The sequence below is a fragment of the Syngnathus leptorhynchus genome, chromosome 2 (genome assembly GCF_054491065.1).
Source record: "Syngnathus leptorhynchus isolate UIUO chromosome 2, UIUO_Slep, whole genome shotgun sequence".
In the NCBI taxonomy this organism is placed as follows: Eukaryota; Metazoa; Chordata; class Actinopteri; order Syngnathiformes; family Syngnathidae; genus Syngnathus; species Syngnathus leptorhynchus.
In genome coordinates, this window is record NC_141196.1 from 12,204,434 (window position 1) to 12,492,791 (window position 288,358).

General features: G+C 40.4%; 13 protein-coding genes and 3 non-coding genes across 26 annotated transcripts; 13 read left to right on the forward strand and 3 right to left on the reverse strand.

The window, feature by feature from the left end:
* The first annotated feature begins 7,350 nt into the window (after positions 1 to 7,350).
* On the forward strand, positions 7,351 to 7,422 carry trnae-uuc (transfer RNA glutamic acid (anticodon UUC)). The gene has a single exon. It is a non-coding gene; the product is annotated as a tRNA-Glu (tRNA).
* A 271-nt stretch (positions 7,423 to 7,693) lies between these two features.
* Positions 7,694 to 7,765, forward strand: trnae-uuc (transfer RNA glutamic acid (anticodon UUC)). Its single transcript has one exon. It is a non-coding gene; the product is annotated as a tRNA-Glu (tRNA).
* A 982-nt stretch (positions 7,766 to 8,747) lies between these two features.
* Positions 8,748 to 8,819, forward strand: trnae-uuc (transfer RNA glutamic acid (anticodon UUC)). Its single transcript has one exon. It is a non-coding gene; the product is annotated as a tRNA-Glu (tRNA).
* An 8,059-nt stretch (positions 8,820 to 16,878) lies between these two features.
* On the reverse strand, positions 16,879 to 21,749 carry znf518b (zinc finger protein 518B). 2 transcript variants are annotated; one of them, XM_085906464.1, is made up of 3 exons: positions 21,612 to 21,749; positions 21,064 to 21,223; positions 16,879 to 20,931 (listed from the first exon to the last, which is right to left on the reverse strand). In XM_085906464.1, exons 2-3 carry the CDS (start codon positions 21,124 to 21,126, stop codon positions 18,820 to 18,822), a joined length of 2,175 nt encoding a protein of 724 aa, XP_085762590.1. In that variant the 5' UTR covers positions 21,127 to 21,223; positions 21,612 to 21,749; the 3' UTR covers positions 16,879 to 18,819. The 2 variants fall into 2 exon arrangements, with proteins under 2 accessions (XP_085762590.1, XP_085762589.1); XM_085906463.1 differs by having other exon boundaries at positions 16,879 to 21,223.
* A 3,261-nt stretch (positions 21,750 to 25,010) lies between these two features.
* Positions 25,011 to 31,106, forward strand: gsr (glutathione reductase). 2 transcript variants are annotated; one of them, XM_085905810.1, is made up of 13 exons: positions 25,011 to 25,236; positions 25,563 to 25,740; positions 26,855 to 26,881; positions 26,985 to 27,073; positions 27,711 to 27,780; positions 27,886 to 28,033; positions 28,182 to 28,236; positions 28,325 to 28,424; positions 28,850 to 29,086; positions 29,739 to 29,850; positions 29,952 to 30,083; positions 30,160 to 30,293; positions 30,568 to 31,106. In XM_085905810.1, exons 1-13 carry the CDS (start codon positions 25,181 to 25,183, stop codon positions 30,715 to 30,717), a joined length of 1,488 nt encoding a protein of 495 aa, XP_085761936.1. In that variant the 5' UTR covers positions 25,011 to 25,180; the 3' UTR covers positions 30,718 to 31,106. The 2 variants fall into 2 exon arrangements, with proteins under 2 accessions (XP_085761936.1, XP_085761935.1); XM_085905809.1 differs by lacking the exon at positions 25,011 to 25,236 and having other exon boundaries at positions 25,479 to 25,740.
* Positions 31,107 to 31,440: 334 nt separating this feature from the next.
* On the forward strand, positions 31,441 to 40,165 carry slc30a9 (solute carrier family 30 member 9). Its single transcript, XM_085906237.1, has 18 exons — positions 31,441 to 31,572; positions 31,951 to 32,060; positions 32,154 to 32,333; positions 33,044 to 33,091; positions 33,268 to 33,367; positions 33,505 to 33,597; positions 33,700 to 33,782; positions 34,515 to 34,573; positions 34,701 to 34,768; positions 35,794 to 35,952; positions 36,036 to 36,171; positions 36,254 to 36,293; positions 37,185 to 37,256; positions 37,520 to 37,627; positions 37,863 to 38,028; positions 38,335 to 38,464; positions 38,566 to 38,679; positions 39,361 to 40,165. Exons 2-18 carry the CDS (start codon positions 31,973 to 31,975, stop codon positions 39,403 to 39,405), a joined length of 1,689 nt encoding a protein of 562 aa, XP_085762363.1. The 5' UTR covers positions 31,441 to 31,572; positions 31,951 to 31,972; the 3' UTR covers positions 39,406 to 40,165.
* A 2,539-nt stretch (positions 40,166 to 42,704) lies between these two features.
* Positions 42,705 to 46,706, reverse strand: grxcr1a (glutaredoxin and cysteine rich domain containing 1 a). Of its 2 annotated transcripts, XM_085905729.1 has the most exons (5): positions 46,259 to 46,706; positions 44,562 to 44,821; positions 44,499 to 44,505; positions 43,947 to 44,012; positions 42,705 to 42,907 (listed from the first exon to the last, which is right to left on the reverse strand). In XM_085905729.1, exons 1-5 carry the CDS (start codon positions 46,631 to 46,633, stop codon positions 42,728 to 42,730), a joined length of 888 nt encoding a protein of 295 aa, XP_085761855.1. In that variant the 5' UTR covers positions 46,634 to 46,706; the 3' UTR covers positions 42,705 to 42,727. The 2 variants fall into 2 exon arrangements, with proteins under 2 accessions (XP_085761855.1, XP_085761856.1); XM_085905730.1 differs by lacking the exon at positions 44,499 to 44,505 and having other exon boundaries at positions 44,582 to 44,821.
* A 4,867-nt stretch (positions 46,707 to 51,573) lies between these two features.
* On the forward strand, positions 51,574 to 131,796 carry atp8a1 (ATPase phospholipid transporting 8A1). Of its 3 annotated transcripts, XM_085938934.1 has the most exons (38): positions 51,574 to 51,898; positions 52,493 to 52,573; positions 59,804 to 59,918; positions 64,467 to 64,566; positions 65,863 to 65,961; positions 69,347 to 69,392; positions 69,516 to 69,556; positions 70,723 to 70,796; positions 72,907 to 72,976; positions 73,099 to 73,226; positions 73,885 to 73,996; positions 74,502 to 74,667; positions 78,405 to 78,532; positions 78,911 to 78,988; positions 79,065 to 79,153; positions 81,210 to 81,254; positions 83,870 to 83,942; positions 86,158 to 86,263; positions 87,435 to 87,517; positions 88,331 to 88,380; positions 88,791 to 88,860; positions 89,117 to 89,201; positions 89,757 to 89,896; positions 91,609 to 91,747; positions 95,208 to 95,272; positions 100,403 to 100,575; positions 103,778 to 103,961; positions 106,043 to 106,153; positions 111,893 to 111,967; positions 113,177 to 113,299; positions 116,805 to 116,883; positions 117,932 to 117,993; positions 118,103 to 118,159; positions 118,975 to 119,082; positions 124,452 to 124,540; positions 124,739 to 124,831; positions 126,584 to 126,675; positions 128,664 to 131,796. In XM_085938934.1, the coding sequence occupies exons 1-38, from the start codon at positions 51,850 to 51,852 to the stop codon at positions 128,759 to 128,761; spliced, it is 3,576 nt and encodes a 1,191-aa protein (XP_085795060.1). In that variant the 5' UTR covers positions 51,574 to 51,849; the 3' UTR covers positions 128,762 to 131,796. The 3 variants fall into 3 exon arrangements, with proteins under 3 accessions (XP_085795060.1, XP_085795043.1, XP_085795051.1); XM_085938917.1 differs by lacking the exon at positions 52,493 to 52,573; XM_085938925.1 differs by lacking the exons at positions 52,493 to 52,573; positions 81,210 to 81,254 and having other exon boundaries at positions 128,664 to 131,795.
* Positions 131,797 to 133,702: 1,906 nt separating this feature from the next.
* Positions 133,703 to 139,028, reverse strand: shisa3 (shisa family member 3). Its single transcript, XM_085905772.1, has 2 exons — positions 138,520 to 139,028; positions 133,703 to 134,792 (listed from the first exon to the last, which is right to left on the reverse strand). Exons 1-2 carry the CDS (start codon positions 138,791 to 138,793, stop codon positions 134,242 to 134,244), a joined length of 825 nt encoding a protein of 274 aa, XP_085761898.1. The 5' UTR covers positions 138,794 to 139,028; the 3' UTR covers positions 133,703 to 134,241.
* A 1,956-nt stretch (positions 139,029 to 140,984) lies between these two features.
* On the forward strand, positions 140,985 to 146,743 carry bend4 (BEN domain containing 4). 2 transcript variants are annotated; one of them, XM_085905997.1, is made up of 6 exons: positions 140,985 to 141,375; positions 143,652 to 144,197; positions 144,735 to 144,826; positions 144,927 to 144,953; positions 146,109 to 146,370; positions 146,511 to 146,743. In XM_085905997.1, the coding sequence occupies exons 1-6, from the start codon at positions 140,985 to 140,987 to the stop codon at positions 146,741 to 146,743; spliced, it is 1,551 nt and encodes a 516-aa protein (XP_085762123.1). The 2 variants fall into 2 exon arrangements, with proteins under 2 accessions (XP_085762123.1, XP_085762124.1); XM_085905998.1 differs by having other exon boundaries at positions 146,130 to 146,370.
* A 2,400-nt stretch (positions 146,744 to 149,143) lies between these two features.
* rab11fip5b (RAB11 family interacting protein 5b (class I)) lies at positions 149,144 to 160,795 on the forward strand. 4 transcript variants are annotated; one of them, XM_085906479.1, is made up of 8 exons: positions 149,144 to 149,416; positions 149,507 to 149,998; positions 153,801 to 154,051; positions 154,136 to 154,330; positions 154,475 to 155,057; positions 155,485 to 157,602; positions 159,084 to 159,213; positions 159,964 to 160,795. In XM_085906479.1, exons 2-8 carry the CDS (start codon positions 149,604 to 149,606, stop codon positions 160,222 to 160,224), a joined length of 3,933 nt encoding a protein of 1,310 aa, XP_085762605.1. In that variant the 5' UTR covers positions 149,144 to 149,416; positions 149,507 to 149,603; the 3' UTR covers positions 160,225 to 160,795. The 4 variants fall into 4 exon arrangements, with proteins under 4 accessions (XP_085762605.1, XP_085762603.1, XP_085762604.1 ...); XM_085906477.1 differs by having other exon boundaries at positions 153,801 to 154,330; XM_085906478.1 differs by lacking the exon at positions 149,144 to 149,416 and having other exon boundaries at positions 149,487 to 149,998; positions 153,801 to 154,330.
* Positions 160,796 to 162,422: 1,627 nt separating this feature from the next.
* On the forward strand, positions 162,423 to 170,075 carry sfxn5b (sideroflexin 5b). The gene is made up of 14 exons (XM_085904602.1): positions 162,423 to 162,633; positions 165,156 to 165,224; positions 165,862 to 165,939; positions 166,059 to 166,085; positions 166,170 to 166,224; positions 166,323 to 166,348; positions 166,504 to 166,557; positions 166,837 to 166,893; positions 166,987 to 167,052; positions 167,614 to 167,704; positions 167,858 to 167,973; positions 168,112 to 168,197; positions 169,479 to 169,596; positions 169,752 to 170,075. Exons 1-14 carry the CDS (start codon positions 162,577 to 162,579, stop codon positions 169,827 to 169,829), a joined length of 978 nt encoding a protein of 325 aa, XP_085760728.1. The 5' UTR covers positions 162,423 to 162,576; the 3' UTR covers positions 169,830 to 170,075.
* Positions 170,076 to 171,135: 1,060 nt separating this feature from the next.
* smyd5 (SMYD family member 5) lies at positions 171,136 to 179,495 on the forward strand. The gene is made up of 13 exons (XM_085906422.1): positions 171,136 to 171,284; positions 171,830 to 171,938; positions 172,012 to 172,151; positions 172,482 to 172,603; positions 172,680 to 172,749; positions 173,519 to 173,623; positions 173,698 to 173,760; positions 174,142 to 174,212; positions 174,294 to 174,400; positions 175,008 to 175,064; positions 175,160 to 175,254; positions 176,067 to 176,137; positions 178,352 to 179,495. Exons 1-13 carry the CDS (start codon positions 171,192 to 171,194, stop codon positions 178,509 to 178,511), a joined length of 1,263 nt encoding a protein of 420 aa, XP_085762548.1. The 5' UTR covers positions 171,136 to 171,191; the 3' UTR covers positions 178,512 to 179,495.
* Positions 179,496 to 219,221: 39,726 nt separating this feature from the next.
* Positions 219,222 to 226,828, forward strand: gfra4b (GDNF family receptor alpha 4b). The gene is made up of 8 exons (XM_085906636.1): positions 219,222 to 219,246; positions 219,350 to 219,625; positions 219,953 to 220,033; positions 220,478 to 220,823; positions 222,622 to 222,731; positions 223,303 to 223,437; positions 225,305 to 225,471; positions 225,965 to 226,828. The coding sequence occupies exons 1-8, from the start codon at positions 219,222 to 219,224 to the stop codon at positions 226,100 to 226,102; spliced, it is 1,278 nt and encodes a 425-aa protein (XP_085762762.1). The 3' UTR covers positions 226,103 to 226,828.
* A 13,054-nt stretch (positions 226,829 to 239,882) lies between these two features.
* LOC147060802 (solute carrier family 4 member 11-like) lies at positions 239,883 to 254,681 on the forward strand. 2 transcript variants are annotated; one of them, XM_085905517.1, is made up of 20 exons: positions 239,883 to 240,128; positions 242,817 to 242,867; positions 243,936 to 244,031; positions 244,270 to 244,313; positions 244,835 to 245,054; positions 245,133 to 245,214; positions 245,445 to 245,568; positions 245,882 to 246,091; positions 246,207 to 246,291; positions 246,408 to 246,533; positions 246,914 to 247,027; positions 247,287 to 247,419; positions 247,694 to 247,767; positions 248,648 to 248,921; positions 250,291 to 250,397; positions 250,482 to 250,647; positions 251,197 to 251,370; positions 251,691 to 251,886; positions 252,837 to 253,006; positions 253,656 to 254,681. In XM_085905517.1, the coding sequence occupies exons 1-20, from the start codon at positions 240,092 to 240,094 to the stop codon at positions 253,720 to 253,722; spliced, it is 2,550 nt and encodes an 849-aa protein (XP_085761643.1). In that variant the 5' UTR covers positions 239,883 to 240,091; the 3' UTR covers positions 253,723 to 254,681. The 2 variants fall into 2 exon arrangements, with proteins under 2 accessions (XP_085761643.1, XP_085761642.1); XM_085905516.1 differs by having other exon boundaries at positions 244,835 to 245,214.
* Positions 254,682 to 265,024: 10,343 nt separating this feature from the next.
* On the forward strand, positions 265,025 to 266,387 carry LOC147060803 (DNA dC->dU-editing enzyme APOBEC-3H-like). Its single transcript, XM_085904850.1, has 5 exons — positions 265,025 to 265,189; positions 265,310 to 265,451; positions 265,543 to 265,786; positions 265,875 to 265,993; positions 266,196 to 266,387. The coding sequence occupies exons 1-5, from the start codon at positions 265,176 to 265,178 to the stop codon at positions 266,214 to 266,216; spliced, it is 540 nt and encodes a 179-aa protein (XP_085760976.1). The 5' UTR covers positions 265,025 to 265,175; the 3' UTR covers positions 266,217 to 266,387.
* Positions 266,388 to 288,358: the final 21,971 nt, after the last annotated feature.

A 288,358-nucleotide genomic window follows, 5' to 3' on the forward strand; every position in this document is an offset into this window, starting at 1 on the left:
CTTTGGCAACAACAGTTTCAGTGTGCATATGTTTGCCATTTTTAAATACACATCTGCTTCCAGTTATTCAACAATAATTATTTGCCTGTATAATGTGTTTTGTTTTCAGTGCGTCATATTTCTGTAAATAAGGTGAAATCGTAATAGATTTTTGCTGCTAATAGATAAGAAGACTAATTTTTGTAAATATATTCCATCTGATTTACTGACAACGACAGTCACGACTCTTAAGAGATCATAAAAGTCTCACTAGGCTTCTCACTTGCGAAGCCGTCTAAAGTTTTACAACATATTTGCACATAAGATCAGATAATTACTCGAAGCCTCACGCATATGCCTCACACATAATGTGAGTCCTCACCCACACATGCAGCATTAAACTGGGGCTACAGGCAATTAACAGGAAAAATAAGTGTTCCTCTAAGTCTTAGAGCAACAATGTATTCAAGAACGTTCTGGACAAACGGTGAACCGGTACGTGTAATCACACCCACACACAGTAAAGTCAAAAAATGTTCAAGATTAAAGAAAATATATCGTGTAACTTGTCACACATGAGCCAATGGTGCTTATCAACTCAATTAGACCAGGCCCATGCATTAATCTATCTCTTAATTCTTGTATGGGAGCAAACAAAAAGCATACAGTATAATTGGTCAAACAGTTGGCACATGTGTTTATTCATTGAACTACCAAAGGCCCTATGCCTATAGTTCAAGTAAGTCATTTATTTATAAACAGGATTGGTAAATCTTAGAGGTCACATTAACTTTAAGTTTAGAATAACAACATAAATAATCCTTCTATTCTAGTCACTTTTTATTGCCATTCTATTGCTGAGACTCTTGTATGAATGATTCCAAACACAGCAGAATATTGTATTGGGCTTTAAATGTGCACTTGATGACTATAGAGGGATCATGTGATTATTAGTACTGAAGCTGCAGTCTTGCCAGGTACGCAGTGGATAAAATAGGTCAAAATAAACACAATTGCTCTTACGGTGCAACAACAATTGCCCTTATGTTGTATTGTCTTTGCAGGCTCAGTACACTTGCAACATTTTGGAAAGCTGTCAGGAATAAGTTGAGCCGGGCGGGATAGAGACTCACAGCCAGCAGTTCGGCAAACAGAAGTCCAGCTCGAACATGGAATCTGACCGTGAGCCTCCAGACAAGACCGGGGGGGGACTGGAGGAGCAGGACAGGAGCACTAGGCACGGCCACAGACAGGAGAAACCAGTAGATACCAACAGGGAGAAACACACGGGCAGGGCTTAAATACATAAGGTAACAAGAAGAAGCAGGTGACGGACATTACGGTGATGAAGGAATGTGGCTGAGGAAAGTTGCTGGCCGAGCGTGCTCTGGCACAGGCGTGACAAAAGCTGAAGGAAAAAAATATAAACGATGATGCCGTGACTGACGTATTAATTTGAACAGTATGTTTATGACCGTGGTTGTCATTTGTAGTGCATTGAATCCCACTGAAAGCTGTTTCTAATGAGTCTATTCACGGCATCAATTCATCCCGAATAAACGTCTCTAAAGTGAATTTGCCTCTCAGTCCTTCAGCTGTCAGGAATGATGATGGATTTTTATGACCCTCGTTCTATTTCTCCTTGAAGACATTACACTGAGTAAATTGAATGTAAATTAAATTCGGCTGAAAGTTATCATCTTCTCGTGGGAGATCACGCAAGTCATCCATTTCCTCTTCCACACTAATTACATCAATAAGCTTTCCCACATTAGAGTTTGCACACTACCACTGTGGTTTTACTTCTGAGGAGACGCCCTGGAATGCGGATAAATGTAAAGACCACCCAATGCGATCAGTTTAAAAAAAAACAGACAAAATATAACAGACTGGCTTGTGTGACGTAGACTCAAAAAGTCCGATCATCCCTTTGTAAAAGCCAGCAGGTCGGGATGTGCTGTCGTTTTGCGCCGTTGTGTTTTGTTATCACTCATTTCCTGGCACGGCCTCCTCTGGCTCAGAAATACACCATCATTGCCAGTGATTTCTCCCACACTGAGAACACACACCTGTGTGTGTGTGTGTGTGTGTGTGTGTGTGTGTGTGTGTGTGTGTGTGTGTGTGTGTGTGTGTGTGTGTGTGTGTGTGTGTGTGTGTGTGTGTGTGTGTGTGTGTGTGTGTGTGTGTGTGTGTGTGTGTGTGTTGCGAAACACAAGCTTTATGGGGACAGACTCACAAAAAGAATTGTTGGAAAAAAACTTGAAAACTGTTCCTATGCAAGCTTGTTGTGCAATTGTTGCGTCATTATTACGTCCGCAGAACACATCTGGTTTGAATCTAACCTGAAGTATTACTCTTGTTTCCCTGATTGATTTTTGAGAGGCCTTCAATTGGACAAATGCTTGTATTGGTATTGGTTGGTAATAGACAGAGATGTCCATTGGAGACAAAAAGATACAAATCCAAGGAATTTCATAACAGAAACTCGTGTGTTTATTTGAAGTAAAGCATCTATGTCCTTCATTTGTCATAAATGCCTATATGAGAGGGGAAAATGACACTATTTATTTCAAAAGAACAGAAATGTATGCTATTTTCCTCTGAATAATAGCTTGGGAGTTTCTTGACTAAACTGCCACGACTACCCAGCATTTCTTTTAAATAAGGCATCAATTTGAGAGATGGCCTTCATTTTCATAAAAGCTTGTATAAGTGTGTGCTGTCGATATATTAAAAAGTGGTTGTAGCTTTTTACTGAAGTAAAGCATCCATCCAGAGAGGTCAGAAAGGAAAGAGGGAATCTAGAAACAACAAAGAGAGGAAGGCAGAAATGTAGATTATGTGAAAAAAGGAGGACAGAAAGAAAAAGATGTGAGAAAAAAAAATAGATCATGAATATTGCCCACCTTGTACGTAGTTTAAGTGTTTGTGTGTGTGTTAGGCATCAAATGTGTGTATTGATTCATTTGTCTCAAACAACAAGAATCTTGGAGTCATTCAGTATTCGAGGCGCAACATGCCCTCTATGGTAATCCCGACACATTCAAACACTCTAAACCCTGGTGGGTTCTTGAGAATTGATTAATGATGCCCGGCTCATTGAAAACGCTCTCGGCTCCACACGTTCCACACTCTGACATCCGTGTGCTGTACACCTGTGTCTTTCTGCAATCCGTCTGAAGGGATGCCATCGCTTTTCATCTTTTCCACTGGCGACCTTGGTCATGGAACATAAAGGCAGCGCATTAATGCACAATCTCTCCCCAAAGCACCCGCACTGGAACGTCAACATCTCACAAGTGTTCTGTTTCTTGTGCTGGGTTGCATGTAGCTGAAACCTTGACACAAGAAGGCTTATGTAGCAACAGTTGTTCTTTTTTTGCATTTGGGTGTCATTCCAGTCCCCCAGCACCCAGACAAAAGAAAGAAAAGGTTTTGGGATTAAAAGAGAAAACAAGGCCATTGATCCGGTGCAGTAACCCACTGCAGTTTTTGCACACAGGTCAATGAAATTCCCTTCGCTTTTCTCACCACTTTGATCAATACGTATCCGTCTCCCCCAAGTCCTTGGCCACTTGTGTTCATTTTGACTGCAACAGGAAGTTTAACATACTTTGATTTGCCTCTAGAGAGACAGGAAGCCACAGAATGTTTTTGCTTTTCATGCATTTTTTGCTTTGAAATATCAGCAGTTTTATCTGACAAAGTGATTCATTTGGGTATTCAGCGCTTATTTGTTCTGGTATATCGTGACAGCGCTCCATGCCAGCAGGGAATTAAAACTTCAACTTTATGGCTTCTTTGCTCGTTGTTGCACCCTCTAGTGGTTTCAAGGCTCTAAGATGAACACAGAATACATCAAGGACAACATCACTTGGGCCTTCCTGTCCGCTGTTAAGGGGTTGTGAAAAGATCCATTTTTGTCTCTTCTCATCATCACATCCATCCAATTTAAACAATACAAAATGTGTCATTGAGCGATTATTATTATTGTAAATTAAAGCATGTTCAAGAAAGAATCTAGTGTAAAAAATATTAATTCAAGCCAGTGTTTTAAAAAATATATTTTTAAAACTATACGATGACATACACTTCTTTTAAGCTATGCAAAAGTATTGTACTTAATATTTATTTATTTATTTATATATTAATCATTGACTTATTTATATATTTGCGGGGGAAAATTGTTACAATTTGTTTTTTAATGCAGAATATCTATTCAATCTAGTTGTAGTTTTTCTTTATTTTGGGTGATGGGTCACTTGAAAATGTACTGATGGATGGACGGATGATGGTTGAATGGATGGATGGAGAAAGAAAGGAAGAGCGAGAGAGACGGAGAGGGAGAGAGAGAATTGTGACAAGTAAAAATTTCAATTGAAAAATGACCAATCTTTGCATGAAGAAATATGTAAAAATATCAAGGCGACTAAGCAATGACTCCCTGCTTGCAGCAACAAACGTTATAATCGTAAATGTAACCGTTCCAGGAGAAAACATGAATGACAATAATGTGCTGGAAACGCTTTAGATTTAAATGATCTGATGTCACATTCAAATTATTCTTTAGATGATTTTAGGTTATCCTTATAGCTTAATGACATGCATCTACAGATTGCAGGTAATTTATTGATGTACTTCTGTCTAAGTTGTCACTTGTGCAAGTGACTCATAGCCTATTTGTAGTGTGAAGGCAATAACTAACTTCACTGGAGTGTGACCTGAGGCTGATCTAACAGAGCTGCTGCCTGCGAAGCCGAAAGATATCACCTTCTACAAGATGCCATGAAATTGTCCCTCAAAGTGTCACATGGAAGAAAAGTACATTTTTTCCAGTTATTTTTGTAGCAAAGCGAGTTCGTATTAACTGATCAGAACTTCAGTAAACCTCCATGGTTGAAGGTTCTCAAGTTTAATTGAGAATAAAGAGACTGTTTTGCATATTACCTTGGCAACTGTCTTGTTCTTTCTTCCTCACTACCATCATTAGTCCAGTGCTCATTCTGACACAAGCATTTCGTATGCAAATAAGACTCCTCCCTGCTTTGGCAAAATGAGGTTCTCAGCAGAAAAGATTTTGTTTCCGAATGTTAAGGAAAAAGAAAAAACCCGAGGTGCACATTAACATATCAAGGATGGTAGAAAAAAGGATTCCAAACATCCTCCCAGTGGAAATCTTGACAAAGACGTCTTAGTGGAGAAGTATTTTAGTCGCTTTAATTTCAATTGCAATATTACCTTGCTTTGATTGTTCTCTACTTTTTGTTCTTTCTGTTAGCAGTTTAAAAATATGCTTCTCTATTCCCTTTCGGGATGATCAACCTTCTAGAGTATTTGAACTACAGATATGAGTAATACTCGTGTGACACGGGCACAATTAAATTGTATACCTCATGTCTTTTCATGTAGTTTACTGAAATCCACTGGATGGTGAGCTCTATATGTTGCAGACTGTGATTGACCACAAAGATTTTGCAACTAGTATTTCAAGGGTGAAAATGTAATTTTTGATTGTTGATTGGTAACATTAAATGTGGTCCCTTGAAAAGTGGGAGACACATCATGAAAGCTGAATCTGCATTAACACAATGTTAGGCTGTTGCTTAATTGTTTCATTTCATATCTATTGTGGTGGTATTCAAATCCCAAAAGATGAGAATGGTGTCCCTGTCCCTATATTTATGGACCTGAGTGTATAAAGCCTCACAACATGCAGTATAACTTCATAAATCTTAACACACTCTTCATCCAGTTTGCACATGCTGGTGCAGTGATGGGAAACGGGCTCAGGGTTGAAGCAATCTCGGCTAAACTGAATTGGGCTTAGAACTGTGGTGCTGTTGATGTGTGGTGGTGGCGATGGGAGGGGGTGTATCAGGGGGTGTCACATTAGTGACTGTCTGGCGTCTTGAAGGGTGAAGAAGGATTGAGAGATAGGCTTAATGTCTGCTGTCGACTTCTATTTCCCTCTTAATTTCACACGCTGTTGACTCAGCCTATTAAGCGCTGCATGCTGGCTATCCAGCAGCACAGGCATAAGTCTAGCTCGCTCTAACATGGCCTACCTATCTAATGAGCTGCACGTGTGTGCACGTGTGTGAGATGCTTTTCGCAGGTTGTTCTCCCCACCCTGCGAGATCGCACCACAAATGTGCATTTGCACCTTCAGTGCATCTTGTGTTTTTCAAATCAATGAGTGTCCTCTCAGGGGAGGCTTAGCAGAAAATAGTACAAAAAGTTAAGTACTGGAATGTGTTTGAGATCAACGCATGCATTGTTGTGTTCGACACAAGAGCTACGTGCATTTGCAAAACTACCTCAAGACATCCAAAACACCCAAATGCTGAATCGACAATATATGTTCCTCCAGAAATGTCATATTTTGCCATGATTGCTAAAGATACTGTGGTTAGTTTGTCAAGTAAAATTTGAAAATATTATGCAGTATTAACATCCATCTAGTTTTCTTTATCCACATTAAGGTTGTCCACTGTGTACTTTGGAGGTGTTGTATTGCTGACTTAGTTCTAGGGGTGAACACAGTTATTGCAACTTAAAAATGATTCACCACTAAACACTTTTATTTGTATGAATTAATCAAGGACCGTTCAGTTACCCAGGCCGCGTACCGGCAGATACCCGTGTCTCATTGAGAAATAAACCTAGGCAAGGATAGGGTAAACATACAAACTCCATGTCAGGTGGTCTAGTTTCACCCAGGTTCAACTCTCGGCATTGGAATTGGTAATTTTGCTAGTAGAAACAGTCCCAACCCTTCTGCTGACTATTAAATTACTAACACAGTCAGGAACATGAGCCATTTGACTCCTATCTGGTCTAGCAGTTAGGATCCTTGGTTTTCACTCAGGTTGTACTGGTTCAACTCCCAGCATGGGAATTGGCACGTTTGCTGATAGTAACTGTTCTTACTTTAGCGACTCTGCTATGTATTATAGGACTGACACTGTCAAATCACTTGAGAGTGTGGTCCCATGTGGTCTAGCGATTCCCGGCATAGGAATCAACACTATTGCAAGTAGAACCCATTTGGTTGTCTCAACTCTTTTGCTGATGATTAAACTAATGACACAGTCAGGAACAGAAGGTGTCACAGTCCCATGTGGGTTAGAGACAAGATTAGAGGTTAGGGTTAAGGGTTTAGGGTAAAGATTAGATTTGGGAAAATGGGTTAGGGGTTTGTTTTAGGGTTTGTGTCTAGGGTTTGGGTTTGGGGTAAAGGTTAGGGTTAGGGGTGGCCCGGGTTCAGCTCCCGGCATAAGAATCAGCAGTCATGCTCGTAGAAAACTATTGCTCAACCCCTCTGCTGACTATTATACTACTGACACAGTCAGGGAAGAGTGTTGTCACACATCCCATGTGGTCTAGTGGTTAGGATTTCTGGTTTTCACCCAGGTGGCCCGGGTTCAACTCCCGGCATGGGAATCAACATTACTGATAGTAGAAACCATTTTGTTGTCTCAAACATTTTGCTGATTATTAAACTAATGACACAGTCAGGAACAAGGTGTCACAGTCCCATGTGGGTTAGAGACAGGATTAGGGGTTAGGATTTGGGGTAAAGTTTAGGGTTAGGGGTGGCCCAGGTTCAGCTCCCGGCATAAGAATCAGCAGTCATGCTCGTAGAAAACTATTGCTCAACCACTCTGCTGACTATTATACTACTGACACAGTCAGGGAAGAGTGTTGTCACACATCCCATGTGGTCTAGCGGTTAGGATTTCTGGTTTTCACCCAGGTGGCCCGGGTTCGACTCCCGGCATGGGAATCAACACTACTGACAGTAAAAACCATTTGGTTGTCTCAAACATTTTGCTGATTATTAAACTAATGACACAGTCAGGAACAAGGTGTCACAGTCCCATGTGGGTTAGAGACAGGATTAGGGGTTAGGATTTGGGGTAAAGTTTAGGGTTAGGGGTGGCCCAGGTTCAGCTCCCGGCATAAGAATCAGCAGTCATGCTTGTAGAAAACTATCGCTCTCTGCTGACTATTATACTACTGACACAGTCAGGGAAGAGTGTTGTCACACATCCCATGTGGTCTAGCGGTCAGGATTTCTGGTTTTCACCCAGGTGGCCCGGTCCGACTCCCGGCATGGGAATCAACACTACTGATAGTAGAAACCATTTGGTTGTCTGAACCATTTTGCTGATGATTAAACTAATGACACAGTCAGGAACAAGGTGTCACAGTCCCATGTGGGTTAGAGACAGGATTAGGGGTTAAGGTTTGGGGTAAAGGTTAGGGTTAGGAAAATGGGTTAGGGTTAGGATTTAGGGCTGGGGTTTTGGTTTTAGGTTTCTCACCCAGGTGGCCCGGGTTCATCTCGCATTCGAATCAGCATTATTGCTTGTAGAAACAATTTAGCAAACTTTCTGCTGACTATTAAACTACTGCCATAGTCTGCTGACTATTAAACTACTGCCATGGCAGTCAGTCACTGCCATCCTAGCGGTTAGGATCCGTGGTTTTTACCCCGGTGGCCTGGGTTCAATTCTTAACATGGGAATTTATACTTTTGCTAGTAGAAAGAATTCGTTCCAAGCATTTTGCTGACTAATAAACTACTGACAGAGTCAGGAACCGGAGTTTCCTCACTCCATGTGATCTAGCGGTTAGGATCCCTGGTTTTCACGCCTGGGTTCAACTCCCAGCATGGGTGTTGCCACTTTTGCTAGTAGAAACAATGTCCCAACCCTTCTGCTGACTATTAAACTACCGGCACAGTCAGGACATGCATTTATCACTCCCATGTGGTCTAGCGGTTAGGATCTCTGGTTTTCACCCAGGTGGCCCGGGTTCAACTCCCGGCATGGGAATCAGCACTTTTGCTAGTAGTAATTTTTTTCTTTTAAGCATCTCTTCTATGTATTACAGGACTGACAGTCAAATCACATGAGACTGTACTCCCATGTGGTCTAGCGGTTAGGATCTCTGGTTCTCACCCAGGTGGCCCAGGTTCAATTCCTGGCATGAGAATTAACACTACTGCTAGAACAAATAATTTGGTTGTCTCAACCTTTTTGCTAAGAAACTAGTGAAACAGTCGGGAACAAAAGGTGCCACAGTTCCATGTAGGTTCGGAACAGGATTAGGGGTTCGGGTTAGAAGGAGAATTTGGGGTTTAGGGTTAGTAGTTAGGGATTAGGAATTAGGGTTTGGGTTTAGGGTTCTCATCCAGGTGGCCTGGGAATCAGCATGCTAGTAGAAACAGTTTCTCAACCCTTCTGCTGACTATTAAACTACTGACACAGTCAGTTCTATTAAATACCTTTATTTTTATGAATTAATCAATGACCGTTCTGAGTGTAACCCAGGCCGGATGCCGCCAGATGCTTGTGCGTGATTTAGAAGAAAACCTGGGCAAGCATAGGGTAAACATACAAACTCCACGTCCGCCACACCCGGGATTCAAATACAGAACCTCACAGCATAACTATGATTTCCCTGTGTTGATTCTGTTTTGAAAACAAACATTTACTGAAATTGCCCAATTAATAAAGTAAATGATCCACCTGTCCTTTGTGTGTCCTTGTTCACAACAAGCTTATCTTCATCAGTGGCATTAATTGCAAAGTAAATAATGCCACACTGATTTATCATGAGGGATATGACATGATCCCTACTTGAAATTCATCAAGGTGGATGAGATAAGTCTCACACATTTCCTGGTGCAATTCCCCACGCATTACTCGTACAGCCTAGTGTTCATTGTGTTTGTCCACTTTGCCAGAAAATAATGTGTGACACCGGCTCTCTTTAGCTGGAGCGAGTCCCATGTCTGCCCCCGTGATTTGCCACTCGGTCAAGCACACCTCTAGAGAAATAGATGTAGTGGCGTGCCCTCCGCAAAGATGAAGGTCACTCGGTTCCTTGGAGGCAGAGCCCATTTGTGGCGCAATTGTTTCTGCGCAGCTCAGAGGGTAAGGGAAGAAAGAGGCGGTCGAAGCTCTTTGGAATCGTGGCTGTGGATTGAGAGGGGAAATTGTCACACATTCCTCAGGGTTTATGCAGGTGAAGTATGTGTGAGGCCTTGGAGTGGTGACAGCATGGCAGGTGTGAAGGCTCAGCCTGCAGCAGTGTTGTATGCCACGTTATAGGAAAACATCACAGGGCTTAAAATAATCGTTGTATACTGAAACTGCACCTGCTTTTCTCAGTCTTCTACGCGCTGGACCAAATTTGATTCATCACCCAGGCAGTCACACGACTTCACACTGTCTCTAAGCAGCCCTACACAGGCAAACTTTTCAAAGTAAACTATTAACGTGAAACATGGCTGTCTTATTTACAGACAGACTTCAGATCACCAGTGATTAGAAAATGTGCAGATAAATTATCTAAAACAAAGAATAGCTACACAACATATCATGCAAGGCTCAAAATTCTTTGAAAAGTTTTGCTAATTAAATGACTTCATATGAGGAGTGACATAATTTTAGGGAGCTTTTTTTTTTGCAATCGCTGGTTTTACAAGAATTGAAGCACTGGTTTAATTGAATATTAAAAATATGACAAAATACCAAACAATTGTTTACCTTATTATTATTATGAACATTCTTTTATTTCTTGAATTCTTTTTTGCAGATTTTGCTATGTATGAATGTAAGGGAAATTTGCCAGAGGGCATTCATAAAAAATTGAATTGTCACATCTGTTCTTAACCTAAATTACTTATTTATTATCTGGTAGTCTGACAACCCTACTGTCATGAATGACAAAAGATTGTGAGGTTTGAGATGGCCATGACCAACACAAAAAAAGACACATTTGAAAGTTGGAACAGTAATGTCTCATTGAGACTAGCCAAACTACATGCGTAATTACTGTATCCTGCAAAAGTGTGACTAAAATTAGTGTAAGATAATATTGTGTGTGCGTGCGTGATCACGCTTGTCTATTTGTATTAGTTTACCAATATTATAGACCCCAATTGGACTGCAAAATCAATAATTAATATAACTAGAGCGGTTGTGCTGACTCTGAATTCTAATGACATTACGAGAAGGATCACTGTTATCATCTCTTTAATTGCACCATTTGGAGATGAAAATGATTTTGACAATGGCCATGATGGAATACTTACCGTCATCACGCAGTCATTTAACCTTCAATCTTTGTCCCTTTGTGTCCCCTCAAACACTTCAGCCACTAATAACATGAAAACGTGTGTGTGTGTGCATGTGTGTGAGATCCATGGATGATTTGAATGGAGTGCCTGCCCTGTAGGCAACGAGGGTGATGGCAGCTTTCTCTCTTCTTCGAGTTAATGTAGATGGATTGCATGCAAGGCCTCAGCTGGGGCAAAGACCTGAACCGTGGGCACTGCACCGCACAGGAAGACAGATGTTCACTCCTGTACCCCGACCAATTCCTCCACCTTTCCTGCTCCCAAAGTGGCTGTGACACATTTAAGGGAGTAGAGGTGGTTGGAAAAGTCAGGACTAGGATTCAGTGGTCAAGATCTTGCAGTAATTAGACCTGGCCGTGATAGCATGCTGCTCTGATTAAATGGATGGATGGACAGACAGAAAGATGTTGTCAGGGAACATATATTTTTTTATGTTGTAACTAGCAAGCTAACTATTTAAATCAGCCGAGTAATAATTCTGAAGTGATTTGACCAGATAACGACTAATCCCAACAAAGTTCCCATATAGTAGGGGAGGGGATGGACTACTTGTATGCTGGACACCCAAGTGCATAACACAAATCTGTTTCATTAGACAAAAATCTGAAAAACCGAAATGAGGAATTACTTAGTGATATTTAAAGTTAAAGTCCCAATGATCATCGTCACACACACATCTGGGTGTGGTGAAATTTCTCCTCTGCATTTAACCCATCCCCATGTGATTTTGATCCATCCCCTGGGGGAGAGGGGAGCAGTGAGCAGCAGCGGTGCCGCGCTCGGGAATCATTTGGTGATCTAACCCCCCAATTCCAACCCTTAATGCTGAGTACCAAGCAGGGAGGCAATGGGTTCCATTTTTATAGTCTTTGGTATGCCCCTTTTTGTCCACAAAAAGGGAATAACATAATTTCCGGTCTTTGTAGACTTTTGCCAACCTACAAAATTGTATAATAAATTGAAAAGTCGAATTCCATATTCACATCAAATAGTCTTTAAAAGCATTCTTGATTTTATGGTGGCAAGAGTTGGACCTTGGAATGAATACTTTCTATTTCCGCGATTTGGCTAATTCTCTCTCTGAACAAATGGAAAGGCATTTTCTTCTCCGCTTCAACCTGATTTATTCCAATAACTTGGAGGTTTTGATTAAAAAAAAGTTCACAAAGCCATGACACATGGCGGTGTATCAGAACGGGCATCTTTCTTCGTGAGCCTCATATTTCATGTCAGGGACATTGGTTTTCTGGTCAACCTCTGCTGTAAGCCACCGCCGTTGCCCCTCCATCCATCATCTTCTGACCTTCAGTACTGTGCCCTGAGCAGGGGAGGGAGTGACTGATGTCGCCTCGGTCGCCACCTCCCAGCACCAGGGACCCAACTGCCCTCCCTTCCCCGATATCCGTCCGCTATTATCCGACCCCGGTGTCCACAGATTCGCATCAGCGCTGGCGGCTTTAATTATTCACGGCGCTGAATCACGGTCTCATCGGAGCGATAGCGCGGCCTTCTCTCAGATTTGATCTGTGTGGGGGTGTGACACTATCTCATCCTTCTTTTTTATACACTGTGGATTAGAGCAGGCAAGTGCTGCTCTCTGAATGTCTAAACGCCCAAAGCGCGGGGCCTGCAGTCTATTAATAATACGGAGGGGAGGCTTCACTTAAAAAGAAGCTAGAGCTTCTTATTGCTTATTGTATTTCAATTGAATTACAAGTCGAAGAAGCTCACCAGACCCGTACACCATCAAAAATTCAGATATCCTTTGCCATAGCCTTCTCCCAGACATAATGTTAGGGCAACAGCACGATGTAACAGTTTGGTTTTGGGATTCCTATCGGTCAGTGTCTCTCGTTTGATAATTGGATATTACCTATGGAAACAGAGGTCACCATGGATCCCGAGAAGTCGTCACCAACGCCATTTTCCATACTGACCAGTAGATGGCACGTTGGAAAGTACTGTAAGTGTGAATGGTCGTTTGGGATTGTTTAATGAGCAGTCTAGGGTGTACCACGCCGTTCACCCAAAATCAGCTGGGATAGGCTTGAGCACACAACGGACGGACGGACAGATGGATGGATGGACAACAATAACATTTCAAACTCCAGTGAGATCATCAATGCATGGTTTGGTTAATTTTGTGAGTGTACTCACCCGAGCTCGGCACACACTTTGAAACCTTCAAGCTCCGACTCGGGATGTTATTTCTCATTGACAGGTCTCGGTCGGACTCTTGAGGGGAAGTGTGGCTTGCCTTTTGGTTGCCTGGTGGAGGACAAGAGGGGGAGACGCGGGGGTGAGATGGGGGTTCAGACACAGGGGGAGATGCCTGATTGACAGGCCGATGAGTCGTGGCTGTGGGCGAAGGTGTGGATGTGTTTGGAGAGCTGTCTCCAAAGATAAGCATCGGTGAAAATGAGAAGCGAGATGGTAATCGTTCACGGGAAGTCGAGGCGATTGTGTTGCAGGTCCAAACCACAGGAGGGATGCTGACCTTGTGGGCCTGCGTCAGGCCTCCAAATCAGCTGCAGATTTTTCTGTAGTAGCTCAGAGTTACTCTGTAGAAAGTACACAAGCAAGCCCGGCATATCATCAAACAACAAATGTCACATAAAGTATCAATACCAAAAATAATTTATAGAAATCATAGAATCTCAAATAAAATGCTTGATGGTCTTAACTAGGACTATACAGATCTTTATAACCTCGGTTTAGCACCATGCCTTATATAAACCCCAAGATGATGTATTGATTCAGCGGGCGCAAATGTTGGAGTATATAGCATCGCTCAAAATGTAGTATCACTTTCTGAAGGGTTACGTGTCTGTAGTTGTGAATTTTGCTCTTTTCTCCGATGGAAATATTTCTTCCAAAGTGGAACTGTCACCCTGCTGCTGATGTTGTTGTTTTTTGTATATACAAAAGTAAAAATGAAATCTCTACCTGTACCTGCCCGTGTATATTGCTGATTCATTCAAGATGCATTCACTTGAGCGTTCTTTTATGTAAACTACAAGAATATTTTATTTATCTCCTGTTGGAAGGAGAACATTTAGTTTTGTATGACTTTGCTGCATGTAACGTACAAAGTAAATACAGTAAGCAATGGAAAATAAGTTCTTTACATTTGAATATCAAGCTCCAGACTAAACCTATCTGCTCTTCTTTGAATATGTGTGTAAGTGAGGCGCTATCACAAGGAAGCTTACGCAAGCTCCATTTCCTTGATGTCCACAGCAAAGCCAGGTCACAAATCCCAAAGTAGCCCAGCTCAGTGTCCACAAATCCCCCCGGCTGCTCCCCTTTCCCTATTGGCCGCAAGTTTATTTTCCATCTTCATCTTTCTAATCACTTTTTCTTTCATGTGACTCATCCAACACCACTTCCCATGACCCTCTAATCTTAGCAAAGTAGACAAGACAAGACCCTGCTGCAAGTTGCATCGCGCTGGAAAAAAAAAAGCAATTCTAAGTCGCTGCATCAAAAATGACGCCATATGAATATTGCAGCTGGAGATGAAAAGATGTTGAGGCAGGACATGAGCGGCGTTAGCCACGGGGATAAATTAGCAAGCGGTATCGTAGTATTCCTCTATAAAATTGCAGTTCGTCGTGAGCTTGCCCGGCTGCAATTCTTTCAGGTAATAATTTTTGCGGTTAGCTGGTGGGAGAGCAACACTATAACCGCAAAGAGCACACATATGCAAGAGCTGCTGTGGGTCACAGTTCTCACCCAGAAAATCACACACAGATTCGCCGGCCTCACACGTCACTCACTCTAGCCCCTCCCACCTCTTTAAGGGACATGACAATATACAGGTAAGTAGGGCTGCTGTTCTATTCATATCACTTGTTTGCTCCATAAGGTTTTGCCACAGAAAAAAGCTGTTGAATATAATTAGATTGAAAGAGAATAAAAACAAGAGCTTGTCTGCACCCTATGCTGCGAGAAAGAAAGCAGTGTGGATGTGAGAGAAGCGTCATGCTGAGTGAACATGATGCTCCGGCGGGTCTCCGGGGCCATCTGTTGGCCGTGTCACGCCGCGGGAGATTACAATTATCCAGGAGAAAAAGCATGGATTGTGAACAGAATACCCCTCAGATCTCCTTTTTATTCTCTTGCACTAGATATGGCTAGAGAGAAAGTCTGGCCTTGGGGGAGGTCGTCTACCACTTCATTTCAAATGTTGTTTTTAAATGTGCTCACTCTCTTGGCTGCTAATCATTACAATCTGTTTGCAGAGTGCTGCTGGGATTGACTGGGAGCAATTCAGAACATTGACCCAAAGTTACGATTGTTTAAAGAGCAAACGGATATATTGTTTCATTACTGTTGTGGCTAGAGTTGATCTAAGGCAGGGGTGTCGAACTCGTTTTTGTTGCGAGCCGCTTTGTAGCCATTCTGACTGTCAACGTCTTCTCTATACATACACTTTAGGCTACACAACAAACCGATCACTAACTAGTTTTGAAATCACAGACTAGCAAAAACTGTTCAAATAGTTTAAAAAGATGAAAGGTAATAAAAATTGCTAGCAATATCTCTATTTTTAAAAAGACAATTTGTAATTTTAGTAATGACACAAAGTCGACGCAAAACTTGCATTTGCAGGCCACATGAAATGATGTATCTGGTCAGGAGTTTGACACCTATGATCTAAGGCAAGGATTTGTTTTTCAAGCGATGATTAGCTACCACTGTGCTTTGGGAAATTAGCAGATTTTACTTAATTGGGCAAAAATTATTTGTTACAAATCATAAATTTGTTCGTCTATTTATAATATGCCAATGGTTTACCCATCCATAAATCCTACTAATTCCATTGTTGGTCAGATTTGGGTAATTAAGAAATGTAACTTTTGTGGGAATTAAATAAGATAGTTGTTGGACAGTTGATATTATAAAAACTTGAGTGCCTACATTTGTATAATTGGTTATCCAGTATATTTACTATAAACGTGATAGTTTTCCCCATTCTACCTTTTATGCAAGAACCACATGTGAGACAGTTTGCCCATTTTATGCTTGCAAGCGGAGAAAGGCATCATCACCCTATATGATACAGACGTGCTTCAAAGCAGTCTAACCTTCGCCTCTTGCAATGGACTATTTATTGAGAGAAATCAGGGTGGGAGTGAGCGTGAAAAGGTTTTGCGGGTCACCTCTGCAAACTGGTTAATGATTGCAGAGGGTCATAGCTCTTTGTTTTACAAAGTTGTGGAAACAGATACTAGAGGAGCATTTTAGATGGCTAACTAAGCAAGAATGTTTCCACATCATTTGGCACGTTTCAACAACTGCAAGGAATGTGGAAAGTTTCACAAGGTGAAGGTTTTAACATGGTTAATGACTCTAGTCAACATTACAACATAATCATACGATCAAAATAATTTGTCAACCCTAACAAAACATAATTAGGCTTTGAGGCCCATTTCTACAACAGTGTGGGTATTTTACTATAGCTTCGGCGCCATCTGCTGTTGAAAAGTCATCACAGCGTCCCTTAGAAATTGCAAGTAGTACAACAGTGTTCTAGCTATATTTTAAATGATACATACAACAGTGTTCGAGCCATATCTTAAATGATAACTTCTCAGACGTTGGACTATATCGCAGATTATACCGTACTCCATATTGCTAATGAATTGCATCATCTATCAAAATATCATTCTCAGTGTCAAGTCCAATATTTTCACTAGATGTTGGAAAAACTCCACAACTCAAACTCTGCTTGTATTCATCATATCACTATTTTAATAGAAAAGAGACAGTAATAATATAAAAACATATATGGAACACTGAGCAACAAAAAAGGCAAAGTTCTGCAAACACTTAAAAAGGCTGTTGAAATATTTTGTTTTAAGTCATGGCAGGTATGTCATTGCACAAACACTTGCTGCTCGGATAGCACAATTTGAAGTTGAGTTTTTTTGTGACACTCACTGGACATTTTATTAGGCACACCTGAGAAATACAACCACAGTAACCATAATTTAGTTACACCTCTCCGACATTGTCATTCAAAGTGCAGATTGTTCTGTTCTGTCTTGTATTGGAAGGTGTACCTAGCACTTTGGCTAGAAAGTGCTCTCTAAAAGAGAGCAGGGGAAAAGAGTGAAAATGCATACATGCAATAAACACATAAGTAATTCGACCAAAAGATGAAATGATTTTTAAGCACGGATGCTTAGTCAGTATAATCAAAGTATTGGTACATTAAATATACAATCAACAATACACGAACAGCATTTGTAATATTTTTCTCCCGCCTGTACATCAGCATCATTCTGGGTCAAGAAATGTCACTTGAAATGTTACTTTTGTCATAAAAACAATGAGACTAGGTTTTAAAAAAAGGATCACCGGAATGGTATTTATGTTTTGTATTTACAATAAAATGTCATTTGTGAAGATAATTAAAACAGATGATCAGAGGCTACAACTGGCTGGCAACCAGTTGAGGGTGTCCCCCGCTTAGTGCCTGCTGGGTCCAGCACGCCCGCGGCCCCCATGGGGGGGGGGGAGTGGTACAGAAAATGAATGGATGAGCACACGGTAAGAATGAAGGCCAACTTTCAATTTGCAGAGAGGAAAATTGTCTCCCAAACATACTAGGATGGTACAACAAAAAAGTATGTTCCCTCACAAATGCTATGGAAAACAACTTTTCAATATTTCCATCCAAGTAAGCCATTAAAAACTATTGAGTTGACAATAAAGCGGACTTTGACTTTTTTTGACTTTGAGTTGTATGTGCTTGCAGCATACTGTTGTTCACGAAGGTTCAAAACACACTAGATGTGCTGTATGTCAGTTTTTCTTGATGTAAATGGAGGGTAATGTTTACCTCAATTGTGCAAACATGATGAGAAGGGCCAGATGTGTTTGAAAAGTATCAACTCTGGCAGGATCTTTGTTTAGAATCGTTTGCACATGACATGCTGCAGCACAGCCTCTCAAATAGCGCCTGCTTTATAAACATAACGTCTGACATTCATTTTCAAAGAGCGGGAATAGAATTTTGCAGATATGCATTTGAGCATGGTTCCGAATCGCCCTAAACTCAACTCAGTAGTAAAAAATATTACTTTGTGATAAATGTAGCACATGGATAGCTGTCATTGCCAAATCTGTTCACTCGAAACAAACGGTTTACGTCATTTATAACTGCTGCTACAGAAGATTTGGAATAATCTCTATTTGTACTGCTCATTGCTACTTCCCCCATGAGTTACGTGCTCCGTTGTTGCCGAAGCAATTTGGCAGAAATTGGCAGTCATGAAGCAAACAAAAATAATTTGTTTTTCGGATCATAGATTGTCATGTAAAATATCTTCTTCAAACGGTCACACTTTACACGTATGTACAGTTTACAAGGGAGCTAAGATAAAAGCTTTCTTATTTTTTGTAATACAACAATGAGACCAAGTTCAAGGACTGTTTCAGACATGTGACCTACAACCTGCAGAACCCCACTGGAAACATATGTGGAAGCTTTTTGGGGGATAAGTAATAACATTTGGTTGCAAAAGTGTGCACACCCAGTTCTCATAAACCTTTCCTGACATTTTGGTCATCACAGTACAAGTCACAGCAGGCGGAGAACCTCCCACAGGATCTCGAGTGGAGAAAACATGAGATGATAGTGACAAGAGTACGTTCCTTTGAAATGGATGAGAAGCACCTCACTGGGAGAACCTGACAGTGCAGCCAGTGACCTCATATTTCTGCCCCATCACTTTGCCCAGCCTCATCTTTAATATCTGGCACTTTGGGGCCTTTTCTGGGATTCCAGTGTTTGCCACAGCGCTGACCGTTTCTTGTATCGGGACCCGAGGCTTCGGGTGATTGAGCACGACCACGGGCTGATTCGGGCCCGGCAACGTCACCGGCTGTTCCGCCTTGAGTGGCATCAAGTGGCCGGTGTCGCACGCGAGGATCGGAGCGTCCTCTTGAAGTGCCGAAGGTTCCGATTCGTCGCCGCTGTTCATCCCCACGACACGTTCGTCCACTCTCGTCAACGAGACGGTCAAGAATTTGGAGAGGTCATACTGGCGATTTACAGAAGCAAAAGCGGCCGCATTCGATGAGTTGTCAGGAACAAGCTCTTCATTTTCGGATTTCAAGTTGGGATTGGAGCCAGGATTGTCGGTCTGTGTCGAGTTAGTTTTCTCCACCTTGACATCGACGTTGCTATCATTCAGCACCGGGACGGACGGCTGTTGTTGGGCGACTTTGACAGAGCCACACGTCTGGTTCGTCTCTAACCGAGCTTCACAATTCACATCTGGGCGCAACTTCTCGGCGGTGTTGCTTTTGTCCATCACGATGCCCCGCAGTGCCATGACCAGTGGCTGCATGGCGCTCTCGTCGTCTCCTTCGCTCAGGGAAAACACGGAGGAGATGACTGGGAAGCTCTCGGGCTTAGGCGTATCTCTTTCAGACGCACACTCGCTCGGGCAGACACCTTGAGGCCAAGCTGCATTGGCTGACTCGGAGTGGCATGGCACGACGGGTTCTTTGACCGATGGGGTCACACGGGCCGTCCTCTGCACTGTGACGGAACCGGGAAAAGGCGAATGAGGAATAGCGCTCTCCTGGCTAAGACTGACCTCTGCACGCAACACTTGGATATCTGCATCTGAAGGAACATTGGAGGAGGTGGACTTGTGACTTGGCTGGTTGACACCCGCTGGAGTGTTCATGACCTTCAGAGTTTCCTTGACTTTGGGGCCAGCGTTATCATTGGGGCAAACAACGCTGGTCGATGTGTCTCGGAACAAAACAGCACTTGTCGGGAAAATATTCTTGCACTTATCGGGAATACTTTTGAGCCTTTCATCAGTTCTTTGTTGCGATGCACATGATCCCGTTAATACTGGCCGTAAGACATCCGTCGGAATTCTGGTCTCACAGTTCAAGAGAGCATTGGTCGCTTTGGGTTGATTATGGACGGGTTGATGTTGCTTGGATACAATTTCATTGGATTCTCTCACAGTATAGATAATTTTGGAAACCTTGGTCGGACTGTCCAAGTTAATAACTTCCTGCGGCGTCCTTTTCAGTGTGACTTTTCCTTGGCTTGCTTGACCTGAGACAAGGTTTTTAGACATGTTGAATGGTTTACCGGCAGTGCATTGCTGACCCGCCGTCTTTGTTTCCAACCGCTTCCTATTCTCGTTGCATATTCCCATATTTGTCGACTTTACTGCGCTTGGGTGATTGAATTTGGACGCTAAAGTCTTGCCCACCATGAAATTCTGTTGAACTGTTGTTCTCGTATCTTTCGCTTCTGAATCGTTTTCTTGTTTTGACACCAGTCTCAGCTTTAGCTCCTTTGACCCATTGACTGTTTTGACTTCTACAAGTTCAACCATGCACCCAACAGGGATACTTACTTCCTCTGGCAGTGACACTGTTAATGCCCTGTTGGGATGAAAGAAACTATCCGGAGCACCATTTGAACAAATGGGAAGCATTGTGTTCATTGTTCTTGATTTTTGCCCGTCTTTAACGAGACTGCCAGCGGACGTGCTATGGGATGGCACATTCACTTGAACTGGTGGCTGTGTTGAGTTCTCAGCACTCTGCACAAATAGTGAAGTATTGGAGACCTGGGGATCCTTACTATCGCCAATCTTTTTGGGTGCCTGACCGATGTTTTTATTATGCACACACGTAATGTGTTGTAAAAGGCCAACCTTCCGCAGGTATTGTTGTCCACAGTGCGGACATATGAAGGTTGATTTGTTGTGTTCCTCCAAGTGTGCGTAGAGTTCGGCCTTGCTTGATAGCGCCTTGTGACAGTAAAAACAGAACATTTTGGACCCCATGTGGTCAAGCATGTGCCTCTTGAAGAGGTCCATGTCCGACGTAGCAAATCCGCACTTGCTGCAATGCATCGTGTCGAGAAATCTGGGCGTACGAACCAAGTAGCCATGTGGTTCTCCAGTCTTTGTGGAGGGAAAGCTCTGGCATGTGACAGGCTTCATGATGAATGATCACCTGGCAGCAGCAGCTCCACCAGCTTCCACAGCTTCACACCAGCATCCACATGTGTCTCCACCTTCTTTCTGGTGCCACTGTTAACTATGTAGAGAAGAGTATTTCCCCCAAAAGATCACAATTGTGTTAATGGTTGTATGTTAATGAAGGTTTTCAACGACAGACCACTTCTCCGAGAGCCCCCCCACCCCCACCCCCTGTATTGGCCATTTGAGATTTATAGCTTCCACAGAGACGATAAACATCTGAAAACACGCGCAAACACGAGTAAACAGTTAAGCGTATGTATCTGCATTGAGCTTTTGAATTTTGTCCGGAGCGAGTGGGAGTCGTTTATTTTGAAAATGATTACAAAGTAAAGGCCCAAATAGCAAGCAGGGTTGCGATGGCAAAGGGTGCTGGAGAAAATACAACCTCGTAGTCTAAGGGTTTATTGACGAGTTACGTTGTATGCTACATGCTGATGACATACCTTTGTGCAGAGTATTGGAGGGCGTCAGCAAGAATTATTGAGACACATTTATTTGCTGGATGCTTTCTGGAAAAAAAAAATCTTATCTGAGCCACTCGATCCGTATATTTGATTCACGTGAACTAGCGTGCCAAGACATTTCCGGAAACCTTCAATTACTTTCAAAACAATACTCTATCTTTATTCATTTGTAAATAACATGTGCTTGAACGCGTTGTTGTATGTGTTTGCCTTGCGAGAGTATGTGTTTTGCCATTAACAACAATTTAGATCAATAGGTGACAAAATATTTGGTGTTATGTGATAAGAAGGTGTTTTTAGGGGCGTATAACTTTGAAAGGTAATACCGGATACGTACGTAAATCTTCCGTACAATGGTAACGGGTGGAATCGGACTTACGCTGGCTATTACCGATGTTCCATGTTTCAATTTGTGGAGAGGGCGCATATCCTCCGAGAAAGTGAATCAGAACACCCTCAAATGGTTGGCTGTTTGATGTGACAAGCTACGATGATGATGACCGAGTACATGTCAAGTCGCTCCCATGTTATCTTGCTCCCCGTCTCGAGTTACGACTGTTATTGTAAGGCGAGTTGCGCAGTTTTGTGTTTCGCGACTGCAGATTCGTCACAAGCGACTTGGAACTTCCATGATTCCAAAACTGTTCAAATTCTCAATAAAAACGCTGAACGAAACGTCTCGTTTGCAATTCCGACTGGCTCCAAAAAATAGCAAACACTAAAAAATAAATAAAAAATATATCCAAGGGTTTTGAACCAGCGAGGTACAGGTTGAAGATTACTCTACTTGGTAGAGCTTTAACTGCTGTGCTATCGTGACACCCAGCACTTGTCCCAGATAATGTTCAATATAGTTAATAACACTCAATTACCCGGCGAGGGTACGCCTAAGGTTAAGGTTAGTGCCATGGGCTAAGGTTAAGGTTAGTGCCATGGTTGGATTTAGAGCTAAAGTTAGGGTGAGTGTTAGAGCTGGATTGAGGTTGGGGCTAGGGTTAAAATAACAGTTAGGGTTGTGGATAACTTTAGAACTAGGATTAAGGCTTGGGGTAAAGGTTAAAGCTAGGGTTGGAGCTGGAGTTAAAATTGAGCTAGAACTAAGATAAAATATAGTACTAGGGATAAAGCTAAAACAAACAGCTGAGGTTGGAGCTACGGTTAGGCTTGGAAGTTAGAATTGAGGTTAAGTACAGAGTTAGCCTAGGGACTAGGGTTAAGGTTGGGGTTAGGGTTAGACCTGGGGTTTGACTTGGAGTTAGAGCGCAGTCAATAGTTAGAACTAGAGTTAGGGTTGGGCTGGGGTTAGAGTTGGGCTAGAGCTAGGGTTAAGGCAAGGGGTTAGGGTTAGAACTACAGTTAGGGTTGAGCTAGGGTTGGGGCTGGGTTAGGGATAGGGTTGGGCTTGGGGGTTAGAGCTGGGGTTAGAGCTGGGGTTAGGGTTAAGTACAGGGGCTAGGGTTAGGCTTGGGGGTTAAGGTTGGGGCAGGTTAGACCTGGGGTTTAGCTTGGAGCACGGTCGATGGTTAGGGTTGGGCTACGGTTAGGCTTAGGGTTAAGGCTGGGGTTAGGGTTGGGCTAGAGCTAGGGTTAAGGCTGGGGTTAGGGTTGGGCTAGAGCTAGGGTTAAGGCAAGGGGTTAGGGTTAGAACTAGGGTTAGGTCTAGGGTTAGGCTTGGTGTTAAGGTTAGTGTTGGAATAATCTCGGGGGAAGCCTTGGCCTGCCAGACCAGGAGACCTTATCTTTTACGAGTTTACGACTCTCCTTTAAACTAAATGCTTTGTATTTAGTTTAAGGAATGTCTTTTGATCTCCGTCAGCCTTATGGTTCCTTCCTGTCCTTATGTTACTTTTGTGTTTGTTTTGTAAGAGGCCTTCATTAACAATGAGCAGAGCTTCTTTGCATAGGCGAAATGTTCTTTGTTCAGTTTAAAGGGACTTCATTCCTTTTATTTAACTGTAGCTTTGATTCATAGATTGTAGATGATCGAAACTGGTTATATACAGTTTGAAGTAGTCACATTAAAGTTATCCCATATTTACTCAATGTTCGTTTAAGGAACTGTATACCAGTTACCTTACATTTACTTAATATGTGTTGAAATGTTTAGGTAGGACTAGATATTATTATTATTATTATTATGTGTTGTGTTAGTTTACTAAGAAGATAAACTTAGCAAGGGTTTAGTTGCATTGTTCCACAGGTAAGCGGCATTCAACGTGTTTCAAGTTATCTGATCACAGTCGAGGAGGAGTCGGCCACCCATGGAGAGGACAACTGGTTGAGGGAAGAGAGCAGACTCTGCAGTCCCAATGCGGGGGTCGAGGGCCGACAAGTGCTAGGTCACACTACACTACATTCCTTAGCTAATTAGCGTTGCTACAACCACTATCTCCCCTCCCTTTAGTGTGGCAACGCCTCTGTAACCAGGGCAACCAAGACATTAAAAAGAGGAGCACGTGGAGGAGGAACTCAGAACTGGTGGAGATTGTAACTGAGCTTCCTTTCTCTATCGTTCTGCTCGCGAGGCTAGCCCTAGCCCAACCCTAACCCTAGGCTTGGGGTTAGGGTTAGAACTAGGGTTAGGGTTAGAGCTGGGATTAGGGCTAGGGTTAAGGTTAGAGTTAGGGTTGGGGCTAGGGTTGGGCTTGGGGTTAAGGTTAGGGCTAGGGTTGGGCTTGCGGTTAAGGTTAGGGCTAGAGCTAGGGTTAAGGCTAGGAGTTAGGGTTAGAGCTAGGGTTGGGGTTAGAGCTGGGGTTAGGCTTGGGGTTAAGGTTAGGGCTAGGGTTAGGGCTGGGGTTAGGGTTGGGCTAGCTCTAGCCGCTAGAGCTAGGGCTATGGAACTCTCGCTTTTGATGTTTGGAAGGTCAGCACTACATGCGCACTCTTCTCCGTGAGAACTTGCGTACCTTAAAGCATCCAAACATCGCATGACAGCTGATGCTGAGCTCCCATCAGGCAATGGTAGCATTGGCCGAGTAATTGTGTTGTTAGCTACAGTAAACACTATCTGTTAAAGCTGCTGTGTCACAGTAGCACAGCGGTTAGGCTTTGCCAAGTAAACTGTTCCTAATACTTTGAGTCACGAGTTCAAATCACGTTGATGACTTTTATGTTGTTTTTGTGTGTGTGTGTGTGTGTGTGTGTGTGTGTGTGTGTGTGTGTGTGTGTGTTTGCTCTTTATTGCAGTCAGTCGCAAATGCAAACGAGACTTTTTATTCAGTATTTTTTATTGAGAATTTGAACAGTTTTGCAATCAGGGAAGTTCCAATTCGCTTGTGACGAATCTGCAGTCACGAAACACAAAACTGCGCAACTCGCCTTACCATAACCGTCGTAACTCGAGACGGAGTAAGATAACATGGGAGCAACTTGAAATGTAACACCCACATTTCAAAAGGTGGCGTCGACGACTGATTGGTTGCAACCTTGTCCGATCGGAAAATACAACTTTACTTAAACTCAGCCGCTAACGTGCAACATTCAAAAAACAGGAGAACACATTATTTAGAGTTAGAAGTTATTAAATGACGCTGAAATGAAATGGAAATATGTTGTTTCTAAAGACAAGCAGTTTTCTTCAAAGCGTGTCCATTCCACTCCACAGGTATGTTATTCTAGTCTTCGAATTGATGTGAGCTTGCATTAATCCATAAAACTCCATTTGCGAGTTCAAATCTCGTCGCTCTTGTTTTCAGTTGTTGTTGCAAAGTGAGCCTCACCGTGACCATTGTGGGGACTTTTTTCTAGGATGTACACACTATTGTTGCGATTCATAATGACACAGCAGCAGTCAGCCAGCCAGCCGCTGGCTTTCGCTTGACCCTCCCACTCCCTCGTTTGTCCCACGCCCAGCTTCCTGATTATGGCGATAATAACCCGCCTAACTGGCACTCAAACGCCTTTCCTTTTCTTCTTCTCGTCCGTCACCAGGCATTTCTCGACTCACCTTGTTCCCCGTCGCAGAATGGCAGCATCAACAAGCGAGGTTACCCGCTTTGACTTCCTGGTGGTCGGCGGAGGTTCCGGAGGACTGGCAGGGGCCCGGAGGGCGGTGGAGCTGGGGGCCAAGGCAGCCGTGATCGAGAGTCATAAACTCGGAGGTACCTGCGTGAGTAACAACTGCTATGGTAACACCTGACACCCCATGCGTGACAGTCAAAGCGTGGACGCGAAGCCTCCCGAAACTTCCCTGGAAGACCGTTAAATATGTATGATAAAACATTATAACGGACACACACGGTTGAAGTCTGGTTAGTTTATCAAATTTTCTAAATTTAGGGTCAGAGGTCAAAAAAATCAAACACAATTTCATCACTCTATTAATCCTATAAAGAAAGTTAGATGTTACTTTCTCCGCGTGCCCCCTTTTATAAAATGCAGTTACATATATTCTGGAGAAAAGTGTCTTCAATTTCAAAATGATATCCGCTTAGAAATGTTAGGTTCTCTATGTGTACGTAATATTGTGGCAATATTGCGACAAGGGAAGTTGTGTTGAGGAAATGTCGCCCTTGTGTGACTACCACGTTTTCCAAAAAGCCTACATGTTTGGTTCATTGAAAATTTCCCATAGGTGTGAATATGTCTATGTTTGGTTGGTGACCTTAAACGTGAAATAAACACAAGTGACTGTTAATTTAGGAAACCTGTGGTGTAGAAATAATGTTGGGTGGTCTGATAAATTAGTTTTAGGCATTGTATATTACAGAGCTACCTCTACTTACAAACTTAATTCGTTCCACGATCGAGTTTGTAAGTAGTGAAGTTTGTAAGTAGAAGCAACGTGTCCCATAGTAATCAATGTAAAAGCAAGTAATGCGTCCCGTACTATGCCAAAAGTTGCTCTGTGTAAGACACACAGAAAACGACAGTTTTGTTTTTGCAAACCTTGATAACAAAAAATAAATGTCACTATTCTTGACCTCTTAACTTTGCTTGGGGAGGAACCTGTGACTCATTTTCTACACTTGCTAAAATTCGCCAAGACGAACAGGGAATGGCCAAGCAAAGGAAGAGGGGGGGGCGCCGGTTCGGAAGTTGATGCAAAAAAAAAAAAAAAAAGCGAGGCTCCGGTTCGCATGTCAAAATGTTCGCTAGTAGAGGCGTTCGTAAGTAGAGGTACCAGTGTATTATCATGATTATTTTTAATTATGTTATGCATTAATTGCACTATTGCCATTTGTCAAAATTGACCAAAGAATATGTGCCCTATATTATTACAGGTCAATGTTGGCTGTGTCCCAAAGAAAGTAAGCCTTTTTGCTCTCCATGCAGCATCACTATTATCTCTGCTCAAAACCGTAAAGTCAAACTTGACCTAAAATGTATGGGCTCCTCCCTCCATCTTCCCAGGTCATGTGGAATGCGGCAGTCCATGCAGAGTTTCTTCACGACCACGCCGATTACGGTTTCGACGTAGAAAAAGTTCATTTCAGTTGGGAGTAAGTGATTTCTCTGTCACCATTTGATTGGGAAATACGTTACGGCGATGAATGGAACAAAAGCAAAATCATAGCATCTTGCATGTCGGCTCTTGTTGGCTCGCTTATCAGTCAAGGTTGTACTAATGAAAGGCAGAGTTCAGGGAAGTGTGTTCAAAACAAAAAAAGTGAACAGGAAACCCAGAAAGCAAGTTAGCAAACTTAAATGATATGATCGTTTGAACGCTATTTTAGCAAGTTCAGGTTTATCAACCCGTATCATACATAGCAGGTTTTTCCGGAATTTTGTCACATGATATTTGTGCCTATAGTTTTTAAAATCATTTTGCCAACAGAGGCTAATATTGCCCAGCATGGCGTCTCCCTTGAAATGATTGAAGATTGATGATTTATTTTGTTTTATTTGTATCCCACAAACGCAGTTTTAAAGCAAATAACTTTCTTGCTTGACATTTTGTGACTTTCAAAGCATGTTTTCCAAAAATGCTGGTCAAATTCTGACTTACAAACTTGGGAGCATTTGTGGTTCCACTGTATTGAAGTAATAATCCAAGTATTGTTTTCAAATTTGAGACAAAAAAAACCCTGTAAATAGGATTTGAAACAATTGCTATATTGTCATCTTGTGTGTTTCCAGAACGCTCAAAACAAAAAGGGATGCGTATATCAGTCGCCTGAATCAAATTTATCGCAACAATCTTGATAAGGTAAGGACTAATTGTTTTACTTGGTGTGTAAAGTGTTTCCCATCATCCAGAGATGAATCTAACAAGTGACGGTCATAATTTCTGTGGACATTTCCTCCTGGGTAGGCTAAAATCCAAACCATTGAAGGTCATGCCAGGTTCACGAGTGATCCAGAGCCAACGTTGGAGGTCAATGGCAGGAAGTACACGGCGCCTCACATCCTCATCGCCACTGGGGGGCAGCCTTCGGTGGTGTCTGATGCAGAAATTCCAGGTAGGACCTTCTCAAATACTTACAGGACATTAAATGGCAATCAGCTTGGTGTTAAGTGCACGAGTGACCGGTGTTACTCTGCTCATTATATCACGACTAGCGCAATTAAGCTCAATTGTTGAGATGATTTGTTATTTGATAAATCCAGGTGCAAGTCTGGGAATCACCAGCGATGGCTTCTTTGAACTTGAGACCCTTCCAAAGTAAGCATTCTAATTCTGTGCTTATAGTGACGTCGCACTCAAAGAAATGAACCGTGCATGGAAATGAGCAATTTTATTCTCTCAACAGGCGTAGTGTTGTTGTGGGGGCCGGTTACATTGCTGTGGAAATGGCAGGCATCCTGACCAACCTAGGCTCTAAAACCTCCCTTATCATACGGCAGGGTGAGGTAAGAACATGACTAAAGAAATATAAGTAGATACTCGCATCACACCTATTGAGCGTTCCAGTCAAATGACAACACATGCAAGAATATTACAAGCTCTGTTCTGAAGCGAGTGCAAAATTATGATTCGTTGTTTGCTTTTCCATGCCCAGTCAAATCCCCATTCAAACCACCATTAACTTTCCAAGAATAAAGTCCAACTATTAAATGGAAAAACTTCAAATTATGCATAGTCATAGTATTATGAGGGGGAAAATAACTATTTGACAAAGTTGTAATTTTCTTTGGGGCTGAAATGAATTTCGTAATTTCCATTTCATTGGGGAAAGATGAGTTGACATTAAAGTGTTTTGATTTACAAGTCACGGGACACAATAAACTCATAAGTCAAGACGCCACAGATGCTCTAATATTTACTTGTTTTGTAGGTTTTGAGGACCTTTGACAGCTTCATAAGTACAAACTGCACCAAAGAGCTGCAGAACGCTGGCGTGGATTTGCGGAAAAACTCTCAGGTGACATCGGTGCACAAAACCGACACGGGGCTGGAGGTGACGCTTGTCACCAAAGACACAGAGAAAAGCAGTACAATTTCAGAAGTGGACTGTGTTTTGTGGGCCGTCGGCAGGAAGCCCAACATCTCTGGACTAAATATTGGCGAGATGGTATGTGCTCTTAAAACAACTGTTTTCTTAATTGTTCATTTTTTTGGGTCCCCTTCATACCAAAGCTGTCATTGCGTGGCTGAAATATCACAGCACTCAGTAACCAATCAGATAGCTCTGATATTGTTCCCTATAATGCTTAGTACCTCTTGGAGGAACAGTTTTCTTGTGTCACATCTCGAGAGTGATAATATGGCTTTCTGTGATCTAGCAAATCCTTGTAGTGCTCAATTTTATGACTTTGCTGTTTGAGTTTCTCTTCTTTCACATTTATTTTTGTAGTCTGTTTTCATTTGGTGCATGTTGTTTACACAGTGCGATTGGGAAAGACTTGCAGTAGCTTAGCAGGAAAATCTGGTGTATTGACGCATTATAAGGGTTAGGGTTTCTATTTGTGGTTCATTAACAAAGGTTGTGAGCTGCTGGATTGTCCATTAACCCAGAACAATGTGTAGTTAAAATAGGTGACCAAAACAGCATCAAACTGCAACCGCAATAAGAACCATAATTTTAAATAACTACCTTCTGGATATTTTGCCAGGACTGATTGACTATTCATTTAGATGTCATTATATTTGCACAGGTGTATCTTGGGAATGTCAGCTGACTGCAGAGGTCTTTATAACCATTCGGTATGCATTTTTGTCATCAGGGTGTAGACACAGACGAACAGGGCCACATCGTGGTGGACGAGTACCAAAACACCAGTCGACCGGGAATCTACGCCGTCGGAGATGTCTGCGGCAGAGCTCTTCTCACACCTGGTAAGATGTGACGTGTGTGTATGTAAAAACATTATTGAAAAACTTGATTTTTATTATTTTTTTTATTGTGTGGTCAACTGTACTATTTTGTTTCTTTCCAGTTGCCATTGCCGCTGGAAGGAAGCTGGCACACAGACTGTTTGAGGGCAAGAAGGATTCTAAGTTGGACTACTCCAACATTCCCACGGTGGTTTTCAGCCACCCACCCATCGGCACTGTGGGCCTCACAGAAGGTCAGGAGGGATGACCTTCCAGAGTTCCACATCCACGGGTGACTCGACTGTTTTCTTTTTCCCCTCCCTCCCACAGAAGAGGCCATAATAAGCAGTGGCAAGGAGAACGTGAAGATCTACAAGACCTCCTTCACGCCACTCTATCATGCCATCACCAGCCGCAAGAGTCCATGTATCATGAAGATGGTGTGTGTGGGCGAGGAAGAGAAGGTAGGAGTCACCTGCTACAGAAATGTGAACTGGAGAAGGCGGCAAAGCACTATTTTTCTATTCGGCAGAATTCTTGCATAAAATCAACACCCTCCCTCACGTCAACATAGATTGACCACAACATGGCACCAAATTAATTCTTTTATATTGGACAATGCTTTGTTTGTCCTGACCACAAAAATAAAGCAAATTATGCGCACATAGTTGATTGCATGATTTTTTTTTTTTTTTTATACAATTGTCAGGTTAAGCATGCTAATGTTTTCTCCCCTAGGTGGTAGGTCTGCACATGCAGGGTATGGGCTGTGATGAGATGCTGCAGGGCTTCGCTGTGGCCATCAAGCTTGGGGCCACCAAAGCAGACTTTGATAAGACTGTGGCCATTCACCCCACTTCCGCCGAGGAGCTTGTCACCATGCGTTAACAGGACACAGCTGGGGCAGGGGGCTCAAGTACATTTTCATCCCACAATAAAATACAGTTGATGAAACAACACTCATTTCTACTCTTTTAAGTGATCCTTGTGGTGCACAGCCTTTCAATTTTTCTGCCATTTATCAATCTGCATCATTCCTGACTTATAGTTTTATCAATTTGTACTGTGGGTCTTCTTGACTGAGTGGCAATTAGAATTGGACTCTACATTCACTGCGTGATTGCATGGAAAGTCTAAAGACTTATTATTATTGTCTTATGTTTGATCTCAAGTGAATTTTTTGTCAGAACACTGTTCCTCGCTGAGGAGCCTAACTAATATCAGTTATAAGTGACGTCTACTGTATTGTTATAAAGAATAAATACACATGCATTCTCTTTTTGTGTTTTGGGGACTCTCTTGCTTTTATTGTATGTTTGTGTGTGTGTAATTGTTGTAGCAACCATATTCAAGTCCACTCCTTGGTCCATTGTGTTTGTTTACATAAGGTGAATAAACCAGAAGTACTGGTCATACCAAAACTAGGGGTGGGGAATCTACAGCCTCCAGTTGAACCATAATCTATTAATGGTTAGTGGAGTTTTTTTAAGTCTCAAAACATGTTAATTGTAGATTTATCACTTCTATGAGAAAAAGCTAATACGTTAATAAACGTCAAGTGACACTGCAAATATCGCGATAAATAGTCACGTTACTTGAATCGAGTGCCGTGCTCTCACGAGAGGATTAACGTGACGTTCTCTAGCGTCACGGATCACGTGTACATTGTTTGTAGCGCTTACAGTGTCCATAGGCTCGCGAAAATGGACATAGACTATGCCGAACAAATCTCACCGTAGAGCGGTACGACTTTTGTCAAACATCTCATCCGATTGTACGCGCCAGTTTGGTCTCGTGGATGTTATGCGTCGATTAAATTACCAAACGTCTCTCATCTTGCCGCTAGTCAAAGATGCTAGCTTATTAGCCACCGATTTAAGCAGCGGTAGCACGACCGGTAAATACAGTGACCTTATCAAAAACGTCACTAGAGTAATCGAGTGAAGTATCGAAAAATCAATATGAAGGTCATTTGTATGCGGTCGATTTAGATCCGTTTCTCGAGCGTGTCATGTGTGTAGTGGTAAGAGGACTCGGGAGTTAATCTGTTTGAATGAGTTTAAGTCTGGAAGCGGGATCTTCTGCTGACAAGCATATTTGATTTGGTCTGATAATCGCCAGTTGGTCCGCGTCGTCTGCCAGGATGCTCCCCAGCCTGGCCCATAGACCGTGGCAGTTCTTCTGCAGGGTCTCCTGGAGGCACAGATCGAGGTTCCACCAGCCGTGCCTTGGTGAGGTTACCCTCAGACCCACATGTTGAAGAACCTGTCGTGATTACTTGGAACTTTTATCGATTTGCTTTTTATGTTTTATCGTTCTGGCAGGTTGGCAAACCGGAGCCGCATTTCCCTCGTGCTTCAGATCACTGGACTGTCGAGTTGCCTCGCTGGGAGCAGCCAAGGTCCACTTCTACTCCACCTTTGGAAACAGCAAAGATGGACCTCCAAAATCTCCGTCGGATGCCACTGAAAATGTGGCTGCCAAACCAAACATAAACACTCCAGGTGACACTCTTTTCATCTTTGAAAGATCAACGGTTAACTTTTCAAATGTTTTACACCAAGTTCCACCATCAGCATAAATTAGAGTAGCTTAGTAGACCCAAGCGTTCATTTCAATGAAGGCTTGTTTTCTGAACAGGATACTTTAAATATCGAAAAATATAAATCTGTACTTGAATTGTGGCTCAATTGAAATGTTGAATATAGTTCAAAGATACCCACATTTGGAAAACAAACAGTTTAAGATGGTTCAATGTAACTGATATACTGATGTACCATGCCATCGTAGGATATAAAGATATATTGATAGAAACTTGATAAATATCATGAGGGACATTCAATTGTCACAGCAGCAACATTCACACAATGACTACATAAAAAACGTGAGGCGTCAAATTTCAAAACTGGTGTTTTATCCATTAAAATAATTGCTGGTTCTGTGGTTCAATAAGAATTTGTATTGTCTTCTACTTCTATACCTGTAGTATTGCTGAGTCTCTGTATTTAATATAGTTTTAATAAACCACGACACACATTCTACCAGAAAAGTACAAATGCAAAGTGATTAAAACAACTGATGTACGGAACTAATCTGATTAACGTCAATTGGTTTTGGATTCCTTTTCTTTTATTTTCAATGTCTTTTGTAATGTGTTTTTAAGTTGGGATAAGACCATATGGGCATTTACTCTATGTATTTGTTGCTCTAATAGGTACTGCCGTTAAGGGGCTCACTAAAGCAGAGACCATTCAAGTGAAAGGTAAAGTGAAATCTATCATCACTCTCATTTCTCCATTCAAAGCCGTTCAACATTCCAATTCTACCCATGTACAGTTGAAAACAGTTTAAGAGCATTGATACCTCCGGCTAACGTTAACAAACTTTTGAAAATGTAAGCCTGTCCTGCCTGCATCATGCTTCTCTTTTTGCATTCAGTTCGGGCCGTCTTGAAGAAGCGGGAATATGGCGCAAAGTATACTCAGAACAACTTCATCACTGCTGTCCGAGCCATGAATGAGTTCTGTCTTAAACCAAGGTAAAATTTCATGCTCCGCAGCTCACATTCCTTTTTAGTTAACTAGTGACCGTGCCGCCGCCATTAGCTGATAACGAGAAGCACCGTCATCTCACACGAGCGTATCCGCGTTTTCGCCATGTCTCGTGGACTCGCAGTGACCTGGAGCACCTTCGCAAGATCCGAAGGCGCAGCCCCCACGATGACACAGAGGCCTTCACTGTGTTCCTGCGCTCGGACGTGGAGGCAAAGTCAGTGTTGATTCCCTTACGTTATTCATTCAAGTTATTCATTAATAAAAATAAAAAAAAGTTCTGGCTTTGAATCATATATTTTTCTCACGCTCTGTTTAGAGCATTGGATGTGTGGGGAAGCCAAGAAGCTCTGGCCAGGGAGAGAAACCTACGGAAAGAAGTGGAGCGAGAGTACCAAGAAAGTAAGATTAAGTGCTAGAAATATACGCATAATGCACACTATACTTTCTCAGATTTCACCAGTTTAGAGGAATTTTTATTGTGTGTGTTGTCTGTTTATTGTATGCATATATATGTATATTAATTCTACTCATGGGATCGGTAACATACACCCGAAGCTCGATTTTTACATGCTTCAATTCTATGCGACTTTCTGTCTAACACGATTTGGTTATGGACCTCAATTTTTTTTTGTCATAAATACATTTTCAAGTAGTATTTTAAATGGACGCTATAAGGACCATACGAAGCCAAATGACTAGCGCGTAAACCTTAGTGCTCATGATTTGATGAGTAGTCGGGCTGTTTGATCTTTATGCCTGCTTTATTACAGTGTTAAGAATAGCTAGGATTGTTTTTGATTCGAAAAGGGCAAATTTCGCGGAAGCACCTCATCTACAGTCACTCAAAAGTCAAAGACTGTGGTCGAAACCACTAGTAGAATAACTCTTCCATCCAATTCACAGAGCATCCAAAATGACTTACTCAATCCGCCTGATTGCTTCTCTTTTAGTAGGCTTTGGTGTGTGGAGCAAACGGACCTTAACGGCTGTCCAACAACATGCCTGACGTCTAAAACATGCCTTTCTAAAAAAATGACTTTCTATACTATACAACGCGCTTTTGAATGAATGAATGAATAGGACCTTCCTTAAATCATTTAGTCATTGCCTCTGTCTTTTTCTTACCTCCAGATATCTTTCGTAGTCAGCAGCTGTTGAAGGAATACAAAGACTTCTGGGGAAACACAAGGGTACCTATGTTTATTTTCACTGGACATTTTATTGGACACAGTTAGAATCCTTTTTTTTTTTTGTCTAAATTAATGTGAAATTATAACATCACGAAGTTAATTTATTTCTGTTCTGTTTTTTCTGAAGCCTCGACCAGGCAAGAGGACAACATTTCTACAAGGTCCAGGCAAAGTGGTCATGGTTGCCATTTGCATGTAAGTGAAGTACAATAGTTTTTTTTTTCCCCCTCCTAGCAATTTCAGATTTCTTGTGTGCTGTTACCGAGCATGTATTAAAATGTACTTCTTGTTTTAAGAACATTCATAGCTCATAGGGTGGCATGTAAGAGAAAAAAAAAAATAGAGAAAGAGCATGAGTATTACGTTTCATATGAGGTTATGTTGTGTGCTCAATTAAGATGATTGCGTTAGAAGACACGTGCAGTCACATGGACACAAGAAATTTCCTTCAATAGAGTGGCTGGAGAAAAAAAAAGCTCACTGGACATGCTCACTGTTGGAGATTATTATTAGTCCTTTGCTTAATTGAAGTCTCATGCAATTTCACATAAAATTTTTAACTTCTAGATTGGGATTTTTTATTTTTTTTTAACATTTGAGGTTCCTCTGTCAATGCAAATGACAGGTTAGCAAAGGTCTCGGCGATTTGATTCATTAATATTTTGGGTTTATTGGACTGGGGAAAGGGCGGCTCAGTGGAGTACTGGTTAACATGTCCACCTCACGGTGCAGAGGCTGCAGATTTGAGTGCAGGTCTGGCCTTCCTGTGTGGAGTTTGCATATTCTCCTGCGTTGTTTTCCTCCCACATCCCAAAAACATGCATGGTAGGCCGATTGAGCACTCCATATTTCCCCTAGTGTCAGTGCGAATGGTTGTTCGTCTACGTGTGCTCTAGCAACCAGTTCAGGGTGTCCCCTATTGCCAGTAGTTAGCTATGATAGGTTCCATGACACCGGCGACGCTTGTGAGGAGAAGCGGTTCAGAAAATGGATGGATGGGTAGTCTGAAGTATTTTTTTTCTTTTGCGGCGAAAGCCAGAGGTTCAGCATTAAAAACAATAAAACAGTTGATCTGAGTAATGGAATTTGCGTTTTTTTATAAGAAAAAGGAAAACTTTAAATTGTAAATGTGCTTTTTGTGAATAAAACTTAAAATTAATTGGGATTACCTCCTTCTGTTTGTGATTGATATTTCAACCACTGCTTTTCTTTCTTTGCAGAAATGGGCTGAACTTCTTTTTCAAGCTGTTGGCGTGGGTCTACACAGGCTCAGCGAGCATGTTCTCCGAAGCCATTCACTCTCTAGCCGACACCTGCAATCAGGCCCTGCTGGCTTTGGGCATCAGCCAGTCAGTGCGGAACCCCGACGCCGGGCATCCGTAAGATTTTTATACAAACCTGTCATGATGAGAGGAAGTAGAGGTTGTCACAGGCCATCAAAGTAAAAAGATTGCTCTTTCAGGTACGGCTTCTCCAACATGCGCTACATCGCCTCCCTCATAAGTGGCGTGGGCATTTTCATGATGGGCGCTGGCCTTTCCTGGTACCATGGCATCATGGGACTGCTGCACCCGGAGCCTATAGAGTCTTTATTATGGGTTAGTGTCCAATCATACTTCCTACCTCTCATACAAGTTACCCAAAAAGGAGATCTAATGCTTTGTGCTTCCTTTGTGGCAGGCATACTGCATTTTGGCGGGTTCTCTGGTGTCAGAAGGAGGTATGTCACAGATGTCCAGATGACTGTACCGACCCTCCCACAAATAGTCAAAACTCACAAATAATTGACGTCACTCGTCAAAGATGTCTGAAATTGACTCTAGGTGCTACAAATTGTCTGAAAAGCACTCAAAACAGACAGGTATCAAAGAACACAAACTGATATTGCTTTTCGACTGATGTATTTACTTTGCGTGTAGCAACACAGACAATCAGCAAAGCATCAACACCTTGCATCTAACATAAATAATCTTCAGATTATAGGCTCATCTGGAGTAGTAGCATATTAGCCTAAATAGCACTAGCACAAACTGACATGACATCACACTTGAGCAAAAAAAAAGTGCTCACACTTTAACACAAACGGTATACTTAGCTGATGAAAACCATTTAAACATAATCATAAATATGAGTCAACACAGGCAAATTGTAAGTGGAAAGCAGACTACGTGGCCTATATTATTAAATGTGTCTGTAAAGGAGCAAAGACAAACTGAGCACAAGGTGCTTTCAATGTCCACTAACAAAATAAATCATCTCCACCGCAGACAAAAAAACAAAACACCATCAATAAATACAACCGAACCACAACACCAGGAGATGACGCCAAATTAATACGTTTATTGCCTTAGCCTCGGGCTAAACTTGTGAATGAGCAAGGTTTTTGGTAAATAAGAGGATGTTGATCAGTCACATTTTATTTATATAGCACTTTCATACATAAAAATGCAACTCAAAATGAAAACATCCAAAATACAACACCTAAACATCTGCTAAGAGGCAAATTCGTGAATGTGAAACGAATATACGGTGGTTCACTGTACTGCAGTCTTCTACTCTGTTTTGATTTGTTTTATTTAATCTTATTTGGATTTTTTTTCCCCCTCAACAGCCACACTGCTGGTAGCCATCAATGAGATAAAGCGAAGCGCCCTAAAACACAGACTCTCCTTTTATGAATATGGTACGTTGCAATTCAAGTACTCTATTTCTGCAAAATGATTTGACTTCAGATCGTCAAATCGGGAGGGGCGGGCTTTGTTCAAACAGTATTTAGAAGAGTAAAGATTATCAATGTTTTGTAGACATTTTGACTGACGTATGACCTAATGTGACTATGATAGTAATAATCCTAATTTGAATTTGAATTGTATTGGTGACAGTAAAGAATTACAGTGATGGGGAAATAGACAAAAAAAAAAAACTAAAGGCATATTTTGTGCATAGTAATGCAGAGTCGAGATCCGAGCACCAACGTAGTGCTACTTGAGGATACCGCTGCAGTGCTCGGTGTCATCATGGCTGCGGGCTGCATGGGACTCACGTCACTCACTGGTAAATGCAAACTCATTCTCACAATAACAAAGTTCATTTAAACTGTACTTATTTGAACCCTAGAATGCATGTCATGTTTAATCATAATATAACAATTACATTTGATTTATTCTGATATTTCAGCCTCATGACACTCAGCAGCTGATACACAGTACTTTATCCTCTTGTGTCTGAACTTTGACCTCTAATTCCCGCTGCAACTCATTCATGTGGGCGTGTCTTGGGTTTTTCCTAGGTAATCCTTACTATGACAGTTTGGGCTCGCTGGGAGTGGGAACGCTGCTCGGCACAGTCTCTGCCTTCCTCATCTACACCAACACAGAGGCACTGCTTGGACGCTCCATACAGGCCGAGCAAGTCCAGAAACTCACAGAGTTCTTGGAGAATGACCCCGCTGTGAGGTCAGTCTGAAAGTTTCATTTGGTATCAAAATCTAGCGCAGCAGTCTCCAAACACTGGGGGATTAAAAAAAAAAAACGCAAGCTAACCATAATAAAATAATAATAATATAATTTTATGGAAATGATATTCAAGATTCAAGAGGTTTTTTTTTAAGTCATAGTTTATTGTGCTGGTCACTCCATCGCTTGCCAATTTAGGAGGTTTTTGACATTTTCTATTCCCGACACATGACTGACTGTTTGTTTGTTTGTTTGTTTGTTTGTTTGTTTGTTTGTTTGTTTGTTTGTTTGTTTGTTTGTTTACAGGGCTATCCATGACGTAAAGGCCACCGATATGGGACTGAGCAAAGTGCGCTTCAAGGCGGAAGTTGACTTTGATGGCCGAGTGGTAACACGCTCTTATCTGGAAAAGCAAGACATCGACCAAATCCTCAATGTAAGTCAAAGACTTGTCACATATGATGTTTCTCTATGGGTGGACTCACACAATTGATAAGCTGAGATTCAACGATCATCAATGTGTGGGTGTCATTGCAGGACATTCAACAGGTGAAGACGCCAGAGGATCTTGAGAGCTTCATGCTGAAACACGGGGAGAATATTATCGACACCCTGGGTGCTGAGGTGGACCGCTTAGAGAAAGAACTCAAGGTAAGTGAAGGTTCATGCCTTCTGAACAGCGTGTGCGGTTTCATTAGAAAGTAAGATCATAGCTGAGTTTTTTTTGGGCGGTGCTGGAATGACTTAAACCGCTGGAACCGCTTTGATGTATGAGTAAATTAAGCTTAGCCATGTGACAAATAAGAGTATGTAGACTTTAGTGCAATCCACGGTGAACTAAGAGAATGAAAATTTGAAGCACTTGCATTTTGAAGCATGCGCACTCCAGTGCAATAGAGAGAAACAAGGCTACCACCAATTTCTTCAGCAAAGGTGCAAGCAAAATGCCCTAAAAAATTACTTGCAGTATTCCCCCAAAAGACGAATTACGTGCATTGATTTATTATACACATACTTTAGTTAATTATCCAGTAAATTGGTCTTTGGGTGATTGTCTCCTTCGGGTATCTGTAGCAGAAAGATGGCGTGAGACATGTCAGTGTCCTGGTGAAGTGTGATTCATGTAATTTACTTACTGAGCGATAACTAGACCCTCCTTTGTTTAAGTAAAATTAAAAAATATACGTTGACATGTTTTTTTTTTTTATTACTAAAATTGTTTTTAAAATGAATGAACATTGAAAAATGAAAACATCATACACACTGGCCTTTTGAACAGTAAAGTTTTTGAAAATGGGTTATACAGAGTTATAAATTCAGCTTTCTCCACAGCAACGTAACCCAGATGTCCGTCATGTAGACCTGGAGATCTTATAACAACACTAACATGATGCTTAAGGACCTGCAAGATGAAGAAGAGGAAAAAGGACGAGCACTCCTGCCTCTGCCGTCCACCTCCCATTCCTTTTAGAAAAGCTCTGCCTCCTCACAAGCTTCCGTGCAAAGACACTTGAACAGTTAAGAGTACCAAACAGTTCAACACAATCATATTTTATGAAAGAAGCTCTCCTCTCATTTCAGCACAGCACAGGTATGACTGTTTTCATTGATATTTCTTCCTTAATCACGTCACAACATGATATCATGTTACCTAACTATTAACTCTGGACAGACTTGATGAAGATTTAATACGATTTATTGCAAATCGTGCATATAAAAAGTGTCCAGGCATAAATAGTAACCTTTGAATAGAGTGACCTGCAAAACGAATCAAAACACATGACTTTATAATCTGTAACATAAAGACAGAACTACAGCATATATATATATATACCAGTTTGGGTATTTCCAATCCAACAGGGTAATAACATTTTTTTTTTTTTAACTCTGCTCGCAAAACACAGAATTTCCTCTTTTGGCAAAATGTGTATAAAAATCGATTTGCCCCATTTGCAGAGTGTTCTGCCCAGCAGTTGCGGCCACAGTCATTTGATGTAAGTTAGTGAGGAGGATGCATCATGTAATATTTGACTTGTGAGAGTGTGTGTGGGGAGGTGGTAAGCATCTGCTGCACTGATGCAGGAGATGGAACGAATTTGCAAAAAATAATTTATTAAACTATTTTGATTTCTCTTGGTGCCTGCCGTGCATACCCTTTATTTCCACTTCCTAATCAAATATCACTCACTGTAACACAACTAATGTATAACTGGTGCTTGAGAGAGAATTGTTGCAACAGAATGTTTATTATTGCAGTATTATCATTGTTAGCAGTGGTGTAAAAGCTACTGTATCATATATCAAATATTTTGTCCCTCAGTCTGCAGTTCACTGCATTTTCTACATCGCTCTTCGTCATTTAAGTTAGCCGGTGACCTGAAGCCTAGCCAAGTATATTAATTTTTATATTAATTATTATTAATGATTAATTTTTATATTAATTCTACAGGCATAGCAGATAGTATTCACACAATTTTCTCAAGTGACCTTCGTTGACATTGAAATGTTAACGCCATTTTGCAACATACTCGAGGTGGGGACTTTTTAATTACTGGTCACAGTCTAGTCTTCGTTATTGTTTTACTTAAAATGTATGTAAACAAATACTCGGCTAGACGTGGCTTGCCATTATAAACCACCAGATGGCACCCATGTACTTCGAAGAGCAAGATTGCGTAGCTCTAGGGGGAAGGGGGCGTTGACGTCATTTTAAAAAAAAAACACACTTCCAAGCCGTCTGCGCATTAGAGCCACCATCCCTAAACATGACGGTTACCACAGTCGCTGGACCTCGCCACCATTATCGTGTGCTCGCGTCTCTGTAAATTGTAGCTATATGTACACGCTCTCCATCGTGGGACCCACTGGATTTTTTTTTTTAAGACCATATTTTAGACCAGAACGCGTGCGTAAATGCGCCATGACGGCTCCATTTTGACATCACTGACAATCATTGAATGCGTTTCTCTCCATTTGATGGGGGCGCAGTCTCGGTGCTCCTCCATCCACCCATCCCACCTTCGATCATCCATCACCTTACGCGCCAAACCCTCCTCCTCTGTCTTCACCGTGCAGGGAACATTTTTTTTTCTTCTTCGTCGAGGCTAGTCTCTTCAGAGGACAACAACAACGTGTCAATGGCGGACCTCTTTCTCCTCATCCTCGCATGCTCTACGCTTTTAGCCTCTTTACGGTGCTGCCTTGTGTGCTCATGTTCAAGCAGCATTGTACAGGGCTATGACAGCATAGAGAGATGGACATCCATCAATGACATCATCTCTGTTTTCTCCCCCAAGAAGAGCAAACAAAGACATTTTTTTTCCTCCTGTATGCTCTACAGCCAAAGATAAACGACTGGAGTATGACCCACTTATGGAAACCTTGCGAAATCTTATGTTAGTATGCTGAGAGCGAGAATATATTGAGCATCTTTGTTTTTAGTGTACATGTTTTTTTCCCTCAGTGGCTGGAAGTGCACAATGGGCTAACAACATTCGTCTCTCAGCATTCACATGGTGTGCAGATTTTTTTTCATCTGTGCATGTTGAGGCTCAAATATCGTCTTCAGTGTCATTTGGGGTTCAAGAAAAATATACTGTAAGAGTGTGGTTCAAAATATTTGTTTTTTCATTTGAGAGAAAAACAACATTTTTCCACATGGTGTGAATGTTGAGACATCCAGTCCTCCAAAATATTTAAAGCCTTTATTTTTGTGTTTATTTTTTTAAGTTTGGAAAGGAAAAAAATAAGCCGTTAACCTCGAAAGACAATCATCCATATGTGATTTAAAAACGTTGTTTTTTTTTCATTTCACCCTCTTTAGGTTTAGAGAGAAAAAAGTAAAATATTTTTCCTATGCTGTGAATTCCAAGTAACATCCATTCCAAAAGTGTAATTGTCCGAATCCTGAAAGACGAGCATTTATTCGCACTGTATATTGTGATTCACAATCTCGTTTTAATTATTATTATTTTTTTTATATAGAGTTCCGAGAGGAAAAAAATAATGGGGGTTATTTTTCTTATGTTGTGCATGCTGAGAAACAGCCATTCCCAAAAGTAATTGTTGCGTGAATGCTTTGAGACAAGCATCCACTAATGTGTCTGCTTTTCTTTATGTCCAGAGAGAGAAAAATATTTCCCTTGCACTGATGGTGTTCGATTAGTACTTGGTTGAATCTGTGCATGCTTTGAGAAAGGCCTTCACAGTACAGTTAATCATAAAACTCTTTTTTTTTTTGTGATGAGGTATGTAATGAGTGACAAAATTGTATTTTGTTTGCTGAGAGACAATCCACACATTCTATTGTGTCGAAAATACTGACATTTCAAAAGCCATTGACAAATATTTTCGCCTGTAAAAAAAACCAACAACCAAAACATTGGTTAGACGCTGAGAAACAGTTTTGCTTTTTTGTGTAAATCCTTAAAAGCAAGCCTCAAAACATGTTACTCTGCTATGCTGTGATTCGATTTACTCACTTTGTTCATATGCTGTGAATTCTACAATAAATTAATAATGGCGTTTTCTTGTTTCTTTAATGTAAATTGCATATTGACCAAATGCACAAAACATACAGTACATGTTACATTACAAAAATATTTTCACAATGGCAATAGAGTAGGAGAGTCATTTTTTGGGGTGGGGGGGGTCCTCAGAAGAGAAGATATGTGTTCAGGCACTTCACATGATGATTCTTTCACTGGCTACAGCTCCCGCAAGGCCGCAGTCCATTCTCGTTACAGGAAGTGCACTTGAGGGCTTTGAAGGAGTCTGTGAAGCAGTTACGGAACACAGACATCTTGCTGCCATGGCACGTTGGGCACGGGACAAAAGCAAAGCCCCCGCAACTCTGGCACGTCTCGGGGTGCTGCACCCTCTGGGAGCAGAGATGTAAGTACAAGTGCAGTTTATTAGGGATGGCAGCACTCTCGACAAACAAAATCTCAAGCTCTTGTCTCCGCTCTCGAATGCTGTGGGCGTGGACGTTAAATGTGCCGGAACCTTGCCGCTCTCAAATGTCAGCGGCTGCGTTCACATAAACCCGTAAAAATACGTAGCCGCGCATGTCTGTGACGTTAGTATACGTGTTTCTGTTATTCCCGAGAGCTGGTAGAAGCAGAGCGATTGAAAGAAGCTTCGTTAAAGTGTTAACTTGACGTAACAGCAAAAATAAGAAAATGACACAAAATAATGTAGCTTCGTTAGGAAATGTTTACTCCACGTAACAGCACAAATTATGCAAAAATAATGCTCATGTTTAAAGTAGAAGTGGACGGAGAGACGTTTTGTTGACTTGGAAATTGTTACAGCTTCGACTATTTCAGGTATATTTTGTCACTGCGCATGTCAAAATGATTTGTTCTGTGTGACGCATAAACACACAAGTCCTAATCAATCAATTATTTTCAGTGTCCATGAAAACAGTGTATCGTATCATAGTTTTAATCCAAATTCTGATCGGATTGAAGAATGTTTTTTTCCATGTAAACATCTAATCAAATACTACTTTGACATGGAAAATAAATGCTAATAAATGTTTCTTACGCCTACACATAACTACGTGTTGAGCCGTGAAAATATATCTGAGTGAACCCTCTGCTAACTGGAATATAAAATTCATATTTCATGCTGAATAAAATAATTATCTACTGGTTCGTCCAAAGTCTTTTCCACACCGCAACAAGGCACTCTAAAGTACTACCACAATGTACTTACTGTACATGTTCTGCATTGCAGTGGAGGAGTTAATGTGTTGGAACCCAAATCAATAACGGGCCATCCATTATGATGGTCACTTATTGACTACAAATCTTTTACACTGCTCGAGTTTAATGATGGCGTGTGTGTGTGTGTGGGGGGGGGTGGGGTGGGGGGGGGGGGGTCTATGTATCCTACAATCAGATTTGATAACTAACCTCAATTTTTGTCAGAAGATCTTGCAGTTCTCCTGATTCATTCATGCTTAGTATCTTCTCAGCACCCTGAAACATTATTTATATAAATACTTAGATAAAAAATAAGTAGTGGTGGGATGTCAGCAAAACATTTTTCGACTGGGGCTGTGTGATAAAGTTTTAATTTGAACAACATGATGGAATCATGTGGAATGTCAGTGTTTTAAAATGGCAAACATTGCCACAGTTTTGGGGTCTTTTGCCGAAGACCGTGTTCAGTGTTTAAAAAAGACAAAAGGATTTGATGAGAGGTTTAGCTCTCTGTGGGTTACTTAAATAAATGTGCTATGTAAGCCATTTTGTTAGAAAAAAATTAATGTGAAAATACAAAAAAATATTATTGCACTCACCACTACAGTTGAATAATTGCAAGAAATGTTTAGGAAGCAAGTTATTCTTGGATTATAGAATTTCAATTCCGATACACTTAACAATACAATCATAACAATATGTATATATTTTTTTAAAAGAGATAATATATCTAATATATATATTAAATCTAAAACTATAAACCACAGCACTCATCACTAGGATTGATTGAAGTATTTCTCAAGACACTAATCATGGCACTTCAACCATGAAGGTAAAAAACTGACCCCGAGGTAGCGTCCGTCCACAAAGACGACGGGTAGCGACGGAAGCTCTCCCACCCGCTTGCAGCGCTCTTCAAGCTTCTTGCCGTAGTCGCTGTCCAGAGCAATGTTCCTCTCCACAAACTTGAGTCTGTGGTTCTGGAAGATCTTGCGCACCAGCTCGCAGCGCTCAAAAGTGGTTCTCACCACACGAAAGCTGGTGGTGTAGATCACAATCCGACCAAATTCCAGCAATGACTCCACCTGAGAACAAGATTAAAGGGACAATTGAGTGAGTTGAGTGACACCTATATATAAACATCATGTCAGCTCTAAATTTAATGATTTTCTTTTAATAAACAGTTCTCAAAGATTAAATGCAAATACAGTACTTTGCATTTAAAAGTTAAATACAGCTGAACAACATAAAAAAGAAAATGTTTGATCATTTTATTCAGTGATTTTTTTTTTTTTTTTTTTTGCATACCACTAGAGGTACTCTGATCACACTTCATATTTTGTCATTGTTAGAAAGTTTGTTGTGTAGTGGAGCTGCTTGTCTGGAAAGCATGAAAGGCCACAACAGTAGGATAAGGTCAGTGTGGAATTAAAGATTAATGCATTCCGGTAAGTGTGTCCAAAAAAACTAATCAGGTTAATGAATTCTCAGCACTTTGTTTTCTGTTGTAGCCGGGCAGCGCACAAAGAGCACCTTACACTGAGATTATCTTTGTTTTAGTAAAGAGCTGTAATACTTTTCATGGATCCAATATGAATATGTATCACATAGTTGGCCTAGTGGTTAACATGTCTACAGGGGGATATAGAGCCAACCCCTGTTCAAATTTCAGGTTTCGGAGATATTAAAAAAAAAAAAGACTGAGATCAATTATTTCAAAACTTTTCCCTCCATCAATTTGACCTCAATTGAACAAAATATTTTTAAAGAGGGGGGAGTAAAAATTACCCTTTGATAAAAATCCACACACCCTCTTAACTGGGTGTGTTGCTACGTTCAGAATTAGCCAATTACCTTCAAATTGATGTTCAATGCGAGTAACCACAAACTTGGCGCCAGTGCTTCGACCATTGCCAAATAAAGTTCACATGTTCTAGTAGGCTTTCTTGACTAGGAATGTCATTGACATGGTTTTACCAGTTTTGAGTAAGTTTAGCTTAAAATAAGAAATACACACACACATTGGAGTGAACCTTATATTTTCTTCAGAATATATTGGATTATAAAGTTAGAAAACAGCAAATAATATTCAGGAAATGACAAAAGATTTTGATTCTAAAGTCTATACTGGTAATTAGAAAAACAAATCTAATGTGGTACAATTTCTTGCCATTGATAACCTCTCACATCAACGTTTATTCGTTAGCTTCTAGAAGGGATAAAGTCGATAAAATGGGATGCCACTTCCCAATCAATGGCAATGATTTACAAGTTAAGAAGCCACAAATTGAAAAGCAATTCACGTAGCATTTTATTCTTGGGTGTGTTGCTTTCATTTTTATATGATGTGCTTGTTATTGAAGTTTTATATCAAAAAAGGTCTATGAAAAGTCTTCAAATCTGCAATACCTTGGACTAAACTTGTCGATTTGAACTTGCAATTTTATATTTAATTTTTTCCGAAAAATGATCAAAGTAGTTTTTGTTGAGCCGATACTCCGGTGATAATAAGCAGCACTTACACTGTTGCAATGGGGAAGGTTTTCAAAGAGCGTCTGACCCGCGCTCACTTTGTGCTTGACCCCCCTCACAGTGCCGTTCTTGCTGAGGATGTTGACCCTTTTGGGGGTGAACCTCTGGTCCTTGGCGGCCCCGGCGGCGTACACCAGCAGCTCGTCAGGTTCGCTCTCGCTGTCATCCAGCTCAGACCCCAGGTACCCGTAAGGCGGTCCATCCCCACTGGCCACCGAGCTGCTGGTGCAGTCCGAGTCGAGCGAGTCGCTGGGCCCCTCGTCTTTGTATATCTCTTTCAGCACCCGACCGCTGCTCCCCGAAGCCACCCGGAACCTCACCCGCTTCTGTGGCTTGGCCTGACCCTCCGCCGCCATCCCGTCCATTTTTGAGCAACCCTATGCTCCACTTTACATCACGGTGCACAATTTGGCAAGGCGGCTCCTTCCTTCTCGCTTCCAGTTGAGTTTGCCATGGATTTACCAGCGCCTATTAATCCGATCTAAAAAAGGGCCGCCGGCCTAAGCCGCCTTCTAGTCGCACTCAGCTGCCATTCAATTATGCATGTGTTGTTGCCACGGCAACCCGGCCGGTGAGGTAAGGTGATCGCGGCGTGTGCATTATGCATCTGGCTTTACAAAGTTTATACCCAAGCTTTGGCACACGACTTTTAATGGGTGCGCTTTAATCAAACCACTTCACATCCTTGACTCTGACCCAACTTGCCACCAGGGACAAATCATTAGGAAACAAAAAACAAACAAACCACTGTGAGGCGTTCTGGTGGCTCTTTTGTGACTGTGTGATGTCACCACAAGCGGGTGAAAATATATGATGACGAGCATAGAACAGGATGTTGTACTTATTGCGATCGTAATGGAAATATAGCACATGAGATCGGATAATAAAGTCTTTGTGTTGGTTAAGCTCCAATAGGCTCGGTGCCCAAGGTTATCTTTGTAGGGCTGCCTTTTCCCAGTCGGTCAGACAACCTTGTATTCTGAAGTCTGTATGTTTTCTTGAAAGAATAAAACAAAAACACAACTCTCCTGTCATACAGTCATATGCAAAGGTTTGGGCACCCCTGATCATTTTCATGATTTTCCTTTATAAATCATTGGTTGTTCAATTTCAGTTAAATATATCGTATAGCAGACAAACACAGTGATATTTGAGAAGTGAAATGAAGTTTATAGGATTTACAGAAATTGTACAATCACAACAACCTCTAAACCTTCCTATAGCTTCCAATGAGAGTCTGGATTCTGGTTGAAGGTATTTTGACCATTCTTCTATCCAAAACATGTCCAGTTACGGGTATTTAAGGTGGCCGGTTGCAAGTTGTTCTCCTCTATGCATCTTCTCTGAAGAGTGGCAACATGGGAGCCTCAAAACAACTGACAAATGACCTGAAAACAAAAATTGTTCAACGTCATAGTTTTAGGGGAAGGATACAAAAAGCTAGCTCAGAGATTTCAGCTGTCAGTTTGCACTGTGAGGAACACAGTGAGGAAATGGAAGACCACAGGCACAGTTCTAGTTAAGGCCCGGAGTGGCAGGCCAAGAAAAATCTCAGCTAAGCAGAGGCGAAGGATGGTGAAAACAGTCAAAGTCATATAAACTTCATTTCACTTCTCAAATATCACTGCTTTTGTCTGCTATATGATATATTTAACTGAAATTGCTGATCCGAACAACCAATGATTTATGAAGGGAAATCTTGAAAATGATCAGGGGTGTCCAAACTTTTGCACATGACTGTACATTCAGTTATCTTTAAAGTGAGGTGAAATTTAGCACATTATTCTGAATGAAGCTGCTTACGGTATAGTAATACACAAAAAATGTCTTTCCACGTAAAAAGTACTTTTGATATCACGATGAAGTGCTTTCGTCCATTATCTTCTCTCTACTGTCGGGAGAACCTCTTCATTGTCACATCAACCACAGTAACATGTCAAGCAGACATTGTGCCTCAGTTTTTCTCGAAGAGAATTCTGTATACTTAATTTTCTACTTCCAAGATCTAATGCGATCCCCCCAAAAGAGCTGTATCAAACAGTACGTGTATAAAAAGATTATAATGTTGAATTTAGGCTGACAATCCAAAAAGTATTTGATTTATTTTAAATCCATCATTAAAATGATTGTTCTTTATTGATTGGCTGGGAAGTTGCACATAGATCCACTGGCCAATTTGAGACTCTTTGAGAAATTCTTTACCACGTATTCTTATTTGTGTCACGTGTTTTTATTAGACTCAACTTTGATGCCAGGCTTTTTGAGGTCAGTCGGTCAGTCTAAAGAGCTGATATGTAAGCCACAAGAGGGCAGAGTTCAACTCAAAACAGCTTTGTGTCTCAAGGACTGATCATTTCCAGCAGCGTTTTGGGCCCTTGGCCAGAATGATGCTTACGTTTGCATGATTTTTAACCGATACAATGTTGAATTTCCACAAAAGTATTCAAAGAGGCATAATGTACTTTTTTGTAAAGTAACCACTACTTGGAAATTAGTTTTATTGCTTAATCCTTAGTTCAAATTAAGCAGAGCTTGTGGCAACATTGAGTGATGTCATGCACAATTTGTGAGTATGTTATTCAAGATTCAAGAATTTTTATTCGACTTTATTCAACTCGAATTTGACTTCGGTACATCACAGCCTCTCTTCAACATTTAGGTGACTGACAACACTCAGGACATGTGTGAAAAATGACAAATATTCTCAAACATCCCCTTAAACTCCCAGGAGTGCAAGGAAAAACTCAAAACTTCAACTAGGGGAAAAGAGAAACCTTGAGACGAGACCACAGACAATGTAGACAATTCAAAAAAGGTGTGGAGAGCAGGATGTGATTGCACAGCAATAATTATTATAACAATAATTATAATATAATAATTATATATATTATGATAATAATAATATAGTTTTGCTTACAGATTTTGTTTTACAATTGTGCCTGTTGGAAGGGTGGCGCGGTGGAACACTGGTAAGCAGGTGTGCCTCACAGTTCAGAGGTCATGTGTTCAATTTCACCTCCAGCCCACCCTGTCTGGAGTTTGCATGTTGTCCCCGTGCCTGCGTGGGTTTTCTCCGGGCACTTTGGTTTCCTCTCGCGTCCCAAAAACATGCTTAGTAGGCCGATTGAGATTTCCAAGTTGCCCCTAAGTGTGAGTATGGATGGTTGTTTGTCTCTGTGTGCCCTGCTGGCAATCAGTTGAGGGTGTCCCCCGCCTACTGCCCAATAACTGCTGGGATAGGCTCCAGCACGCCCCCACACACACACACACACACACACACACACACACACACACACACACACACACACACACACACACACACACACACACACACACATACACAGGCGTTGCACAACATCGAGGAGGCAGGCTTCTTGTCACTGTTGCCTAGCAACCACGGGAACCACAGATCCAAATCCCTGTGGTGGCGAGCTGATGTTGAATTAGGCGGCGTGGGGGGAAAACACAGGCAATCTTTGGAAATGAGGAGGAGGAGATATTGTAGAGATCTTCTTCTTGTCTTTGGATGTGGAGACTCTTCGTCCTATTTTCACACACACTCACAGCTTTCTGTGTTTAAAAATAATGCTTCTTCATCGACACGTTCACTCAATATGCTGCCCATGCATTATTTAGCAAGTCATTCTGAGTATAAATAGTCCCACTTAAGTCCATCATGATGCAAATTCATGTATACCCTGTACGTAAGTAAACAATATACAATGACTATACCTATACACAGTAGGCATGACTAAAAGACCCGCGTGTAGAGTGTGTTCTTGAGACAACTGCATGTGTATCAATGTTGCAGTCCTCACAAACGACTGCAGTGGTGCTGCTGCTGCACCGAGGCTCAGCTCCGCGTGATTTGCATGTAAACTGTAGTCTCCACTGTACATACAGCATAAATACTTTTCACAATGGAACTCTATGCTGAGCTTGCTTGATTTTCTTGCACTGTACTCTACTGTTTGTATGTCCATGATGAGAGATTAATGTGCGAGAGGGATGAGCTCTGTTGAAAATGGATGGATGGGTGTCGTAAAACATGTGAGAGATGAATGAGGTCAGGAGGAAAAATAGAGACATTGGTTTGATAAAGACATGGTAGAACTTGCTCTGATAGGCATTATGTTCATGAGGAAAATGGCAATGAGCAAATGAGGACAAAAAAATGATATGGAGAGAAACATGTTTTTGTAAATTGTTGAAGACAAATGAGAAAAAGTTACTTGATGTGATAAAGAGATAAGAGAAATGTTATGAAAATGAGAAACATGATGCGCTAATAATTTAGGAATGGCTTGATGAGGTCGAGCAAAAAGGCTTGACGCAATAAATCCATGAGAAAAATGTGATGATAAAAATAGTGATAATACCCATTGTTGTATTTTTATATCCTTTTAATTGAGGCGTGTTTGAACAAAAACAGACAATATAACAATACTCACAGGGGTACATTTTCTTTATTCTCTGTAAAACTGACTAAAATTATCGCTGCTTTTTGAGTCACTTACAAAAGTTTGTAAAAGTCTTCTGTTTGTGTCTTCATACTACCCCTGGGGGCCAAATTGGAAACCTAAGGGGTCAATGAATTCATCAGAAAGAAAACTGTGACATTAGTTCTCTATGTTTTAAAAAGGTAAATATTAAAGTTTGCTTGCCATTGTAATCCTTTGTTCAGACAAAGGAATACAATGGCTATCATCAATGGAGACATAATGAACACAATTCAACTATTAAAGATTGCTATTATTAATATTTAATATTAATTAATTAATATTAATATGAAAACATTTTGGGGTGAGGCTGGAGGCTTATTTGCTTTTTCAATTACTTCAACGTGGAAAGATGATTTGTTATGTGTAACTGCTGTGCAGTCATAAATTAATTTGAACATGTCAATAACCCCGTTATCAAAGGAATATTTTACATGATAATATTTTACTTAAATCACCGTCACCTCCAACCTCGTGTATTTTTTTTATTTATTTATTTACCTCCAACCCCTGTACCAGTTCATTTTAACCTGTGCACAAAAGAAACCGCCGGAGGGGGTCGCTCCAGACCAAGCACCACTTTAAACATACAAATCCTTGGTATTTGCAACTAATAATTTGGACTAAATTGCTTGAAATCTTCTCAACAGTTTGTAACGCAAACTTTGTTGCCGACTGAAAAGACAACCTTTAGATAGTCTTTGCAGCCTGTTATCCTATTTCACCCCCATTGCGGCTGAGAGTGGTAGTGTCCGACGAGCGAGACGCCGTCGCCTCCCTCCGCCTCACTTTACGGCAGTGTCAGGCACACTCGGGTTATACCGCGGAGGTTCGTTGAGGTCCGGCCGGGCGCAGTGACTACCGGGATGCAGCGGGGAACCACGAACACAGGAAAAGCAGCCTCCCGATCTCCACGCCCACGCTAGCAACCACAGCGCTGCGTGGGAGGGGATTTGAGGCCGTACTTTATCCCCTTTTCTTTGAAAAACTATACTGACGTTCTTGGAGAAGCTGCCAGTGGCAGCCCGACTGAGCAGCCGCGGCCGCTTGACAGGTGCCGTCGGTCGGCTCTGCGTGAGGAGATGCCGCCCGTCCAGAGAACCATGTCGGATCTTCGAACACGGGCGGACGGTATGTAGAATTCATAGTGACACAACTAACCAGTGTATTTTTGATAAATCATCATTGGACAATTGCAAGTCTGCATTTTTTCTAGTTATTTCCTGGCGAGGGTAAAAGTAATGACACGAGATGAGAATAATCTTTTCTCACGCCTTTACATGTCGCGTTAAAAACGGGATTTCCGTCTATTGTCAGCCTTTTCCATTGCACTTAGTACACGAATATGCACAGTGGAGTATGAGTTACCGTCAGGGACATAATTGAGAATTTCCTTGCACATGAAAACACAACTGGAAATGCTCTTACACACGAGCATTTTTTATTCCTGCTGTCAAACACTTTCACACACTACTGAGATGTTATTGCACATGTTACCGTTTTCTCAAACACACTACTTTAACACATTCAGTTACTACTTCGACTCTCTACTAAGATGACTGAAACGCTTTCAAACACTCCTGAAATTTTGAAGAAACTCATGGTCCTTACTGCCCCCTCTCCGTAAATGTGTGCGTGCGTGTGCGTGCGTGCGCGCGCGTGTGGTGATGCCTCTTGAAGTGAAACAAATGTAGCATCAAGCTGACCTGGTTCTTGCCCATTCAGACGGGGGATGCCCAGCACTGGCTCTCCTGCCCACACAGCCCGAGCATGATCACTACACCAAGCCTGACAGCACACTAACAAGTGTCTGCTCACACACACACTAACACACACTACACACAGACATATACAAGACAGCCATTGCTTCTCCGTGGGACCCTTCACTGCACCAGTAACTTTCCACTGCAGGCTGAAAAGGATGCAGATGCTCAAAAAGAGGATCCATGAAATGGTTGCAAACATGTGTGTGATCAAGATGGTTGCCGTTGTCTGTGCACATATTTAACCCCCATGCATATATGGGAATGTTTTATCAAATGTTTTATGTTTGTTGTGTGGCTTACCTTGATATCTGACCTCATCGGACATGAGCAATAACTTGCGCTATCTCCAGGGATCAATAATACCATGTTATGTGGTCTATACTAATTAGAGTGTGGATGTTTCTCTCTCTGTTTACGGCATTTACGGTAACAGCAGTCTCAGGCAAGTATTGATACATGTAGTCAGTTTTTGTCATATAGAATAGAATAGAATGCTTTTATTGTCATTCTACAACAGGTAAACAAAAAAATTGGGACATTTTGCATGCATTGTTTTGAGTGGGGGTGGGGGACCTGTATCCTCATCTATTTTATACGTATATTGCATTCCTCTGTGGACCACTCTTAATTTATTTCGTGTTAAAAGTGCAAAGCCAGCAGAATCAAATGCCCTATACTGTCCACTGGCCATAGGTTTGCTGGAGTGACAGATTTGTACAGTGGGACACCCCCGATGTTGTACAGAATTCTACTATACTTAATTTAAATGTCACATCCACATTTTATTTAATAATGCGAAACCCATTTTCATCCCATTATTCAGTTAATTTATGTGATCATTTATAAAATAACATATTAGAAAACATTCTATTGTTGTAGCCGGACATATTAGCGAAGTTAAGGTAGATGTATTTATTTCCATTTTAAAAGTGGTCAAATTCTTTTTACATTTACAATACAACTTTATTTATATAGCGTTTCACAACAGCTTCAGGTGCAACAAAGCACTTTATATACAACAAATCATTCAACCACAAAGACGGTGAAAACAGTAAACATGTTATTTCTCAATAAATAATAATTTTATGATAATTTCCTATGGCACATTAATGTCCCACAGCATCAATGCTTTATAGCTTCATCTGTAATGTATGTACTGTTGTCATAGTTAACTGTGGTCTAGAAGTGCACAGCATCGTTCGGAGAGTCTAACTGTAAGAATTCCCCTCTTATGTAGCTCAATAAGCTGACGAAACATTCTAACGGCTTCTTGTTTGATTGTATTGTAGCAATAGATTTGTTCCAAATGTTGTGGTTGTGTGGTGCTTGTAAGTATTTGCATCTCTCTTCTGAAACGCACCAAAACCTCACACACGCTCGACAGCTAATTTGTATACCACCTTTGAGCTGATAATTACAAGGCAATTTGTCATCCTTCTCAGCAGCACAACTGAGATGTTTGTGCTATTGTTACCGGAGACCTGTGCATTCTACTGGAACAAAGCTAAATAATTCAACACTAATATGGAGTCCATAGAAAATTGATGCCGCGACTGCAGCCGCATGAGTGAAAAGCCTCGAATAAACCAGCAACTAGACACCAATTGAAAAACGTGTCCTTTTGGGGTGTTTTTTTTTTTTTCAGCACACTCGCCATTCTACAGTTTTATTTTTAATCAAACAGCACCATCGAGAGAGAGGGCAGTCCTCTCTGCCAAGCTTACCGCCTAATCCGCCAGCCGCCCGTACATCATTGCACACAGCCGAGCCTTGCCCACCACGTGCCGCCTCACCCTTCACTACCCCTCGTCTGTCTGCATCCTCAGCTGTTGCCAAAACAAATATACCTAGGTGACATTTACAAAATGTACACATTATGGTCAAAACAAATCTACGCTTGTCGACTTTAGGACTTTTGTGAGAGGTTCCTAAATTAGCCACAAGCTTCTAAATAATACAGATTTGAACTATCAATCCAATGCCTCGATGACTTCATGAGCTTGTCGTTTTACTTTACTCCCCACCGTTGCAAGCTGGACTCTGGTTTAAGTGTTGTACATTGACATTGAAAGCCATCTTTAAAACAAAACGTGTAAAGTATGTGACGGGTGGAACAAATAAATCTAAAGCTTTCAGCGATGACTGGGGACAGTTGTATTTTCTTGATGTAGAGGTTTGTCGATTCTTGCATCCGCTCTCTAAACTGACAATCCAAGACCATGCGTGTTAAAGCAAGACAGATGGTGACGAACGTCCGTTTTGCGGCCTTAGCTCGCACGCTGATCTGCCAAATCCTCTCTCATCATTGACATCCCCACAGGTAATCTGTGGGGATGAAGCCATGCATTGATCAAATGATTGTCGTGTTTTTCTAGGTAATGACTACTTTTCAGCATTAACTTAGCCCCGCTGCAATTATTGAAGGTGGCAAAGTCAACTTCTTGAAGCTATCTCTAACATTCAGTCATTGAAGAACCCCCCCCCCCCCCCAATTTAAGACAAGTCTGCCATCATCATCTTGGAAGGTAGACGAGCGATAGACTGTTTATTTTTGTCTGATGGGATTAAGAACTGGTGGATCACTGACTGAAGAGAATGGTCACATTTTAGTTTGCTTGTTGGTAAGTCAGTCATACTTGAAGCAATTCAGTAGCTCGGCGACGGAATATAAAACCTTCACGGTTTCCTCACTCACAACAATAGATACTAATTGACTTCAGTGTTGTTGCCTATATGTCGCACAGAAGCAAAGCCCCTCGAGCCTGCATGTGCCATATAGGAGAGTGGTTAGGCCTTTGACATCAAGTCGTGGTATGGGAGTACCTTATGAACATACAAATAATTGTATCCTATGACGCAAGCAAGATCACACTTATTGGATTTTTTTTCCACTAAAAATATTCCAAGGCCCTTTCTTTCTGTTATTGCTATAATGACAAATTTGATGTCAACAGAACACACTTTGGAGGTCAAGAAATCCAACAAAACGGGTTAACGTTTTACAAACCGAAATTTTTCCCCATATCATGACCATCGAGGCATAACTATGTACTTAAAGAATTGTGTCATTGAGTAATCGATGGAATAATTCACAATATACTCTGATGATTTCAAAGGGACGACTTTGTGACAACCCTACTCGTTTCCTTCAAGCAGTCCTTTCCAGTTCAGCAGTACTGATAGGAATCCTAAATCCTGATCTGGACTGTATAGGCAAGATGGTGATCCGTGCATCACCTATGGAAAGAGTGTGACATAATAGCAGTAGCATATAGCATCATTTGTCCACAGATTTAACCTCCAGTTATCAAATCATCAACTGGCTCTATTGTTTCTAGAACAAATGCCAGACTCCTTTACATTCAGGTTACAGCCAGCCAAGAGCATCAATAACCATCCACTCTGTCTGTTTCTGCCTCAGTGGACTGCACAGCACATGGCCCTCCCTCACTTTGACCATTCATAAAGTGGGGGAAAGCTTCCTGTCCATGCAGATCTCTTGCAAATCCTAGCCAGGCCAGCCCCGTGATGTCACAGATAGCCCCAGCTGCCCGTGTCATCTCGTGTCCCTGGGCCGTTCCACCGAAGTCTGTCGAGCCTATAGAGAAGGGGAGATTAATCCGGCAGCTGTCCTGTTGTCGCTGCAAGGGCCGGTTACAGCATTGTGATCTGATAAGCGACTTATCGATGTTGCTGTAGCTTAAATTGAGGCGGTATTTATAGCCCCCCTGCAGCTTTGTCCCTCATTCACAAATGGTGAAGACGACAGTGCGGGTGGTGACGGTGTCGGGACGGAGATTCCTATGAATAGACTGTGGCTGCTCTTTCTACTGAAATATTTATCTGCCGTGAATGAATAATAGATCTTTCTTCAAATGATATTTGAGGCTTGTTGGATTTGGAGAAACAAAAACTGCCAATTGTTTGTGCCTTCAAATGATTTTCTTGCTCATACAACACACCAATGGGTCTTATTCTCCAATTCTTGGAAAGTATATCGTCGTGTACATGGTAATAAAAAACATATACTGCCAATTAGATCACTATATCGCCATATTCTCGGCATATTTTGTGGATGTTGTACTTTGTACATAAGCACTGACCAGTAATTGTTGACTATAAGGCTATCATTGTCCCTGTCATGGATGCCATTGGGTACATTTCATCTTACCCGTGTTGACGGCCACGACGGCAATAATTTTCCACCCCCATCATTTCGACTTGACCTGAGCTAAAGCATTGCCACCTCCGATGTCATAAATTTCATTGGGGATGCTTTGCTCTTTAACCTATTTGAGCTTCCGCTGCGGTGTCACAAAATTACTAAGAGCTCAAGGTTTGTCCCTGAAATAATTTAGTAATACAAATCCAACCTTGTGCAATGTATGTTACCATTTCATACACAGTTCAGATGTTTGAGAGTGTTTAGATCCTTTGGATATTCCACAAAACCGACAAGTGAGAAGACTAGCATATGTTCTTTGGTAGACCCACGGGGCACCATCTCTGAAATATGCGACCCCTTGAGACTCTAGTTCCTCCCTGTTGTCTGTTGGCTGACACAAGCGATACTCCTCACATATAGCCTGCCTGCAAATCTATTACGACAATAGCTGGCATTGACCCTTCCTCCAGCGGCTTCCCCTTCAGAGCTGTTTCCTCTCGCTTTCTAAGTAACACAGAGACTTGTCGGGGTTGTTCTCACTTCTTTTGTCTCAATAGCCATCGAGCTCGCGTGCTTTTCGTTATCTGGCTAGGCCTGTGTCCTTATTGATGAGATGTCGCAGAACCTCAGCTAATTTAATTTGTGTAGAAAAAAGGTACACCTTGCAGTTAGGTGACATTAGAGGTAGCTCGCAGTCCGACCTCTGTGGCTTGGAACATTATCCTCACTGATTGGGATCCAAGGAAACACCGTGGTTATTTACAGACGGAGATTCTTTGCCTGCATAAATCCCTTCTCCTGGTTGACACTGGCGAGAGGCTATTTTAAGCACGGGCCTAAATTCAGCTATAGCTTTTGAATGTTGTTAAGATGAGATGGAGAAAAACAATGTATATATGTGTGTGTAATATGACACGTTTTGCTGGAACTTCCTTCACAACCCGTGTGTGAAAGCAGCAATACTGAGGCCGGGTGTAGAAGGAGTTAAGCAGCAGCAATGGCAACCCCAACTGGTGCAATGCAGTACCTGGCAGGGGAACACGCTCCGGAGCATCCAGGGCTCATTCACAACACACAGACACAACATCAATCACAGCCTTGGCGAGCTTTCCCGCTAAAGCCTCTCGCTGCTCTCAGACGCCATGCCAGCTTTCTCATTTCATACGTCTGCGTGGACACTAATACCTTGATCACCCAAACTTCACTCCAGTCTCTTTGACCTGAAATCTGTGAATATTGACTCTGTGTGAGTAGTACTCCGAACTCACTGTCGATCAGAACTTCTCTCATCGGTGCTCTGCTCTGACATGACTAACAAGAAGATATCCTGATTGAAATCATATTTTAGAGATTACTTTTGGAATTCTTTGGATTTTTTTTTTTTTTTAAGTCTTTATATGTCCAGTTTTTCTCATCACCTTTGTGTGATCTGAACCCCCCAAAAATCTTCCATCTAGGAGTGTGCACAGCAATGATTAGAGAATACATTCTCAACTGATGCTTCTCGCCCAAGAGCTAGCTTGTTGTGCCATGGTTGAATGAATCGGTGCGCTGGCAACGCCATTATCTCACTGCTCCAATTACTGGTGGATTATAGAAGAGTGCTGTGCATGGATTTCTTCTGTGGCATCAAATTTAATTGAAAACCTGTTTCAGATTTTAAAGCCAGACAAGGGCTGGGCATTCTCATCGATTCATTTTTTATTAATAATGCCCTACCCTGGTAGATTAACAATGGATGACGTTTAGCAACAAGTGGTGCGTCACACATGTGAGGATTTAACCGTAGCATTTTTTTTTTCTTTCTAAAGCATAAAATGGCACTCTTTCATGCTCTCTTTATTACCGGGTGAGGATTCTTTCGTCACCACCGCGCTAATCCAATAAATCACCTGCACCAATCTGACGTCTGGGCGGGCTGTTGCGTAATGGCGCTGGATAACCGACCCGTGTTTCCCCTGGTGACCGAAATGGCTACAGGGGTGCGAGTTATATTTAGCCCTGAAGCGCATTGTGAAGCGAGCGGGGAGGGCGGTGGGAAGGAGCGCCCTCTCGTCACTCCTCGGTAATCCTCTCAGTGTAGCCAAGAGGATCATTAAAATAACAAGAGGTGTAAAGTAAGGCTTGTGTGACACCAGGGAGAAAGTGCAATTGGTAAGGTGATAGTTAGTTGGGAGCAGAGCAGGAAGAGTGACAACTGTCGCAAGGTTCTCGGATTCCATTTCAAACTTGGGGGCACCTGTCTTTGAGTACTACCGTCTGTCTGTCCTTGTGCTTACCACACCGACCACCACCAGACAGCATTTATAGTACATGAGGGAGGGAGACAACTAAAATTCATGACAAAACTTGCGTGTAAAATAATCCATTCTATGGTGGCTTCCCTTAGATTCAGAAATACAGATGTCCAAAATTCTCAAATCGAAAAAGCATAGTATTTTATAGATTTCTTTTTTCTATCTATTTCTGGTGACACATTCTGGAAACTGCTATCTTTCGATTAAGGGTTACACAATTTTTTTTAAATTATTTATTCTCCAGCAGATTATTTATTCTGTTATAACTGCCTTTCAGTTGGCTGGAATAATGTTGACCTGTACAACTATTCAGCCAACAGTCAACATTTTACCAATCACTGTTTTCCTGAAATCTTACAGACCAAAATGATAATATTCTACCAATTTACAGTGAAAGTGCAAATTGCATTGTGACTCATTGTAGATTTGGTTATTCCCTAAAGTTGTAAACCTGGATCAGGTGGCCCTATTTGAGCTTTATCCACCATAAATTAGAGCAAGTGAAAGGAATGTGTTGGCTCACAGATTTCTACCAAGCTCACATAGACATTGTCTCCCTTGTTGGTTTTTCCCAATGAAGCTGCATCCCGTTCCATTAAACCTGTTGGGAGTTTGTCGTTATCATGCATGGGGCACATAGTGTGAGCAACACCAACATCATGAACACAGTGTTAACATCTTGCTTTTATTTTTTACCTGCAGGTTATTTATTTGACTGTATATTCCTTGTCCGACTCCTTTCAACAATTGTTTTTCCTGTTTCTTTGAGCACATTCCTTATAGAGGCCATTTTTTTTTCATCTTTCAGGATATGAGAAGACAGAGGATGCCTCCGAAAAGACATCCTTAGCGGACCAAGAAGATGCCCGATTGATTTACCTTAACCAGCCACAGTTTACAAAGTTTTGCAGCAACCGGGTCAGGTAAGAATTACTTTGTGTGAAACAGTATCTGTATACTACTTACAGCATATACTGTAGTTTTTAGCTGACATACAAGGTAATGTCTTGAATAAATAGCTCAGCTTTCCCTTTTTTTGTCTTTGTCTGATGATACAGTAGGCTCATTAGTCTCTGTGATTTGCAATTGATTTCCAGTCAGCGTAGTACAATTGCTATTTTATAGCTGCATGCTATCAACTGTAATACCACCCATTATTGCTTTTAACCCTCAACATCGAATATCATGTGCCTATTTAGGCTTCTTCAATGGCTTCCTTGGAAAATGTACAGGATACTTAACAATGAACATTTGCCATTGACGTGTTTTTCAGGGTTAAGAAATCAAGATAATACTCCATACATAAAGTCAGCACTTTTCTCCGTGTGACTGTCTCTTCCTTTCCTAGGATCACGCTGCTTGTAGCATTAAAGGTCAAGCGTGTCAGGTCAGGCCATCCTCTGTCAAGGAATATTACTGTTGGCATTCTGGCTGCACGAGTCATGCGTGTATGCACGTACGCGATCATACACAAAGATTTGAACCCAACAGCAACCGTGAATGAAACAATTAGAAGGGTACAATGACCATTGTATTAACTTACTTGAGTGGTTGTGTGCAACTCTTTTGTAGTTTTGTTGATGTTGTCTTGGGTCCATGAAGAGTAAAACATGGACATTGACACATGACCCACATCATCTGCACTATATTAAATAGGCATAATATCCCATGTCACGGGTTAAGACCAATGACTTTTTGTCATCATATTTTAAATTCAGTGTAACCGTTGATTCTGCATGTATTAACTAATTTCTTCATGAGTAAATGCATGCGGATATGCATACATTCTAAACTGATTGCGATTGGCCAAAAATAGACTGGTCTGACCAGCTTGTCGGTGTCAGGAAGCCTGTGTGAGCAGCTGTGTATACCTTGGATCAGGTGGACAATGATACACTCACGTGGGAATAGAATTTCCACACCTAATAGCCGTTGAGAGACATCATGCGATAATGTGTTGTCCTCTTTTGTGGTGCAGTATTCCAAATGGCTCTTCTAAGGTACTTTGTTTACAGTAACAGAAGAAAATACCCAAACCAAACAGCATATTTCTTTAAAGAACTGTGGTTTGGATGGTGAGTTCAATTTGAGTAACATAATGAACCGCTAATTCATCAACCTGTAATAGATTAGTATCAAGAAATATATATGTATAACCATATATATATGGTATATATATATATACACACACACACAGTTTGAGGCTGGCTCCAATTAATTTACATAATAATCATTGACATCAAAAATCTAGATGTACTCTCCATGTGTACATTTTTGTATTAACTAGATGTTGGTACGATACTTCATTGAGCGGTCACGTTCAACACAATTGCTGGAGTAGGAAATGTTGATTAGAGATTAAACATGAAACGGCTCAGGCTTTGGTTGTAATCCAAGTTTATCAGACTAGGAAAGGAAGTGCCTTTCTCACATGGCCTCGGTCCTTTTGGACATTACCAGGAAATAATGCTCCACATTAGGCAATGTTCCAGCTTCTTTGTCAATGTCAAAGGAGGAAGTTCGCTGGACAGTAATGAGAGCTTCGACCGCAGCGCTGCCTCTTCAGATCAAACAAAGATTAGTGGAAAAGTAGTTACTGTACGCATGCTCTTTTAGGCAAGATGAGGCTTGTATTGCAAGATAAGATTGATAGAGCCGAGGCTTAAAGGCTAAAACTTCAATCAGATTTGCCACCCACCATTTCTACAGTATGCTAGCTCTAGGGAGGACGAGAACATTGGTTATGCATTAGCACTGTCAAGCTTACATGTCCTTTTTGAAGGGATTCATTCACTTAGTATCGCACAATATGGTGAAGCTATGGGTCAGTTTCAGGTTTTCAAACAAAGCAAAATGAAAGACTTCAGGCAATAATCTAGAAGCATATTTTCCCTAAATATTTTTCAGGCGAAAAATCGAGAAGCATATTTTCCCTAAATATTTTTCAGGCAAAAAATCGAGAAGCATATTTTCCCTAAATATTTTTCAAGTGTATAACCTCCGTGAGCTTGTTTTTTTTTGTTTTGTTATCTGTGTTGAGATGGTGAAGTAGTCACATCGCCTTTAGTCAATTCTCTATTGTATTTTTTGTCTCTTGGGAACACTGTTACTCGCTAATTAAAAGAAACGGATCGATACATGTCCGTTGTAAACACTTGGCAGACCACTTAGCAATGCAAATAACGCACTACTAATGCTGAATTTCGATAATAAAAAAAATGCAATTCATCTTGAGCAAAAAATGAAGCTCGCGTAAACAGAAGTCAAAGCAGAAGTGCTTGGAGGGTCTTTGTGAATTATTGATTGGTTGAATGGACACCACGTACGTGAACGCTCCTAGGATAAATAAAACATGCTCATACAAATAGTGATGCAAACATTCTGTCATCTAATACCACTTCCTTTTTTTAGCTTGCTACTAAAAAAAGAATGAAAATGATTCCAATACCTGATGAAGAAAGAATGTTGTGTACCATTTGAGTATTTTTATTTTTTTTTTACTCCTCTACCCATATTGCACTGTGGGAACATGCCCGTGTCCCTTTGTATCAAGAAAAAACAGCAACAGTTCCCTTGGTGTAGTTTTTTATTTGATAGATATGGTAAATTAGTCTATAATGTACCTTGAGGGACAGAAATCAACTCTTACGAACCCTTTAGTTCTATTAGAGATGACAATCTCGGGGCCACCAATCAAATGTCCACTTAAAAACGATTAGACTTTGCTCAGTAAGACAAAGCTTGGTTACTGAACTTTACTTGACCCCTCCTTACTTTTGACAAGACTCTTCATCAGACTATTGTGTACTGCTAGAATTGGATTGCGCTGCTGTTTGAGAAACGCTTGGCTCCTTCATTTTGTTGTCCTCTCACCCACTCTAGCCATTGTTTTTAAGGATGCCCTGCATATAAAGAATGGAGAAAAATACATACAAAGAAATGCTGTATGATTCAAACAAACCACACACAGTATGTTCCCATCCTTGTCAAACAATAACAAGTTACCATCTGTTGAGAGTCTCTCGTGTGAATGACGCCCGGCGTACACCAAGCAAGGCAACAGAACGTGACTGAGCTGTTGCGCACTTTGTCGTGCTCTTCAACTGTTTTTGTTGAGTGGCTGACCGTCGGCCATTAGTTTTGCTGACATTCAAAACGTGAATCGGAGGAGTAGAAGAGCTTTGCAATGTTACAGCCAATCAAGAATATTATGTATGTCCTAACCCGAGTTTTCACAACCAGAATTTACGTTTCCAGGTCATAATGGCAATCTCGTCAGCTGGCACTAAGCTGTTTTTTGTCAGTATAGGCACTACATCTTGTCCTTTACAATAGCACTGTACTATGTTTACATTTCATTTGTACCCATGGATGAAAAAGCAAAGAATGGTGAGTCACTGTTGAGTCGACGAATGATGTGATCTTTGCCAACAACTTCTGAAATATCCACACTCATTCTCCTTTTATACAGTTCCCACCCATTTTCAATCTTACCAGCGTCTTTTTCTCAAATGTACACAGAAAATTTCATTATTAGCTGATAATGCAATAACTCAAAGGACACTAGGCAGCAGAGTTGCGCCACTCGACCAGGAAGATGTTTTTACTGAAAGTGTCGAAAAGGCTTTTTTCATAAAGAACCAATCAGAGTAATTGATCCAAAACATTTATTGCCTCGGAGCTGATGAAAATGCATTTTATGAAGAGTCAGCCAGCGTGTGCTAAAATGAAATGTGGGGATCTAAATAGCTGCTCGCGCCTCATTTTGTCAAAGAAATATATATGTTTGTATTAGTTTTAGTTGCACTTTGCAATGAAAGTGTGTTTTTGGCTCAGAAAATAGTTTTATTTCTCAGAGTAATGTATTCATATCCTCCCACTTATGTCTATTATACTAGACAAAACCCAACATAAACAATTAATGACTGTTGTTGCTATTGTGAAAGCTAATAGATGCTGACACATCTTGAGTTGGCAAAATATATGGAATGGAGACAATCACTTTCATCATTATGCTTATCTTAGGACATCAGGATCATAAGAATATATAAAGAGATTAGCACTGCAAAAAATATATTGCGCATCAGAGAAGGTATTTAACCACAAAGGCAGTTGTTAGAATACAAAATATAATATATGTAATATAAAACAAGTACCTGCTAGATAGAAATGGCAATAATGCTTTGATGCGTTACTGTTTATGTAAATGGATTAAGTTGATTTATTTTTCATTGTTTTTGTTGTGGTGTTGCTCATTGAAAGTTGATGAGCTCAAGCTTTAGATGTGCCAGCATTAGATCTGCAGCAAATGAGTTCTGAGCTCAGCGATGAAATAATTCAAACCTGAAAATTGAGGTGCCGCTGTACTTACTGGCTTGGGTGGAATATTTGTAAATTGTTATCGACATTTAAGCACTGGAAATTAACTTTGTAAATGACTGATTAATATTTGACATTGTTTCTCCTTACAGTACGGCCAAATACAATTTCCTCACCTTCCTCCCGAGGTTCCTCTACTCGCAGTTCAGGAGGGCGGCCAACGCTTTTTTTCTCTTCATTGCACTCTTACAGGTAACATTTCCAATCCACGGGAACACTGTGTTGCACTTGGTTATAATCGAAATATGCAAACTACAATTTTTGTAAAAAAAAATCTTGCCATTTTTCAGCTTCAATTTGTTGCCATTAATATGCAAGTGGAGGACTGTTTGTCTTGACCTGCATTTGCAAAGGTCCTGTCTGTAAAAATACACCCGTAAAGAAGCACACGCACATTAACATTAGGCTGCCTTAGTTATGAATAATGCATGTAATACGATGTTCTGCTAAAAGGAAACTCGTTTTTTTTCTTCCAGGCTCAACAATATTTATGTCATATTACATTGAAAATGCATTGGGCTGCAATGTCCTTCATCGTCTCAATTGGCTTTATTACAGTACTATCTATTACAGTTGGGAAGGTGTTTGTTTTTCTTTGCTAGCCACACTGCTCAGTATTGATATTTTTCTCCAGCATCAATCATTGCAATGAGATTCAAAGTACTGCAAATCCATCTGTCTCAGAGATAAAAGCAAGAGCGGAGCGGATTCTTCACCTTGATTCCCACAGACGACGTTTCCCGTTAAGAGCCTCCATCCCGTGACCTTGAAGTTGGTGCTTTGAAATGCAGCCGGTGCATCTTCATTAGCTGACCGCTCGATGTTGCAACCTTGAAACAAAAAACATCTCTGAGGAGGAGATGCGTCATGTTCATAGCAACAAGTCTATTTATCCTCGCATGGCTGAGATTTGATTTATTGAATGTGGTAACCCCCAAAATAGCGTCATTATGTTTGGTTCTAAGCAATGTTATATGCATACGATGTACAGAGGTTACCAGCCAGTCACTCTTCGTCATATAAGATTGGAAAAAAAAAAAAAAAAAAGATACAATTATTCTATTGCTGTCCCTCAGCCCAATGAGCATAATATCCATCCATTTTCTGTACTGCTTTGTCCCCACGGGGGTCGCGGGTTTGTTGGAGCCTATCCCAGCGGTCATCGGGTAGTAGGCGGGGGACACCCTGAACCGGTTGCCAGCCAATCGCAGGGCACACAGAGACAAACAACCATCCACACTCACACTTAGGGGCAACTTGAAAATCTCAATCGGCCTACCAAGCATGTTTTGGGGATGTGGGAGGAAACCGGAGTGCCCGGAGGAAACCCACGCAGGCTCGGGGAGAACATGCAAACTCCACACAGGGAGGGTCGGAGGTGGAATCGAACCCGCACCCTCCTAACTGTGAGGCGGAGGTGCTAACCAGTGCTCCACTGATGTGTTTATTTGTTGTTTTTACTAATCTATCTATCTGTCCTCTTCCCAGCAAATCCCAGATGTTTCTCCGACCGGTCGCTGGACAACGTTGGTGCCACTGCTTTTTATTCTGGTTGTGGCTGCTGTCAAGGAGGTCATTGAGGATCTGGTAAGAACGACTTCAAACGCTGTGTTTCCAGAATACTCTGTGTTCATCCTGTAACTTTTGAGCTGAGACATTTAACAGCTCTGCCTGCCTGGGCACCCATATAATTAATTAACCGCTATAGTGCATGCACCACGGCAGTTCGAACACAGAGTAAAACACTTTGCCCTTTAGTATCTATGAAATATTTCAGTTTAAAAAAATGCATTGATTTATTGTACGCTAGATTACGGATGGGTATTTGACGACAGTTCCTTGATTCACTTTGGGGGAATGTCCTGACACCTTTAATTGGTTGGTCTGGTAAATGTCTAAATGTTCCCATGCTAGTGTAGACTAAGCAGAATAATGACGTCAACAGGAGTTGCCATGGTGGAGACGTGCCGCGTGCGTCAATGTAGGGCATACATAGATGACGTGTATTCCTCTTTAGACAGAAAGCTTGTTGTTCTGGTTGGTTGCAACCAAGTAGCGCTCTCCATTTTGCCTCAAGACACGATTAATCACCAGTCATTCCACACCATCAACAGTATTCTTAATGCTGAATGAATGGCCTGGTAAATTATTATTCCCAACCCAATTTACGGTAAAATGTTGCATTTTATAAACAAGATTTAGTTTTGGTCAAGAGAATTCCATGTGTCAGATTGTATTGCAATAGTAACCCTGTCTGCAGGTCCCAGCGGACAGCTACTCTATACTGTCCGATTCTATCTTGTGCTGAATGCACAAGCACAGCACTTTTTCCCCTCCACCCTTCTCATTGTCTGTTCTCTAAGGAAAAAGCATGGCAATGGAGTGGTCTTGATTTCCGTCTTTGGAGATAAAGGTCATGCGCACTCACATCTCTTTCCTTGTATGTTCACCCCTCACAAGTTAACCTGATGGCGCTGCAACACTGAGCCACAACATTAACCTGTTTGTTGCCTGCTGTAAGGTAACACTGACAAGTAGGCCCTCACCAATTAACTGGCGGGCCAATATTTATATTTATATTATTATTATTGTTTATATTTGTATATATATATATATATATATATATATTTATATTTATATTTATTAGGCAATATTAAGACAAAGTACAGTCAAATGTTCCCCACGTAAAAGTAGAGACGTCCCGATCAGATCGCGTGGTTTTCAACTGATCGGGATCAAGGCAAAATTATCGTAATTTTCTGAAATTTTATCGGTCTCAAATAGGGACTTTTTTTATTTTAGATTGATACAAGTTCAAGAATTCAATCCATGATTCGTCACCCATATTGAACTTACGTGCTGATACCACTAGTGTTTTTTCTAATACAGTTCTGCACTGAAGTCATTGGTTCCTGAATAGGATATTCAATCCAAGGATTAATTCCCTAAAATCACAACTGCCAAAATGTTGACAGTAACGACAGTGATGATGTTTTAAATTATTATTGGGCATTCTTTCAGGGGCGATCCCATAAATAATCCACCGATTTAGGACCAAAAAGTATTGTTTTAAAAATCTAAGAAATGTGGACAACCCAAATTAATTTGGAGAACTTTTAAATCTAAAAAGATGAGGTTCTGATTTACTGCATTGTTTTGCCTTAAATCTGGACGCTGCAGGATTATATCACCGCAGTCTCCACTTTGCGGCAGCGCTGTTACTTTTGCCTGCTTGTCTCATCTCGGATAGAATCAGTTTCCTCACCTTAGCCAACATCAACAACCGAATAAATGGAAATGCTGGTTCCCCTGCATTATCGTTCGCCTTGAATGCGGCGTGGTATTTGAGAGTGCTGACAAGTAACAAGGCAAGGGATATAAATGCAGCTCTGATCTGACATGTCTGGTGTGAGTCAAGAGCAGAAAGAAAAATGGTCGAATGAAATTTGCCGGCAGCTCTTGCACGCGGGATGATGGATGAGCCTTCGCGTAGCACCCAAAACTTTTCCCGGTCTCTGTGCAGCTGGCGAAAGGTTGAAGCCGTTTGACACTGCCCGCCTTTTCATTACACACAAGACTGCGTTGCCGAGATGCCCGACGTGATTCGACCGGAGCCTTAAAAGCGAGTGCGCAGGAATGCACCAATTAACTTTTAATGGAATTAGCAGTGGAGTAAATCGGAGCAAGCGAAAAGAAAGTAAACAGTTGATTTTGTTGAGGTTTTGAGAGGATATGTCCACGCCTCTCTTATCAGGCCCAACACACATTGCAGTTGCTGGATGCCACTTGACAAGACCTCAGACATCAACACTGTTCACGATGTTACTGTTTGTCACAAGGGCAAATAATAGTGCCTACACACAACCACCTAGTCTTCCAACTAGAAGACCTCTGCCAAGACCAAATAATCCCAAGCATGCTTGTCTGATTTGTTTTAGAGGTCAAAGAAATGGTGACTTGATTCACATATCACAACTCCCCCTGCAGTTGTGGATTGTAACACAATACATGTTCAAATTAATTCCTTGATTGACAGCTTCCTTGATGCTGTTTTTTTTTTTGTCTGTATATTATATTACGAGCAACAGACTACATTCCATCAAACTCCTCGCACGTGCTCGGTGAAGGTAACATGCATAATTTTGAGCGAGATCCAGGCAGAAATCTCGTTTGTCCAAATTTGGTCAATTTCATATATTTTTTTTTAACCAATTGATATGAGTCAGTCCTCATGTGGCCAGCTATTTTTTCTTTTAATTGTAATGTGTGAAAAATATCTTGGGCAAATATTTTTACTCTATTAGACCCTTGAACTGTTTCAACAGCGTCGTCGGCTCATTTTGTTTGGAATTGCATCGCTTATGGCTACGAGATCTTTGAAAAAGACTTTGGTAAAATGATGTAAGCACATTCTTTATATTTGGTGAACTATTAAAGCCTTAGTTCACAGGCTTGGCATAGCACACATGGCAGACAGTGACACTCTCATCAATGATTGTATCATTACATTCTTATTATTTTTCAGAAATTAGTCCACCATATTTATATCAGCGAGAATCCCACTGGAACGCAACAGTTTCATACTCAGTGTGATGCAATGCCGTTCCACCCATGACATCATTCTAATATTTATTTGTTGTTCATTTTGATTCATCATTTGCTTAGCTTTTGTATTTCATGGAATTGGATTAACTATTGAAGTGGTCACTGCGTGTGAGCATCATGTAAGGTCGTCATTGTGTCAAATGACAATGTAAGAAAATAATGCTCCCTTTGTAGATTCCTCCATTGTATCATAATTTCACAAGTCAGTTATCACCAACGTTTGAGTAATTTTGAGTAAGTTATGCCATTGCTTTGCCTCACCTGTTTGCTTTCGAATCTCACACTAATGCTCTTGTCATCCAAATATGATTAATCCCGTCATACTCGATTTGCATAACCAATATTCCATTTTCTTCATTCATTCTAGAAACGCCACAATGCTGACAGTGTTGTCAACAAAAAGGAATGTCAAGGTATGAAAAACAATGCACTGATTCTCTTTTTGCCGACTAACAGTTGAACTATGTATATCAACTCATTTTGACTTTCTCTTTTTTATCTCTCTCTGTTCTCCCTTCCTGTCATGTCACACACAGTGTTAAGAAACGGCGCCTGGGAGATTGTGCATTGGGAGAAGGTATGCAATTATAATAATAACAAGTAGACGGATTGTTAGCCATTGATTGGGGGATCGTAAGCACATGCTCACATAATACACAGCAGAGCAGACCTACATTGACCGTTGGATGGTTCAAGCAGCTAATTAATCCCGTCTTTCCATTGGAACTGCCGTCAAAGGCGAAGGAGCTGAGTATGTACTTTCATAATGCAGTTGATTTATTTGTTCCTGAAACAAAAAGCCATAACAATTAATTAGTTGCTTTTAAGGACTTGTAACAAAGTTCTAATAATAACGCATTAGCATTTACACATTGTGATGCCTTGTTTACTTTATATATATATATATATATATATATATATATATATATATATATATATATATATATATATATATATATATATATATATATATATATAAAAATTCCTGGCCACTGCTGATATAAATCATTGTATTGTTACGTGACTTCAATATTTTATGCTAATTATATCATCTTCATGCATATTTTAAAAGCAGCTAATTTCCTGGTTGGTTACTAAATGATTTCGATGCCTTTTTCTTACAAGATTGTTTTGATAATGTCCTTGTCAGATTGACCTCCTTGCCTGTAGCTATATTTAAGTTTTATTTTTGCGTCATACAAAATGCGGTGCCTTTCAAACGTTGAATTGTGCCATTCACTGTATTTCCTTTCATCAGCGTATAACACGGTCACAGCCCGTCTCTCCATTGTGTGCAGCACGATGACCAGTCTATTTTCACAGGTTGAAACGGGCGATGTTATTAAAGTAAATGAAGGCGATTTCGTGCCTGCAGACGCTGTGGTTTTATCATGCAGGTATCGAGAGTCCGCTCTGAATGACTGCCTACTTGAATCGCCTCCACTCTCTAACTGGGCTGCCTTTTAGCTCTTCAGCCTAAAGAAATGATGGCTTACCAACATAAAAAGTGGTTTTCAGTTGGAATTGCGACAACAACACACAAAAAAACCCAAAGATTTATAGTTTGATCGCTGTCATTCCTCTAGGTGGGACAAGAGAAAGCAGATAAAGAACCCTCAGGACTGACTAACAGTTACCTTTCTCCTCATGTGTTTGCTCTTTGTTTTTCCACCCCATTCCTTTTCCACCACCCTTTCTCTTCCGCCCTGTCTCCTGCTGATGTCGCGCCGTCACTAACATCAGGTGACTGTTGGGGAAGTCGTCCGAGCTGCCAACGGCGATCACCTCCCGGCTGACCTCGTCATACTGTCGTCCAGGTCAGGAAAACCAGAGGCGTTACCAAGGCAACGGCTGTTGCAAAGATGGGGCCAGACTTTCAGAAGCTTGTGTCAGAAGCTCTTTTGCATATTTGAGGGGAAAAAGGAGCTTGTGATTACCTCCCAGATGTTGCACGTTTGCCTTTTTTTAATCTATTGCATGGCTCATGTGCATGGCTCACGTGCAGTCATCGCCAAATTTGCATGATCCTGCGTTCCAAGAATGAAATATGAAGGACATCTGGGATGATGTATTTTGGTGTTTTCTATTTTGACAATACTGGCTTACATTGCAACTGTTTCAGTAAAAAAAGTTATTTAATACTAGGATCAGGGTTTCAAACTAGGGTTAGGGATTCAAACTAGGGTTAGGGATTCAAACTAGGGTTAGGGTTTCAAACTAGGGTTTGAACTAGGGTTAGGGTTTCAAACTAGGGTTCTAAACTAGGGTTAGGGTTTCAAACTAGGGGTTCAAACTAGGGTCAAGGTTTCAAAGTAGACTTTAAAACTAGGGTCAGGGTTTCAAACTTGGGTTTCAAACTAGGATTAGGGTTTCAAACTATGGTTTCAAACTAGGGTCAGGGTTTCAAACTAGGGTACCAAACTAGGCATAGGGTTTCAAACTAGGGTTAGGGTTTCAAACGAGGGTTTCAAACTAGGGGGGTTTGTAACTAGGGATTAAAACAAGGGTTAGGATTTCAGACTAGGGTTAGGGCTTCAAACTCGAGTTTCAAACTAGGGTTAGGGTTTCAAACTAAAGCTTCAAACTAGGGTTAGGGTTTTAAACTAGGGTTTCAAACTAGGGTTAGGGGTTCAATTAATGACATCATTGTCAGGTCTGAAAATGCTGAGCTGTGAAAAGTTGTTGGTTCTTTTCACTTTTAACAAAGTGGAAAAAGAATCTGTAGGTGGTTTTCCCTTTTGTTCTTTTGCACCCTTCACTATTTCTGGCAATGGAGACATGCACTATTGTATACTGTACTCTGGAATATTGCGTGGGCTGCTTATGCCTGACTTCAGCCCCCTTTACTTTGGACCTTTTGGTTTTGTCTCTCTCCAATCCAGTATTGAGCCTTTTCAACCTTTTAGGGCCACTATACTTCTTTCTGGCAAAGGGAAAGTTAAAAGGAAAAAAAAAAAAGGAAAGCCTCTTTGGCTAAGTCTAAGAAGGAAAAGAAAAAAATCTTAAGAGCTCATAGTTGACAATGAGTCTTAAACTGGTGGAGGGGTGCAGCGTAATTTGAACAATGCCCTCAAGGCACTCACTAGGATTCTCAACTCGATTAAATTATATATTGTCATTATTATGTCACAATTTCCCTTTGTGTCAGTGTAATTCAGAGAGAGTCCTTGTATGTTCCCTGCAATTTGCTGGCAACCAGTTGTGGATGTGCCTTGCCTCTCAGACAGTCATCTATAAAGGCTTCCTTTTTGCCAGTGACCCTAATGAGGACAAGCACTCCAGACAATGAAAGCATTTTTCAATCCTTTTAAGTCCCATGCCTGGGATGGTAAACCACCTAATACCGACATTGGCTGGAGCAAATTGAACCTGACTCCAAACAAATTTGTTTTTAGCAAGTCATGTAAATACAGCATCATTTATTGGATTATAGAGAAAAAGAGCAGCAAAGCCTTAGACTTGCTCATTCATGATGCCCCCCCCCCCTCCCCTTCCCGAGGCTCGACCAACCCTTTCCAAAACAAAGAATTGCTCACAAAGAGTAGCTAAGAGTGTGGCATGCTCTACCACTGTCCCTGTGCCTGAAATCTGTCAGAAGCTCATTTGTCCGTTCTGCTTCTTGTGCTCTGCACGCCCTCTCTCTCGCATCACGCCACTCTGGAGTTTTCTCTCTCCTCCCGTCTCGGCCCCTTTGCAGTTTCATGTTGTTCGAGCAGTCTGCAAATAAAGAATGCTTCTTTATATGTATAACTAGAATTAGGCTGCTGCACAGGAACCTTGTCTAAATGAAGTGGGCTACATTTGTCTGTTATTAAAATCAGCCATACTTTTACTTCCTTCGCCACAATATTAAATAATGTTCATTCATTTTATAGATGACTCACCAGCACTTCACCGGTTTTATGTCATTATCTCTTTCCTCAACAGCGAACCACAGGGAATGTGCTACATCGAAACATCTAATCTAGACGGCGAAACAAACTTAAAAATCAGACAGGTAAATTTCGTTCTCTCTCGCTCTCTCTCTCTAGTTTTTCTTCTTCTTTGTTGTTGTGGAGTACATTGTTGCGTCAATGTTTCCGTTGTTATCGGTGACACATGAAGTAACAAAATCAACAGGGTCTCCAAATGACATCCGACTTGAAGGACATAGACAGCCTGATGCGTCTCTCAGGAAGGATGGAGTGTGAGAGCCCAAACCGTCATCTGTATGAGTTTGTTGGGAACATCCGACTAGATGGCCACAGGTGGGTAAACTGGTTAAATTACAATTTTGACTGTATGTTTTTTTTTCTTTCCAGGAAGCTTTTGAAAACAATCGGGGTTACCATTGTTTATATATTTTTCTGTGATGTTCTTTCTACCCTGGGGATTTCTTGTTTGAAGGATATCTGAACAATTTCAGGAACTTTAAGGACAGCGTATAATCTCTTTTAACCTGTTGAGATGTGAAACTTTGGCTGATCCATTAGCCCGTAGCTGAGTGCATTGTCTGCTGAAGGCACCTGGTTCACTCAAATTCAATTACCGCTATGCGTTGCTTCAAAAGGCTGTCACTGGAAGGAAAATGCATTTTTATGAGGGACTGGATACAATGTTATGACGTTATGATTTAATCATCTGGGGACTAAAAAGCTTCCCTGAGTAAGCAATTTTCAGAAGTAACGTTTGGCTTTTAGAGGGTTTAATAGCGTCATGTTCCTTTTGTGTCATTCTAAATCTTTTCAGAAGTAGTGACTTCTCTTCAGAACAGGCAGCACCTGACTTTACACAATAACAGCCAATAAATTCCAGTATGAAATCAGGAGAAATAGTGTGTGAGCCTTCGATAGAAATCGTATGCAGTCTTCATATCCGTGAACGTATTTTTTTATTTATTTTTTTCTCACCCCCCCCCCACTACAGCACAGTGCCGCTTGGTCCAGACCAGATCTTATTGAGAGGAGCCCAGCTGAGGAACACACAATGGGTCCATGGTGTGGTGGTCTACACGGGTCATGACACAAAACTTATGCAGGTACTACATATGGACTATTTGCTAAACTCCTGTCCTCCAGCCTTCTTTAGTTTGCAATGCGCATCACCGCCGTGAAATGGAATTAATCTCACCTGAGGCAGGTTCATGGTGAAGTGCAGCTCTTTTATTTTTAGGACGCCATAGTACTCATAAAAAAATAAATAAAAAAAAAGCCTTATTAATCCAAGACTATAACAGTCCGTAAGGAAAAAGATCTAATTAAATGCACTTAATTGCTATGAATGAATCGTTAGCACATCTTCCTCCCAGTTCTGAGGTTGGGCGGGTTCCAATCCGGTCTCTGAACTTCCCATGTGGAGTGCATGCTCTCACCTTGCTTGCAGGTTTTTTATTTCTTACTAATGTCATGCCCCACATAACACCTTTTTACACATTCTCTTTGCTACTATTAGCATACTTCAATTCAGGGCCAACCACACTTGTCAGATATTTCAACACTGACTACACTTCCTCTTTTTACATTGTTTTTTTTTTGCCTTGTCAGAACTCCACTCGGCCGCCGCTGAAGTTATCCAACGTGGAGCGCATCACCAACTTTCAGATTCTGGTCTTGTTTGGCTGCCTGCTAGCCATCTCATTGGTCTGTTCCGTGGGCCAAACCATCTGGAAGTACCGGTGTGGCAATGACGCCTGGTACATGGACCTCAACTGTAAGAGTCCCCCCTGAGGCCACTCGCCACCTCTCATTGCACATATTTGAGCTCACTTGTGTCCATATCAGCTTATTTCTTTGTCGTTTTAAGTTACTTCCTTAAATGCTGGTATGTACGTGTCTTTTTCGTTTGTTCAGTTGCCTCAGTTAAACAATGTTTCTCTCATAACAAGTGAAATATGTGCCAATGCGGGAATGCTCCAATTCCCTGTTAACTGATGCCTAGTTGTGTTGAGTGCCAAATGGTTGAATATCACTGCGCTGCTGTACTTTTTTTTGTTCCCTTTCTAATGTTGTGTTTGATTTTGTTGTTTTTCTTTGTTGTCGTTTTTTTAACAGCTCCAGGTAACAACCATTTTAAAGCCTTGGCCATCCGTGAATGACCTCCCCTTACTAACCCCTTACTGAAGCTCTGCCTTTGCTAAGCAAATGAGGCCCCCTACCCTCGCCCCCTATACGGTTGCCCAACTTTGTATGGGACCGTTCCCGTGGACAAGCACATACCAGGGATCCAACGATAGGTGTTCCCCTCCAGCTCTCTCTTACACCTTCGTCTAGTTATTTTCAGTGCCTGTTGCAAACGGTGTCTCACGTTTTCTCCATTTTTATTTTGATGTCCTCTTTTGTTTTGTGCCACGTGGAACACTTTGCCACTGCCAAGCTTTAGACAACCACCCTTCATTCTTCTCCAGAATGACTAGTTCTGTCCCTGCCCCTGAGCGAAGGTAATAGCTGTTTGCTGCAGGAGGCTGCGTACATGTTTATGACTGAGAGCAGCGGCTGACATTTTCCAAATGCCCCTGTTGCCATCTTTTCAAACCACTTTACAAATGGTAAGAGGAGTCATGCAAACCTGCTCCCAGTCTGGTTCAGCGGTAGACGTTTCCGGCCAAAACTTTGTAATGTGATTTAGAATCATTTGCCTCGTCCGCCGCCTATGTTTTCGTTTTGCCCAGATTGATCCATTATTTGATCATCATTTTGAATGTTTAGAACAGTTGAGACCTCATTTTCATTTGTGATTCAAATTAATAATGATAAAAAAAGATAATCGTTTTATTTAAGATGACCTTATTATTGGAACCTGATTGTTTTGTTGATTGGCATCCACACATCCAACATTCTGGACAATGACAAGATGGCTGCAGGGATAAATTGTGTTCGCCTACATCCTTATGCTGTTGTAGTGATTGACACAAGATCCCCACGATCTGCCACGAAACAATTTTTGACCGATTTTCAAAATTTCGTCTTTAACGTGATACCAAAGACAATTGACTAATTTTCCACGCTCCACCAGTTTTTTTCACTGGTTTTCATAAAATAGTCCTCCATAAAGTAACTTGGAACTAGTTTTTAAAATCAGATTTTTTATCTGTACAAGGATTACTAGTTTGTCATGGTTCAATAACCGTTACTGACATTTTTACAACTATTTTTGTTTTGAGATTGCCGAGGTACCTCAATGAAATGTATCACATTCACAGGAATTTCATGGAGTCATCTGCCACAGTTTTATAGGATTGCATGAATCCTCCAGCCTTTTATTATCTGTTTGGTCAGATTTGTTATTGTTATTATTGCTTAGTTTGAAAAAGAAAAAAAAACAACAACAACAAAGAACAGCTGGTGTGCAGTGACAAAGCTCTGGTACGCAAAGTGATCATCGTGGTACTTCAGCCATTACTCTGTGCCCTGATAGGCCTGTAGGAGAGGTTGTGTCCTGGTCGATTTAAACTTGCATCATGACTTAAACTCCCCCCCCCCCCTACACGGTGCTCTATTGGTGCTCTATTGCTTTTGGCGAGGGGTTAAAAACACTTTCAAAACGCTTTTGGGGGGGGGGGCAGTGTAAGTCATAAAGCAGGGCTCCATCTTGAGACTGATTGTACCGCTATAAGGAGCTTGTTGAGACTCTTTCCAGTGCGCATTGTCCAGCCTGTGACAAAAGAGAGCGGTGGAAAGCCTGTCAAATTATTTAGCATCACACGAGTCCGTAAAAGAAAATGATTGTAGACTCGCCATTCGCCAACATTGAGAAGATGAAGGGGAGAATGTGCGTTAGCTGCCCACGCACACCATCCCGCCGGCTCGTATGTCACTGAACACCCGTGAATAATTAATGTGACTTTGAGCGGTCACGGAGTGCTGAGGATGGCAATCGACGACATGTATACTGTGAAAACAATGCAGATTGAGGCCAAAGAGTGCAAATTGCGAAATATTTATGCACTCAGCCAACCTGTTCGATTGTATTTTTTTTTAGTAAAATAGAAAGGGATTCAGTCAAATGCTGAGCTGGTGTTGTTCCACCAAAAGCCATTCAATAGTGCTTTTGTTCTTATTTTAGGGAAGTCCTCATACTTAAATACACTAAGCCAAGAAATGGATGAATTAAATGCATCTTCAACTAAAACCTGTTGCTGTGACTAGTTGATGTTTAGTAATGGTTCAAATGACATACAAAGTACAGTGGAATCTCTAAAGTTGATCGCTAAGCACTTTATGTAAGTATAAATGTCATTTTTAAGATGGCAATATAACATTAATTGTCATACAAGTGAACTGGTTTTAAGACTAATAGCGATCTGTTTCCAAATTCACTATACACGTTTGGATAATTGCTGTGAAGACTGAAAAGCATAGAGACTGAAAACTATAGAATGATCGCTAGAATAATCGAATATTAAGCGCTTTAGCGTGCTTTCTTGTCTGCCATGATCGCGTCACATGTACCAGATTGCGAGTATGGAAACAAAAAAATTACACAGAGCTTTGGAATGGCGTGGCCGCTATAGAGCAGCCGTGAGTACACGTACGTCGCCGTTTGTAAGCTTTAAGGTTTTTTGTTTGTTTTGTTTTGGGGGCTTTTTAACAACACTTGGAATTTACAAGACTTTCAGGTAGGGCATTCAACTTTAGAGGTTGCACTGTACTCCCCTTGTGTGCTTTTGCCCTGCGATGTTCTTTGCAACCAAACAGCTGAGTTTTTGAGTGAAGGGACGGAACAATGCAGTGCAGTGGTCATCATTAACACGTCGGCGTCATCCGCCCGCTCTTTTCCACTCCTTGTTGGTTGGCAATGTGTTATGGACTGAATCTCCCTCCTTTGTCTTGACAGCATCCAGTGCGTTTGTCTGCCCCTCCCTCCTCCACACTTCTGAGACTCCCTGTATTTGTTGTACCAGTAGCAGTATAGCTTCCATCCCGCCATGTGTTTGTTGGTTTTCTTTTCTTTTGCTATGTCATAGCAAGGGGGCCCTCCTCTCAATGCTAAGATGAAGTTGGCTTGAGGAAGGTAACTCTTGCAAGCTCCCGCAAGCTGTGGCAAGGTAAATGACATCCCTCCTGTTTTCATGTTTGGTGTCCGTGGGGTTCTCTGTTGATCATTGCCACTTTTGGGGATGGTGGGGGGGGGGCATCATTTTGCATAGTGCTTCATTGCCTGGATCAAGCTGGATGCCAAGGCTGTTGCTGTGACACAACGGAGACACCTCAGTCCCTCACTGTCAATCTATGGGATGTTAAATTTGACTCCTGGGTGAGAGGATGGGTTCATTTCCAGCCAGTGCTCCGTGTTAGCCCAACACACTCTCCCCGCTTTGGGATAATAGGGACCATTGGCTGGAAGTAGCTGCGGGCTCTTAACATTTCACCGACGGATGCTCATGAACCCGGCGCTGACGAGCCTCCTGTGTATCACTTCCTGTGTCCAAACCCGTCTCCCCTCCGTAGATGGCGGAGCGGCGAACTTCGGCCTCAACTTTCTCACCTTCATCATCCTGTTCAACAATCTGATCCCCATCAGTCTGCTGGTCACTCTGGAGGTCATCAAGTTCATCCAGGCCTTCTTCATCAATTGGGTGAGCCTATTTTCAACTGAAAGATGCTTTCTAGTTTTTACAGGTGATCAGGATTTGACCTTGTCTACACTGGTGACTGTTTTTGTACTTTGTTCAACTAGTTCTTCTAACTAGGAACTGGTTGACAAAATCAAACGGGTGTCTGTGGAAAAAAAACATTTCCATGTACAGTTTCCACTTCTTTGCCAGGGAAAGAACCAGTTTGATTTTAACTGCTACCACGATGAAAAATAACAGGACAGTCCCCCAAACTTCAGTCTCGCTTTTCAACATCACAAACCTGATTGTTTCATTGAAGTGGAGAATGGGAACTGGAGGATTCCGCTTTAAAATGTTCCAATTGTATCACGTGTTGATTGCTCTTTGTGACTTGGCCAGGACACCGATATGGTCTACGAGCCGACCAACACACCTGCTATGGCCCGCACGTCCAACCTGAATGAAGAGTTGGGTCAGGTAATAAAAATCATTGCGTCTTATCTTTGTCGTTTTAATTGTGCTCCATCTTGAATGTCTTCTCCCTGCTGGGCAGGTGAAATACATTTTCTCTGACAAGACGGGCACGCTGACCTGCAATGTCATGCAGTTTAAGAAGTGCACCATCGCTGGCGTGGCCTACGGGTATGTAGCCCCCCCCACACACACACACACACACTTTTCTCCTTCCTTGCTTACTCTTTTCTCACCTTCTCTTTTGTTAGTCGTATTCTCTCCTTCCTCAACTAATCAGTAGCAGCTTTCAGGTCCTTAACCATAAATAAAAAGGCTGCATTCTGTCGACATTTGACAGCTCCTCTGTTGTCTTTGTCCGACATTTTGGAGGGCAGAAGAGCATCTGCACTTGTTTTTTCCATGCACATACCGCTCAGTTCAGTAAACCACCCACAAATGTTTTACCTCACTGAAAAGAAACATTTACAAGAGTGAAGTGTGAGCATGGCAGAGCATGATTAATCATTTTGGAATTTAATTAAAAGCTTGATTGATCATGTACAGACAAAAGGATAGATAAAAGGATATTTTGATTAGGATTGTGGATGTCAGTAATTCGAAGAAATGAGATTCCAGTTAATTTCCTTGAGGGATAATTCAGGACTAAAATAAATGTTGCACTGTCATTTCACAAAATACCATTTTCCATCAATTTCTACGTTCGCCCTAAAGAAGAGCAGGATAACTAGGGCGCAACAGTGTCATAAATAAATAATGAAAGGGCAGAAAAAGCTAAGATTCCAACCGAACCCTCCTTCAATTTAAATACACAAGCCAGGGACAACAGAATAAAACGTGATTTTGTGAAAAGATGGTTAGGAGGACTCCAAAACTTCATGAATGACCTCTTTGCACCGCCCATTAAGGCAGCCCCACTCTTCTCAATTCTAAAAGTTATTTTCGGTTGATTGACATAAATGTTCTCCCGCCATCCATACAATGTTTTTATTTATTCACCGGGAGTTGGATGAAATGTCACAGTTTCAAACTTGTTTTTGTTATTAGAATTTTTAACTTGCAGCATTCTAAATGAACAAAATGAGGTCTGTCGGCCGGGGACAAAAGCTCTTGCCGCCGTACTTTACTCGGCCTGCAGTCTCTGCCCAATCCTCACCAAAGTCTTTGCTTTTAATTCCCATTTATGGATTCATACCAGAATAAGACGCCTTTTAATTAGGCAAAGCTCCGACGGCATTCACGACTTGACATATTTCTGTACATTCATTCTTGCACTCAACACACAGGCTGGCTTTGCCGTATGACACTTTGCTGTCTATTCCCATCGCAGATGTCCCATTTTGCTTCTCGCCTAAGGTGACGTTGAGTATCTTTAGTAGTGTTGTTTCTAAACAGCTTTGCGTGCGTCTTCATCTGGAATATACTAACTCGGCTTTTTGAGTTTTACGCATTAGGGTTGTGTGAAAATCTGTTTTTTTTTACAAAAGATACATGAGAACATTTTTAGCACAAGTGCGTGCAAAGTCGTGACTTGTAATTGGGTGACACACACGCACGCACACACACACACACACACGCAGGCAGGCACGCACACACACACCCCCACACACAAAAGTACTGACACAACTGCCTGCCCGCATGCGTTCCTCTCCTCAAATGAAGAAGGGCTGCTGTAATTAATAAAGTCATCCCCGAGGGTGTAGACATTAAATCCACTGGAAAGGAGTCCAAATCTCAAGGAGAGATGTTGTTAAGCTAAGTGAAGTGCACACCATCTCCTAAGCTTGACATCCAAGTGGGAAATGCAAATTGATGCGGATGAGTTAAAAATAATATAGAAATATATTTGACAGTTAATGTAATTAATTTATTATTATTATTAAATCATTTTTTTTATTTAATCTTAATCACTCAGTCCCGTCGAGTTCAGTAATTGTTTTATTTGCTGCAAAAATGCTTTGTTTAATTGTGAATTTATAATACTATATTTTTGTATTCAAATTTATGTAGTTGTTAAGATGAAGAATGAAAGTAGTACATTAAAAAAAATCTGTTGACACATTTCTACAGAACACATTCCTACCAAACCCTTCCAACTTGTCTCCAATCTTTCCTAGAATCCTAACCTATCCCCGAATAGTAACAACACATGCTTAGTATTCAGAACACATTAACAATCAGCCTTTATTTCCTTTTTTTTTTTTCCTTCCAACAATGGCTTCAACAGTCACGTGCCTGAAACTGAGGATGGTAGTTTTGCGGAGGACGACGGGTAAGATGATTGGGCTGCTTGTTTGACGTTGTAGTGCTGCCCTGCCTTTGGTGGATGTGTGACTAAGTTGGAACACAACCCTTTTGTTCAGTGACATGTTAGACTAATATGAGGGAGTCCTTTCTGTCTGTGTAACTGTTGTGATATGAAGACAAAGATTTTAATCGCATATCATACCGTACTCTTTTACCGTCTGATTTCTGACTACCTCTCCGGCATACACGCACACACGTGTACGCAGGTCTGCATGCCGCAACTGTTTTTGCATGGGTGATCAGGGTGTGTGTGGTGATGGCATTGAAGTTACTGTGAACAGTTGTCCCTTAACTGCTTTTTCTGACCATGGAAACCAGTTTTGAGGCTTCTATCATGCATGTGGCACTGCTATTGTATAGAATGGGTCACTAATAAAAACAAACTCAAATCAGCTCTTGGGTTTGTTAGATCAACCAAGAGGTCTTTTAACAAATATTTGCTGATATTATCCAATGAGTATCTAGCAAGGATTATTTTACTCATAAAATAAGACTTCACTCAATTACTTTTTTTTTTTCTAAAAGTTTGAAGTTGTCCTTCAGCTACTGTAATCATCAGAAAATTGCAATATGCAACAATAAAATTCCACTTTTTAGTCCAATGAAAATCAATTTGATCCTCATATTTTCAAGAGCAAGAAAAAAATATTCACTGCCAGGTATTTTATAAAAAGACTAGAAAAAAGGCAACATATATAGTTTTGATTGACATTAACAGACTTCTTTTTAACTGGTGAATGATATTGTTCAAAACATGCTCTTTTTTTTGTGAGGTTTATTACAGTACAGTAATAATGATCAGCACTTGTCTTAATAGTGTTTTGCCAAGGTGAAAGACAATTGTTAAAAGTAGAATGTAATAAAACCTGGACGCTGGACAACATCCAACGCTGGTGTACCCAGTAACACTTGACCATAGATGTTATCCATGTTTTGGAGGATATTCATGAAATATTCATGTAAGCCAATTGCTTTGCGTTTATTGGACTACAGTCAGAACTTAGCTTGGGTTGATACAATCCTTCCACTGGTTATTTCCGAAAGCCATCCAAGCCTCCAGCTATTAAGCTTTAATCTGGATACAGCCCCCGGTAATTGATTGAGAGCCGTCAGCAGCCATGTTCCTGTCGTGACGGCACCCCACTGCGCTGGCAGCCAATCGATAAGTTACCGCGCCGGAGCCTGAAAGGTTTCATCACGACCGTCGACATGTTGAGCGATGCCCGAATGGATCTCCTTTCCTTTCCCTGTGCAGCCAGGCTACTCAGTCTTTGTTGCTGCATTAGCATAAGATAATGTCAAATGTTAATGAGTAAGCCCCCTGCAATGTGGTGTCACTGTGTGGTCATTCATACATGCATCATATTATCACTATCAATAAAATCTGCAATCTAGCTTTGGTGGTTTATTGCGTCAACGCGGCTGGATAAACATTTGCGTTGCTTCGAAACATTTGTGTTGCTCCACAAATGTAATCTTTAAAAGAACTAAATGTTAGCCTCGTTTGCATTTGGCATCTCTTGAGAGTTTGCCCTCTTGCGTAAATGGGAGTGGCCATCCGAGCAGTTCTGCAGGCTTGAGAAGACTTATGGCCGCCTCTGTATGAAAAGCACTGGTGGTAACATTTCTATCAAGCCTGCAGTGCCACGGACAAAAGCTGCTGTCGCCCTGATCTATAGGACACCATTTATCACGGAATGCTGGATCGATCGCTACCGGACAGCCGGCGAGCTGCCTTTCGATAGGCCCACATTATAGCTGTAGGGATAATGAAAGACATCATTTCTTTTATTAACCAACAACACCCCCTTAGCTTTTAACTCTCTGCTCATTAAAGATTTCATCACTGTGTTTTCTCATGAATTATTCCAGTAAACATTATATGGTACTCGTAGGAAACTAATATGCACTTTCTAATTCTTTATGAAGCTTGGCTCTGATTATGTGATGTTTCCTTTTAAGCATTGTCTTGCTATATATTAACAGCATGTGGAATGATATTTTTTGTGTTTCCCCTTAACCCATAGTAGTGACTACTGTACTAGTGGATACCTTTCAGTACTCAAACAGACGGGTATTGTCATTTAAATATAATGCATGAATGGATTCTTGATTGCTTCTACAACAATTTTATGGGTTCAGTGTTTTGAACATCTTCGCTAGTCTAAATGGCTACAGTAAAAACAAACTCTAGCTTCGTGTTTTAAGAGTAAAACAACAATTTTACCTAACGCTAATTATGAATTAACAAATTGGAAAATTAGCCCTCGTTTTTGTTTTAATATACTCTATAAGAAAACTATATCATGAGAATTTGTAATGACACAAGCCACGTGCCATTTTATACATAATCGGGGCTTTAATAAAGAGACCATCACAGGACCTCCTCTTCAACACTGCAGTAAAGGCTCTATGTATCAATATCTATGGATTGATCTATATATACGTGTGTGTGTGTGTGTGTGTGTGTGTGTGTGTGTGTGTGTGTGTGTGTGTGTGTGTGTGTGTGTGTGTGTGTGTCATTTCCACTGTTATTTTGGTGCATTCTTTTGTTTAACGCGTGTGGTGTTCTCTTTCTAGGCACAGCACGCATTCGTCAGAAGAGTCGGGATTTATTGACCAGAGCTTGTTGGAAAACCTCCAAAGTAATCATGTGAGTAAAGGTGCCTGTCAAGTTATGTTTGTTGCTCAGAACATGAAATGTGTACGGTATCCTATCCTCTTGATATCAGCCTGAGGAAATGTTTTGGATCAAACTGTACGTAACATAGTACTTTAATATTAATATTAGACGATATCGTTAAATACTGCTGTAACCAAAATAGGTCTATACTATATTCAATACTTAACCATATGCAATACCATAATCTTCTGATCCCATCTCTTTCTTCATATCTATTATTGTCTTTTTGTAGTTAGCTATTTATCTAGTATTTATTTTTCTAGCTCGCTTGTGTTATAGCTTCTTGCTAAATAATACGAACCACACTTCAACTGTGGCCCTTTGACGTTTTTGTGATTCAGGGCTATATTTAAATAAATTTAACTTGACTTTTACTGTTCACACTAACTGTTGAGGTTTGACATCACCCAAGAGAATTAAACCACAGCAGCGACAAAAATAAACGTCTCTCTCCCCCAGTGCTTTTCACTTTCTCTTGAGTCAATGCACCATTTTTTCCCCTGGACCCGTCATCTTTTGCCACATAGTTTATGTCCAAAATAGGCATCCGTCACCGTTGTCGTGACAGAAGGCGATGACCCACCAGTCAGTGAGGGTCAAGGGTCTGGGTGGATTGCTGACAGTGCAGTATTCCTTCACCAACAAGACCGTCTCATCAGCTCTTTGCGCTTGAACTTGTCAAGGCCCTCTTTTGCATAATAACTGCTTAAGCCTCACAGTTCCAGGCCTAAACTAAACCCTGCATTAAGCTGTGGCCTTCATACATCCATGCAACAAACAGTGTCTTGTCCTTCAGAGGATACCTGTCAACCCAAACTAGATTAGCATAAGAACAGAAAAGGGCTTTCATGGCCACCTGGACTATTATAGAAACTGTGTACTTTCATTTTCAAGAGATTCGCACACACCCTCCTCTACACCTCAGCTCCAATACCTTATTTCTTTTTTCTTTTGGAGCAGAGCAGGGTTGCCATGGACACAGAAAAAAGCAGATTTAATCATCCCGATCACATGCGCACACAATTTAGTTTGGCTAGGGAAACACAGACACTCAATAAATGTACAGTATGTTTGAAATTAAATGTATCTTTTGAGATGATATGAGATGAAATGGAAGAAAAAAAAATGATGAAAATGATCTTTTCAGTTTTTGTGATGGACTCCATCTGCTGAATATGAACCTTCAAAAAGAATTGTTTCCCCATCTCACTTGAACTATTACCAAACACATTTAAAGTGTGATTGCCTACTACTGGCCTGGCATGTCTTGGCAAATGTTCAGTCGTTATTGCAAGTCTGTGTAAATGGGCATTGTTTTGACAATGTTAGTTTTTGTGTAGAGACAATTTAAAAAAATAAAATGCACCCAAAAACAGACACAAGAATCACTTAATGTTCTCTTTATGAGAAACGCTACAAATATATTTTGTTCATGTCAATAATAACACTTAGAATACGCCATTTGCGTGGTCAGACATTTTCTTTTTCATATGTACTGTAGCGGCAAACCAAATTAATGCTTAAAAATATCTCATGTGTAAACATCCAGTGGACTAGGCTTTCTGGTTCTTAACGAGAATGAAAGTAAAATGTCCCAGAGATAAGGTTAGTCATAAAACACCCCCGTCCCACCCCAAGGTTAAGCCAGCCCCATGTTTATATCTACTGCATATAGATGAGTACATTTTTTTCCTTTGTGCTTACTAATAGCTTGAAATCCTGATAATTTGAGGTTTTACTCATGATGTAATCATCCTGAGCGCATTAGTTTTTGTCCGGGGTGTTGCAGAGATGATTAAAGTCACAAATCTATATTAGACAAGTGTCCTCTTAAAACACTCATGAGACCTTTGGGTAAATCATTTTTTCTCCTCTCTTGAAAAATTGATTTGCGGTGAACAATTTGTTGGTTCCTGGCTGAAAGGTTATAAGTGGAGATGCAAGACCGCACATTAGTTTTCAAGGTTCACAGGGGCAGTGATGACACATATTTTGATTTTTATTACAATGTCCTAAAATGGCCACACTGAAAAACATAAAATGTAAATGGACAATCAAATTAAAAATATATATATATGTCAATTTATAGATTGTTTGACAAATGTTTCTACCTATTCTTCCAATCTTCTTTGCTTCATTATGTGTATAATCCAAGGTCATAGTCTCTTTTCCCTCCTTCCCGTAGCCTACAGCTGCTGTCATCCTGGAGTTCATGACCATGATGGCCATCTGTCACACCGCAGTCCCCGAGCGTAACGATGGAAAAATCACCTACCAGGCGGCATCTCCAGGTACATCACACCTTCCCCGTGATATCATATGGAAAAATGGTGTCACGTGCACATGCAGACAGGACACGGAAGTGGAAAAACTGTCAAAATTATTAAGTAGCACAGGACTAGATTAAAAGGGGACGAAATTTAGTAGCTCAAGCTGAAACACAAAGTCAAATCAGGCCATGCCCAATCCGATATGACAAAATAAAGATGGCAACATAAAAGATGGCAAGGCCCCAACCCAAAACGCAGTCACAACAAGTCAGAACAAATAGACAATTCAGTGGGCGTTGTCAAGTGATGAAGTTCTTAAAACAGTACAGATATACATCAATTTACTCGATTCCAATGATAATTTTAAATGTCATTAGTAACTTGTTTACTCTGCCTTACACATCTGTTTGGCATTTTCAAAGTCTGAGTATTTTTGTTTCATCGAACAGTGGTTAACTCTCCTTTACACTTGTATGTCCCGGTCATGAGAAATATATGGAATAGAAAAGATAGACAAACAGTTTTTATTCATAAAGCAGCAAAAACCAAAGAAATTGAGATAAGGAAAACAAATTATCCTAGTTGAAGATTTGCAACCTCTGCTTGTTGAAACATGCCTGCCCTGGTGCCCTTCGCGTTGGTATGTAAATCTACAAAAAATAAAAAAATAAAAGGATACTCTTAATGGAATCGCAAAATGTCACCATCCCTGGAGGCATTGTTTGCTGCTCCAAATGTAAACACTGAGTCGACTCTCATTCCCAAAATAAGACGGGGGAGTAAGATTTGCTGAAAATTCCATTAATTACCGAGTCTGTTATTTATGATCTGAATATTACTGTTGCTACACATATAAAGACAAAATGCTTGTAAGAGTTGATAAATCGCAAGGACGATTAACCAGACGAACACTATGCTGTTACTTCACGTGACATTGCGTGCTTATTTTGTGCCTGATTGTGTACGGCAATGGTGTTCGTGTGGAGGAGCTTTGGGGTTTGAAGCAAAGTGGGGGATGAGCTTGTTAAGTGAACTGTAAAAAAACAAACAGATAGCTTTTTCTCACCCTGCGGCATCCTCGTGCAAGCCCAGCCATAAGATACCTGGCTGCAAACACTGCCCTCGTTATGAAAACCTATCCAGCGTCGGCCTCCCGTGTGTAACATTTCTTGACTTTTTCTTTATTCCCAAGATGAAAGCGCTTTGGTGAGAGCTGCACGCAACCTGGGTTTTGTGTTCTCTGGTAGAACACCAGACAGCGTCATTGTGGAAATGGTACGTTTGATTCGTTGCAATGCAAATATACACACAAAAGGGAATGGGACCACTTTTTTTTTTTTTTTTTTTGCACCATGTGGGATTGAATGTAATGTTTCTGTCAAAGAGAATTCAAGCTTCTTATTGCCACTCACTCCCTCGCTTGAACTTTACTGCCAAACCAAGCACAAAACGTAGCTTTGCCTTAGAAAGGTCAGTTTAGCTTAATGCAAACACAAAATGCAAAATGCCATTGACTGGCTAGCAAATTGCCAAGCAGGAGCAGCTCAAAGCGCGGCTGCGGCAACTCCGGACACCTGCACGCTCGTGAAAGATGGAAGGAAATAAGACTTTTTGGGATGCTTTTGCTTCAGCCTCGAGTGCACAGTTCAGCTTTTTATTTTCATTGGATAAATAGTTGATTGCGTTTCCTGATCAGTTTCGGGAAATATTCATCCCTAACGGAAAAAAAAAAAATCCTATTTATTTTGTCACTTATTTTTGAAGCACCTACTGCTTGCCCAAAGGCAGGAATAGTGCATGCAAGAGCACATGTCCACGGTGATGGTAGTTTGAGCCAGTGCAGAGTGTGCAGGTCCTGTTTTTCTTTTAATTGGTTAACCTGATGATTGCACTCGAGGCGGAGAAAGGCCAAAACCATTTCCCTCTTTTCTCTGCTCCTGAGAACATTGTGTCTCTGAAACATGGCTATAATTCCTCCAGCTTCATCAGAGCCATCTTAGCGCTTAATCGTTTGGTCTCTTGCCTTGCGGATGCTTCAATTAGAGATGATAATTGAATCCCACCTTGTTGTCTTTGTTATGCTTTTAGATGGGAAGCGAGGAGAAGTATGAGCTGCTTCATGTGCTTGAGTTCACAAGGTATAGTATGAATAACAGAAATATTATTCAGTTTGGAGAGCTGTAAAATAAATGTTCTCAAAAAGTACATCAGATCTTTTTGTTGTTGCTTGTTATACGTGTTTATGTAAATGATTGACTGGTGAGAGATGTTCACTCACTTATTAGGGGCCGGCATCACGAGTTCAGTTTCCACTTTGTGATTTGTTGTCAATGTTCTCACGCATTTTGCTCTGAGCCTTAGTTGTACGCTCCAATGTTATTATTTTTCCAGAAATCTGTAGCGGTTTCTTACAATGAGTTACTTTAATCTTAGCCACCTCCATGTTGTCTAATTTTATCCTCCTCATGCTGTGCTCAAACTATGTGTGATAATTTGTTGGCTGTAACACCTCGAGATGACACCTTCTCTCTCTCGCTCTCTTGCACAGTGTAAGGAAGAGAATGTCAGTCATCATGCGCACGCCATCCGGAAAGATCCGCCTCTACTGCAAAGGAGCTGTGAGTGTCTGGTCTGTCGCCATGGTGATACGCCATCCTTACCCGTCGCTATCATTATCCTCATCATCAGTGACACAGACAGGCGTGCAAAATCGTCTCTGTAGTGCAGGCAATCTTCGAAAATACTCTAAAACCACGCATCATACAGATGCCTACATTCACTTCTACCGCAGCGTGTGGCTTATTAAAGCACGAGTACACACATTGATGCGTATTTATGTGTGAGTTTTCAGTGAGCATCTGTGTTTGTCTTCAGGACACGGTGATCTATGACAGACTGGCAGACAGCTCTCGCTACAAAGAGATCACGTTGAAACATCTGGAGCAGTTTGCCACTGAGGGTGAGAGTCACCCCCCTGAATTAGAAAAAAAAAAAACGGTCTCATTACTGCTGTCCGGCCAGTCCAATTTCACGTTTAGATTTTGTTTTTGTTCTGTGGTTACACTGCCCCCTAGTGACAAACAAGTGGTACAACAAGAGGAGACTAAATATAACAAAAAGCACACCTTTTTATGGTCTTTCGTTGAGAGCCAATTCAAGAACTGAATCAAACATTATGCCCAGCTTTGTTTGACACACATTTATTGAATGATATGCTTATTTATATATTGTTTGTATTGGCTGCAGTGTCTCAAGTCATGGTAATTAATTGATAAAAAGGGAAATCATGTAAATAAATAAAAAATGAGTGATTAATCTTAATTTGGGAAAAAATTTAATCAAATCAACAATAAAGTATTCATGATAAATAATTATAAAAATACTTACTGCTTAAAAATTAATACTACATTGCTACTAAGAAACATTTTTAAAAAATAAAATTCCGACAATTACACACTATACAAACACATAGAATGAATAGAGTCATCATCACATTGGTGTTGTCGCCATCCAGGGCTGCGCACTCTGTGCTTTGCCGTGGCGGACATCAGCGAGTCGACTTATCAACAGTGGCTGGAGGTGCACCACCGAGCCTGCACCTCCCTGCAGAATCGAGCCCTCAAGATGGAAGAGAGCTACGAACTCATCGAGAAGGTACGGTGAAAATGAAACAAACACACTTCTATTTCTACTTCTAATTTACATTTGAATGGCTGCAGACAAAGATTTGGTTGATATTAGCAGCAACCTCAATTGATCTTGAGTGAATTGAATTGACTTTGATTTTTCAAAAATGGGACTTTAATCCAAAAACAGACCACATGAGTGAAATTATTTTCACCTTGTTTTGCAAATAACAAGGACGAAACCTATAATTGGTACTCCCTGAGTCAAGTTGGAAACCTTTGACCTTAGTTGTAGGTTTTCTAAACCAGAAATATTTTACCTCGCCTAAGCAGTACAACTCGTGAAAAATGAACTTACTCTTTCACAGCAGTTGTGTCATGCAGTTTGATGACTCATTCGCTGGTTTTAAATTGCTTAACATTTACAACTTTCTAATGAGAATGAACAAGGACTGTGTTTGCATAAATGTTTTGACTAAAGGGACATTTTCGGTTGTGGAGAAATAAAGCAGACCAAAACAAAACAACAAAAGCAAGACTTGATTTTGATCAAATAATTTATATTTTCTATAGGAAGTAAGGGAATAATAACAATTAAAGACAAATTGATAAATATTTTCCTTTAAAACCAAATCGAACATAAATTATGTGGTGACAAAGTCCTTGTTGGACAGTGACAATTACTTTCAACACGACAGGAGGGGCAAGTGTCAGGTTTTAAACTTCACATGGCTCGACATACAGTAGTTGTCATCCCACTTCTATTATGGCTCTTCTGATACTACACCAGAAAGCTTTAAATTGCTTCGTTGATATTTCCCTTATGGTGTGCTTGAGAAAAAAACTCCAATAAAATTTAGTACACACTGCAACACTGCAGAAAGAAACACTTAATAAAATAGCTCTCAAGTTTCTATTTGAAAGCTCTCCATTTCCACACCAGACTCAACTAAACTTTAAAAGACCGACTAGACTGGCCAATGTAATCAAACACGGATAACGGCGCAAATTCCAAGTGTATGTTTGTGTGAGATCAGAAGCGGGTAATTGGTCTGTGAGAGGTGGGTTCAGTCGGAAGCACCAGTCAAACACGGCCGGCCGCAGTCGTTAATCACCCACTTGGCACTTTTTAACACAACACGCGCACACATGCGCACACATGCGCGCACGCAAATGGGAGCAATCTATCATGAAATAAATGGGGATCTTTTCCAATTGGGAAAATGGAATGCAAACTGCTTAGTGAGCAAGTCCAAGACTAGATGTACTGTCCAGTAAAAATCTTTTGGGTTATAGCATAAAATATCACTGATAGCCACAAAGGGGCGCACTGGAGTCACAATCCAACACTATTGGAGCACATATCAACTATCTGATAGTCTCACGAAAACTTCAGAAAAGTTTAAAGTATTAATTTTAAACTGCTTTAATAAGGCAAATTTAAAATAAGGATAGATTTAAGTAAGCTAAATTATATTATGCTTGACAGTTTTTTTTTACTTTTTTTTAATTGTTTTCTGTTCTTGAAGTTGACTTTTTTCCCCCTGAATATTCCAACTCGTATTCCCCCCCCACTCATTTGATTTTAATTCATTTATTAAATATTTCAACTTAAATTTTTCACTTGCGATTGTACAACTCTCTCTTACAACATGACTGCAAAAACACCACCAATTCTTCCATGCCTTCTTCAAGTCTGCATATGCTTACTTCCTGACACGTATGTTTACGGACGTTTAGAACTTACAGTTGTTGGGGGCCACCGCCATCGAGGACAAGCTGCAGGATAAAGTGCCCGAGACCATAGAGACACTGATGAAGGCTGACATCAAGATCTGGATACTTACAGGGGATAAACAGGAAACAGCCATCAACATTGGTAAGGAGGATCTCAAAACCATTTATTTACAGAGTCATAAAAAATCAACGTGCAACTCACTTGAAAAAGAGAAGACGTCACTTGGGATGTTTTCCTTTTTGAAGACTAAGCCTTAAGTATAAAGCTTAGTTAAGATGAATTTCAAATTTTCAGATTTATGCACCATATTTCCTTAGTGGTCATCTCTCTGATAGTTTCCCTATCTCAACTCAAATAAATTTAAGGAAGGTTAATTTGATTTCAGGATGATACCTCCATTTTTCCATCGATATCTCACTTGAAAGACACTATTGTTGACCCACGGACATTAGAGTTAACTGCTAAGCCCATTTGAACTGTGTTGCTGGCCAAAACAGCAGCACCCAACCATTAAACTCGCTCTTAGATGCAGTGGCATGCAATAAACAATCCATCTGAACCATTCTTATTTGTTTGTATGCCAGTCTGTGTGAAACTGTTCTATGGCGCCAAAAGGTTGTGGTTGTATTGTATGTACTGGAAAAATGTCAATGATGTCATGATTGTCACAAGCTAGGCAACACCCCCAAATATCGAATTGCTTCAGCGCTAGTAGACATTTAATCATTATACTGGTAGGAGTGTTGAACTTTTTTATCCACTTGAAACAAATTTAAGAATGTTGGAATGGTGAACACACATTTGTATTGTTCGACTGTTGCCAGTGTTTAATTCATAGACACAATCATAACACCGTTATAAATGCAAAATTGAAATGCATGAAATCTCATTGCATGTTTTCCATGCATACTCTGACCAGCCTTATCCCGCAAAAATGGGAATAGTGTCCTGAAAGTCATTTGCATTGCATTCACATAAAGACTTGAAGCTTGCCTACATTACGACACAGATGTTAAACTTGATACGTTTTCCGCGGCCTCTTCAAGGTGCTCCGGTCAGTCGGAGAAACTACAAGGCGCGTTCTCTGTGGCACACATCTAGAACAAGCATCTGTTGCAGAACATAAAATGATGTATGAGCCCCTCTCACAGACATGATGTAAATAACATGCATATGTACACAAGCGGGCACTTTGTACATGTCAGCTCCCCCTCGGGGCACTCGGGTCTCACAGAATGCATCAGAAGTGCAAATGAGTGACTCCTGCGAAACATTTTGTACTGCACTCCTGCTCGCCATGCTGCGTTGCAATTCTTCTGCTCCCACGTGGCAGCCGACATGCGAACAAAGATGACAGGAAAATCGATAATCCATTTTGAATCTACCCACCACTGTGGGCCCTCTCAATCAGCTCTTTGTGCCCATGCTACCCAGGTGTGAGCACATGATCACTGCGGGCTCACTATTACAGGTCGGCCTTTTCAGACTGGAGTTGCACTGTAAATCCAGTTTCAGTATTGACTTAAATTTTACAATTTTTCCAAAGTGAAAGAGGATCTCTCGTGTTTGAGTTCTAGCCTACGAGGTGGAGCGAACCACCCAGATGCCACTCTTGGCACAGGCCACCATAAATCAGCCAGGAGCCAGCTGTGTTGACTCAATTTAAAGGCAAAAGAACGTGGCAGGTCAGTTTGATCTGACTTGTGTCGAAGCAGCAATCGTCAAAACTGCCGTTGTTAGCAGGTGTCCTTCATTTGGCACCTATACAGTGAGATGCACAATAGTTACTCTGACAGCAGAGTTGCTGGCTTGCAAGTGCTGTTTGCTCTAGGATATTCTGACTAGTGCTATTTGCTCCGCTGTTGGGTGAAAGTATGTCACGCTTTGGACAGGTCAGAGCCAGGATGTAGCGGATGCAAAGTGCCTGCTCCCCAGCTTCAGGGAAAAAAAACAAAAACAAAGTGGTACTGAGGGAAATCAATTTGCAAAGATTACTCTTTGCAAAAAATATATATTTGTATCATACATGTAATTCCACATTTTTCATCAACATATTTAAATCAATTTTCGATTTGCTTTTCTACATGTGCTGCTCTACCATCTGTCTTCAAATATTTCTTACTTACAGTGGAACTCAAGACAAGAGATATCCTTATAATAATACGCTAATGTAATAATACGCTAATGTGCCCCCGCTCATCCATATTGGATTAGTGGAATAAAAATTAATCAGATAAAGCGGTAGCCATTTTGACATTCTCCTCCTCAGGTTTGCCTTGCAAATGACATGTGACCCAACCTCCCAAATAGGTGAGCCGTTGTATTCGCATTTTCACTCGACAGCTGCGGACAGCAGTATCATTCTATAACTGTATTTGTATTTTTGTTTTTTCAATTAAGATGGTCCCACACCAGACTTGATTCTTTTCTTGTTTAATTCTGGTTCCACTTCATCTCATTAGGTCCCAAACTAGTTGGTCTGACAAGTTGTGAAATCCATTATTCAAATCTTTTATTACAAACAATGCACCTCCAGCCAAAGATTCAAACATTAGCCCAACAATATGCAATAACAGAAGAACATGGTCGTCATCTCTTACTGACTCATCATTCTCTGCTTGACCAGACCTGTCGAAACTGCTTATTGATCTGACTATTCAGACTCCCCCCAGTTCATAGTGTGTGGGTCAAATGCAAACCCCAAATTGTTGTAACAGCGGAGGCGGCTGTGACACGACATGTCGTTATTGCACATTCCTCAAGTCCCACGGGAACGCAATTTAGTTCTGCCTGAGAAAATTACAGGCTAAGGAATGCCACATTCTCTGTTTGGCTGCTGTCAAATCAGCTGAAGGTAAACACGTTGATCGGAAGCGGTGGACAAGAGCAGAGAGGGAGCAGAGACCAATTTCCAAGTGGAGGAGACATTTGAAGACCTTTTCCAAAGTTGAACATTTTCCCGTCTCGCACTAACAAAAACAATCCGCCCGTGCCAGCCCTTCAATGATGTTTGCTTTTGAGGGCAAACATTCTCATAGCCTCACACAGGACTTTCATGGTGTGTTTCATGCAGTGGCTTTCATGCATTTGAACTGTGTCCTTAAAATGTGGTCAAGTTGCATTCCGCAAGTGTGATGTTTGACGTTCTAACATTCAAGTTTTCCAAACTGTCCGATCACATAAATCAAATTAAAAATTTCATATCTATCTATCTATCTATCTATCTATCTATCTATCTATCTATCTATCTATCTATCTATCTATCTATCTATCTATCTATCTATCTATCTATCTATCTATCTATCTATCTATCTATCTATCTATCTATCTATCTATCTATCTATCTATCTATCTATCTATCTATCTATCTATCTATCTCTCTCTCTCTCTCTCTCTCTCTCTCTCTCTCTCTCTCTCTCTCTCTCTCTCTCTCTCTCTCTCTCTCTCTCTCTCTCTCTCTATCTATCTATCTATCTATCTATCTATCTATCTATCTCTATCTAATCAGTCATGTCTTAAATGGTTGTAGATATGGCGGTTCATTATGTGCAATCCTGACAAGAGGTTAGTTTTATAATTTTCTGTTCTTTTTCTTCCTTAGGACATTCCTGCAAACTTCTGACAAAGAACATGGGCATGCTGGTGATAAACGAGGATACGCTTGATGTAAGTACTGCTCATTTGTGTATCCCTAAAAGGATTAAAATGAACAATGGAACTGAATTATGTCACCGACAAACCAAGCTTCCAAACCTTTGATCCGTAAAATATATCATCATCATGTGGTCCAATAAAAATCCATTTGACTAGAATGGCGCTGAATTGCGTGTATGGACAAGCCACAAACCTTCTGAGAGAATGTCCTTTGGACATTTAAGAAGAAAATGAATCTCTGTGGCAAGTAACGCAAGCTTTTGTACAGACCCAAAAGTGTCAAGTTAAATCATTTTTGGGGGGGATTGACTTTAATTACAGAAAGGTCTCAAATGTGAACGTTATAGCAGTGATTTCCAACCAAAGTGCTGTTGCATCCTCGTGTGCTGTGAGACATGCTGCAGGAAAACATTCAGTCCAATTTATTTTTTAACCTATCTATGCCAGCCAGCTAGTATGTTGCATAGTGACAGACACCTATGTGCTTTTTGACCAGATCAGGATTATTCCACTATACATCGTACACTTTTTGTGACATACATTTCTGTTGGTGTCCTGTGAGCTCTTTTCACATTTAAACCATTTCCTTTGTCTCAATGTTGAGAAACACTGCCTTAGAATATGTTTCATGAATTTGTTTTGAAAACACTATCTTCTTTGTTGCCGGCTAGTATCCTGTCTTCACCAATCCTCTGTTTTAAAATAAAGCCTGAAGGTTTGAAAATGTGCCCACAGGGAGCACACCACCCCATCGACGGCAGGCAGACATTCTAAATCTCTTTTTACGTGTGTAAGGCACCCCGCAGAGAAGTCTGTTAACCCCCGGCAGGAGAGCCTTGTCTGTCGGTTGTGAGACGGCACAGCGCAAATCTCCGCACTGGAAAAGGGCCACAGACGAAGATTAAACGTAGCTCGGTTCGGTTTGTTAAGGGGGAGAAATGGCAAGAAGAGGGGTGTCAGGGAAGGCGGGCGGGTGATGACAGACTGCCTTCATCCTGTCAGCCGTTCGTTAAGCGTGATGAATTGAGTCGAAGTCAAAAAATTCCGAGTCGGCGGATTCGTAAAGCGTGCGCACCGGCGCTTTGAAATGTCAACTCCCATTCTGTTGTGGTTGAGCAGATGCTTACATAAGGCACTTTGTGAACAACGCAAAAAGGCGGAAAGCGACCGCGCCGCACCGGGCACATAGGCCAGATGGGACGGCTGCTCCTGCTCATTCACGACGGCCATGTGCTACACAAGAGAGCAATTGGAGCATGTCTTCCCTCCTCACTGGTTTACACGTGCTTGTCAACATTTTCGACATCCCCTGTGCTGCATCGGCTCGCATGGTCTGAAATTCCTCAAGTCAAATCTGCTCTCCAATGTAGGATTAGGTCACTTTCAATGCAGATGCTCAATCACTTAAAGTGTCTGGCTCCCACTGCAATATCGTACAGAACTGGACAACAAGTTACACAATCCCCTTTCCACGTTCGTAACTTTTATTATTATTTGTATTATTATTGCATATTATCATTGTTTTAAATGTGAATGGGATCCTTCACCCATGCACATTTTGCAATACAACACGACAAACATCAATTACACTTGTCAACAATTTGTTTTTCTCTAGCGGGTTTTACTACGACCACTTCTTTTGCTACTTATATATGACATGTAATATAATAATAGATTTCATAATATTAACTTTTGAAAGTTTTAATTGAGATAATGAAATAATTTATACAGATTCAACTCGACTCACTCAAGGGCGTCATTTTTGCACCCCAATCCTACAAAATGTCCTCTTTGAAGAAGAGGCATTGGCGCAAAGTTGAAAATCAACATTCACCGTAGCTGACAGACCACATGTCTATTTTAACAGGATTAACCCCATTGTGGAGTGGCTCCCCCGTTTTAGGCAGCTGATGACTTTACATCTCTGCAAACATCCAGATTCCACATCATGGGTGTCTTGTATCAACAATGAAGCTCAGTCTTTACGGGAGGCTCTGAATGGCCGTTCCCAAATCCAAACACTAGCGATTCACATAGGCTAAATGGCTCATTATGGCTATAACAAAAGGTCTTTCGAAGGAAACATGTAGAATTAGCGCTGGAACTCCACAGTGTAATTTAATGAGGGGGATGGGATGCTTGCTCTGTGTTTGTGTCCATCACTGAGTGTGATGACTGGAGTCTGCTCAAAATGGAGGCAGAACCTGAGTGGAATAACAATGGAGACAAAGTTTTGTCCCCCCCCCCCCCTTTCAGCAGATACAGTATGACAAATGACATGTCTGATTTTGGGCTGTTTTACACAGAAGGTTCACATGTGCGCAGCTGTTCTCTGTTTGTGTCCTCCTTCGTTCTTTTCTCCTATGTTAATCCATCATCTCTCTCTCTCTCTTGCTGTGTATCTGCTGAAACGCAAAGCCCTGTTGTCCAAATATTTCCTTTCAGCTGAGGTTTCAGAGTTGTGTTATGCCAAGCCATTGCTGTGCTCCCCCCCCCCCCCCCCCCCCGGTCCTGCATGGCCGCTTTGACATATTGGTCCTTGTCATGGGCTGGACCCCCCTTATACCCACCCGGGGGTTCCTGGTAATGTCCGTCATCTGGATGACATACAGTATAGTGATCCCGTACAATGTTTTATGCTTACGTTTTGTGTGTGTGCTCAAATACATCTACAGAGCATTTTAAAAAATGTGTTATAAGTTCAAATTTATGTCGCGCATGTGCAAGGGGTAAAACTCTGTTTGAACCGCCATTTGCACAAAAACTTTAGCAAAGCTCACAAGTTCAGTGAGCATCAAAGGATAGCACACCAGAAGGAAGGTTGTACAGTTTGCAATGTTACACGTGCACTAAAACAGTGTTTCCCAACCTTTTTTCATCCGCGCCACACCTTTACATCGGAAAAAAATCCTGATACAGCAGGTTCTATATTAAAATTAGTTGGTTATGAAAAAGACGTTGTGAAAGTGCTATACAAAATAAAGTCCTATTCGTATATATATCGAGAGAGAGTTGAATAATTCAATAATAAATAAATACATAAGCATTTTTGAAATTGTATTTCTTTTTTCCCTAATAAAAGTGACACTTTTAGACAGTGTAAGGAATAAACGATTGAAAGTGATTGCGATAAAAATCCAAAAGAATCAACATGAATGTTTACTGTTTTAGATTAGCTCTATAAATATTTCAACAATAAGAACAGTCACGTTTAAAGGAACCTGCAGTGAAGGTATCATGGCCTGACTGTTTACTTTATGTTGGTGAAAAATGCACAATCCAGATTCCCTGGTTGAACTACATCCTGGGATTTCTGTCAGTCTGTAAACACATCACGGCCGTCAGAGCGTCACTGTTATCAAAAGCACACAGCAGCACACACATCAATTGAACATGTGCCGATGCAGCACAATCGAACCGACACAACTTGAAATCAAGATTCTCCGATTAGCAATGCACATGCGATTAGCAAGTGGCTGACCGGGCCTTGTGCTTAATTTCCCACGGCACAGCGGTTGGGAAACACTGCACTAAAAGATATACCACTCTGTCACCAAGAGTTGAACCATCGTCAAGCATAATATCATGTCCAGTTGAACGATACTCTTGCAAATCCCGCAAGACCTGAGTTGAGAAAAAAAAAAAAAGACTGTTAAAGGGTCGTAAAAATCCACATGGCAAGCTCAAACCTTGTGAAACGAGCAGTTCAGTGAGAATCTAAAGATGAACAAGTCTCTGAAGGATAAATGCTGCACATACATCTTAACTCTGAACTTTTCTGAGATTACGCCAAAAGTTTCAGTTGCCACTGAACAATAAGTGACTTGTTGAACAGTTTTTAGTTTTACTCTTTTGGAGTCACTATAAAGTGCCTTTGGGGTCTTCATCAGAACCAATGGCAAACAGCTCAATATTTACTTAATGCAATACAATTTTAAAATATGAACATTATTGGGATGACATGAGATCAGTGCCCATGATACAAAATAATGTCTTGAAATAAATGTTTTTCCCATAGATTTAAGTGAAAAATTGCCAAATAACCATTCACTGTTTTATCACGTTATATCCATAGTATTTATGTTCCCGTTTCTTAAAGCATTCCTCTTTACGGTTAATCGTGGTTTAATGATGGGGACAGCTTGGAACAGATTGTTTCTCTTTCTATTATTTCCTCTGGGTAAAGTTGCGTCAAAATCCTGAATGGATTGTGTTCAACTTTGTAGGTTCAACTCTCGTGAAATTTCCTAAGTGGTTCACCATCTGGGAGGAAGATGGTGGAAGACAGAAATGATACTTTGCTGTCCAGTCCATATGCTTCCAGTCGGAACAGTAAATCCTCTATTTTGCCTGGCGTTGGCCATCGCTCATCATCATCGCTCTCTGCAGTTAGTGTGGCAATTATGCCTTAAAAAAAAGTCATCACTTTAATGAACAAGTCTTCAAACTTCGCCTGCTGGCATAGTAAAGAATGATACTTGAATAAAACATCGCATAGTGGAGGTCTTTTGTGTTGTTTGACTAAATATTTGCGGTATTATAAATTACAGCATGGGTTTACGCAGTTGGAGTTCTACCGTGTTCGCTCATCCATCATCTAATTTTCTCTGCTTTTCATCCCTTTGAATTGCAAGTTAAAGAAAACATTCGAATCGACGGAAACAATGTTTTTTACCCTCTTATCCCAAAATTGTGTCTTTTGGGTAAACTTTGAAATGTGGCTAAGACTATAAAAAGATTGTAATCACTCATGTTCCTCTGTTTGATCTGAGCATTTTATTAATCACATTGTATTTATACATGTGTTTCTTTTCTCCATCTACACGGGGCAATTGGCCAGATAAACCAGAAAACTCCTTTTATCTGGAGGAGTTATAATGTAGCCAAGATTAGGAATGACACGCTTGTAATAATATTACAGTTCGTTGGCATCTGTTAACAATTGCTGTTACTGGTTTGTGTTGTTATGAACATTTGTCTGAAAATGAAACGGGCACATTTCATACCAATGTGATTTACCGGGCAAAAAGCCATTAAACAAACAATTGAAAGATGATCATGAAGAATCCATCCAGATAGAAATAATACGGATTGTGGACTGCTGTAATCATGAAGTCCATCCAATGTTTTCTTCTCTGGCAGAGAACAAGGGAGACCCTCAGCCACCACTGCGGAATTCTGGGAGATGCCCTCTACAAGGAAAATGACTTTGCTCTTATCATTGATGGGAAGACACTCAAATACGCGCTCACCTTCGGAGTGCGACAGTACTTCCTGGACCTCGCCCTGTCCTGCAAGGCCGTCATCTGTTGCAGGTAGAATGAGTTCACACTGTTTTTTCTTTGGCTTTTCATGATGCTGCCACAGATGACAATCAGGGAAAGTGTGATGGCAAAGACTGGAATACAAATGGACACCATTGATCATATTGCAATATGACTGGAATACAAATGGCTCTTATTCGTCGGAACATTGGAAATATGATAATACGTTGAATTAAATAATTTAATAATAAATAAATACATAAATAAATAAGAAATTAATAATCATTATAACATTAATAAAATAAATAATAATTATATACCAAAATATATTTTTTAAGGAGACATGAATATAAATAGCATGTAGCTAAAAGCAATAATGGCGAGCATGGAAATGATGATTGATGCTCACCAACAAGCCAAACATTTACATAGTTTTTTTACATTTCACACTTTACATTATTTCCTATAAGAAAAGTTGTTTTGGAATTAGAACAACTTGAAAGGCAACTATCAAAAAACGGAATGTCCGCTGAATTTCCATGAAAATTACGAAAATCCACAAAAGAAAAACGGTGAAAAATTTCAAATGGAAAAGAAAAGGTAAATAGATTAAACTGACTTTTAATTAAGGTGCCTACACATAGTGCATGAACATCACGCTTTTGTAAAACAAGGTTTTTGACATACTATAACAACGTTTGACCCTAACCATGAAGAGGCCTATAAATAATCCAGAATCAAAAATAAAAATTGTGATACTCTGAAAAGTGCAGAACTGCAACATGCCCCTTCCAACTTTTGCTGTAGCTCGCATTGCAACCAAATTTAATATAATTACCAGTAAGTTAATTCAAAAAGTATATAGGCCTCGATAACCAGCTCAGTGGCCTAGTAGTAGAGTGTCCGCCCTGAGACTGGAAGGTTGTGGGTTCAAACCCCGGCCGGGTCATACCAAAGACTATAAAAATGGAACCCATTGCCTCCCTGCTTGGCACTCAGCATTTAAGGGTTGGAATTGGGGGGTTAGATCACCAAAAATTATTCCGGAGCGCGGCGCTGCTGCTGCTCACTGCTCCCCTCTCCCCCAGGGGATGGATCAAAATCACATGAGGATGGGTTAAATGCAGAGGACAGAGCCCTTTGAGACTGCTTGTGATTTAGGGCTATATAAAAACTTGACTTGACTTGACTTGATTGAAGATCAATTTCTACGTACGTGTTTTCACCTGATTTTACGGCACGGGCATAAAGGTTTCATACAGTGGTAAACTCAGGATGTCAACTTGCAATATTATGGAGGTGCACAGTTGACCTGGCCCACTCACATAAATAACAGGAAGTACTTTAGCTGTCAAGCCCCATGAACCTACGTTCTGTGGCCTGAAGTCGAAAGCATGTTTTCAGAGCTTAATCAAACTTCTACATTGACATTGCATGTAATATCTGCGTTTTATACATCTCTTTGCCTTCACGAGGCCTCTTCAGCACAAGTGTCGTGGATTTCACCACATTGTACAAGGACATTTTTTATGACGGCAACTTCAAATGGCCCAATGGTGAATTTGCACTGAGATCATAAAAACATTTTATGTGTCGTTAACATGATGGGCTGTCCCAAATTGAGCCACTTATAACAATCATTTCACTGAGTCTCACTGATAGTGAAATAGTCCAGTTGCAGGATGTTGGTTGACCTTCTTTTTGTTCACATTTTGGAACAATTCCTCCCATGGGAAATAATCAATTGAAACAATCTGTTCCAGGTCCAACTGTGGACATCATACACACAGGTGTCTTCGTGTACTTTGACCAAAGCATGTCACATTTGATCAAGAAGATAAATGACAGAACACTGATCGTTAAAGCGTCGTGTTTTTATTTCATTTTAAGATGCCAAATACGACTTTGATGCTGATCCATGCGTATGGTGCATGCAGCAGACATATCTCCAAACAAATGTACAGTAAATCCCTTTTTCTCCCCCAACAGTCTGTGTTAAGGCTGTTCCTTGTTGGGAATAATTGTCGTAAAAAAGCCACAAACTTAAGAAAAAGCAAAACTCTGGTATTTTGATGTTCACTAAACAGAGCCCTCACGAGGTACCCCGAGGTTGAATCCAATGCAGACGCTCTGTGTGACCACGAGGGTCCTTAATTGGAAAAGGAAAATGGAAAAACCAAGCACACACCAAGAGCTAATCTTTTGATTATCTAAAGTCTCGCATCCATCCTGCATAACGACAGATTGAACATATTTTTCAACCTCAGGTCCATTTGACAACACCCCAGAAACTAAATTTAATATGGACTATTTGATATTGATGGTCGGAAAACTTTTCGGAAAGTGAGTACTATATAAATATAAACATCTGTATCTCCAAGAGCCGACATTTTGGCGCCGTTACTCAAAAGAATCCACAAAGTAACACGAATATGGTCACAGAAAAAAATGCTTGAAGAAGAGATGAATGCATAAAAACATGTACAGTGTTTAAAGCTCCTTGGAGCACAGTAAAAAAAACATCCATGAGGAAATAGATGGAGGTTGTACAGCTGCATGTTTAACAATCAGGCTCGGGGAGAGCAACAGAGGAGGTCACCCCGGCCCCGTTACGAGCCCACCACAGTTTTAGACACCATGCTGGAATATGAAACATAAAAACTTCTAAAGGGCCACATCATATTTACAAGCATTTGGGGACTAATGGCGACTTTTGGTGGAAAATCACAAAGGTCTTTCACTCATGGCAGAATCCTGGAATTCTACCACAACGTACTTGCCGCAATAAGATGTAAATATTCTAGCAGGACAATAAACACTTAAAGGTAAACAAGCAATCCTTCAAAGAACAACATTGCGATAGTTAAATGCCAAGTGCAGAAAAACAAGAACAAACTGCTTAATCAGTCTGACAAAGTCATGCAAGGACAAAAAAAAAAGTCAGTTTGGTGTCTTAGTCTATTTAGCGAAAATAGTTTAACTTTTGACCTCATGCTGTATTACAGACTTAAAATCAATAAGTTCTCCTTTTGCTCCAAATCGATAGCTATGTCAGTGTAGCATATGATCGATGTGTCAAAAAAATGGAACCCTTTGTGATGTAGATAATGTTATATAGGCACACCAAAAATATGCTAATCTTCTCACTGGGACTGTAAAACACTAAACTGCTATGCTAATCATTTTGTGTGTTCTGGGTGGTGCTATATGCAATTCATAAGAAATCAATAGCATGTGTGTCCTTGATTTTCAGAGTGTCTCCTCTGCAGAAGTCAGAGGTTGTGGAGATGGTGAAAAAGCAGGTAAAGGTGATCACCCTGGCCATCGGCGACGGCGCCAACGACGTCGGGATGATTCAGACGGCGCACGTCGGCGTGGGAATTTCGGGCAATGAGGGCCTGCAGGCCGCCAATTCTTCTGACTACTCCATTGCTCAGGTGAGCTCGCCAGTTGCCGACACTGACGGTATCATTCCAAATATCGTTGACGTACATACATTTGGGTCGAACTCTTTGACTGTAACCCTATTACAGTGCTGGTGGCCATTTTACGGGTGTCTACATGAATCCATTTCATGATTTCAAGGGGGTTTGGTTTGGGTTTTTTTTTTTTACCACATTGAAATTTCCCCTAAAATGTTTTTCTCAGTACTGTTTTTAATAACGTTTGAGCAATTTTCAAATCAATAAAACCTCAAAGCCATTTCACCTCCAAATTCTCACAAATGATAAACCTTGTGAATTTTTGCAACTGTCAAGTGTGTTGTCTGTGTTAGTGAGAGTTTGGCACATTTTTGTGTGCAACAAAAGCTCTCTTGTCTGCTGGCGCATTAGCTTATGCAGTGAAGTGGTAACACCTGTATAACAAGCATCCAAACGTCACAAAGAGACTCGGGCAAAATTCACAATGTAAACACAATGCTGTACTTTCCATGTAAGGTTGTCTGTCAACATGCGATACCTGAGAGCAACAAAAACACTCCCCGTGTTTACACGCAGAACGTCATTCAATTCAACATTTTTCTCTCGCCGCGCATGGGAAAAGCGATAGTTGCGTACAACACAGTGCGCGCTCTGTCCTTGAGTAGGCAATTACTATTCAAGAGGCTTGAGTTTGTTCCCCACTTCAGTCCGCATTACATGTCCAAGGTTTATGTGTGTCAAAGACAGGTGGCCTCTTATAATCCACATTGCAAATTAAATTACACTTCCAGAGTCTTTTTTTGCGCTGATGTTTTCTCAATATTGGCACTGCCCTATGTTAGCTGTAATTGGCTGACTGGAAAAGTGAAATCCAACCTGGGAAGCTGTTCAAAAATCGAAATAAAGCACGCTTTGGTCAAACTGTCACAAATGATTATTTTCATGTTATATCAATGGAAGTCATAAGTCAACTGTCTGTTACTTAAACAAAAACAAAAAAAAGAAAATGAACATGTTAGGCAGCAAGTGGTTAGCATGTGTGCCTCACAATTTGAAGGTTTGGGGTTTGAATCTCGGATCTGGGCTTCCTGTCTGAGGTTTACAGACTGTTTTCCCAGGTACTTGGACTTCCTCGCCCCGCATATAAAACCGTGCTTCTTCTTTAAATGTAAGACTCCAAATTGTGCTGCTGTGCGGTTGAGCAGGTTTGATCATACAGAACTGAGAGAAAAAAAAAATCTGCTCTCAGGCTTCCCTGACAGTTTAATTTAACTGTGTCATTTATGTAAGCCATATAGTATTACAGTACATTATGTATGACTGTAGTACTTCACAAATGTTGTCCTGGCCACTCAGCAAATATTTTGCACTGCAAAATTATGTGAGCCTTAATAGTCGGCAGCAATATAATAATATTCTTCAAGGTGAGCAACACTTTTCTCAAGACCAACAAGCAAGTGGACAAGCAATCTTGCATTTCTACTGTGTAAACAATCATGAGTTCATTGGCTGCATGAAGAATTGTGGCATATGGACATGTCTCCTTCAAAGCCAAGGTAGCAAGCGTGAGAACTCGAACCCTCACTACAACTTGTTTCAACTCACTATTGGCAATGTGGCAAATGTGCAGCGTGCGTGCAAACTTAAGTGATATCCTGGCTCATCAAACGAGTCAGGACCTTTTTAGGTTGAACTGTTTGGTAATTTAATTCTTCTTTCGTTTCAGACAGCAAAAGGACGCAATGTAAACGTTATAATTTGTTTCAGGCTAGCCGCTGAGCGGTGTTCCAGTGTAATCACACTTATCAGCCAGAAATTACACTGTAATTTTACACTCACCACAGGCGTGCTGAGAACAGGATCATTCCAAAGTCATCTACCGGCTACGCTGAACTTGCAAATACCCGCACAGTGTTTTTTTTTTTTTTTTTGACAGCTATTATTCTCCCATCTTCCCACTAAGGGAAATCCTGATGTTTCTTTCCCACATCCAAATATTCATTCATTCTTGTTGAGGCCATCCATTATGTTAAGACTTAACCAACGCTGTATGCACTGTACACAAACACCTTTTTTTTCTCTCCCCCCCCACGCAGTTCAAATACTTGAAAAATCTTCTGCTGGTCCATGGAGCTTGGAACTACAATCGTGTAGCCAAATGTATCCTCTACTGCTTCTACAAAAACATTGTCCTTTACATCATCGAGGTAAGTAGCCTATGATAACGATGCTGCACGCTTGAATATTGCCATCAAAGAAATTAGAAACTACAATGTCACTAAGCAAGAATGCAGTGGAGATTGACTGAGATTTTATTTTAAGGCTGTTTCTCCCAGCCTTACTGTAAACCCTATCAGAAGAAGTTGTTAACCACACAACCTGATGACATGTAAACTAAAGAGCCTCACAAGCGGACAGTTTCTACACAGCCGGACAGAAAACAATCAACGAATAAAAAATGGCTACTGTCCTCAAAGAATCTTGTGCAGTACAGCGCTTATGAATAATGACATTTAAATCTTTCTGCGTGAACATTCATTTGAATTCCACTGAGCATGAGAGGAAAAATACATGGAGAATTTACAGTAGGTTGCAGAGACATTATAAAAGCCTGTTTATTTATTTATTTTTTTCTTGCCTGGGCCACCGTGAAGGTTTGCCAAGTTAGCATTGTTCAGCTTTCTTGTTTTCTTCATATCACCAAAGATGAATGGGAATATCGCGGATGGCTTGTGACACACAGCAGACCTCACACTGATTATGAGTTCAAAGCCACAAGCCAGAATGGAGATAGCTTAAGGGCATACTATCAGCCATGGCGCTGTGATGTTTTGATCTGCCCCACTTGCCAAGTGGTAAAGGTCGTCCGAGGGCCATGCTAATTTTATATTTTTTTTAAATATCACGCAACGGTAGCGCAATAAATTCAATCAAAATTTTCAATGAAATATCTTTTTCATAAATCATGAAAACTTGAAGTAATGAAGCCCCACATTTGTTTGCAGTATTGTTCATTTATGACTTACTGATTTGTGTTTGCGCCAAATTTTGTTAAATTGTCATCGTCAACGCTCAAGAGAATGCAAACCAAAATTTAGTAAGTTCAAAACTCTCATTGAAGCTATTAAATAAACCATCACATCAATTCATGGTTCATTTGCCTTTCTTTTAACTTAAGCACAACCTACAAACATTTACATGTATTTATAATAAATCTCATGTTGTTTATTGTATTAATGTTGCTCGTGTTTGTCACAAGAACACATTGTAAGAGGATTTTGGAAAAAAAAAAATCCTTGCTTATTGAATCGCAATCACATAAATCAGGGGCAAAAATAGCAGACAGATTATTTTTGTATTATTGTTTAGCCCTAATAAAAAAAATTGGAAACTTTTTATTTTAGCATTGCACGGTGGTCTTCGAAGCCACTTGTTAACAATTATCATAAGTAACAGTTTTTTAACATTTGTTTTGCACCACAAGTTTGCATTCCGTCTTTTAATCATATGTAATCCGGGTAGATGTTTTCGCATATGCTCTGAATGTATTCTCAAGCCACTACTTGCGAAGCCTTTCAAACATCTACTGGTCCCCCTTGTATGGCTTTCTCCTTTTACAGTTGGCCTGCCGTTGTAAATGAACCAAAACACTCCGAGAGACCTCAGACCACAATCGAATCGTGGTCAGAAATTCCTCTCAACGTTGTTTATGTGTTCTCTCTGGGGTGGGACTCTTCTCCTTTCAAAACCACGTTGTGGGCCGTTGGTGTCTGTGGGGCCGTCGTCGCTCTGCTTTTTTTGCTCGCTGTGGAAATGAACTTCACGCTCCACTCGCCGTGCGTTACTTCTTTGGGGGTTTCAAGCAAATAATAGGAGACTTTGTCAGACCATAAAATCGAACACACGAGCGCTAGTTTGTCACACTAATAGGTTTAGCTTTGTCCTGGCATGTGCTTCTCTCGCTCCTAGCCACATCACGACTTGGAAAACTCAAAAATGTGATGGGATTTTTTTTAAACCTTATATTGGAAGCATTGCGGCAAACTACTTAAGCCACTTTTTTTCTTTTATCTCGTCACATCTTTGGTTCTTTTCAAGATTTATACTCAGTCTCAGTGCTCGGTTCCTATTTTTTTAAACCTTATATTGGAAGCATTGCGGCAGACTACATAAGCCACTTTTTTTCTTTTATCTTGTCACATCTTTGGTTCTTTTCAAGATTTATACTCTAAGTCTCAGTGCTCGGTTCCTATTTAGCATCTACTCCCGTATCTGATACGATGGTAGTTTAAGATAATCTTTTATGATCCCCAGAGGCACCAAATAGCAGGTTGTTAAAAAAATAGCAAAGGAAGAATAAAAAGAAATATGAAACGCTTATCTAAACACAACTTAATCGAACAATGAAATAGGTGGAGGCTGTTCTGTTCGAACGGATTCATGCATTATTGTTAAATGCTATTACAATTTACACCAAGTGTTAAAATCGACTCCACACACTAAAAGACAGTTTACCCGCCCCAGTAGGTCCTGCTGATTTGCTTTGCAATAGAGCTCAATTGCATCTACGAATTGGAATAAGTAGTATCCATTTTTGTGTCTAGGAAACAATTTTGTTGATTATAAGTGGCTGACGCACACAATTGGGGCATTATGTCGATTAGAGCCAATGTTGATTATAATGTAGATTTGTTCCATTTTTTTACATATTGCTGAAGACAATTGGAACAGGGCTGACTTTTAATCACATTCAAGAGGCTTTTTCCAAATAATGCAAGATGAACTTTGAGGTGCCTCTTTTATTAGGCGCTAATTTGTTTGAAATGGATGACACAGCTGGTGACTTATTGGACACGACAATATGAAATTCAATCTATTTGTTACTCTTGTAGCCTTTCCAATCTGTTTCCACTCAGTACCGTTTCCATCAATTCATGGCACTTTTCCTGGTTGTAATCATGCACATATTTTTAGTTAATGTGATTCCTCGACGAGAATTCCCACTTTCATCCCAAACGACACAGTTAACTAAAGAAATGCGCTGAAAAGGGGCCTGTATTCAGTCACATTCAAGCTTAGAGCCTCCTCCAAAAGGAAACCATAGCAACGTCATCTAATAGCCAATCCTGTAGACCACTCAAGTTTGATTGACACTTGGCCACGGTGCCACAGAACTCGCTGATGGACAAGTGGCATTTATGAGGCCATTACATGACAGCATATTCACAAGGCCGTGCTCTGCATAGCAAAACGCCGCCGGTCGCTTGCGACGCCACATATTTGCGGCATATTTATCAGCTACTTCTTCATGTCCTCAATGGCGCCTTTGTGCATGAATTCTATTAGCAATTCTGCAGTAGTCAGTAGTCAGCTTAAGAGTATCAGGGCCCACATTGTAAAGGACAAATGTCAAACCCCTTCCAGACACTTCTCAACGTGGCCTCCGGAGCTGCGCAATCAATGATTTTTCATCCTGCTGCTGAATATGCAAAGAGTCTTCTAATCGCCTGCATGGCTGTTTTTCAAGATGTGCACTGGAGGAGAGAGGCCAGCCACACCCCTCCGCTGAGTGGCCCTCAATGACGAGAAGAAAAGGGAATGAGAAATCCTGCCGGGTTCTTCCCCTTAATGAGCAAATCAATGCATCTGTCCCTCAAGAGAGACAGGCAGAGGGGACGTAGTGGGGACCCCGAGGACCAGGCCAAAACACTCACATAAGAAGCAGTTACTGCTTGCTGTGAATGGAAGCCTTTTTTTACCTTGGACAACAATAAATAGGCTCTCGCCTCACATTGAACAGAGCGGTAATTAATTCAGCAGTTTGACCTGCTTGCTAGTTTCCTCGTTACCGTTGCTTCGGGCAGCCTGCCTGCCTCCCGGCTCTTGGGGGCTTCATGTAAACATTTTATTTTCAGAATGAATGGTACAGCAATGTACTTTTTCCTTCTATAATAAGTCAAGGAAACAGTGAGTGCTAAAATAAATAAATTAATTGACCTTTATTGGATTCAATTATATGTATGGCTAGGTTGTACATTATGGTTGCATATACAGTGGAGAGTTTAATATCCTTGTTGTACGTGTCAGTTCTACTCTAACTGAATGGACAAATTAACAGCATACATGGTAACCGTACACAAATACTTAAAAGTTGAGGGGCAACGATAAGTCATAGACAAATAATCTATCATTAATTTAATCCAAATCTATTTTGAGAATTGATTCATCATAGAGACTTTGTTTCACTTAAAACTGTTCAACTCCTTGGAAGTTGAAACTCAACAGTAAATATTTTCCGATGCCCGTAGTCCTCCACAGACAGATTTTTTGTTTTCATAAAAATATGACGTTTGCAAACACATGCTTAATATTTGCTCACGTCTCAAACAAAACTACTATCTCAATCATAATCAATGTACGTTTCTGCATTTTCTGCGCTACCAAGTTGAAATAATGTCTTGTTTTGAATTAAAGAATAGAAATGAACAATTTATCTTTTCCCTGTCATGAACTAATAAAAAAAATGGACACATTAATTCATCATTAAAAATCACAACTGTACATCTACATTTAATACAGTTTAAAAATGTATTTGAATAAGTTAAACTTTATTTGAGGCATGTAGGAGAGGTAATAATCATATGCACAGATGGGTCTGGAATGTATCCCCCTTGACAGACAGATTTCCACTGTAACACTAACCCAAAACAAAATTCCCCAAACTCCTTGTGGTTGTATAGCTTCGCATATGTTTAGTGTGCATCCCATACAAGTGTGAAAACAGGGCCCCCGCATACAAAAGCAACAAGCTCATGGTAGGATGCACCTGATGGAAGGGAGGCTGTGGGCGTGGTAGTGAAGGGGCACACACACACATGCACATAAAACTGGTGCAGGTCTTTACGTGCATGCCTTTGAGCCTTAAGATTGGGGGTTGGGTTGCATGTATGCTCTTTCACAATTTAAAGGGAGGAGCCAGTGGCGTATCACCAACGGGTGGGAGACGAGGGCGGGTAAGACCCTCAAATAGTCGCAGTTTGTGGCAGCTCATGCCTTCGTAATGAAGTCCAATGAAGCGAGGAAGTGCTTGCTTAAGGCTGCAGCCCTGATGTTCCCCAGATAGCTTGATAAAAAGAGGTCCACTTCTGGAACACCACTTTTGAAGTTTTACAAACATTGACGCTTCTGTCTTTTATCAACACAATATGTCGGGAATGTAGTTGGAAGACTTGCGACGAGTGAGCAGAACTGGACTACGGTTTGGGCGCATAACTGGACAAATCTGTCGTGTGCTCAAAGTCCTTTCGTACAGTATTAGCATATAAACATCTCATTTCCTCGCAATTTCAAAGCGGTGTGGGTTTAGTCATCGAGTTAAACTAAACGATGTCGTTCAGTTGAAGCTTCGGCTTTAACTGCCAAATGTTGTCAGTTTCCTTTTACATGACTATTTGTTCCAAAAAAAAAACCTCCTACAGTAGTCTCCACCTAACAGATTCACACATTCAAGTGCAATCTGTTCCGGATACGCAAGTGACTGGAATCTGAAACCAAATCAAACTAATCAATTAACATTAATTTCACTCTGAGAGCAAAATACATCCTCTTTGCCATCACTCAGCCGCCCAGCCTTGATTATGTTGCTCTCTTTTTAAAGGTTTATTTGAGAGGAACAGATACAAAAACAGACACACTAGCACAGCGGTCCAATGTGTGCATCATAGAACTCATGGCAAAAGTACAATAACATTTCTTTATTTAATATTAATTGTGAACTTCTTTGCTGTAGTTGGTTTACATAATAATTAAGATCGAAATACTAGAAAAAAAAAAAGAGTAAATATTTTTGCACTGAAACTCTAATAATATGACCTGTGATGACATTTTGCTTTTTCATCTTCTGCGCTTTCACTTTTCTCGTGATTTTTTTTTTCTTCCTCCTGCAGATCTGGTTTGCATTTGTCAATGGATTCTCGGGTCAGATTCTGTTTGAACGCTGGTGTATCGGCTTGTACAACGTGGTGAGTATTGATAAACGCTTTAGTCTACAGAGTTTAACACTGCCAAAAGAGCTCCAGTTGGAAGCATCTCTTCTTTGTGGGATTATGTCACTACCATCCTGAAAAATCTCCAGTGTATTTGTGACTCTTTGTCAAAGCCCAACTTTCCCCCGTGGCCTAAAGTATGCACTGAATGCGAAAGAACAACAGTTTGGCTTGCCCGTCGGAAGTGTTGTTAGCCTGTGCGGCTATGCTTGCATGATATTAAAAAGCAAAGGAAGGGGAATCCCGCAGGGCTCTGTAGTGGGGCCACTCCTAATGAAGTCATATTTCATATCTGTCACGACTTTGCCAAAGTAAAAATGTCCATCTAAAGTAGATCTTCTTGCAGCCCTGCCCCTCACGTTCATTTCCCAATAAACCACCTCCTTGGTCAGACTGGTGGGTGCAGCACAAATTCCTGTGGCTCTGTGGGAGTCTGTCGGAGGCACTGGTCTGAATCCACTCCTCGGCGATATACTCCCCCCCCCCCCCCCCCCCTCCCTCCCCAGAATAAGAAAGGAGCGCGGTGGAGCATGTCGTGCAGACCGATGCCTTTGCAGACTCCCACTCCTGATGGGCCCAATGGGAAGTCACACTAAGTGACCCATTCAAGCCGCCACCTCTAAACCCCTTCTCCACATCATCTCAGCATTACAACATTGCTAAATCATTGCACTTTTAGCCAGGCTGAAATACCTGCTAGTTCGAGCAGATGTGAAGCATCCAAAGGGAGGAAACCTGAGAGGTTCTACAGCAATGTCACTTATCCTCAGTGGTTCAAAACAATTATAGTGGGCCAGAAGGAGGAAAGAATGAAGACAATTCCACTAGAAATCTCAATAGGAATTTACGCTAAGAAGATGCAGTAGTAGCAATGAGAAAAGTTTGAATATCATCCTTGTCCAAAAGCATGCCTTCTTAAAGATTGTTAGTACTTTATTCTTTTTATCCAAAACAAATGACAAAACTGAGATGACCCAAAAAACACACTTAGAGGGACCTATTTTACTTTGAAGAATGAATACATTAAAAGGTGTATGTATTTAAAACTGACCAAAGGTCAAGTTACATGTTTTTCATCAATAAATACATGTAAAATATATTTATATGCATAATAGGTTTGTGTCTGCTGCAGTCCTGATATTTTGTTTTTCTTTTCCTGTCCACGTGTTTTAATTTGTTGTCCAGATCTTCACTGCTCTGCCTCCGCTCACTCTGGGAATATTTGAGCGCTCCTGTCGGAAAGAAAACATGCTGAAGTACCCAGAGCTGTACAAAACCTCCCAGAATGCAATGGGATTCAACACCAAGGTAAACTACTTTTGCACGAGTACGACTTGCTGTTTCACAAGCTGTAGGTTTGCCCAGGGCTGATGTCCTGTCCTCTATGGTTAGCCAGGCGGGGTAGCGTTAGGGGGGGGATCGGGACGGGGTGGGGGCCCTCTTGTTAAGATAGCAATAAAGACGTCTCCTCTTTTAGCCACAGTGGGCTCCTGTAAGCTCCTCACAGGCGTGGTGACCTGGTTAGTGTGGCGTGGAGGTGAAATAAAGACCGATTGGCCATGGGGGTCACGGGTGGGCAAGGTCGGACGGGTGGTTAGGCTGGGGGGGTGCAGAAAGAACCAGATGTATGTAAAGGATGTAGCACGATGCCGTTTGCCATGGAGAATTGTGCAATTTGTTGAAGCATGCAACCATTTGTTCAGGTTTGCACTCAAACAGACACGAAGACGTGCCGTCAGTTCGACAATCAATTGGTCGAAACTTGTGCATGAAGCGGAACGTGATTTGTGTATTGTAATTTTTTCACAAAACATTGGATGAAATTTCAGAAGAAGGTGGAAATGCACTATAAACCTCATGGGTAAACTCAATATATTGAATTCATTTTGACTTTTTGTTCTGTTGACCTATTGATGGTTGAGATCCAACCTGAAGGGCAACAACAAATGCCTCATGCATGAGGTCACAATGCATCTGCTATATTAGATTACTAAGCAATGGCATACTATTCCTTAGTACGTATGTCTAAGCCAGTGAAATTTCTCTAGCCACTGGATATCAAAACAGTTGGTCTATGTTTTGGGGCACTTTAGAAAGGTATGTCATGATCATTGTCAGTTTCACTTGACTAACATGGATTTGACATTTTTGGGAGAAATCACACGTCCTTGGTCACAAATGAAACGGCACTGATCCGTTTAAAAATCCAGGAAATTGTCAGGCACATTTGCATTTTGATTTGTGACACACAGTCACTCCTGTGTAAGACCACAACTGCAGTTAATTTTTTTTTAACTTACTACAAATGGTGCAACGATAATTCAGCAAGTGATCAATTTTCAAATTAATCTAGTTAAATTAATAATTTTAATGGTTGATTAATCATGTAGAGACCTTCTTAGGTTTGAATTCTCCTTAATTCTCAGCATTTTATCCATGAAGCACTACATATTATCCAATTTCTGTAGTCCTCAATGAAAGCAATCTGGTTCTATTTTTAAGCATCTGCTTTTACTTTGGAAATCCCAGTTGAACACTCTTTGGTGAGTGTCAGTTTGAAATAAAGTTTTCTACAATGATTTTTTTCTGGAGTCCAAAAAAATTTATTTAGTAGATTGTGACTCAAAGCTGTTTGGAGGAAAGGAGGAAGTGAGCCAGGGTGGCAGAATGTAAAGGTGTCACCTTTTAACAACATATTTCTTACACTTAGGTCACCCACATAAACCTCTCTTTATGTGGCCAGGGTGTTTACAGCGCTGTGCCAGTTTGCCCCTCCCTTCCCACCTCGCCTGTTCAACAGTCCACTCAATATTTGACTCAATATTAATTACCGGACTCTTTGAGTATTTTGTATGTGAGTCAGCAATTCGGAGAGCTACAAAGACAACATCTATGCAACACAGATCCTACTGAGATAAACAAATATGAGCATTCAATCATTTCATTAGCAGTCATCCTTTACGGAGGGGCCTTGTGAGCAGGATTAGCATAATTGTGCTTGCTTGTAGGATGAAGGCCAATTTGGGCAGCATCTAACCAGCAAGAAGGGCTGGACACAGCGAGACAGTGAGGTAATCCTCGGTGGGGTGGGAGGTTGGAGGGTGTGTCTGTGAGCGCAATTAGACTTTGGTAAGCTATAGGATAGGAAAGGTGAGAGGTCGGGCCACTGAGGCCAACATGCAGAAGCAACGGCCTACCATTCAGCCCAGTTCTATTTAAAGTGCTGCCATTCAAACCTGTGAAAATCTGCCAAAGGTTGACAACTTGTCCTGCATGAAGCTTTATGGACAGTATTGCTGAATCAGTCAAAAACTGTTTCAAATCCACTCACTGAAAAGAGGCCAGTGCAATTTATTTTTGAAGTATCGGTGTTAATGTCTTTGTAACAACAACACGGACGTCCAAAGGCGAGCGTAGAATATATTTCACAGTAATTTCACGCTACATCGCCCATTTGTGTTTTACTTGGCACCGGCTGTGTGGAATGTATATACGGAGCAAGTTGGTTTTAGGCTCGATGTGGAAGACTCATCTTATGTCTGCATATACCTTGAACGGGTGTTTAAGAGCAAAATCTGCTTACTTAAGGCTTAAGCTTACTGGACACTCAAAAATGCAGAGTCTTGATGAAATTAAGTTAAACTTATATCAGTCAATGAATCATAGTCAGTAACAACTTGGAGCTAGGACGTCTCACTGTGAATTGGCTTCGCACTGTGTGCGAAGTAGTTAACACTCATACACGCACAAATCTGAGATTTCAGAAGTGTTTATCAAACTTGCAGCCCTTAAAAAAGGACCGTAGATTTCGGGCTATAAGCCGCACCGGACTATAAGCCGCACCAGCTAAAATTCGTGATGGCTTTACTTTTATACTTATACAAGCCGCACCGGACTATAAGCCGCATGTGCACATGAGTTATTTACAAAGAAAGACAGGACACAGAAAGCCTTTTTAAAGTTTTGATCGCATTAACATTTTGTTGTAAACACGGAAGTAACAGCACTAGCTGGGCTAAAGTTTTAATAACATTAACATTTAGTTGTAAACACGGAAGTAACAGCACTAACTTGACGGGTAAAAAAAAACCATAGCAGTCAACAAAGTCACTGAGAGTTGTCTTTGTCTTCCTCCTGTCCACCGAAACCAGCAAAATCTTCCTCCTCAGTGTCCGATTGGAATATGCATGTAAAGTCGCCCCATGATCGCGTAAGGATTTTAACGTTTAATTCCAATTTGTAAGAGAATATACACAAAGATGATTGTCAGGAAAGAGATGGTTATTTAGGGACCTATAACTTTTATTAACATAACAGAACAACAGCGGTCCACAACCTTTTTATGAGTGTATACGTGTATTAGTCATGAGAAAAATCACGTAACAAAAATTATATAAGCTGCACCGGACCATAAGCCGCAGGGTTCAAAATTGAGAAAAAAGTAGCGGCTTATAGTCGGAAATTTACGGTAAGTGTTGTATAAAAAAAATAGTTGTTTTAAAGACCAGAGCCTACTCCGTTGCATGCCACTTTTTCCTTCCAGAATACATTTTCGACTGCTTTCACTTCACTGCCCCCCACCCAGTCGCACCCACAGAGGATATACAACGTGTCTGTCAGCGGGGTGGCTATTGATAGTGGGGGCCCCGACAAAACCGCCACTTAGCCTAGCGCTGGGCTAGCACAAAAGGTCCAGGTCAGAGGTTGTCTGGTAGGCAGGAGTTCCCCGCACTCTTTTGTATCCCACCCTCTCTCTTTCTTTCTTGTTGGAATTTGAGAGCATCTCCAACCCCCCTCTTTTTTTCATTTGCAGGTTTTCTGGGCTCATTGTCTGAACGGTCTCTTCCATTCCGTCATTCTCTTCTGGTTCCCTCTCAAAGCCTTCCAGCACGGTGAGCAGCTCCCGGAGATTCACGATGAGGAGCGAGTGCAGTCAGCGTCGCATACTTTGTCTTAATTAGCACTTTCTGCATACGTCCGCTGGCCAATTGCTAACATGTGTGTGCTGTCCTCCAGTCACAACGGGACACGCACTCCATATCGTTTTAGCACCACTTCTTCATTCCAATGCATTTCAATGAGGCTTTAGAGGATTGTTTTAGCGTCAAACGCAGTGGAATGCTCCAAAAGTAATACAATGTAGAGTTCAAACTCAGTTTTCTGCAAAATGTGCTTCAAAAGTCAAATGTGAGCAAATTTTGCATGACTTCATGTTAAATGCAGATATTATTGTGAATAGAAATACGCCTAAATCACACTGGACAGTGTAAAAAGTGACTATTGGGCAGCTTCAAATTGATAATTTAGTTTTCCCATATTCCATGAACACGCATGAAGACTCTCCTGTGAAATGTCTATTGATGTGAATGTCAGTCAGAGCGCACTTCACGCTGTGTTGACCGCCATATCACATGTTTTTAAGCAATCATGTTATTATCCTGATATTTTACTTATTGTAATACCCTCACGTAAGAATAGAGAGCCAGAATCACCGATGCACTTTTCAGCCATTACTTGAAAGCCAGAGGAATAATAAAACACAAAAGACAGTAAACGCATTGTTGCAACAGCTGCTGTTGACCACAGCTCACACACAGACACTCGCTGGTGAGTCAACAAGTCACTGTGTGTTTTTTAAAGAGCCTGAGTGTGTGGCGGTACTAAAAAAAACATCTCAATGTTTTTTTTTTTTTTTATTCTGTATATTTTTTTATTTTCACCTATCGCAGCTGGGTCTGGAAGGTATTCCCATGTCAAACGGGTAAAAATGTAAAATCCAGGTGACCTTTAACGTAGGCATCAGAAAAAATTGTTTGCTTAAGCCAGTTGACCATTCATGGTAGGCATTAAAACCAAAATGTTATTATGTACATGTATGACGGACTTCATTCACCATGTTGTCTAACCTCTTGTCTGAAACTCCTTTCCATCCCCTCCCAGACACTGTGTTTGGCAACGGAAGAACTCCTGACTATCTCCTTTTAGGAAACATGGTTTACACAGTAAGTAAGCAACAATCAAGCAGACATACGCACTTTGACGCATCCACAAGGACATTTTGAATGTCAAAGCCTGTGCATTCATGTTGTTGCCATATTTGTGTCCCCGCAGTTTGTGGTCATCACAGTTTGCCTTAAAGCGGGCCTGGAAACCTCATCCTGGACCATGGTAGATATGAGTAGTATGAAACTCTCTTCTGTAGTACTCACAAACAATTTTACCAACTTGTTCAACTGATATTCATGAATAAGAGATGTTACAAAGTCACATCACAAATTGTCTGTTTGCACCTTCCGACTTTAATTGCAAAATGTTCTTGTTTTTTCTCGTAAAATCAAGCCACCTCGCCATGATACTGTTATTTTGTCACAGATGTTTCGAGTCCTATTGGAAATGTTTCTTGTAAAACTACATGTTACACATAGCTGAAGCATTTTCATAATCATTCAAGTTTATATTTGTTAGAAAAATTCTCATACACTAATTTAAAAATGAAAGGCAACTTTTCTTACCATAGAATTCCAACTTTGTTCACCTAGAATGTCTCATTTGTATTGTTCAATTACAAGATTTATGTAGTACCTAATAGGAGTAAAAAAAAAATTCTTGTAGAATGCCAACTTGACAAAATTTGCAGTTTGTGCTTTTTTTTAAGGCAACTTTATTCACATAAAATTCTACTATTCTCGTACATTTACACCTTTGTGCTTGTAATACGACAACTTTATGTTATATCCCTCCAAGGATGACATTATTCTCATAAAAGATTCTTTTTTTGCATGCAGTACTTTATTTGTTCACAACATCACTTGTTTCCTGTAAAATTAGAACTGAATTACATTTGTTGTCTTTTTTCTCTGTATTCTAATAATAATTACTGTGTATATTTTTCTCCCAGCATTCCAGTAGTATAAAGAGCATTACCAATTTAGCCACAGCAACATATCGAAATTTAATTCGGCGTTCTACTTTGATGATTGCAGTTCAGTCACATTGCCATCTGGGGCAGCATTTGCCTGTGGGTGGTGTTCTTCATCATCTACTCGTCCCTGTGGCCCCTCATCCCTCTGGCCCCAGACATGTCGGGCGAGGTAAGCGTACGCGCCCACACACCTGCGTTACCTCACGATCAACTGTGCGGCAGACGCTCGCGAGCGCACCTTTGTAAGAAGAACCAGAGGCCGGGAGCATGTCAGAATCCGGCTTGTGTTGCATAATGACTTAATTGGGCCAATTAGGCGGCTGTTTGTGTTACGCCGGGCCTCCCTCGTCGCTGAGTATCCGCAGGTGACGTTGTGACAGCGAGGCAGTCTGGTAGCAAAACAAATGGTGGCGAGGTGAGGCGAGTAGCTCTTGTGTCGCAGGAAACAGACGACCGTGAAACTGTTTGGGTTTTTTGTGGGGGGGAAACCGTTTTCTTTCCGTGGCCTTTGCGTCTTCTGTCTGTGGAGCGTGTCGACAAGTGATGTTTTCCAGCACATTCTGAGTTCTCATCATCATAAAATACCAAAATCCCGACAGGAAGTTGCTCTACATGCTCACATTTCTTTGGCGTGAATTGTTTATGACAGGTGGTGCGTTCAATAAATTTAATATTTTTTTTCCTTGCATGTTTATATTCGACTTTTGCCAAGAATGGTAAAAACCACTTGAGAACATTCCCTGGTAGATGCTGCTACATTGGTTAGCTTGGAGTGGACCCATGCTCAGAAGTTAGCTCTTTTTCCACTAAGTGTCCAATGATTGCATTTCCCGAGAGAGTTTCGGTCTGACAGTCTTGAGCACGTGCGACACAATAGCCGCACACGCACACACTAGCATGTAGTTGTGTGTGTCCGTGTTGAGTTGACTCTATTTCTCCTTGCTCCATGCTTTCATCCGTGCCCTGCAGCACTCCACTGAGCACCCTGGGACAAGGTGGTAACCTTACACAACAAATGACTCCTACTCCCTCCTTTCCTTTATGCGCCCCAACTCAGGGATGCCAGTGCATCATCAAACAAGCGCACATATTTCTTTCCTTGTAGGAAATCCAAAACTGCATCACAGGCAAGAACATCCTTAAGACCTGAAGCAGAAAGACACAATTTTTCACAAAGAGCCTTGACGTCAAGTTCAATTCTGCCTTCACCTCTCTCTGCTCTTCCTGAAGTACTTGCTGCGTCCGCCTGTTTTTCCCCTTTTTGTCGAGCAGTGCATTGGGCGAAAACAGCCCCCGGGCACCAAAACTCTCCTTTTTCATTTGCCATGTGTTGCGATGGTAACACATTCATCAATGTCAGTCGTAATATATTTGCTCTTGACGGGACAGGTGCAGAATCCATCCATCACAGTAACACACACACATTCTTCAAATGTCACACATCGATAAAAAACGATAGACTTGAGAATAGAATTTGTGTAGAAACTGTATGCGAATGCTGAAATTTGATGCTCAATTGATTTACTGTGAAGTAAATTGAATTATGAAATGTATATAGTGGGACATAAAGTGATTTGAAGCCGTCAAATGTTGGAGGAGGTTGGTATACAGGACTGTATATGTAAAATATGTCTTGTGTTGGAGAGTTTTATGCAAAAACTGAAACATTGGAGAAAATCATGGATGGTGCCGGACATGTACTGAATTAGCTGATCAGATTCAAGTCGGTTTTAATTGTTTGATAAATATTACTGGACATTAGAAATATTTAAAATATCTCTTAATTTGTTACAAAAATGTGGAATGGTAGGCATTGTGGGAATTTTTGGCAAATAGTAGCCTAAATATTCTATTTAGATGATTGAATGTTTGTAGCATGCAGTGGTGTTGATGTCTGATCAGTGCATGTTACTTTCTCGCTATAAGATCCAATCAGACTTTACTTTTTGTCAAAATTCCAAAAGTGAATTGCTCTCAAGGGCCTTGTTGTTGCGAGTATGTTTTCGGGGTGTGTGAAACAAACACATTTCCTGTTCTAGTATTGACTGCTGTCCAAGATTTAGTCTCTCTTTGTGATGTTTTTCCACATTTGTGCTTCAGTGGCGGCTGCATCGTTACAGATTCCGCTCAGCCGCTCGACTGCACATTGAATAACAGACTGCAATGTACAGTTTGAGGGACAAAACCAGCCTTGGTCTTGTCCAAACATTGCAAATCACATTGCTGACTTTCACGTGTTGAAGGTTTGTGTGTGTGTGCATGTGTGTGAATGTGTGTGTGCGTGTGTGTGTGTGTTGGTTAAAACATGCAGAGAGGATGGACGAGTTGAGCAAGAAGGTCTCTGTTTGCTTTCCCTGCTGGAGCGCTTTTGTGGCATTATTGGCAGATTTGTCTGCGCTGATGTTGTTTTAGGGCCTGGCCCGTGTTGAAGGGGCTGTCAGTGCCGTATTAAATAAGGAGCAGGAACTTTGTTTTGACTCTTTTTTTCATGTCACTATTATTTGCTGTCCATACGTCATCGCAGGCGTTGAGATGAATGGTGCGGAAGCCATTGAACTCTGCTTGAAGCCATTATGAGTGCTAAAGTCCCCAACGTTACATTTCGGTTTCACCTAGAGCAAATTTGACAGAGCACTATTAGAGAGAAAAAAAAATAAGAACAAATTTCAAAATGAAAGAACTTTCCTCATGCCACATCTGCTGTACTTGCTTGCATTTTTCTTTGAGCACTTCAGTTTCTTGCCATGTTTTACGTTTGTACAAAACACATGATGATGAAAATTGACCGATACTACACACTACACTTACCTCTTCACCAGCTTGATATATGCCTTCGGGATAGTAGCCCTGTCATCTTTCCATCTGGCGAGAAGCAAATTACGAGCTGAGCCAGCACGCTCCATTGTAGAAGCCACTGCCCTGAATAAGGAGAAGTAATGAATGGCTTAATCAAGTATCACTTTTGTTGTCCTTTTGATGGCGACCTATTCTCATGAAAGAGTCTTACTTCTTTTAACCCACTTGACTTTCAACCAGTTGAGCACTCCTTTTCCAAATTCTGCTTAGATGTGAACACGAGCGTGATGGTTAATTGTCTGGTGACCAGTCCAGGGTGCGCCTCAGCTCTCAATGCAACCACTGATGAGAACGAATAGTGTATAAAATGGATGAATGGAAGAAGTGAATGGTGTTCATGCATTTGTCTGTGCAAGATTCAAATTGGACCCTTAGGTGGGTGGCATCAAGTCTCAATTTTCCTTCTGATCATAAACATTTTCGGTGCTCCCAACTTTTTGGCAACAGCTTGGGCAAAATGTTTTCTCCAAACAGTCCAGACCAGTCAGTTTGTTTATTAGTTTGTCCTGAAAGTACAGCCCAGCTTCTGTCCCACAGGACCCCTGTTATGAGGCATCACTCAGGCTTGCTAAATAGCAATGTTTCTTGTTGCTTTGTTTGCATTCTTTTAAGATTCATTTCAGTAAACTTGTCATGTGGTGTCTATTCATTCCCTCGGACTCTAACCTATAAAGTATGGTACTGTGTATATTACCATAATATCAACATATAATGCCATTTTTTTAAAATATTTTTTAAAAACTATCATTAATCATTAAAAGTGTAGTCATTGTTAATTAAAAGAAAACATCAAATAAAAAGGCATAGACAATGTGCTCATGGGAAACATGAAAACTTTAGGTGACCCCAAACTTTTCAACTGCTGCATATACAGTGCACAAATAAATGAAAACAAACGCAACTAAAAAGAAAGCCATTTTGGAAATTGTTAGATGGAGCCCCCATGCCCCCCCCCCCCCCCCCACACACACATAGAAAAAAGACTAAAAATGGACCTTCAACCCACTTTGCCCCCCCGCCCCTTAGTTTGGTATTACCTGATTTAATCTAATTTATTTATTTTTCAAGCTTTTCATAGTCTGACTTGAAACGCTAAGTATCAACCCCTAAATGTATTTTTCAAAAGACTCACCGGACAGCTTAAATACCATCATTAAAGTTTGACAAAGACTGGATGAACGTGAAAATAATTAAAGTAACTTACAAGAAAAACATGCAAAATTTCCACCCGTTTGTCTGTAATTTCGCCGCCTAATTTGGGTCCCCTCGCCTTGTTACATGGTCGTGTGGCCGAGCAGCACTGAAAAGCTCCATTCATCTGTATATGTCACGAGCGGGGGACATTTTTTTGATTTCCTGTTATTTGGGGCTTCCTCCAGGCGTGGTGTTTTGTCACGCATCAAAGTCAATTTGCAGCTAATGGTCGACAGATTAGCTCATTTGAGCCAAACGCGCCGCTTTGATACTTTTGACACTGATGGTAATGTCTGTGTGTGCGTGGGGTTGCCTGCACGCACGCACGCACGCAAGCGCGTGTGTGTGTGTGTTTGTATGCATCCTGGGGGCCTTGGTGTGTCTCACGTTACAGGAAGCACACAGCTGAGGGACGCCCAGCAGTTTGAACAAGTGGCACATCACAATGCGAGGAGCGCAGAGTTGCGCACTTTGACACGCAATGACAGAACGTTTCAATGCAAGCGGCCCAAAGTAAACACTGTGTTGCACAGAAAGCTGAAAGATACATGACCCCCCCCACTTCATTACCCGTCAAGCCCCCTCCTCCAAAGAAATCCCCCACAATACTCTTGAATCTCCTCAATCATTTATGGATTTTAAGTGAAAATACCACAGAAGCTTTGTCTTGAAATGTTGGATTATTTCCCGGCATGATAAACAAGGAAAGATAGTGTCCACCTTTGTAGATTAGTGACTTCACGTTGATTTAATAGATGTGCTTCAGAAATAAAACATTAGCAACAGGCTGTTTTAATTGGGCAAGACTTGCTATTCTGTTACTTTACAGTTATACTCTCTGACCTAAAATATGGAATACAATCTTAAATAAACTTTTTAGTTGCTTGTAGTACGTACACTTGCATTATTGGAAATAGAGTGATACGACATGCCGTTTTCAAACTGCCTCCACGTTGCCATCCTGCTCAAGTCTACTATAAAGTCTGTACATGTATCTATAACTGTATATTTATATTTTCAAGTACAGATCATATTCATACAGATCATATGTCAATAATCTCATCAAGGGGCTGATGTGTCTACCTGTAATAAAGAGAGTAAATTCCATGGCCTGCTGGATGTGCTTGCACGGAGCGTATCATTAAAAAGCCTCTCGGGTTCAGGTGAAAGAGACACCTCAATCCCTCCACAGGTACTTCCTCCACCTGGGAGGCCCGACGGGGCTCCGTGACTCCAGGCAAAAGCACGGAATCATTTAGTCACGCCGGATTAGGACACTTATTTGGCTCCAACTTCTCTCGGCGTTTCCACAACACGACTGTTTGTTTTGTCATGTATGCTTCTCATTAAGAGCCACTGAAGGGGATGATGAGAGCTGACTGTTATCAGGTGTTGCTCCCTTCTAAGAGCTCTTCTACTTATCTGATGGGCTGCTAAGCTCTGTATTGTCTTACACTCACCTGTGTTGTGTGCGTGTGTGTCTGTCAGGCGGAGATGATGTTCTCTTCAGGGGTCTTCTGGACAGGCCTGGTCTTCATCCCCATCACCTCACTGGTCTTCGACGTGGCCTACAAAGTGTGAGTCTCCCCTCTGTCTCTCTCTCTCTCTCATCTCTACACTTAAGGAAATTCCTCCTGAATCTTCTCCTATCACCACTTTGATGTTTGGGCTTCCATGAAAAATCTGGGGGTCCCCCCACCCCCACCCCCAGTCAGCATCTGGGCTATATTAAAATCTCATCGTTGTGCACGTGTGTCAATGTTGTCTGGTTACAGGGTGAAAAAAGTGTTTTTTAAGACGCTGTTGGATGAGGTACAGGAGCTGGAGGCTTTATCCAAAGATCCCGGAGCTGTCGTGCACGGGAAAAGGTACGCCACAGCTCACCTTTACGTCTTTTCTACTCAGCACAAGACTAAACACAAAATCCACACAAACACAGGTATTTTTAGTTGAAAGCTTCCTCCTCGAGGAGACATACCCCAAGGAGGCATCATCTTAAGACAACGTGCCTTTTTGCTTACGATAAATAGCAGGTGGTAAATGGCATCGGTTCAATTTCTAAAGCTTAGCCTTATCTTCCTTTATGTTGTCATGTTGTAACTAACGTGGCAGGTGACATGCAGGCAAACTAAAACTTAGCTTCACACTAATCTACTGCAATATTTGGAAAGATTAACTAATAGTAATGCGCAGACACAATTTCTAACCTATACTAAGACGTTGTTGGTTTTTGCACTCAGCACACCGTTTGCTGGCAATGCTGCTTAATCACTTTTAAAATAAATCTTTGGATTCAAGACGTTTGCGTTCAGTTGAGTGTTTGAGCATCCATGCATGTGTTTACTTGAATATTGTAAACATTTTCACTCAAATTTTCCTTTGTTTTTAACTGGAATTCATAAAATTCTATGTCTGATTTTAATATGAAATGAAAGCACAGAGCAAAGAAATCATGGACTTGAACTATAAACCAAAATTTATTCTAAACTTTTGCCTACACTTTAAAGTTATTGACTGGAATTACTCGAAATGCTTGACCTTCAATTCCAAAATGGAAATGGAAATGGAAAACATCTGTGTTAGAACTTTGATTTGTAGTTTTGTAACAATAGATGTTCAATGTCATCACTGCCACATAACTTGGATACCATAAAGCTAAAACAATATCAGCCAGTTTCATGCAAAAATGCAATTCAATGTGGTTTGTAAGAAAGATTAACAAAAAAAATATTTTGAAAATATTCATAAAAAAATATGGCATATGAATTAAAAATGAAAAAAAATCTTGAAATATAAAAAAATATATAAAAGATAATTGTCAAATTGAAATTAAAGCTATTTAATGAGGACACCATGTATAGTTTTTTTTTTTAAATAAGACTTGATCATAAGCACATGAAAATGTTTTTCCAAGAAAAAAGGAAACACCAAGGCTCAAGAATGATTGAGTTGTCCAAGTTGTCCCTTTTCCAAAGCAATCAGTAGAATCCAGTAGAACTCTTCAAATTGCACTTAAATCCGTCTGGTTTGATTGCTCTTTAATCCACCTCTTTTGACTGTAATATCAGCAATCATGTCATTTGAAAATGCTGATTGTCATTATGTGAGCAATGCGCCGTCATGATATAGTAATGGCAGGGTATTGGCGAGGGTTGGTGGTGCCGGGTGAGTTCGGGTGGGGGGTGGGGGGGGGCTGCAGCTCTCTGGGCTATGAGGCCTGCAGCGGCCATTAGCATGAAGCAGATCCGTGTGAGATCTCCTGCTGGCTGAAAGTGATCCCTCGGCCTGGCCGCCGTCCCAGACCCGCACACACACACATGAGGAAACATGTGTAACATTCACATAAAAAAAAAAAAAAGACAAAGAATGAGGGGGCCAAACATTTGTTAGCTTTACATGAATTCCTTCCCCGCTTTCCCGCTGCTTCACATATTTTGCACACTTTGTGTCTCGGCCACTTTGTCTCCCTACGTGGAGCCGGAGCCAGCAGGTAGAGGTGCTTGATGAATGCCTTGTTAAATCAGCCCGTGGCGCTCAGCATGAACATAACACACTGGCTGACTGTGTGTGCTTGTGTGTGTCTGTGTGTGTGTGTCTCTCTCTGCTGTGTTTATGTGCAGTTTGACGGAAAGGGCCCAGCTCCTGAAAAACGTCTTCAAGAAGAGCACTGTGAGTCTGTACCGCTCCGAGTCCATGCAGCAGAACCTGCTACGTGAGTTACTCAACATCTTTACCTTTCACTTGTGTCACTTTCTTTCTCATGGGAAAATGAAAGCAAAGTGAGCTACACATATGCTGATTGTTTTTAACATCTAAAATAGGAGAAGATTCCACGCAAAATCAGTCATGTGTGTTCTCACTGTGTACTCAAGATGACCAACACAGCTCATCCTCAGGCAATGCAATGCCCCAGACCAGATGACTAACCTACATGAGGGCAGAAAGTAGTGATACTATTGTTGTTTTATTTTATTTACTTCATTTTGATTTGTGAGCCACAATTCAAAGGTCGAGCAAGTTTCACATACAAACCCGCTCAAGTGATATGGGGGGGGAGACTCAAATAAAGTAAAGAGTCATAGTCGTCCTTGCGCTTTCAGCTGTTTATTGAACAAGATAGAAATTAAGAATACTTGCAAGGAGCTGCCAGAGGCCACAGCTCACCCCATGACGCTCACCAACCATCCCAACTTAAGCTCTTGATGTCACTTACTTGGCTACTCCTCTAAAAGGCACACATTCACCACTTGAAAACCATATCACGGAGAGTAATGACACTTACATTGACTAGTTTACGTCCTTATTTCTCTTTTATTGTCTTTCACAAAAGACCTTGGGTTTTATGATTAATCCTACAAATATCAAAGCAATGTTTCCCTTAGGAAATGATGTAATTCTGATTCATCCGTTCCAGAGTCCCAAAAGTATGAAGGGGAGAGCATTTCATATGGCATAAAGAAAATGTAAATCAATAGAAAACCCTAACAAAGTGGATACATCAATATGAAACACTTTTTTGGACACTCTTAATGGCATATGAAAGCTTTGTCTGCCATTTTTGTACTACAAGTTCATTCTTTTATTCTTTAGTGTTAACCGTATGCTTTATGATGGGGCCAGCACACGACACACTTTTTTTGGCTAAATATATTAAAATCGCAACACAACAACAATGGCATTGAAGAAACAATTTCGTATCTGGCACTCAGTAGTCGGGTTTCTGCGACTACCACTCGTCTTCCACCTCAATTTTAGCTTTTACGCTTCAGCTGTCTCATTGAAAAGCATGGGTTTGGTTTTTGTTCTTTTTTTTTTTTTCTTTCTTGTGTTGTCTCCTTTGTTTGATCATTTTCTTTCTGTTTGTCTCATAGGTGGGGATGAGACACTTGTCGTGTGATTGTTTCAATGACTCAAAGCTCACCTTTTAAAGCTTCCGATCGCTGCCATCATAGCTCCTCGATAGATGAATAGTTGTGCCTCCTCCCATCTTTTTTTTCTTTGCTTATTCTCCTTCCCCCTCGTGTGCGTGCTTGCTGTGCTCTCCCTCAATTAGTTGGAGCGCCACAATTTGTGAAATGACGAAATGTTGCGTTGTTATCCCTCCCTCCACAATGCACTCGCAACAGCGCACTCCTTTGAGTTGGCCCGCAGGTACTGAGCGGCTCTTTTGACATGTGAAGGTGAGACTGTAGGTACCATTAGCTTCGGTGGCATTTAGATTACTGTTATTTTCTTAAATGCCCTTAAAACATGGTTAAGGAGTTTGCACAGTTAATCATTACAGTTCATGAGGAGAACCACTCAACTCAGATTTGACAGACAAGTAATCAATCCAAGCAATTGATTGTTTTGCATTAGCCTGGCTCTGGCCCCAAATAAAAAAAAAATCAAACACTACAATTGTTACCTTCAGTTGAGCTGCAAGAGCGTAATCTTCTCCTTGAAACTATTTGAAGGCTTCTTGTCTATGGAGTTGCATTTGGTGTGTGTCAAAATTAAAGACATAAATGTTTTCTCCCGCCTGTAAGTCGGTCAGTGAAAGGCTCCAGCTCGCCTGAATATGCCAGTATTTATTTCATTGACTTCATGTCCATTTCATTTTGGCACAAGAAAAACACATTCATATGTCTGTTTTGTAATTTAAAATCCTTTTTGTTCCTTCCTTGGATGTTTATTGTTCCATTTTATTCCCTTTGGCAGATGGCTACGCCTTTTCCCAAGACGAGAACGGTGTGGTGTCACAGTCGGAGGTGATCCGAGCGTACGACACCACCAAGCAGAGGAGCAGAGAGTGGTGAGCGGCGGCCATTCTGAAGCCGCAAGAGCTTTTCCCACTTTCTTCTTTATTCGAATTTTTGGGACTCTTAACATGACTGCAGACAGACGAGAATGGAATCGTATTCTTCTGTGAAAGGGAACAAATGAACTGTGTTCTATTATCGAGCACGGTGCTTTTTTTTTTGTTGTTTTCGCAAAACTGAGCAAAGTGTCCCCTCTCTCTTCATTTAACAGGAAAAAAAAGAATGGTTATTAGCGCTGAACCAAAACAATTAACATCATTGCGGCCAATTCTAACTGTTTATTGTTGAAGTTGAACAATCCTTAGAGCCAAGATTTGAAATGGCGTCAGATTGCCAAAGAGCAGTCGTGAATGCAATCTTCCAAGAACTCGTGAATTCGGAAAACACATCGTGAGCACCACTCTCCTTTTAAATTCTTTTATTTATTTTTCAATGCACTAAAGTTAACGTGTTGTGTGTAAAAGCCTTACATTTGCATCATGCCTTCACAAAACAAATCCTTTTTAGTTCTTCACGTAATGTAGACACTGTGCCTGCCTGCTTTTGGTTTGTGGCCTAGTCGGGTTTCCACCTTTTTTTAACCACCCCCCCTTGCCCCCCCCCCCCCCCCCCGATGGACTACAGCATTCCACACGTCACAATCACAAAGGTGCCTACGTTTCCATCCCGAACGAACGAGCCCACGTCAAGGAAAGCTGGCGAGGCACGCTTGTAGAGAATTAAATAAATAAATAGATAGATAAATAAATAAATATAGATCTTTCTGACCATTGTGATAGAGTTTCCCTGACAACGGAGATTTGAACCCTTCCAACTTAAGTGCCATTAGCTTCAAAGAGAGAGAAATATTATCCAGGAAACTCCATGCCAGTATCAAAACAACCTTGTCTCTATAGATATTCTTTTGTGGATTTGTATTTTTATATTTGGAGATGTACACATTTTGCATTGACTGGCTTTGTAAAACCGATCGATCGTCTGCAACTTTGGTCCACCGCCGGGGACGGAGCGAATGAAGACACTGAGCTTTCTTAAATGTTTTGTTCTGGAACCTTAATATTGTGATTGCTTGATTTATAATTTATAATTGGACTTAATACTTCATGTCTGTGCGATGGCTTTCTTCTCCCTATGGGAGATACGACTTCTGACTGTGGGTGTGGATGTGTCGGGTGGATCCCTGCATGTGCATGTGACGTATGATTTGTGTGAGTGTATGCGTTACCTACCGTGGTCATTTTTTTGTGTGCATTGCATGTCTGTTTTCTACGTCGGAATATTAAAGCCTCACTGAAAAGAAAAGGAGTTATAATATTACAACAAAGCTAGAATTGTTTAGTAGGAAAACACAGATGTTCCATTCATACGTATTCACTAGAAAAGTCATGACAGTAAAAATTCTTAGGAAAAACACCTCAAGGACATAAATTTGAAAAATGAAAACAAAAACAGTAAGTCGACCTACGTCAGTGGAGTGAGAATGACCGCATTGTACATAATTTTATGCTGCGCAAACGGGTTCATTGCACACCGTTCAAAGGAAAAGAGAAAAAATGACGTGTAAAAAGAAGTTGTAACATTACAAAATAACATTTGCAAGGTCCAAATTCACCAAGATGTTTACAGGAATAGAATAAAGTTGTAATGTCACAGGAAAACATTTTTCATGCTATAAGAAATTAATCAGAATGTTGTAACAAAAAGTAAGTACAGTTGTGAATCGTAACATTATGCAAAAATATGTAAAACATGTCACAGGAATAAAATTCCCCAAAGGAATTCTAACATTTTGATAATTCTGTCTTGTAAAAATGACCTTTTCCGTACTTTGATAATACAAGCAAAGTTAAGATTTTTTTCTTTATAAAATTACCATATTGTCATTGAAAAACAATCGCCTCAAATTCTCATCAAATTGTGATATCACATTTTTCTTTTTTAAAATTTGGACTTGAGGATTTGATTTCCAGGATATGTAATTTCTCTTTTCAGCGTGACCCTAATACTTCTTCGTAGTCCTGTTTGTAAGATGACATGTTTTAGTTTTTTTCTCCTGGTGTGTTTCTCAAGTACGAATGTTTGTTTGTCTCTATATTCGTAAATGTGCGTGTTGCTGCTAGCCCATATGTCGTCCACTTGCACGAGCTCAGCTTCAGCGCCAATGTCCTCTTGTGTGTTGATGCATGGCCAGTGCGTGTGGGACCACGTGCGTGTATTGTCGACATTTTGACGCGTGCGAGTTTCCGACTGGCTTCGACAGGAGATTTTGTATAATGCACTCTCAATGTAACTTTTTTTTTTTCTTCCGTCGTGGTTACTGTCCAGTTGTGGGTTTAATGATGTTTGCGACTCGCTTCAACGGAAAGCTTGAAATGCTCAGAAGTTGTGAAATGTACTCTGAATGTGGACGTTGTCTGCATTTCTTTTTCCCCTGTGCTTTTTTTTTTTTTTTATTAGATTTTTTTTTTTTTATCTAAGTTGTGCGCTGCATGAGTGGATAACACAAACCTGTACCACTTCATTTTTCAAAACAAAACAAAAAAACCTTGAGTTAAAATTTCTTTCTTGTCATTTTGGATTTCATGATTGTTGTGCATGTCGGGACTGCAAAATGTATAAGTGTTGTCTTTTACGGTCCGCGGAGGACGACTGAAATAAACTTTACATTCATGGAGGAACAACTCATGTTTTCTTGTAGAGGAATTACGTACGTGCACTGTGGTGGTGACAGACAGGATATTTAGGACTAAACAGGAAAAGGCAGACGGTGTTTAAAGACTCCGGTGTTTGTGGACAGTCCCAAATATTTCCGTTACACCGATCATTATGTTGTTTTGAAATCTTCTTCAATTTCATGTTTTACAAAATGGTTTGAGAGTTTTGCTAGGTTTAAACAGTTTTCACTCGAATGAAACTTCTGCACCACCTGGTCTTGTCTGAGAGGACTAAGATTGATTGAGGTAAGTCTTTTTTTTTTTTATTGCTCATGTGGATGAAAGATGGACAACTATATATTTTCCTATCAAGGGCCAGCTTTTATAAAGACTGCCAGGACCACAATAAGTCATTTAAAAAAAAAAAAAAAAAAAAAGTCTGATTCATAATACGACAGATGTTTATTACGAGCGGTTATGACCAATGTAATTTTTTTACAATAATGTTATTTGGAAATACTATAGTGTCTTTGATTATGTCTAAATCCTTTGATTAAATGAATTGAATTGTTGCAGTACGGTGGACCAGTCGGAAAGCATGTCAGGCCTGACAGTGGAGAGATCCTGGGTTGGAATGTCTTTTGAACGGAATGCCTGTGTGCTTTTGTGAGTTTTCTCCCTAATTCCACAAACATGCATCTTAGATTAATTGAAGATAATCAATTGCCCTTAAGTGTAAATTGTTGTCTATACACTGTGTCAGAAAGGTTCCAGTACAAGTGTCTCAAAAGACACATTTCAAATCCTTATGGGTTTCTCCGATGTTCTATTGTCACAGCCATCTTGACGATCACATGTTCAAAACACATCCATTGATAACTCCTTAGATCTTGGCAACTATGACAAAGTCTTTCATCCAAGACTCCCGTAATGAGCAAAAGTGCTACAGACAGTTGATGGTTGTAATCCTCGTGCCCCAAAATGAAAAATTTACATATTGAGTGTGTTTTCAAAACGGAGGGTGGCACCCCAAAACAGGACCCGAGTCTGTTTTTTTAATTTTATTTTTTTATGTCACTCATTCTTGATTGCAAATCAAAGGCACACCGTTACTTGTCAAAGAGGTTTTGCTTCACGTCACTAGTGGTATCATTAGTTTATGTTCAGTATTGGTCGATGTCATGGCATCTTTCTTATACATAAACCACTGTATGATTTGTTAATGGGAATTTTTATAGCAATATCAAAGACCCTTTTTTGGATGAGTTTGTCGTGGACAAACAAACATTTTTGGGATAAACCAGAATAGCGATTGCATGAAAATTATTTTCTTGAAGAGCAGAAGCTGTTCTGGAGGTGTAACGTTGCCAATACTTTTGCCTGCAGGTTAACTCCTCTTATCAAAAACAAGTCAATGGGTTCAAAACAGTGGTAATGTGAAAAATGTATTTTGCAATAAAAGTAGAACAGGAGATGAAAGTGACAAGAATAAATAAGACTTGACAAGCGGAATGTGACAAACGATGGAGGTTGTCATAGCGCGACGTGCCTAAGGAAGACGGTGTCATTTGCCGTCTCGGTTTCACAGTCAGATAAAAACAGCGCCACGCAGGCGTCTTGGTTTTTTTTTTTTGGTCCAGATCCAGTTGCTACCTGTCGATGCAACCTTAGCCGCTTCCACTCAAGGAGCCATGGCGCTTTTGACGCCGCGGGCCGTGCCACGCTCGTTGAGCACTGACAATGATGAATCTGAGAGCCACATTCCTCCTGTGAAGTCGCACAGGTAGGGAGCCTCGGACGCTTGTGTGGATGACAGATTCATTCAGGATATTAAAAACAACAGTTCCCAAACTTGTTGGGTCCAGGGTGTCATGTTATGGTGAGGAAAAAAGTTGTATTTTTCCAAGATAAAGACGTATTTTATTATATTTCAAAATTCCCACTACATCATTCAGTAAAAGATGCCTTTATTCACTCTTATTTTCTAGAAAAGAAAAAAAAGTGAAAGACAGAGCCCTATTACAAAAAGTAAAAATATCCAAACGGTGAATAATAAAGCTATGGCCTGACTAAATGAAGCTCCTCTTCTCATTTCAACAAAGCTCCATGGCACCATGGTTGCATTGAAACAAAACTTTATGAGATAGGAATTAGGTTTAAGCAGAGACAGAGAATGAGTAAAAAAGAACAAAAGATACAGTAGTTTCCCCAAAAAATGCAATCGGAGCATATAGTTAATGATGAATATGCATATTCTAGAAAAAATAAGGCTTGGTTCCTGTAAGATGCCTTTTGTCCCCTCCCCACCAAAAAAAGTCATGCCCCTCCCTCAAGAAAATAGTCATGCATCGACTTTTCAGATTCACAGTATGTGATATACAGCACGATCATATCAGAGCTTTCAATTGTTGAACTAAAGGTCGGTACATAGGTTTTGCAGGTTGCTTTTATCTGCATGCCATTCCCCATGTGCAAGCACTGTTTGCCCTTTTTAAATAAGAAAATTTTGGTGCAAAATTTTGAGGAACCTGTCGATCAGCTTGACAATCACTCTGTAAGTGAAAAACAGTGTAAAACAGTGTGTAAGTGAGGTGACCATCATTACAAGTTGTCAAAAAACAAGAAATCTAGTTCAGAACCTTTTCTCAAGCACCACATCATCTGCCCAGATTGCCAAGATTATTTATTGTTAAAATAATAGCCCCGTACAAAACAGTTAAGGTGTCTATGTACATTATAGGATACAAAAAAAAAAGTGCATAGGTGGCTCATCCTGTTAGGTTGAAGCCCCTCCAAACAAATCCAGTCTGGCAGCAGCACTCGTCAACTCTGGCCAAAGTCTGCAAATCCCTTAGCCGAAGCAAACGCATCGGGCTGCATGGGGAAGAAGTACTGCTGAGGCAGGAGAAAGGCAGTGCCCTGCGAGGGCTGCTGGAGGGGCAGCTGCGCGTGAGCATGCTGTGGGCCTCCTGACGCCGGAGGGGACATATAGGGTGGCGGCAAAGGCAGGGGCAAAGTCTGATGGGTTTGAGTGGGAGTAGAAGCCGGGGTGGAGATGGAGGCCGACACCAGGCAACCGTGCTGCTGTTGCCCCCCTATAGAGAACCTCCGCATGGAGCTCCCGCCCCCTGCCGAACTGGAGCTGGTGGTGGCCGTGCTGGACTGCCTCGACGGGGCGCGGAGGCTGGGTGGCGCCGCCGTCAGAATCATGGGGATAGTCTCGCCCTGGCAACTGCGCAGCGAGAAGCGCATGGGCTGCTGAGCGGGCTGCTTAGGTCGCAGGCAGGTGCAGCAGTAGACGGCCACCAGAGAGCCGACCACCACGAAAGCCACAAACATGCTGCCCACCATGAGGAAGGGCATGTAGACGGGCTCTGGAAACACATGAGGAAACAAGTACGTTAAATGTTTTGAGGAAACCGAGTGAGGCAGCGTTTTGAATATGCAGGAATTGTCAGATTGGATTCAGCCCTCGAAATATAACAAAACGTTTGATGTATAGGCCTGTTGAGTGAGATTTCAGGAGGAACCGAAATAAACTAGTGTCCATCTATTGCTTAGGGCATGCGGCTTTTATGGTATATGTGGTTATAAACTAACGATTCTCCAATGGTGGGTCAGGACCCAAAAGTGGATCGCGGATCCATTTGGAATGAGTCATGAATAGCTAGTAGAAATTGCATATGTTTGTATTCAGATTTTTTTTTTTCCAGAACAGTAATGAGGCATAGTTACCACATAGCTCATAAAATTTGGGGTCAGCATCACAAAATGTTATTCACATGTACTCAAGTGACTAGCCACATTGTAGACCAATACTGTGTAGCTCTGCCTTATGTTAGTGGACATTATAGCTGGAAATATGCAATTGGTGCTATTTCAAATTCATTAGAAACTGAATCCCCCCCCCCCCCCAAAAAAAAAAAAAATCAAACGTACTGTACATGGATTTTCAGATGCTATTTAAAATAATAATAATGTTCTTCTAGAACATAAGTGTCACGACTTTGCAACAATGTTGATGTCAGGGTTACAACACTACTGTTAGACAGCAAACTTATTGCAATAATGCACATTGATGATATCACATTTGACCATGGAGGTGTACAACGTTTGAGCTGGTTAACAAAAAAAAAAAGTCTGTTCAACTCAAACGGCTACCCCAGCTCCTTGAGAAGTAGTGTGGAAATGCTCATCGCCAAGCTATCCCCCCCCCGCACCAGTTGGCTAAAAGTTGTAGCAGGATTGCCATCTCGACTTAACTTCTGATATTTATTGTTATCACTTACGGAAGCTGAGGAACATTATGCAAAGGTTAGGTTGCACAGTAGACTTTTATCAGCAATTGTGTTTTTTTTTTGGCACCATAGAGTGCTGAATTCAAGATAGCGCAGAAAACATAAGTCCTGAAACTCTGAAACAATGCCCAAGACAGGCCAAAGCTATAGAAAAAGAAACAGCTGAAGTCTTGAATCTTAGACATTAAAGTTATGAAGAACAAGAAGCGCGAGTATTAGCTCCCAAAGGAGCATCAGCCTAAATATAATCTGATGATTGTACAGTAATGCTATTTAACAACAGGTCGCAGTTTATTTTTGCCCCTCGTCAAAGCGACGCATGCCAACAACTGTTCAATTAACTTGTATTTAAGAGCACTCGTATCTCGATTTCTCCACATGTAGACATTCTTGAACAACACAAACAGTTCAAATTACACTTCATCGAGTGCACACTCGTTGGGAGGAAATCACAAGAGTGTTTATTTATTTTGTTTGGGAATTTAAAAAAAAAAAAAAAAAAAAAGGAAAATGTGTGAGCTCACATTAAGCCCATTCCACACGCCCACCCGCCCGTGGCTGGCTGATCCGTTTGGGAAATTTGAAACGGATAAAGCCCTCAAGAGGACCACTGTTAACTTTTCACAAGCCACAATGACTTCATGTAACACTTTGAAATGTTTAAAGGGGGCCTGGAGTGACTTCACATTAACTGAGCTGTACCTCTCTTATGTCATCTCACCGAAAAGGCAGAGCAACTTTTAATGCAGCTTTTATATTAGCTATTAGGTTGGCATCACAACTCAGCTTTAAAGATAAACACGGTTCAATGTTAAGGGTTAGGGTTATATTTGACTAATACAGTAGTTTCACTATTCAAAAATAAAGGGGGGGGGGGTTGTAGCATGGAATTAGTTAATATTATGGAGTTGGGCCCTTTGGATGAAGCAAAGGTTAACGCCATGTGTTTTCACAAGCATGATATGGCTAAATTTGTATATTTAACATGGTGAGCTTAAAATAAAACTACAAACTCACATCTTAATAATATTTAGTTGACTGTCTCAAACAAAATGTATCTTTTTTTGTATGATGATCAATATATTACATTTAGTATGCAAGCATGTTTTGAGAAAATGTCAAATATGTAAAAGGGGGGAGCTAAAAGAGGACTTGATTGAATAAGACAAGTGGAAATCATGTATGGGCCCTTTTTAAACATGGCATCATTACGGCAATGTCAGGTTGTGTTGCCGATCACCTATTTTATGATTCAATCTGACAACTAAAAAGCAGGAATGAATGCAAACTCTATATTGCCTAATGGACTGCTTTTGTGCCGATTGTATTCCCTTCAGCATGAAAATCAATTTCTTATGTTGGAAACTATGTTAAAAGTACATTAGAATGCCAGCAAAAAGAGGGAAATGTATTCTTTCATCAGGCACATCTTGATGTAATTGGTTGGGATCATAAATGGAATCATTTGACAACCATTAGACAAGATGCTATTCCAAAGTTCCTGTTTTGTGGGTTATATCTTCCATTTAAGGTAAAAGCCTAAAGGCAATGTTGTGCTTGGAAACTTGATAACTTTTTTTTTTTTTATGTAATGTTAGTGTTCAGGAAATCAAGAGACTAACTTGTGTTGGAATACTAAAAAGTCCAAGGTATAATAAAGTGTCACTATTGTGTAGTGCAGTTGTTTAGAAATTCTTTATGCCCTGTTTAGGTTACGTGTCATTTATTTTACCCAATTTCAGATTGAAATTAGGATGGAATTGGAAAGCTAAAAATGAAGCTATACATTGATGTTGATTGAAATGTTAGTCCAAAGAATACTTTGTGTGAGTTTGGTATGATTTGACTCCATTTGGGTGGAACATTTTGAAGGTTATTTATTAAATTTAAGCCAAAACATTGGGATTTTAAAAACAACCGCAAACTTGCAATGATATCAGAGACCACCAGGGGGCGAACGCATGCCTAAGGCCTCATGAAGTTGCTTAAATAACATGAAATACAAGCATATTTATTAGTTAACCTTTTATTTATATAATTCTTGGGTTAATCTTATATTTTTATTATCATTTAGTATAAGGTAAATCCATTCATTTGATAGTTTGTGTTTTGCAGTTTTTTGTTTCATATTGTTTGTTCAAAGGTAAAGCAGTAAAAATAAATGACTAACATGATGAAGAAATGTGATCAATAATCGTAATTACAATATTAATTAAAAACTATTGTGATCATTCTGCTTAGACATGTGCACTCCTTGTTAGAAGTCAAAGTTGGGTTGATTGATAAAGAAAAAAAATGATCTCATTGTGATTTTATTTTCTGTCAATATTGCAGTTGCGATATTGCGACTTACAAAACTTTGTAAAAACAAGAAATAAATTAATCTGTATTACAGTATACAATATATTTGTGACGCCACCGTGTTTTATTCTTATGCTAAATTAAAGACAAATGAATGACAATAAAAGAGCGTTCATTAATCGAGTCCAATTTACACTGAACAAAAATAAAATACACAAATGTATTAAAAGAATAAAGCCAACCTACCAAAATAAATTAAGTACAGGAGTCCAGCCCAAAAGAAATGAGACCCTTTGTGATTTGAAATTTGCATGTCAATTTGAATATGATTAATTGCTCAGAAATCAGTCCTACTTTAAAATCTACTGTTTTGCTTCGTAGATTTGTTCCTTTATCTGTCTTTTTCGAGCTCCGTTGTGGTCCAAAGATGGCAGGCGGGCCGCAGGTTTCCCCACCACTGCCTCAGCCTGTTGTCAAACATCGTAGGTGCACTGATACGTACGTGCTGCATACTCGGTGCTGTCGGTGGTCGGCCGGTCGTTAGTGCAGCCGTCTTGCTCAAGGCGCGCATCTGCAGCGGCGCAGCAGTAGCGCAGCGCACACGAGCCGCAGCACACGGTGGCGTCGGCCGTGTCAAAGTCCTCCGGACACTGAAAACCGTCGTGGTAGTTGCCGTTGGCGTCCAGCCAGCCGTGGCAATACTCCCCCTGTGCATCCGAGATCCGCAGATTCCACGTGAGGTATCCGAGCAGGAGGCAGCTAACCAGCCGCACCATCCCGGCGAGGAGGCTGCTGATGATGATGATGAAGTAATGGTGGTGATGATGGTGGGCTGCGAAACTCCGACAAACTTTTCATCAAGTCATCTTGAGTTCATTCGAGTAATCCAAGTTCTCCGCTTAGCCGAGTATATGACAAACGGGTGTCACTTTTGGGAACGTTTTGACGATGTCTGGCGTCTTCGCTTGCTTCATGCCTCTTTCTCTTGTGGAGCTCCGCTGCAAAGTGAGTTCGACTTGAATCGGACCCGGCGTTCACCCCGTCTCCACGTTTTGTTGGCCAGCCGTGACGTCATTTCCGAATGCGCGCACGGTACGACGCCCACAGACGCGCAGCGAGGACAAGTATGGTGGAGTTTTGGGGGGGGATTTTTATAGCAGAAGAGTGGTTTAAATTTTGATGGCTATAAGAAAATTAGGGGGCTTTATGTATTGATGATGTGCAATAGTTTTTTTCTCGAAAGGTCTCTCAAATCTATCAATAATTTATGAAAGACGAGCGAATATTTTGATAACACGCATTTGCATTTTCATGGAGACGTATTTGACCAAAACTTTAGCATTTTAGGATTCAAACAATCATGTTAGCAATGTCATCCATCCATCCATCCATTTTCCATACCGCTTAGTCCCCATGGGGGGTCGCAGGCGTGCTAGAGCCTATCCCAGTCATCATCGGGCAGTAGGCGGGGGACACTCTGAACTGGTTGCCAGCCAATCGCAGGGCACACAGAGACGAACAACCATTCGCACTCACACCTAGGGACAATTTGGAGTGCTTGGTCTGCCTACCAAGCATGTTTTGGGGATGTGGGAGGAAACCGGAGTGCCCGGAGAAAACCCACGAGGACACGGGGAGAACATGCAAAGTCCACACAGCGAAGGCCGGAGGTGGAATCGAACCCGCACCTTCCTTATTGCTAGGCGGACGTGCCACCCAGTGCGTCACCGAGCAATTCGTATATATTAATTTGAGGAAACGGTAATTGCTTGTTTATAGTTTCTAATGTGGAGCCTTGTGAAAAAAGAGCATTTGTTGGTATGAAATGGGAACATTTCAGACTCACTTTTAAGTTTTGTTTTATTTAACGTGTTGCATATTAATTTAAGATTGTAATTGTGATATAATGACGCCATTAGTTAAAGTCTGGGTTGAAAAACAAGAGTCATCCTATTCTAAGGTGTTTTCAAAAGGGCACCCGGCCTAGGCTCCATGTCATGTTGTTGGTCGGCCGTGACGTCATCTTTCCGAACGCGCGCACGTTAGTTTTAGCAATACAATTGAAGCGCGCGGCTCGCGAGTGAAAATCCATCGTTTCATTATAACCTTTTTGTAGAGGAAAAAAAATCTGTGTTCAATTAAAGTAAATATTCAGTTTAGTTTATTCGGAATGTTCTATATTTGATTTAAAAGAAAAAGTACCCATTCTGTTTCCACACTCATTACTGTGATTATTTTTGCAAGCGTTTGCAAGACCTTTGTAAGATTGGAGACTTGGAGTGTAACCTTCAAAAAAAAAATCGAACAAATAGGTTTTCATTTAACAGTGTGTTTGCTTGCAGTATATTGTGGAACAATGTCAGAACAGCTTTGGTCGCTTTGACATGGTAGAATTTTGAGGGGGAAAAAATCCTGCTCATTAGACTGAGATGTTGATTTATTTTTTAAGATTGAGTTTGGAATATAAACTAGCTCCTATAACGACGTTTTACGTTGCGAAGCAGCTGGATTGCTGTGCGTCTTGACTTTGACGATGGCGCCCCTCTGTGGTGTTTACTAACTTTGCTCTTTGCTAAAATGGGGACGCAGATGTGAGCTTCAAAATGATTTTTCCATTAATTTAGTCATTTGCTCAATGTATTTAAAGAACTGTAGCCAAAATTCTAACAAAATTCAGCAGAGATTAATTGACCCTGAGTAGATGATGTAGTATATTTACAAAGAAAGCAAGTCCCGCCTGTCTTCCCCTCGCTACCCAACCTCCACCCACTTTGCCTTCCCTTCCGGACCAGACATCGACCTCCCGTCTGGGGATTGGAGAAGCTGCATGTCAGTAATTATTCGAGCCTTTACCACACTCCCTCCCTCCCTCGCTCGCTCCACCGATAACCGAGCCTGGCAGACAGTGACGAACGAGCCATCGCAAGCGCCGCTCCTTACCTGGACCCACCTGGGTGGAAGGCAGGGATGGAGGAGGAGATGCATCCCGCCGATGAAGGCCCATCCGACGCCAAGATGAGACGCGCTGGCCCCGCCAGGAGCCTCCGCTGCAAGTCGCGCGTCGACCGCTCCGCCTCGTCGATGGAGCATCCGCTGTTCACTGACGCTCCACAGTTCATGTTCCACCCCGGCCAGCATTTGCCTTTCCCGACGCAGTATCAACCAAACCACCGTCAGAGATTCCCCGGCGAGGGCAGGCCCAGCTGCGGGGTCCCAACATCCACCTCAGTAGACGCAGCAGGCGGCGTCGCTCTTGGTACCCAGCAGCGGCGCGCCATCGTCGGCAGAGCCGAGTCTACACTCTCCGCTGGACGACTTAAGCAAGAATCTCCAGACTGCACGTTTGGGATCACTTCAGGTGGGTTTGCAACTTTAACTTCAGACTGTTTTAGCGTGTTCATAACCTTTTACAATATTACATTCATCTTGCATTTCACTAATATTTTCCCACTTGTGGTCCTCATCAACTCCAATGAATGAAAAGTGCTCTATCTCTTATTTGATAGCCTCTAGCATCATGCTTTGTTTCATTTCTTCTCTTTAGCTGTGATTGATGTTCAGTTGTAATGAGAGCAGCCACTATTAGATCACCACTGTGCAAAATAACACTGGACTGAATCGTGTGCACATGTATTCTGTGTGCATGTGAGTAGCCTTCACATTGTTCCAGCTCAGGCTGCTGCTCACAGAGAAGGCTTGAAAGGGAGGTGTGTGTGCCCAAGAAGGATAAGAGGGTGGGTGCGTCCAAGGCAGACCAACCCAGAGATGAAAGCAATCAACCTAATCCTCATAGCCGTGAAATTAAACAGGAGACATCTCATCATCTAATCACATTTTAATCTCTTTATCACATTTGGCAGATCGCTGCTACTATATTGTTGCTTTGTTGGAGTATTTGGTGGAATATCAAATCTGTATACAACATGTGTGCCCTGCAATAGCCCAAATATTCTTAGTGCAGCAGTAGATTTGCGTGCCAATTTGTTCACGTCACACAAATGATTGAATGAAGGAAGAAACAAATGGTTTTATTCTAATCAGGAATTATTGAAATAAAAAAAAATGTTTTGTAAATTGGTACTCGGTACTCGTTTTGTGAAGCAAATGGCTGACACGGTCGCTTCGGAGTGCCTCGTTGTTGGCCGTGAGTGCGTGGACATTCCACAGAAAAGGTGGAAGAGCAAGGGGGGGAGGCAAAAATAACCAATGTGCCAGCCAGCCAGCGTGTGGACAGAAATAGCCGATTTAGCATTTTAAGTTATACTTGTGGCAAACCGTCTTTGTTGTCGCAAATAAATATTGAACATGCAAATTCATTGTTTCGCAAATAGTGTGGCAAGTGTTTGCAAAACAGTTTGCGAGCATTTCTAAACGTTTTGGGGCAATGGTCTTTTTCATTGGAAAATGCAAGTGACCATGTGACCTATTTGTTCACTAATGATGCGCTTAATGTTCCCTTGATGACAGGAAATCAAGTTGATGAAAAGAAGCCCACAATAGCGCCCAGTGCATGCATATAAAAATGGCCTTCTCCGAGTATTGCTATTAAAACAAATGGGCCTCATAAATTCTCCACGGCCGAGCGTGTTGCTTTTAATGACGTTTTAGGAGGCTACTAAACTCGCCGTGTGCCTCAGAAGTAGACGAATGGATGATATCAGCCACATCTTTACTGCTCCACACAGACACGGCGTATATTAATAACTGTGACACATCTGTGGCAGGCTGATAGACACATCTGAGCGATTGCGTGTGTATATCAGCGACGTGCCTGGACTAAAAGGCTGGGCTATTATTACTATTTCTGTTCCACAATCCGTTTTAGAAGCACATTTATAAAGACTGCTAAGTGAATTCCTCTGACAGTGTCGGTCAAAACGTTAGCATTGTTATCTTTGCAAAGGCTGGGTGCGTTTTGAACATTGCTGTGTGAATTTAAATATATTAACAAGCCCGGGTTTCTATGAATAGTGTCGTTTGTAGTCCTAATGTCAAACAAAAGAAACATGAGGGATGGAGAGCCAATCATCTTTAAAGTACTTAACTGCAGAGAGTCTCACGTATCTGTCAAGAGTGCGAGTGTCCTCATTAAGGTTTAATACCTTCACTTCCAAAAAAGGATTTTCGATCCCGTTATAATACAAGCCTTGCTTTAAACTCTAGTTGAAGATAGTCAGACCCTGTTAAAAGTAGGTCATGCATCTGGCAGGAAACAGGCCTTGTGGAAAAGCCAGTTGAATTGGAGAACGACATTGCGGCTGAGTCTATTCGGCAAACGTAGGCAGGCCGGAGATGTTGCATAGGTGGCGCTGTCAATTCAAGGACATCATTGGGGAGAGAGAACCTTCTCAGCGAATTGAGGGAGATCATAGCGCATATCACGTAGTGCTCCATACTGTTTATGTAGTAGCATTGTTGTAACAGCAAAAGGAAAGGTAAAGCTAAAGTAGCAACCCCATGCCCATATGTGTCACCTTGGGCTTCATCTTCTAAGACAATGCCAGCATATCCTGATTTTTTGCATTTGACAATTTGGGATGACCAAGTTGTGGAGGTGTGACTATTTGGTGGCCTGCTCAAGTTTGGCACCAGGTTAACCTGAAGTATTTTGTGTTTTTTTTCTTCATTGTCCAGAGAACCGACTCATCTTGGACGCCTTCGCCAAGGAGTGCAGTCGAGTCCTCAGCCTCCTCAATAACGGGCGGCTGCTAGAACCCTCGCCGTCCCTCCAGTCCAGCGTCAAGACGGAGGAGAGTTGCCGCATCAGTCATTGCGCCAAGCCCGAAGAGAATTCCTCCTCATCGTCCACAGAGCCAGAAGAAGAAGCTCAACAAAGTCACTTGATCCAACAACAGACCTCCGCAGTTCTGCGCATCTTCACAGACTCACTGCACAGCTATCTGCTCTCCGGGCAGCAAGAACCTCGCGTGGTTGCGGGCTTGGACGAGGAGCGGTGCCACTCTGCCGAGCCCGGTTCCGAAGTCTCACCCCCGAGACGCACACTGGTGGGCTGGGGTTCACCGACGCCGTCCGACTCGTACGGCCACCCTTCGTCCACGCTGCCGGAAGAGGATGATGAGGAGGAAAACTGTTGCCCGCGTTGCCTGGAGCTGGAGCAGGAAGTGCTGTCACTGCAGCAGGAGAACGAGGAGCTCCGCAACAAGCTGGAAAATGTCCCAGGTGCGTTCACCAGTTCTTAACTGCTAACGATTATGACTTTAAACAAAAAAGGGAATGTTAACAGTTATTTATTTATTTATTTATTTATTTATTTATTTATTAGGCTATTTCAGCTTAATAAAAGATACACATTCCTTCTGTAAGAAATATTCTATTTCATTTTAAAATAAAAGGTCAATAGAAACAAAAATGTTGTTTTTCCAAACCCAAATAATAATAATAATAATAAAAAGGTCATCTTAGAGCTGTGATTTTTGATACCTTTATACTGTGATACTTACTGTACCTTTAGTCATGAATATATCGTCATAGTCTAATATCAGCCCATGCCTGTGTTCAATCATGACATCAAATGAAAAAAAAAAAAAATCTAAAACATTTACAAACATATAAAATGGATGGAAGGAGGTTTTTAATTAAAAAGGAATACACATATAAGATCACAAGTGATTGATTCACATTTTGATTTGTTCTGCAGTTTTTATGACAAATCAATGTGTGCATTGTTTGTCTTCTCATTGACCGGCACATCTGCAGTTCCTTGTCAAAATGTTCTCGACTACTTCAAGAATGTCGTTGAGTTCCACAACCAAATGGTGCTGCCAATGCCAGAGGAGCCGCTCACTGAGGTAAAGTTCAAATGAACGCTCAGTTGTAGTCTGTGAGTGAGCCTTCATGTTTCAATAGTAGTGTGTGTTCAAGTCAAAATTGCCTCTTCTGTCTTTGTAGGAAGAAGAACAGCAGACAGTCTTTGAGGTCGGTGGTTTTTTTTTTATACCATGTTTTATTCATACTGGAAAAAATGTCTGGTGTTTTAATATATCACATAGGCCAGACTCCGCATTATCGGTTGTCAGGCAGAAAATCACTCAGGTTTCTTGCATTCACAAAGAATGAAAATCCCTGAAATTTGAAGGTGTTTTGAAAATCTGCAAATAAAGTTGCTTGGTGGGTTTTCTTGTTTACTCTTGAGTAGAGGAAGTGGGAGTTCCCCTTTCAAGGCACTGTATGCTATTGTTATGTAGAGCTGTCAAAATCGACAAGTAATCGATTGTCAAATTAAATAACAACTTTACCTTAAACCCTACTTTAAAACCCTTGTTTGAAACGCTTGTTTGAAATCCTGACCCTTGTTTTAAACCTAGTTTGAAACCCTAACCCTAATTGAAACCCTAGTTGGAAACCCTAACCCTAGTTTGAAATGCTAGTTTGAAACCCTAACCCTAGTTTGAAACACTGACTCTAGTTTTAAACCTTAGTTTTAAACCCTAAACCTAGTTTTAAACCCTAAACCTAGTTTGATCTCCTCGTTTAAAATCCTAGTTTGAAACCCTAACCCCAGTTTGAAACCTTAGTTTGAAACCTTAAACCTTTGTTTTAAACCCTAACCCTAGTTTGAAACCCTAGGTTAAAACACTAGTTTGAAACCCTAGACCTAGTTTAAGATGCTAGTTTGAAACCCTAGTTTGAAACCCTAATCCTCGTTCAACACCCTAGTTTGAAACCTTAATCTTTGTTTTAAACCCTAGTTTGAAACCTTAACCCTTGTTACTCTCTACCAAAATGACAAAAATGGCATAAAAACACAGTGATTCTAATATGGGTCATTTTTGACCCAGTTATGGAAGAGGTTAGGGTTTAGTCACGGGTTAATCAAAGCAAGACATTTGTAGATAAGGAAAATGGCCTCACTGTTCCAACACTTTTGGAGACGACTGTAAATTCCTTTCATTAGCCAGCAACGATATAATCATTTAAGATTTAGTCTCAAATGAGTTTGATCATTTCATCACTTAGGAGGATTATGGCCAAGTAATTAATTCAACCTAGAATTAAACTCTAGCTGATGGTCAGCTGTGAGAACTGTTCTTGTAACATTACCTGAAACATTGCCAAATCTCCAAATGTTAGGATAGATTCTCCTCAATCCAGGGAAGCAAGCAACTGCTGGAGAGCTACCCTCTCTTCATCACCAATAAGCAGTGGGACGAGGCGGTCAATTCGTCCAAGAAAGACGGCCGGCGGCTGCTGCGCTACCTGATCCGCTTCGTCTTCACCACCGACGAGCTCAAGTTCTCCTGCGGCCTGGGCAAACGGAAGCGCTCAGTCCACTTGAGAGAACCGGGCCAAGAGAGACGACCGCTCAATCCCGTCAAAGTCAGCTGCCTAAGAGGTACTAACCAGCTGGAATGATGGCGAAAGAAACACAAGCTTTGCCTCATGTAATGAATATTGCAGGATTCTTAAAGTGTGCCTGGTCATAGATGCCATGTACGAACATGCTAAACACTCTTCTTCAAATGTCTTCGTCAGAGTTCATCCGAATGCACTGTGCCTCCAACCCAGATTGGTGGATGCCCTCCGAGGAACAGATCAATAAAGTTTTCAGCGACGCCGTAGGCCACGCTCGACAGGGCCGCGCCGTGGGCACCTTCCTGGGCGGCGGAGGAGGAGCCGGCGGTGTCCTCTACCTGGACGGCTTTGACGGACACTTGTCTCAGGACGAGCTCTATTTGAAAGGCTGTCACAATGGCCAGTTGGACTGAAGGAGCCTCACCGAGTGGCGCTGTACAGCAACATAATCCAAATCACTGACCTTTTCCTGTCACTTTGTAGCAGGGATGGGAAACCCTTTTCCTATCAGGGACCAAGTCCTTAAAGGGCCAAACTAAATTCATGAAAAAGGTGAATGTGATGATCAAAGGTCATACAATAAGAGCAGATGTAGATTTTTTTTTTTAAAACAGTTTCTCAGACATCGTATTTGTCCGTCCAAAGAGGGACAGATCAAATGTTTTCCAAGGCTGTGTATTGCTCATTGCCTTACGTAGTGACAATATTCTACATGAGATTTTGACAAGATACTTCTTCTGAAAAGTATTACGTAGCTGCTTTTCAACTCATTATGTATTCCAACACTAGCTGAAGGGGTTTTGCATCTGATTTCAGTCTTCCTTTTCATTGTTTTTTGTTCACCATTTTAGAAACTGATCATGACCCAAACTCAATTTCTTGGTGGGGTTATTGGCCAAATTAAGCATTGTCCTTCTTGACTTTGATGAAGCACCTTTATTTGTAACCCTCTTTTTGTGCGCCGCATGAAGAGGTCATTTTCAAAGCCTGCGGTTTTGTATTTTTTTCTTCATTCAAGCAATATTCACATGTCCTGTTTTGTGATGTTGTTCATCCTCATTAGCTCCTGTTTCACCCCATGACAGTATTTATAATGTGAGATGGAGCCTTTTAGACCACATGCGTCGTGTCAGACTGTAGTCAAATTAAACATGTCTTTTAGTAGTCTCGCCCAAGGAACATTAATGATCACGCGGGGACAGAAAATGGTTAGATTAGAACACTGGACACCACTTGATGGGGGACAGTAGATACAGTATTATTTATTAAAACCACGATATGGGTGGCCTCCGAGTTTTGACATGTATTGTGTACATAGGTCACTGTTTTACTTTGGCAGGCTAGCTTTTTCATTTGCATATTTTTTGTCCGTTTAAAAATCTGTACGGGCATCCTAGGCAATCACGACCTGTCGCAGTTTCACACCGTCATCCTGTCGAAAGTCGAAAGTCGAAAATCCAGAGTCGAAACCTGAAACGGGGCTGCAATGGCTGCCCAGAAGAGTAAATGTGACTTTGGAGCTCTGTTTTGTGACAAGTTGCACAGCACACATCATCAGTCTTAAAATTGAATACAGAGTCAGTCAATCATCCCTGTCAAAGCACTGCAATGTAAAGTGTTAATGAAGGTTTGTTCTAAGTTATTCTTAATGCCTGTAGGGTGCGGCCATCAAATAATGCCTTAAATTTGACATCTACAATGTTACAGCTGCCCCAACAAAAGCACAAGCCATCTCTTCATCTGCAGTTTTCCCTCAGTCTTTTATTCACACTGACTGTATGGCATTGTGTATTTCATTGGGAAGTTGAAATCGAGTGTGTTTGTACGTACCTGGATAATTGCTGTTTAAAGCTGTACTGTGATATAAAGTACTCCTATGTACAAGTGTTTTTTAAGCCACATAGAAAAGTGCCACAGGAACCTTGCATTACATCCTTGTGTTGTGAATGTCAACATTTAACTGTATCACCTTTGTTCTTTTGGTGGCGTTTTCAAAACACTGTGAAATGAAACATTGATTTGATTTTTACAAATCTTATAGTTTCCGTTTCTGGTTTATTATTAATAATAAACATCAAAATTTGTAAATTATCTTTGAATTTACCTCGATAACAGTAATTGCACTAGCTGGCTAGCTCGCAGGCAAAGCACTCAGGCTTGCATGCATTGATATCTTTTTCCTTGCATTTTCATTTTACATTTCATATATTCATATTAATGTGACTGTCAACATAATCATTGCAATGATTATATGTACAAAGTATATCACTCTAGCTATATACTGTATGTAGGCCACAGTCTATTGTAACCATTCATTTTTGTATTGTATCTATGTTTGCTTATTTATTTGTATTTAAATTGACATCTAGCTTGCTATATCAGCATTGTTATTCCAGTGTAATTTTATCTGCAGTACTATCAGTTTGGTATAAATACACAACTCACAAGAAGGCCAAAAGAGGAGAACAGCAAAATGGGGCGGGTGGGCGTGCATACATGAATTTAAACATTTAGGAAAGGTAACTGAAAGTGCATTATAAGTTCAAATGTTCAAATATCATGGAGAAAATGATGCAGAAGCAAAGATAAAATGAATGACAACAAATAATTGAAGTAATATAAAGTAAAAAAGTCAACAAAATGTATGTCCACAACTCGGCAGCCACTATGAGAGTATATAGTGGCCAATTGTCATCCCTGCACTGCTCCGTACTCATGCAAGTGAGTCTGGCTGTTTTGTATCAATTTCTCCACTAGAGGGCGTTAGAACTACAAAGATGACGAATGTGTCAGTTAAAGAGCATGATAAAATATGCGGCGGTGTTATACGATCATAATCAGCCTTTTCATGAAGTTCCATCAGGTTCCACGTGCATGAAGTCATCGCTTAAATAATTTGTTTCTCTCTTTCATGGCACGTTGATGTTGCATCGTCATCATGCGATGCGATGATGCTGCTGCACATTGGTCGCACGTGGTCTTCACAGATATGACCCCCCCCCCCCCCCCCTCTGCCCTTCTTCAATGATGATCATGTGACTGTGATGGTTCCGCCCGGAACAACTTCAGCATGTGTTGACATTCCGGTACAGTACAGTGCCATTTTATTTCAGTGGGGGGGTGCACGGGTGGCTAATTCTGCAGCTTTAACAGATCTGCGCCGTTTCTTTCCCCAGCGCGGTGTGTTTGCCGGGCCTGCTGATTGTGTTCCAGGATGGACCTTTTGTGCACCTTCGCAGCCTGACAAGTGACACCCGAAAGCAGTGCTCCAAGATGATGTCCTTCATCGATCTGGACGACGAGCAGCGGTGGGTGCCGACGCACGTTAATGTCACCGTGCTCCGCGGCAGGGGACTGCGGACCAAGAGCAAACATGGCAGCCGCTACCTGTACGCGGTGGTCCAGGTGGGCAAGGACAAGTACACCACGGGTCTGGTGGACAAGGCCGAGGTGCCCGTGTGGTCCGAGGAGTGCTGCTTCGAGCTCCTCCCGGGCATCCTGGAGGAGGAGGATGATGAGGGAAGAGGTGGCGGAGCCTATCCGCCCGGCAGCGCCGACCTGGTGATCACAGTCATGCACAGAGTCCTGATTGGACTTGACGTGTTCCTGGGCCAGACGATCATCCCGCTGGGTCGCATGTTCCGTGAAGGCGCATGCCCGAGAGACCAGTAAGTGTGTCAACGCAGTGCCAAAAGACAGCATGATGAAGATGTTGCTCACTTATAGATTTCCTCTCACAATGCGCTATTTGACAGAACACCATGATGGGTCACCAATACTTGCATTTCTGAATCATGGATGTGGCTTATCGTGCGAGTTCTCACAATAGTAATGATATAAAAAGGTAGAAATAGGAACAGACAAGTACCAACAGGTATCAGATTCAGACCTTTATGGTATCAAGTATTCATCAAGGCGACCGATACCAGCCACCAATACTTTGTGTACAAACGTGTGTTAAAATAATTTTTATACTATATCAAAAAATACTAGATGTATCAGGTTTTTTTTGGCGTGTTCACAAAGTCTGGAATCGTCTGAAAAAGAAAAGTGATATCAAACATCCCTATTTGGCCATTCGTCAGTAATTGTTTCGCGTACCACAAGAGGGAGTCCATGTATCACAGCTTCAAGAATATATATTCTGATATTTTACAGCGTTTAACAAAATGTGCAGAGCCTCAATTGAAGGTGTGTAAAATGCATTTTTTTCCCCTATGCTTTTTTTTTTTTTTTTTCTCAGTTACTCTGGCTTCTTCCTGCATTCCCAAAAAAAAACACGCTTACTTTTGATGTGAGCGTAAAAGACGTTTTGTTCATTTGCAAGGATTGTGCCGAAGTGGTGTAGGCCCTCGGCAGCCTCACTTGAGTTGTGCCTTGCTCAAGAATCCGTCAGAACTGCTCACAAATAAATTAGCTCATTTCCTAGCTATTGCTATCCCCAATTTCCATATTATGCCCTGTATCAGGTTTGTGTTTTTGTTGGGGAAGGGGAAGTAAACACCCATATTTTCTTTGTATTTTCTTCTGTGCTGCCAAACAAATCGAAACACAGCGTTCTGATTAATGTTTTGTTCGTGGAATATGAATTAAACCGGCAAAATCCACCTCTTTTTAATCCATCTCAGGGGGCGGCTATTTTGCTACTTGCTGTTGACTGAAAATGACAACACTGTTGTTCTGGGCTCAGGTCACAACCAATCAAGGCTCAACTTCAGAAAACTAATGAGCGGTAATTGGTTATGACCAGAGACCTGGCACAGGGTGATATCAATTTTCAGTCAACAGCAACTGGCAAAATGGCCGCCACTGACGGGTATAAAAACAAGTGAATTTTGTTGTTTGACTCATATTCCACAAACGCAATATGAATCAGAATGCTGTGTTTAGACTAGTGGGGACACCTACAACATATTATTGGAAAGATGAATTTGGCTTCTTTAACCAACCAGTTTAGAGCCAGTTCTTTACAGACTGAGTTACTGTCCCCCTCTGTTTTCCCATTGTCGTCCAATGGGACAATTTAAACTCTCCACAAAGAAAGACATCATTAACCCTAAAGGGTTACACTAACTTGACACATGGGTGGCTCTGACAAAGCTTCTATTTTTATGTACCCTTGACACTTGACTTTTGCTGCTCTGTAATATCCATGAATCATGGCCCTTGGAAAAGGGTGCAATGATCACCTTTTAATCCGGTAATTAGTCTTTTTTACTTTTCTGTAGATCGTACGGACAGAATCGGACACTTATTGCACCTCTGTCTGACACTGCAGGTCATAAACTTCAGAACAATGGCATGGAGGACAGAGCATTTAGTGGCTTGCCCTTAGACTTGAACCCTTTATAGCCATCCCATAAGCACCGTTTTAAGATTGTTCCCTGTTTGTTTGTATACAATGATGATTTCATATTTTACATCTATTTATAGCAATACTAGTATTGTTACTACTGTTTCTATTTTATACCCCTATGACCAGTAGCGCAATCCACAAAGCGCCTGTTAATCATTGCAGTAGTGTTCAACTTAACTGCATCATCTGTTTGCAATTCTGTTAAATAAGATGGGCAAAATGTTAGAACACCCCAGAGTGGGATGAGTGCAAGTACGTCGAAGGTGATTGCGAAGATATTTTTTTATTGTTTGTTCTGATCTTGATGACGATGGTGTCGGAGCGAAGAGTGAAGTCTAACACATTCGGATCAAATTCCTCATGGCCTCCTCAACTGGCTCGAGAGCGGTTCCGAACAGGGCATACTGTAACATTACATGTTACACGTCATTTTCACATCCCAGCCACCCAAACCTGGACCATTTCATTCAAATATCTTGTCCAATTATGTGACATCAAAACTTCTAAGATGAACAAATTGTCAACAGTCAGACTTTGAATCCTTGACGAAATCTCCATCTTAGAAGAACGAGTGTGTTTTGGGACAGGTGACGTAACAACAGTGGTGTGAAACATTTCCAGTCCACCATCGTAGCACATCTGGCTTCAATTGTGGCTCCTCCGCCCGCCCTTCACTAGTGTCCACAGACGTGGAACATCTACTCAAAATTCCTGCGCTTCAGAAAAACATGTTCTTTTGTGGACTCTGAGGATTTAAGAGGCAGGAAGACCAATGTCATCAAAGTTTTAAAGCGCACGCAGTCGCGCATCAGATGTTGGGTTAAGCTGCGAGTTTTTGTTTGGCAAAGTCAGCGGTCACATTCTGAGCACAAGCCCTCCGGCGATATTGACAAATTATGTAATATACGGGAGGCATTTCCAAAAGGAAATCAATCTTTTTGTTCTGGTGATATACTATAGTAATACCATGTACTGTGCTTCACAGAAATATGAGAAACGTTCAGAGCAAAATGTAAAACAACAATGGAGACAATATGGCACTGTGTGCATTGGCCCTCCACAAGTTTGATTGTTTTTAATAACTTTTTTAACAGCTGCCGTTTTCTGTAGATCATTACAAATCTTTTGAGTGTACCAAAAAGACTAAAGCAAAAGTTCTTGCACTTCCAAAATGTGCTGGTGTAATATTGAACCCAAATCTCCCTTACTTTGGAGTGAACTTGAGGTCTGTAATTTGATTCCTGTGCAAACCTGATTTTAAAGCAGAAATAGGGCAGCTCACAGTTAACAGAAAAAATACAGACACTTTCTAAAGAATCCTCTGGATTGGATTGGAATCTTGGTAAATGTGAGGATATATTCGTTTACTGGTTTCAATCAAACCTTCCACTGTCGGTAGAATCCCATAATTGCCCCCATCTGTCCTTCGTTCTCCACGAACCAGGAAGCAGGCTACTTGATGGACAACCATCGGCCTTGATGGACGTCCATTATTTACTCAGCAGCATTCCAATATGATATAGCTGTAATGAAACAACTGAATGGTGAATGAATGGTGACCTAAGAATTTTGCATGCTTTGTAGTATATAATTCAAGGTGTGCACAAATAATATTTATAATCTAATAAAATGATACAAGACATTCAATTATTTGCTCCAACAGGAGCTAACTGCTGCAGTATCATGTTTAGATTTGACTTTAAAATGGATTAGCAAGATTGAACCAACAAAAATCTTAAAGCTCAGACTTGCTTTATATTCTTTAATATAAACAGGCAACTATTAAATACTCTTCTTAGGCTGTCCTGTTAGAGGTCATAGTTATTGACATGCACTTCATCAAATAAAATCTATTGTCTTGGACTAGACACTTTAAATCTCCCTTAGTCTTGATTTGGAAGATGCAATTGTCTGTTCCCGGTGCGAGAAATGGTAAAAGCCCTAAAGACACGCTTGGGTGAGTTTGGTCAAGAAGAACAATCCGGTTGAACACATCTCGTAGCAGCCCTCACCCCAGAAGAGTAGAGGATGTTACATACATCATGCCATAAATGTGCTTGAGATGATGAAGACAAAGCTGAAGTGTCCCTGTGTCCTTTGTGTGATAACCTCAGGTGGTTCAAGCTGCACTCCAAGGCGGGCCGAAAAGCCAAGGAGCGTGGCGAATTGCAGCTGACAGTGCTGTTCACCCGCAACAACATGACAGCCAGCATGTTCGACCTCACCGCCAAGGACGGGCGCCGCTCGGCTTTCGGCAAACTCAAGGATCGCGTCACGGGGAGAAAACGCCCCGACGTGGAGTCGTCCTCGGCCATCGTGCCGGGCCGCTACGCCGCCCTCTCCGTGACCCCAGGCCAGCCGTCAGGTGACGAAAGCGGGTGCGCCGCCCGTGGGAGAGATGCGGAAATAACGGAGGAAAAGAGGAGTGTCATGAAAGATTTCTTCAAAGGGAAGCTGAGAAAGTCATCCGACACCAGGTCGTGCTCTTCGCTGGCCTCTGAGAGCAGCGCCTCTTCCATGGCCAGCGACACCACCAGCCCCCCGCCGGCTCTCGGCCTGCTCTCGGATCTCCCCAGCTCGCCCATCTATAGCACCGTCACACGAGCGGACCCCCGCTATGGAGACAGAGATCTGACAAAAACAGGTAACGTGTTTCTGACACAAAGCAGTCATACTGGTGTCTTTGTTTTGTCTTTTTGTCTGGTAGTAACTCAGCCATCGTGGTTCAAATTCGTAAAGTCTGAAAACAATCCTCCTTACTGTACAACGTTTGTTCTCCTTTCCATAGTTCTCACCAGTCGGCATGCCTCTAACATCCTGACACATAAGCGAGCCTTCAGCGATGAAGCCGGTAAAATCACAGCATCTGTGCCCCCGACCAATCCCACCATGGAGTCCGTCCAATGCCAGCAGAGCATGAGTCAATCCAAGTCGTCCGTATGCATAAATGGCAGTCACGTGTACGATTCCGAGCCATCGATCCCAAAGAGCGCCGGAGCCCTGTCATCCAAGTTGGTTTTGTTAGAGAAATGCTCCCCATTGTCCCATTCCCTTCAGAACCTCTCCAAGCGAAACGAGGACAAAGGTACTTTAGCAGAAGAGCGACGCTGGTCCTTTGACAAGATGAAGAAAGAGGAAAAGGATGGAGAAAAGGAAGCTCGGTGGGGAGAGATGGGAGGACATCCTGAGCAGGTGGCAAACCCCTACGCTGCCGATTCATCCGAGAAAGGGCGGAAGTTGAGAAAGACCTTATTCTCTGGAGGTAGGAGCGATTCTGTCCCAGCAAAGCCGGATGGCAGCCAGGCCGCCTCCAACTCGGAAGGGAGGCTCAGAGGCTGGTTCAGTTCTACAGACTCCCAGAACAAGCCGAGGTGAGTGAGCTGGGATGTCTGGTTTGCCATCATGCCATTTGTTGGAAGCCTCTTCTCTCAAGGCTTGTCTTGAGTTGTACATTGTTTGAAAACTGGTTTTCATGTCTTTCCATTTCAACATGATGATGCCACTCAACCACCATAATTTGCACCTGCACCCATGTTGATATCAGATGAAGCACATGGCAACTATTGTACATGTTATCTTCATGCTTGATTATTTTTGCACATTTACTTTGCTTCTTTTCAGTTTAATTTCATGCCTGGCTCACTTTACAGTAACGTTATCATTTGGCCAGTTGTATGTTTATAAAAGCCACTTAGTTGTGGAATATCAGATAATACAATATGTGGGTGACTGTTTGTGTGAGAGCCATGTTTGGGAACCTTAACTAAGAGGACCACTGTGCCCTCTTTTCCTCTACAGGCTGGAAGTTTCTCCTAAGATAGAAAGCACCACATCTATATCCCCTCCTATCCCCCCTCGCGCTTCCTCCTCCACTGACTCCCTCCCCGTTGACCAGAATCACACACACCCAATCACCCCTCCGTCCACCCCCATCTCCCCCTCAAACCCCTTCTTTGAGGAGTTGCAGAGTTCCTCTCCAGCTGCATCTAGCTCCTCAACCTTTTTTCCCACTTCTCAACACTCCGACCAGGGCACAACCAGTCCTACTCGAGGCACTACCAAAAAACCCTCCATTAAGAGGGAGCGTCCGAGGCCTGTCGCTAGACAGGTTTCGCTTCCTGAGTTTTTACCGCAAAGGTCCAAACGCTCAGTTGATCGTGATCGCCCTATGTCAGTGAGCATACAGGACTGGGAAGACTCATTTGACGCGTTTGCTTCAAACAGGCTCAACTCCCCCAATGGAGATGCCACTCAGATGCAACTAGAAAGTACCCGAGCATCAAGCCAGAGGTACAGTCCTCATGTAGCAAATATTAATACCCAATATCATATACAAGAGCAACAAAGATACCAGGAACACCCTCCACCGTTACCGCCAAGAAGACCAGTAAGGACTTTGACGAATGAGATATACTCTGATGGCTGGCTCCACAGAGGCCAAGAGCTGGCAATCCACAAAGAAGCCTACCTTCTGTCCCAGACTGGAATGGCCTCACTGCAGTTTGGAAGAGAGTCAGAGTGTAAAAGACCAGGATCAAGTGTGTCACCAGACAGCGACACCTCGGCTTCCCTTAATCTTAACTCTCAGCTTCATGGAATCATCCCGTCCCCGGGATCAACGTCTGAAGAGTCTCTCAAAAAGTATGAACCCTTGGAAGACATCACTGACTTCTGGGGGGGCATGTTATTTGAACAAGACTTGTATGGAAGGGTATGCAAGGGAAACGTCAGACAACCCACTTTACACGTTGGACCTGAGAATGTTGTCGACCAAGAGAATATTGCTGACCTTTTGACGAAGTCCTATAATCCTGTCTCGGTGTCAGAGTTAAAGGCTGGTAGGACTCCCCCTTTGGTAGAATCTACAGAATATTCTACAATAAGTCAAACCACAGGCATCAACAATAATGTCAGTTTTTCATTAACCCTCGCAGATCTGAACATGAATGTGAGCAATTCTGATTTCAGCTTCATAGATTCTGATGGATCTTCTCAGTCAGACGCAATTGATGACCACAAAGGCCTCAGTGTTTTAAGTAGGATTGGTCCACAGCTGTCAAAGGATTCTAAAATAGGGGTTTATCATGAGAGGTCTACACATAGAAATGCTAAAACGCTTAAAGATTCCTTAAGAGACTCATCGTTGGAACAAACCAGTTTATCAAATAAAATGTGCAAAGTCTCCCCAGTTTGCCAGGACGTTCTATTTGAGGCCAACAAAGATAGCATTGATGAAACCCAGGAGCCACTTGAAGCCAGTCCATCTGATCTCGGGATTGAGACAACTGACAATAAAAAGGGAAAGGATGATGCTTTACAAGAGATCAAAAATGACTATGATGATGATGGGAACCTTCACAATGAGAAAGAATTGTTTCCAAGGGTGGTTAGCACACGCGTTAGACCGAAAGGAATTTCAAGCACTGACAGTATCGATCTCGGTCAACACTCTTCAATCGTCAGTGAAGGTCCGTCATTTTATCAACCAAGTAAAGCAGCTCCATCTCCCAATCCGGCATTGGATAAGTCACCAATGCCTTCCACCGAAGACTCCTTACTTCATATAGGGGATTCTAAGACTGAAAACCACTCGGAGATGTCTTTTGAAGTCCTACACGCCAAAGTTGCGCCTCATTTAAGACGTTTTTCAGAATGTGAGCAGGGTTGTACTCTCACCTCCTTAACTGATACATCTGCCAACCACCCCCTTTCACCTACCTGTTATCCCCTCACATGTCCCTCAAACACGGGGCTGCAAAGCGCCGGAAGTAGGTCTCTGATTGTTGCCCCCTACACGGCTTCCCCCTCCTCCACCCTCAACTTGAGCACCACTGAGCAGCCCCCGTTTGATGCATGCCACTCACTCTTGATTGAGGAGACTCGGCCAGCTTGCAAACTGCCCCGCCAGGAGAGCAGGTGAGAGTCCTCACACTAGGAAATACACTCAAGTCTTCCCTACGCGTAGGCAGGCACTCACTCAAGACAGAAAATGTATGCTGTTTGTCATTCTTTCTGCTCCCCCCCTCCCTTTCATTTGCCTGCCTGGCTTGTTTGATGCATTGACGCTGTCCTCAGTTCAACTGGTTGCTGGTTGCTGTGCACTGCCCTTCACATATATGTTCTCATCTCATGTTTCCACTCCCTTAGGCTGCAATCACAATTCTCAGGAGCTACCTGAATCTTCAATTATTCCTTTTGATCATGTACTTTTTACATTTACATATACAAATGGTAGCTTACGCACCTTCTGGCCAGACTACGTGTTCCATCTATAGCAGGGGTGTCAAACTCATTTTTATCATGGGCCATTTTATATTGAATATTATTACATATACACATCAAAGTGATGGATTACTCATTTTGAAATCACACATAAGAGTTTGTTGAATTATTTTTCAAGTTACTGTAAAAAGGGTGACAAAAATTATTGCAAAATCTTAACGTTATTATTTATCCCTACGTGCCAATTTGAAAATTTTGGTACAAATTTCAGCAATGATCATGGAAGTTGATTTGTTTTTGCGGGCCACATAAAATGACGTGGTGGGCTGAATCTGGCCCCCGGGCCTTGAGTTTGATACGAGTGATCGAGAGGAAATAGATTCTCATTTCATGTAGAATTTTCAACTGCCAAGTTGCATGAGCCAATGAGGTTACAAGATCTGAATTTCTAATTGTAACCACAGTAATTTGAATGTGGAAGTTTGATCATGGCCACAGTCGGACGGAGAAGAATTGTCATGCCAGGCAAGAAACACGCAGATCACACACTGTGCATAGGAGCCCATTCAATGTGAGGGGCCCCATTTTGCATGAGCGGCCACATTGTGAACTGCGACATCCAACCAATACGTGATACGGGCAACCTTTGCATGTCCATGCGTAAACATGAACATGCTGTTGACATGTCCAAATTTCCATTTCCCAGCAACCCCAATAACCCGTTGACAAATCTTTGAGCCGTGACATATGGCCGTTAATGGCTCCAAAATGAAAGCACTGTCAAACTTTGTGGGCATATTTGCGCTGTATGTAAAGTGCTGTTGTAGGTGCTATCAGCCGTTGCAGTTAATTCTTTGTGAATTCAGCTCTTACTGCTGAATTTTGCTCCTCTTATTTTTTCATCAACTAAGTCACAGTTTTCATGACTACACCACGCTGTATTTGTGTGGATTTCTTAATTGTACCCCCCTGTGGCCACAAGTTATTATATAAAACCTTGAACACTATTGGTTGTGGATTAAATCCGACACACGTTTCTACCGCTAAAACAACTGGTCTTTAAACGAGAGCCAGTCATAGCAAGAGTCCTATCAGTTCATTTCTACACTAAATGACAAATGAGATGGTTGCAGGGTTCAAACGACAATACGCTTCTCACCTATTTACAATTGCAGACTGCACCCAGTGAAACCTTTAACCCAACCAGAGAAGAAGGAAAGCCGTTCAGTTCTGGAAAAACTCAAATCCACCATAAGTCCAGGACGCTCCGCCCATCAGGTGGTGGTTGAGCCGCCGAAAATTCAGGTAAGCTCTCAACAACAAAAAAAGCACAACTTTGTCAAAACTCTGTAACACTAAAATAAACTTTCTTGTTTATTAGGTGGAACTCAAAATAGCATGTTTCCATTTACTGTCAGAAAAAAAAAATCCTTGGACCAACACAAGGCTCGGATGTAAAATATTTTAGTATGATTATACTACATTAGCTGTCACTAGCATTTCCATAAAAATTGCAGCTATTTTTAGAGTTATAGCTTTATGTGATGCCCAGACAGTAAAGTCATTAAAGTGTCTCAATAAATCACAGGAAGCCTGTAGGTCTGCACACTAATGTCTCAGCAAGCATTTATTAATACTTTGCTTCAATCAATATGCCGTGGGACATTAAATTGTGATATAGCTTTGGAGGACCGTTTTAGCACGGAAATCAACACTCAGTAGAAGGCCAACTGTGAACAATACAGCAAAAATATGTCTATGTCATCTTGTACACAGAAGTATTTTAAATATGTGATGCACAGGTAGAGCATCAAGAGGTCCAGCTCAAGTGCTGGCTCTCCTTTGTTTCCTCTGCCTTCATCTCACATTTCAAAAACATATCGACATAACTCTACATTTTCCATCTTTGTGAATGGTTGATATTTGATTCACTCTCAACTACTTTGCCGTCTGAAGAAGTGCAAAACATGACATCAGCTATAGAAAGTAGAACTGCGCCCATCAGCGTTCCGTGTTGGTCAAAATAGTTTTGACAGGTCTTCCTCTCTTGAACAGGAACCCACAGAGGACAGGTCAGCCCTATACGAGCACCTGACCAACATGGAGCTCATCTCCTTGCTGCTGCAGCAGGACATGGACATGAATAAGCAGCAGGCGGCCTCCGAGCGCCAGCGGGCGCAGCTGGAGAAGTGCGAGGCGGACCTGAGGAAGGTCAAAGCCCAGGTCCGTGACTTGGAGGACTACATCGACAACCTGCTGCTGCGTATCATGGAGCAGACGCCTACGCTGCTTCAGGTCCGCTCCAGACACAAGTGACGCCGGGGCCCACGGCCTTAGTGCTGCGAAACACAGAATATAACCCAGCCACTGAACACATTTTCCCACATGTAAAAGTGACTTCAAGGATTAAGTAGACCTAAACAAACAGGTGGTCTTCCAACAACTACTACATGCCTGTTGATACAGTATTATATGCATGCAAGGTAAAAACAACAAAAGAGTACAAAATAATAGAAGTAAAGCTTTAGATACTTTTGCCTCAACATACTAGAACAAGTTGTGGTCATTGGGTGTTATTGCATTCAAATTCTAATGTAACAATTTAACGTCAAATAATGCAGCACAAGGATTCATATAAAAATAATACAACAGTAGTTACAATGATACAATAGTATGTCATTTGTATTATTATTAATATTATTATTATGTACAGCTCTTTGTTACAGCTCAGCTGTGGTTGTTGTGAGAGTGCCACATAATGTTGATATGAATGCAAAAAAAAAAAAAACATAACCACAGAGCAGGAAATGGTGTGCGCAAGCTAAATATTGTGTAGCCAAACGAAAAAAAAGAAAACCAAGGCAAAAAATAAAAAATAAACATGTAAATGAACAAATTGTGTTGAACTTTTGATATGTCCCTGATTCCCCCTTTTTATTGTAAGGATGCTGTGTTTTACTTGCAGGCTGAAACAAGAGTGTTATAAATAATCTTTCATGCGGCAGAAAAAGATACTGCGCTGGTTTAGCTATTTCCATACAAGAATGTTCTTGTGTATGACCTTCAAAACTTTCTGAACAGCCTCACCCGACCACACGGTTACGTAAGAACAAAGTGTGACCCTTATGTTGCCTCTGTGATGAAAGTACAAATGGTTACATACTGATGTGTTACATAATTCTGACCACTAGGGGGGGACCATCACTCCAGCTTTAAAAATAGTCCAATTCAAAAAATTAAACGCCCACAATACATCTTTATTTATGCAGCGCTTTCATGACAGCTTTTATCCATCCCTCCATATACCTTGTTGTTTGAAATGATATCTTACAGCTAATGTAAATGCCAAGTTCACCAAAGTTAGAACATCACGTAAACACAATAACAATGATTTTTAATCAAATTAGGTCAGTGCACTATGGTGGTCTAGTGATTATCGGGTCTGAGAGGTCCCGGGTTGGAATCTTAGTGCCTTGCTGAGTGGCGTTTGCATGTTCTTCCCATGCATGCATGTGTGCAAATGAGATCCATCCTTCATAACACCTGCACACTCAATAGATAGATAAATGCCATAATGTCCCATACGTTTTGATGCACAGGAAAAATATATGTATATTCAATTAATTATGAAAACAATTTTATATAATCTACAAGACCACTACTGCACAGCGGGAGTTGCTTCTAACGATGATCCGTTACTTGAGACAATTTATGTTCTATATTTTTCAATCATAGCGTTATGATTCCATAAAAGCAAATGCATGCAGTGTACATGCTCTTTACAGTAGAATGAACTGTATGGACTACAAAAAAATATATACATTGTTTGGTTTATGTGTAGGCCTATTATAGAAAAAAGTATGTGTTATCTAGTCATGGATTTCCCTTTTATAGACAGAGCAGGTTTAATTCCCGGTCAGTGACACAATTATGTTCAGCTATGGCAGGTCCCAAACCCCCAGAAAATATGATTGGAATGAGTCTGCAAGGGCATACGGGGCAAAAAAACAGACATACAAATCATTCCAGTCATTTGGTGACTCCTGATAAGCTAAAACCACATCACCACAACAACACTAAATACCTGAAGCGATCTGAATTTATGTGTACTGTATTGTGGGTTTTCAAAGAAGGCCCATATCTATTTTCATTTATTTATTTACATTTATGTATTTACTTTTTATTATATTCATTTTCTTGTGTTTATTTTTTTATATAGTTTGTTGTAAATAGAAATTTCCTAATTATTGATTGTTATGTTTCTCCCGTTTGTTCGTTATTTTTTGTATTCTAATTTAAAAACAAGACTTTATGGAGAAAACAATTCATTTTGTTGCACACACCTGCAAGCAGCATCTAATCATTTTTTTTCCTTTATTATGAGCCACACTGTTTTAAAATCAATTTTATATCCGTCCAGCTCTCCGTCAAATGTTAGCAGATCGTAACAATCGATCAACAGCCTGCTGCCCGTCATCGATCATTTGGGACGCAGTCACGCTTTGTTGCTGCACTAGCCTCGGCAGGTAGTGAAGGACTTCATTTCCCATCTGGCTTTGCGTTTGACAGCAAGGCTTCTTTTTTCCCCAGCGCTACTTTGAACAGCGAGGAGTTGCACTTGAGGACGCGTGCTTGAGGTTCGTTCATGAGGAAAAACAGAAGGCTGTCATGGCGGAGGCTGCGGTTTGTCCTTCTTTTCGTCTCGGGGGGTCGCGCTACGACCAGGTAAGCTGTCTTTATCTTTCTTATCTGATTGTGACATTTGGTTTGAACGTGAGCGAGGGGTGGAGTCCCCGGGCAAGGAAATAAGCAGCTTCATCCTCTGCTCCTCTTTTTCTCGGGATGCTTCTCACTACTCCCACTTTGCCTGCTTGCACTTTTGGATGCAACAACTTTATGTTTTCCATCAAAAGCACGCAAATGAACCCCTCTCCCTTTTTTTTGCATATTGAATTATTATTATTTAATTTTTTTTGTGCTCATGCATGTTGACAAACTAACAAACAAACTCTGCTCTGCACGGATGTTTTGCTGTCCAAACTGCCACAAAATGCCGCCGGAGCACTAATAGGCAAATAGTAATTGTTGTCAAGGAATTACAGTTGTGCCTTGACTGAAGTGAACACAATACCAAAACACTCAAATCATCAACAGTGACCAACCCTGCAACTGTACTAAGGATAAGCAATAGAGACAATACTCGGTCATGAATTTAATATGGCACTGGGTGTGAAAACTTCTGCTTGGAACAAGGTACATTTTTGCCATCCCCAGCTCACATCCTAGATTGATGACCTGCTTCTCACCACTGAATGAAAGCCCATTACTCAATTTTCAATGCTCACAATTGAGTGATTAAACATTTGCATCGGACAAAAGTGACCTTCACGTTTAAAAGCTTACTTTTCTGCTGATTCAGCAGCAGCAAGCCCGTGGGAATTATTTACCTCCTGCTGCACTGAGCAAAGTCCAAAACAGGCACTTCACTTGTCTGGTCTCATTCAATCGCCACAGTGCAGTGCAAGTTGATTCCATTTATCTGTTGTGTGCAGAACATGCATGGAATATTAATGGATCGCTCAATTAACTGATTTGTGTTGAACTGGGTCATCTTGTCTTGAAGTTATTGAGGCAAAATAAGATAAAAACGAAATGGTTAAAAAGAATGAAACGACATATCAAGTTTATAACACTGATTAAAACCTAAAAGCTAAAATAAATTGTTAGCCATAGCTACAAAAGAAGGAAGGTTTGTTGTTTAACAATTTGTGTTTACTTTCCAACACAATCCTTACTGACTTTTTTGTTACACTTGAAAAATACTGTATGTATTAATAAACTAAAACATAATATAAATGTGACCAAAATAAAGTACTTTATGTAAAACAAATTCATGAAAAACTTGCTCTAAGAAGTGCAAAGTAATTAAAACTAATTGAACTAAATACTAAAAGTCAAAATGAAATAAAAACCAACTGATGACAATTCAAATTGCTAGTGCAGAAAACTGAAATGAAAGCCACTGTTTTTGAATAAAGGGTTAGAACAATTTTTAATCAGATTTATTGATTAATGCTCAACAGTATAATTGACAGATCATTCCAATAATTTTTAGTTGCAGCCCTAAAGCAAACATCTCAACTGTGAGGCAGAGTTGCTCACCATACTGCAAGATATTCCATCACATTTCTCACATACTGACCTCACACACGAGACACACAATGGTCATTGAAATCAGGTTGCACAAACTGTTAAATGTTTTACATTATATGTATTTGTTATTGTTGTATGTTTTTTGGGAAACTACAGTAGTTTATAGTCTACAGTTTTTCTTATTTAAAACGAGTTGAATCGCATTAGAATGGCATTTAGTTGAGCGCGTCTCTACCTTTGCCAAGGCTTTCCAATTTATATCTGGGTCATTAGGCGTTACTTTAACTGAGATCAAATTAAAAATACATGAGAGATATTGCTTCATACTTTCTTGCTTCACCACTCCACAAAGTCTGTGTATGCCCAAATCAGGCATGTTGCTTTTTTACTTTCTCACACATCACTGCCAAAAATGAGGCCAGTCCTTGAATCAGCGCTAAATCTCGGTGTACTTTATGTGCGCAGTGCATTGCGCTGCGTCTGCGCAAGCCTTGTTGTGTTTTCCCCAGAGAGCGAGAACTCATGCATAATTAAAGCCGGCTCCTCACATGTACCACGTTCTGTCTCCTTCAGCAGCAACACGGGAGGGCGACCCAGTGAATGCATCACAGTGTTTTTTATTTTATTTTTTTATTTACACTTGAAGCAGCCATGAGGGTCATTGACAGACATTGTCAGGAATGATCATTAAAATGCTGTAAAAGGAGTTTTTTCCGCCCTATTTGCAATGATGGATATCTTCCATGGTGTCCGATTGAAGCTGCCTATTTTTTTGTCCATCTGGTTTGCCAATTGGGCTCTTGGCATTCTTATTGCGTCTGTTCAGACTGTTGGCACTCACACTTGGACTTGGCAAGGACTGACGGGGGACAGTGAAGGCAACACACAGTGAAAGGGTGGTGGTGGTGGGGAGGGGTGCTGGGGTAGACCCACAACACCAAGCTATCTTTTGAAAGGGGCACGCAAACTGTGCTCTAAAGAGGTGAATCGTAGTTTTAATGGAAATGTTGATTGAAGTCTGAATCGTAAGACTTTTGTGGCGTTCGTTATCAAGTCATGCTTTGGGTTGAATTTGAAGTGTGCCTCTGTTCCAGGGTTCCTTTCTTGGCCGCCTGAGACATTTTGTGGACATCATCGATCCAAGCACACTCTTTGTATCAGAGGTAAAGCTGCTTTTATGGCTTCACAATACCCCTGTAAATGATCAATTAAATCATTATTTTGATCATACAACCAGCAATGTGTATGTCTCTATTTGCCTTTTCAAAATATAATGGAAAAAAATCAAATCCACCCATATTATTTGATCACATTCTCGAGCATATCACAGCCTGACGTTGCTGGAGAAGGCGGCATACACCCTGTACTGATTGCAAGCTATATATTCACAAAGAGTCAATTTAAAGTTTTCAAAGAACCCAGCATGCATGTTTTTGGAAGGCAGAAAGAAGCTGGAACATCCACACAAAGCCAATATTTGAACACTGAAACTGTTGGCGGTGAGGCAGACGTAGTGTTCCAATAAAAGATAATGGAACGATTCACACCACAAAGTAATAAGGTTATAAATGTCTATCACTTGATAATGATAAAAATAAAAATACACAGTAAATAACAAGATTTCTTTTCAGAAAACAAGTGGCTTAGAAGTACAGTATGAAAAACAATAAGGTTCAGTGTGACAGTATTTTGTCTCGCTGACTCTTGAGCATCTACTTTGTCTTACATCGGACACAATGAGGCTAAAACTGTCGATGGATGGTGCTCCAAAATGCAAACATTCCCGCCATTTCATTTCAGAAACAACTTCAAGAGAGCATCAAACTCCTGGATGACTTCAAACACGGAACACTTCCACCAGGAATCTCCAACCATCAGGCGAGTCTTTGTTCATGTGAAATTGAGCGAAGATTAGATTTGAATTTACTACAAGTAGAGACAATTATTCCCAATTCATTTAAGATGCCCATGTGTTTCTATTCACCTGCCTTGTGAAGTTATGGGAAGCCCAGAAGGTCAAACAGGTCAGTTCTAAATGGTAAATTCACTCGAGCATTATTGGGCCAATCACATGATGATAATTTCATACTGTCATGATGTCATCTCAGGCCATCATTCATCCTGACACGGGTGACAAGATCTTCATGCCGTTCCGAATGTCAGGTACAAGAAGATGAAGATCTTTCCACAAGTCACGTCGTCCATGTTGTTTTCCTTCTGTTTGCTCAGTCTTGTGTCTTTTTTTTTTTTGGCCTGCACAGGTTACGTACCGTTTGGAACGCCCATTGTAAGTCCCGTGTTGTTGTTTGGTTAATCGTGTGCTTCGCTTAACCGCTAATGTCATTCTCATGCTCATTCTTTTGGCATTGAGGAAGACAAACTTTGGACTTAGTTTGTGCCAAAACAAGCTCTTCTTCTTTGGCTTATGTATTTTTGCTGTAGGTCATCGGCCTTCTTCTGCCCAATCAGACTGTGGTGTCCACCATTATATGGCAGGTAAACAAACTTACATATCATTAAGATTGAAGTCATGTTTCTTATTTCCATGCCGTTCTCTTTTTAAATGTCACCTTTTTGTCTATTGCTTTGTTTCGTCATTGTTGATTTAGAGACGTCCAATAATAACGCCGTTGCTAACTTGGATCGGAAGGGGCAGTGAAATGCATAAGCTCTGTCTGTCTGTCTGTCTGTCTGTCTGTCTGTCTGTCTGTCTGTCTGTCTGTCTGTCTGTCTGTCTGTCTGTCTCCTAACTAACATTATCTTGCTTCCTACCAGTGGCTGAATCAGAGTCACAATGCTTGCGTCAACTACGCCAACCGCAATGCCACAAAGGTAATCAGGCACCACTCAAGAATTGTACTCGTGAAAAGGTTGGAAAATAAATAAACAAAAGAAATCTATGCGCTTTATTGTAATTCTTCACAGCCAACGCCAACGTCCAGATTCCTGCAAGGTTATTTTGGAGCTGTGACCAGTGCAGTGTCTATTGCAGTGAGTCTCTTAATAATAGCATCAAAAACACCATTCACACTATTTTGCAGTTCCTCTGCATATTCACAGTTTGCTATTCATGCATTCAACTTTTGTTGTTGTTTATTTTCTGCGGAACCTTTTAAGGAAAATGCTCCAACTTTGGTGGCCTGTCTTTAATTGTATTGACCTTACTTACATTTACAGTAAAGTACTGTAAAGCCCCCCCCCCTTATTTACTAAGGATAGGGACTGAGGCCAGACACCATTTTTTTTGTGTATAGATACTACAAGAGTCTAATAAAGAAAGCTATTGCTTGACAACGTGAAGTTCCTCCCATCAGTTGAGGTGCCAATCAGATGGCACCAAAAATTCATTTTTATGTCAGGCATGACTTTAGCCCGAGTACAAAAGCAGCAAAGACGTGACTTTTTCTGTGAGGTCAGTTTCCCCAAAACATCAGCAAACAGCCAAATTTGCCAATAATGAACTGTGAATATGCAATGCTTCACTGTATTTCGTTTTATGTTAGATTCATGTACAATGTGATGCGTACAGAAAATATTTTGAATGTTTTGTAGGTGGGACTTAATGTGCTTATTCAGAAGGCCAATAAGCTGAGTCCTGCCACCAGAATGATAATACAGAGATTTGTCCCGTTTCCAGCAGTTGGTACGTTCCTAGCAGAGCCACCTTTAGCATCAGTCAAGGTCTGTGTCTTTTTCACTGCGCCGTCTATTGGCTGACCAACCTTAAATAGAACACTTTATTAGTTTGCACTTTAGATTACGTATTTTAATCTCGGGTTTCACTCTCGATATCCAGCAAGTGCAAATATTTGCAATGTGGCCCTGATGAGACACAACGAGCTGTCAGAAGGCATCGACGTGCTCGACCCCAACGGGAAGGTGGTGGGCTCCTCCAAAATCGCAGCCACCCACGTGAGTGCCAATTGTGAAGGTGGCTGATGACATGAATTATTTCCCGCTCATGTCACTCGGCCGCCATCTGCTCTCCCGACGGAGGGAATTAAATGTGCATTTGAAACGAAGCGTGCGCACAATGCTGTCGTCCCGCAGGCCATCGCAGAGACGGCGTTCACACGTGTGGTCCTCCCCATGCCCATCTTTGTGCTGCCCCCCATCATCATGTCCTACCTCGAGAGGTTGGTACAGAACACAGTTGAGACCTTTATCAGCCGAGGAAACATATTGGGTTAGCTGAGTTCCAAATGGACTCTGAGTGCCTTACTTTGAAGCAAGGAAAAAATGCCCAGCCATTCAGTTGAGAAGGAAAACTGAATAATGTATTGTGAAACAAAACAAATCAACATCATGATAAAAAGGTTTTTTTCGGCTATTAACATACAGGTAAAAGTTAAAGGGAAATGTTATTAGATTAAATTTTAATTAAAAAAAGTAATAAAAACAAAGTGGTACTATCACTTTATTATGACTTTTTCCAATACTTTTTCAAAGTTTTAGTCATGTGCTAAAATAAAACCATGCCTTTTGGAAAATTATTGATTAAACTGAAAACATTTTTAAAAGTTACAATTTTGTCATGTACAAAACGTTTTTGTCAAAGAAAGAGAAAATGTATAAAAATGCATTTTTATTTCTACTCAATGATTCTGTTTAATCATGCGAAGAAATACGCATATGGCCATGAAAACCTGAAAACGTCCATTCCAACATGCCAGAACCTAACAAGGCATGTTTGAACAACATGCTCAGTGGGAGCAGCAGCCTGAGGCCAACGAAGAAATGTTCAAACCCGAAAATCTGGAACAGCAACATCCATGTATGACAGCTGTGCACACAACTTCCACCAGACAATGTTCATCGTTTTAAAATACACGATAACAAGTTGCCTCATACTATATACTGGATGTTTCTTTAGGTCGAGGTCAACCTCCATATTGAGACAAAACTCCAGTGTATTCATTCCAACATATCAGACATCCACGTACTGAAAGCAGTGGAGCTCAAAATATGCAATGAAATGAATAGAAAATAATGGACTGTTGGGAATAAATTATTACAATATTGCAGTAACCTCATTACAATAGGGTTGAAAATCTGCAACAGCGACTGTCAATAACATCGATGGACTGAGATAGTTATACAGTTACGGCACTAAATTCAGTATTATAGACAATGTCAGAGATTTGGATATGCTTACTTCAATTCATTCTATGTATGTGGTTCTTCATCAAGCCTGGCAGTGAGCTGTGCTAATGAATAATAGACCAGGTTGAGTAATTGCACCTTGAGGTGGTTTTGCACGAGAAGATGAAGCTCACGATTCTGCAGTTGTCTCCCCCCCCCCCCCCCCCGCAGTTCCCAAAATAACTGCAGGCTTCTAAGAGATCGATGTGCACATGCAGCCTCACTCACGTTTCTTTTTTTTTTCTTTCTAATAAATGTCTGGTTGTGCATTATAGGCTGGCCTTCCTGCAGAAGAACCGCAGACTGATGCTGCCCATCCACAGCATTGTGTGTCTGCTTACTTTTGGCTTGTCGCTGCCCGTGGCCATCAGCCTCTTCCCGCAGATGTCACAGGTAGAGATTTTATGATTCAAGGTCGCGGGGCTTCAACTTCCAAATCAAACGTACCACGCCTGTCAAGCGCCCTCGCAGTCCACACGCTTCTTATTTTTCTAATTACAATCTCACCTTCAAGTCTCGCTCTGATTTTTTTTTTAACCTCCTCACAGATTGAGGTGTCTCGCCTGGAGCCCGAGATCGCCATGGCAACAGATTGCAAAGTGGTGACCTACAACAAGGGTTTATGACGTGACGGTCCGGGAGAAAACAAGGATGTGATGAGAAAAACATTAACACAGAAACTTATTGCAATCTATATGTATCGAAATATGATCATATGAAATGCATTTTATTGAAATCATGTGATATGTTGTAAATAGGCCACATTAATAGTTTAAACATGCAATAACACTATTTGCCACAAGAGAGCATTAAAAACTTGCATTGCTAAAAATGTTTTAAATTGTGTTTCCTAATAAAATATAATGATAATAGTGATGTATTTCTATATGTTTTTAAATTTAGTAATGATATTTGAAAATGTTTTCCTATGAATACAATTTATAAAATAATTATAAATTATCTGTACAGTTTTACGTACATTACGTATATCATTTTACAGAATTGCCATATAGCAGTTGTCATCCTTTATGAACTGGTTCAAAAACATCTCCCGGGCCTTGGCACTTTGACTTGAGTAATGTTCCAATATTTTCATAATTAAAAACCTGACACGATTCACAATTGCTGCTGAATTTAAATGTTTAAGTAAATGGCACCTAACTCTAATATTACCATTAATGTATTTTGTCAATTGACATTCAATATGGTGCATATTTTCATGCATTACTTAATACTCCTCAATAATTGTTAATTTATTGAAATTATTTGTTGCTTGTTTGTCTATCACTGGGTGTGTTATTTTATTTTTGTTTTTACACGTTTTTGTCATATTACAGGGTAATGTTGCTCTCTAACTTTAAAAGCACTGTACTAAATATTAGTGCAATGAAAGTCTGTTCTATGTGGATGTAAAAATGTCTGTCTGATTTAAAATTGCCTGAAATAACTGATACAGTATTTTGACAACAACACTGCGAAACAGTCATTTCTTCATTATTTTGTAGTCATTTGTACGGTTTGCATTCCTAATAATTAATTTTGCACACAATTTTTAGACCAATCTTAGATCACTAAATGACATGAAATTATTGTTCTTAAATATGTTTGTAAAATTTACACTAAAACTTCACTGGCTGCAAAATGCATGGTCTAAATAAATATACTTAATCTATTTCTGTGCATAAGTGTCATTATTTTTGTATTTCTTTTATCATGAACCAAACCCAAACCAATCTTGATTGTGTATTACAGTGGTTTTAATAGTGGGGTAAAACGACCACTTCCTTTTAAATATAATTAATTGCTTTTGATTTTATTTTCCTTTATTTAAACACAGTTTTGATGTTCAATGTTAAAGTTGCTTTTAAAAAATATTACATGCGACAGTTAACATAGTGGTCTTTAGGGGGCGCTTCACATACTCACAGCAGAGTAGTGGCACGCGCATGTGCAAGTGAGTATCCTCGAGGTGAAAGTTCGTTGCCAAGATGGCTGCCCCCTTAGATGACATGTTTTCCTTCTGCATGGATCCCAGTAAAGTTGCCGGCGCCGTGGAAGTGCGATTTATTGACAACATCAAGGTTGGTCTGTTGACATATTTGGGTAATTTTTATGCTGGAATGAGAAAAGAAGGTAAAAAAGAAAATCGGCTTGACTCACCGCTTTTCAACCCAATTCGCATGCTACATATATGTATATTTGCCTTCCTATCTGCACGACATCCATGCAGTTTGTTTATACGTGCCTAAAAATTGAAGGTAAACGCTATTCATATTATTGTGCGGTTTTCCACGTTTCAGCTGTAACATAAGCAATTTTGATTGACATCCAGCAGACAATCAGTTCAAACGCATCAGAAACTCCCATTAGATTATATTTATAGTGTGGCATTTTCAAACTTAATAAGAGTCAATCTTATAGTCGCCATATTAATACTAGAAATACTCCAATACCATACATGTTTTGGGGTATGTGAGATAATTAAAGACTAATTTGTCCATAGGTGTGAATGTGACTGATTGTTTGTCTATATTGGCCCTGTGACTGGTGTACGATAGAAAATTAATGGATTTGTTAAATTCTGGCTGCATTGAGTTTAACTGTTGCTTCTAACATATGCTTAAAGGGGAAAGGTCTGTTTGCAAAGAGGGGCATCAAGAAGGGTGAGGTCATTTTCATTGAGCGCCCGCTTGTCTGTGCCCAGTTCCTGTGGAATGCTTTGTATAAATATAAAGGTGAGACTCAGTTTGAGCGGATTTAAATAATTTGATGTCTCATGATTGACGTTTGAATTGTTTTTTTTAACAGCATGTGATTACTGTTTACGAGCCCTGGAGACGGCGGAGGAGAACGCTCGGAGACTGGCGGGCAATCCAGACCTCAGGCTTCCTTATCCGGAACTCTGTCCCGTTCGACCACAACTCCACCAAGCCTGCCCTCAGTGTCAGGTCGGTTTGCACAGGATGTCACTGTCGAGGAACTTAAAGTTTGGAAAATTTGGAACTTGACCAAGATTTTCTAGACTAAATGTCCGAAAATTAGTCGCCAGGCTTAATTTAATTCCAGCCATCGTTTAAGGATGAACTTTATTGCTGTTGTTTGATTACGGTCATCTGCTACTTGTGTTTTTGTTCCATTGCTGTTGCCTCAAATCACTTGTTGAGGTTACCTGTGAAAAAGTCTGCTCAAATTACTCCACTGCGAAAAGCCCTCGAAGCTCGTATGTTCCTATGCATTTAATGAATATATAATAAGATGTGACCAACCTCCACCCGCAGGTAATTTACTGTAGTGCTGATTGTCGCCAAGCCGCGGCGGATCAGTACCACCGAGCGCTGTGTCTCGGGTTGTCTGATGAAGATCCAGAACACCCCGTCAACAAGCTTAAAGACGCCTGGAGGTGATTGGGATGATTCCAGTTAAGTCTAAAGATGTCCTTGTGGATTTTATAGTAAATGTTCCTCTGTTCTCCACAGGACCATGCACTATCCTCCAGAGACCTCCAGCATCACACTTCTGGCCAGAATGGTGGCAACTGTTAAACAAGTGGGATTTATTTATTTATTTATTTAATAATGTTGTATCTGCATGCTTCCATCCCAGGCCTCTTTCACAGGGAGGTCTGGCAACCTTAAAGGTGTGAAAGAAGAGACAGCGTGTTTCTGCCTTTTGTAGACAATCTACTGAAGGCATGCCGCAGTCAGATAATTAATTGCATGACATCACCACAAGAGTCATGTACGGTCTACAAAATACACATGCTTACTTTCTACACATCAAATGAACAATAAGTGAGTGTTGGATGTTCTCTACACTTTTTGCAGCTTCCTGCTGTATGCTTTCACACCGGCTGGATATTGCACACACTAGCACAAAATAAGTTAGTTCCTGTGAAAGAGACAATGACGAGCTTCCATTAATTATTCATAGTAAATGAAGACAAAAAAAGATGTGACGGATACAGTTAAGTGCATTTCATTGAAACTTTATGATACGTAATACAGTCAGTGTACTCTTTTTATTTACATGACAAATACATTTTAACTTGGATTGCATTAATAACCACTTAACATCAGAAAAGGCGATGAATCATTAACACACGTTATACGGTGTGATTTCTGAATTAATGCATTGGTATTAGTATTAGCAGTAGTAGTAATATTAATATTAGTATTATATGATCAAATTATTCTCCCTCCATCCTCCCATTCATCTATCTGTCCGTCCGTCCTTCTGCCCATCCGTCTATTCATTAATCTACCCACCATTATTTTGTGAATCACTGCTCAAACTGTGTTGTGAATTTGCATTCCAGGCCAAAGACAAAGCACACTGGCAGAAGCTGTTCTCGTACTTCTGCAGCCGCACAGCCAATGAGGAAGACGAGCTGGCCCACAAGCTCCTGGGGGAGAAATTCAGGGTAAATATTCCTCAGCTAGGATAAATACATTGTAGAAATGTTCCATATCTTGCAGCTAACCAGTTTGTTTTTAGGGTCAGCTGGCGGTGTTACAGAATCTTTTCAAAGAGGCGCTGTACGATGATGAGCTAAGTCGGGTAAATGCACATATTTACACTTAAACCTCATCACAAATGATCATAAATCACATTTTGACTGAAAAGTCCAGTTTGCAAATTTGATGAGGCAGTTTTATATTGTTTAGATCAAATGTTTTGCTGGTAATATGATCTTAGTTCCGCCCCTTTTTGGAATGAAATGGTCCCCCCCAAGTAAAATCACCACAGACTTCCAGCTTGATCAATAATAGATAAAAGAAATAATAAACATTTGACATGACTAGATTCCTAAACTGGGGTTAGAGCTTTTACTGCAGCTTTTGTATTAGGTGTGTACCTAATGATATGACCAGTGTGTGTACCATTCTTCGTAAAGCTCCACAGATGCATGATTGAATTGCATTATTGTTTGTGTTTCAGTGGTTTGTTCCCGAAGGTTTCCGTTCGCTTTTTGCTTTGATCGGAACTAATGGACAAGGCATCGGCACAAGGTCAGCTCTTCTTTATTTATCTTGTGTTACACACATCGCCTTGTCCCTGTCATGATGGTCTTGTGCTCTTTGTGCCGTCAGCTCTCTGAGTCAGTGGGTTCATGCCTGTGATGCAGTTGAGCTTCCCACCCAGCAGAGGGCGCAGTTGGACTCCTTTATCGATCAGCTGTACAAAGATATTGAGCGAGGTGACAGTTCAGCTCTTTGGCTGGATTTAACTGCAGACACAATTCTGAGGGAAATGCGTCACAGCGGCGTAAATAGAATACCGCGCATCGAATGAATCAGATGTCTTCCAATGGCTATCTGTCTCGTATACGTTATTGGACATCTGCCTTTGGGAGTGCAGTGTCAAAGCACAGATCAAAGATACTCGTCAATACAAGCCTGAAATTACCGGAATACATCAATTTCAGTATGCACAGCTCGCGTTGAACCAAACAACACAAATAAATTCATTCATAAAACACTGGTCATAAAAAGAAACTGTGGACAATTAACGATGCTCTGTTTTGGTGGTGAGCCAAGTTGATCCAAAGAAAAACGGTTTCAAAGCTTGTTTGGTATCAAGAGAAACAAAATAGATATGAAGAGGGGGGGAACCCCCCCCCCAACTCATGTTATTGTCATTTTCTTTGTTTTTTAAGTAGTGGGGGGGGGCAGGGTATGATTGAAATTGTGAATTTTGTTTTCATTAACAGAAGAGAGAGAGATGTTATTTTAAAGAATGGTGAATTGGCAACTTGGAACCACACCTCCATTAATGCCTTCTTGTTTCTCTTCCTTTCTCTGTAGAAACCGGAGACTTTCTGAACAATGAAGGCTCGGGACTCTTTTTGCTGCAAAGTTCATGTAAGCTAGCATGACTTTCATGTTTCTCAAAGCAAGCACAAGAGCAAATAATGTTATTAGGGTATTTATTTTTATTTTTTTTCCCCTCTCTTCAGGCAATCACAGCTGCATGCCCAATGCCGAGGCTTCCTTCCCCGACAACAACTTCCTGCTTCACCTCAGTGCCCTTGGTGACATCGATCCAGGCCAGGTCAGCTGATGCATGGGGCGGGGTTCAAGGGTCAGGGGTCATACACGCAGCGCTAGAGGGCAGATACTTTGTCAAACGCGGGTCCAAGCCATGTAGCAAAGTCCTCACACCACACACTTGCAATTTGTTTTGACTAAGAATCAGATTTTTTTTCACCATATTCTAAGTTAAAAATATATATTTTTTTCTATTTAGTATATTTTTAATATTCCAGTCAAAGTATGAATTTAAGTTTTCCTTTTCTTCATTCTTGATACGTTCTGACTCTTTTTGGGGAAATATACAATACTTGTCTTGAACATTTTTCAAAGACGTCTTAATTCTAAAAAAGATTTCTTTAAAAAAAATAACCATTTTGTTTTCTTTTTGAAACCTTGGTGATGTGACATAAGTATACGCAATATCAAAAGTATTATTAACCATATTACAACTTTTTTCTTGAAAATATGATTCTATTCTCGTAATATTGCATCTTTTTACCAAAAACTACTGGCTTTCATTTTGTGTTTCTACTTTCTTCTAATATTATATTTTTACGAAAAAGACAAACAAAAATCTGATGCTTGATTATGAATCAACTATATTCTTGAAATGATACAACTTTTTCAACTTTTGTTTTCTTAAAATTGCAGTTATTCATAAAAATCCAAGTTACTTTTCTGATTTAAAAAAATACAACTATACTAGTTGGCATACGATTTTTTTGCTGAACTTTTTCTTAAAGTTACTAATGCATTTCCAATCAATTAGCTGCACATGAAATTTGTCGCTTTGGAATCTTTGTTTTTCAATTACTTGTTTGTCATCTCCAGGAGATTTGCATCAGTTACTTGGACTGCTGCCAAAGGGACAGAAGCCGTCACAGCAGACACAAAATTCTGAGGTGGGCTGCTCCAAATCGCTCCTACCTTCTCCCCTTGAATCTCATGAACGCGCCAATAAGCTACGTGGATCGATGAGAAGCCGTCCGGCCGGCCAATAATGGGCTGTCCCGTGGCAGACATGCTGGGGCTTTGGCAGTTTAGCTTTTAGTTTATTGATCTATCCAAAACCGTCTTTGAATTTCATCACCATGCTCAGGTGGAACTTTTGGAGGGACTGCTCCTTTATTATTTTGCTTCTGTGCTAACTGATTCTCTTCTTAATTTCACAAGGTACAGTTATACAACACAGTGGATCCAATGTAATATTACAGCCTTTCCTTGGGGTTCTACATATACTAAAGTAATGTCAATATGAAAAGTTTTACATTGATTTATGAAAAACAACAACAACGACAACAACTAACTTGATCAAAGCCAAATATCAGATTGCTACAGACATTTGTTGGTGGGGGTGGTTAGTCGCACTGAATTCCTGTCAAAGGACCGATTGGTGGTTTACTGATGATGTGGTGGTCCGATTGGAAAAGTTCTTTTTGCTCTACAGACTAGTAAAATGTGGCCACTGGATACTTGATTACCTCCCTGACTAAGGCTTTTCTCTCTCGATCGCTTATTTGGAACGCTAGTGAGCTTTAGGATGACCTCTGATGAATTCTGTTTTGGAAGGGAATAGCTTATTCCTTTGACTTGTTCTTCCATCAACTTATCTATTTGCAAACGTTTTTGGCATGGACAGTTGGAAGGTTCAATTGTCCGTTTTTTTTGTTTCTCTCGCTGCGAAAAAAATCAATGGCTATGCGTCAGTATTATTTTATTTTTTTTCACGGGAGGGTGCTCTAAATTAGCCTCTGTATGAGAAGCTAAAAACTACAATCCAACTAGTGTGATTGGGAAACCTATTTGTATTACTTTTGAAAATGAAGCAAATACAGTATTTGGTAAACATGAGTTGTTTTTTTATTTATTTTTTATCTCACTGCATAGTAGAACCGTCACATCCTTCACAAACCACATTTGAGCTGCTTAGAATTAACGCTCCAAAATAATTGGTCGTAGCTTATCGTTTGGTAAGTCTGAGTTTGCAATCACTTCTGGGATTTGTAGTTTGTGTCATCAGTGATTTACATCTTGTCATTAAACATTATACATGTTAGGACAGGAGGAACACGCTATGTGGCGGTCACAGGTATGTTTGAATGTGTCACTTTAAACACGCAGGTATTGTTTTTGTTTTTATCACGTACAGGTACATTATTGCTACTTTGGTGGTGCTATTGCTGACACCCAGTTTCGATGTTAGTGTCATTAACACTTGCATCTCATGATGTGCTCAAAGTCACACCTCTTTTTCGTGTCAAATGTAAATGAAGTGTAGCTGAGAAGAAAAAAGATCCGGTTGTTCAAGTTTCTTTTAACTTTGATGGCCTCGTTCCACACCATCAAACGGTCATCTGTCCTGGTATGTAATTCAATGTATGATACAGCTGACATGTTTTTATCTATAGTATTTTTTTTTTTTCTAAGAACATATTTAAATAATCTGTCAAATATTAGTGAGGATTTTCAGTATTATCAGTGACCATAGTCTAGAGCCACACCAGCGATGGACATCTGGTGGCCAGTGAGCCGCATGCAGTTTTTTTTTTCCCCCCGACAAACCCAAGTACATCATTTAAAAAAAAAAAAAAGCTCATAAACATTTGCTGTATGTTTTCCACAAATATTTGGGAAATAATGGGGAGAAACATCCAGAGAAAAATCCAAAATATAAACAAACAAACGGAGACTATGCTGGTGATAACTGTAGTCTAAAGTTGTTATATCACCAACCACCACTAGATGGCCGACATAGTATCTTAGATACGCTTGCACTGAGTCTTGTTTACTATCATATACTACAATACGAGTAGTTTGAATATTCTTTGTAGATTTGGAGTAATATGCAGGGCAAACATATTACCTCAATAACATTCCAATTTGCAGTTGATTTTTGTGGCCTCCCCAGTAGCAACTTCGAAGACCCGTTCAGCATTTCAGTTGCCCATACCTGGTCAACAGATACCAGTACACACTGATTCAATTTCACCATTCCTGTCTGACATATGATACCATCTTGTTGAGGTGACAAAACTTTCAGTCTGAAATGTATGCTCTTCCGGGAATGGCAGTATGCATCTGCAGTCATTGACTACCAAGTTGTGTTTCGCCCACAGGGAGAACTACATGTTCGTCTGCTCGTGTGTCAAATGCATCTTCCAGATAGAAGAGCCGGATGTGACGTCAGAGGAGGAAGAGGATGATGAAGAAGAAGAAGCAGAGGCTGAAGGTGAAACAGAGGGTGATGATTTGGAAGATGAGATGACAGACGTGTGATTAAAAAAAAGGCGAAAGACCAGATTGTCGTCATCCTCTTGACATGCAACCTCATCTATCCTCTAGCTCGGTGCGAACATCAAGAAACACAATTTTTCACTGTTCTTTTTTCGCTAGGTGGAATGGATCATGGTTAATTTTCAATGTTTGTTTCATGCAACTTAAAATAACACATTGAAGCTCATAAGCAAAATGGAGGCTCAATGTAGCTGAGCAATGCTGCCATTCGTGCTTGGGAACAGAAAAATCCACTCATTATTTTTAGCACTGTGATGTCAAACTCATTATGTGTATTTACTGTATGTTAAAATGATGCTACAGAAGGAATATGAGGGCCGCACTTGAAAGGAAAAAAACAATAAAGCAATACATTTGTGACTACAATAACGTATGTTTACAATAGTTTGCAATGTACAAGTTTGCAGGACTATGTTAAAATTTCTTGTTAGAATTAAAAAAAATATATATTTTTGTTGTAAAAATATATCATGTGAAAACATCATATTAAACTTTAAATTGCAACTTTTTACAATTTCCCCCTTGAAATGTTATTTCTTTAGAAGGTTGTTTATTTTTAATGCAATGTTTTAAAACAGACAAGCCAATCATGAAATGTTTTCTCTCACTGCTGCAGCTTTTTTTTCTTGAAAAACAATGGACTGAATGTTGTGGTCCACAAAACTAATCATTTACTTTTTGTCAGAAATTTGAAACATCAGTTGTCAGTATGGTTTTCTTGAACTTTATTCTCTATTCTTCTCTCATAAATAAACTAACTTCAAAATAATTCTCTTATGTAGTAATATCGCAACCTTTGGTGTAAAATGTCATTTGAAAAATTTGTAATTTCACTTAAAAATCATTCTTTATTCCTGTGATATCACCAAATGCTCAAGAAAATGATTTCAGTTTCCACCAAAATACAACCTTTTGGAATTTTATCAGCTTCTATTGTGTAAAGCAGCTATGCCGTTGCAAAAAATACATGGTGTAATAATAATGATAGGAATAAAACTTAATTCTCTGAATAGATATAGCAGCGTACTTGCTGTAGGAAATGTGGAATGTTTGTTTTCTGCTTATCAGTGTCGTCCTAATACGCCTACGTATCGTGGCGTCTCTGTAAATGCTTAGCCATGGAAACGGGCCAGCATACGTGACTCATCGTCACAGGCTTTTTGTGTCATTCTAGTGTACACTTAGTCTGGAGTGTCATTCAGAGAGATGTTACGATGGCGCTCAAGTTCAATTTGTCTTGTGTGTCTATCCTTTTACATTTCTCAACCAATTCAATACATCCCCTATACAAGTGTTTGGGTCATTCTGTCCGCTCTATTCATCCATTACCTACTTCGGACTCGCAATTATCTTAATTGGTCAAATATATAGAAACGCAAGGAAATTGTCTCTAGTAGTGTGAGCCACTCAAGTATATCAGAATTACAAAAATAAAACTAACCTGAACTTTTAGAACGTGGCACTTGGGTACAGAGAATATACGAAATGGAAGTGGAGCATTGGTTGCCAAACAATGACAACTGTTCAGATGATGCAGAGAGTCCTCAAGCAAAAATGGAGTGGAAATAACCAGAAGTGCATTACTCACAATAATTCCAATGCAAATCTATAATTGCAAAAAAAAACTATTAATATATACATAAAATATATATATATATTCATTGTTGCATATATATATTAATAGTTTTTTTTTTGCAATTATAGATTTGCATTGGAATTATTGTGAGTAATGCACTTCTGGTTATTTCCACTCCATTTTTGCTTGAGGACTCTCTGCATCATCTGAACAGTATGATATATATAATGTATATATATATTCATTGTTGCATATATATATATATATATATATATATATATATATATATATATATATATATATATATATATATATATATATATATATATATTAATAGTTATATATATAATATAATAATAATTCCAATGCAAATCTATAATTGCAAAAAAAACTATTAAAAAAAAAAAATATATATTTATTTATTTATTTATTTATTTATTTATTTATTTATTTATTTATGTATTTATTTTCAAGTCTCACATTGTACATTTCAACAATTGGACAGAAAATTGCATTTTCTAGGTCACGGATTTCTTCTGAGCCTAGGTACTCACCAACAAGCTGGCATGCAAAATAAAAGCTGATAGTTGCCTTTTTGTGCTTTATTGTTTGGTGTGATGTATCATGTACGTACCACTGAACTTAACGTAATTCCAACGTGCATGTCAGCATTTGTGACATAGCATTTAGAATTAACTACACGTACACACAGCCCACCTGTCGATTTTACTAGTGTGGCATAAAGCATCGAAATGAGATGTCCATTCACTTATTTATCTGCTTAACACACACCTCCCACTGCACTATTTGTTCAGTTGTCGCTTGAGCAAATGTTTGGCGTGTCGCTCTCATTAGTTACTGTTTTTTTGTTGTCTTTTTTTAATTGCACAGTCGATGTGACACATGGATGAGAAAGACAGATAATTTTTTGCCCCAAGCCAGGGCTAGTGAATATCATAGCAAAGCTCAGTTAGGTACAATGCATAATCACAAAATGGGGAGTGTAAAGGGATCGATGGCATTTTGTGTTGTTGTTTTTTTTCCTCAAAAATGTAATCGTCTCTCGTAAAAACAACAACTTCCACAATCCTGGTAATACATAAATGAGATAAAGATGTGGAGAAAAATCCATTTCTTTCAACGTAACCAGAAATGGTGCTTGTTTATGAATGCAAATATATCACTCGCATTTAGGAGATTAAATAAATTCAAAATTGGTGGCTTTTTATCAGAATAGGACTCCAAAGAATATTTTTTATCCAGAGGAAGAACACGCAACACACGCTAGCTGAAGGCGTGTCTTCCTGGATTAATCTTCCTCCGTGTTTGCTGTTGTTGGCGTGGCGACCCACTCAACACACGCTAGCATCATACCAGCATCATTTTCATCATCCACAACATGATCATCACATCACCATCATCATCATTATGAGGGCCTGACAAGAGATGAAGGTGCTCGTTTCTTGAACCGGCCAGGCAGGATGACATGTTTTGAAGTGGAGACACACATTACTATTCTTATCTGACACTAACATTTGGCTCTGTCAACTCATATTTCGTTGCACTCAAAGACTTGACAGCGACTTCCTGAAGATCCTTAAAGTCTTAAAGGCATTGATGAATTCATTGATCTAAAAACAAGTTCTTAATAGGCATTAACATGTCTAAGATTCAGATTTCAAATGTCTGAAAAATGATAACATAAAAAGTAGGATTTTATGGTCATGACTAGAGCGAAATCTCAAAAGAAGTTAATATTCTTGAAAAAATAATTTACCAGCTGACTCGTGATAATATACACCACTCCAACAAACATCATGGAGATGTGATTTCGTCAGATCTGGACATTTTACTAAATAGTGATTTTCCAGACTTGGATCTTGCATGAGGGCTGTGTGACATTGGAAAAATACGACATATGCAAAATTTGTGTTGAGTTTTGCTCTATTGATTCTTAACAAAATAGAAGAGTCTTTGTGGTTCAGATATGTTTTGAACCATTTCCATTTTATTCAGCTTGTGTTGAAATGTGATGCAAAACAAAGTGATGTAAAGTTTACAACACCTTAACAATGTGAACCAAGTTGTTTAAACTTGTCAAAATAATTAATTCTCTGATACTATGAAAAAGAAGTGGCATTGACGTAAGTCTCACGCAGAAACAGTGTGGCGTCTACGTGGTAAACATTGATTTTGGTGGTGACAATGTGACGCAAGCGTTAGGATAAAAACAAACAGTGGTCATGAATGCATCAATGATGAGTCCTTGCAGTAAAACACAAAAATAGAAAGAAAGTCTTCAAAGCTTGTCTTGATCTAACACTGACATCATCAGTTAACTTAATTCTACAACACCCCCAAGTTTACTTTTTAAGGCTTTAGTTTCATTGTGTGATTATGAGGTTGTCATTTGAACAAGTTTGCAAATACCGTCTCGCAAACTGTAATGACATTGCAAAAATGTGGTTAGAATAACAATCACGCACTGATGGGCTGGCTTCTGGTGAATGACGTTTGACTGACCGCTGAAATTTAATGATGTGCCCACCATTACTGTTTACCCTCGAAAATGATTTTTTTGCTGACAATCAATAAAATAGTGATTAAAGTTCGGTTAAAGTAACAATACGGCGGAAAGACGAACTGACTAATTTGACAATTATGGTTCGGCTTGGAATAATGAGAGACTGTCAATTGACGGACTGGCAAAATTTACTGACCTTTACCTTCTGTGAGATGTATTGCAATTTTTATAGAGAAAGTAACATTTCATTAAATATCTAAGTCTCTGCAAGGCAAGAGGTCAACATATTCAGCCAAAAAGTTGTGGGAATGTCATTAAGTGATATAACACGGCTACAAATTTGGGCAAAAAGTCAACTGCGGCTGACTTTTTCAGAAGGTCACGTTGCAAACGTCGTGTGACTCATGCGGACCAAATGAGGCGTTGGAAGGAAACACTTTGACTATTCATCTTTAATCTCCCGACTCATCTCTCTCAGGACGTTCTCCACATCCTTGTTGCATGAGACAGATCGAGAGACAAAGCTTTCCAAGTCCGGGACCAATCATGTAAAGCGTTTTTGTTCACTACGAGTATTGGCGCAGTCACGCTCATGCTTGCTAGCCAGTTGCTTGGCTTGATTACAATCTTGGCCAGCATAGAACAATTCAAATCACATTTTTTCTTCTTCTATGAAATTTCAATATTGGGTAATGCAAGTAGATAGTGGACATTTAAAATGTTTATGAAGAAATAACATGCAATACAGTTTAAAGGTTCATCATTCAAAATAGATTTTTGGCTTTAAATGGATCCATTCTGCAGAGTTGGGTTAAGCACTGTATTTAATGTATTTAGTGAAACAAAGTATGTTATACAAGCAGCCTTTACAATTTTTTACTATTTTGTTGTTTATTTCTTGAAAGAAAATGCCGTCTTTGCTATATATTTGTTTGAAATGTTTAAATTTGTATTATTTATTTCATTGTATTATTTAAATTGTATATGTGCCATACTATTTTGTGTGCTCATTTCATGGGCTTATTTTTTTCAAATGCAATTTTAAATGAATTTTGTAAGTATTATTAACTAGTGCTGTCAAATGATTAAAATATTTACTTTCAAATTTTGTTTTGAACTTAGCAGCCATATAATGGTCTTCATTTACCTTATTAACCCTGTTTGTGACAGACCACTCGCCAATTCTTGGTTAAAATGAGATGAAATCTCTGCTTAACAAGCCCAGACTAATGTCACCATTGAGGTGTGCTTAATGTTTATTTCCGCTTTCGCAAAATCCGTTGAGGTTTTGTAGTTTTTCTACGGCAGCAGTACGTGAAAAGAGTACACATTTTACTCAGTCAAAATGAACTTTAATTGCACGATTAAAAAAAAAAGTCTATTGGATTATTTTCATTAATAACGCTTTAAACTGATACCGCTATTATTAATATTTGCCCATGTTTCGCATTTTAAAAATATGCAACACTAAAAATCATTTTTATGGTAAGCTATTGTGGCATGTTGTTTGGGAGGAACATTTCCGAGCATACGTTTTGTTCTTTCAATTTTGATTTGTATATCTTCAAATGTGTTTCTATTTTCAACATATCAATTAATCAAATCAGTTATGATCGGAGAAGGATCATCTACGTTTTCTCTATTTTAAGGTGTACATTTGATCCTGTTGACTTTCAACACTTACACTCCAATCCCATGATGAATTTTCATTTGCATCAAGCCCACTAAAAGCCCACGAGTGATCCTTTTATGAACAATTTGATCCTTTCGCCTCCAGTAATGAAAAGAGCTCCGTGGGTAAAAAGAAGCTCACCACCCCTTTACCTCATCATCATTTCCCCCACGGGACATTTTTTTTTATCACTTTGGGGGGCCCCATCACACCATGTTGTGCCATCATTCAACATCCTCCATCATTTCCATTGACCACGCATAAAGAAGGACCTCCACCGGGTTATTTCATTATGGGGCCATTTCATTATACCTGCGTATATACGAATAATTCAGGGATAATAATGATAATAATAATTTGCGACACAATGGAAATGCACACATCACGAAACAACACTCTTAGTATTTGCACTTCAATTGTGATTTCATACTTCCAGTATCATTTTAGAATGAATTTCCATTCTCCATAATAATAATAATAGTAATATTCATAATAATGAATGAATTTGGAAAATGTTTGGACTTCAGCCATTACGTCAACCAAGATGGTGACTGTGTGCGTGGTGGTTGAACAATATATACTGGAATCGACATCTTAACACAGTCGTTGACTTGGGCAAATCATTTCAAAGTGCATTGTGCGTGCTCCAAACACTGTTGCAGGAAGCTGCTGAAATTGGCCATGCAGAAACAGGAAATTCCTCCCTTGCCCCCCTGTCACTGTGGGGAGGGGGGGAGGCAACCTCGCACTAAATCAATTAGCGGCACTGGAGGCAGTCAGAGGAACTCCCAAGAGAGTCCTCGTTACCTGAAGTGTGCTCCTCTTTCTACGCCATTTTCATGGCGGGAGAACCAAAGAAAATTGGGAGTGGGAAGGGAAGTGGGGCTATAAAAGGGTTAAGGGCATTGGGTGGCTTGAGGGGAGTTAGAAGATGAATTAGCGGTCATTCACTCGAATGAATGTCACACCATGTGCCCTTTGTCTCATCTCAAAGGAATTATGTGAAGCTGGAAATCATGTCAAATGAATGAGCATGAATGTTTTGTACTGTACTTTTTTTTTTGTTACTATATGTATGGCGCTCTGGAGTGGCGCCAAGTCAAAAATTGCATCGTTAAGAAGAAAAAAACAGAAGTCAATTCAGAATATAAATGACTTTTTGGGGAAAATGTGTTTTACAATACAGATATCAAGACCAAAAAGAGTAGAGCTCAGACACGGATTTAAAATCGTTCCTTATCGTGGGTGTTTTTGGGAACGCACTCTGAGCTGATCATTTTGAAACTCAGAGCAGTGTTAAGATCTGCAATTTGATTATTCAGAGTGCCCCAAGAAAGCAGTGCCAGAGGCCCAGAGCCCAGCGCATCAGGCAGTGCAAGGAAAGGAAATAGTTCAAGCACAAGCTGCTGATTGCTTCATAACCAAGGCTGCACCTAAAAAATTTTCTCTCAAAAGAACACCAGGGGTTGTTGCTTGCTGCTCATTTTCTGCCTGACCTACCAAACTCATGGATGAAAGCTTTTCTATTTTTGTTTGTATTTCTCTTTTCTTCAGTTTTTAATTTTAAGAACAGCATTACGCGATCCTCGTGAGGATAAGAGGTTCGGAAAATGAATGAATGAATGAAATGATATTAAAACGGGGATACACGGTACGTTATTAAAACAATAAAATTGACTTAAGAGGATAAGAGGTTCGGAAAATGAATGAATGAATGAATGAAATGATATTAAAACGGGGATACACGGTACGTTATTAAAACAGGTTCGGAAAATGAATGAATGAATGAATGAAATGATATTAAAACGGGGATACACGGTACGTTATTAAAACAATAAAATTGACTGTTTTATGAAAAGGTACTACATTTATAACTCACTCTTAGCACAATTCAGAAACAGTACAACACCATTTCTTTCCATTTTTGAAATGATAGGAAACTATATTTAGTATTTATTTTTACCATCATTTTATATTATCATATTCTTTATTACGAAAAGTATTTGCAACAATATTTCCTTTCCCTAATCAGTTTAAAAGACCAGAAACAGCTCTAGGTGTGCTGTGCTATGTTAAGCATTGTAAACATTGTTAAATGAATTCCTCTCTGACTGTGTCAATCAAAGGTGAATATTATTAGCCCTGTTGCAGCAAACACGCACACTGCGCAACTCTATCTTATTATATCATGTTAGCACTGGTTAATATTCATACAGAATTATGCCACTCGCTGACAGCCCCCATTAGTTATTGTTACAGTCATTTTAAGGCTGTCCGAGTATTTCCTAGTCATTTGGATAACTGCAGCATCTGTCCCCCTCCACTCTCCCCCTGCTCCACCCTCTCTCGAGTTCAGGAGAGATATAATCCTCTTCTATCCGGGTCACTCCTGAATCTTTACCATTGCATCCCCTGAGGACACGTGGGCCGCATTTTTACGACAGACCTGAGCGACCTCACAATGTGCACAATGCATGGCTGGGCAGCAACACGCCTCATGTAGCATATGGCTCACATGACCTGGCTGGATCACTTTGACAGAATGGATGTGTTTCTTTACATCTCGAGTGGAGGAGAGAGAGAGGGGGGGGCGGGGAGTAAAGAAATGAGTTGCAGTTGTTGATTTCCCCTCAGCCGTCATTCTGTGCCGATCGGAGAGGAACTAATTATGCAGAATTTGGGAAATCAACAAAGTTTCTATGTTTAAATTTGATGCATCAAATCATCCAATTGATTTCAAGTAACGGAGTAAATATATCTTAACAATGATGATATATGCCACGAATAATTCATAATTGCAGCATATGGCTTTTGCTTGTTATCCACAGAGAGTGCTTGATGCCGTTTATCCCACTTTTGCTTTTATACCAAATTCAGCCTAAGTGTGATATTGCTGCAATTAGACAATCCATTAGGCAGCATCTGGCGTCACATAAAAAGTTGTGTTCATACAGCGGCGACATGAAAAATGACATTAAAGTGCAGGTTTTTACACGCAATGTAAAAAGGAGTTTCATATACTAATGTAAAAAAAAAAAACACACACACCATGTCAGCTTATTGCCTCCAATCACTAAAAATAGAATTAAAACATTTTCAGCCGATGAAACAAAATTAAAATGAGTGGCTGAAAAAAATAAAATCCTTGGTTTTCACCTTTTTCAAATAATTTCATACACAACTCTTCAGGGTTCATTTTAGATGTATTTATTTTGGTATTGTTTTAAATCAAGACAGAACAAGAAAGGTCGGACAGTTTGGCAATTGTAATATACTTTACTTTTTTTACACAATACACATGTTTTTTTTTTCATCTTGCACTCCACCAATACTCCAGAAAAAAAACAAACTAAATCTAATAAAAGCTAACAAGCCCACTCTAAAAATTAATAAAAACTATTTAAAAAAAAATCAAAAGTCAAAACGATCTATAATAAAACATCCCAAATGATTATAACTCTGCAATGCTCAGGGGTCTGAAGCTGTTAAAAAGATTCGACATTGAGACTAGTACATTCAGTATCAGTGTGTTTTATACTAAAATCCAGCTTTGCCTGCCAGTGTAAAAATGAGCTTAACATTCAAACTCCAGGAGCAGAAAATCACCATGTTGACTTTATTGCTCATTTTGTGTCATTGTTATTAATACAGAACAGCACAGAACAAAAGTTGGGGACTTTTACAGGTGGCAAACAAGAGGATTATGATACTACGTCTGAAAACGGAAAATTGACTTTTACAGGTGGTGTACAAGAGGATTATGATACTACGTCTGGAAACGGAAAATTGCCTATTTGAATTCATCATCTAGTATTTGATACCTTTTATAAAAATAAAAGTGGAAAGGAATATGCTGGTTATTGTAGGCAGCATACTGTCGGCTAAAGAAGACGCTACCACAAAAGCTGGAAAATCGCCATCTGCTTTGGTCGGTCCCTTAGATACATTTAAGAAAAAGGTCTCAAACTATGGTTTTTTGGAAATATTGAAAACGTGGCTTCAAAGGAAGAAAATAGCTGTTCAAAAGCAGGAAAATACGAATGTTTTGCAAGGTGCTGTACTAAGTTACACTAACTCAGTGGTATCTGGTGTCAAATTACCCGGTTAACTTTGTACCGTCATACGGACTGTATTTATCCAAAACAACAGCACAGAAAAGAGGCGTCTTTAAAAGGGACTTAAAAAAGATGCTCCCTCCCAAGATGACAAATTGCATGGTTGATTTTGTATCCTCATTCCATGTCATTTAGAACGGCGACAAGGACAAAAGAGGAACAATTGCCATTTCAAATCAGTCAGTCTGCCAAAGCGCAGTTTAATCTGAGTCACTTTACCCCCCCCCCCCCCCCACCGACAGTCAACCTGCTACATTTATCAGCCTAGTTTGAATACTCAACAGTTCAATGAGGCCAATTATCACTCAAGATAATGACTGTTACATCACATAATATAATTAACATGAATCAGCTTTGATTGCACCTCCACTTCATCAGAGAGCTCACCTCTGAAGACATCACAGCTGAAGGTTAACACAAAACAACAAGCGTCAATAAATACAGTGGAGCCTAATTTGTTCTCACCAGCAACCCCATACAAAGATGTTAAATTTCTCTGACCCGACGGATCACGCCGAGCAACTTCCTTGACCCCAATTACTACTTTCCTATCCTCCTTGACTTTGGCGCCATCTTGAAAAGCGGACTGAAAAGATGTAACTGGAAAGAAAATGTATCTGTTCTAGAGTCAAACTTTCATTAGCAAGGTTTTAAGTCTGACACAAGTAGGAACATTTTGTGTTGGTCGTCTAGAGTGTTCAATGTTGAATTACGAAGAAACTAAAAAAATAAACCAACTGGAAAGCAGAAATGACAGAAAATTTCAATTTCTGCTCACCTTGGGAGCTTCATCTGCACTAATTATTAGAAGAGGAGTTTCCAAATGGAAAGTGCCCTTCTTCTTTGCCATTCACTTGACCCACAAAGTGGAAACTTCTTGAGTTTGAGGACCCTGACACACCGACTCACCGTCATTATTGATTTGCCCTCATTCTCAACACACACACACACACACACACACACACACACACACACACACACACACACACACACACACACACACACACACACATACACACACGCACACGCACACACGTAGATTGAGTAAGACACGTGCTTAATGGCCATCATTATTCATTCCACCATAATTGGACATTCTCATGCGAGTAATGTTGACGTCATTTAACTATCTTTTAATTTCCTTCAAAAGTTTCCTTTCAAGAGAAACCCTCGTAATTTAACACTGGAGCCAAACTAGCTTCGACCTGAGCTGCACACCTTAGTTTTGATTTCGACATTTTCCAGAAACTGTTTTTGTCATACATTGGTCAGATTCCTTTTTACAAGTGAACGTATCCAATTGTAGCCGTTCAGCTGTGTTTTGCTTGTGAATTTCAATGTCCTTAATTGTCCAGAACGATGGCAGAAAAAAATATATGATTACATCACTTCATGGTCAGCTGTGCTTATGGCAAGGGATATAGTGCACTCCTGTGCTACATTATATTTGAAAAACTCATTTGTTGAGGGGAAAAATTGACTGCGATTGATTACAGCTAGTACTTACATTCACACATTTGGGACAAAGACATCTCATTGATTTAAAAGCAGCGTTCTGTCCTCGGTCAATTATTCATTGCGACATCTAATCATCAAAATGGGTCCAAATGATTACGTCATTACTTTACAAATCCAATCCAGTTTGATTGAAAAACTGTTGTTGAGGTACTGTGGAAGAGCCATGGAAGGATATAATACATTTTGTGCAAACTTCCTTAACTGTAAGAGAGCCATCAATGATTCTTTGCAGTATTAATAGTCATAACAATTATGTGCATAAATCTTGGGGAAATATGTGCAAAGACAAAAAGGAGGGTGCGTTCTGCAGTAGTGATTGCTGTTCCACTATAAAGTGCAAGCACACTTGACAAGTGGCTTATTTATTAAAACAGGAGGGGATGACACCGGGAGCAGATTGCCTTATTATTTATAAAGCTGGCTTTGCGTTGACATTGACAGCCTATGACGGGGACACAGGGTATATGATATGGCCTCTGCTGTGGCGTTCATTGATTGATCATTTTTTCAAAGCAATGTTCATTTACGACGCTTCTTTGCGGCGTGGGGAATATGGAGCTGGCGGGGGGGGGGGGGAAGTTTTCACAGCGCGTGCGAGGCCTCAATGTTGACGCAAAAGCTGAAAAAAGAACATGCTAATATGAATGAGCGCTATTCTAAATGGACTCATAAATATGATTTAGAAAGTACTATGCAAGTGCGAAAATGAAGGAAAAGTGACGTTGGTTGGTAGGTTGGTGAAAAGATAGAGAGAGAGAGAGAGAGAGAGAGAGAGAGAGAGAGAGAGAGAGAGAGAGAGAGAGAGAGAGAGAGAGAGAGAGAGAGAGAGAGAGAGAGAGAGAGAGAGAGAGAGAGAGAGAGAGAGAGCAAGCATTTTGGGTAGTTGTATGATCTTAAATCTTAAAGACTGTAATCTCCCACCATAGAATCAAAATATTTGACATTTTACACGACACCATATCGTTGAAGATTCACTTTACAAGTCTCCTTTAGCAGCTTTGTTTGCAAATGATGTAGCTTTATTGTAATTTAATATTGTAGAGAAAAGTATGACTTTCAAATGCAAGTAACTAACAATATGAAATATTGTAAGATATTACATTTTGGACGTAAGTTGCCCAATACTGAGCTTAATAGGTTTCAACTTCACAGTACTGCAAGGAATAACATTGCAGCCTCGCTGTTGACTTAACAATCAGAACGGCTAACAGTAGTTGTTTCCTCCTGTGACCTTTGAGCTTTTGCAATATTTTGCCTTCCAGTTCAACTAATTGTTTTTGTCCCCCGAGGTGGGAGTGAACATGTACGAGCGGTGTGGAAACATCATCGAGGAAATGGCGTGCGGGTTCAGGGTTCAAGACAAAGCGGCACAGGCACAATGAAGCTCATTTCTCTTCGTCGCCGCGGCAACGCATAATAAAGACTGCATGTTTTGCCTCTGACCTCTCCTCCTCCTCCCTTCCGTGACCCTTCATCACCGAGTACTTCTCGTTTAAGAATATAAATATGTTCATTTTAATCAGTGCTGCCATGCCGTAACATTTCACCCAGGCATGTTTATTTTCATGCAAATGAAGGGGCTAATTCATCCTCGTCTCCAGAAACAGCAGACATCCTCATCCAGGAAACAGATGTCCACGTGTACATGGATATACCTCTATAATCAAAATAAATCCCTACTTTAGTGTCTACAAAATTTCTGTACGCACTCATAACATCCAATCACAGGCTGTCAAGTGCATGCCAAAGCAATAGGTGGCGCTATAACCCTAACCCTAACCCTAACATTAAACCCTTCTGAACAATTCCAAGTCCGGCAATGCCGTATTAACATGTTCATGAAAATCTTTGTATTTTCTAACAAGAATCCCATATCTGTGGTTATGCTGACCCAGAAGGAAATGTGTACAAGGTAAAAAATGTTCTGGCCATGTATCATCATGTTATCGTGGCAGTTTATTGATAACATCCATCGTAAGTGTACACGTAAAGGGCTCGTAATTACATGGGTGTGAGGGCATGTCACAAAGAGGAATTGGCCATGACAGCTACATTTCACCACATTAAAAACCTTCACAAACAAACAACAGCACCAATCTCAGTCAAGTTGGTTATTTTATTCATGCAAAATATTTGCATTATTGTAAACGGCAATATATGATGATTGATGGTAAGGAGAAGAAAATATTGACTCTCTGAAGTGGTTCGATACGTTCTGAGAACTACGTCGTCTCTTTACATTATTTTTAGAGGACTTTATTTCAGTGTCTTCTTATTGCTCATTACTTTGACTGGTGCATATAAAAGGAACTAGGCCATTGGTGCACTAAAGAAGCAGTATGTGCAGTCATGACGCAGACAAGCTTCCATTGTTTCTCTTTTCCAACACGTTTTTTTAGTACACCTCAGAGCTGTCACACAATTAGAGAACCACGCCACAGTTTGAAAAGAGCAAAAAAGATCTTTATATCTATTATTAGTGTGAAGGCGAACAACTACTGTTAGCCACTTATGTTATTCTACACCATCCACTTTATTATTCCGCTTCTTCTATTTTATTCTCACTTTTTGTCCTGCTACTACTTCTATATAATCCATCTGATTCACTTCATTCCGTTTTGATGTATTTCAAACATTCACGTGACAAGCGCTTGCGTTTTTCTCATTCCAAAGATTTTCAGTTTTCGCAAAATTTGCACATTTACAGCAATTTTTTCCCATTCATTCTTAATGGCACATTCAACATTTCACATATATGTACATTGTTCCCGTTTGAAATTCACATCATTCCGCTTATTCAAATCACATTGGGGAGGATTGTCCACATTACCAAAAGTGCCACATTTCAAAGATTTTCACAAAATTTGCCCAAAATTTCACAAAATGTCCTTTTTTCCTTCTAATTTCTACATCTTTCAACCGATTTAACCCGTTCCAACTTTCAACTCTTCATCTTTTGCCTACCTATTCCAAAACTTACCAAAAATTTTTAATTTTCAATTTTGACAAAAGGACATTTGGTTATCCAGGATGACCAGGCAATCAGGAGCAGGCGAACACAAATTGAAGGAGGGGCGTAAAACAAACACTTAAGTGACAATTTCTATGTGCCCCTCTGTCGTCAGGACTTTTTTAGTTGCTTGTATGAGACCTTTTCTTGATTGCGCGGTGTAAACCAAGTTTAAAAGTTAACATGGCCTCTGCAGACAAGCAACACAAGCTTGTATTCACACAATATCCACAGTGCGTTTGCCGTACGCCATCTGTAAGACGGAAAAGGTAACCGTGTCACCGTCTGTGTAAAGTTGCCTTTAAGTCTGGCGCAGTAGAATGATGTCTCTATTTGCCAAATGTAATCATAGCTCAGCAGAGCATTTTCTCGCCAGAAAAACAAACACCTCGTATCTTATTTGGAGCAAAATGGAGTATTTTTGTATTGGAGGAATGTGTTGTATTGTGAGGAAGCTAGTATCCATAAATGCTGATTTTTGGGGGATTAGACAAATTGTCTCAGTGGATAATTGTTTGATGTCCGTGTTTAAATGATCGTTTATGAACTGTGATGAGTGCAGTTAATACCATTTTCCCCCTCCCCGTTGGGAAGAAAGAGCTCGAGGTGTTTATTTGGAGAGAGGTATTTATTTGCTCAAATGAACGATGCACTCAGTAGCTAATTCCCAAATAGAAGATAATCACCATTTCCAGTCTGATCATTTGACTATTGAATGGCAAAAGCAAAAACACAAATCAAGGCTGACAAGACTTAGCGTATTGCTGATTATCAAATCAAATTATGTTCTTACCAAAAACAAGACTAGGTCCTTTCCAGGCTTCTCGTCGCCACTTTGCCCCTTTTGGTTTTGAAATATAGTTCCCGTGAATCGACTAATACGCTCGACTGTAAATGTTAATCTCGAGTTGAGTGTCTGGTGGTGAAATCTGCTAAATGGGGAGCATCAGCAAAGCCACTTGACCTCCCGCGAGCTGACACTTTGACAGATCGATGACCATGTCCGCAGTAACGAATCTCTCATTAATGTCGTGTCCATACGGCAAGGGAATCAATGGCTGCTTGCCTCAAGCAAAAAGTGGGCGCTTTCTTTACCATGTCCATCTCGGGATGCAGCTATCATCAGTGCATTAGCTGTGGCTCAACACATAGATCCCTGCCAGCAGCTCAGATTGAGTCTGCATTTTTCATTTGGAGGCCTTAGTCCACTGAGAGGGCAAGATCATTCGTCATCTCGCTGTGCAAATCTTTGCATGGAGACCGAAGTAGTGTCAAAACAATCCCTAGATATGTGATCCAAAACTAGTAAAAAAATAAATAAATGAAAAACTCCACCTGCAAGAGCGCATTTGAGGCTCGGCGTGATGAGAGCCTCTCAAAGAACCAACTCCACTTGTGCCCTCCAGAGATTAGCTTTACATATTGCAGCACATTTGTCCCTGTGGGCTTTGCTTTTGTTTTATTGTTGATGGTTCTGACAGCATGATGCAGGTGAATATTTCAGTAGACCCCAGAAATATTCCATGAAAGAGAAAATTTAAAGTTAAATTCTTACCAATGAAATGTGCATGTAGCACTTTTTCCCAGACTTACTGGTACGATTGCATGCCATGCAAGATGGAATTTTGGCTGTAAAGAAATAATGTGAAAGCACCACTGAGATGGATAAAAACAGATGGAATTTGCTGCTTAAATTATAGGATATTATTTTCATGCAATTTATTCATCAGAATGATATGTTTGGACAAGTGGGGAGAGCAAAGAACAGAAATTCTTCGACTTGACCTGTTTAAGTAATACTATTGATGCAACAACTTCAAACACGGAGACTGACAGTCAAAGAGAGCTTCAAACGTTGATCACCCTTCCATATGCAGCAAGGATATCAGATCTCTCAAAATGAATAATTGCTCTGTGATTGATAGAACATGTGACTTGGCTTTGCGCAATTATAGAAATCTGCATTTTTATAAAAATGTCACCTCCTGATAATATGTGCGTCAAACCAACAAATACAAATTGCCTGTGTCTCACTCTTCCCACATTTATGCCGTGACATCAACCCAATCTTGGCCAAGAACTAGTCACTTTGAGTGGACTCACCAGGAGCTGAACCATGATTAAAGAGCCGGTTCTCTTTTATATATGGTCCGCTTGCCCCCCTGCTTTGGCCTCCAGTGCGTCATCTGAATCATACTTGACAATGAGGTGCTTAATTTGAGCGGTCTCACCTTAAACCGAGACTCAGTCAATTAAAATGCCAGTATATTTTTTGGGGGTGAACCTCAAAACATAAGAATATCATAAAAGAAGTTCTATTTAATAGGGATTCAAGAAACAGTTTGGGAAATCTTTTTCAGAAGGCCAATTCCTTTTGGCCTGTGAACAGGATTTGAACCTGTGTGTAGCCATGGCATGTCGAAGTAATATAAAAATAGAAATTGCAATACAGAAATGATTCTATTTCAAACCCGAGGGTACAAGCACCACAACGTCTCTCTAACAGTAAAAAGGTTCTTACGTTTGCAAGCATTTTTTTTTTTTCCATTTGAATCTAATGCTGATCTAATGTGCATATGCTGCAAATTGCAGACAGTCTGTTAAATAGGAAAAGATCCCCAGCCATCAGAGTTGCTCTTTAAGGACTAATAAAACACCATTCTTCCCATTTTTTTTAACTTAACGGCATGCCCGCAGAGATGCAAATGCACTGTTACCCAAAATGTCATCGCAAGCTTGTTAGTTTGAAACTATGGCTGAGGTGGAGGGACATTACCCATGCAGTCTGACTAAGCAAAATATCGACTCCATCGACACAGCGACTTGAAATACATGACATATATCGAAATGATTGAAGAAATGTAGCCAGCTTGTGTAAGTGAGGCATGAATGGCGGCAAAGATAACACCAGCAGGCAAGAATGTCCCTATAGACGTCTTTGCTGTCTTTACTACACAGCTGGATCATCCTTTTGGACTCCACATACACACGTGAGGTAAAGTACACAGACTCTAAGTCTGGCTGCTCCAACATGAGTGACCCTTTGTTATCTGCTACTGGACAGCTTTGTTTGCATGGATCATCTGGAAACTCCATTTTGTGCTTGCCGGTTTGGGAGAAACGCACTAAAGGGGGTCGGTCAACAAACTCCAAATGCACATCCGACAAAAAAGGCTTCTGAAGCATAAAATGAACAGATGGTGCGAAACTGGAATTCTTAGCACAAGAGAGAGAAAGAAAAAAAAAATCAATTACTGTCTGTTTCAAAACAGCGAGCAGCTCTGCAAATGGAGCTGTGCAGCTCTGGTGGTCAGTACTGACCAGGGACTGATTTGCCTTTCCATGCAGGCCAAGTGTTTGTGCAATGGAAACAAATGCATTTTCCGGATATTGTATTACCCATACAGACATTCTGAACACTTTCCAACTGTTTTCAAAAGTAACGTACTCATCGCTCAGTTGCTAATCTAATCAACATACCAGCTCAACTCTACAGTTTTGTACAGCTGGAAACTGCATCACTTGCGATGACCGTTTGGTAAGGAGACTGAGAACGTAGCCAAAAGGAGACGATGGGCAACTGTATCAAGTCAAGTCAAGTCAAGTCAAGTCAAATGGAGACTGTAGAGTACAGTAATGGGAACAGCACTCACTACTGAAGAATTGGGAGTCACTGAAATGTTAATAATTTCTCATGTTAGAGTTATAATTATAAAAAAAAATAGACCACAAACAATGATGATAGGAGAAATAACATACACATGCAGTGGAGGTTCTCGGGACCTTCTGCTAATTAGCCAGTCGAAGTTTCTTCCCAACATACAAGGACGTTAAACGTAACGCACTTAAACATACGTTTTTGCCACTAATTACTACTTTTCCATTATATAGGAGTTTGCTGCCATCTCAAGGCATCTTGGTATTGCAGAAAGGCTTTTTTTTTTCTATGAACCAAAACTTGCACTGTTCAAAAATGTCCTATGTGTTCAGAATCTAAAAATGTATTTCCGCATAAATCAAAAGACAAAAGGGCGAGATTTTTACAAATCTGTTTGCAGTTGCCAACATGGAGAACAAGGGCAGTTTGAGCTGCTCAGCACCTACAGCTATGTGACCCAAGAAGGGATCCAACTAAAAGATGACTGCCAGCATATTATTGTACGACCAATTAGAGGTGAACTGTCAGCATGAATTTGGACTGTGAGGCTTCCAAACTGTATTGGAAACCTATGATGAAATAGGTTCGCCCCAAATCTGCCTCTTCTGAGAAGTCCACTGCATCTCACAGAGGTATGGGTGTGTGCGTGTTTGTGTGTGTATTCAATTTTCTCTTCAAGTTCATGTAAGACCGCAACTCATCGACCGGCGACCGCACAGCCGACCTCTAAAAAAATGTGCGTCTAAGTCTGGCATTACGCCTCACCTTGTGTTTCCTTTTATACATTTTACCACCATCACCACTCTTCTAGACTAACAAACCCGTCAAGTTTAAGACCTTGGGGTGCTGAAAGGACTATGTAAGTCCGATTTTTCCAACTACAGATAGAGTCCGTTTGACAGAGCTACCCTGAGCGACATTTTGTTCAACCACACTAATAAATCTTTAAGTGTACACATTTCAGTCATAAGTACAGCATATAAAGAAAATAAATACAGAATTTCCAACAAAGTTAACCACTGTCTAAATTAAAATTAAGTAACCCCCCCCCCTCTCTCTCTCTCTCTCTCTCTCTCTCTCTCTCTCTCTCTCTCTCTCTCTCTCTCTCTCTCTCTCTCTCTCTCTCTCTCTCTCTCTCCCTCTACCTCCCACTCTCAGCTCACCCACACTGGATGAGAAGGCGCGCGGTCGAACTTAACATTAAAACGCGCGGCTCCAAATGCGCAAAGACCACTCACCGACTGGAATCAACTGATGGGATCATACAAACCTTAAAAGGCGACCGAACGACAACTTGACAGCTTCTGCAAGATTACGTCGCATTTTTCCTCACGGCAATAATATTATCTTTAATAATGAACCAAAGTGGATACCAGCGTCTCTTCGCCTAACTCCACAGTTCAAGGTGAAAGTTCCCACGCGTTTATTATTCCAAAGAGTGGGGAAAACCATCGTCATTTGGCGCAGAGAGATGGACCTGTGGGGGCTTTATCTTCTACATCTCACAAGTTACGGTAAGTGGATTGAATCATCAATATGCCTTCTTTTTAGCTGCGATGGACTGAACAAAGCGCGCATTATGTCATTCTTTTGTTCATTTCTATTTCTTGATTTTATTATCTTTATCTATTTTTTTTACTCTTTTATTTTTAATATGACTAATATTTCTCTTTTTTTTATGTGCACTTTTTATTTTAAATTGCTGCATTACCAATTGCAACTGCTTCGATCGACTCCCCCTGTTTTATTGTTATTACACAGTAGTAATTATTTATGCTTGCTGAGCTGTTTATTCCGGTAAACAATCCCCATACAGCATTAAAGTGACACCTGCTCTCCATGTAATTGAAAGAAGGAGCACTATTGATTTTTTTTTTTTAAGGGGAGGCAACAGTGCACTGTGGTGTGTCTCATTTTCTGTTAAGTGTGTCCATGTCGTACATGCTAAAAATAATTAAAGAGCAAGCCACATATGCATGTGCTTGGGAAGATAAGACACTAATGGAGGGGTGGGCAACCCGGGGCATCTGGGTCACCTGTGAGTTTGGTCCAATCAGCCATGCAATTGTAAAATCCTCAGAGAGGCTGCTCTAAGAAGCTGATTTAACCCGATTTAAAAAATAAAATTAAAAAATGAATCACATCAGTTTAGTAAGATCCCTCTAAGCCCATCCATCCATTTTCAATAGCACTTGTCCTAAAAATAGGTGCGCTGAAGCCGGTGCCAGCTAACTTATGTACACCCTGCCAACCTTGCCACAGGGCACACACTGAAGCCAATCTTGTCTTGAATGTATGCCGTCCCTCATTGAGAAACATACTTTGACAATGATTAGGTTATGTGCCAAAATCAATTAGCAGTGCGAAGACTAAATCACTTAATGACATCATGAATCGAATGAAATCGCGTTAGTTTTGGATTCAAGTTGACTAAAAGTCCAACTGCGGGAGGTCTCGAAGTACAGACATTGATCAAGTGGAGGGTCGGCTCCTGCATTGCGTGGGACGCAGAGTTCAAGCTACATTACTGTAGCCGTGGCTGTTATGAAAAATGAAACAGATCCCCGGCGAGCAGCCTGCCAGGCGAGCTTTGATGTTATCGGGGTGATAAATGTGCACCGGTACACACGTTGACAAATCCACATCGAAGCTGTAAATTATACGGAATTAAGCACAAACCGGAGAGTGTGTGATTATTTTAGGTTAGATAAGAAGTTCCCTGGAGATCCTGCAAGTGAAATGGCAAAAAGGAGAGAGTTCATCATCAACAAGTTCCTGTGGTGGCACAAGCTGTTCAAAACGGTTTTGCATGCATTGGCAGCATTTCCATTACGTGTACAAATATTGACAGACTCGTTGACTACTTCACAATTGACAATTTTATAGAACATATTTTTGATGACGTCTTCTCCTCAAGAAAGTCACCTGGAGCTGAGCCGCATCCCACAAATGCATACTGTCCAATCACAGTCCTGTGCTGGATACTCTGATAAAGAGAAAAGCTATGCAGTAGCTCGTTGAATTGGTGATAAATGAATAGGTCAATCTTTATATGCTCCAATGTAAGCAATAATCTTGTATTATTACCTGCCAACCTTTTGCCTTTGACGTGGCGAGGCCTGCTTACAATTGTCAATTGGGGCATTTGTACAGGTCTGTGCTGCTTGTTTGTATGGTTTTATTTCAGTTATTCATTTTCAAATGTTTAAATGGTTTGGCCCCACCTTCTCCGAGCTCCTTCACCCATACGCACCTGCTCGGTGCCTTATCTTCGGAGGACCAGACCTTATTAGAGATACGGAGGACTAAGAGGAGGCTCAGAGGGAAGTGAGGCTTTTCGGTTGCCGTTCCTACTTTTTGGAGTGACTTCCCATTCGACTTTAGGCAAGCCACCTCACTCTTCTTAAAACGCATTTTTATTCTTTTACTATCTTTGTTTTTAATTCCTTCTTTTGTACCTTTAGCCGTTTAGCAGTTGTGAGAGTGCACTCTATGATAATGACAATTATCTGTTCATTGTTTTTGCTTTATTGATGAAACTTTGTTTTCCTGTTGTCTTTTCTGTGTTTGCCTTGTGTTACATACCAAACTGTCTCCTGGGGACACTGAAGATCAGTACCAGATCAAACTCCACAACATTCTATGTTGCCCTTTCCTTGTCTTACTTTTAAAACTAGCTATCCATCATAAAAATGACATCCTAATGACCAAATGCAGAGCCAATTATGTAACATGATGGAGCAATTCATCGAGTTCCTATAGAGAACTTGTTAGATATGGGACAAGAAGTATAACTTTCACACAGTCCGGCCGCACATCTAATTTGTAAATGGGAACAGTGTATCGTGTATTACTGCTCCACTCTCAGTGATTACGCATTGTTCGAGCACCCCCCGTCCCAGAGGGAAACTATAACTACGATGCGGACTGTGATTAACACAAGTTTGACAACACTTCTCTAATTGTCCCGAAATGTGACTATATTGTGAAACCTTGTATGTCTATCTTGCATCTGCCCGGCGACCAGTCAAGGGTGTGTTAGGATCCTGTTAGCCAGAGCACGAATGAGGATAAGCGCTGCATTAATTGGATGAGTGGATAGATGAGTTATATTACTCCAAGAAGTGCACACAGTGAATGCACCATGCCGGAGAAAGCAACGGTAACTAACTTAGTGAGATGTGACAAATGGACAACTCTGTCAACTGTCAAGTAGTTTGACTTGAACATGTCAGTGTTCTGGGCTGATCAATAGGTGTTGACCCTTTCATGGAAACAAGAGTCCAGAACATTCAGAGACAATATAAGGACGGGGCAATTGACTCTTTCAAGTCTGATTGCCTCATTTGAATCATTTCAAGGTATGATGTACCTTGTTCTGTACCTCGATGTGAGGTGGCTCTATAGTCTCTCGGCACTCAGCATCAGCCAAAATGTAATTTTTGACTTTATAGCTTCGACATTGTAGGATGTGACCTGTACCCGTAATGATGATAGATAAGTACTGCAGAGCATGCGATTAGCAAGCATATTGGCTTGACCTCCTGCAAGGCATTTGTCATGACTTACACCTGAGGCAGGTGGCATTATAGTTGGCATCACAGCATAATACACATATGTACATTTTATGTGTATTTTTAACCTTTTATGCTTCATCATCACTATTTAGCTCCATGAAAAATGTGCTCAGACAGGAGATTGTATAACACGTAATACACTTCCGCAATATGAGATTTATAGGGAACTTAATGGTGTGTTATGGAATCCTGATATGACATTTTTTCCTCACTCGTCAACACTAGGCCTCTATTTTCTTGCGAATTTTGCCTTTTGCGTGAGCTCAAGGCTTGCCGCATTTCTCATGGTCTCTGTCAACCTGGGTGTGCCTGCATTGTATATGGAGTGTCATTGGAGAATTTGGTGGAAAACATGGAAGCACACAACATTATGGAGGCATCATGTTAGATTCTATAAAAAGCAAAGTAAAGCCATGATAGCAGACTTGCTTTTATTTTTTTTGGGGGGGGGGGGGGGGGGGGCGTTAAGGTGCTTCTGTTTTGGTTACTTCAAATACTTCAAATGAGCTGAGCAATTTTTACTGACACTTTTTATTCTGTCTCCAGCATTGCAACCACCCTTTACTTTGGATGTGTCATGACTCCAGCAGGTGGAGCAAAGGCAGCTTGTCGAGTTCCAAATTAATTTAAATGCAAGCTCATTAAAAATATGGATTGTATTTTCACTCGTGGGGGCAGTACTTCATTTCCAAGCTGCCAAACTACACCAAAGTGTTGTGAATATCATATGGCACATGCAACAGAAACATCGCCAAACACAAAAGTCCCTTCTTTCCCGAACTGCCAACTCCTGGATCGGGCCGGCATAAAGTAGTAAATTAGTGAAACTGTTTCATCACAATCTGTCAACATTCAGAAAGGCAGACAATCTTCTCACTAAAGCTGACAAAAATGCACTTGATTGTGTAACTTCACGCTTGACGAGTGGGCAGGCACTCACTCCACACACCCATCTATTTGTTTACAAGGAATTTTTTAATCCCCTGTTAATACATTGTAGAGTTCGAACAGCTATAAACTTCAAACATCCGTCCTCACTGTATAGTAGTAGCCTGCGTCTTCACTGAACTTTTAATGTAGCTGATTATTAGACCACAAGGGCCTTGCACATATCTCATGAGTAGGAACTAAAGCTCTATTAAGGATGTCAGTATTCCATCGAACAAAATGCAGTGCCTTAGTAACATTCATTCACTTGTTGTGCGACAGCGGAGTTAAAAGCTTTCCAGACGGAAAGGCTCTTCGACTTCACCTCCGGTGGACTAGCTTGCTTCTCCAGTCAGAGCCTTTAAAACGTATTCAATTATTAAGGCTGCAAAGTCTGCAGAAGAGACGCATTCACTGGATGTCCGTTTCGCTGTGCTGACCTTTCAATGTGTCATTATTCAATGCTTCACATAATTGTCTGCCTAGGTAATGACTTCAATCACTACACAAAGTTGACAGTCATCGATCCAAAGCATGTCACATCCTGATTATGACTGCCAAGGACCCTGATGGGATGTGTTTAAAGAAAATGACCAGTAAATGATTGGGAGACACAAAGAGCAGCAGTTCACAAAAGTGATTCGAGCCTTCAAACTTGCTGTTATGTATTTTTGATAGGACAACGCTGAAGAAATAACACGTTTCTATATAACGTATCTTATAATGTTATAAATGTACTGTCATCTCAAAATGACTCAACACATAGCCAGCCGTTAAAGTCTAGATCACTGGGCCCACTTTAGACACTTTTGCTCAGGGGTGTCCTCACTTTTGGTGCCAGCGGTGAGGAGTAAAATGCAGGATCCGATGTCAAGCTTCCCCGACTGCTTCTTTCCTCATGCTGTCACTTATGTTATACTAAAGGATCATTATCCTTGATTGCTCTTTCAGTCTGCTACACTTTTGAGGATGAGAGAATGGTCAGCCGGGATGATACTGAAATATCAATATCAGCCTTGCCAATTCTGGAATTGATTTGTAAGAAAATGGTTATATACGGGAAAATTATCATGATGGTGAGTATTGCACTGAGAGGCTACCATGGGTTATTACAGATTTTGAATTTTCTTTTATTATAGTTGGTTTTTATTTCTTTTTTTTTTTTACTTAGGTCTAATTCATTTTTAAAGTAAGTTTATTTGTTTTTATTTGTTTTTCATTTGTTAAAAATGCTTTGTTTTATTTTTATTTATTTTAATATTTGTTTAATATATGGAGTATTTGTTGAGGGTAAGATTAACATAAAGTAAACTACAATTCTGAATTGGCTTTCTGTACCAATAAAGAGCAGTACCACAATGAATACATTTCAAATGAACTCTGAAAGATCATGTATTACATAAATTGACAAAGATGAAAACAAAATACATTTTCTCTGCACTTATGATTATAGTTTCATTATGGTAAGATGTAGTGTTTTTATTTTATTTCCATAATGAAAATGTTGATTCCCAAGTTTAGTAGTTTTTAGTTACGGTTTCATTTGTTATTAACTTAACCTTGGTCTACTGACAGAACAATAAGAGACTGACAAAACCATAGTGATGCTCTGATTGGCTGAAGTAGATCCATTTTTTGTTTTAGGACATGTTGGATATAAATTAATAACACTTACAAAAAAATCCTGACTGTGAATCATGGCTTTTACTTTATCATTATAACAGGAGCTCATATTATTAAGGTGATGTATATAACTAGTATAAAACAAATTTGGAATGACATCCCATTCATCCTTTAGATTATGTTGATTGTATTTCACATCAGTTATAATATTTTGATCGTCAGACAAAGTCAAGTGAAATACTTTCAACAGCTTTGACCCCCATCAAACTTCAAGCACAACAATGTCTTCTTATCACATCAGTACCATTATCAGTATCATTGATACCTAATTCTATTTTTCTTGGTATCATATCTTTAAGGAAATGTGCGCTATCGCAAGTCGGAGTGCTATCACACAAACCAATTCCATAAGGCACTGCAAACATCTATCTTGATCACTACGTTCAGAGACAGAAGATGGCGTCCCCTAAAAAAAAAAAAAAAAAATATAGGATTTTATGAAATCGAGGGAAACTGAGGCTCATTAACTCGGATTCCTCCCACTAAGAAAAACTGCTCCAGAAAGAGAAGCCTTATGCCTTTGCAGAGTAAGCGAGAGCTCCTCTTCTTTCCTGGACACTGTTACGTCTAAGTGGGTTTTCATGATGATAGATGGAAGGGAATTCTTGAGAAGGGGGCCTGACAAAAGGTCCAAGGACATTCTCTCTTACCCAGGTTAGCTGAGTGTGAAATGAGAATTTTCATTGCACACTAGGACCTACAGGTACATATGGCCACTCATTTTTTTTAGAGGATGTAATGAACCACTGTTATAGAACAATCTTTGCCGGAAACAGTAGTTTCCCTCAAGTGGAATTTTAACATTAGGACGCCAACTTATGTCTGTTCTTTGCTAAATTGGCAATAATGATAAATATGTAGATATAAATGAATAAAGGCCACTGTCATTGACCAAATACAAACTAAGAGTGACCATTGGAACTAATATCGATTGACATACCAAATTATTCATTTACTAAACTACGTGTCCTTCTGAGATTCAAGGGTCACTAGAGCAGTGGTTCTTAAGCTGGGTTCGATCGAACCCTAGGGGTTCGGTGAGTCGGTCTCAGGGGTTCGGTAGAGCGAGGTCCGAACACACCAATATATCGGGTAAATTCGTGATGATACATATCTGAACTGGTTTCGCGAAGGCAACAGCAAAAGTCACATTGATTTGCAGGTATGTCATGTTTTGTGAGTTCATGCATTGCGTTTTCTTTGAACAAGGTAATGTTCATGCACGGCTCATTTTGTGCACCAGTAAAAAACGTCGATGTCTTGAATTTGAAAATATATGTATATATTTTTTTTTCACTAAAGAGGGTTTTGGTGACTGGTGGGGTTCGGTATCTCCAACAAGGTTAAGAACCACTAAACTAGAGACTATTCCGGCTGACTAGTCATCAGTCAATCACAGGGAACATATTCTACAGAGAAACAACAAGAAGCATGTGTTGGGGATGTGGGAGGAAATCGGAGTACTGTGGAAAACCCCTAACCACTATCCAGCCATTTGATACACTGTATCATTTAAAATCTATGGACTTTTTCCATTAATGACGAGGTTGAAAATTATGCCCATCCATTTGCAAATTGATCTCGGTAACTCAAATGAAAAGTATCGCTCTTTGACAATGTGAAAAACAATCTTTTGTTATTTTACCAATAATAGGATGGAAGAACATCACTGAACTAATGGTGCATTGATATAACTTTCCAGAGCTTCCATGACGTTCTTTAGACCACAAACTGGACTGCTTTGGGTGGCAAATCACGGCATGCATAGTTGCCCCAATTGATGATCTTATTTAAAATCAGTAGGATTCTTGAAGTAAAGCCAGTATTCTTGTGAGTTTAAAGACAATTAGTCTAGTGGCTCGGTGGCACACTGGTTAGCACGTCCACCTCACAGTTAGGAGGGTGCCGGTTCGATTCTACCTCCGATCTCCCTGTGTGGGGTTTGCATGTTCTTCCCGAGCCCGCGAGGGTTTCCTCCGGGCACTCCGGTTTCCTCCCACATCCCCAAAACATGCTTGGTAGGCCGATTGAGATTTCCAAGTTGCCCCTAAGTGTGAGTCTGGATGGTTGTTTGTGTCTGTGTGCCCTGCGATTGGCTGGCAACCAGTTCAGGGTGTCCCCCGCCTACTGCCCGATCCCCGTGGGGACAAAGACGTACGGAAAATAGATGGATGGATAGTTTCGAATGGCAATGTGACAGCATCACTTTCTCTTTCATCTCTTTTACCATTTCCTCAGTGATAGTACATCCTGGCTTTTATAGCCTCACCCTCGCCTGTCTCTCAAATTTCAAACTTGCATAAACGTCAGCAGCCTCTCTAAATGTTATCGGAGTTATTTTATGTTACAAATGTTGTGCAACACAAGGCCAACGCGTAAACAATTTCGCTGCCCATACAAAACAAGCTGACCTTAAAGCTTCTCAGCTGTACCTTTCCGTGACCGTGAGTGCAACTGCCTTTTTTCCTTACGCAGATTCATGACAGACAGGATGAATGAAGCCAGCAACAGCATTATTTGATATGTGGACATGCTGCATTATTAATGTTATTTCATTAAAAAGTAATTGTGGCCTCCAACTATATAGAAGTAGCAGCGTTAGTTTACATGCACAGACACGTAAATACCACTCAGCTTCAGCCAAGATAATGCAATAGTTCCTTATCAGTGTTCCCGAGCCGGAACGTACACGAAGGCGGCTGCAAATAGTGTTTCAGCAGAAATTAATTTGCCGTCTCTTATGCCCAGGAGGAGCTCTTCTGTTAATCAAATCAGGGAAAGCTGCGTGTGGCCGCAATCAAAAGGAATGTCTGGAAATGCCTGTTTATGTGAAATAAATTGAATTATTGTTGTGTTGTACAAATAGGAAATGCAGGAAATGGCTTCATAACTAGAAGCTTGCGAGCCCTGGCGCGGGTCATTTGCCTTACCTCAATTCAATGTGATGGAACCTGACAGCAAAGAGAAACACTGCATCCTAACAATCTATCTAACTATCCATTAAACTTCTTTTATTGTATTATTCCTGTGAAAGAAAATACAAAGATTTGCTCAGAGACAGTCAAGCAATAACATGAAATTATAGTGGAAGTTGGCTAAAAAGAGGAACAAGTCATCCTTAAGGAATAGCCTATCTTAATTGATCAGTCACATTTAATAAGGGTACAGATTGACTTCAAGAAGAGCATAGCTAAATAATGCATACATTTACATGGAAAATGAGGTTAAAAACAAACAACCCCCCCCCCACTTATTATATAACTTGCTCCCTATGACACAGAATAAAGGGGACAAAGTAACACCCACAATTTTCCACAGTTGAAAGCGTATCAGCGCCGTAAAGGATCGGATGTCGTCAGTTTGTAAGGATATTCTGTAGTGAGTGTGAAGTGTTAAAAGCGTTCCTTGCTGTCTGACAATTAGTTTCTATACAACACTAGATGTGGGGAATTGTAAAAATAAATATATGCAACTTTTTACACCGATGGTCACTTTCAGAAAAAAGTGAGAAGGATGGTGGGGCCATTTTGCGATTCTTCATCTTTTGTTTATTGAAAAAAAATAAAAACCTGAATATATTTTATATTGTATAATATTGGTTAGGGTTTAAGTTCTAATAATTCAAAGAAAAACACGGCCAAATCTCAGCTGTGTGTTCAGTGCAACAAAGTACATACAGTGATGCTTTGGCTTACAAATTGAAATGTTCTCACGCCATCCACATAACTGAAAACACCCAGATATCGGAAAGCATCTTGTCCCCATTGAAATGAATGACAATTGAATTAATTCAAATTTCATATGAAAACTATAACTCCACATATTCTTCTTTCTAACACATTGTGTATTATGATTTCATGCCTCAATGCCCATTAATGATGTGCTCTTTCTAGTGTGCTCACCTTGCTCAGCAGGAGGCAGTAAATAGGGACTTACAAGATCTTCTCAACTAATTGACTCACTAAGATGTTGTAATATTTGTTGTTTTTCATAGAAAATGCCTTTACGTATTGCTATATTGTCTCTCTGTGTGTTGCTGCACCATCTATTTTCAAATATATGTGGCTTGAAGTGCCAAATCCAAGTGATACAACTTTTCTTGCCATTTATCGTTATCATATTTATTGATTATATTTTATAGAATAGGCAATAAAGGAAACGTTGTGGGCCACCATTACACAGACTTTGCACACCCCCGCCTTAAATTGACAATCAACATAGGTTTCTGCCAATGTACATTCATTCAGCGTCTGCATCTGCAAACATTTAAGCCTCAGCATAATAGTTAAACACCCCCCCGCCCCCCCCCCACCCCCGAGGTGATTGGTCAACTAACCTCAACTGTATAACCCTGTAATGAGGAGATGATAGAAGCTTGACGACGTGCCGCTTCATTCCCTCAGCGTTCAAAGAAAGGAAATGCGCCATTACTGAGGCAGCAGACAAAAGAAGAGAGAGAGAGAAAAAAAAAAAGAGTGGCTGGAGGGCACCTGTCTGTGCGAGCTGCAGTGGATTTACAACATCTGCTTGATGCAAGGGAGGAGGATGCCACTTCCGTTCCCCACGCCAAGATTAATCGCTCAGGAGCAGCCAATGATGCAGCCGACAAATTGGCACTCGCAAGTTCGCCAGCACTTTTGTATCTCACTGAGCTGTGATTATTCAAACTTTTGTTTTAGGGTCTTGAGCCTATTTTACACAAAGATACTGCAAATTGCATCATCAACTTGGCTTTTTACGAAGAAGGAGGGATATCGCTGCAACACAGTGGCATGGAATCTCGCAATTGAATCATGATTTTTTGGAACGCTTTAATCAGTTGTGGCCCTAAGCTTAGACAACCTGGCAGAATTTACGAGATGTACGCCATTCTTAGAAAACACAAGTGACCATTCAACTTAATAAACTCAAAGGCAGTTTAGAACGGCGCAAAAACAAAACAACTAATGAGATGGTCATAATGTCTCCAAAAAATATTTCACAGATTCTAACGAATTCTTACGTACCACGAAAAGATGGAATATTAGCGGGATGACAACCAATGAATACAGAATATGATTACAAATAGGCTTTGATAGTATTTTGTTAGACATGAGTGTGCAGTGTAAAAACTGGGACAGTGGGTCATCAGTTTTTTTCTCTGTATTATGTCTACAAACTCAAGTGAGCAGGAACTTTTCTTTGACAGCGCCATACTTCTGCTTTCTCATTAAAGTCCGCAGTGGCAAGAATTTGGCCTCATTTGTGCAAAGAAGCCTTGGGCCCTGTCACCACCCTGCAGATACCAGTCGCATCCCTCCCAGACCGCTTATTAAGGCCCTAATTAATCGGATGAAGAGAATGCCACGAAGGATTCGACAGCACGGCGTGAGTGATCACTGTGAAACCAGAGCAACATTACTGTGAATCTGGAATCGCCACATGCTCCTCGGGGATTTTGAACAACTTGTGGGATGAGCTCATATGGAAATATCATTTAGACAGGAACCTACAAGTTTGAACAAAATATGAATGACCTACAATTTCCTTGAGTCTGTAAACTCTCACCATTATAACACCGGGAAAGAAACTTGAATTATGACGTATAAAGGGAAAATCAACTTACCCTCGAGCCAATATTTTGTGTTGCACACCACACAGAAATCTCAAGGAAATGCATGGCAGGCTGAAAGAGGCACGCACACATTGAATGTACCACTTGAGCTTGGGGGCCTAAAATAATAATTTTCTTTTAAATAGAGAACATAGATACTTTACTGGAAATTGAATCCCATCTACAGGGATGATTGTGACACTCTCTAATCACTGCAGCACCGGGAAGCTTTATGATTTAATCAAAAGTAAATTGACAATTAACCAAAAATAAAGAAATGGAAGCACACTAGAATAAAATCAACCAATAATGCAGATTAAAGCACATTTAAACTCACATATACTGTATACAATTGTTCTTATTGTGAAAAAATCCTCCTCCCCTTGGAAATTTGGTGTTAAGCATTTCAATGATTGTTTTGTTGTGGTCAAATCATATCAAACAGCGCAAGCAGGTTCTCAAATGGTACACATCAGTCAGACTGAAATCAAGTCGTTTTGTTCACTGAAAGATTATCAATACACGCTCCTCCTCCAGCTCCCCTTCTTCTCTGCTTCTTTCAAAAAAAAAAAAAAGTCATTAATGCTGGCTGAAATAAGGTCTAATAAGGTGTTGTGACAACGCTGCAATAAAAAATGTTTTGCTTGAACTCCAATGTTAAGTAGCAGTTTCGCAGCACAATAATTAGGACTACTTGCTGTGTTTGTGAGCAATGAAAAGCAATATAAATGGTGTATGCCTTTATGGGGCTCAATCATTGACAGTCTGCTACGCTCTCATCGAAGGGCCTGTTTTTCCAAATAACCTTCTTATTAAAAGTAAGAGAACGTCCCATTAGTTTACATTTGAAAGCATTGATGATTCACGTTTTTACTATTTTGATGATTTGCTGTCAAAAAGTGCTTCACTTATCTTGCAGTCAGATGTAGTTAATATCGGTGGGCTCTTTATGCAGTCTAACCTGCTGCTAGGGATAATTTGCTTCAGTACGTTTGTACATGTCTTTCCAGAGAAAGGCAAGAAACAGTTGTTTGAGTTTGTGAAAACAACATTTCTTACTGTGGTGGCCAATAAAAGGTCACCAAAACACGGATGTTGCTTGGCATGAACGCGCATCAAGCTGGTGTGGCCTGGAGAAATAGGTAAGATGGCTACTTTTTTTTTTTTTTAAGTCCGTGGGGCTTTAACCAATGTTCACATTACTTGGCAGAATTGCATGAAATCGTTAAATAACAAAAACAGCGCTGGGAATGTTTTCTTAAAAAACACACTGGAACTTTTCCCTGTGAAATGTTTGGTTCCTTTGCGTTACGGTGGTTGACTTCCTTTTGACTTTTTAGGTGACAATTATGGAAAAAATGTAAAATAAAGAACAATAACCTTTTTGTTACATATAAAAGTTACAATTAGCGGATTCATGGTTGGCAGTTGACAAATTGTCATACTGGTGTTTTGTTTTCCCCCCTTTGGCTATTTGTAGCGTTTGTGTCAGGGTACACGGCCCTGATCATAGTGAGAATAAGCAGTGTAGAAACTGAATGAATTGCTCATTTTTCACAGAGGTTAAAAGATACATGCCTGTGAGAATTTTCATACTCTCTGTGTACATGTGTTGCTGCACCATCTGTGTTCTAATATCTGTTGCTTATAGGGTTATAAAAGTGTGGCATTGCTAGTAATTAGTCAGTCTAAGGCATTTTGCCTTGTGTGTCAGCATTAAGGTAGCTGACTTTTTGCCAGACCAAAAAATATTTGTGTGAAATAGTTGTTATTATGTTGAGGTGTCAATACATGTGTGCTTTTTCTAAATAAAATCATCTGCAAGCCGTTTATTTTTTTAATGGTGGGGGGTTTACTGTAGTCAAGTTCCACTTCCTGTCAAATATTATGCGAGTGAACTTTCAGCGTTTCATTATTGTTAAGTTTGATTGACAAGGCTAATCACATGTACTGATGGAAAATGAGAATAGCAGAAATTCTTGGGCTGGCTGTACAGCCTTTGGATGACTTACGAGTCAGGGGAAATTTTCATTGTGATGCCAATGTGACACACTATATGATTACAGCAGTTGCTAAGGCTAATAGTGCAACTTAAGTGTATTGTTTGAGATATCAATGTCTTACGCTCCTTTATTCTTGTTCTCTGGCCTAAAAGCTCTTTTTATATCAAAAGAAAAGCATGTGACGAGTGTGCTCAGTGTAGATTGGAGCCACGTTGCCTGTCATATGTTAATCCCTAATTGTCACCCGTCCGCACTGCAATTCAGTCCAATTCAATACGAGACCAATTTCAAAAGTTTCAACTGTACATGTGAAGTTTTAGAGCACAATTTATTCCTCTGTGGTGCCCACGCGTTTCTTGCTCTACCAAAACGTTAACATTAATGAGACCATCTGTGATAGAAAAGACACTTAATTCTCTAAAAATTTAAATTTCACCTAGCAGAAGAGCCGATGACATGAAGTACTTGCAAATGGGTTCCTGTTTTGCATTTCAATTCCGTGACCCATTTTTGGGACAACATGTTTCCAGACAGTTGTTAACATCTGTCAAGTAACAAGACAAGAATGTACAAATTTAGTTCATTTAGCTTCTTAATTTACAAATACATTTTAAACCGTGTTAATAAAAAATGTGATGGATAGTCACCTTGCTTCCTGGGCTGAAAAAAGACGCATTTAAAGGAGCTCTCCTTCATAAGGACTCATGATATCATTGGTCTGCCGTCAATCAAAGTGTTGAAGTTGAAGAGGTGTCGATTTTGCCAGACAGTGGTTTTTGTATGCTCTACTTTTCAGATGATTCGAATTTCTGCTTTCGCGCATCTGATTGCTGCTTGTACAAAAAAAAAACGTTACTCAGTCATTCCTTTCTGTGTTTCTTCCTTGTTAGTTGTGTATAAATGGTTGAACAAATGGCAAAGCATATTCGGCACTGCAATTTTTTTTTATTAACAACTCAAAGCAGCAGCACTATATCGTTATTTATGACCTTCAGACATTCAAGGCACTCATGGCAAAAGCTGTTGATATTGTTTTCACAATTTCTTTTTACCTGAAATAGAAATGCAATTGCTATGCACAAAAAGATAGACACAAAAAAAGGCCACATTGAAAGGCATTCAATCAAGAAAGCTTTTATATACGTATCGGTCTTCAGTCATCCATAGGGGCATATTTTTCCATGTGCTCCAGTAGAAAAGGTGTGACGCACACACTGGGTAAAGTGACTTCGAAAGAGGGTGTTTCCTGACAAATCTGACGACGTGAGCATTCTCCTCGAGACTCAACCATCTTTCCTCTTCCGCTGTCAGAAGGCTGCACTAAAGTCCCGCGCCTCTCGAAACAAAACATTAAATTGCACGTTTGATTCATCAAACTGCTTCCGTGCTCCGCTCATTATATACTTACATTCTATTTTTTCACACTAGAAAAATGGTTGTGTTGCATCCTACAAAAAAAAGTTTAAAAGAGGCTGCATGTCCAATTAAGAAAATCTAATTCAATTAAAAAAAGAGAAGATGTCATCGGTAACACATATTTCAGTGTTTTAAGCCCTCCAAACTATTTCAGGAATGACTTCTAGGTGCCCTTCCTCATTATTTCTAGCTATCCACTATGAGAACCTAATTCTTAAAGGCACTCGTGAAATGCTTGGTAGAATTTGGTCATGTGGCGACGCGAAGGCTTTTTTACACTTGAGAGCTCTGATTCTTTTAGATCTCCATGTCAGTCTCTGCTCCTCGAGTGACCTCTTGTCTCAGGCTTTAAAACAGAGACTAGCAAAGGAGCCTCAATAAACGATGTAACTGAGCTGCCGTGGGTCCCTCACCATAATGAACTCCTCTGCTTCGGAATCTGAGCCACATTTGGCATTTTAGTCTTTCATTGACAACTTGTTACCAAGCGTCCAGCACCGTGGATGAGTGATGACGACTATTACACATCACTGAGACGCAAAATCAAAGTGAGATATAAAACCATAGCGTTCTCAAGGAAGACATGCAAGGAATTTAAATAACCTAAGCGCTAAAAACAGACGCACTTGTCGCACATGGCCAGTTTTGTGCACATCTGGATCCATAAAATTGGAAAACAAAGTAAATTCTTGCGGATTTATGGCATCGTAACAAACCGCACTATGGATTTTGCCATGTTCTTTGACTTTATGGTGATGGAGGCTCTCACATGATTCATGTTGTGTCTGATTGTGTCTGCTGCATTACGCCGCAGCTGCCAGCAGATTTCAATGTCTAAATGCATGTTGGGAGCTTTCTTAAATCCAAGGTGGTGATTTTGTTGTTGAGTATTTGTAACTGTATGGCAATCTTGCTCCCATTCTTTTTCTCGATGTTTGAGTGACAGACACAGCTGGAAGCAAGACTTAACAGAGATCTGGAAAAATTCATGAAAATGTTGGTAGCTCTGCACACACATTAATTACAATTTAGCATAAATTAGGCTGTGTTGTACAAATTTGGTACCTTGGTTGTAAGTTTTTAAAAAAATGACATCTTGTACATAGAAAAATATTTTACATCTAATTGTGAAACCGCAAGTTGCTTTTATCGGGTTAATTCATTATCCCCCCCAAAAAAGAAAAAACTGATAAATTAATTGATTATTAAAACAATTGTTAGCCCTATTGGACTGTTTAACACAATTAGCCATAGTCATTGCAGGAAAAATGTTTTACTCACCTTTAAGACCTTTTTGTGAACGTACGTGATGAGTCGCCGGTATGTGATAATGCAAATGCATATTGAGATGCGCCAGTAAAGCCAGATGACGCTCGCTGCAGTAAAATACAATACGATACAATATTTATATCCCGCTTTCACCACAGCCACATGACGATTGTTGGGTTCTGAAACCAAGCCTTTGTTTTCAAAGTTTTTCCAATCGAGCTGTTTGTTTTTGCAGGGGTTAATAAAACACGGAATAATGTGAGACCCAATTGGGGCAAATTTTCTTTTAGGTTATCATCAGCCTTCAGTCATTCAGAGCACTGCAGGTGTAAGGCAGTTGATTTCCCATTTGACTAACTGTCGCCAGTGCTTGAAAGAGTTTGAAATGTACGCGCGCCTCTGAATTATCCACAGCCTTTGCAAATGTTGATGTCGTTGGCCTTCACTCTTTGAAAGCACAGACGTTGTACAGCTGTTGATTTTGTGATAATGCTCAAATTCTAATCAGATGACTTGAAATTGGAAACTTGCCAGAATAACAATTTTAGCTAGTTTGGATTTGTCCTCTCTTGTTACAACCAGCTGTGTGGCTGTGTGTACATTCAGACATTTGATAATAAGCTTCCATAAGCATGCCTTTGCCATTCCGAGGAGGCTTCCTGTCTCCTCGGAACCGTGAGCGACACAGCAGCGCATTAGCTTTCCATTAAGGATCAGAGTGGCTTTATGTGTCTCTGCTCCCTTATCATAGCATGTCTGTGCATCATCATCTGCAAGGAAGACGCAATTTGAATGTATAAGGAGACGCTGAGCAATTTTGCAGGGAGAAAACGATCTACCATTCTGTATGTCTGTAGCGTTCAGTCAAAGCTAAATATGCAGAGGCTCTTGAGTTGGCTCGAATTTCCCCGTGTGCGTCAGCAGGTAGTTAAAAGTTTCAAACTTATTTCAGCTTGCCAATGATGTTAGCCTCAGGTGCTTCAGAGAGACCAAACAAGACAGACTTTTCAGGCAATCAATTTTCTGTGTTTACTATCTGAGTTCAGGTAAAATTTGATGATCTTCGATTTTCTCCGGGTTTGCCTAAGCAATGAATGTTCAAGGCTACGACGCATAACGAATTGACACCCCGACGCTGATAGAATCTCTTGTGACTCTTGATGAGTTGCGCTGGATGAGAGTTGTTTTGTGTTTGCTTAGGATTGATTGTCACAACTGAATTCAAAAATGGTCAGAAGTGCAATCCATTCCATTTTATTTCAAGCAACAAAGACTGGTTGCAACAAGTGATTTTTTTTTTTTTTGGAGGGGGGGGGGGGGGGGGGGCTCTCTGTTAAATTCAGTGTAATACTTTGGATTTTTGTTATCCTCATGTTATCTTTCTCTAGATGTGAAACTCATTGACACTTGTAGACTATTCTACCACAATGACTCAGAAACCAATTAACAAAAGATTGGTTCCACATAATTCTCAATGCTCAATCACTCAATTATATATTAACATTTCGACATTTTAGTATTAGGGAGACTCTAAATTGGATATAGTGGATTCAACGTCTACACACCCCTGTTAAAATGCATTTTTTTTGTGATTTATACTTGTGCACACATTTTGAAAGCATTTATGTTGGTCTTATACTTTTCAGTTACAAAAAACTTTTTACATCTACCGGCATGTCTGTATTCACCCACATTCAGTCTGTCTTTAACGAAACATTTACCAGAGTCGGCATTCTTATTCTGCACTGTGTGCAGGCCTGTTGTCAGAGTTTTCCCTATTTATTAGAATTTTAAACTAGACAGCACAGAGTGAAAGATCTGTGGTTTGAAATGATGAAAATTGTTGGACAGATCTCAAGCCAAACTGCAGATTAAAAAAAAGTGTTTTGCATTTTAAGCACATTGTGCTTCAAGTGTGACTGTGACTCTTTTCAGGACTTTGAAGCTAAATGAGGCAGCTTTTTTTCCTGCTGGTTCTTGAATGCAGCGTGTGTTTGAAGTGTGAGCCAAGTGACAGCGTTTCATTTTGAATACTTGCTGTCTCAAAATCAATCTGCGTGTCTTTGATGTCAGAAATAGCTCACTTTGTGCCCTCAAAATCAAATATTTTACAATGTTTAAATTTATATTTGCTTTTTTTTTTTTGCCTGACTTTAATGTATTATATCAATGCCTTGTTTTTTTAAAGACGACATCATGGAAACGGACAAGGTTCATAAAAGGGACTTGTTGGGTCGCACTTAACTTTTTAGTACTTGAAGGTGGCACAGAATGTTACTTTGTTGCGTGTTATAGTACTTGAGATTTGGTATTTTTGTTCAATTAAGAGTTTTGAAAGCAACAAACATTCTACCTCCGATCACAAATGACAAGCATATGGCAGCTGGCAGATAGCGACGAGCGAGAGAAGCTACTGTTTGCAGCTTACATCTTCACTCTGTTTCTTCTTAAAAGCACAAACAGATGGACTCAGATGCACAGCACCAGGAAAATGAAATCCAAATTCAAGTCATTTGTTTACAAATTGCTGCTCACTGACAGTTTCAGCAAGCCAAAATGACAAAAACAGGATGTAGAAACCTACAAACAGTCATTAATTAACAGAGGGTAAACTCAGTTCTACATGACTGCTGACAAAGGTATTTAGACACCATCCATCCATCCATCCATCCATCCATCCATCCATCCATCCATCCATCCATCCATCCATCCATCCATCCATCCATCCATCCATCCATCCATCCATCCATCCATCCATCCATCCATCCATCCATCCGTCTGCCCGTCCGTCCGTCTATCCATTAATCTACCCACCATTCATCGAGACCTTTTGTATTTTTCTAAGTAACACGCCTGAAGGTACCACAATACTTAAACTACCTCTGATTATTGTTTTTATGTTAAGTAAATCACACCAATATATTTCCTTGCCCAGTTCAAAAAGGAAATTTAAACCGTCTTTTTCTGTCATCCTTCTGTTCATATATTGGCATTATTCAAGCAAGACAACACCTATCGATTGATCAACAGTACATCGTCATTGCGAGGATTCAAATGGATTTGACTGATTTATTTGAATAAATTGAGCCGTTCAGCTTTTTGGTAGACAACAGCAAGTTGGGGAGCAACCAAAAGAAGAAGAAGGAGCTACGTGTCAGCATTTGTGTAACGCCAGGCCTAGCTTATAGAAGTGTGAACCTCTGCAGAGAAGCGTTTGTCACTCAAGTGGCTTTACGTTGACAAGGCCAGGTGCTCCCGTTAATCCAGACATAAAATCCATTTCTAAATCTTAGGAGAGCCTGTGATCATTCGAAGGAGCAGGAGCAATGCCTCTACTCTAGTAGGCCTCATTACATTTCATTTTCCATTTTATCTGTCCTGCAGTGGACCATTTAGTCAGCGTGCACGGGTAACTGATCAGCTAATCCGCCTGTGATTTATGTGGCAGGCAAAGTGAGGACTTAACTGAGTCTCGGAACGCATTGATTACTCACATGGTTAATTGGCTAAAGCCGCCGCTACATCAAGATGAGCTCATTGGAAATGTCAAATCAGCTTATCCATTTGCATTCATAATGAATGGTGACTATTTCGGCTCGTGCGCTACGCAGCACAAGCTGACACTTGTAGCCGGGACAAAAGGGCTGATACACACATTACACACACTACTACATACACAGGTTTCTATTAGAAGGGTTTTGCTGACATCTAATATAACAATAAGATCTTACAATCACTTAAAAGTGTGATGTTGGCAAGACCTGTAACGGGTTATAGAATTGTGTCCCAGAATTATCTGCTGTGCATAAAAGTGAGGCGGTTTTATTGAGGCAGATGTCGGAGACTTCAGATAAGAGATCATGCCTTGGACTATGACATGGAAACCTCATAAAACTAATAGAAGCTACTTTCTTCTTAGAATCAGCATGGAAAATGCATAGTGGCGAGAGAACAAAGGAAGGAAGTGTCTTAAAGGTCACAGCTTCCATGAAAATACAATGAGTGTGGAAAAAAAACCGTTTCTATCAGTTTAATTGCGTTTAATTTTAAACGGAGACTTGTGAAATCAAGGAATGGTGTAGTCGTGTTTAACATATCTGCCCAATTTCTAATGTTTGAATCCCTTTTCATGTTCCCTCTGAGCTGGGGTTTCTCAAAGTACAGCAACTTTCTACATTTCAAAAACATCCTTGTTACGTTAAAAGAAATAAATTGTTCATAGGTTACTTGTGCCCTGTAATTGGTTGGCAAGCAGTCCAAGCCAAGATGTACCTTGTTTCTTGCTCAAACTCTGATAAGAAAAGCTCCCGCTCACCCATGACCCTGAATAGGATAAGCTACAGAAAATGGACGGATGAACTGAACAGTTTCTGTACCAAATGTTGCATCTACTCATTGAATATCTTGGCTATTGAATCTGCCAATATGAAAGCTATTGAGGACAAGGTCGGGCATGCGCTATGAATGCAAGAACTCAAGCTGTTGTAAGAATATAAAGAAAGGAATGAAATTCCATGCTGGACTTTTTCATTCTACGCTGTTGAATAGTGGAGATGATCACAGGACTTTCCGAAATGGTAAAGCATCCACAAAGATAAACAAACTGTGTAAACATATTGGACCTTGTGGTCACAAATATATCAATCCATTCTTAGCATCAGACTGAAAAAAAACCTTCGTTAGTACAACGAGATAGTAGCACAGTGGTCACTCGACAAAGAGTCAGTGTGTTTTGCTTAATCAAGTAAGGAGAAGAACAGAAAAAACATTCAGCAGATTCCGCATTGGGTTGGCAGAAGGAGTTTTGTGTCATTGAGTCTTGAAATATTTTTATTTTAATCATAAATAATTATCAATTTTAAATAGCATTTTTTAGAATTATTTTTACTAGACACAACCAATCATTTAGTAAAATTACATTTCAATTGTACAATTTCAATTTTTACTAATATGATTGTTATTATTCACAGTAACTAAGAAATTATTTAATGAGATGAATAAATACATAAAATATAACAAACAACGCATATGACAATTTTAAGGGAAAATGGACAATTTGGCTTGATAATATAAACATTCAGTGTTCATCAGAAAATAGTATGCAGTCAAATAAACTTTTGAGGGGAAAAATCCTGTATTCTTGTTTTTCTAATGCCCGCTTGGGCCAACCAGACCGGTACTTGGCATACACTTTATGCCATAAAAGTTTGAGAACTACTTTTCTAACAGGCTTACATGTCAAAGTTTACAAGTCATTGTTCTGCTTTCCTTTCCCATAGCTCTGTTGGAGGTTGTACTGGCTGGCAGCGACTGCTTGATGGCCGGGGACATGTGCTCAAGCGATGACACTTGCAGCCCGCGCCTGCGCACGCTGCGTCAGTGCGTGGCGGGCAATGGCAGCATGAAGCTGGGACCTGGAGCCAGGAGCCAGTGCGCCAACGCGGTGTCCGCCCTGCTTTCCAGCCCTTTGCACGGCTGCCAGTGTAAACGGGGAATGAAGAAGGAAAAAAACTGCCTGAGCATCTACTGGAGCCTTCACCAGTCCATCATTCACGGTAAACAGTTGATGGATAACGTTACAACTGATTATATTTTAATTCGGGATGATTATTGAAAAACATGCTCTTGATTGCCAAGTGGAGAGTAATCGTGCCATTGTATTAACACGTATGATATTGCAATCCATCCATTGATTTACTTTGGCACTTGTCCTTATTATGGTTATGGGTATTCATGTTCATAGTTTGAGAATATCGGTTCGAAGATGACAAATTATAGTTCACCCTAAAAACGTTTGTCTGTCCTGAATGCTTATGTAATTTCCAATCATTTAGACAGATTGCAGCAAAATTACAGGTTCAAACCATCTCTTCCTCCCTCAGGTCTCAACTTGGTGGAGAGTTACCCTTATGAAACCGTGCAGAGGGATTATGACTATGTCCGTTTGGCCTCCATCACAGCAGGCAAGTCTGCTGACCTTCATTAACTTTCATATTTTTACTTTTGTACCCTTTAGGGTACGCTTGGATTTTCCCTGGCAGCTGGCCTGAGGCAAACACAAGCCGGTTTTGTTCTAAGGACAGCTCCACCACTTATCGGAACAAAATTCCTGCATCCAAAATGATATCTTTGTCACACACTGTGTTACTGTAATACAATTCATGAATGGGAATGGGGACTTACTGCTGAGGCAGCAAAATGTAGTGTTTACTTTGAAGAATTCCATTCACTCTTTTGGAAGTCATGAAGGTTTGCTGTTATGAGATCTTCAAACCACATTGCAATTGATACAAACTTATTTGACAAACCAAAGTGTACTCTAACCGGGGTATTCATGCAAAGTCTGCCTGCTTATCTACTGTATATAACGGAATACATTTTGTTCACGTCTGTATTTCTTTCCATAGACTCTGATGTTGGCATGGTAACTGTGAATCGCTGCTTGGATGCGGCAAAGGCTTGTAATGTGGACGATTTGTGTCAGAAGCTGCGCACAGAATACGTCTCGGCCTGCATCAAACCCACTGCCAAATCTGGCCTGTGCAACCGGGTCAAATGCAACAAAGCCCTGCGCAGGTTCTTCGACCGCGTTCCCGCTGACCACACGCATGAGCTGCTATTTTGCCCCTGCACGGACACGGCCTGCGCCGAGCGTCGCAGGCAGACCATTGTTCCCAGCTGCTCTTATGAAAGCCTGGAAAAACCCAGCTGCATTACGCAGAGGAGGATCTGCGAGGCTGACTACGTGTGCAAGTTAGTGAGAGCTTATTGTTTGTTGACATTCGTTAAATGTCATGCTGGAAAAAGTTTGTTTCTGGTCTCCCGCACCCAGGCAAGATCCACATTAGGCACGCAACAACCTCTAATCCTTCTTTTTCTGAATTCGACCCATCTCTGAGGAGCAGAGAACGGTAACTGCGTAACCCTTGGAACAAACCTAAATCTTATGTCTGCACCTTAGTCCTAGGATCATGCTAGAAATAAGAAGTCCTCTTGGTAAAACTGATGAAACCGAAGAAAAAGCAGATACTGATCAGTATTGTAGTTGCGTGGCTACCGTGCAAGGGGTCTGACATTTGAGGTCAAAGTATAGTTTCCATACCAAATGGACCCCTTTAAACTCTAGAGAGATAGTAAAACTTGACAAACAATATTAATTAAGGGTGGGATCTGTGAAATCTGTGGTGCAGCGACACAGGACAATACATAGGACAGTTGACAACCTGTGCACGTAATTAACCCCAAAGATGGCTGAGGGGGGACATAAACTCACCTTCAGAACGGATTGGTGTTATAACGGGTTACCAATTGTCACCACGATTCCTCAATCTGGAATCTTGAAACCAGGCCAAAGTGTCTCGTTCTTTAGTGTTAAGGTCGGTATGCAGTTTTTTTGTTTTTTAGACCTAATAGATCTGTTTCAATTATGGATCTTTCTTGGTGTCTGTGCCATCCATGGTTTATCCAAAGAAACTTTACAACAAGTGATCCCTGTGTGATTCTTCCCTAAATGGACTAGGTTTAAACAAGATTGGAATAGGGTTCCATGGGCCAACCTTCAGACGGATGTCGTGGCAAAACGCCAAGACAGCTATGTGTGCGAACTAGCAACCATGAGAATATGCCATGGTTGCCGGTTGACATGTTTTTCCACTAGTTCAAGATCGATTTGGTTCAGGGCATTCGCTGTTTGACTTCAGCAACAAATGTATCAGAATTTAGCTGTGAATCACAGAAGGGAAACTCCAGGAGGCGAGTGAGTATGACAAAGCATATATCACTGATTGTGTATCCGAGTGGGATCCCATTCCAATGGGCATGATTTTTCGATCATGTGATCAACATACAGTTTTTGCAACTCAGCAGATCCCCTTTCAAACATGGTTTGACGGTACTCCATGTAGCTTCTACATGTGCGACTCCTCTGTGTTCTACAAAACATAGTGACAGAAGTGTGGTCTGTACTATATGTGATTCAGCCAGAGAACCCTTTGGTTCGCGGATGCATGTGTGATTCATTAATAAAAGACATGGGTGAGGCGTTTAGAAGATTGATATGAAAATATGGTGTAGGATGGTTCCAATATTTTCCTGCCTTCAAGATTCCACTTCCAGACTTTTGGAAAACAAATAAACAGTCATTCAGTCAACAAAATGACCCTTTGTTTTACCCCTAAGCCTTACCCACTTTCCTTCATAGCTTAGAACACTCCTGAGAGCCTCTTGGAATAGCACATTAAATATTGAACATGGATAAAGAGCCAGATGGATCAGAGTTATCGCTCATTGCAATCTCTGGTCATGGTCATTATTTTTCCAGGGCTCCATTACACTGGTGGGTTTTACTAATGATTCCAAGTCTTGGGGTTTAGTGGTGAAATATATTGGTCTTTCTGTCACTTTCACATTTTAGTCCGATGTGCTTTGTCTCTACCAGGCTAGCCAATATTTTGTGGTTGAGACAAGTTAAATCACCAAGTAGGAAAAAAGCATAACAGAATACAAGAATCTATCATGTTCTTGCTCAGCAGAACCTTTCCGTCTTCTGTAGGTCTCGTCTGGCACAGTTTCAGTACGACTGCGAACCCTCTGAAGTGTCTGCCAGTGGTTGTAAGCAAAGAAACTACGGTGCCTGCCTCCTCGCCTACACGGGACTCATAGGTAAGTGCATATTTGAGAAGTTAGAGGATCAGATGGAGGAGGAATGGGATGAAGCAAAGGCTGTATAAACAGTGGTAACGGCCACATATGTTATGTGAGAGGAGGACAGGGAGAATTTCAAAGCTCCGGGGAGGTGAGAGATATTTCCGCCGATGACAAGTAAGCAACAGGAGTAAATGTGTGTTGAAAAAAAAAAAGCCCACGCTGGTTCCAGACAACAACTAAACAGATGCGCTTATTAACTTGAACGTGCCGCTTTGTTTTTGTAACTTGTCATAAAGGAAAGGGATAGCCATGAGTTTTCCACACATTGCAGAGAGGAGCAAGAATAACTTCCTGCACTTGGTGCCCCACAGCATAAAAACACACTTGGCTAACATTTATTGAAGCACTCAATATCCCACCTCCACTATGTTGCTGCATGGGTAAAATCTTATGGCCTTAGACTGGTGTGACCTGAAAAAAAACAAATGAAGTAGTCAACTTCTTTACACCAAGTGGGTGTATTTGGAGAGCTTTTAAATATAAAAGCTGTAGCACAAACCAGGCTGACAATGTTGTTTCTCTACAGGAAGCACAATCACGCCAAACTACGTTGACAACGCCACTTCCAGTGTGGCATCGTGGTGCTCCTGCTCGGCCAGCGGCAACCAGAGGCAAGAATGCGAAGACTTTTTGGGCTACTTCACCGATAACATCTGTCTCCGTGAGTGGAACTTTTGTGCACAATTTGCTTCTTTGCTTTAGGCTAAATAAAGTTTCGTTAATTTTTAAGACAATTATGCTGGGCTTAATTTAACCAGCACAATCTTTTGAGAGATTGATGATAGTCTTAGAAGCAATTGTTAGTAATCAAAGCAGGCATATTTTAGTCCATGCAATTTTAGGGATTTTTTTCTTTCTTTAACCACATGCAAGTTTTGATATATGGCGTAGTGTTATTTAAAGCTTTTTTATTTTTTTTATATATACAGCAGCTGTTGGAGGTAAATTCTGCCCGGGAATCAAATATATGATGTTGACTTAACAGTGAGTTAATTAATATCCTGAGCCATGATGCATCCAGACAAGATGACGCAGAAAAAACGGTTGTGATGAGATAGAGCCTACATGATTACGTGGACAGATGTTTACCACTATGCTCAAACGCCAATGCATTTTAAATCAAGCACCCCCCCCCCCCCTACACACGCACTTTTGCTTGGTTTAGACATAATTAAATATCCTCTGCATCTCACTGTTTCTCGTTTTATTACTCATCGGCTTCACACTGCTTGCACCTTGTTGCTGAGGCCATCACAAATGATATCTGAGTTGATGGAGGTATTGAGAATCAGATTTAAACCTTTTTTCCACGGTTAATGTCTCTCTCTATCCCTTCGTAACTTTTTTTTTTTTCAAACTCCTGATTACTGTGCAGTATTTCCTGAAATGGTAAATAAATAGATACAGGGGCCCGATTTAATCTCTGGGCGCATCATCTACCAGTAGATCTTGTGCGGGTCAAATTTGACCACTTTTAAAATTTAGGTGCAATACAAATATGTGAAATGTCATTTGTTCATCGGTAATATTGATTCATGTTCCTTGCTTGAAACAGACCAAACTATCTGTTAGCACCACATTGTGAAAACATTTATTTATATATATATAAATATATAAATAAATGTTTTCACACCTTTTGTAATGATAAGGCAAGACAATGAAAACACAGTTTAAACAAAGTTTAAAGGAATACAATATTTACGTGTTATTTTGTTATCAGTTTAGTTACAATATTCATGCTAATTAGTAGCTGCTGATGAAGTCAACACTTTGCAGTCTTTGTCAACTCAATCTGTGAACGGTAATGTGGCGGCGCCACACGAATTTTGCGGAGCACTGCTGCTTTCCAATCCCCCAAATGATTTTCAACTCACACTGAAATGCACTCGCTCGCAAGTGAGCGGAAAGGTTCGCCGAGCTCGACGTGGCAAATGAGAGCAGCTCTCTTGGGCCTGCTGCCTAGAAAAGATACAGAGAGAGTCTCTGAGTTGTTTGGCCATGTCAGAAGGTTCTATGAGTTAATGAGGCCGATGTGGAGATGCAGGTGCAGGGCAGCGGCTTAGAGAGAATACTGATGCTTTTTGCTTTTTCTGTCAATCCTTTGCCAGGAAAGTCCAAACTCAGGCCATGTCCTCATGAATATTGGTTATTTGAAAACATTTAATGCAAAAACACTGTGCCCCAAGTAGTTGTTAAGTTCCTCACCCATTTAAGATAAGCAAATGCCTCCCTCAAAGTGATGCAAAAACAGGTAGGACATCCAGAGATGCTGCAGTTCAAGCGGACTTCTGAGCCAACTGAACTACTAAACTTGTTGGCGAACCAGAGCTGCAATACCTATGTAAACATTCCAAGACAAATTAAAGTGACTTCAAAGCCAAACGTCCTTTGGCGATGTACTAATCATTCAATACGTATCGTACACAAACAGTTATTTAAAAATGAATGAATATTTTTGAATAGTCCTAGCAAATACCAAAGATGATACGAGTGACATTTCATGAAGGATATTGTGTCTCGTAAAACAGGGAATGCCCTAAAGGCGTTTGGGAGTGAATCTAACAAGCAGCCAACGGTGGACCAGTCCAATACCTTAAGCCCCGCCCACCGCAGCAGAGAAAACAGGAGCAGTACTTCCCCACCGGAAAGCATAATAACAAGGGGGTACATACTGGATACAAAAATACCCACACAGGTACATTGTTCTCTGCTTGTTGTCAATCACTTTTGTTTGGTTCCTTGTTTTGGTGTTATATAGGTACAATCAAGCCCTGCATTATTGCAGCTCTGCATTTTCAAATTTGCCTATTCTAAGATTTGTTTGAACCTATTCTGTCGCAGAAAACCTTTTTTTCCAATAACAGTATTATAGAATAAGATAGAAGAAGAAGAATATTGTTAATGGTGTGGAATAACATAAGTATGAAGGCCTTCACCTTCACACTAATTAATATCATACTCGGTCTTCTTTGTCCGAAAACAAATTGAGAAGCACTGCATTACGAGTACCGTTCTGTGGTAGCAACAGGAAAAAGACAAAGCAAAAGCAAAATACACTTGTGAAGTCAATTCTGACCTCGTGCTGACATTTGATGGTTTGAACTGCTAACGTTTGAGACCTATGTTTCCAGAAGAAGCTCAACTTTGGAGTCTACGTTGTAATTAAATCTGTCTTCCTCCCAATCCAGGCCATGGGAAATGAACTCCTGGTGGACCAGTCCAGCCTGCCGTCCAGCGGCCTCCCAAATGCAGCGACCCCTCTCGGGCTCTTGCCTCCCGTTGCCATCAGCCTTCTGTTGTTTCGCTTGCTCGACAGTGGACACTAAAGACTGCGAGCATGCGTTCCACGCCTGCTACAGAGAATGGAGACGGTTCACGAAACGTGCAGCTACTCTCGCCTCCTCCTCGACTTATACAGCAATTGCGTTTCTATTTTTGTGTCTTGGTAGTTGGACCCTTAACGGAAGCCAATGTGTACATTTGTACATACAATCGTTGTTGCTGTGATCAAGACATGCCAAAATTGAGCTCTCGGCTATCCAGCGACATCTCTATATGTGTATGTGTGATACGTAGTTAAGGATACCGACAGAAGAGCTTATTGTGAGTCAGTGTTTGGAGAGCTGCCGGAGCACACAGCCCTTTAACAGCACTCTCCTCAAGTGACTGCGAGAGGACCATTATTTCTAATCAATACTAGGAAAAAAAGGGGGTGGGGGCAAGCCGGAGAGACAATAGAGCAACATTTTACTTGGACGTGGCCGACAGATGCCCTGATTCTTCGGTGTCCTGCAGCAGCGTCCAGCCGAGAGTGCATAAGACAAACCTTGACACCACAATCATGCTCTCCATCGCCGTTTGTCAAACTATCACTTTATTTCTTAGCTCTGGAGCTACAGTATAAAACATGGCCTTGCTCTTAAAAGGGAATTATCAGCCAATTCTCAACAGACAATTTCTTTCGACCTCTGGCTGCTATACAAAAAGTAATTGTGAGTGTAATAACCTTCTTGTTCTCATTGTGCAAGTGGACACTGCAAGGGCGGGCAAAGTGAAAGGGTTGGCTTATGTTACTTTTGTGGGCATCATCAATATACAAACTTGGAAATTTAATGGATGTGAAAAGACTCTATGAAAGTATTTTCTGTTCTGGGAACTAATTCATGTAAATAAAGACACATCAATGCCCAGGTTTTGTGTTTCTTGCAAACCATCTGAACGTTATTAAACATCCAATGACAAACAAATGTTGCCATTGGAAAGAATGTGAAGTACAAAAGTACACTTTAACATTGAACTTCTTAAAAACTATTAAAATATAAAAACACATAAGATATATTCTGAATGATTGCAATCTCAAGTTTTTTTTTATGGAATGTTCAAAAATGTTCAATGTGAGCACTTTTGGTCACACGATTCAGTTTTTGCAAATTTAAGGATGCAAAATACCCTTCCTGGTCGAGTGAACACCATAACTGGATCTGAAAAAATCAAAACCCCATGAATGTGGCTTTCAAATGGTGCCAGTTTCCTCTTCCTACCATTTATATAGTTCTACAGATATGTGGACTTCTGTTTATTCATCCCCTGTCACCTGTATGCTTTCATTATGTAAAAAAAAAATATTTTCATGCAAGTAGAAAAAGAGTAAACCACTGTAAAATAAAACCCACAGTAAATCCACTTAGACATAATGACGAGGGATTAGGAACGTTTTTGCAAATGTTTGAGTCGTGTTGTTTTCGATCTTGTAATCATTCAATAAACACGTTGGTGTTTCAGTATTTACTCTAAATGGCTGTGATATCGCAGCGCAGTAAAAAATTGCCACTGGTGGATTCCATGACTTGGGCCATTTACTTGCTAGGTCAAATATATTTGTGTGTGCCTGGTGGTTACGACGTTTGCCTCACTGTTCTGTGGTTTGATTCTTGGTTTAACTCCTGTGTGGCGTTTGTATGTCCACCCTGTACTTTTGTGGGTTTTCTCCAGATACTGGCTTGTCAGCTCTTAATTGGTGACTTCATAAAATGCCTGAGAATCATCAATTTGGTGATAAACTTTATTCCCAAAAATAGTTGACATGAAGAAAGTCTCAGATTTCTTTTTTTTTTTTTAACATAGCAGTGAAGCCCCCTTTTACAACACGCTATGGAACATAATAAACCAAAGACAGCCTGTGTGAAAATATGGAAAATAAAAACGCCAGTGTGTCACTAACAACTGATTTGTGGACATCCTCCATCATCGATCCGTACAACACCGCTCATTACATAACCGATGTTTGGAAACTACGTGTTGTGGACAGCTAGAGTACGATGCCAGAAAGGTGCAGAGCTGTAAATAATGCTGGTTGTCTCTTTGAGAGAATCAATAAGTAGGTTAAAAAAGTGTTTTCCAAGGTCCACGATAGTGCAAGTAACATGAACATATGTAAAAAGTTTCCCAAAAGTCCAGGATGCAACAGTTACATGCTGCAGCTGATAAAGTCTTGTTTAGTCTTACTTGATGTGGTAAAAGCTACTGATGCAGTCAAGGGAGTTATGAGCCACTTTGGTCATTCTACTATGACCACCTGCGCCTTAAAGGGACGGCGGGAATAGCTTGGCATAAACGCCAACAAACTTCCGACTGATTGCCTGCAGAGTGTGATTCTGCAATCGTCATGCTCCGGCAGCTCTTCAAAGAATTGCGGTGTGAGTCGTGCTTTCGGCTCAGACTGTCAAAATAAAAAAAACGAATGTCCAGAAATCACCCACCGTGGGAGTGTCGCAACGAGAGGTGTTGGAACAACTGATTCGGTACTCAAATGATATCTGATGAGCTTCTCTTTAGGTTATTTTTCAACATATCAACATCACTCCTTGTTGAAGAATCCGACATGGCCGCCAAGCCTTCCTCTGAGATCAAGGCTCGAGAGCAGATTTGGTTCAAACCAGGAATCAGATAACCCGAAGGAATCCTGTGCTTGAGTTCAAGCCTCTCTAGTTCATCCCGGGGAGCAAAGCGAGAGTCACCTTGAATGAAGAGGAGGCAGAAATGCTGGTAGCGACAGGTGACTGCGCTGACTGAAATTACTCTGTCACCTGAATTGATTTAAAATTTCTTCTGTTTCTGAATATTCAGCTTTGGGAAGTGTAGGAGAAGGTGTAAAGGGGTAAAAAGCCAGTTTACAGCTCAGTATTTTGAACATCTACAGTCTGCTTACAGTACTTACAGATGCAAAATGGAAGAAGAGTGCTGAATTGCTCCCGTGCATATGAAGAAGTATTATAACTATTCCCACTATGCAAGATCCACTGCTGCACTGGGCCAAGACCAAGCACAGGTTTCAATGTATGGCCAGGGTGTGCAAATGTTAACTGGTAAGCACACTGGCAGAGGGGATTTTTTTTTTTCCGTAGCCTGAAATACCACCGTGCGACAGAACTCGAGTCTTCGCTTTATTGTCTTAATTTTTATTTTATTTATTTTTTACTCGCAAACTAGAATTGAGAAGCTAAATATGCTGACTGAAATTGGGACCAAGCAGGGACGTGATTATGTCTAGTCTTGCAGGCCATTGCCTCTGCGTTGTTTTCCTCCGAAATTATTTTATGGAGGGGTTTAGCTGAAAATAACACCTATTTTAGGTGTATTTTTTATTATATATATGTTTTAATATATATATTTTTTAATATAACCTATTTTAATCAAACCCAATTAGGTGGAACTGTGTGCTAACAAATTAGTTCCACCAAGCTCCTGTCTGAAGTTGAGTATTATATGTGGTTTGGACACCTTTAATAATAATGACCCTCTCTAAATATTTGACATTGGTTATTTGCATTTGAGTAGAATATTTTAAAATTGACAAGGGGAAACCAGAATTCATCTAGGTTCTTTGTTTGACTCACCGCCTCTGAAAATATGCCGTTTTTCATGCATTTAAAAACGTCCTCGCTTCTCCTTTTGCCACCATTCCTATTTGCCAGCAAAGCCTCCGAATCCAACCCCGATCAATAAGAACAATCAAAAGTTGCTCTAGGGTGTTGAAGCCTCATGCCTTTTACCACAAGATCATTTTACCTGCACTATTACAACACACCTCCACCACTGTGTTTTTTTTTCTCCTCTCTACGTCGCATTATATTAGAAGGTGGAAGAAGTAATTGAAATTGATCCCTTTGCTAATTGTGGTAAATGCGTGATCTTTGTCGACTGCGTCTTCTCACTGCTGGTGCTCCTGAGGTCTCCAGCAGAACACGTTGAGTGTGATGAAATCCCAGCAACTGTGTGTGTGTGTGTGTGTGTGTGTGTGTAGGGGGGGGGCACTGTACCATTCATAATCTGTGAGCTCAACCCGAGCGCTATGTTTGAAAACGGCATTACAATTCGAATCGGTTGATAGAGTTAATCATTGAATTTAAGAAAGCTATAAATAGTTTTTAATTATTTAAAGGATGCAGTGAACAAAGGCTGAATGTAGGTAACTTGATTTCCAAATAGAATATGATGATATAAATATATAAATAAATATATAGAATATATTGTGCTCCAAATTTCTTTTTAGTATGTGCTTGAAATTGTTGCACAAATCTACTAATGACAGAATTAATCTTTTCCTCTTTCTACAGCACGCAGCATGCCAAGTTCAGAAGGTTGAACACATGGAATGTTCCAAGAATGGAATAGTGTGAGTGCTTCGATCTCTATTCAAGTTGGTATCTCTGGTACACTAGGAAAAGGTGGGCTACGCCACTGACATGATTGGTTAGGTGACGATGACATGTACAATTACGGTCTTGCATTTTGCTCGTTGCTGGGCAGACATCCTCAGTAACTAGCACGTTGAATAATGAAACGACTGAATACACAGCTTAAGAAGTCCACGGGTACTCTCGGCCGCTTACTCATGACTGCCACTTTGGACAAATCCAAATATACAGAGAAACTACAAAATAGGTCATTCGGTTGATATGAGTTTTTTCTTAATTGCAACAACCATTCATCCAGCCATTTTTTAAATATTTCTTTAAATCCAAACTAATCAGCCTTGCTTTCCGTGCCAGACACTTCTGCTGTCCAGACCTGGTAAAATTTGATATTACCGTACAGCGCATCTTTTCTAATCCTCTTCCTCATCATCTTTTTGTCTGTATGCAAAGGTGAATATTTATAGAACAGTCTTTCTTTCAATCTTTGACAAGCTGTTCCGCGCCGATTTCCACCTCCAGATGGGTATACGTGTTTGCATTTGTCTACCCACATGTGAGGCAATTCATGTGGACGTGGATGTGCGTGAAGCATGTACACACGTCTCAACAGCAGGCCTGTTTTGTCTGCGGAAATCTGCTTCATAAGCAAATAGAGTGGAACTTCCAAAGTCAGATAAAATCGGTTCCATGCCGCTGGTCATCTTTCAAAACAAAAATTGCATTTGTTAAGAAAAATTACATTTTGGAGAATTTGTCATCATCCTAAAACCTTGATTAATTGTACAAGCACTGTTAGGTAAGATTTTAAAATAACTACTTGGAATCCCAAAGAAAGTATCACCAGATGTCCTCAAATAATAATAATCAAGGGCTTGTCTTTTAGAAAATGAATGCCGCAGCGCAACAGTGACATTTTAAAAAGTGTGAATAATTACGCTATGCTATAACAGAACCAATTCCTTCTGACATGTTTATGTCAAAATCTAGAATTTGGTGAAGTTGTTGAAAGACTGCAAGTCAAAGTGCAAAGTAATTTACCAATTCAAGTGTATGTAAATTGTCTTTCATATTAATTCATGGTCCATTTGCCTTCATCTTAGCCTGACCTATGAGACCAAAACATTAAATCTGATATTATTAATTGTGTTCCAGACGAATGCAAGGGTCTTCAATCTTGGTCCTGCTTGTTTTCTATGTCTGCCTGCTTCAACACACCTGATTCAAATAGATATTGAGCAAGATCCGCAGAGGCTGCAGAATGACCCGGATCGATCATTTGCGCTAAGATATCTTTTTCATAATCCCAAATTGAAACCTGCCAAAATCGAACCAGTAACAGCACTAAAGCCACACTGGACAAAGGTAATCGGAGATTACCAGTGTTTCGACTTGAGTGTTCTTAGTTCACTTCTGCGACCCTCCTTTGTTGAGAATCGTACGGCTTTGAGAAGTGTCACCAAAACCAAAATAAAAAATGCAAATGTGTGTTGAAGTTAGGGTATATGTGGTCAAAAGCTGCACGGATGACTACTGTTCAGCATGTCTACCTCATGGTTCTGAGATTTGGGTGTTGTATCTGAGCTCCAGCTTTAAAGTGTGGAGCTGGCAGGCGCTCCCCGTGCAAGCACAGGGGTTGCTTCAGGACCTCTGGCTTCCTCCCATGTTACAAAATGTTAGGCTGAATACTCTCAATTGTCCATGTGAGTATGAATGCTTGTGCCCTGCCTTGAGGATAAGCTGTATGGAAAGTGTGCGGATGGATTTGGTCAAATTTTAGGGAGCGCTTGCAAAGTAATTACAATTAGCCTTTAGCCATGTTCGCTTGTGTGCAGGAAGGAAAGAAGGTGCACCATCTTGTGTGAATGAGTGGGTCCATGTGTTTCCAGTTTGCAGGTGTATGGTTACACTCAAGCATCTGTCTCCAAATCTACGCTAAAGAGTTCTGGAGACAGCTACAAACATCTGCAGCGTGGAACACACCTTCATGTCGTGGGAGCAGCTGGACAGCGATGACAGCAAATCAGTCACTGGCCTGGAACCCCACAGACCCGGACTGGAGCCTCGCGGGAGTTCACTAGATTGCTCGACATATGAAATTCTCCCTGTGGAGGCAATTTTCTGAGTAAGCGCACCTCCTCCAGAGGCACTTTTACAATGACTGTCTGCCAGAGTATTTCACAAACAGTCTGTTGACACTTTGACTACGACGTAAAGGGCTGCAAAAGCAGAGTAACATTCAAAAGTGATTTACACCTTCATTGTACAAAGATACGCGATATTCCAGACCAGTGTCAGCGGGAATCAAGCTCATGTTGGACAGATCGGCACCTCATAAACTTTGCGCCTACCTTGAGCAACATACAAAGGGTGCGATTGAAGGTGATGGATGGCCATGTCGTTTTTTGGTTTGTTTTAGTTTATCCAGACATGACCTTTCCCTAACTTTGACCGTGTGATTTTCCTCAACACATTTTCAAATGGGCACTGATTTTGAGCTCATCTGAGAGAAAACTGGCCGTGGCTAGCAGGAAAGCGACGCCGGAATCAAACCCTGCACCTCTGAACTTGTGAGGCTGACGTGCTCACCAGTGCTCCACCGTGCTGCCTGTAACAAATTATTTAAGTTACTTGAATAATAGTAGCTGAAGCTCCACGGTACATACATATATCAGGCCTGAAGTGGCGCTGCGATGCTCCCACAGGAAGGTCCCTGAACCAAAACAAAGAACTTTGCACACAAAAAGTTGGTCTGGCCAGGAATGTAAAGAAGTCAAAGTGCTGTGGTTGTAATGATAAAAGCTGCTGTTACAGCAAAACTTCACCAATAGGACTGGCCTTCAATCAATTGACTAATTAATCAGTTGCATTTGGCCTTTAAGTCCCCCTTGAGTTTTCATTCATTATTGAAGACATTTTGGACAAATGGGTCAATTTGTTTGGTGTCGGAACTCAAATCATGTTGTGAATGCGCACAAATAATAATCATATTTGAAGAGACACACCTAAAAATCTTGTGATCGTTTCTGGTGTATAGTCTTGTTGCTCTTCTACATTTGTTACTATCCCACTGACGAGATAAATGGGCATTGTGTTTCAAATTGGATTCATTTGATGCACTTGAGCTATGTCCTTTTTGTAACCATTGGTTTATAAACTTTATGTGATCATTTTATGATGGTACATTTTCGTTCCAGTAGTAAAACCAAATTTTTGCTCACCATGTGAAATTTGACAATTTCATCCTGACCAAAGCAAAGGCTGAAAAGAATGATTATTGGTGTGAGGGGAACCAATTAGTAATCAAAAGACAAAGCAATACAATCAGCAAGTCATCACTTACAACCTTTACAACCTTTAACAACACGCTTCTGCAATCTTATTCTGTTCTAATCTATCAACCCATTCATTTTCTATAACCGCTTCTCCTGTTCAGGTTCAAGACTTGGCCGGAAAGGAAGACTACACTCTGGACTGGTCGCCTGTCAATCACAGGGCATCTGGTCAAATCATTGTTGCATGGTCGTCCTGTTGACGTGGGAGGACATGCAGAGAGAAGTTTCTATTCCAAGTCACAGCCTTTGGAAATACTGCCCCCTAAAGTTCTGGACGTGCAGTACAGTTTTGTGTTAGTCCCCTTTACAAATGCATAACTCCAAATTCTCAGTCAACCAGCAGGAAAAAAATGGAAATTTGAGGTCAAATATAAGGACAGCGGGTTGCTGTTAAAATGACAATGATTTAAAAGAACAAACAGATGTATCAAAATGTTGCAAAAAGTACACTCAGCTTTCCCTGTTAACTGGTACGGCATAACTTGGTAGAACTCTGTCAGGACCAGCTGGGTCTTGCTTACGTACAGAAGCATGTAACTGCCGATATAGAGTGAAACAATGACTTTGGCAAAAGTCAATTTGTCACATTTGGCTAACTAAGAAGTCTTTCAACTTTGCAAATTAACAGTGCCGTGTTGTCTGTTTAAACAAACACTACAACTGTTTTCCTTCTGGTCCGGCTGATCAAATTTCATCTGAGTGCTGACCAAATGATGAGAACTGAAAACAACGGTCTCCAAAAAATTAATTCAACCCACTTCAGACGTAATAATGTTTCCATTCTGAAACCAAACTTGAGGGAAACATAGTGATTTACCAAATAATTTGGCATCGATGATTCTTGCGTGAAATAAATTTGTGTGGAGGTGTGTGCGTGTGTGTGTGTGTATTTGCTAAGGCTCTCTTCTGTGATGTCTGTGACCTAATTAGTGTTACCTCACTGCTCAACCAGAAAATGTCACCAATCAGGGTCATTATGGCAAACCGCCTCTTTGGATCCCAAATAGTTCACTATCCTTGTGTTCAGCTCTGAGACAGAGCAGACTTCCAGCAGGGGCCAACGTTATGCATTACCTAATTGTTGTTCATTAACTGACCAAAACGTATGTGACCTCTTCATAATAGCTCTTCTTATCAGATTGCCTTCATTTAACTTTACCCATCACAGACCGTGCGAGGTGCGCACCTCAAAAACGGAGAAACTAATTTGGGCTTATTTGGCAAAATTCTCATGAAGTCCCAAATCTTCACTTTTCAAGAGACTCCCAAAAAGGCACGTTTGTTCAACCATCAAATAAATACTACATATATGAGAGAGAGAGAGAGAGAGAGAGAGAGAGAGAGAGAGAGAGAGAGAGAGAGAGAGAGAGAGAGAGAGAGAGAGAGAGAGAGAGAGAGAGAGAGAGAGAGAGAGAGAGAGAGGGAGTGGGAGAGAGGGAGAGAGAGAGAGAGAGAGAGAGAGAGAGAGTGAGTGAGTGAGTGAGTGAGTGAGTGAGTGAGTGAGTGAGTGAGTGAGAGAGAAAGAGAGAGCGAGCGAGCGAGCGAGCAAAAGAGTGAGTGAGTGAGTGAGTGAGTGAGTGAGTGAGTGAGTGAGTGAGTGAGTGAGTGAGAAAGAGAGAGCGAGCGAACGAGCGAGCGAGCGAGCGAGTGAGTGAGTGAGTGAGTGAGTGAGTGAGTGAGTGAAAAAGAGAGAGTGAGAGACAGAGAGAGTATCTTGGATATTCGTATCATTTCATTGATACACATCTAATCTCCCACCATAAAATCAAAATATTTTACATATAACATTTTACTTGATGACACTATATAGTTGAAGATCCACTTTCTGGATTACTGGAGTTTGGAAGCTGTAAAGATAGGTAGGTGAAAAGAGAGCGACAGAGATACAGACAAAGATACAGACAGACAGATAGACAGACAGACACACATAAGGACTGACTAATAGTATAAATCTCTTCATTTGGGATTTTGAAAGTTCAAGCTGTGAGACACTTCACAACAAGCGAAATTCATTCCTTTTTTCCCAGGGGGCCTGACACAATCGGTGACAGATTACACATGAGGGTAGATTATTTCTATCAATTCATGTGGAGAGTGGAAACCTCTGTAAACTAGCACTAGTCCTAATGAGCTGTCATCCAAATGACATGATCTCAGACAGTATCATCTACTTTGGCTCATACAATATCAATACCAGACAATACTTGGAAAATGATGGTACAGTTCAGCGTAGTCCTGATATCATAAACCAATAAAGCAGTGTTGACAGAGATTGTCTTGTAGAATATTGCTGTGTTGTCATAAAAATAAAGTAGAGAGTACATTTTAAAAAAAAAAGTCGCAAAGATTGATTGCTAGATACCACAAACTCGACTGCCTGTTCAAAGTCTCGTGGTATTTTTAGCAAGCAATAGTCTTTTGTAACATGAGAGTACTACTGCGAGATTTTGATTTCAATGAAAGTTTGCCTTCCTGGAATGCTTCAGACAAAGGTAAGCACATCAAATGCATTCATGGTTTAGCATAGCCATCAAGTGAATACCAAAAGGGAGCCATCAAGTATTGGCTGTGGTGCCTTCACACCTTCCTCCCCCATCTCCACGCATCTCCCGAATGCTTCCTTAATAACTCTTGCCTCAAACTGATTGGAAGAGAGGACATTAAGGTGTTACTCATTGGCGCTGACCGACTCCCATCTACCTGTGGCCCTCACAATCGGAGGCTGCTTGACACAACATCAACGTTGCCTTAGTTTTCCCTCTCCCTGGGGCCCAAAGTATAACTTATCACAGCTTTTGGGCAACTCTGGAGGAGTGTTGCATGACGAAAATGAAAAAGAAAGCTGATGCCACGCCAAGAGTCACGCTCAATCGTTTTGTCCAAGGTAAGACTGAAAACATTATATTAATTTAACGAATGAATGTAATTGGAACACAGAAGAAGCCAATCTATATTTTGCTTGCATCTATTGCTACAAACACACTGTGCCTTTTGAACCAGGGACACCTAACATTCTAGAAAGTTTGCTATTTTATCTGATGTTCATTTTATTTTTTTAGTTTTGCGAAAACCTGTTGGTTTGCACGACTATAAGTAAAACCATGCTACCTCTTGTCTTAACTCAACTTAACTTATATTATTTATAGAGTGCTTTCACAACTGTCGCAGCTCTAACAAATCACTTTATAGAACACATGAGATAAAACATTAACAACACAAGCAAAACAAAGCAACTAAATCTTTTCCTCCAATCCTCCTCCTAGAATGTATATGAACTTATGAAACAAGCTAGCAGTGCTTTCTCACTCATAAATTCCAAACCACTTCCACAAACTGAATATTCTAGCGACGACAAGCAAAGGGATGAATGGGGATGCACCCCATGATTCCACAACGACTGCAGTCTTGCCAATGGGTGGATGCGTAAACAATTTACTGACTAAAGAGGGCAATCTGTAAGCGTTTTATTTCCGAAATAACTCTTCATTCTGGTTGCCATCAATGATTGAGTAAGCGGTTATGTGTAATGCCGCCTTGTGTGTCTGCACATATTTTAATGTTTGACGGGCAAAAAAACAAACAGTCACACAGTTGTACATTTATAGGTCTCACGAGGTAGAATATTATCCGCACGCTCATTCAGTAGCACTTATATGTGATCCAGAGCCTAATTAAAAAACAAGTGTGCCTGCTGGTTCTCTTCTGCCACCGTCACCCACACGTGGATTTATTGTTACTTTCCGGCAGAATTAGTGAGAATGTTGTTTGTTTTTAAAATTGTGCTATTCTGATAAACTACATTTATTTTCCTAATTTCATTTTTTTTCCTACTGTCCTCGATTCTGAGAAACCAAAACATCCTTTTCTGCATGTATTGTTTTTCTCCCCCTCTACTTCTGCCCCTCCCATTGTTCTTTGGAGTTAGATTAATGTGTTACTGTACCATAAAATCCACAAAGGTTGCCCTTGCACAGAAGATTAGTTTATTAATGCAGCATTTTGTTGCTGATTGCTTAGTGGTGACTGTTTGACCAGCACGGGTGATGTTGAAAGTCCAAGCGAGTATGCAGACAAGGGAGGGAAAAGGCCTCAAAGCTGAATCTCTACAAGGAGATGAGGGTCGGTATTCACCGAGGGGAGTTGATGGGGTGAAGCTGCGGGGATTACCATTTGCGTCAGGCGCATGAAAATGCATGCATTTGTTTTCTAATGCAGAAAAACACTCACCTGCAGTTTCTTTCCCACTTAGAAGTTGCAAAATTACAAAATACAAGATTTGACATACATCTTTTTTTTTGTTTACAGAATCATTCACTGAACCAGGATATTGTCACAATGTGAGCAGCAATCATATAATAATAATAACATCAATAACATCAGTGTCAGCATCGGGTTTGAAGTATACAATTGTATCCCGGCAGGTGTGACGTATAAAATACTTCTTTTTTCTGGCTGTGTTAAAAATAATCTTTTTTTTAGGGTATTAAGTTATTAATTAAGCAATTAGCAGACATACTTGGTCGTGTAATCTTTTTCAGCGGTTGCCTAATCCGTCTTTGTGGAAATGTCCCAGTTTTGGGGCAGTGGCCATGGCCTTGAAACAGTTTGAATTAAATTTCCATAAGGGACAATTTTGGTTTCTGTCGACCACTGTCATCAAAACATCAGATGGGTTGTGTAGTGAATAACTAGGGCAGCAGGGGATAAATGGTGTGTGGGACCAAAGCTATCAAAGTTTGACGCCCCCTACATCCCACACCCACTGTCAGAATATTGGCACGAGAAGAACCCTAAGCAATGAGATGGATTTATTCACAATCATTTAAAATGTTCACGATGGGCTCTGTTGTCATATCCCTTCATCTGCTGCGAATCTGTGTCCAAGGGGTACTGATTTAAGTCTGGCGTGTGTGCGATCGACTGATGAAAAAGCGAGAATAAGATAAAACAAACCAAAATGACGCAACAATTCTTAGTATAGGATCACGAATAGAAGTATACACACACACACACATTATATATATATATATATATATATATATATATATATATATATATATATATATATATATATATATATATATATATATATATATATAATGTGTGTGTGTATATATATGTACACACACACACACATTATATGTATATATATATATACTTGCTGGCCGGTATATATATATATATATATATATATATATATATATATATATATATATATATATATATATATATATATATATATATATATATATATATATATATAACATAATCCGAAAATAAAACTTCTGATTCAAATGTTGCTTGTAAAATATTATCATTCCATTCGGTACATGTAACATGGCTTGTGCTCGGCCTTTCATGAGCTTTGCTGCCATCTAGAGGCTTTTATGCTGCATTGGTGAACAAATAAATAATGTTTCTGTCTCAAGATGGCACATATGTATTTAGAGTTGCCTCAATCCAATTAAAATAGACTGTAATTTCATTCACATACTTTGAAGGTCATATTAGAATTCCTCACTGCACTTAGAGTAAAAACTGGCCATTCTGGCAGATGAGACCAGCTCACTTCTCGAACAAAGTCTGCAGCTCTGTGCTATTGGAAATAAATGGATATCCTGCGTAATAATTCCAGCAACAAGGGCAGGACAGTAAAGGCAACTTTTCAAGGGTTAGGAACGAGCAAATAATTGACACCGACCAATTGCCGGGCCACACGATGGCGGCAAAGCAACTTTTTGTATAAACATGACCACTTCTCTCCTTGGATCAACATAGGTGCTTGGCAATAAGCTACTGAAAGCAGAAATGGCAGAAATATTTTTGTTTCGGACAGGTCTGTGAACACACACAGTATAATACCTAACAATGCAATTATTACACAAATTGTGATACCTCCATGCCCGCATCAGTTGAAACCAGTCTTTATTGTATTTATAAAACTCAGATGTTGTGCAAGTGTTCCTTTTCACTGCCTGAATATTGCCTATTAGACATGAGCCGTCTCATAGGCAGAGGGAGTCACCAGGAACAAAAACCGGCCTCCACCCCAACACGTCACCTAACCACTTCCTCTTTCAAAACCATGTGCTGCTGGAGGAGTTTGGTAGGCACTGACACAGTGAGCGCGAGAGCAGGAGAGAGAGAGAGAAAGAGAGAGAGAAAGAGAGAGAGAAAGAGAGAGAGAGAGAGAGAGAGAGAGAGAGAGAGAGAGAGGATGTGCAGAGCAGACATGAAAATGATGGGTTGACCTCTTGTAAGCATCTCACTTAGACCCCTGGAGAACATGGAGGACAAAGAAGTCCTCCATTTTGTGCTGGCCGGTAAGTTCTTTCTTTTAAATATCTGTGTGTGGCTCTGTAGGCGTGGGGTTGCATGTGTGCACGTGTGCTTGGAAAGTTTCCCATGGCGAAACCTGCTGAGCCACCTGGAGTCACATGGAGTGGAGAACTCTGCTGCGCCTTTGGTGTGATGATTTATGGCAGAATGTTTGTTCACTCTTATTATCTGCAGCATGTCTGTAATACATATAAAGTCAATATTTGTAACCAAGCAATAAAAGGCTTTGGTATAAGTGAGGCAGTACATACATTACATTTGCTTAGCCAAACTAGATTTTCTGGTACTGGCGTCTTTTAGTCCCAATAAAGCGATTAAATCTCAAGCACAGGTCACAGATTAAAAAGATTAGAAAGAAGAAAAATGTCTCGTGTTTGAACTCTGGCAAATCTTTTGTTTTCTACTGACTTGATGTATCCCAGTTTTCACTATATCATTTAAGTGATTGTTATTTTATAATGTCAAAAGATTTACATCTACTAATGTCTTTAGATAACATTTATAGCTGAGATTATTGTTGGTCCACTGACTACGTCCACTGTGGCGGATGAGCAAACATCTGGTGGTTTTCAGACTTTGAGGTGTTGAAGTGGACTGAGCTGTGAGGCTTTCCTTCCTGCTATTTACTTTATTTGCCATTTGAACATGTACACTGGGACTTCAAGTGCAAACACGGTTCACACAGGCCGACTGAGCTCCGAGAGTGACAGGAAAGCCTTCATATCGAAAGCCCAAACCTGTAGACCTTGCTGTACTAAGTTCATTTTGTTTGACTTGTAAATCGCTTCACTGGTTCCTTTATCTCAAACAACGTATTTTAGGTTGCATTACCTGACATGTTTCGGCGTGTCCGAGAGTGACAGGAAAGCCTTCATATCAAAAGCCCAAACCTGTAGAACTTGCTGTACTAAGTTCATTTTGTTTTACTTGTGAATCAGTGAAGTGCTGAACCTGCTTTCAGAGACACTACAAGAATTCAAGGACATCCTCTTCTCGCCAATAGTAAGGTAGTTGAGATGACGCTCCATGATTAAAGGCAGCCCAGTGTATCTAGAAATTTGTTTTGGTGTCTCAGGGTTTGCACGGTTAAAAACACAGATTGTGCTTACATGCTTCCACTGTGCAAGGTTATCACATGTACAGTTGCCACATTGCCTCTAATAGAGGCCAGAAGTATTTATTTGCAAGGAAGGCCAGATGCTGAAAAGGCATAATTGGGTGCGTGTGTTTTTCAATCTGAACACCCAAACAAAGTGTCTCGGCATTTCAGACGAAAACTTCAAAACAATGGGAGTTGAAGTGAACACACGGCTATTTGTGCATTTTGATTTACAAATACACCTCTGAGTGAATTTCTGTGGTACTTATCCTCAGCTACTTCAGATTTTCAGGCCATCTCCCGCAAGGGGAAAGGAGGTTTGGGAACGTTCTGTGCTAATCTGCGATGAGACCGAGAAGTTCAAGAGGCTTCGGAGCCAAACAGCTCATTTTTTTTACAGAAACACGACGACTGCTTAGAAAAACACAGGGCACAGCTGCTCTCAGGTTTTCATTGTAAGAGAGAGTGGAATGTATTTTCCACTTCTCACCTGCAGCTATAGCTGGCCTTCACCTTTTGAAAAACAAAAAAAACAACACATTGTGCTAGTGTGTCATAGACGTGTTAGTTTAACAACGGTGACACTGTTAAAAAAAAAAAAACATGGGTCAACATAGGCCTATAAGGACCGACCCTCTGGAACCTTTCTCAGATAAATTATGCTTACAGTTAAATACCCCCCCCACCACCATCACCAAACATATTAGAACTGTGCCCCCTATAGTTACACCCATTGTTTTTAGCAATAGATGATATTTTAATGGCAGTTTCCCCCTAGTTCACACGGAGGTCCCGCAGTACACGGTCCGAGAAAGCACGCTCAGTTACAAGCCTATTTATTGTTTTTCATTTGGTTGTTTTGCATTTATTACCTAGAAGAACTATATGTGGAATTTTCAAACTAATAGTCACTATAATTAGAGTTCCATTTCTGTATTAGTATATGGCAGGTTAGTGACAGACTGCGGCGCATTTCGACTTGCCTACAAATTTGAGCAGGTCTCTTTACATCGACAACAGCGCCCCCCCTAAACACTAAGCGCGTACAGCAAGACCCCTACTAAAATGATGCCACACAAAATTGAATACAAGCTGTAAAGACAATTAAATAAATAGTATATGAAGTGTCAAAATTGATTAGCGTGTGGCCGCGAAGGATGAGCTCACGAATGACACTTGATACAATTCCAGAAAAGTGGTGTGGACCATACAGTAAAACAAACACATACCTCGCGTACCTTAATCTTACTCGCGTTACATTGTTTGTGCTTCGTTTCAGCTGTGGTTGCTTTAAATGCTTGAAAAACCTAGTTGAGTTATATTCATTGTGTAAAGCGTTTTCTAAGGTTTTGCACTTCATATGGATGAATAAAGTACTCCGATGATTACATTATTACTTACGTAATTTGATAGCCTCAATTAAAAGCGAGCTATTTGGAATAATGTTAACTTTCTAACTACATTTGGGTGTAAAAATGTATGTTGAAGAGTTTGTTTTGTCTGAATAAATACTCAATGAATAATGGAGCGTATTTGGATAAAACCAGACATGGCTTTGTTTTGTGTTCCACAGAGACACCGCCAACTGGGAGCTCCAAGAATGGATATATGTTCCAGGAGATGGGTATTTGTGCCGATTTCCTCGAACACTTTCCTTTCAGGCTCAGCTTAACAAATGTTCGCATGAACCAGCATTCCAAGTTATCCCATAAACATGACGACCCTTCGTGACATTTTAAAATTCTATTAACAGCTAGCAATTCGCTGTACTTGGAGTGAGCCAACTTCTGCACAGTTTTTGCTAATTGTATGCTTAAATTATTCTTTTGTGCACAAAAATGACAAACAATAGGGGAAAATGTCTTACTGGTGAGAATTAAGTCCTAAGGTTTTATGGACCTTAAAATGGAATACATGCTTCAACAGCTTTCCATAAAAAACATTTTGTTAGTAGGCAACTTTGGCATACTAGTAGGGCAGCTCCATGTTCTATTATGTCCAAGAGCACTTTTCACTCTATAGCACATGTATAGTAGGACTAGTAGTGCAACCTCTCCTATGGTTTTATTCCACAGCCATAAAATCAAGTTTAAGGTCGATGTACTGGCTAGTATGCAAATTTGGCATATTACAAATAAGAAGTTGGTCTACAGACTAGTGAGGACAAAGAGTGTACTCGTAAATGTACTTTTTAAAGGAAATAAAATAATTACTTAAATGGCTTGCCATACTTATTTCAAATACATGCTGTCCCCTTGCAGGATTGTTGAGTCTTAATTAATGGACTCACATAATGAGACGGATCATTTCTAAGTGGAGCAATCATCGCTCATGAAGGCTATTTGCTTAATTCTCTGATTCAGAGACCCGTGTTTCTTTTAATCAGCTTCCATAGTGTATTTATCTTCGGTAAAATGAAGGAATTCACAAGGAAGTGCAATTTGCTATATTGCTATCGGTATTGTATAAAGAGGTTTTTTTAAACATTTCTTTTATTGACTCTCTCTACTTGTGGCCTGATACTGGCTAATCATAGACATCCTTAATGTGGCTAATATAACACCTGCAGTTCGATATAGGATGCATTTACCTCACAGAGTGGCAACGAATGAAATCAATATGACTTGTTTTGCGTGAATCAATTATTTTTATGCTATACTGGCTTAAAAGTACACAATTGGTGCATCTGCAGAGATGCGTGATGAGGAACAAGAGGATTATGAGGAAAATGCAACGATCCCGCACAAGGACCCTGCCTATGACAATACCAGCCAACTCAGCGTCTCAGGTATGACAAAGAACACTACCAGTGTTTGTGTCTAATTAATTACAGGAAATGTTATCAATTGATCTAATTAATCACATTTTTATCTCATATATGAGATAAAAATCTAAATCTGACATTCGTTCAAATCTCGAAAATCGCTGACCTGTTTGTTTATTCACGGTCACTCAACAGGCAACTGGATGAAAATTGATCCAATCCGTATTTATTTTTGTGTTGTAAATAATGTTTATGTTCACAGACAAAGAAGGTCCAGGGTTTGGCCTTTTAAACACAACAAGAAAGGTAAAAAACACCCTTTTTTTTTCTCAAATCATTTTGAACAAAGCTTATATTAAGCTCCGAATAGCACATGCAAACAAACCCATATGAAGTGTGTCATGAAATATTTCATTAAAATCCAAACAATATGTCAAACACACTTTCCCAGGATTGTGTGCCACGCTTTCATGTTTGCTTGGTGGTTTTTTTTCTGAGATCCTCCGCTCGGCATGCCATAGTAATTGTCCTTTTTTGAGTTATGAACCATGTATGTTGCCATTCCTTTACTTAATCATTCTTGGTATTACCACCATGATTCTTGCTTCAATTGGTGGATTGCCCGGTTTAGGGTTAGGGTTTTTTTTTTTTTTTTTTTTTAACAAAACAAATGGAACTCTATTTTGAAAATGTATATTTTCAAAATTGAAACGGCCAATTAAGTCTTGACAGAAATCTATGTCAAAGTCAAGTCTTTAGTAAGGCCAAGCAAGTGCTAAAATTGGTGACTAAAATCAGAGTCAAATCCCTCCAACTCTGCCTCGCAGTATGTGAAGCCGATGGACTTTAGCGAGGAGGTTCGCGCCCACAGAGACGTGGACACCTTCCTGGCCCAGGCAAGCGTTCTCCTGGACGAGAGAGCGTCCACTCTGGATGAGGTCCTGAGACGGATGTTGAACACCCTAGCGGAGGATAGCCACACCGGCTGTGACGTGAACCAGATCATGGACTCGCTATTCACAGATGCAGGAGGGAAGGAGCCGGGAGGTAGGAAAGTGCATCATGAAATGAAACAAGGGATTTGGAATTGGATCATTTCAGCTTATTTTGTTCGTATGCCAACAGTTCACCTGCTATCAGAAACCATTCAAGGGGTGACTGCGACATCCACGGGGATTCATTACCAGCAGTCATGGCTGTGTATTCTGTGAGTTCATGTCCCTAAGTCTGTGACATTCCTTTTGTAATAACTCTCGCCCCATCATTTTCCACAGAGGTTCCTGCATTGCTTTCTTTCCAGTATTTAGAATCAAAACACAATAGTTCTTCAGTTGAAAAATTATCCACTTTGTCACAAACTTGATACGCCATGATTTGCTAATACCTCAAATAGCGGGCATTAAAGTGAACGAGTTGACTCTCTCTGTTTTGTTTTAGATGCAGTGTGAGTCATCTACAGAGACGCCACATTTGCATTGCACGACTGGAGAGGCCGCAGAACTGGGGAGTGGACTGCTGCGAGGCGCGCTACGTCATTCTCATCCTGGTCCCAGCCAGAACGGTAAGTACACATTTGGTTATTGATCTATGCCACTGATGTACATATGCTGACGGCTAGAACAATTAAATGTTCTTCCATTGATTGGCAAAAGACACAATTAACTTGTGTATCCACTTCTTACCAGTCATACAACTTACTAATTGCTTTGTGTTCAATTCTGCAGGCTCAATGTTCACACTACGTAAATTTGTAGGTAAAATGAGACAAGATCATCGTTATTTATGAAATCATCATCATTTATAAATGACGCACCTAGCAGTATACGTGATTTATTTCATAGCTAAAAAACATCCCTTTGCTCTATTTTTTACAGAAAAGTACAAAGTCGGCCGTTGAAGCGGGCCGAACCTTTGCCACTATGTTCTCGGACATTTCCTTAAGACAGAGGCTTCTGGAGACAACGACTCTGGAGGAGTTCAAACAAGAGCTGGTCCGCCAGCGTCAACAACTCTCAGCCTTCACAGAGAAGGTGGCTGTAGATCAAGTGGATAACTCTGATCCACGACGAGGCAAAGAACTTGAGGTAAGGGAAAGAAATAGCATAAAGCGATATACAGCACTGACAAAAAAAAAATAACAGAAATGGGAAACCGGAGGTGCTCAAACTGAACTGAGTGGTTGTTTTTTTTTCATTGTAGTGTAAAGATTTCTTCAAACCTGGTAAAGGTGTTTACGATGACCTTCGCCGCCGTCTCCCGCTCTACCCTTCTGACTTCACGGATGGTGAGTAACCTTTCAGCTCTCCTAAGTGTTGTGCTTTGAATTCCCTTCTGTGAAGGTGTTTTTATTTGAATATTTTGTGTAAATTACTTTTTTTTTTTTTTAAATCTTGAATGAAGGTATCATTGGGAAGGACCGCTCTCTGCTGAAGTACACCACTACTGCTATTTTCCTTTACATCGCTATTCTGCTGCCAGCCATCGCCTTTGGTTCTCTCAACGACGAAAGTACAAGAGGGGAAATAGGTACTGACTTCATAAACACATCAGAATTGGGGACACTATATAACGCTATAGACTAGAGGTGTCAAAGTCATGACCTGGGAGCCAGATCCAGCAAGTAAAGTAAGCCTACTTGCCTCTTGCTTAATGGATCTGTTCTTTTTATTTTTGCAGATAATTTGTCTTCAAAACTTTAACTCCAATAAATTATTTGACAAAGTTTAATCTGGTTCACTCGTCAACGGATTTGATTAAGTCGACGATTGCTCATTAAAACAAGTGACCTCGATAAAGCATTGTAACAATTGATGGGCCCGTGGACACAGCAAAGGTTGGGCTCCGTGGTAAACAAGGTTAAGTATTCCTGCATGTAGACCATCCACCGAGTTTAATACCTTTCACAGATGTCCAGAAGACCATAGTCGGCCAGAGCATCGGAGGGGTGATCTACTCCTTGTTTGCCGGTGCGCCACTCGTCATTCCGCTGACCACTGCCCCATTGGCCATCTTCATTAGTGGTGCGTACTCATACGACATCTGCCGCTGAGATAATATTGCCCTAAAAAAACACAGCTACTGTAAGCTACTGTAATTTGAAGAGTATCATAAATCTGAAGTTCAACTGCAGTTGTGTCTTTCATACATTTTAGCCAAGTAAGTCTCCTAAGTGGTGACTGAAGTGTGGTTTGAGTCAGGCCACGCGACTCGATTTTCCCACCTGTGGCTATTGAACCGACATAGGCAATCATTTTTTATCGCACTCGGGTTTGATCATAGTGATCCGGGGCATCTGTGATGACTACAATCTGGACTTTGACGCTTTCTACGCTTGCATCGGCCTGTGGAACAGTTTATTCCTCATTCTGGGAGGTTTATTTAATGTCAGCCTGGTAATGAAGCTCTTCAAACGGTGAGTGCACTGCAAAAACACTCTGTGGGGTTGAGGACATTGCCACAAAGTTAGTTGGCCGGTGTGTTATCCATAAGATATTTCAACTCCTGTTTAAATACGTAACACTTTGTGCTAAAAAGCACATTGTGACCTCAGGACAAGGACTTTGATTTTCAAAAGCGGCTGTTATGACTTCTTTTTTTACACCATGATGTTTCATTCTGCTGGGTTGTATTGTTATGTCTGCACATTTAGAACTAATCCTGTTATGTTACGGTTCCCCTTCTCCCAGCTCCACAGAGGAAGTCATTGCGTTGTTCATCTCCATTGCATTTGTTGTGGATGCATTGAAAGGCACGGTCAAAAGTGAGTGCATTGAAGTGTTTTAATTGGAAGCTCTGGTCTGAGAAAGCAGGCCAGTATGATTTTAAGTTTCTCAGTTCACCACACTTATGAGGGCTTATTTAGCAGTCGTACTCCAATTATTTTGTGCTCATTTATTGAGTGTGACTGTCAAATAAGCCATCAAGTCCAAGAAAGTGGAGCGAAAGTGGGCTATTACACACTATGCTTTTATTTTGAAAGTGTGGCTTTTAACTAGACATATTACCTTACAATATGGAATAAGTCTTGTCGTCTGTTGAAGGCTTTATACAGAATTTATGGAATACTTCACATGAACCTACTTCAATTCTGAGAAATAAATGCCTGCAAAAAACAACCAAAAATCCATCCATCCATTATCCATACCGCTTCTCCCCATGGGGGTTGCCGGCGTGCTGGAGGCTATCCCAGCAGTCATTGGGCAGCAGGCGGGGGACACCCGGAATTGGTCGTCAGCCAATCGCAGCCAACCTGGAAAAAAAAAAATCACATCTGAAGCCATTTATAGAATATTTTTAATTAAAAATAAAGTAAGGAAATATATTAAAATAAAAAAATTCTCCTTCTTAAATACTTGGTAGTTCACTTTTTTTGTTTATTTTTAAGTTTAAATATTTTACATTAATTAGAAAAAAAGAAATGTTTTTGTTGTGAAATTAAGTGATCACTTTCAACATAGTTTATTTTATTTCAATAATTTTATGAAACACAAATGCAAAATAAGAACATAAACAAATATAAAATCATTTTTCTAATTATTTGTGTCTCCCCTAAAGAAGTAAGAAAAGGAGTAAATAAAATTATTACAATGAAAAATCTTTTCCGATGAATAGTTAATCAAAGATGTCTCTTTTCTTGCTAGTTTTCAAACATTTCTTCCATGAGCCCACACTGGCAACTTCAAATAGCACAGTAGTGCTTCACCAAATTACGGAGGTTCTGGAGAAGATGAACAACCAGACGTCGGACCATCAAAATGTCGACGGGTCCTCGATGACGGATCACATTGAGGGGCACGCCTCCGTCTTCCTCCCCAAGTCTCTGGTGATTTGCTCCAGAGAGATCCCCATCCTGTGCCTGCTGCTCATGCTGGGCACCTTGTGGCTGGGTTACGCCCTCTACCTCGTCAAAAGAAGGTAGGCCACTGACCGCAACCCGTCCGGAATACTCCACGTAAATGGTCAACAAATGACCTTTTTCTTTTTTCTTAATGTCATAAGTATAACATATTCAGATGAGCATTTACAAAAAGACTCTGCTAGTCATTATACTAGTGCCTATCTTCCGAGCTAAAGCATACACACACATTTGAGCTTTCTCCACCGATATCTGTTGTAGCTGTTTTCCTGAGAAACCCCACGATATCTCCACTAACAATCATGACACTCCTCCAACATACTCAATGTCTGGTGCCCCGCCGATGAGTTGCTGGCCCCACTACGGACAATGCTGCCATATGCACTGTGCATACTCTGCGTATAGGGAGCAGCGGTACTGCACAAGATCAGTAAAAGCCTAGTCTCATGTCAGATATTCAAACTCAGTCGGTTTGACAGGTTACAAGAATCTCCTGACAACATATATATAGAGGCCAATATCCGACGGGACAAAGAAAATAGAAATCTACTGGAAGCAGTGTAACTAAGATTAATGCTACAAAACAATGAGTCTATTTATAGACTGTTGGGACGAAATAATAATTGTATTAACAACAATAAGAAGGATAGAAATAGTGTTTCATGTGTCAAACGCTTGACTTCCTTTCAAAACTGAATATCTCCCTTTCACAGTGCTAGGAGAGTATTGATTTGCATCGCTGGTTGAGGACTGAATCTCGTTTAAATACAACTGAATAAATATAGACATAAAGTGGATCATTTTGTCCAGATGAAATGAAGTGGGGCGAATGAATAGCCCGAGTAGGTTTCACAGTACTTTTATATATTCCATTTGTCATTGTAAGAGCGGGGAATATTTCACTTTCCGCTGCACTCTATTTGTCTGGCAGCCACTGTGACCCATTTGTTTCGGCCACTTGACACGGCACTGTGAAATGTGGAGAAAAAAAAAATCGTTTCTTTCTCCAGGCTTGTTGTGGCAAATATTTTTTATATTACTGTATAAAACACGCCGGCACGACAAGGTGTCTGGCACTCAAGTACTCCCGTGTTCTAATCTCGGCTTTCCTGTGTGCGTCTTCCTGGGTTAGGCGTGCTCCAACTAACCATGACGCAAAATTATGTTACTAAAAGCATTATTAAAAATGGATGGGGTAAAGACTGTGGCAGACCAACGGTAAGGTTGTTTCCTGCAAAGAAGAGGAAAGATTGTAGCATATGTGCAATGCAGAAGGCAAAGTCTTTGGACTAAGGTAATATTGGATTTTGGGTTCAATCCGGAAATTTCACCCAAAGGCGTGAGTGTATAATTTCTTGATAATTGATTCTAAAATACATATTGTATCACTAATTATAAAGACATTTCTTCTTTTTTCCTTCTTTTCAGCCCATATATGAACGGCAAAGTCAGAGAAGTTGTGTCCGACTGCGCCCTGCCCATCTCTGTGCTGGTTTTCTCTTTCATCGGCTCCTACCTCTTCCTGGACATACAGAGTGAGGGCCCGTTTCCTTTTTTTTTTTTTTTTTTTTTTCTAAAAACCATGTGGCACATCCTAAGAGTTTGCCCCCTCTCGGCAGTCCCTGTGTTCGGCGTCCACAATGGGCCAGTTTTCAACTACCCGCCCTTCGACAAGCTGTCGGGCCTGAATACTCTGAGCGCCGTGGGCCTCGGCTTCCTCCTTGCCCTGCTCATCTTCATCGACCAGAACATAGTCATTTCACTCACACATGTACCAGAACATAAGTAAGAGATGGATTTCTTTTGTACTTCTCTGCAAGAACACAATGTTCACTGCTAGAATCACATACATACATACATACGTACGTGAATACATACGTACTGTGTATATATGCACGCACGCACGCACACGCACGCACACACATACATACATACTGAGGCAAATCTTGGTAGTACATTATCTTCGATTGAAATAGAAATTTTAAGACATTGATAAATCACTGTTTTGGGGCATTAACAATGTTCAGCGCAATTGCCTTTCATTGGATTCCCATCTTTTCATCCAGAAAACAATGTGAAAATAATTCTGCTCAGTTGTCTATTTTTTGTGGGAATCAAAATCGCGAGCAGTTATTTGAAGAAAATAGTCACCGCAGGGAAGTTGCTAATAGTAACCAAAAAGGTAAGTAGCCAAAACTGCATCAGTGAACAAGCTCCAACGCGTGTAATAAAGAAATATGAAACTCCATGTTACGGTATCTTTTCAAGTATTTACTGAAAACGTGTAAAGATTTTTTTTTTAAAAGTTGAAATGTATGAATTTGCTGGTTGCAGACTACTCAAAGGCACAACATTCCACTGGGACTTAGTGCTGACAGGCCTCATCAACATCCTCATGTCCTGTCTGGGGTTGCCATGGATGCACGCCGCCTTCCCGCATTCTTCACTGCATGCCCGTCAGCTGGCCAAAATGGAACAGCACGTGGAGAACGGCCATGTTTACACTACGTGCGTTAACCCGAAAGCCCAAAGACACAACACATAACAAGCACTTGTATCATAAAAACCATACTCAAATCAACTCCTTTCCTCTTGGACAAAAAAGACTTTGAAACTTTGGATTATTCTGTGTACTTTGTTATTTTTCTCTGAAATCACAAAAAATAACTTCAAAATATTTGGAATTACCCCCAAAATGGTGCTGAAAACCTTGAATGAGGTCAAACAAAACATGTTTTTGGAACACATTGCAATGATTATCTTTTTTTGTCTTGGAATGTTGCAAAGCAGCACGTCAAGGACCTCACGGATGCTTTTCCTATTTACAGTATTGTCAGTGTAAAGGAGACGCGTCTGACCTCGCTGGTCGCCAACATCCTGATCGGCCTGTCCGCTTTCATGCTTCCCATTCCTCTCCAGTGGATTCCCAAGCCTGTCCTCTACGGGCTCTTCCTCTACATTGCTGCTACGTCACTCGACGGGAATCAGATGGTGGACCGCATGGCTCTGCTGCTGAAGGAACAGGTGTGCATAAATCAGCCCGTTTGGAAAGCATTTGTCCTTTTCATGTAATGTTGATAGGAATGATGATGGACATTCTGTGGCCTCCTCTCGACCCCAATGCAGGTAGACCCTTATCTTGCTCCCCTTATCTTGAAATTACCAATACAGGAGAACCTTTGTTCTCCTCTATGGTTGTTGTTCATTGGCTTTTTTTAAAGGGAGGGTAAACCGAGGATGGTTCATTTTTCACTAACTGGCCCAGTTTATGTATCTTTTTGATCAGGAAAATGAAAAAAGTTCGCATTTTTTATTTTATCCAATAATTTTGGAAATATAATGAATCAATGAATGCCTTTACAAATGTCCACTTGTAATGAGGAATAGGGCCACACACACATCCCCTACATGTCTTGGTTGATGACGTCACGGAAGGAAGAGATCCCAATTTCCCTATTGGAAATAATTGTAAAGACCATCGCGTAAAATGTACAAAAACAGCTGTTAAATTTACATGGATATCTCTACTTAGGACTACTTCAAAATATTAAAAGATTTAGCCTCTCCGTGGCTGATTTACGAGCAAGCCTGTCTGCAGCTTCAGTGCCCTGTCACATTTGTCTATTTCCTTTCACCAGTCACCAACGGGTCGAGGTTCCTGGCTGAGCTGGGACCCGGCTGACACTTTTGTGTTTGCAAATTTCCATTTTTAGTCACTAGGTTTCTTTTCTTCTTCTTGTTCGCCTTCGGCATTAGACCCGGGGTGTGTTCACAGACCACTCACACAGTCACCTCAGAATTTTTTTTCATTGGGGTAATTGTAGCACTGACATACATTTTTAACACAGTTCTATCAAATAAGTGCCAATGTTGGGCTCGCTTTACCTTCCATTTCAGATGTTCAATTACATTACAGCTTGAAATAGGGAGAAAAAAAAAAGCAGCTTGTAACTATTTCACATTTGTTGATGTAGACGTCCTATCCCCCGACCCACTACATCCGCCGAGTGCCCCAGAGGAAGGTGCACTATTTCACCGGGCTGCAGATCATCCAGCTCATCATCCTGTGTGCCTTTGGCATGTATCCTCTGCCCTACATGAAGATGGTCTTCCCCCTACTAATGATCTTGCTCGTCCCCGTCAGGTGAAAAGAGACAGACTTTCATTTCTTTGTTGTAGTGGCTGAACTAACACACAATACCATTCTGGCATGTCATCATTGAAATAATGTGGAATTAAAATGCAACATCTGCTCAAAATTTACCGAAGCAAATAGCCCTTCTGTTGATCAGAGAGTTGTTGTCAGTCCGTTTTAGAGTCCCTGCCTGTCATGACATTGAAAACTTTGAGATCTCTCTTCTCAGAGTCAGATCAACATCGTTCCTTTATGTAAATGGACTTTTTTAGTTCGGTGTTTTGTTTATTTTATTGTCTGCAAATGACAGCGTACGACAATGGAAAGACATAGTGCGTTTGCATTTTCCGTTGACATGAATGTACTGCTTTCCTCGTCACGTTCGTAAATTAAGTGACAGATATTTGAATGATGACTGTCATTTAAATTGACAGACAAACATTTGTGTGTGTAAATGGACAGACTAACATAAACATGTTTCTATATTTTATGAACAAATGCATTTTCGTCTTCATAAATGTACGTACAGACCTCTATCTGTTTACGTTAATAGACTTGCATTGTGTGTTTGGAAATGTATAAATGAGCACGCTTTATTTTCTTAGACCCACATTCCAATATGACATTAGTAATATTTTCTTTGTGTGTTTTGCTTCAGGACCAGCTTACTTCCAAGAATTATTGACGCCAAGTATCTGGACATCATGGACTCACAGCACATGTAAAAGCAGATAACGATAATGAAGGAAATGGACACTGGACACATCTGCATTTGCTTGTTAACAATCAGTGTAATTGTCATTATCATTGTTAATGCAATACTTCACCAACCATTTTCTGCAAGTTAATTAGTTGCTCATGACCACAAGCATCCACACACAAAAAAAGTAATTATACAGAACTACATTATAATGAAGTTCTTTTTCTGTTTTGTTTTTTGTATTTTATATTTCATGTATTTGTCTGTGCATTTCACATTGTTTTCAACCATATGACACATTTTTATTTCAGCCTCACTTGTGCAATATAAATTGTTGTACTGACGTTTTGCTATTATAAATCAGTTCATCATTTAAATGAAACTCAGAATCCAGTTGCTGCTGACTTTGTTTCAGAATGTTACATTTTAAGGATGCGAGTCATGTGATGAAGTATGCCGTTATATGAAGTGGCTCAGTGCAGCAATGAGGGCATTAAAACGAAGAATTGTCTACAACGAAGCCCTTCAACGGAGTTAATTGTCCGTTTGGTTTAATTTGACTGAACAAAAAACACATCGCCTGGGAGTGTCGTGTGAAATTGCTCCAGTAGAAGGCAGTACAAGCCAAGTAGCTGGATGTATGTGAGCTCTGATGACCTTTGCAGAACAGACAAGCCACCCAAAACGTCTCGGTTTTGCATGAGCAGTTACTAAAGTGAAGGCTAAGCAGTCTTAGATTTAACTGTGAAATTCCGATTTGTTTTCTCAAATGTCAAATCTGTGAAATAAATGGCCATCAATCTCCAATTTTCACAATTTCCCAACCTTTTTCATCCATAGCACAGCCTTTTCATTGGAGATGATCGCGAGGCACAACACAAACAAAAATCTGTTAAATGTTACACCATCTTCTACATTAAAACTGGTTATATTACAACAAAAGACATTGTGAAAGTCCTATATGAATAAAGTCCTGCATATAAATCTCACTCTTCATTTCGTCTGCCAATTACCTGTGATGATAGTTAAAGTGAAGTCAATTCAGGAGATGCCAATGATAGCAATCAACATACCCAAGGCATTCTTCCATCCATTATCTGTACTGCTTGTCCCCACGGGGGTCACGGGTGTGCTGGAGCCAATCCCCACAATCATCGGGCACCCTGAACCGGTTGCCAGCCAATCGTGGGGCACACAGAGAAGAACAACCATCCCCACTCGCACTCACACCTACAGGCAATTTGGAGTGTTCAATCGGCCTACCAAGCATGTTTTTTGGATGTGAGAAGAAAACAGGAGACCTGGAGAAAACTCACGCAGGCACGGGGAGAACATGCAAACTCCACACAGGGAGGGCCGGAGGTGGAATCCAACCCGCACGCTCTGAATTGTGAGGCGGACGTGCTAACTAATGCATCACTGTGACACCCTGAGAGTGGAACAATCAAATAAAAATAAACATATACTTTTTAAATTGTATTTGTTTTTTTTTTTTTTAATAAAAGGTTTCAGACAGTGTAAGTAATAAACTATTGAAAGTGATTAAAATCTTTACTGTTTAGGACTAGCTCTATAAATATTGCAATAAGAACAAAGACGCTGAGTGGTGATCACAGTCACGACTTGACTGTGTATTTCATTTTGATGAAAATGAACAGTCCAGATTTTTCGGTTGAAGTACATGCTGGGGATTTCCATCAGTCTGCAAACGCACCACGGCTGTTAGAGCGTCACTTAATATGTGCATCAGACAAGATTCTTAGGCAATGATGCATAAACCAGGGTGGGGTGCGGGGCAGGGCAGGGCGCATAGATACCGACAAACGTCCTATCTGATGTCTCTGAAAGGTTATCTATCCCTTGTGATTATGCTGTTGCATGGGGTGTGTTATGTGCTTGCTGTGTCTGTCATGTCGTTTTTACCTGCCGTTAGTGATATTAAGATATTTTATGGGTGAAATATAACCATTTATAATTGTTATAGTTGTTCATTTTAGGTTGATTAGAAGAGAAATGATGCATGATCGTGACAGAAATGGTGATGATGGTTAGTGAAGTTTAGGTTAGTAAAGGTGTTACTAATTTTAACATTGGTAAAGATGTGGGACATGTGGGTGTCTTCAAAGCGTTTTACTTTATTTGAGTTCTGTTAGTAAAATGGTGGTATCAGCACGAGCGTGTGTGTTGTGAACTTGTCTTTCTCCGTGGAATTTTGTCAAATCATGTGGAGGATTCAAGGCTGTCACCATGATAATTTGTCCAATTAAATGTGCCAACCCACCCCCACCTCATTAATCCTGGAACTCTCAATATAGAATATGTCCTCTTGAAGTGAGGCAGAGAATAATAATGACGCTCTCGTTACGGCTGCGGAATTCCGCCAAGGAGTGTCTTCTCTTGTTTTTGTTTTTTTTGACAATCCGTCATCCTACCCACATGTGGAAAGTGCGTCTCATGCATACTGAACACATAACTAGCCACTGTAGTGTAGAGACGGAAAAAAAAAATCAATTCTGCTTTCACAACAATAATACTCAGTTCTATTAATAGAATAACAAAAATAAATAGTGTACAATAGTGGCATTTTATATGTCTTTTATAGGCTGGATTTAATACATTTTAGAGTATGCAGTGTTCCATCGCTATATTTGCTTTTCCAAGCTTGCTGTTGCACGGAATTGTAATTGTTGTAAATGGCAAATGAAGTGCACTGAGCTCTCTATTTTTTCAAAATGAAGACAATTGGTATTTTTCGAATTGGCACATGAAGTCCATGCGCAATTTGTCTTTGCGGGCCACATAAAATGACGTGGCGGGTCGTATCTGGCCCCCAGGCCTTGAGTTTGACACCTATGACTTACAGCGCACACTCTGGTGCACTCTGAATAACCGAGCGGCGCATTTGGACAACATTCTGTTCTGGAGATCGATCATAAGCCACCAGTTGCGTTCAGGGGGAGGAATTTTTTGTAAAAGTTTTTTATTCATTGACATTTCGACCTTTTTTATACACTTCTTTGAAATAATCACTGCATAAATAGCGTCCATTTGTACATACGCAGCATCTTTACAATTGTTTATGTATTTTAAAAACTTTATATAGGGTCAATAGGTCAATAGTTATTTGTTTGTGGTATTATTCAATGTAATCATTCAAACGTTTTCTTTTACCATTTTTCGATCATTAAACGGGCAGTTTTTTTTATCACCATAGTGGTGTAAAAAGTTTGACAACCACTGTTATGCGAAACGTAGATGTATAATTGTGCAATACTAATAAATAAAAATTATGTCAGTTTGATTTTTTTCAAAGGATGAGGAGAATGACTTTATTTTTATGATACAGTTTCATGCTTAACTTGCTTTTACACTTGGCGAACAGTTATAAATGTAATTTGAAAAAATGCCTTATGATAGGCATGATGGAATATCCAGTGTGTGTTCCACTTGAGGGATTCCATTTCCTGACCATTTACAACATCCACCACCATCGCAATTAATATATGAATAAAACAACAGTGGTTAATAAATACTTGATAGAAATGAATAATGGAATATGCGGCTCGCTAAAGTAATCTATTGTTCTTACATCTGCACACCTCAATTCAATTGGGTACGTGTCGCAATGTCAACTTTCAAAAGCAATGGCCTCATTTGTCACTTGACCTGCTGCTTTGTCAAAGAGTAATTAGAGCAACTACAGAAAAGGGGAAACTTCGACTATGATTCCATTACAAAGCCACCATTTTTCCGATTATACTCAAGCTCGCTATCATCATCGCAAACGAGAACATATTATCACGCAAAAGCTGTACTTGCTGTTACCAGGGAGCACTTCTACTCACTTCTGGCAAAGTGGCCCATGGGAGCATTTGGTGGATGTGTTTTAAATCTGCTGTTCCATAGAATTTGCTTAATATGAAGGGAGCCATGTCTTTCGAAAGTATTTGTCACACTCATGTTCTCTACAGAGAATTCTTTCAGGGGGTAGTTGATGTTGTCATTCAAGTTTCTTTTACCGACACATTTCATACAAAAAGCAGAGTAACAGCTTCTTGAAACCTAATGAAAAAGCTTTTTGCAATTCAATGCAAAAAAAAAACCCAACAACCCAAAACTGCGTATTAGATTTTTTTTAGCTACAGAAAGTACTTTTGTTAAGCCACAAATGGAGACCCAACTTTCTTCGCAATAAACAAGATGTCAAGGAGACCAATTTTGACGCAGGGCGGCGCCTATGATCAGAGGACAAGCACCATTGAAGACCTAACCACCCGTGAGCCAATCACACAGCTGCAGACCTCTTTCTACTTTGGCAAATCCCGCGGAGGACACTGGCCGGCTTGATGCTTTCATTCTTTGTGCCAACAACTCTAATTAACAGGGCAAAACAGCGGCAGTCTTGTTTACATCCATAAATAATGCATTTCACCATACACCAGGGGAGGCTCCTGTGTATGACGCTGGCCATGTTTCCCACCATGCCGCCACGTTGTGTTATGTAATCCAATCAGGACAAGTGGATTCGTTACTTTATTTGTCCCCGCTTGCTCACTCCAATGTCATTATGCAAAGTTGGGAGCTCAAAGGAAGTAAGGTGGACACAAAAGATGCCAGGAATATGGCGGCAACGATAATGCGATGTTTTAAGTAGACTATTGAGAACGTCTAATAATGTTCACAGCTCCACCCTTTTTTTTTTTAAATTGACATTAAGCCCTATTACGCTACTGTATTTTTAAATGTTGGTAACTTTTTTATGGTACTAGGTGTGAAAAGCAAAAGAACCATTGAGACCCATCCTTCATGCTTTGAAGCCATTTATTTTCATAGACAGGAACACACGCTCTTCAGGTTTGTACCTGGGCAAGTCCGTGTTTGGGAAATAACCTGGATTCTTAATGAGAGGCGCTGCTACGATTGGCCGGGAATGAAGTCAACTATGTTCACTCACTTAACGACAAAAGCACCTATCTCTAACTGCGGTGTTTCCGAAAAGTCCACCTATGTGCACGGTTAGAATGTGCCAAATTTGTGCTGAGGCTTTAAACAAACACGCTAACCACTAGCACCATACTGCCAAATGGAGTGTTTATCTTTACAAACAAAACTAACGACAAGATGACAGTGTAAATGTTATCTTGACACGAGTGTGCAATTATAAACTACGGAAGCATCTTTTGTACGGCAGTATGCAATTACATCCTGAGGGGCATTGTAGGGCCAAACTGCTTCGTCAGCAAGCCACCTCACAATTAAAAACAAGCGAGGCTAAACAATCTACATGCACAAGTGTGAGGCCGTTTTAATTGACTCGCAAATGTACAAATATGCATTCACTCATAAATGAGTTTCGATTGTGAGACTTTGCAAACAACACCAAAAATTGCCCATGAGAGCAACTCCAATATGTCAAAACAAGGCAAAAAGTGCTAATACCGCTGATGATGAAGCTATTTTTTCTGCTTGATGGCAAATATAAAAAAAATAGTAACATGAAGCACAAGTGAATGAGGTCTCGGCGTTTGGTTGTGTTTTTTTCCCATGCCCACACTGACTTGGCAAGCCCTCTCTTCACCCTGTCTGTCATCTTGTTTTAATGTCTCGGAGATAGACTCAATTAGAAAAATGAAAAGAAATGTCAATGGGAGACGAGGCTTCCACTAATCCAATTAGACACACTCCACCATCATCGCACACATGAAGCCAACTGATGCCGCTGGCAAGAAGGTCCACTTCATCCAAACTATTTAAACAATTTTCAGAATTACTCCGTTTCAAAATGTCTGACTAAAACGTAATCGTACAAAATCCAAACAATTCTCCCCGTAGGAAATATTTTAAATCTAATCAATAAATATATCACGGAAACCTAAAAATATTAATATATCTGAATACATCCATCCAGCCATTTTCCATACCGCTTGTCCCCACCGGGGATTTATACACAAAAGCAACGAGGAATAAATTTAAAAGGGCTAAATGGGTGTCCTGAAGGAAAGAGAGGGGAGCTATTTTCTGAACAAATGGCTGACACTCAGATATTCTGTCATATTGTGTTAAATTGATTCAACAGACAGACAAATTCCACAATGCAATCTTTATTCGTATATCAATTTACGATCAAGCCTTCCAGTCTGCTCAGCAATATCGGGGTGACGTAAGATTCTGTTAAAAGACTGGCCTTCAAAATAAAAAGTACTCTCTGCTGGTCCTTAGCGGTTTGCTATCCATTTCTCTGTTGTTCTTCAGCTGGGCCTTATCCATCTTCGTACCTCAGCTGTTCCTTATCTCCATCTGTTACACTAGACACAATATTTGTTACACCTCAAAATCTAATGGGGCCAGATGTATTCAATAATAAGATCATTATTGTTGTTTGCAGTGGTGTCAAAGTGGCCCGAATCCTTCTGACGTACCTCTTAAACACATAATTTTTTCGGTCGTATCGTCCGTTATTATGTCACCAATGATTTCATGTGCTGGTTGCCGATGAGACTCTTCTCTAAGTTTCTTTTAAAGACTATCAGTGGCCTCATTCAAGTTGCTTTAAAGTGGAAGTCGTTTAAGTTGTCTGTCACCTTTCCTCATCGATTTCTCAGACATCCTTCCAACATTTCTCTTCTGTGAAGCCCACTATTGGCATCCATAGAACTGCACAATGGAGTCCAGCTGTATGCGTTGATTGAATCGTCCGGCCCATTCATGACAGTTGCGCTTCAGTATCGTTTCTATCCAATTATATGGCTGACTGAACTTGAAGCCCATTCAAATCTCAGCCCTCAATTACCTCCTCAAAGTGTACTCAGGCAACATATAATAAAGGCACACAAGCTAATGGTCCGCATTTCATGTACTTTGTGGTTCTTGGACAAACAAAATAAAGTGAGCCCTATTTCATATCCATAACAGTAGACCACCAAACATCTTTGTGAATCACAATTTCCTGCACACCAGCTGTTTTCGATCGGAAGCCTTTTCCAGTCAGGGTTCCCATCTGACTTTTAAATCTCACTCTTCATTTCGTCTACCAATTACCTGTGATGATGTAAGTTAAAGTGAAGTCAATTCAGGAGATGCCAATGATAGCAATGAACATACCCAAGGCATCAATCCATCCGTTATCTGTACCGCTTGTCCCCACAGGGGTCGCGGGCGAGCTGGAGCCTATCCCAGCCGTCATGGGGCAGTAGGCGGGGGACACCCTGAACCGGTTGCCAGCCAATCGCAGGGTACGCAGAGACAAAAAAAACATCCTCACTTGCACTCACACTTACGGGCAATTTGGAGGGCTCTATCAGCCTACCATGCGTGTTTTGGGGATGTGGGAGGAAAACAGAAAAACCCACGTTGGCACAGGGGGAACATGCAAAGTCCACACAGGGCTGGAGGTGGAATTGAACTGTGGGGCGGACATGGTAACCAGCGGAACACCGTGCTGCCCCCTGATACACGAGGCAATGTGACTAAAATATGCAAACATATTCAGAATGATGGGCTATAAAATAAATCTCATTTGGGAGTTCATTCAAGGACCTGACTTGTCCTCGAACGCCTCTGCAAACGTCTGAGGTGTGTGAGGACACCAAGTCTGACAAATGGAGGAAAATGAATGTTTTCTTGCTCTTCCTTATGGTTGATCGTCGTTCCTTAGCTCATCCACATGTAAATTTAGCTGATTATTTCCTGTTTTTTTAATCACTGTTTTCTTGCTTATCCTGGTATTCCTGTTTTCTTGATTTGTTTTTCTGCCTCTTCTACGGCTGTTTCTCAGCTCTTCTGTTTCTCTTTCCCCTTTTTTGTTTCTCTGACATGTTTCCCGTGTTTTCTCAGCTGTTCCTAGTGTCTTTTTGTGCTTTTCCTAGTCTCACTCTCCTGTTTGCCGCAGTACAGGCAGCTTTTCCTAGTGTCACTCTCCTGTTTGCCGTTGTACAGGTCTTGTTGTTTTATCATCTGTTTCCTTGCGGTTCTTTACCTTTCCGTGTTTTTTCTTCCTCTGCGGTTCCTGAGCAATGTTGTTTCTTTCAGGTTGTTTCCCAGCTGTTCTGTTTTTGCTTTTGTGTTCATTGACTGTTCTTTACCAGTTTCTCAGTCTTTCTGTTGCATGTTATTGACACGCTTTTCCTCTGGTTGTTTCATTTCGCTTTTTTTGAGTTTTATGTCTCAGCTGTTCCTAATGCCATTTTCAGCTTTTCCCCACCTGTTTAACAGTTCTTGTCTGTTCTTACCGCCATTTCTCATTTGTTTACCTGCTGTTCTCTTGCTTGTCATAATGTATATCTCTTTCGGTTCTTTTTTGTTTTTAATTTTTCAACTTTCTTTCAGCTTTTCTATTAGGGGTTTGTTTTCCCAAGCTGTTCCTGATCAATATCTTAGCTGTTCTTTTGTGGGGTCTGTGTTTTCATATTTTCTCAGCTGTTTCCTTGATAGTTCTTCTGCTGTTACCTCATCTTTTTCAAAGCTACGACTCAAGGTTTTCTCTTATTCACCATTTTTTCTCAAATAGTTCCCCAGCTGCTTTTCTGTTGTGACAAATTCGTCACTTGTTACTTGGCCTTCTTCTATCGATCCTCATCTGTCCCCATGCATTTTCTTTTATGATATCCCGCTGAGGCCATGACAAATTTCTACACGTCCATATGATGCAGCTCTTCTCTGCCACATTAACCTGGACATATTTGACATCCACGAGTCCAGCCGTGCGTCAAATTACGACTCGCGCCGTATATCACAGGATAACACTCCATTTGGTGATACGAGACATCAATTTGATATGGTGCCTCTTATGACTCGTTTCATCTTATTATACAATGCAACAAACTTCTTAAGAGGACTGATGAAAACTATACATGGGTAGTTTCGTTTCAGTCATTTATAGCGTCTTCACATTGACAAGATACGACCACTGTAATCTCACATCATTTCATCTTTTACTCATTTCATATGAAAAAATAAGCAGAAGATCAAATATATGGAAAGCATGCAGGTGATTCATGCTCACCAGGAAGTAAAAAACATAGGAATGTATTTGGCATTGATAAAGATGGTAATGAATGTGGTCCAATGTGTTGTACCAGTAAGTCTATGAGAGCTTTGTTGAAGAACAGGTTAGTACATGCTGCGGCTATTTGACATCACAACAGGTAACCAGATAAATGCGTCATTGCCTGCATCTTTTGTTTCTTGCTCTTGGAGGAATTTGCTTGCAGTGCCAAAAATGCATTGCAAAGAGACAGAGAGAGAGAGACACAGACAGAGAGAGACAGAGACAGAGACAGAGAGAGACACAGACAGAGAGAGAGAGACAGAGAGAGAGACAGAGACACAGAGAGATAGAGAGAGATACACAGAGAGAGAGGGCATAGTAGTAGTAGATAAATACATTTACTGCTGAAGATGAAGAGATAACTGAAACATTTTTATTATTATTAATATATAGATCTATTTAACTTAACTTGGTGCCCAATGACAATTAGGACACTGCAATGATTCCTCTGCTTAATGACGTCATCAACAACAGGCAGTCAGGCGGGAAAGTACCAGTTTTTACTCTCCCATTCAGACATCACGTATGATTGAATACATAGCGCAACACAATGTCAATGTAAGATTTAAGACCGCGAGTATGTTTTTTTTTTTCCTCAGCATCTAAAGGGCGTGACTTTTTCCAAGGAACATAGATTCGAGTCTGGTTACTTTCTGTTCTGTGTAGCTTGTTTATCTCCTATATAACATTTGTTTCTAATCAGATCAGATCACAACACAGGATATTTATTTTGAATTAATACAGCTGGTGTGTTGTCTTTTCTTGTGATTTCGAATTTGGTGTAGTAATACACTGTATGTATTTGACCGCCTCCCCACCCCACACAGATTTTTGCTGCACATATATCACTTAGTTAACTTAGGACAGGGGGCTGCATCGTAGTCATAGTTTTCTTCGGCGGGCCATAATGACTGTCAACCCATATACGAACGCAACAAAACAACAAACTGATGAATAAGTAGTTTTCAAACCAGAGACTAGTAATTACTAATTATATATATATATATATATATATATATATATATATATATAGTATATATATATAATATTATATATATAAAAATTATCTGCAAATATTAAACGCTCCTTATGATAACATCATCTCCTTAGAACATCATCATCAACTAGAATATTAATTATTTTTGAAACAGTTCCGATCACACAAAACAAAAAAAACAAAAAATAAATATATATATATATATATATATATATTTATTTATTATTATTATTTTTTTTAAATACACATACATATATGCATTTATACAATCAATTAAGTAACATCCAGATGAGTGGCCATTACAGAAGTAAAGATTTTTAAAAAATAAATGGTCTTTTGAGGTTTTGACTCAATGCCAGCGATGTATAAATTGTTCACCGGCTACTTTCCTGTTCACCTGTCAATACATTTTTGACACATAGATACTCCCATTCATATATCGAGGACTACTGAAATTGTTAATGTTGAATCGCATATATGTTTGTGGGGGTTGACCGTACTTTTGTGTTTTGGATCTGGTTATCTACCGAATAACAACAGCTACATATTTAAAATACAAACACTCTAAATCAACCTTTGCTTACCATGTCAAGTTTTCCCTTTGAATTCCGATTCAGGCCGATTCATATCTCTCATGAATATTCATAAATGCTATCAAGAGTGGAGTGAGTTCAATCTATTGGTGCACGATATTATGAGATCCAAGATTTGTTGATAAAGAATTAAATAAATTTCAAGTTTAATTGTCTTTCAAATTGCTATCCATTTTCACTGCTTCATACTGAGGCAGTGCTTTGGAATCATTTTATGTTAGAAAGAAGAACATTAAATGTAAATATAAATATAAAGGTTCTACGTGAAGACACCGTGTTTATGTTTTCTACAATAATTATTAGCAATAATTTTACACAGTATATAAATATGCAACAAGTTGAGTATCAAAGTTTTTAAAAGAGAAGGAACGTGTGTAACAGCATCAATGTGATTCTACCTGGAGAGCTTTATTTTCTCATAGCTAAGGTTGTTGCAACAGCTATAAACACTGCCAAGCAAGTAAGAAATGTAAGCAGAGAAAAAGAAACTGTCAAGTTTTAGGGTAAGACCTATATTTTTTGGTCTGAACAAAAGAAAACAAAAGGCTAACAAAAGTTGTTTTGCTGTGAAAATCCACAAGTAACACACATCGTCCCCCTTAACCCCTAATAGTAACGTTTGTTGAAGAGAAAATACCGGCACACATAAGAACATGGTTAAAGAGAAACGAAAGTAAGAACAAGTCGAAGATGATTCATACACTCTTGCACTTGATTGGCTCAACCGGACAAGTCAAACAAGTCAGATAAGGTTTCAGATTATAAAAGAAGGTTCTTGATTGAGCAAGGGTCAATGGGTGCCGGTCTTCTGAAGAATTGAAAAGCTTATATTCTTCACTTGAATGGCAGAACCAGGGTAAGTCCGGATGTGTGCGTGTTGCTTGCCAAATTTGATAAAGGCTGCTTTACATTAAAAAATAATTTTCCAATATTATGGCCAGTGAATTAATATTGTCTAATTTTCCCTATGCCGTAGTGATATTTTGGAAAAGGAACTGTTTCTTTTCCAATACCAAAACCAAAATATGCCCTTCAAAACCTGCGTGTGCTTTGAAGCAAATGTCAATTTCATTAGGTCTGGATGGTTTTGCAATGAACGGAGGGTTAAACACGCAGAGGTGAGTTTGGAGAAAGTTGCTAAAAAGCCTCCTCGGAGGAAACTTTTCAAATCTTGAATAGAGTCTACTCACTGTTTTATGTCTTATGTAGATACTATTTCTGGAGTACCTGCAAACCTTGGATTTGGAACTCACCTGCACGGTCACTTGTTACTTGTCCTGGTCTCCCTGTGCAGGCTGCTCTGAGGCATTAGTCAACTTCCTGCGCGACAAGCCAAACGTAAATCTTCGCATCTTTGTGTCGCGCCTTTACCGCATTGACGAGAGGAAAAATCGCGAGGGCCTGAAGCTGCTGAATGATGCCGGAGTGCACCTCAAAGTCATGAATTCTAAACGTAATTTAGAATTTTACTTTTTCTACAACCCAACTGAGTACTTCTTTTGAAAATACCATGCAATCCTTCTAATCTCTATTCTCCATAGACTTTGAATACTGCTGGAAAACCTTTGTTGATCATGAAAATAACCCCTTCCCATCTTGGGCCGAAATTGATGAAAAACATGATCACCATCAAGGAAATCTCACCAATATTCTCCAGCAGGTAACGGAGAGTATAATTTAAAATAAAAGTACAATTTGTGCTTTTGCGCAAGGGATGGGGTATGTGTATGTGGTCCGGCATGTGGATATTCCCAGATGCGGCACTTCCTGTCACGCTTGTGCACTCGTTAGAGAAGTCGAGGACGTCCTGCTTTATCTACTGCCTCAATGCCTGTCTGTCTCTTCTGTGGTTGTTCATGTAGGAACGTGGGACCATAAACTGATGCAGTCAGAGAAACTGAAAGATGACTACATCTCACTTATATCCACCATCCAAGACTCAAATAAGCATGCCATCGTTCCAGGTCCCTTTGTGGCTCAAATTTTACACACATTAAATCTATGAGTAAATTGTGATACATTTATCATTATTTCAATAAACAATATACCCATTCCTTTTTGTGGCATTTTTGTTTGGACATGTTCTGCTTTAGTGGAATAACACATTTGATGGATTTTTCTTATTCTGGTTTGGATTAAGCAGAATTGTTACTATACTCTGATTTATGGGAATGAAAGCTTTTAAGCATTTCTTAACTTTTGTTAACACACTGCTGTGCTATTGGCTCATTTGTAGAAAAAATGTTCATCTCCCTGATTTCACACTTTTCTGCTGGACATGCGTTAATGGTTACGATTCTAAAATGTTGGTACTTTATGCTATTGCTCCGAACAACATCCAAACATTCCTTGAGGTGACAGGGGGGAATGTAGAGGTATGAAAGAATAGAATTGAAAATAATTCCCTAAATCTCATAAAGACACGCATATCGACCACCTGCATTAAGATTCTGGAATCCATTCCATGCTATGTGCATGAGTGATGATCTATCATGGCAACGGATATTGAACCAAGGTATTTTGGGTCTGGACCCCCTAAGGTGGTGGTGTTTGTTTATCCACAGTCAGAGCGACTTTCACAAGCACACATACACACACCCTTCCCCAAAGTTCCTTTGCAGTGGCATTTTAATACAGTCTAAAAGCATGCCAGTAGTCCTCAATCATTGTCAGTAGTCTTGCGTACATTCATATTCCAATTTAATCACGGAGCCATAACTGTAATACACAGAATTTGCAGTGGAATGAAAAGCATGTATCTCCAAGATTGATGTGTTAAATACATTCCGACCTTCACACGGATGGGCCCATTTAATACCTGTTTGTGGCGTGTGAAGCCAAAAATGTGTGGTCTGTGGCTCAGGCAGTAGAGTGGGTCGTTTAGTAACCGGGAGGTTGGCGGTTCGATCCCAGCTCTGTCACAGTCACATGTCGCAAGACACTTCACACACCTTGCCTCCAGGTCGCCATTGTAAATGAGAAAATGTTCTCAATTGGCTTACCTGGTAAAACATTGAATTAAAAAAAAGTAACCTCACAATTGCACCGTGGCTAACCACTTGTCCAGTGAGTTGCGCCCCATTTGAGTCAAAACTAGACAAAGTTGCATCATCACACAGTGGCCCGGTTCTAAATTTAGACAGACCACCTCATAGAGCCCTGTGCAGAGCCATCAACACCGCGTTGAGTGTGGCATACTTGAAACCAGTGCAATAGGGTTATTGGTTAAGGGTCATAGTAGGGCTTCAAACTGGGGTTAGGGTTTCCAAGTGGGGTTTTAAACTAAGGTTTGGGTTTAAAACTAGGGTTAAGGTTTAAATCTAGGGTTAGGGTTTCAAATTAAATTGAGGGTTTCAAACTCGGGTTAAGAGTTAGCAGTTAGGGGTCTGCATTTAGGGGTTTGCGTTTGACCTTGTCTGGCTGCTCAACAAACTCAGCACGAGGAGGGGTGGCATCCCGTGGTACCCTTGCATCAGCATTCATTGAGGTCATCAGAGGTTGTCTCAGGGGTGTATAGGCGGTTCCCTTCCTGTTTTTTTCTTATGTGAGGTAGAAGTCAAACAAATACCTGGGGATAGCCATTAGTGCTTTTAAGGAAAGATGAGCCAAAGGCATAGCAATGAAAGGACAGTCCTGACATCACAAAGACTTCAAATTGACTCACGGTGAGAGGAAAGAGGGTGAAATATATTTTCCATCATTCTGCCCTTTACCAAGTCACTATTACCCACTAGTCCTTGTCGAGTACATAAGACTTACACATAATATGAACAAGAACAGTGAATTTCAAATAATTCATTCCAGACTGAAACTGTCAGCATCATAAAATGTTGATTCGCACAGGACTGAAAAAAAAACAATAAAGAAAAATGTATTGTTTAAAAATACCCTCTTAAAACATACTGTATGTTTTTGACTATTTGATAACGTACTCTGTAAATTATTATCTTGACTCTAATCCTTATTTGAAACAGAAAAATGGCCTTCCCAACACTGATCACGGATAGGAGGATGTATATATTAGTCTAAGATTTGCGGCTTGATTGAAGACGTGTGACCGCACACACTCTGTTCCATCAGTCAAGGTTAAAGCGATCAACTCATCGCTCATCCCTTCAGCTCACATGACATGCTGATCACGTCCTTTATATTCTCCCAGAGCACCCTTTTACCACAGCAAGCGTAGACCTTAGTGCTTGTACAGGTGAAAGACGAGATAGTTAGCCCATTGATTTACTGCTTGTCTTCCTCCAGCTTGAAAATTAAAACATCTTATTTGCCAATTATTCTTGTTTCGGTTCTGATTGTTTCGAAACTGTGCTAATGAGTTATGATGCGTTTGCAATCGAGGAAGGAGACACTGGACTTTTTTTTGTAGTATTTCTGTAAAAGTTGATGAAAGTTATTCATGCTGTAGAAGAATGCTTGGGGGAAAAGTTTGTTTGAAAAGATTCTTTTGTATCAGGATAAATATAGCAAATCCCAAAAGCGAGGGAAACAAACACAAAGATGTTTTGAACCGAGGTGGGTAGTAGTGCATTACATGTTGTTGATTACAACACATTTTGGGATAAATTGTACTCGTCAGACATGTTTGAATGCAACACGTTGAGTTTTTCTTGGGTATTTTTGTTCAGGGGTGGTACGGTGGGATACCGGTTAGCGCTTCCTCGTCACAGTTCAGAGGGTGTGGGTTCGATTCTACCTCCGGCCCTCCATGTGTGGAGTTTGCATGTTCTCCCCATGTCTGCGTGGGTATTCTCAGGGTCCTCCGGTTTCCCCCCACATCCCCAAAACATGCTTGGTAGGCCGATTGAAGACTCTAAATTGTCCCTAAGTGACATGAAGCTCATAACCATACAGTAACATTCTGTTGTATCTGTGACCTTAAATTTTGAATTCATCACCTGAGTTTCCACTGTATATACCATACGTGTCAAACCCAAGGCCTGGTGGGGCAGATACGGCCCACCACATCATTTTATGCGCCCCGCAAAGGCAAATTGTACATCAACATGATGTCAGTCCTAAAATTACAAATTATCTTCACTTTGAAAAAATAGAGATATTGCTAGCAGTTCTTATTACTATTCATATTTTTAAAATACTTGAACAGTTTTTACTAGTCTCTGATTTCAAAGCCAGTTATTCATCAGTTTGTAGTATAGTGTATATAATATAAGTCGATAACAGTCATAACGGTCTTCCGAAGAAAACTGACTACAATACAATACAATACAATACAATACAATACAATACAATACAATACAATACAATACAATACAATACAATACAATACAATACAATACAATACAATACAATACAATACAATACAATACTCTCTCTCTCTCTCTCTCTCTCTCTCTCTCTCTCTCTCTCTCTCTCTCTCCTCTCTCTCTCTCTCTCTCTCTCTCTCTCTCTCTCTCTCTCTCTCTCTCTCTCTCTCTCTCTCTCTCTCTCTCTCTCTCTCTCTCTCTCTCTCTCTCTCTCTCTCTCTCTCTCTCTCTCTCTCTCTCTCTCTCTCTCTCTCTCTCTCCTCTCTCTCTCTCTCTCTCTCTCTCTCTCTCTCTCTCTCTCTCTCCTCTCTCTCTCTCTCTCTCTCTCTCTCTCTCTCTCTCTCTCTCTCTCTCTCTCACACACACACACACACACACACACACACACACACACACACACACACACACACACACACACACACACACACACACACACACACACACACACACACACACACACACACACACACACACACACACACATGCACTAAATAATGCAAAGGGGTTTTATTGCAGTGCCTGCTGTTTTAAATGAGCTTTGTGAAGTGTGAACATACAGCCGCGATTCTCTCAGAGAGATTTAAGGTATCTGCAGAGCGAATCTGCCGGATGGAGATAAAACGTTTTATTTCAAGTCATCCTCATGTTGCACAAACTGCACGGGTGCGTGAGATTCACAGTGGCCAGGAGGGCTGTAAGTTCAAGATAATTCAGTTTTGATTGAGACTGTCAGAGAGGTTATTGCTTTATTTTATTGTTGTGTCATTTTGCTGTCGGGGGGGGGGGGGGGCATACTGAGATAATAATCTAATATTTTGACCCTTAGTTAGACAGCTGTCAATGGTATGTAGACATAATAATCAACATACAGCAGTTTCTCAACTTTTATTTGGCCAATGCTCCTGTCATGTTCTTTTGTCTCCGGCTGAGTGTTCAACATTTTTTTCCCCCCAGTCTTTTTGGCAAATATTACAATCAACTCTTTGTTTTCATGAAATTTAAAATGTCTTAATTGAACTTACAGTTGTACATGTTTTAATTTAAGTGCTTTGAAGGTTTTTCCGTCACTTTGTGTTTTTAAGGCCCAGAGGCTTCATTTACAGTGGAAAAGCGCCAAATGTGCCAAAACGTTCAGCGAGAAAGCCTTTCCATCTGTTCAAATGAATTGCTGCACTAAATTTCAACCTTGAAATGCAATTATTTTGATGGCATTTTCTCCCTCTTGCTTCAGTGAAATACCTCGGCGCTAGTTTGAAAAGGGCAGCTTTAAAGTCTCTCGCTGTCTTGCTGTTGCTGCCAACCGCAAATGATCTTCATCCTGAAGACAATCCTCCTGACATGCTCACACCTCACACTTCCAATTTCTATCACCGAGGTGATGTCGAGAGAGGGGGGAATAAATAGAAAAGAGGGGAGGAATAAATAACATCACAGTCAGTGTGTGAAGACTGAAACTTGCAAAAAGTGGTAACATTTTGACTTCAAACAAAACAGTCTGGAAAAATCTGTCTCAAAAGCCCAAACTGCTGTTCAAACCATCAGGATGCAGCAGAGTAACTGTCTGTCAGGCACTTTTGTTTCATTATACACTGATGAATTCTCTGGGTCTCTCCCATAACTGCAAAACACAGTTGTCAAATAGTGCCGTTTTGCCTCATTAGTAACAGTTGAACTTCAAATGCAGACACAAACGGTTCAGGCTTCACAAGGTCAAGATTTTCCCGAGGATCTTCTTCCATAACTGCATGGTGTAACACCTCCCATTCCACTTCCCCAATGCTATCCATCTTCCCGCGGTCCACCTCCCCAGAACAAGTCATTATCACCTGCCTCAGCTTCCCACCGTCAACCTGGCTGGAAACAAATGTCTTCATCGGAATCCAGATGAAGGGGCGCGATATCGCAGATATGCATCCTTGTGGCGCTTAGTCGAGCAACATTGTGTCACTGATAACTTACTCCATCTTAATCGACGTTTGCCCTCCTCATGACTTTATCTTCCTTGTGTCTCTCTCCATGTTAGTCAACCTTGCTGTGCTTTTATTTCACTTTTGTCTCAGTCGCGATTTGTCTTATAGCAGTGGATGTTTTTTTTTTAGGGGGGTGTGGTCGGCTCGTAAATCTGTCTTTTTTTTTTGCTTCTTATACTACTCACAAACAGGAATATTGAGTTTCTGAAAATTCACGGTTTCAGGACTTTTTGCGTAACCTTTTTCCAAGTACATTCGTGCCTTTCTGTGGCTCTTCTGGTCTCACGGGATCTGACACCATGACACGCTAGCCCAGTGGGCAGTGGGAACTCCCCTGATGATTTGCTAAAAGTGATTCATCATCTTAGTCTCATGATGTCAGAATGTGAATGATATGATGAGGAGGACAGTTTGCTTACAATTGTAATTCAACTTATTGGTTGTTCTTCTGACTAACATGATGTTTGCTCTCCCACCTATTGTTTATCAAACAGGAGCTGCCTCGTGGTAAAAAAAAAAAAAAAAAAAAAAAAAAAAAGTTAGTTGGAACAAGGTGAGCAAAATAAAGGATGCAACTTCGCCAAAATGGACACAAAGGATAAATGGCTTGTGAAACTTACACTGGCAATGAAATATCCAAATGGATTTGTTTGCATGACCTGTGTATTGCATGTTTGTAACCCCGCAGGTCATTTCTCAAAGGCTACAGACAAGTGTGGGTGGAGATACACAAGAGAGAGAGAGAGAGAGAAAAAAACGTCGAAAATTTCAAACAAACATCCCAAAGAGACAGGAAAAGAAAAACATACGGTTAAAAAAAAAAAAACTTGATGTTTTTCATTTTGATTTATTCTTGCGTAATTGATGGTTTTGTTTATTTTTAAACCGCCTGCGTGTTTGTCACTACTATGGTTGACAGATGTAGTTCACTACAATACTTTAAAGATGTAAAACGGGGCATGTACTCATCTGTGATATAAGTGGTTAGCTGTCAGCTACACTGAGGGAGCTAAAGGCCAATTCCTGAACATACCACCGTTGTTTTTGGAATTGGTGGTTGTTTTGTGTGTGTGGTAATAACCAAAGAACCAGAAATGGACCGGACCATGAAATGGAATGTAGGCGTGTCTGCTCATTACAATGTGGGCTTGACAAAATTCAAAATGAAGTCCAGACTCACCCATTTAATTAAGCAAATGGTATGTGGAGCACGATGTTCAAATCTAAAAACAATTAAAAAAATCACTAGTGTAGAATTTGGAGGATTTTTTTTTTCATTTATTTTGGTATAAGGGTGTACACTTAGTTAAATCAGGAGAATGTAGCTTTGCAAATACTTTTGAGATGCACTGAAAGGACTTAAGTAATTCTTATACCTTTGAACATATGATTTTATTGGAATTATTTGGTTCATCCTGCAACAGTGCCCATTCATAAAATGAAAAGGTCATCAAAATAGTCGTGGTCACAAACTCAGAGACCTAAGGCTAAATAGTGGTTAGACAGGAAATCTTAAAGGGGAATAAACACATTTCAAGATGCCCATTGCAATGCTGAAATTGTCTACTTCCACCATTCAATTTTTTCTTCTTAAGAAATGTGCCCACCAACAGCATATTTGGCATCACCAAGGCAAAGTATTGGACCCACAACCTTTTGGGTTGGGAGATGAGCACTCTACCACCTGAGTCACTCTGCTTCATAAATAGGGAGAATAGGATGAGTTAATCCCTACTGATGGCTGAGAAACCAAAAGCGCTGAATAGTTGTAGGTCATGTGCGTCGTGATAGGCTGACACGTTGACATGTCAGCTAGAAGACGGCATCCCCTAATCCCTCAATTACATCCCTTTTATTGGACATCTTCTTCTTCGTTTTATAGAAATGTTCACAGTTGTGGGGGGAGCCAATCCTAGATGCCTTTGGGCAAAATGTGGACTACATGATGGACTGGTCACCATCACTGACCTACCTGTTAGCCTCGGGATGAAACAGTGACAAATTTAGGGTGTAACGTTCCTGTGGATGAATGAATAAAATCTCCATCCATTCAGCCGTTCGTCCATTCATGCCTCCATCTGTCCATCTTTCCATCCATCCGTCTCTCCATCCATATATCTATCACCTATCCATCTGTCCATCTGTCCATCATCCACCCAACATCCCATCCGTCCGTCTGTCCATCCCCATCCGTCCATCCATCCATTCATACTATTTGGCCCAGCATGTTGGGTCAATATTTTGAACAATGGTTTAAAAACTACCCATATTGATAAATTAAAGTTACCAAAAAATGTCTGATCAGGTTAGCTATTTCACTGATAACATTCTAAGAAGAAGAAATAGCTTTCTCTGGTCAGGAGTCACCAAAGGAATCACTATAGCAACAACAGCCTGAAAGCCGGTTTTGTTTTTTTGTTTTTTTTAAATCTTAAATGGTGCTTTTCTGTCGTTCTAGCATATAAATCTTAGAGAAACTTTGCTAAAACCAGAGCTCATGAAGTGCCTTCAATCTAGAATAACTACGTTGTCTTCTTTCCACCCACACACGAGTGATACACTTATCTGTTAATCTCTCTTGGCTGCTTCACGCCATTAATGTGCATGTCATCACTTGCACACGTAGCTCTCATCCTTATCATTTACATTCATATCATCACTCGGTATTAAAAAATGGATACCAAAAAGTGCTTTACATCATTTGTATTTACATTCACTTCAATTTTATAATGGCAAATGAAACCATCCAAAAAGTGAAACTTGTCGAACAATTTTGCACATTGATTCATGTTATTTTCAGTAGCAAATAAATTTAAAGTCGGGAAAATTGATTTGATAAGATTAACTCTGAATACGATCTTGATAAGTGAAAAAAAAATAAAACTTGTTAGCTCAAGTCCAACTCTACACTCCATCAAAACATTGCCTGTACATTTTGTTCCCAAAAATCAACTTCATCTTTTGTTTCCCATGACGTCCAATATACTACCAAACAGTTAACTCTACAATACTTGCTGAGAGCCTTTGTGTTCATTCCAAAATATTTCAGCATTTTGCTGGCGTGTGCTTGTGAGCAAAACAAAAGGGCCTTATTGGTGATGCTGCACTCGTGTGAGATGGCAAATTCCTCCCAAACAAACATTGCCCTCCCTCTCATTCTCTGCTACCTTGCGGCCTCCATCCAATAACGCCTCTAATAACAATCCAAAGCAGCCAGTCAATGCCATTATCACCCGGAACGAAGACATCTATTTCCATGAGCAGAGCCCATCAAAAACGCCCTTGTTGTCCAAGAGGGAGCAATAAGTTTACATCAGTGTTTGTAATGAATGCTCAAGAAGACAGACATTGTAGTTAATGGTGATTGCAGGAGGACCTAGATGAGAATCCGCTGCTATTAATGAGACACCTTTTTCTAAAAGCAAGAAAAGTGATCATTAAATTCCCAATCAGCAGCTGCACAAATAGAGATGTTCCCCAAATTCCTGAAATTATATATACAGTTTAGAGTAACGAAGCTCTGTTTGTTACTAAATTAATTGTAACAAAAAATAATACAAATTGTAAAAAATAAGTGTAAAAAAATACATTACACTAAATTACAAAATAAAATACAGAAGCATTGTTTTACTAAATTAATTGTAATGAAATTGCATGTGGATACAGTTACATTGCAAAACGAATCATCTTTAACTTAGTGGTAGTTGAACTTTCTCCTGCCATTTCATTGACATATTTCACAGCTGAAGCTAGATCACTTACTGGACAGTTATCCGTTATCACGCTTTAAGGCAGGGGTCGGCAATTACTTTTGGATGCGGGCCTAAAAAAATTCTGACAATGGCATCACGGGCCATTGTTTTTTTTTTTTGTCCCTACTTTTTAAATTATTAATTATTATATTATATTAAATTCAGGCTCGGTGGCGCAGTGGGTAGCATGTCCGCCTCACAGTTAGGAGGGTGCGGGCTCAAATCCACCTCTGGCCCTCCCCGTGTGGAGTTTGCATGTTCTTCCCGTGTCCGCGTGGGTTTTCTCCGGGTGCTCCGGTTTCCTCCCACATCCCAAAAACATGCTTGGTAGGCCGATTGAGCACTCCAAATTGCCCCTATGTGTGAGTGCGAGTGCGGATGGTTCTTCGTCTCTGTGTGCCCTGCGATTGGCTGGCAACCAATTCAGGGTGTTCCCCCGCCTGCTGCCCGATGACGGCTGGGATAGGCTCCAGCACGCCCGCGACCCCTGTGGGGATAAAGCGGTTCAAAAAATTGGATGGATGGACATATTAACGTCATCTCGCGGGCCAGACAGGATAGATGGCGGGCCGAAATTGGCCCGCGGGCCCCTGTTTGCTGACCATTGCTTTAAGGAATGTCAGCCCGTAGAGCAGTAGCAAGTGATTGCGGCTATTACAACGCATGTCTTTCTTAGTATGTTTGAGCCAGGCTACTTTTCCCAAACTGCAGGCTTTGTATTATCAGGAAAATTTGGAAAGAATAATATTTTAATCAGGGTAGATTACGGTTCAAATCACCCTAAATAATTATTTAAATTTTAGATTCATCTTTTTCTGATAAATCAGACATGCTTGCTTTATTTGCTTCATGTTGTCAACATGTGCAATAGAAATTAGTGGACAATACAGTCATACACAGATTTACATTTTTCTTTTTTTTAGATAAGAAAATTCTGGTCTCAGATGCAGGATCCTTGTCGAATAAATCCCGGGCCGAGCGAAAAATGAGAGCGTCTGTGTGTCTGAGATAATGAGAGCACGCTTGTAAGGTTGCAAGGGCACACACAAAAGGAAGACACTAAAAGTGATAGATGGAAGTAATCACATTTGACGGAGGTAGGGTGGCCAACAAGACGTCCCATCATCGCAGAGAGGGCTTGTGACTCTCGGTGATCCGAGAAACCGCCACTCTATTTTCAAATAATAACACAGCAACCGTCTTCAGTGCTGTATTCAATCACACACAATGACATTTGAGGCCATTTTTGGGGGAGAGGGGTCAGGTGACGACTGCATATGAGCTACTCCCTGCTCTTTTTGAAATACAGTGCTAGCTTGAAGTACCCTCCAATGAGGTCGAATTTGGAGTACATCGTACCGCAGCTGCATTACCGTCCGTCTTTCGCTTCTCGCTATATTGAATATTTTGAGGTGATGTTTTTTTTTTTTTTTTTTTTTTTTTTAACAGTACACAGGCAGGTCTACGGTGTACTGTATTAGGCACACCTAGTCAACAGCAAGAGATTATTAGGGTCTGTCCGTCCATCATCAGTCCATGTAAAAAGAGAAAAAGTCAGAGTCCAACAGATGAGAAACCCAATTTGATTCAAGGTGGATGATCAACTATTGCCTAAATTGGGGATCAATTTAGGTATAATCTCATTATTTTTCATTCCTCCGCTTTAGCGACAATTCTGCACGTGTGTTTTTCTTGCAAAATGCCATTATGATAAGATATGGAATACAGGAAACAGAAAAACCTGGGAGCTTTTCGGCTTTCTTCTTCTAGTGATGGCGAGCAGACTGTGAATTCACCAGGGATTTACAGGTAGTCTTAAAGAGATCAGGTGTTAAATCTTCACATAACATTTGACTGCGTGTCTCTGCATGTTTTATGAGTGCATGTATAAATTCATGTTCCCATGCGTGGTGATCCTCGCCCGTGTCCAGCATATTGCCAGTGGGCAGATTCAAAGGTTGGAAAAGGTGAACGTGTGATTGAGCATCACTCGCCAACCTATACGGTCCAGACTCGTGGACTGCTCGTTAGCCTTGGAGCACGGATGCTGAGTTGGAACTTAAGCTATCATCTCGGATTGACGTCCTAACCTATGCCTTTAGGCGTCGATGTTCAAAAAATACAAGCGTTCAAAAAAATATTCTTTCAAACAATCATTTACTGATGGCTGATAATGACATACCCGTCTGCCTATCTGAAGATGGATCATAAATAATAAGTATGGCTGTGAAAATATTGCTAAAAATAAGACAAATTTTATTGGTATTGATTTTATATTTATTATTTCTTCATTTAATGTTTATTTTTTTCCTATTTTATAAGTAACTGTACTTTGTAAGTAACTTTATTTTGGATTTTTTGGGGGTTTAGCACCGGATACCCTTTTTTCGTGCTTTTTTATTTAGCATGCTGTTGCTCACTTTGGTGCTCGTCACGGTCACCATGGGGAAATTAAACTACATGCACACATAATACACACAGATTTGAAACACAGCTTAACCTAACGTGTACTCATACAAAGAATATTTGCAGATTTGATGTATACTATTTCTGCATGTGTTGCTTAAATTAAATTAGCACGATTTTGATGCTAACTCCATTCGCTGTCTCAAGAGTTTACACAATATATTATTTATTAGCATTACGCTAGCTGTCTTTTTAATGTAATAAAATAGATAGCATATCATTCTCAATTAATTTTAAAGTAAACTCGAAATGGCAGTGTCAATAAACAACATGAAGCAAGCGATTGGCTTCTTATCGGAAAGAATTGTTCTGGCAAAATGGTGTTTGTTGTGAAGTTCATTTATATCATACAGGCTTTCAAAAGCACAAGTCAAGATTGTGCATCAAGTCACTCGTAAGTTGAAGTACTACTGTATAATGAATGACAGAATTTATTAGAGATAATTCAGTTTATTGTGGCTCATTTTCCCAGATAAATGCACAAAATTAGAGGCAATGAAGCATTGAATTGACAGAAAATGAATATAGTTAGTCAGCAAGGAGACTGATAGATGGATGCCTACACGAAAACAAATTTGTATTTGTGTGTTAAATGTCGCTCAGGGCGAAAGTGGCTGACTCAGCTCTAATGAAACATTAATAAAGATGTCGGCTAATTTGGGCTGGCGAGGCGGCGAGACCAAGGAAGGGAGGGCTCGCTAAATTGGAGAAGCACCAGCTGCTCTGCCAGATGATCGTCGAGAGCAGACACAGCTGCCACCTGACCGACCGTCCTCTCTCCTCTCCGTTTCTAGCCTCCCTCGCCTCCGCCCCACAGGATGATCACGTTCGTTAATACAGTGAGCAATCTCCAGAAATGCTCCCTCTAGGCTGGGCAAAAAAACAATCCAATTTGGGTTCAAATTTGGACAGTTGCTGAAAACAACCCATCTTTTTTATAAAAACAAATCATTTGTCTTGAGATGCTATTGCAATATTCTTAAGAAAAGCTCAAATTTTTCAAGTTTCCTAATTGCCATAAACCTCTTTATTTTAATTGATGGCTTAACCTTTCGACTTTCTTCTCACAGCCTAGCCTCTTTCTTTTCATTATTTTATTTTTATAAATATTACTTGCATGGTATTTGAAACTTCTCCTATGACATTATTACTTTCTTCTCAAGAGATTATACTTTTTATTTTTTTATTATTTTCAGTTTTATTTCGAGCTTAAAAACAGGAAAAGATTCTAAGATTCTGAGATTCTGACGTTGGCCCAGTAAAGTTTTGACTCTATTCTTATGATCCAATCATTTAGATTTGGATACGTTTCACATAAAAATTGTTGACTTATGCAAACACCAGAGAGAGAAAGCCATATACTGCTATTCTGATCAAATCAAAGTTGGACTTAGACCGACAGCCAAGCTGTAAAACAAAGGTGGCTAAGGCTTAAGGCTTCCAATTGAGAATACTTTGCAGCACTTAACCCATTTGCCGTCTTGTCATTTCCAAGGCAAAGTACAGTCTGAATCTCAGTTAAAAGGGATAAAAGATCCCAGCCTACTATGAAATATTCATCTAATTGTCTTAAAGTCAAACTGAGGACTTGGATTTGTTTGAAGGAGAGTTCGTAATGACTTGTCAATGTCACACCTCTCAAAGATCCGTTTATTGTTCTCATGAGGCCCACATTGCGGAGAAACACACACACACACACACACACACACACACACACACACACACACACACACACACACACACACACACACACCAGCAAGCCTCTTGGAACAGAGCTGTTTCATAATCTTTGCCCTCATTAGCTGCAGCATAATTAGATCCGATGGTGGAATAGTGTACTTTGCAGCATTCTTCGGCAGGAGACTGCTACAGTTTACGATCCATAATTTACATCCTATTTCAGCGGAAAAGATGCGCCAACACTTCCTTGTTTATTTTGATACTGTTGCAACCCACAACAGATCTACTTTTTGGTCCACTCTCATGGCAGCTGCTGAGTCACTACAGTGTGAAATACATTCGCGTCATCCTATTTTCTTATCCGTAAACAACAAAGGAACATAAAGGAGAAAGTGACTTTGTGAATGGGACATTTTGGAAGTGGCAAATATCGTTCAGAAACAATCAGAGTCTCACTCTGACCTGTAGCGCCTACAGTGAAACCTCCCAAGTAGAATGTGATCTGATTTTGATGCTCCATTAGAGCCTTAAACTAAAATCTCTTTTTAATTTTTTATATATATTTTTTTTTTGCTTATGGAAAGGGCAAATTACATTGACATAATTCAAAACTGTTTTTTTCCACATAAATAATATAGCCACTTCTCAGGTGGACAGAACAAAGGTCTGCTGTGATGCTGTTACAAACACAATTCTGTCAAAGGTGTATTGCACAACTTATTCTGATGTTTCACGTCGTCATTACTAGATAATTTAGCGGTTAGCACGACTGATCATTCTGTTAACTTTCTGTTCATAATTGTTTGTTGTTCTCTGCTGTGACAGTAACAACCGCTTTTCTGTAGAATGTGTTTTTTAAAACGCAAGACTTATTCTGGTATTTCACCTCATTTTTAGCTCAGTGGTTAGAATGGGTAATAACTACACAGGCTCTTAAGTCATAACAATTCTCGTCAGAAATGTTTCTTATCGTGTTTGGACCCCGCCCCCACCGCTCATCTCGAACGGCGCTTCAAAATGTTGTGCACGCACCGACCGACATCTACATGTACTCTAAAGCGGCCATTACAGTGAGCACAGCGCTTATTCTAATCTATTGTTAACAGAAATGCGTGGAACCAGTTGTCAGTCAACATTTTTTTTTTCCCAGTCATATTCTTCTGAAGAGAACCAAATGAATTTACACTTAATAATTAGTGTGCGGGGGTGCTGACGCACAGGGGTACACAGAGTAGGCTTAAAACACACAAAACAACACAACATGACAGCACTGAGAGTAGCGATGAGAACATCGCTGATGCTGCTCATGGACTTAGCGAAAAGATGAAGTGAGGTCAATAGAGGGGGAGGAATCATTGTTACTCATCTGTCCTCCCACATTCACCCTATCTGAACGTAAGCAGCTGTACGGTGACTCTGAGCACATCGCCTAACATAAAAATTTCAAGCACATCCAATATTTGGAGAAAAAAGAATGCTATTGTGCTTGAACAATCACCTCGGGAATGCACCTTCATTGGCATACTTGTGGTTCTCTAGCTGGGGTACCCAGACAGCACAAATTGTAGCTCAGGGGTACATCAAATAATTCAAATAAAGGGCACCTCTGCAATTTTTTTTTTTTTTTTTTTTTTTGCCATTGTGAGTCTTTACGGATGAGCTCGCGCCACCCTTATGAGTTACATCTTTTTGATTTTCATGTTGTTTGTGCAACGCCTCCCTTCAGGCCCAGCAGCTTGGCCTATTGCATTTCCTGACCTATGCAATCCTGACAGTGTGGTAAGAAAACTGCACCCACCCAAAAATCGCCCTCATCATTTTGCAAGACGCTGAAGAACAAAGTGGTCACGAAAGGAGCAGAGGAACACGGCAGAGATTATTTTTCATCCTGCTGTAGAAGACCAAAGCTTTTGCATTAATTCCAAACACACTAGAAGGCTTTCTATTAACCTCGGCAACCTTCGGCATTACATCGATATGTTTGTATTGTAGGTTATTGGTTAACTGGATGAAGGCATTTCTCAGAAAAAGGCACCTCCTAATCCTTAAACCACATAAAAGTTTTATAAGTGAACAAGAAAAAATAATAAAAAGATAACTTTTTCGTCCTGTGTAAGAACAAAAAACATCGAGGAGGAATTTGAGTTGTAATATACTCTAAAAGAGAAAAAAAAACATAAGATTACTACAACATGTTGGGATTCAAAGTAATAAATAAGTAACAGTATATGTACATACTCATTAGTTTAAAATGCACACTGCACCTTGAGAGGAATTGAATACAGTCAAGACCAAAATTATTCACACCCCTTCAGGCTTGACTGTACATTTAATAAATTAATATACTTAATATATGCAGCTCGTACCCAAGATGCTGTTTCCACATTGCTCTGCACAGCAGCACTTATCTGTGGGATTACAGTCAAATACAAAGGAAAATGACTCTAAAACTGTTTGATGGTATAGACAAATGTAATCACATCAATTTTGCAGTTAAATAAGAGCCATCTTCATTATCTTGTGAGATCCCTCATTTGGAAGAGGCCGACCGAGCCTGAATTGTCCTATTTGGGTCCAGGCCCGGAAAACAGTTTCCTAACAACTATTTCACACGGATATATTGGCTCAGCAAGCATCCCACTCTCTTTTGTTTCTTTGGAGCAAAACCTAGTGGATGCCAGCTCAGCCTTAGTCATCCTCTTGGTTTGTGGGCGAACGTGCAACTTCACATTGGGAAGCAGGAATGAAATTTAAGCAGCCGCCCCAAAGATGAATCCAATCATACGTCATCATCATCAAAATCATCATCATTTGGGCCCAGAACTACAAAAGCCGGAGTGACCGCAGTTCTACAGTCATTGCGGTGAATTTGACGTGTGATATTTTAACTGTGACTAATGTGCTCGCAATCAGACGTTCAGTTGGTGGTGTGTAAAAAGAGGTACAAGCTGTACTCTGAGCGAGTGAACGTGTGAACTAAAGCTATTTTTCTGCCACAAAGATGTAATATAATTGGTGAGAACGCAAAGAAGAGCTGTCAAGACAGCAGAAAGGTTTCCAGGATAGAAACTGTGAATAATATAACATTGTGGAGTCATCACGTGAGCATGAAACAGAATGTTAATCGAAGTTTTAAAAAAAAAAACATTTCCCACATCATTTAAGATTACGTTCGATTGGGTTATTCTTAATAGTTCGTATGTGTGAATGTGTGCCTGTGATTGGACATAAACAGTTTAGGGTGTTCTCTGCTGAACACAAAAGGAAATTAATGGATGACTGAAAAAGATTATTAAGCAAAAATATATGCACTAAAAGTAATTATTATTTCTTAGGTACAGCAACGATCGTAAAAAAAAAAAAAAAAGAGGCTTTTTCTGCACAATTAAACATGCACCTTTGGGGTAGCAAGGTTGCTTGCAAAGATCCATAATGAGGACAAAGAAAAAGAAAGATTATGAAGAGAAAGTAGCTACCACAGTAGCTAAAAAGTTCAAATGTTTCATTGTTTGCTTGTTAGCTCAGCATACACGCTCATAGTGTCCCATCTTATCGTCCCTCAAAGCTAATTCGCTCTGATCAAGCCAAAGGTCAAGCAAGTAGCGCCTGCTTGTTCGTACGCTGGCTTTATTACATCACCAGATGGTCGACATTTATTCACTTTGTTGTAGCCTTCTATGTTTTCTTTCTTGTCTTCTGATTATGTGTTCGATATCTAACTGTATTTTGGGACTTCGTTGAACAGGAGGGTTTTAACCTCAAAGGGATATCTCCAGGCTAAATAAAATCTCAGCCTGCCTCCTGGTCTTATTCCTTTCGTTTCCAGCCTCCCTCTGACCGTCCCTTTCCCTCCAGCTCCGGCCGTATCAAAACAACAAAATGGCGTACAGTTCCGCTCTGTGCTGATCCACTGAGGCACACGAATTGTCAAGGACAATTCAGCGGCTTGGTGATAAAGCACTGCCCATAAGTGTGACGATATAATCCCTGCTTTAATGTTGTAAAGTACAAATAAGCAACATCGTTCCCCACTTTTCCTCTCCCTCATCTTTATGAACTTTCCCAACATGCTGACGCCGTGAATAATTTGTTTTCTTCATTTCATCAAGTTCAAAGATTCCTCATTCAAGTCTTTGCATAATGAAGATATTGATATTATTCAAGCATGCAACATTTCCTTCACAGCCCAACTAACCTCGATCTAGATTATGTAGTCCAAAATTGGGCAAATAAAGCAGAGCAACTTGCATACGTTACATCAGAAACATGCAGTGACGTTGAGAATGAGAGGCACAACCAGCTCAGGCTTCGGAGACTAAACGTTTTCCAACATTAAGCTGGCGAACCGACCTCGAAAAGTAATTTATCAGAATCCATTTGATGTGTCAGATTTTTGCTTTCCATTTCATCATGCTCGTTTCCGCCCATGGATTTACTTTCAACGCCACATTGGCTTTGTGAACTTAAAGAGAGTTACCTGACTTTATCGCTACAGATTCAAGGGCGTGTTGTAAGTAGGTCAAAGTCTGACAGTCATCTGATTTGATTGTGTTTGTACCTCCCATTTGGCGCATTTAACATGTGGCACTAGGTTTTTCCATGAGGTCATACTGGCTTTGTAATTCAGACAACGATCAAGCAAAACATCATTAAGACAATTAGAATCACGACAATTGTTTTCAAAGAAAGTGCCTCGGACTTTGCCAAGTTTTTCTAAAATCACAACTAGTGTGCTGAACTCCACAGAACTGTGTGATGGCTTTAAGAAGTGTTGCACTGTGTCAATGTCAGACTGCACTGCAAACTACAACCACAATAACAAGCATGCATTGCAGCTCTGCAATGAAAAACAACTTGAACATTCTTGTTTCTACATGACAGTGTCAATTAAAACTTTATTTTTTGTATGTCCCATCAAAAGGATTATTTTTATTTCCATTCTTTCTTACATTATAAGGGCATGATTAATACCCAGATCACAAATAGCTGCCGCTAAATATTCATTCAAACAGATTGGTTCGTGTAAGTGATTTATCACGATTTTTTTTTTTTTTTTAACCAAGTTCCTAGATTGCACGTGCAAAATTGCATTTTTACAGATTGCAGTCATTGTGGGCAAAAGGGTAAAAGTCATATTTGAAAGATGGTTTTGTGCTTTTTAGGCCAGTGGTCCCTAAACAACATTTAGTGTACCTGGTCACACACGCACACAACAGGAAAGTTTACAGAGATATCAAATGAATGCAGAGGTCTTGTGCTTACAGGCCACATGTTGATGCACAGTAAAACACACACACATACACACACGTACACACAAACACACACTGTTGTGTCAACAGTAGTGTCATGTTTACATGCATGCAAGGTTCCAGTCCAGCTTTCCAATGAACCTACAGAAACATTTGCAACTCTGAATGCTCACTGACTGAATAATTTACTCAGTTTAATTTCAAGTCAGCGTTGGCCCTGCGGCACTTAAATAATGCCTGGATTGTATTGTGGAAGTTACCAGCCACTCTCCTTTGGACTTTTGTGCTACCTTTGGTTCACAGTACAGTGACCGCATTGCAGGCAGTTGCCCTGCGCCCACTGACATTCTTTTTGTTCCATTATAGCCAGCAGCCGGCGAAGTTGAATTCATTATTATGAACAAAAAAATGAGCATTTTATTGAGCTGCCTCTTTAATTATGTGTCTATTAATCATGTGTTTTTTTTTTTTAATGGATGCCTTTGACTGTGTGTCAAAGCAAATTTGCTCGTGGGAAGTTGATTCCGTTAGAGTCCTGAGCTGGGAAAATTGATTTTGGAACTGTGTCGTTATGGATCTCCTGAACTTTCCTGATTGGCCTTTGCCTCAGCTAAACGCTCCCTCGGGTGGTGGGGGAGAGGGGCTTGCTTGATGCCTTGGGGACATGCAGCCATTTTAAGCCCCCGTGGCTTGTAAACCTTTCAGCTGATAGAGCAGCAGAGCTGCGCTATGGGCTCTTTGATTCACAATGACTAAACATTCAATAGTAAAGCTTGCCCTAAAAGCACAGCCGGAGGGGGTTAAACGTCTGGGTATGATTATGGAAGGAGATATGCAGTTTGACGCCCAAAAGTTTTTCAAAAGTTGCCGCGGTGAAAACAATTTGCCACCTGTGTTGGAACGAATGTTCATAAAATACAAGAATGTCAAACTCATTGGGCTCCCCAAGATGGCAATTATGACTTTGATACCATATAAATGTAAAGTGGTGCCTTGAGAAAAATAAAAAAAAGTTTCATTTGTTTCATGACTGCGTTTGTGACTCTCAATTCCTGCATATCAAACATTTGCTTTTGTTTAGAGCACACATTCACAACACAATGAAACAGAATGCAAACAACACATTTCTTCCTTCAATTCAATGGACATTTTGCTGCTTCTTGGGTCACAGGGATGGCGCTACACCGGGGCTAAGGGGACTATAGTCCCGTCAGAAATCTGTGTAGCCCCAGTTAATCCACCCCAGAAACTCATTCTATGTTCTAAAATATAGGTTATCAGTCAAACCAAGCCGGTAGCCCCAAGATAGAAAAACATCCTGGAGCCATCCGTGTTCTGATGTGCATGCCTTGACCACTTTCAGGAAGTGGAATACAGACACCACCCCAGCCATAAATGAAATTATTGGCACAGAAATGCCCTATTTAGAAACCCTTGAAACCCATTAAAAAATAATATATTGACAGAATGCCAGAAAGCATTAGATATGACCAAAATATTGTACAAATAGTGTAACTGTGTACCAATCCTTCTATGTGTTAACAGCAAACAAACCCAGATTTTTTCCAAAACTCATCGATCATGCCCAAAGGTGTACCTTATGAAAGGAACCTCCAACCGCTGCTTTCTGGAGGCATACTCTGAATCTACTATTCAAAATCTTCAAATTGAATATGAATCTAGAATATGGAACTGAAGACGCATACATGTTTAGTGAATTAGCAATATAATACACAAATGTACAATATAATAAATATACAAGTCTTAGTAGCAATAGACTAAATCACGTGAAGCTGAATATACTAAAATATTTGAGTAGAAAGTAAGTTTTGATGATGCCCCTCCACAAAAAAAAAGATCTTTTTGTATGGAAGGGACAAGTCCAACATTCCCAACAAACAAGCGCACCCTGGATCTGAAGGCACATGGCTGGCTGCACAATAAAATGCATTGATTGCAAAAGTTGACTGCGAGTGACTCCGCTGCATTTTCAGCTTTATGTGTGCCCTCGTGTGTGTGTGTGTGCATGTACATCAGCAAAATGAGTCAAGTCAACGCCCACATCAGCACAACACAGTCAAACACAGCGCAATCAATCATAGCTGCTGACTTTGTCGACTGCTTGTGCTTTCACCAGTCAAGGGCCAGCTTCTCAAAATCCTCTAATGAGTGTGCAAAGTGCAAAAGCGGGTCAGTGACTATTGGTTGCGGCCTGTCAATCAAATGCGCTTCCCTGAAGCGCACAAACACACGTTTGTTAATATTTCATGGGCCGACGGCTTTGATGGCTGTGGTTTACAGTGAAACCACAGGGGCTGAAATAATTAGATCTGTATATTTTATCTTCTTATATATAACGTATGCTTCCCTTTAGCTGAGAGGAAATGTGGAACATAAAGAGAGAGCGCAGTGCGTTCTCTTGTGTGACAATTGCTGAAAGTTGTACTACCTCAAACAGCTTTGAGCGAGGTTCAACATAACTTACTTTCTTTTAGGAGCAGTTTTGCCAATAAAAGGCTTCATTTGAGGAATAACTTTTTGAGTTTTAAGAAGCCATTTTTTTAAGCTTAGTTCTTAGGACCCGTAGCAAGGCTTTTAATGCTTAAATATGACAACGTAACAAATGGACAATCGGTTTGCTTTTTATACAAGCAACAATTCTTCATGTGGTAAATTCCTATTGTGCATAGCAGCAAACATTTTCAGTGTAGAATTTTTAGAACTCCATCTTCAGCAAATTTCTATTACTGACTTAGAAGGGATTCTGCAATGTTTTTAGCCACACTAATAGCATTTATCCATTTATTTGGGTTGCTTTTGGGTTCAAGAAATGGAACAGAGCAAAAATCACTTGCCTTCAACCTTTAGATGACTCCCATGTATAGTATGGTTTAAACATAATTATTGTGTAGAGAAGTACGAAATGTATATATAAAACATTGAATATCATTTAGCATGTAACGTTTTTGAAGTAACAACACCTACCGTTATTTCACACCAGTCTGAATTACATTGTTAGGGCTCAACTGGCTGAATTTATCGGGCATACTGGGAATTTTTACATTCTTTTATTTTTCATACTTTTCTCCTTTTTTCGAAGGGACCAACACACAATTTAGAGTGGTACAACTCATTGGTCAATGTAAAATAGACACGGTGTACTGAAGCCCGCAGGATTTACGACAAGGGTACCCCCTCACCCCTTTTCTTGTAAGGTAATTTAGAGGGGTCGACTTACTGTGAGGCAAATTTAAATTTCCTTCTAGTCGTCACTGTTTAAATCTAACCACAAACAAACATAAAATGCTTCATCTGTCACAATTGGTTGTAATGCATCCTGTTCCCATTTCCTACATTCGACTGCACCATTTTACTGCTTGTTCAGACTTGATTTCAAAAGATATCAGTCAAATGAACTTGCTGGATAGAGGGCAGCAGGTAAGCAAAGTTTTTCTTTTTTTTATCAAAACTACAAAACATTTGAACGGTTTACAGCAACAACATGACCCAGACTCATATATAGAGCACCGCTGTCTGCATCAGCCAAGGAGGCTGCAAAACAGATGACGTGGAAAGTGACACGACTGACACTTTTCATTACCAAGATGTGACTAATAAAGTGGTCAAAAAGG

Bases quoted from the DNA above. Each gene is read 5' to 3' on its own strand.
- grxcr1a (XM_085905729.1), bottom strand. From the start codon at position 46,633: ATGGACGGGATGGCGGCGGAGGGTCAGGCCAAGCCACAGAAGCGGGTG. The intron at 44,822-46,258 runs GTAAGTGCTGCT...TCTTGTTCTCAG, and splicing joins ACCTTCCCCATTGCAACAGT to GTGGAGTCATTGCTGGAATT. The intron at 42,908-43,946 runs GTTAGTTATCAA...CTCTGCTCCCAG, and splicing joins ATCTTCTGACAAAAATTGAG to AGGGTGCAGCACCCCGAGAC.
- slc30a9 (XM_085906237.1), top strand. From the start codon at position 31,973: ATGCTCCCCAGCCTGGCCCATAGACCGTGGCAGTTCTTCTGCAGGGTC. The intron at 32,334-33,043 runs GTGACACTCTTT...TTGCTCTAATAG, and splicing joins ACCAAACATAAACACTCCAG to GTACTGCCGTTAAGGGGCTC. The intron at 37,257-37,519 runs GTACGTTGCAAT...TTTTGTGCATAG, and splicing joins ACTCTCCTTTTATGAATATG to TAATGCAGAGTCGAGATCCG.
- sfxn5b (XM_085904602.1), top strand. From the start codon at position 162,577: ATGGCGGAGGCTGCGGTTTGTCCTTCTTTTCGTCTCGGGGGGTCGCGC. The intron at 162,634-165,155 runs GTAAGCTGTCTT...CCTCTGTTCCAG, and splicing joins GGGGGTCGCGCTACGACCAG to GGTTCCTTTCTTGGCCGCCT. The intron at 166,558-166,836 runs GTAAACAAACTT...GCTTCCTACCAG, and splicing joins TGTCCACCATTATATGGCAG to TGGCTGAATCAGAGTCACAA.
- LOC147060802 (XM_085905516.1), top strand. From the start codon at position 240,092: ATGGAGGACAAAGAAGTCCTCCATTTTGTGCTGGCCG. The intron at 240,129-242,816 runs GTAAGTTCTTTC...TGTGTTCCACAG, and splicing joins CCTCCATTTTGTGCTGGCCG to AGACACCGCCAACTGGGAGC. The intron at 250,648-251,196 runs GTAAGAGATGGA...TGCTGGTTGCAG, and splicing joins ACACATGTACCAGAACATAA to ACTACTCAAAGGCACAACAT.
- LOC147060803 (XM_085904850.1), top strand. The intron at 265,452-265,542 runs GTGAGTTTGGAG...TGTCTTATGTAG, and splicing joins GGAGGGTTAAACACGCAGAG to ATACTATTTCTGGAGTACCT. The intron at 265,787-265,874 runs GTAATTTAGAAT...TATTCTCCATAG, and splicing joins CAAAGTCATGAATTCTAAAC to ACTTTGAATACTGCTGGAAA.
- smyd5 (XM_085906422.1), top strand. From the start codon at position 171,192: ATGGCTGCCCCCTTAGATGACATGTTTTCCTTCTGCATGGATCCCAGT. The intron at 172,152-172,481 runs GTCGGTTTGCAC...CTCCACCCGCAG, and splicing joins AAGCCTGCCCTCAGTGTCAG to GTAATTTACTGTAGTGCTGA. The intron at 173,761-174,141 runs GTAAATGCACAT...TTTGTGTTTCAG, and splicing joins ACGATGATGAGCTAAGTCGG to TGGTTTGTTCCCGAAGGTTT.
- rab11fip5b (XM_085906477.1), top strand. From the start codon at position 149,604: ATGATGTCCTTCATCGATCTGGACGACGAGCAGCGGTGGGTGCCGACG. The intron at 157,603-159,083 runs GTGAGAGTCCTC...TTACAATTGCAG, and splicing joins CTGCCCCGCCAGGAGAGCAG to ACTGCACCCAGTGAAACCTT. The intron at 159,214-159,963 runs GTAAGCTCTCAA...TCTCTTGAACAG, and splicing joins TTGAGCCGCCGAAAATTCAG to GAACCCACAGAGGACAGGTC.
- bend4 (XM_085905997.1), top strand. From the start codon at position 140,985: ATGGAGGAGGAGATGCATCCCGCCGATGAAGGCCCATCCGACGCCAAG. The intron at 144,198-144,734 runs GTGCGTTCACCA...GCACATCTGCAG, and splicing joins CAAGCTGGAAAATGTCCCAG to TTCCTTGTCAAAATGTTCTC. The intron at 146,371-146,510 runs GTACTAACCAGC...TGTCTTCGTCAG, and splicing joins CAAAGTCAGCTGCCTAAGAG to AGTTCATCCGAATGCACTGT.
- gsr (XM_085905809.1), top strand. From the start codon at position 25,495: ATGGCGATAATAACCCGCCTAACTGGCACTCAAACGCCTTTCCTTTTC. The intron at 27,781-27,885 runs GTAAGGACTAAT...CCTCCTGGGTAG, and splicing joins ATCGCAACAATCTTGATAAG to GCTAAAATCCAAACCATTGA. The intron at 29,851-29,951 runs GTAAGATGTGAC...GTTTCTTTCCAG, and splicing joins CAGAGCTCTTCTCACACCTG to TTGCCATTGCCGCTGGAAGG.
- znf518b (XM_085906463.1), bottom strand. From the start codon at position 21,126: ATGAAGCCTGTCACATGCCAGAGCTTTCCCTCCACAAAGACTGGAGAA.
- shisa3 (XM_085905772.1), bottom strand. From the start codon at position 138,793: ATGGTGCGGCTGGTTAGCTGCCTCCTGCTCGGATACCTCACGTGGAAT. The intron at 134,793-138,519 runs GTACGTATCAGT...ATGTGTTTCCAG, and splicing joins CAGCACCGAGTATGCAGCAC to AGCCCGTCTACATGCCCTTC.
- gfra4b (XM_085906636.1), top strand. From the start codon at position 219,222: ATGCCCGCTTGGGCCAACCAGACCG. The intron at 220,034-220,477 runs GCAAGTCTGCTG...TTCTTTCCATAG, and splicing joins TTTGGCCTCCATCACAGCAG to ACTCTGATGTTGGCATGGTA. The intron at 220,824-222,621 runs GTTAGTGAGAGC...CGTCTTCTGTAG, and splicing joins GAGGCTGACTACGTGTGCAA to GTCTCGTCTGGCACAGTTTC.
- atp8a1 (XM_085938934.1), top strand. From the start codon at position 51,850: ATGCCGCCCGTCCAGAGAACCATGTCGGATCTTCGAACACGGGCGGAC. The intron at 89,202-89,756 runs GTGAGAGTCACC...GTCGCCATCCAG, and splicing joins GGAGCAGTTTGCCACTGAGG to GGCTGCGCACTCTGTGCTTT. The intron at 124,832-126,583 runs GTACGCCACAGC...GTTTATGTGCAG, and splicing joins GCTGTCGTGCACGGGAAAAG to TTTGACGGAAAGGGCCCAGC.